Source organism: Coregonus clupeaformis, chromosome 3 (genome assembly GCF_020615455.1).
Source record: "Coregonus clupeaformis isolate EN_2021a chromosome 3, ASM2061545v1, whole genome shotgun sequence".
NCBI classification, from domain to species: domain Eukaryota; kingdom Metazoa; phylum Chordata; class Actinopteri; order Salmoniformes; family Salmonidae; genus Coregonus; species Coregonus clupeaformis.
Window position 1 is genome coordinate 19,308,766 of NC_059194.1, and position 288,358 is coordinate 19,597,123.

The following is a 288,358-nucleotide window of genomic DNA, read 5'->3' on the forward strand; positions in this document are numbered from 1 at the left end:
GGGTAATATTTGGTTGAGACGTTGATCAATGAAATTACAACCTATATTCACCCACTCAAAAAGACAACCAAAAGTTAGTTGAATTTCCAATGTGTTATCACTATGATTTCAACCATCTAAAAGCACAACCAAATTCCAATGGAAAAACAATGTCAGATTTCTGGTTAAATTGTTTGCCCAAATGCACTTTCAACAATTTTAAAAGCACAGCAAAGTTCAAATGGGAATACAATATCAGATATTTTGTTTATTTATACAACATATTGTGATATCACTGTGCTTCATCTAATAGCACAACCACATGACCTAGATTGCAGTTGAGATTACATTAAAAGTACATGGTGCAAGTGATCAATGCTGTTTGAGATTCTGCACAGATTATTACAGCAATTGTGAAGATCTCCACAGACCTATGATGACCTATGCATGCTATCTTGAACATGCACGCTTTATATGATTTCATAAGACATTTATAGTTACATTGGATGTGTTACTCATTTTAAGGTTGAATGTTACATTAGTTTGTAAGATCGCCTTAATGAGGTCTAAGGGCCCAGGGCTGTGGTTAACATATGGAATTGTTATAAGATGGTCATACCAAGGATCATTTAGCTATTTGATTTAGAATTTTAGGACCCTTGTAAGCATAAAAAATAATATTTAAAAAATAGTTGATGAAACATTGAATTTGGCCTTACTGCTATTAGCCCATACAAACACATTGAATAACATATTCATACATGACAAACATAGATACATCAAAAGGACGTTTATTTTGAAGTGTCTGTCCTATATCTGAGCGATATAAGAAAGCTCAGGAAATTATATATTTTTTTGTTTACCCATATTTAACTGCTATTTTAGGCACAAAAGTACTTTACTTCCATATGCACAGTGTATAAAACTGTCTTTCCATGACATAGCCTGACCAGGTGAAAGCTATGATTCCTTATTGATGTCACTTGTTAAATCCACTTCAATCATTGTAGATGAAGTGTAGGAGACAGGTTAAAGAAGAATTTCGAAACCTTGAGACAATTGAGACATGGATTGTGTATGTGTGCCATTCAGAGGGTGAATGGGCAAGACAAAATATTTAAGTGCCTTTGAACGGGGTATGGTAATAGGTGCCAGGTACCGGTTAGAGTGTGTCAATAACTGCAACAATTTCCTGTGTATATCAAGAATGGCCCACCACCCAAAGGACATCTAGCCAACTTGACACAACTGTGGGAAGCATCCCTGTGGAACACTTTTGACACCTTGTAAAGTCGATGCCCCGACAAATTGAGGCTATTCTGAGGGCAAAAGGCAGTGCAACTCAACATTAGGAAGGTGTTTCTAATGTTTTGTCCACCCAGTGTACATTTCTCTATTTATGAGTGGAAATATTTGGGGATAGACGCAGCCCATAGGCGGATGCGGTGGATTGAGACGCAGCCCATACAAAAAAACATATCTGTAGCTTAAACAGACAGATTTGATGGTGATTTTGTATTATGTTAATTAGATTGACACGCGAGCACAGACTTCGATTCTAGGCGGTTTTGGGCTATTTACAGTATTACTAAAGTATTGAATTGTGTTGATTGACAACGCAACCAAATACACTATATATACAAAAGTATGTGGACACCCCTTCAAATTAGTGGATTCGACTATTTCAGCCACACCCCGTTGCTAACAGGTGTATACAATTTAGCACATAGCCATGCAATCTCCATAGACAAACATTGGCAGTATAATTGCCTTACTGAAGAGCTCAGTGACTTTCAATGTTGCACCGTCATAGGATGCCCCCTTTCCAACAAGTCAGTTCGTCAAATTTCTGCCCTGCTAGATCTGCCCGGTCAACTGTATGTGCTGTAATTGTGAAGTGGAAACGTCTAGGAGCAACAATGGTTCAGCCGCAAAGTGGTAGGTCACACAAGCTCACAGAACGGGACTGCCGAGTGCTGAAGCGCGTAGCGCTTAAAAATCGTCTGTCCTCTGTTGCAACACTCACTACTGAGTTCCAAACTGCCTCTGGAAGCAATGTTCGTCGGGAGCTTCATGAAATGGGTTTCCATGGCCGAGCAGCCGCACACAAGCCTAAGATCACCATGCATAATGCCAAGTGTCGGCTGGAGTGGTGTAAAGCTCGCCGCCATTGGAAACGCGTTCTTTGGAAACACGTTTCAGCATCTGGCAGTCCGACGGACAAATCTGGGTTTGGCGGATGCCAGGAGAATGCTACCTGCCTGAATGCATAGTGCCACCTGTAAAGTTTGGTGGAGGAGGAATAATGGTCTGGGGCTCTTTTTCATGGTTCGGTCTAGGCCCCTTAGTTCTAGTGAGGGGAAATCTTAACTCTACAGCATACGACATTCTAGACGATTCTTTGCTTCCAACTTTGTGGCAACAGTTTGGGGAAGGCCATTTCCTGTTTCAGCATGACAATGCCCTCGTGCACAAAGCGAGGTCCATACAGAAATGGTTTGTTGAGATCGGTGTGGAAGACCTTGACTGGCCTGCACAGAGCCCTGACCTCAACCCTATCGAACACCTTTGGGATGAATTGGAACGTCGACTGTGAGCCAGGGCTAATCGCCCAACATCAGTGCTCGACCTCACTAATGCTCTTGTGGCTGAATGGAAGCTAGTTCCCGTAGCAATGTTCCAACATCTAGCGGAAAGCCTTCCCAGAAGAGTGGAGGCTGTTATAGCAGCAAAGGGGGGACCAACTCCATATTAATGCCTATGAATTTGGAATGTGATGTTCGACAAGCAGGTGTCCATATACTTTTGGTCATGTAGTGTATCAACAGGAGAAGTATCTACTGCTTGAATAGTTTCATCTGAGCCACTGGCTTCATCCCATTCTTTAACTTTTATTTTTGGTTGAGTTGGAGTCATGAATCCAACATATAATTTGTTAACTTATCAACAAGTTAATAGGCTATTTATTGTATTTAAAAGGTGATATTGAATTGTGTTTGGTTGTCAATGCAACCAATATCAACATTTGAAAGAGATGTATATTATGCTTGGATAGTTCCATCTGTGCTACTGACTTAGTCTGGCTTTAATTCCAGTTTGTCTACAAATAAATCATTTATATGTTGGATTCACATCTCCATCTCAACCAAAAATCTAAGTTATAGAAAAGGACTAAATCAAATCAAACTTTATTTAAAGTGCATGTTGATATTTGGTTGTGTTGACAACCAACACACAATTCAATATCACTTTTTAAATACAATAAATAGCCTATTAACAAATGAAATGGTAGCTGTAGATAGATCAATCCTCCAGTAGGAGGTGCTGCCCAGCCTATAGTTTTTTTTTTTCTCTTCTGATAGTGTATATAACGTTGAAAATCTGACGTTGTTTTAAAGGTACAAATTCAATGTATTTGATACAAGATTTGTCTATGTTGACATTTGGTTACCATGATGACATGATCCTGTGGTTGAAATTTCACCCTCAAAACAACAGTTTACGTTGATTACTTTTTTTCAAATCCAATGTATTTTCCACTGAAAAATACATTGAACAATTACATTAAGAACAACGTTGATTCAACCAGTTTGTGCCCAGTGAGTTGCAGTGCTCGAATTTAAGATATTAATCTATTTCTATCAGACCGACTCTTTTTTCAAGATATCTTGAATTATTGACTCGTCCCATGAAGGGAAGTGGTTAAAGACCCTCTCTTTTTCCTCTCATAGCCTGCCTTGAAGAAAGAAATTGATCTTTGGGTGAGCGAGGCGTCCTAGTGAGATGAGTCTAATTATCTCTAAGAAAGCAAGTTGGAAAAGGCTTTTTAATTAGTTCTGACACTGAATCGGTGCGCTGAGAATTTGTGCATTGTGATGGATGGTGTGTGCATCTCCTTAGTGTCTGCAGATAGAATAATAATATGAGGGAGGGAGGTAGAGGTGGGGTGGAGGGACTCTGGGGGCGGTGCTGGAGGAAGTGGGCGAACGAAGCCCAATCCCATGATTATCATGGGGCAGGTGAGGGAGGGAGAGAGAGAGAGAGCCCCAGAGCGACTGAGCAGCCATGACGGGTCCCGTTCCAGCACAATGGATTGGTTAGCCCCTCTTCACATTCCCCTCTCATCTCAGCAGGGGGTCCCACAGTCGCCAAGCCCTTAATGCCTCTCCTCTTCCCCAAACTCTCCAGCTGCTTCACGGATAGCATGCAAAATACATAATCAGTAGATAATCATAGTCAACTGCTGTGTTTTGAGTAGGCGGAGGTGGTGCTTTGGGGTGGGTGGAAAGTGTTGCGTTGGAACACAAAGTTGAATCATGCAAAAATTTGATATGTATATGTTATATAGGGCCCTGAGTCTTGGACAATCATGTCACATGACATGGATTTAAACCTTTATTTAAAGCTTTTTCAACAAACTGTCCCCTTTTCTTTTGATGGCAGATGGTCCAGCACCATCCTCCGACAATTGCTAATTCTCATTTATGGTAAAGGCTTAAAATATAGGTCATGTGACATTATATCCAAAACACAGGGTGCAAGTGTATGTATGTCAAAACAACTATGTATGCAAATTAATCCCAGAACAGAGCATATGATAATACGATTATATCTATGCTAACTCGATTACGAGCTTGAAAGGCTACTGGAGGTGTGCTTTGGCATTTGAATGCCATCGTATCACAAACCTTTTTTGGGACAAATTCACACTGTATGAAAAGGCCAGATAGTATTTTCTACAGAAATAAACACATGTTGAGTCACACAGTTCCTGAGTAATACGTGTACCCAAAAGACTGTGAATGGTCTGAATACAATAAGCTGCTGTATTTATTACGTTCATATAATTATTGAAGGAGTCCTGGCTATTCATAGGACCTTGGCTTTAGTCTTCTATTCTGTCTGTAGCCCTATATTATGTATCAGTCAGTACCAGATAAAATGAAATAAAATGTTATTGGTCACATACACGTGTTTAGCAGATGTTATTGCGGGTGTAGCGAAATGCTTGTGTTTCTAGCTCCGACAGTGCAGTAATATCTAACAAGTAATATCTAACGATTTCACAACATATACCCAATACACACAAATCTAAGTAAAGCAATGGAATTAAGAATACAGTATCTCACAAAAGTGAGTACACCCCTCACATTTGTGTAAATATTTGAGTATATCTTTTCATGTGACAACACTGAAGAAATGACACTTTGCTACAATGTAAAGTAATGAGTGTACAGCTTGTATAACAGTGTAAATTTGCTGTCCCCTCAAAATAACACAACACACAGCCATTAATGTCTAAACCACTGGCAACAAAAGTGAGTACACCCCTAAGTGAAAATGTCCAAATTGGGCCCAAAGTGTCAATATTTTGTGTGGCCACCATCATTTTCTAGCACTGCCTTAACCCTCTTGGGCATGGAGTTCACCAGAGCTTCACAGGTTGCCACTGGAGTCCTCTTCCACTCCTCCATGACGACATCACGGAGCTGGTGGATGTTAGAGACCTTGCACTCCTCCACCTTCCGTTTAAGGATGCCCCACAGATGCTCAATAGGGTTTAGGTCTGGAGACATGCTTGGCCAGTCCATCACCTTTACCCTCAGCTTCTTTAGCAAGGCAGTGGGTCGTCTTGGAGGTGTGTTTGGGGTCATTATCATGTTGGAATACTGCCCTGCGGCCCAGTCTCCGAAGGGAGGGGATCATGCTCTGCTTCAGTATGTCACAGTACATGTTGGCATTCATGGTTCCCTCAATGAACTGTAGCTCCCCAGTGCCGGCAGCACTCATGCAGCCCCAGACCATGACACTCCCACCACCATGCTTGACTGTAGGCAAGACACACTTGTCTTTGTACTCCTCACCTGGTTGCCGCCACACACGCTTGACACAATCTGAACCAAATAAGTTTATCTTGGTCTCATCAGACCACAGGACATGGTTCCAGTAATCCATGTCCTTAGTCTGCTTGTCTTCAGCAAACTGTTTGCGGGCTTTCTTGTGCATCATCTTTAGAAGAGGCTTCCTTCTGGGACGACAGCCATGCAGACCAATTTGATGCAGTGTGCGGCGTATGGTCTGAGCACTGACAGGCTGACCCCCCACCCCTTCAACCTCTGCAGCAATGCTGGCAGAACTCATACGTCTATTTCCTAAAGACAACCTCTGGATATGACGCTGAGCACGTGCACTCAACTTCTTTGGTCGACCATGGCGAGGCCTGTTCTGAGTGGAACCTGTCCTGTTAAACCGCTGTATGGTCTTGGCCACCGTGCTGCAGCTCAGTTTCAGGGTCTTGGCAATCTTCTTATAGCCCAGACCATCTTTATGTAGAGCAACAATTCTTTTTTTCAGATCCTCAGAGAGTTCTTTGCCATGAGGTGCCATGTTGAACTTCCAGTGACTAGTATGAGGGAGTGTGAGAGTGATGACACCAAATTTAACACAACTGCTCCCCATTCACACCTGAGACCTTGTAACACTAACGAGTCACATGACACCGGGGAGGGAAAATGGCTAATTGGGCCCAATTTTGACATTTTCACTTAGGGGTGTACTCACTTTTGTTGCCAGCGGTTTAGACATTAATGGCTGTGTGTTGAGTTATTTTGACGGGACAGCAAATTTACACTGTTATACAAGCTGTACACTCACTACTTTACATTGTAGCAAAGTGTCATTTCTTCAGTGTTGTCACATGAAAAGATATACTCAAATATTTTAAAAAATGTGAGGGGTGTACTCACTTTTGTGAAATACTGTATATAAATAATGAACAATGTCAGAGCGGCATAGACTAAGATACAGTAGAATAGTATAGACTACAGTATATACATTTTACATTTTAGTCATTTAGCAGACGCTCTTATCCAGAGCGACTTACAGTTAGTGAGTGCATACATTTTCCATACATTTTTCATATACATATGAGATGAGTAATGCAAGATATGTAAACATTATTAAAGTGACTAGTGTTCCAGTGATTTCTAATGTATATATGCAGCAGCCTCTAATGTGCTAGTGAAGGCTATTTAACAGTCTGATGGCCTTGAGATAGAAGCTGTTTTTCAGTCACTCGGTCCCAGCTTTGATGCACTTGTACTGACCTCGCCTTCTGGATGATAGCGGGGTGAACAGGCAGTGGCTCGGGTGGTTGTTGTCCTTGATGATCTTTTTCGCCTTCCTGTGACATCGGGTGCTGTAGGTGTCCTGGAGGGCTGGTAGTTTGCCCCCGGTGATGCGTTGGGCAGACCGCACCACCCTCTGGAGAGCCCTGCGGTTGCGGGCGGTGCAGTTGCCGTATCAGGCGGTGATACAGCCCGACAGGATGCACTTAGTTGTGCATCTGTAAAAGTGTGTGAGGGTTTTAGGTGCCAAGCCAAATTTCTTCAGCCTCCTGAGGTTGAAGAGGTGCTGTTGCGCCTTCTTCACCACACTGTCTGTGTGGGTGGACCATTTCAGTTTGTCAGTGATGTGTACGCCAAGGAACTTGAAGCTTTCCACCTTCTCCACTGCGATCCCGTCGATGTGGATAGGGTGCTCCCTCTGCTGTTTCCTAAAGTACACGATCATCTTCTTTGTTTTGTTGACGTTGAGTGAGAGGTTATTTTCCTGGCACCACACTCCCAGAGCCCTCACCTCCTCCCTGTAGGCTCTCGTCATTGTTGGTAATCAAGCCTACTACTGTTGTGTCGTCTGCAAACTTGATGATTGAGTTGGAGGCGTGCTTGGCCACGCAGTCATGGGTGAACAGGGAGTACAGGAGGGGGCTGAGCACGCACCCTTGTGGGGCCCCAGTGTTGAGGATCAGCGAAGTGGAGGTGTTGTTTCCTACCTTCACCACCTGGGGCCGGCCTGTCAGGAAGTCCAGGACCCAGTTGCACAGGGTGGGGTTCAGACCGAGGGCCTCGAGCTTAATGATGAGCTTGGAGGGTACTATGGTGTTGAATGCTGAGCTATAGTCAATGAACAGCATTCTTACATAGGTATTCGTCTTGTCCAGATGGGATAGGGCAGTGTGCTGTGTGATGGCGATTGCATCGTCTGTGGATCTATTGGGGCGGTAAGCAAATTGAAGTGGGTCTAGGGTGGCAGGTAAGGTAGAGGTGATATGATCCTTGACTAGTCTCTCAAAGCACTTCATGATGACAGAAGTGAGTGCTATGGGGCGATACCATGTGAAGTATCATGTATTCATTATACTGTTTATTCTGAAGGTCCCCTGAGATCAACAAAGACATAAGAGGGGAGGTGTTGCTGGGAACAACAGTAGATCTTTGTAGATTGAAGGTGTTCTTTGGTAAGGGGGTTAATTGGTCATCAATAAAACAAGGAGGACCTTCATATAATTTATTCAAAAAAGTTATTCTATTCAATTTCATATTCAATTTGAAGTTTTCCACCTGATCACAGCATTTTTTTCCCCCTGTCTAATTTCCTCAAAGGGACACACTGGCCTGCACACTGCTCTGAATCCTCACTGAACTCTTGGAAGATGAATGGCAGGGATTGAGTGAGTCCTGGTCCCTTTGATGTGGACTAATGGAGAGACCCTGTTCCACGGCTCTCCTCTGTATTCTCATTGACTACTGAGCCGACTGTGGCAGTGCATTTAGACACCCCTATCTGACGGCCATCTGGGAAGCTGGTGTTAGAGTTAACGTTAGTCCAACAAGTTGTGTTTGATTCAATGTTGTTATTTATCAATATCCACACTTAAACATACATAAACGCATACGCACACACACCCACACACACACACACACACAAACACAGCGATACTTCAAACGAGACCAAGGCTCATCATCAATCAACTGGTAGTCAAAGGGGAATTCAACTGAGGAATAAATCAATGAAAAAGAGGAGACCATGGTTCCTACTACTCTAAAGGGACATGATGATTTGGTAAGCATATCATATGCTGCACTATGTATAAGGCCGTACAAGAACAGTCAGCCATTTCATGGTCTATTTCTCCCCTACGCAGTGGATGAAATGGATGACATTCTGCTTTGTCACTCTGCCACCCCTCATCGCTTCAGAAGGCCTCTTGACAAATTAACCCACGGCGGGAGAGTCACTCAGCCCTGTCACTCCTATGAATTTATCATGAGTAACGTCATTCACTCCACGGACAGACTGCTTTACCGTTCCCCTCAGCACTTCTCACATCCTCAGAGCTGAGGAAGTAAAACACTGGGTCAAACTTCAAGTCAATGTTATTACATTGGAATTAGAAAAAAAAGTAAGCACATTTATAATGCCTTGAAGACAGACATAGCCTTATTGAATTATCATTATCATTAGTAGTAGCCCAGATTTAATACCGTTAGATTTGGTTATGCCTCATTTAAAATGTTTTTGGCCCTAGTAAATCAAAAAATAAATAGCATTGGCTACCACAGCATAAATGTAAAGGAGGATCATAATGTCGGGAAGAATGAATGGTCACGTATTTTAGGGCTAGCTGATGGAGTAGAAGAAGTGATTGTGGGTTCTCAATTTGGAGGTCTCCCAGAACTGGTTCTCAAAAAGGTATTCTACACTACCGGTCAAAAGTTTTAGAACACCTACTCATTCAAGGGTTTTTCTTTATTTTGACTATTTTCTACATTGTAGAATAATAGTGAAGACATCAAAACTATGAAATAACACATATGGAATCATGTAGAAACCAAAAAGGTGTTAAACAAATCAATATATATTTTATATTTGAGATTCTTCAAATACCCACCCATTGCCTTGATGACAGCTTTGCACACTCTTGGCATTCTCTCAAACAGCTTCATGAAGTAGTCACCTGGAATGCATTTGATTTAACAGGTGTGCTTTCTTCAAAGTTAATTTGTGGAATTTCTTTCCTTCTTAATGCGTTTGAGCCAATCGGTTGTGTTGTGTTGTGACAAGATACAGAAGATAGCCCTATTTGGTAAAAGACCAAGTCCATATTATGGCAAGAACAGCTCAAATAAGCAAAGAGAAATGACAGTCCATCATTACTTTAAGATATGAAGGTCAGTCAATACGGAACATTTCAAGAACTTTGTACGTTTCTTCAAGTGCAGTCGCAGAAACCATCAAGCGCTATGATGAAACTGGCTCTCATGAGGACCGCCACAGAAATGGAAGACCCAGAGTTACCTCTGCTGCAGAGGATAAGTTAATTAGAGTTACCAGCCTAAATAAATGCTTCACAGAGTTCAAGTAACAGATACATCTCAACATCAACTGTTCAGAGGAGACTGTGTGAATCAGGCCTTCATGGTAGAATTGCTGCAAAGAAACCACTACTAAAGGACACCAATAAGAATAAAAGACTTGCTTGGGCCAAGAAACACAAGCAATGGACATTAGCCCGATGGAAATCTGTCCTTTGGTCTGGTGAACGGATGATCTCCCCATGTGTATTTCCCACCGTAATGCATGGAGGAGGAGGTGTTATGGTGTGGGGATGCTTTGCTGGTGACACTGTCTGTGATTTATTTAGAATTCATGGCACACTTAACCAGCATGGCTCCAACAGCATTCTGCAGCGATACGCCGTCCCATCTGGTTTGGGCTTAATGGGACTATCATTTGTTTTTCAACATGACAATGACCCAACACACCTCCAGGCTGTGTAAGGGCTATTTTACCAAGAAGGAGAGTGATGGAGTGCTGCATCAGATGACCTGGCCTCCACAATCCCCTGACCTCAACCAAATTGAGATGGTTTGGGATGAGTCGGACTGCAGAGTGAAGGAAAAGCAGCCAACAAGTGCTCAGCATATGTGGGAATTCCTTCAAGACTGTTGGAAAAGCATTCCAGGTGAAGCTGGTTGAGAGAATGCCAAGAGTGTGTAAAGCTATCATCAAGGCAAACGGTGGTTATTTGAAGAATCTCAAATATAAAATATATTTTGATTTGTTTAACACTTCTTTGGTTACTTCATGATTCCATATGTGTTATTTCATTGTGCTGATGTCTTCACTATTATTCTACAATGTAGAAAATAGTAAAAAATTAAGAAAAACCCTTGAATGAGTAGGTGTTCTAAAACTTTTGACCGTTAGTGTATGTTGGGAGCAATGCATGGACCCCTGGTGTGTTCTAGCAGCTTGGCCTTAACATATTGATGAAAAGGAGTGCATGAGAAATGGATTATACTGTAGCATTTTTTTTTCATCAGATTATGGCATCCATTTCATTTACTTTGTCCATTGTGATAGCTTTAGGCATGCTATGTTACATTAATATTACTGTGTATGATCATAATCCTTCTAGGTGGGCATTTAAACATCTAATGTTACATTTGTGTCACTTAATGGTGATTGTAATCAATATTTTAACCACCGAATAACGTAACTGTACTTTAAGAGTAAAGTTGTAAGTTCCCCATGAATGATCTGTTGTAGAATATAGCCTTAAATCACAGGGCGAGGCGCTCAATTAAAAATAATCAGTACAGACATATTACTGTAGCCTGTATCACAGAGCAAAATCTCAAAGCAAAAAATATCCATGCATTAGAAAACATATCTTGTTATCTTCCTATACCCAGCATTATGCCCTAATATATTGATTTAATGGTAATAAACTTACTAGATAGGTATTTTTCAAAAAGCAAAACATGACTCAGTCCTCCAATCAGTTATCCCTAGGAACAAAGTGTCATTGCCATGGGAGACCAATTTCAAGTCAATTATATCAACTCCCTGCTGCTCCTGCACTCTGTAGTGCTCCACCAAGTAGCCATGTGAGGCTCCTCTCATCTTGAAACGCTATGGAGGTAATTATTTTCTTAATTGCAAACTTAACTTACTAAGGGCTCTATTTGATCAAATCTGAGGCAATGGTAAATCTAAGCGCAGGCGCTAGCGCTGTAGGTTCAGGGGTGTGTCAGAAATATGCTATTTTCGCTATTACAATTATCGGGGCAGTTGCTGGCGTTGGCGCGAAAGGGCTGTGTTATGATGAATAAACAAGTTGTGGGGTGTGTGGAGGCTTGGCCCCTCTCTGGCCAATCATAATGTGCTCCATGGCGAAATTTGTGGTTGATTCAAGTTGTGTATTTACGGTCTTTTATGTATTGCCTTGGAATCAACTCCAATTCCAATGTGTCCTTTATAGTTTGTTAAATGGCTTACAGAAACTAAATAAAATGTAGACCTATCTTTGCTATATACGTTAACTAAACCCATTTGCAGTCCACATGATTCTAAGTAATTACATGGCTTCAATAGCATTCACACTTATAGGGGCTCCTACTGTAAATTGCATTATGGCTGAGCATGGAGATGCCAAACATTGTCAATAAGCAAGATTAAATTAATTATTGATAAGGCCTAAAAAGGGAACAAATAATTATAATCAGATTCTAAACAAAATGAAACAACAACTTGTTTTAAATAGGCTATGTTACACTTACAGGCACCATCATTTCTCCCCGTGGTCATATAATATTAAAACAACGCAGACTATGGAGGGTTTTACGCACATCCAAAACGGGAACTGTATGGCTAAAATAATGTGAGCCTGCCTACAATGCATAGATAAAAAGTAAATGTCAGGTCACTGTTCTCCTGTCAGATTTATATTTTAATAAAGCTTTGGTGATTAAGATGTATTTCCAAGCGGTCTCAGGAGCCTAACCCTTTATTGGCAGTCTTGACTACTTCACGATTGCATTGGGCAGGACAAAAAAAAAGCCTTAATTGAGAGGAGGGGAGGCTATGCTTGGTTTTTAACCAAATAAAACGAAATGGGAAAACATTCGTTTTTAAATGTTTTAAATGCAAAGTATACATGCACCAAAAGCACATAAGGCTACTCTTGTTCCATGCGCATATGGGCCGTGTGCGTCACGACTGGATAGGCTGCGTTTCCGCTGACAAAATTCATGCAATAACCAACTGCGTTACCGCTAAAACCAGCTTTTGGTTGGTCTTAAATATTCCTACAAGCGCTGCCTGAAATTAGCACTTTGTTTTTAAAGACACGCCTAAAATATTTCCAACCCCCTCCGAACCTGGCGTTAGGGCTGGAAAATGCCAGTGCACCAGTTTTTATATGTAAAAATTGCAAACTAACGTGCGTTTGACACTAACGCCCCCTTAACGCCAGCTGAAAAGAGCCATAGATCTTACTTTATGCTTCCACTGGGCGACCATATTGACAGTTGTCAAAAACAAGTGTTGAATATCCTAGTTATTACTGTATAAGATGGTGGCCCATTCTACATTTTGTGATGCCTGTCTGTCATTCTCCATGGCTCAACAGATGGACATACTGTACACTACAGCTGTTACAGTGATTGACAGCTTGATTGACAGCTTGACGTTTGATCTGGAGGCTGGTCAATACCATATGTCAATCAACAGCTGGTATGAACACGCCATTCATTACATTGCTGCTGGTAGGGTTGGGCTTTTGTGCAAGGAAGCATTGCTAATAAAAGTTTCATATTACTTACAAAACATCTGAGATGTTTACTTGTGTGCATTTATTTAATTTTGTCTGGGTGAATTCTTACTGGATGACAAAGCCGCAGAGACTCATATAGTTATCTGTTGACATACGGATCCTCAATACTGTAGCACTGAAGTCCCTTGATGGTTTCAATTGTTGTTCTTCTTCTTCTAGTTGTAGCTCTCGTGGTCACCCTGTTTCATTTAGATGACAGCATATATTGGACATGAGGGCTTGATGACATAGTGGACATGATGGCTTGATGACATAGTGGACATGATGGCTTGATGACATAGTGGACATGATGGCTTGATGACATAGTGGACATGATGGCTTGATGACATAGTGGACATGATGGCTTTATGACATAGTGGACATGATGGCTTGATGACATAGTGGACATGATGGCTTGATGACATAGTGGACATGATGGCTTGATGACATAGTGGACATGATGGCTTGATGAGGATGGCGAAGGAGGTGATGGGACCGTCAGACATTCTGCACCTTGAAAAGGTCAAAGACCTCAAGCTGTAGCAAATGAGCGCAAGTGTAAAGTGTGTGTCCGCGTGTGAGAGAAAATGTGTGTGTGGGTGCGTGCGTGCGTGCGTGCGTCTGCGCATTGTGAATGTGATGCATCATCCACTGCAGTTTGATTGAGTTACAGCATTGATTCTATGTGGTTTCATCTGACACTATAATGACCATTACTTTATTTAATATAAATTATCATGCAGTCATGTTGTAGCAAGACATGGCCTCAACATCCCAGAGGATGTTCTGTCTGGGGGAACCTTGGAATGAAAAAGACAAAGAATGAGAGAGAGAAGATTGCAGAGATCTGATGGGTGCTTAACTGATATAAATCTGATATACAGTAAATTGTGTTTGTGGATGGCAGAAACCCCACGTCCATAGATAGAGTTTGTAAATAGTGAGGCAAACTAGCTGTTCACTGTTGCAATTTGACTACAGTATGTGAAGAATACTGGCCAAACATTATTTCAATAGCTTATCTTCCGCAATGCAGTATTCATACAATAATTCAATAGAATAAACATTTTTCTCTCAAACGTTGACATATCACACTTTGGGGTCAAAACCAAGCTTTTAATTGTGATGGTTTTGCCATACAGTATGTTACAAGTTCCCTTTGATATTGGTAAAAACAAGTCTGGTAAATGACCCCTGTGGGAATAGTTGTACTCAAAATGTACAATATTCATGGAGTTTTGTGCTCTGCCTGTAGCATGTTTTACCAGAGGTTATGAATGAATAGGACTGTTACGGAAGTTCCTAATAACCATCCACAATTGTCCCCAAAACCTCCATATGGGTGTTAATATTCAAGCAGTAACCCCAATAAAGTATTAAATGTGTCTGTATATGGCGTCACAAGGCAAAGGTCAGGGGCTGCTTTCCCACAAGTAAGAAGCAGACACAACACAGTGAATATGGTATGACGGTGTTGATACTCTTACAAACTTGTTTACATTCTTGGTAATGCATGAAGGGTGATATTGGAAACAGCAAGATAATTCAGCTTGAAATATTGTGACTTTAGATACTTATGTGTAGTTATAATATTGCATGCACTATGAGACTAACAAGACTTAAGAGTCCGGTTTCAATTCTGTGTTTATAATAATATTTTGTTTGCAACAAAAAAACTTTCCAAAACAACATTTGATAATAATCCATTCTCTTCCATTTTATTAATTTAAATCAAGATGATAAAACCTTCATGTTAGCTTTACATAGAGCAGACTAAAGCAAAATAGCTATGTTCACTTCAGGCAGAAATAATTTATTCTCCTCCTCTCTTCCTGCTCCAGCACGGTAACTGTGCCCTACTGTAATGGCCTCCTGTCTGCCTGTCTGTCAGCAGAGAGAGAGGAAGTTGTATGAGTGGATTTAGATTGCATTTCCCCTCCCTTATTGTTATTTTTGGGGCGAATAACGGATTGCTCCTCCACTCAAAGGCAGAAGCAGAAATCACTCTGTGTGTAATGAATCCTTTAGTGTGCCCTCTGCTCGGCTCAAAATGGAATAAATGTGTCATTAGGGACGTGGGTATCATTACCGTGATGAATTACAGAAGGTATAACGATTATGGAAATCGTCATCGACTGATCATCCGTCTCAATTTATTTGTGCTCAGTGCCACTGTGGCCCCGGACTAAAATGTTATCATGTCATGAGTGTACAGCATGTTGACGATGCTGGCCATGCCCTTACAGCAGTGGGGCTCTTTAGCTCTGGTGTACGTCATCCATCCACTGCTCAACAATGGAGTGGACTGGGTAAATGCTAATTGGTCAATTGACTGGTCTGCATGGCAATTGGCCAAGGAAAGTGCCAGGCCTCGATCATGCACTTGGGACATGTACCATGAATACAATTGCTTCAATATGATTTTATAAGACAATTTTCATTCCATTTCCAGATGTGACCCTTTTATGTGTATACAAATCTGCACTAAATATATTTAGCGTTCACAATGTTTGTCCGCCTAAAAGGAAGCTTGTTCGCCCTGTGTGTATATATTTGTGTTTTATCATAATACACAGACAACAAAATGATCAAGACATTTAGGCCGTCATTGTATAGAATCGCCATGTTGCGAATACATTCACTATGGCATCTATAATTTGCACCACACTATGGTCAATTTGGTAAGCCTGTGAGACAATAAATCACAGTTATGTCAAGCGTGTTCATTAGACTTCAATTTATGAAAATTGCATGGGATATGAAGATTTGTAAAGGTCCAGACTCAGTGAATGCTGTGTGATAGAGCCTCTCTGGAGAGTTTCTAATCGCTGCTGCAGGAATATAGGATCATAATGGAGAACATATCTCTTCATTAACTGGGAGTAGGAGGAGTACAGTACAGAAAATTGCAGTATGGTTCGTTCAGGCAATGATATACGGGTCTCTCTGTTTTGTTGCTCCTGCACTTTCAGCACACAGTACTATCTCATGCATGTGTAAAAAACAAGTTCAATTTCTTGGTAGAACAAAGGTTTAATACTGAATCACTGTAAGTGGCAGAATAATGGTTTTATGTAAATGCTGCATTCCAACTACTTTGCATTATCTTGAGAAAAAAGAACAACAGCTATATTAGGTTTTGGTGTGGACTCTTATCTGTTTCAATTTACTATTATGCACACTCCATGAATTTGTCATAAATCAATGGTTTCTCTTAAAAAAACATGTAAACATTCAAAATGATATTTAATAATCTTTCTAGCTGAGTTAATGTCAATACTAGTCACCCATGTTTCAAACAGAGCGACTGTATTGTAAGCTACATGAAGTTGTGCCAATTGACACTTCTTTCAAAATCTTATTTTGTGCAACAATGAGCCATTCAAAGTCACATTTATAATAATAATAATAATATGCCATTTAGCAGACGCTTTTATCCAAAGCGACTTACAGTCATGCGTGCATACATTTTTTTTGTGTATGGGTGGTCCCGGGGATCGAACCCACTACCTTGGCGTTACAAGCGCCGTGCTCTACCAGCTGAGCTACAGAGGACCACATTTACTGTACTTTAAATGATACTACCATGATTGATGATGATGTCGCAGTCTAATACATTTCTGCTCCTAAGTAACTTTGATTGTACATCGTTCATGGGAGAATGGTCAGTAATTGGTCCATGCAAATGTCACAGTCAAAGGCAAGCTTACAATCCATTGATTATTCAAGCAGCTGAAAGTAACTTATTTCTGAAGTCAGGTAGTCTTTGTGGTGGTTGTTTTTCAAAGTAATTAGTATTTTGGATTTTACTTTGACTTTTCAATTTAGAATATATATATTTGTTTCATATTCTATTTCCTTTCCACCTCCCCAATTAACTGTGCAATTGCTTATTTATCTGCAAAGTGAACACCTTTTAATTGCATGAAATGAAATCATGAACTATTCCTTGTCATTTCATGTTTTTTTTTTGGCAAGTCTGACTCAAATGGTTAAATCCCCTACATCTTTCAAACGAGGTTCTAACAGTGGTGCAATACATTTAATATCAGTGACGTAACATTGTAGGGCTTTTACCTCAGGCAACATTCAAATCCCTTGCGTATCACCAAAGGTGAAGGCTTTGTTGTCCCTTTTGAAGGGATTCATTTCCACATGAAAGGAAAGGTTCTGTCCAATCCTTTCATACAGTTCCATTTAGTTATGGAGAACAATACTGTATCAACAAAAGGCTACATCCTCTACACTATGTGGCTAACACACTGTACATACAGTAGAGCTTAATAGCCATTGATACTCTTTAATGTTACGTAACTGACAAAACAACCTATATTCTGAACATACTGATAGCCTCACGGTGTCTGATTCCACAGTGGCAGATTCCCACATAGAGGGGGGAAACTGAATTAGTCATTTGTCAATGTTGCTTTATACTGTCCACAATTAGCACCACTGTCCCTTTGGCTTGGCCCATATGTTTCCTCTGGTGAGTCAGTGCATATTGTGTATGCAAACGAATGCTGGGATAGCTGCAGAAGTAACAGCAGCAGAGGAAAGTAAGATGGTATTCTTTCCAAAGGTAATACACAGAGGGCAGAGTTTGCACTTTTGGGACTATTCCATTGGTTCAATGCTGGGTAAGCTACAACAATAAATAATGCATTATGATTAAAATATTATAATTTTAGCTGATGATATGTCAAGTTTGTCTGTTAGTATCACAACACTGTGTAGTCTATATGTACTGTATGTTGATATGAATGTTATTATCTCCAATAGAGGGCATAGTAGACTGTATAGACATGTTAGTGCTTTTGTGTGTGCTAGAGAAACCCAATCCTTCCAGTAGTTCTTAGTTTACAAGGCTCTGAAAATGCGTTAGAACATATAACACTGAAATTAGAGAAGGTGAGAAGTTTTATTTACTGTAGCTGTGTGCTGAATGGAGAATGGAGGTGAAACTGAAACATGCCTTTTGTGCAGAATAACTGTAAAAACAAATTAGATGTTTGAGTGCTATATGCAATGTGGATACCAGGTAAAATAGTGGGTACTATCATGTCATTGAAGTGGTTTGGATTGCCACACCAGGGTCAGACAATAGCAAAAGTATTAGTGAGAGAAAGGGAGATTTTGTCTCTTCAAGGACTGACTTTCAGAGTTGACAGCTCTTTTAGCTCTTCTGCTCAATGACAAAACATTGATCTCCTTCATCTTTTTGTTCAACTGTTGTACTATCCAACACTTTCTATTTAAAACTAAACTAGGAACATATTGCAGAAGATACACATGTGTGTGTTGGAGCCTGTGAAAGGAGAGGTAGGGGACATTTGTTTCTATACAAAAATGTATCTCCTATTTCTTTTTTACTCTGGTATGCCCTTGAGCAAATATTCTTAGGCAGTTTTAGATAGATTGCTGGGCAGTGCCATTCATGCAGATAATGCCATTTGATGAAGGCAACGTTTTGATGTGTTGGGATGATAATGACGAACCCGAGGTTGGCCTCGTTGGGTAGAGAGAAGCTGTTTTCTGTGATAACTTCATTGCTGCATGTGGTCGAACGTGGGGGAAATTCAGGAAGGGGGATTAAAAAAACTGCCCAGTCAGAGTAGCATTGTTAGTCCCCCTATTGTGCACTGGACCTGCCACAGCTATAGCTTACGTTTCTGATGTGCCAAGGTATTGCCGGACCCCCTCTTCTCTTAGAACCTGGCAGAGCTCTTGCCTCGAGTTTTTTAAGTGGGATTAGTCAATGCTTTTGTAATTAATGAAACTCCTTTCCCCCCCTGTTGATCCTTTAAATGCTAACATTTAAATACCATCAGATTGAGTTAAAAAGTTGTTTATTAGTCTTTCTGATTCAAGTAAATTCAAAGCGATAAGCCAAATGTTACATGAGTAAAGAGGAAGGCGATGGGTTGTAATCTCAAAGATCTAGAACGTTTTTACACTTTTCACACACACAGTTATTCTAAGTAGGCTAGCCTAATATATTTAGAGCTGTGACTAGTGTGATGAGTAATAACTCCATCCATAAATAAAGCCTTTGTACTGGACATGTATAGGCTACCATCACTTTATTTTTAAGTGATGGTAGCCTACTGTTTTCACTTGTTACAAAATAAATTGGAATGGAAATTAATACCTACCTCAGGCTTCTCCCATTACTCAAATGCTTTATGCAATTTGTCATGAGCGGTGGCATGTGACACACAAGGGACGGTTTGCAAGGATATCAGAAGCACCCATATAGAAGAGTGGAGCGCACTCAGTCCAGTGGAGGCAGAGGGACTCGATGCGCATTTCTCCTGCTAACAAGTGTATACAGGACAAAACACCAGCGTATACAGGACAAAACACCAGCATTATGTAATTGGAGAGCGTCGTCCTCACTACTAAAAACCCTCACTATTAACAATATGTCTTCATTTACATGACGATCAAGAAGAGGCAGTCTGAATTGCTGCAGGCAAGGGAATTGATAGCCTACCCCTGAGCGGACTAAGATAATTGGAAGAAATCTTGGCAGTACGTGATCTTGACACGAACTGAAATCTTGACATTCAGCATCGCACACCTTCACACTGCATGACAGCATTGTCTCATGGTCTGTTAAGGAATTTGCAACAACGAAGACTGCTTGGCACACATTTTTTTCTAAGGATATTGAGGGTGTGAGTGCGTGAAATTTCACTCACCATCATCACGGACGGACAACGCGGTGCGCAAGTTTGGATGTCTCTTGTGGAAGTTTTTCTGCGGCTCCGGACAACGGGACTGTTCAGTTAGTTCCACCAGGTAAGGAAGGGCAACAACTATTACCTTTGGTGCTGACACATGCATGTTTAATATTCACTTATATTCTACTATTTTCATGATTCAAATCGATGATTTTATCCACAAACATGCACAAATAATAGCCTAAATAACGTCAGATGTGGTGTTCTATGGGCTACAGGTTCATGGCAGTAAATTAGGCCTACTGTTTCTTCAGAACAGATGCGTTTTTTTCTTATACTTGATCACACAAGGAATGGATAAAAAAATAAAAAAATAATAGTCCATTCAAGTACTGGTGCAGGTCAGACGACGTCTGGCCTACTTGCTTTAGCAGTGTGGCATAAAATTGGCATCCAGTAAAGCATTACTATAGTTCAGACAAGCAGCTCCACCACTCAGTAAATCGGTATTGGGTTATTATTAGCCTATCCATCATCATTCCTATAGGTCGAAGTAAACAGACTGTTCTATGTCCCCTGGATATTTTGTTCATTCTTGAGTTTATCTGTTCATGGGCCTTATTGTCTGTCTAGATCAGGGATGGGCAACTTTGATGGGGGTGGGGGCCACAAAAAATCAGAACACATCATGAGGGGCCGCAGTGGCTCGCTGGTCTGCATACCCACATCCATACCCATACATGCAGTCAACTGATTTGTGCAATCAATCTATTTGTGCAGTTAAACTACTTACCTCTTAACTAAAAACATTATACCAGTAGCCAGGGCCGGCCCTAGCCTTTTGGGGTCCCTAAGCGAGATTTGAATGCCCCCCCCACCCCCACCTCGTGGCAAAACATTTTACTGGCCCCCGTCTTTATGGTGGAGAGACATTTTAGTTTTAAAGTATATTTCCTTCAATTGTACACAATTTGCCGTGGGTCGAATACATTATTTTGACATTTTCAAATAACCAACTTCATATAATTGTATTCATTTTGCCATGGGGCAGAGATTAGTTTTTACAGTTTTACAGCTAATTTCCTGCAATTCAACACATTTTGCCATGACTTATCAAAAAATTAAATAAAAGAAAATACAATTTTATTGGCCACATGCGCCGAATACAACAGGTGCAGACATTACAGTGAAATGCTTACTTACAGCCCTTAACCAACAGTGCATTTATTTTTTATAAAAAAGTAAAATAAAACAACAACAAAAGAGTGTTGAGAAAAAAAGAGCAGAAGTAAAATAAAATAACAGTAGGGAGGCTATATATACAGGGGGGTACCGGTGCAGAGTCAATGTGCGGGGGCACCGGCTAGTTGAGGTAGTTGAAGTAATATGTACATGTGGGTAGAGTTAAAGTGACTATGCATAAATATTTAACAGAGTAGCAGCAGCGTAAAAAGATGGGGTGGGGGGGCAGTGCAAATAGTCCGGGTAGCCATGATTAGCTGTTCAGGAGTCTTATGGCTAATATGATATTTGAGTGAGATAGCTAACTAGCTACTAAATTAAAGTTAAATGCACAAGTTAAATGCACAACTGCAGTATTTAGCACATTTTAGACAGTTAACTTAATAGTTATAAGATATCGAGCTGGCAAACATTTAGTTGAGAATTCCATTCTGTAACTAGATCACCTGGCGCGTGCTGCACAACAGTGAGTGACTCACAAGCTGTCATCGTTGTGTGCTTGTAAACAAACACCACCTGACTGGGGACTACCGGTAAGCTTCATAATGAAAAATTATGTGACAGGTGAAATGAAGAACGCAATCTTCTTTATCTCCTAACATATTGCACAAGTTGACTGCAGGTATACAATTAAAAAGTAGCTACACATATTTATATTTATAAAAACACTTTAAATAAATAGTTTCAATGGTTTTACGGTATTGAAAAACCATCCCGTGGATTTTTCCAAATACCCCGGTATACGGTATATACTGTGTACCGCCCAAGCCTAATTTCTAAATTGCACCTTGTGTATTCTACTATTCTAACTCTCAACAGTAAGTCTATCTATCTATATACTGAACAAAAATATAAACGCAACATGCAACAATTTCAAAGATTTTATTGAGTTACTGTCATGTTGTATAATGATTAGAAGACAGGCGCAGGAATACGTATTGAGGGTTTTATTTACTCCACCTAACACAAACACATATATCAAACAAAGAGCGAGGTGTAACCTCTACACAATACATGGGACGAGACCCGTAAACAACCAGAGCACAATACACGGTACTCACGAGACCAACGGACATGGGACAATTATCGACAAGGACAATGGGGAACAGAGGGCACATATATACACATACTAATCGGGGGGAATGGCGTAATGAGACAAGACAGTCGGGGGTTGGTGGTAATGATCTAGTTCAGTGACACCTAGAAGGCCGGTGACGTAGACCTCCGGAGCTGGTGAATGGAATGAGCAGCAGTACCGGGGGATCAGTGAAAGTGATAAATTCATTAGGCCCTAATCTATGGATTTCACATGACTGGGAATACAGATATACATTGGTTGGTCACAGATACCTTACAAAAAAAAGTAGGGGCGTGGATCAGAAAACCAGTCAGTATCTAGTGTGACCACCATTTGCCTCATGCCGTACAACACATCTCCTTTGCATACAGTTGATCAGGATGTTGATTGTGTCCTGTGGAATGTTGTCCCCTTCCTCTTCAATGGCTGTGCAAAGCTGCTGGATATTGGCGGGAACTGGAACACGCTGTTGTACACGTTGATCCAGAGCATCTCAAACATGCTCAATGGGTGACATGTCTGGTGAGTACGCAGGCCTTGGAAGAACTGGGAAATGTTCAGCTTCTAGGACTTGTGCACAGATCCTTGCGACATGGGGCCGTGCATTATCATACTGAAACATAAGGTGATGGCGGCGGATGAATGGCACGACATGGGCCTCGGGATCTCTTCACGGTATCTCTGTGCATTCAAATTGCCATCGATAAAATGCAATTGTGTTCGTTGTCCGTAGCTTATGCCTGCCCATACCATAACCCCACCTCCACCATGGGGCACTCTGTTCACAACGTTGACATCAGCAAACCGTTTGCCCACACAACGCCATACTCCGGTACAGTTGAAACTGGGATTCAGCCATGAAGAGCACACTTCTCCAGCGTGCCAGTGGCCATCGAAGGTGAGCATTTGCCCACTGAAGTCGGTTACGACGCCAAACTGCAGTCAGGTGAAGACCCTGGTGAGCACGACGAGCACGCTGATGCGCTTCCCTGAGACGGTTTCTGACAGTTTGTGCAGAAATTCTTTGGTTGTGCAAACCCACAGTTTCATCAGCTGTCTGGATGGCTGGTCTCAGACGATTCCGCAGGTGAAGAAGCCGGATGTTGAGGTCCTGGGCTGGCGAGGTTACACGTGATATGCAGTTATGAGGCCGGTTAGATGTAAATTCAATAAAACGACGTTGGAGGCAGCTTATGGTAGAGAAATTAATGTTCATTTCTCAGGCAACAGCTCCGGTGGACATTCCTGCAGTCAGCATGCCAATTGCACGCTCCCTTTTATTGTCCCCAGCACAAGGTGCATCTGTGTAATGATCATGCTGTTTAATCAGCTTCCTGATGTGCCACACCTGTCAGGTGGATGCATCATCTTGGCAAAGGGGAAATTCTCGCTAACAGGGATGTAAACACATTTGTGCACAAAATTTGAGAGAAATAAGCTTTTTGTGCGTATGGACATTTTCGGGGAACTTTTATTTCAGCTCATGAAGCATGGGACCAACACTTTACATGTTGCATTTATATTTTTGTTCAGTGTATATATATATATATATATATATATTTACACAGTACCATTCAAAAGTTTGGACACACCTACTCATTCCAGGGCTTTTCTTTATTTGTACAATTTTATACATTGTAGAATAATAGTGAAGACATCAAAACTTTGAAATGACACATATGGAATCATGTAGTAACCAAAAAAGTGTTAAACAAATCAAAATATATTTTATATTTGAGATTCTTCAAATACCCACCCATTGCCTTGATGACAGCTTTGCACACTCTTGGCATTCTCTCAACTAGCTTCATGAGGTAGTCACCTGGAATGGATTTGATTTAACAGGTGTGCTTTCTTGAAAGTTAATTTGTGGAATTTCTTTCCTTCTTAATGCGTTTGAGCCAATCAGTTGTGTTGTGTTGTGACAAGATACAGAAGATAGCCCTATTTGGTAAAAGACCAAGTCCATATTAAGGCAAGAACAGCTCAAATAAGCAAAGAGAAACGACAGTCCATCATTACTTTAAGACATGAAGGTCAGTCAATACGGAACATTTCAAGTGCAGTCGCAGAAACCATCAAGCGCTATGATGAAGTTGGCTCTCATGAGGACCGGCACAGGAACGGAAGACCCAGAATTAGCCACCCTTTGCCTTCATGACAGCTTTGCACACTATTGGCATTCTCTCAACCAGCTTCACCTGGATTGCTTTTCCAACAGTCTTGAAGGAGTTCCCATATATGCTGAGCACTTGTTGGCTGCTTTTCCTTCATCTGCCACTGTTAACACACAGCCTGTTAGTGTTAACATACAGCCTGTTACTGTTAGCACACATTTACATTTACATTTTAGTCATTTAGCAGACGCTCTTATCCAGAGCGACTTACAGTTAGTGAGTGCATACATTTTCACACAGCCTGTTACTACTGTTAGCACACAGCCTGCTACTGTTAACACACAGCCTGTTACTCTTAGCACACAGCCGGTTACTGTTAACACACAGCCTGCTACTGTTAGCACACAGCCTGCTACTGTTAACACACAGCCATTTAATGTTAACACACAGCCTGCTACTGTTAACACACAGCATGTTACTGTTAACACACAGCCTGCTACTGATAACACACAGCCTGTTACTGTTAACACACAGCCTCTTACTATTAACACACAGCCTGCTACTGTTAGCACACAGCCTGCTACTGTTAACACACAGCCTGCTACTGTTAACACACAACCTGCTACTGTTAACACACTGCCAGTTTCTAACTGTTAAGACACAGCCTTCTACTGTTAACACACAGCCTGCTACTGTTAACACACAGCCTGCTACTGTTAACACACAGCCGGCTACTGTTAACACACAGCCTTCTACTGTTAACACACAGCCTTCTACTGTTAACACACAGCCTGCTACTGTTAACACACAGCCTGTTACTGTTAACACACAGCCAATTACTAACTGTTAACACACATCCTGCTACTGTTAGCACACAGCCTTGTACTGTTAACACACAGCATGCTACTGTTAACTCACATCCTGTTACTGTTAACACACAGCCTGTTACTGTTAGCACACTGCCTGTTACTGTTAGCACACAGCCTGCTACTGTTAACACACAGCCTGCTACTGTTAACACACAGCCTGCTACTGTTAACACATAGCCGGTTACTGTTAACACACAGCCTGGTACTGTTAACACACAATCTGCTACTGTTAGCACACAGCCTGCTACTGTTAACATACATCCTGCTACTGTTAACACACATCCTGTTACTGTTAACACACAACCTCTTACTGTTAACACACAGCCTGCTACTGTTAGCACACAGCCTGCTACTGTTAACACACAGCCTGCTACTGTTAACACACAACCTGCTACTGTTAACACACTGCCAGTTTCTAACTGTTAAGACACAGCCTGTTACTGTTAACACACAGCCTTCTACTGTTAACACACAGCCTGCTACTGTTAACACACAGCCGGCTACTGTTAACACACAGCCTTCTACTGTTAACACACAGCCTGCTACTGTTAACACACAGCCGGCTACTGTTAACACACAGCCTTCTACTGTTAACACACAGCCTTCTACTGTTAACACACAGCCTGCTACTGTTAACACACAGCCTGTTACTGTTAACACACAGCCAATTACTAACTGTTAACACACATCCTGCTACTGTTAGCACACATCATTCTACTGTTAACACACAGCATGCTACTGTTAACTCACACCCTGTTACTGTTAACACACAGCCTGTTACTGTTAGCACACTGCCTGTTACTGTTAGCACACAGCCTACTACTGTTAACACACAGCCTGCTACTGTTAACACATAGCCGGTTACTGTTAACACACAGCCTGGTACTGTTAACACACAATCTGCTACTGTTAGCACACAGCCTGCTACTGTTAACATACATCCTGCTACTGTTAACACACATCCTGTTACTGTTAACACACAACCTGCTACTGTTAACACACAGCATGTTACTGTTAACACACAGCCTGTTACTGTTAGCACACAGCCTGTTACTCTTTACACACAGCCTGCTACTGTTAACACACAGCCTGCTACTGTTAACACACAGCCTGTTACTGTTAGCACACAGCCTGCTACTGTTAGCACACAACCTTCTACTGTTAACATACATCCTGCGACTGTTAACACATAATGTTACTGTTAACACACAGCCTGCAATTGTTAACACACAGCCTGCTACTGTTAGCACACAGCCTGTTGCTTTTAACACACAGCCTGTTACTGTTAACACAAAGCCTGCTACTGTTAACACACAGCCTGCTACTGTTAACACGCAGCCTGCTACTGTTAGCACACAGCCTTTTACTGTTAACACAAAGCCTGCTACTATTAACACACAGCCTGCAATTGTTAACACACAGCCTGTTACTGTTAACACACAGCCTGCTACTGTTAGCACACAGTTTGCTACTGTTAACACACAGCCTGCTACTGTTAACACAAAGCCTGCTACTGTTAACACACAGCCTGCTACTGTTAACACACAGCCTGTTACTGTTAAAACACAGCCTTCTACTGTTAACACACAGCCTGCTACTGTTAACACAAAGCCTGCTATACTGCTGTTTGGCTGATCTGTTATCTCACCTGTTTTTTCTGAATTCTCACTGAATCCTCTTGCTGCTGTTTGAGATTTTGTCTGTGAGACAGATTGATATTCTAGCTCTTACATGGTCCAATCGATATTGTTTATGAATCAATATGGATGGAGTATGTTTTATTGATTTTATATGACTGTGGACGAAAGCAAGAAATAGGGTCCTTCTTTCATTTATTCAAACTAGTATAGGTTACATTTAGAAATAAATGAATGAATGAGACACTAGTTATGTTTTGTTGCTGCAGTGCCATAGGTGAAATTATTACATTTTAAGGTGGGTGAACATTTAGGCAAAGCTTGTGGATCTCAAACAGAATGACAATTACAGTTTTTCTTTGAAATTGTCTTCAATGAACAGACTGATATACAGTGCCTTTGGAAAGTATTCAGACCTCTTGACCTTTTCCACATTTTGTTACGTTACAACCTTATTCTAAAATTGATTAAATTGGTACTTGTGTGTATGTTGTTATTTGTGACCTGGCAATGCCCCTGACTGCATGAATATATAATATAGCATAATGTATAGGCTAATTCATAAGGCATTATAAATGCCTTATATTGCATTATGAAGAGGTTATGCATAGGAATTCTTACCAACATGTCATATTCCTGCTATGGACATATTGACTAATAACAGCCATAAACAATAATGCCATAGGAGATGTTGCTTGGGGTTGGGACTGCAGTTCATTAAGTCCCCAGTCCATTACACCTTATTACAGCCATTACTTAGCCTGCCTATAATTCACCTGATTCCCCCAGTCATGATGGGAATAATTGAGTTCATTTGAGTGTTTTTCTCACTTTGGAGTTGGTAGCGCAGGCAGTCACTGAGACCTGATCCACCTAAATTAAATCAGACAACTTCTGATCTATTGCTTTACTACATTCACAATCAGACTTTCAGATAAGCTTTATTGTAATAAAATGAATATCTAGGAGTTTCTGGCTTTATACTGAGCAATTTAACACCAATGGTACATCAACTGAACAATGTTTTGCCTATTTTAACAATTGTCCACACAAAAAGCACATGAAATATATTGTGGGCTGCAAAATATGATGGGCTGGTAGGTTCATTTAATTTATTCCATAGGCCTACAATGTAAATAAGATTTGTATTTCAATCACACATGTCAGTTGCCTCATTTACCGACCGAAGAAACATATTATTGAAGACTGTCCAGAGGGATGGTGCTGGGAGGACATCTCCCTCACTCCTGTTATCTTGCTCATTACATTTCTATTGTTTCGTCCAGTGGACGCTCAATAGTTGATCATATGAAATGTTACATTAGATATGGCAAATAGCATGGCTGAGGCATCTGTTTCAACACATACAGTGGGGAAAAAAAGTATTTAGTCAGCCAACAATTGTGCAAGTTCTCCCACTTAAAAAGATAAGAGAGGCCTGTAATTTTCATCATAGGTACACGTCAACTATGACAGACAAATTGAGAGAAAAAAAATCCAGAAAATCACATTGTAGGATTTTTTATGAATTTATTTGCAAAATATGGTGGAAAATAAGTATTTGGTCACCTACAAACAAGCAAGATGTCTGGCTCTCACAGACCTGTAACTTCTTCTTTAAGAGGCTCCTCTGTCCTCCACTCGTTACCTGTATTAATGGCACCTGTTTGAACTTGTTATCAGTATAAAAGACACCTGTCCACAACCTCAAACAGTCACACTCCAAACTCCACTATGGCCAAGACCAAAGAGCTGTCAAAGGACACCAGAAACAAAATTGTAGACCTGCACCAGGCTGGGAAGACTGAATCTGCAATAGGTAAGCAGCTTGGTTTGAAGAAATCAACTGTGGGAGCAATTATTAGGAAATGGAAGACATACAAGACCACTGATAATCTCCCTCGATCTGGGGCTCCACGCAAGATCTCACCCCGTGGGGTCAAAATGATCACAAGAACGGTGAGCAAAAATCCCAGAACCAGACGGGGGGACCTTGTGAATGACCTGCAGAGAGCTGGGACCAAAGTAACAAAGCCTACCATCAATAACACAATACGCCGCCAGGGACTCAAATCCTGCAGTGCCAGACGTGTCCCCCTGCTTAAGCCAGTACATGTCCAGGCCCGTCTGAAGTTTGCTAGAGTGCATTTGGATGATCCAGAAGAGGATTGGGAGAATGTAATATGGTCAGATGAAACCAAAATATAACTTTTTGGTATAAACTCAACTCGTCGTGTTTGGAGGACAAAGAATGCTGAGTTGCATCCAAAGAACACCATACCTACTGTGAAGCATGGGGGTGGAAACATCATGCTTTGGGGCTGTTTTTCTGCAAAGGGACCAGGACGACTGATCCGTGTAAAGGAAAGATTGAATGGGGCCATGTATCGTGAGATTTTGAGTGAAAACCTCCTTCCATCAGCAAGGGCATTGAAGATGAAACGTGGCTGGGTCTTTCAGCATGACAATGATCCCAAACACACCGCCCGGGCAACGAAGGAGTGGCTTCGTAAGAAGCATTTCAAGGTCCTGGAGTGGCCTAGCCAGTCTCCAGATCTCAACCCCATAGAAAATCTTTGGAGGGAGTTGAAAGTCTGTGTTGCCCAGCGACAGCCCCAAAACATCACTGCTCTAGAGGAGATCTGCATGGAGGAATGGGCCAAAATACCAGCAACAGTGTGTGAAAACCTTGTGAAGACTTACAGAAAACGTTTGACCTGTATCATTGCCAACAAAGGGTATATAACAAAGTATTGAGAAACTTTGTTATTGACCAAATACTTATTTTCCACCATAATTTGCAAATAAATTCATTACAAATCCTACAATGTGATTTTCTGGATTTTTTTTTCTCATTTTGTCTGTCATAGTTGACGTGTACCTATGATGAAAATTACAGGTCTCTCTCATCTTTTTAAGTGGGAGAACTTGCACAATTGGTGGCTGACTAAATACTTTTTTCCCCCACTGTATGAGCAAACATGTGAAGGTTAATGCAGCTTGTCAATCTGTGCACAGATCCCTGGGCCCAGCAGATCGTTTTTATGGCATATTTGCTTTGCATAATTGCTGGCCCTAATCTGCTACTGTTAACACACAGCCTGCTACTGTTAACACACAGCCTGCTACTATTAACACACAGCCTGTTACTGTTAACACACAGCCTGCTACTGTTAACACAAAGGCTGCTATACTGCTGTTTGGCTGATCTGTTATCTCACCTGTTTTTTCTGAATTCTCACTGAATCCTCTTGCTGCTGTTTGAGATTTTGTCTGTGAGACAGATTGATATTCTAGCTCTTACATGGTCCAATCGATATTGTTTATGAATCAATATGGATGGAGTATGTTTTATTGATTTTATATGACTGTGGACGAAAGCAATAAATAGGGTCCTTCTTTCATTTATTCAAACTAGTGTAGGCTGCATTTTAAAATAAATTAATGAATGAGACACTAGTTATGTTTTGTTGCAGCAGTGCCATGGGTGAAAGTAATATGTTACTACATTATTTCATTTTAAGGTAGGTGAACATTTAGGCAAAGCTTGTGGATCTCAATTAGAATGACAATGAACAGACTGATATACAGTGCATACGGAAAGTATTCAGACCCCTTGATTTTTTCCACATTTTGTTACATTACAGCCTTATTCTAAAATTGATACAATTATATTTTTTCACCATTAATCTACACACAATACTCTATAATGACAAAGCGAAAACAGGTTTTTAGAGATTATAGCAAATTTATAAAAAACAACAACAGAAAACCAGATTTACATAAGTATTCATACCCTTTGCTATGAGACTCAAATTCAGCTCAGGTGCATCCTGTTTCCATTGATCATCCTTGATATGTTTCTACAACTTGATTGGAGTCCACATGTGGGAACTTAAATTGATTGGACATGATAAGGTCCCACAGTTGACAGTGCATGTCAGAGCAAAAACCAAGCCATGAGGTCGAAGGAATTGTCCGTAGAGCTCCGAGACAGGATTGTGTCGAGGCACATATCTGGGGAAGGGTACCAAATTTTTTTTTCAGCATTGAAGGTCCCCAAGAACACAGTGGCCTACATCATTCTTAAATGGAGGAAGTTTGGAAACTCCAAGACTCTTCCTAGATCTGGCCGCCCGGCCAAAATGAGCAATCGGGGGAGAAGGGCCTTGGTCAGGGAGGTGACCAAGAACCCGACAGTCACTCTGACAGAGCTCTAGAGAACCTTCCAGAAGGACAACCATATCTGCAGCACTCCACTAATCAGGCCTTTATGGTAGAGTGGCCAGATGGAAGCCACTCCTCAGTAAAAGGAACATGAAATCCCGCTTGGAGTTTGCCAAAAGGCACCTAAAGACTCTCAGACCATGAGAAACCAGATTATCTGGTCTGATGAAACCAAGATTTAACTCTTTGGTCTGAATGCCAAGCGTCACATCTGGAGGAAACCTGGCACCATCCCTACGGTGAAACATGGTGGTGGCAGCATCATGCTGTGGGGATGTTTTTCAGCGGTAGGGACTGGGAGACTAGTCAGGATCGAGGGAAAGTTGAACGAAGCAAAGTACAGAGCGATCCTTGATGAAAACCTGCTCCAGAGCGCTCAGGACTTCAGATTGGGGTAAAGGTTCACCTTCCAACAGGACAACGACCCTAAACACACAGCCAAGACAATGCAGGAGTGGCTTCGGGACAAGTCTATGAATGTCCTTGTGTGGCCCAGCCAGAGCCCGGACTTGAACCCAATCGAACATCTCTGGAGAGACCTGAAAATACCTGTGCAGCGAAGCTCCCCATCCAACCTGACAGAGCTTGAGAGGATCTGCAGAGAAGAATGGGAGAAAATCTCCAAATACAGGTGTGCCAAGCTTGAAGCGTCATACCCAAGAAGACTCAAGACTGTAATCGCTGCCAAAGGCGCTTCAACAAAGTACTGAGTAAAGGGTCTGAATACTTATGTAAATGTGATATTTAGTGTTTTGTATTTGTAATAAATTAGTAAACATTTCTAAAAACCTGTTTTTGCTTTGTCATTATGGGGTATTGTGTGTAGATTGATGAGGGAAAAAAACTATTTAATCAATTTTAGAATACGGCTGTAGCAAAACAAAATGTGGAAAAAGTAAAGGGGTCTGAATACTTTCCAAATGCGCTGTATGTGGCCCTTTATGTGGTCTTTATAGATACACGTGAAAAAGTTCCAGTGGATACATTTATCTCCATGGAATTAATTTGGATAAGCACAATACAAATTATACATAAAATATATGCACGCATGACTGTAAGTCGCTTTGGATAAAGGCGTCGCTAAATGGAATATATTATTTTATTATTATATTACATCGTTTGACAGTGTGGCAGTGGAAACTTGACGGCTGTACTCTGAAAGTCAACCACAATTTTTGGGGAGGATTGCATGCCCTTGAAATGTGCTTATGGTAGGGATATTTGATGACAGCTTTTGATGTATTGCCACAATGGTTCTTAACTACACTGTAAGCTGTTGAAGAGACATATTAAGGGCAGTTGGCTACAAGTTAGGGGCAATTGGCTACCAAAACTGTCCTGCAATTTGTTTTAATGCCTACTACTTTCAGCCTTGTGCTATTTTAAACCATGGCCGCTATTGAAACACACTTAGCATCTGGATATACTTAGTATCCAAGTCACTTATTTCGCTAACTGAAATATGGACACTTCAGATGTTTTGGCTGTATGCATTCCTTTGGAATTGTGCATAATCTATGTGAGCCGTACACAGCTTTGTACATTGGTTTCAAGCAACTCCTGCTCAGTATAGTTGTGGGGGGTACTTGTTTTTCCCTAGCCAAACCCAGCAGGCAAAATGAGGCATGGGGCGTCATAATGATGTTTTTCTGGTTGTAATCTGTTTCTTTGGTTCAAGTGACGTCAGATAGCTTGTGTGATGACTTACCTTTTCTGAGCCCTGAGGACTTGCCTAGGCTTTAGCTCAGCTGAAAAACACAGTCTTGAGGCACGCAGACGACACATGTTCAAACTCAGTCTGTGTATGTTTTAGACAAAGTACCAGCTATTGTTTTAGCATGAAAGATAATAAATTGTTCTCTAATACGCGGTTCCTTAAGTGCTTGAAAAACTAAGCTGCTTGCATTGCAACTTTGGTTTGTATCTGCCTTTTACTTCTGCCTCTCCAGCTTGGGCTGAAAGCCACCTGCGATTAGCCACATGGTGGCATCCTGCTGACCATGCTGGCGCCGGGGGCCATACCCCACTCACTGCAGCGTCTCTGGAACCAACAGATTTACATTCATGGACCGTAGTAGTAACATTGATCAGGAGCGGGGCTGGCATCGTAACAAAGAACCTCAAGTATCTTTTGATCAACACTTAGTAAGGCGACTGGTCTGCGGTAACATTGATCTACCCAAATTCTCATCTTGCCTGTGTAACTTGAACCCTTCTTTGTCACAGACATCCTCCTATCCATAAATGACGGTCTTCAATCACACTGTATCATGCAGTACGCACCGAAAATACAGTTTGAACACAGAGAGAACTTGGAAAGATGCTTTAGTTCTTGTGATATCCATGTGTCGTTTATTGCTATAGGATTTCAATAGAAAATGTATGCAGAAAACAACCCACTCTAGATGTGGAACTACAGTATAAAGCTTGAACATCTCAGAACGATCTCTTCGATCACCCTAAATGCTGCTTTTGAACCCTCTCTTTCTAAGGTCTGGACAGTGTAGGCCATACAATGCAATATTGGCCCTCGCAAGCTTCCTTGGAGAAGGAGCTGCCAAGTGCTTCAGGTCAGGCTCTTTTGTGTCCCTCAGACAGCCCAGTGGGACGTTGGATGTCAGCTATGCTTGTCGATGGAGCCACTTGACGGCCTCAATAATTCAGTTGAGGTGACCTGGGTGATGCCAAAAGCCCCTGGTCTGGCAGGCTGATGAAGAGCCATGATAGACCAGGGCCAGGTGCTAGTTCCTGAGGGACCCTACTCAGCAACCCTTCTCCCCCCATTCTCAATGGGGGCGAAGACAGAAAATATAAAAAATCTAGATATTGAGGAGATTGGAAAGAAATGGTGCTTCGGAGTCGGTGTAATGATATACAGGTCAATGGTCGTTGACATTCAGCTCGCCATCACTTGTATTCAGGAATTTTGGCTTTTTCACCCCCAGAAGTTAAGAAACAGCCAGCGCAACATCAGTGGAATTTCAGATGGATGTTTCTTTAATAAGGGCTGCGGTCTTTCTGTATTCTGATATTATGACCTATATATTCTTCCCCAAAATGCTGACACCTGAAGAATAGAACCCCCCAGTTTATTTTTCTATTGTTTGATTAATGCACATCTTTAAGTGGTAATATCCTCATTATATTATTCTCTGTTAAGTGCATAAACTGCATACGATCATGTTGTCCCTCATTTTGTCGTGCATGTAACGATTCACAGATGGCTCCAGTTTTTTTACTATGCAGAAGTAGGCTTAATTGTTTGCACAAACAGAATCCTATCACAATTAGCTTTCCCTGATTGTTTAGACTGTTTTACTGTGGTTCTTAACATGGAGTCAGACTCTTTCAGTAATCAAAATGCCTTCCTGTAACCAATTCATGAGTTTAATGTATTGCCAGATCACATTGTATGATTAGAATATATCTCAGGAGTAAGGGAGAGGTTTATCCTGGTTTGTATAAATAAAACATTAATTTTTATCTACATCCAGCATTTTATATGTCTTTTTAACCAATAACATGGTTTGAATGCACACAGCATTCGGTTTGAATTTAGCTTTAATCCATACTTATTATGTCTATGTTGATGCTTCAACATTTATGCCACCTTATATGCCATTGCCAACAAACAAGCACTTTAGGGACAATCCAAGTAGAATTTACTACAGAGAATGAACAATATATGCAATTTAACATTTAGAAATGTTAGAGAAATGTTTTGCCAATCAGTAATTGAAGATTGACACTTTATTTTCAGTTATTAGAAAATGTGTTTGACAAATGTTATGTTCATCATGCCATATTTTGATATAGCACTGAATCAGTCATTCCGTTTTCAGTCAACCAGTCATTGTCAGTTTACGTCAGTGCCTGCGATTGCCTTGCAACCTCATTACAAATCCACCACTGCCCAAATGTTGTTTATTTCAATAAGGGCATACAGATCATTGTGCCATTTGACTGTAAATTGCCACAATTCTGTTGATGTTATATTTTCAGACGATGCAGTCAACTCATGCAGGTAATCAGGTCTAATGAATTGAAATGTGGTGAATGTTCACAACCTTGGCCAAGCAGCCATTCCTACACAGTTCCATTAAGTTAATTTAGATTAATAATATTCAGCACCTCCTGTATTATTTAGAAAAGGAATGGAACGTTGAATTAAGGCAGTGGCTAATGGAACATTGAATTAAGGCATTGGCTAATGGAACATTGAATTAAGGCAGTGGCAAATGGAACATTGAATTAAGGCAGTGGCTAATGAAACATTGAATTAAGGCAGTGGCTAATGGAACATTGAATTAAGGCAGTGGCTAATGGAACATTGAATTAAGGCAGTGGCTAATGGAACATTGAATTAAGGCAGTGGCTAATGGAACATTGAATTAAGGCAGTGGATGTGATTGTGTGCACACATATAAGGGGAGGTGTGAGTCTGATAACAGTATAGGGTATGTATATTGGTTGCCTGGAAAGAGATGAACAGACGTTCAATAGAGCACCACTTCAGATAGCCTACAACATGTCAATATCTCTCTTTCTATGTGGTCTTAGGCAACGTTTTTACATTCGTTTTTTATATTCAAAGAGTGATAATGATTGCCTCATAGTCTGAGATTTTGCTCGCGTCAGCAGATTTTTGCTTTGTATTAAGATTAAATTAACATTATTCATTTGAGTGTCATTGTAGTTAATGCTGATTGGTTGGATTTGTAGATATCTCGTTGCTGTTTTTTATTTGGTGTCCTGGCTCACATGAAGAGATGCTTTTCACCTCCGTGTCAAGCCCACCTCAAGTGAATCGCTGTATATTTCAGAGAAATAAGTCTCTGTTAGCTCTGGTTAAAGTTGGAATCCGAACACTGTTTTACTCCCTCTGACATCATTACACATCAGTACACGCGTGATAGAACAGCAGAGAGTATGTACTACATTTTCAAATGTATTTACGTTACGCTCCTTTTCAAAGACAAAACAATAACAAATGTCTTGGTTTGACCAGTAGCGCTGTTTCACCTTTCACAGATCTCAGCTTTAAGGTCAGGTTTATGTTTACTAATGTAAGAAGTTGACTTACTTCAGCATTGGTGTCTACTGATGCCTGAGTGTCTGGATTTGTCATACAATCCTCGATTGTAAAAAACATCAAGGTTTCTGCAAAAACACCTGAAGGTATTTAATTATAAAACTCACAGCCTCTGTGAAAAGACACACACACACACACAACTATCAGAAGCTTTGATCAGCTTACTCAATAAAATACACCACAGTTCTCAAAGTTGTACATCTTGTATTAGCATGGTCCCTGTTGTAAAACTTTAGACAGAATGAACAGAAATCTGGTTCTGATGGCATCCAGACTAGAACACAGGCAGAGCCAGGGAATCTGATGGCATCCAGACTAAAACACAGGCAGAGCCAGGGAACCTGATGGCATCCAGACTAGAACACAGGCAGAACCAGGGAATCTGCTTTCAACAGACAAACACTTCTGTGTCTCCAAAATCACTGATGTCAGGAGGGAACAGGCAGCAGCTGATGGAAGAGTGCCCTTGTTACTCCTCACCCCATTGCAGAGAGTTAGAGAGAGGGAAGAGAAAGGAGAAAAGAGAGGAGAGGGTAGAGACTCGACAAGATGAATTATGCAAAGCTGTCAGAGCCGGCTATTGTTGGAGGTGCTGGCTGTGTTAAAGTGAGCCGGCCTGATCCCCACCACCCTCCATCACCACTTTCACGACTCCCTTGGTGAAGGACCGTCTGGTCCCTGCAAGAACCAATAGGAAAGGGCGAGTCCACGGAGGGGAAAGGATGGGAAGGGCAGCGGGCTTGGTATCGCGGTGGCAGGTGCAACATCTGGGAGAGGGGGAGACGATAACCATGTGTTTTTTTTTACAGAGTACAGAGTCAGGGTTTACGTTAGGCGGTAATTTTTGGACGCTAACATTTTTGTAAAGCGCGAATTGCATTTTGGCCAATGTTTGAAAATGATGTTTTATTGTATGCTTTATTACAGGAGTTGCATGTTCTGTTAAGATGAATTACCATAATTTAAATGTGATTTCTGTCATTCTGAGCACCGTGGGTGGATGCCCTAATGGGTTACGCACCCAATGCATATGGCTCCCATACATTTCTCAAATGGCCGTTAAATTAAAATCTTCCCGGTCACATTGTCCGGCGCCTCATTTTCCTAACGGAAACCCTGGGTCAGGGGGTCTGAGTTAATATTTAGAGCAGGCCTTCGGAAATGTAATTACATGAACAAAGAGGGCTCTGGGAAGATTTGTCGTTTCAGCAGGGAAGTCTCCAGTGGCTACTCTACTCTTTCTTTGCAAAATGCTGTTTGTGCTTACATCAGGAATGTGGGTCACTTCAGTTAAAACCAATTTATTTGGCTGTATTGGCTCTGAGCCACGTCTATGGTGGCTTCTCCTTTGGTCCTCCCATGTGAATCGCGAGTGTGAAGGACAAAAAACCAACACGCAATCCCTGATTTAGTGTCCAAACAAGAGAATCGAGCCTAGATCATAAATTAAATGATGATGCCAAATTGACTTCAAGACATTGCTTGACACTGTATTATACATATGGAGTATGGTTAATGTTTAGAAGAACATCGAGACTGTATATAACAGGGGAAGCAGGTTTAGGAGAAACTGGCTGGGGAGTCATAGGCCTGTGTAGTACTGTGCTACGCTACATAGATCTTGGAGTGTCACTTCCCCCTGCCTCACTGCCTTGTCAAAGTTCCCACTGTGCCACTATAATACTGCAGTGTCGGCTTTTCCTTCTTGAGGTCATGGGTGACTGGCTGTCTCAATCATCCATATTATCAAAGGTGACACATACAGACCAGAGGGGTAGCATCCTGACAGTATGTAGGACATTTCTTAATCCGAATAGGGAGAGGTGGGGCTAATTGTTAGTGTATTGAGGTAAGGCACTACGTGGACATTATGTAGGCCTATTTGTGGTTTTGTTATCCAAGCAACGAAGTGGCCTAATCCTTAGATAGAACTTCCTTGAGATCACAGCACAGCACACTACACCAGAGTTCCATTAAGAGCCTTGGATGGTTTGGCACCATGACAGCTTCTATAAGTATCTCCCTAGTGTCCTCAAAGCGTCCCCATGTACAGGAACTACCTTCAGTACATAGAGGACAATTTGATGAACTCCGAAAAATGTTGGCGTCAGTAACTTTGGATCCTCCTGAGGAAGGCAGTATGTGTTCACATCAGAGACGTGCCCGGTCGTTCACCTTGCTTTGTGAGAATCCGGCCCGCCAAGACATTTCCCCATAACACACCCAGGGGGACTTATAGCTGATTAGGACACTAATCTTTTCCCCCCTGTTGGGTTGTCGGCGGCTCGACAGACAAGGCCCTTAGCATTAATGGCTATCAGCCCTTGTGTATCTTTACAGGTCTATAAATCAGAATGGATCACAATCAGAGAGGTTTCTGGGTGGGTCCGTTCTCGCCCACTGCACAGTAATCTTTGTAAATGTGGGTTTACATCTTCAGTCTTGTCTCTGCGTTTGAAAGTGTATTTTCAGATTTCATCTCAGCATAGAAAGAAAGAACAACATGTCACCTAGTGAAAGGACTTCTCACCTAGTGAAATACCTTTTCATTACCCTTGGATCCAAAGTTTCAATTTCAGTAAAGGGAAATGTGGAGGTGTATAATACACCTCTCTTTGGGCTTCCAGCTGAGCCAAGACAGAAATTAAATCCTCACCAGTGAAAATCCCCCCTTTTCACACTCTACACTTAATAGTAATGGCTAATCAAAGTATCTCAACGACCGTCTGTCGACCTCATACACACACACACGACCAAGTTGTGGACAAAAGGAATTTAGTCAAGACAATGGAGGTCTGATTTTGGGCTGAAAGAATAAAAGAAGGAAGAGAGTGAGTTATTGAGAGGAGATCTGCTTTATGGAGGGGAATCCATACATGGAATGGCTTACGGGTGGGGTTTGAGAGATGGTGGTGGTGCTGTGGTGGGTGTGAGTGGGCTTACGGGTGGAGTTTGAGAGATTGTGGTGTTACTGTGGTGGGTGTGAGTGGGCTTACGGGTGGGGTTTGAGAGATTGTGGTGTTACTGTGGTGGGTGTGAGTGGGTTTACGGTGGAGTTTGAGAGGTGGTGGGTGTGAGTGGGCTTACGGGTGGGGTTTGAGAGGTGGTTGGTGTGAGTGGGGGCTTTTGAAGATTAAGTGAAGGGATTAGTGTTATCTGAGCATCTCGTCTCTCCCTCTCTGTTTTCCAGGTAGAGCCGAACGGGGCTAAGTGGACAGACAGACAGAAATACAGACGGATAGACAGAGGGACAGACTTACCAACGGCGTAAAGAGGAGTGGAATATCCCAAAGCGAGTGTCTCAGGATAGAAGGACACAGTATGCTGGCAGGATGGAACAGGTGAAGGAGCAGCAGCCCTTCTGCTCACTCTCCAAGAGCCAGAGAGACCGGGAGAGAGACCTTGAAAGGGAGAGGGATCGGGAACGGCGTTACACCGCATCATCGACAGACCGAGAAGGGGCCTGCCGCGTGCCTACCCAGAAGTCCTACAGCTCTAGTGAGACGCTGCAGGCCTACGACCATGACCCCGCCCGGCTGCTGTTCTCAGGCCGAGTCAAGGAGGTGGCCCACCAGGATACCAATGACTACAGCAGGCCAGGTCAGTACAGTCACAGCTCTATTCCAATGATATGAAAGGATGCTTAATAATAGGTCTACTGTATGGATATCATTTCTTTCATACGTGTACTTTTTTAAACATTCTTAACTTGGGAACCAATGGAGTTTGGTAAAAAAATTAATATTGCAAGGTGTATTACAGAATTGAAATTAATTGTTTACAGTTGAGCTCATTGACATAGGAAATATAGATTTTTGATACTGTATTAGTAAGTCTGATGTTCTGTCATAGGGCCTCCCATGGGTTTCCTTGAAAACTGATGGTGGTCTTTATCTTGTTAATGCATGATCCATTAACCAGCATTCATAGTTTGTCATTTGAGGTTTGTATTAATCCATGATGAACAGTAGAGCTCTTTTCGATCTGTGCTTGAACTACAGTATGTACACATCCAAACGAAATGATCACGCTCCACTTCACATACCGTTGATATTTACCCATTGAACTGCTGAGCAAATAACCCACCGTTTTAATTGGTTGTTGGCAATTGGTAGGAAATGATCATAATAAGAAAAAAAGTTGGGTGGTTTATTTTAGTGTCATAGCCGATTCTTGATTATTTAAAATTGCATATTTTATGGCATATTTCTCATTGGCGCTAATTGGAAATTAATGGCATTCTAATTAGGCTGTGTGAGGAATGTTCATTTCCCCTTTATTTCTAGATCAAATTACAACCTTTAATGAAAAGATAATGAACGATTAGACTTATTATCACCTCAATGATAGTAATGATCAATAATTGTTATTTACACATTTCAAAGTTTGTATCTGTTTTGAAAAAAGTGAATTCACACCTTGGACCTTAAGTAAAATGTATAGTTTAAGGTTATTAATTATCTTATGAAGTTTATAAGACATGACATACAATATTGTCAATGTCTGTAATTGCTCCGCTGCGGTTTTTACTTCAGAATGTTCATTGTCAATTTCACTTGTTAAAATTTTTTGGCCTTGAAATAACCGGTAAACTAAATCAAATGCAAGAACAGTTTGAAATTACTTTATTGATTGATAATTTACTTATATTAATCTTGATACCTGTCTTGTCTGCACTAATGGTATTTCTATATTAATGTGGGTAAAATACATGTCTATAATCTTATGCAGCATGACATTACATTCTTTTTTATTCAGCTAACAGAAAACAAATAAAAACGTTTTTTATAGAATAACTTTGAATGTATATATGAAAAAATATATATGCTATAAAAATATTTACAATGAACAAGAATTTCCATCCAAAGATTTTTTTAGTTCTGTCCACGCATTTAGAAATATAAATTCAGTGAAAAGTACTTTGAACATTGATTAAAGATTTTTGCTGTTTACTTCAGATTACATTTTTATTTACTCCATCCAGCATTGACGTCCTGTAAATTCCCTTGTATCTCTGTTTTTCACCTTTTTGTTTCTCTATTAAATCCACTCGTTAGATCCAGATTTACAAACAATTAAGACACAGAGTTGTGGAACTGTTTCAATTTACGTAAAACTGTCATTTTGCACGCCCACAGTTTTTAAGGAACTCAGTCTGGCTTTCAACTTACTCTTGAAAGTTGTAATAGTAGAATGCACAAGGTGCAATTTCAAAATTGGGTAGTGCCTCATCAGTTTTCCTCTTGTCATCTCAATCATGGCATACCTTAGAGAGCTATTTATAACTTGGCAGAAATGTCCAGATCAATTAGCCCATGTCAGCCAACGTTTTTTAGCTAGGTTTGTTAGCCCATAGATTTTGTTGAAATGTTTGAGTCACTGAAATATCACATGAATACACATTAGACATGGCAACATGTATAGAATTGCAGTAAATAAGCTTTAAACCTGCAAAATATTCTCTCCGCCAACAAGAGGGGTGTGAACACTTTGTGTCAAACAGTGCTTGTGTCCATAGAAATAGACGTGGCACACGTGCATGGTGGTGGGGGGGGGGGTTGTTTTCAGCAGAAGTCATATCAACTTCCATCTTACTTGAATGTACAGGATGTCCGTTAGTGTGAAGTGTCTTCTGATTTACTGGTTGGCTTTTGTTTTTGTGAGGCCTCTATTTGAGTTAGGCCTACTGCCCTTCTAAGAACAGACATTTTAAGAATCACACAATTTTTTAAGCTGCACATTGTGGCACAATGGCAGTCATTGTAAATAAGAATTTGTTCTTAACTGACGTGCCTAGTTGAATAAAGGTTAAATAAAATAAAAAAAAGTCTGCACCAGATATTCTGGGTTTGGGATTCGATAACATTGTTAAATTGTATGGCTGCTGTTTGGTTTTGTCTGTACAGGACAGACCTTCTCACTGAGGCAACTTGGGATATGTCAGGCCTCCACACGCAGAGGCCTGGCCCTCTGCCCTGAAACGGGCCTCTCGCACCCCCTTGGTAGCTACTCCAGAGGAACGGTCCCCACAGAGAATCAGGAGACCACATCCCCGGAACGTACCATGGCTCTCTGGGGCAGGGGTGCCAAGTCAGGCCAAAGCTCATGCCTGTCTAGTCGCTCCAACTCGGCCCTTACCCTGACAGACACCGAAATGGACAATAAGTCGGACAACGAGATCGGTGAGTCTGCCACACCTTTATTTGTTAATTGTGATCCCCCTTATTCCTTTTTTTGTGGAGGTTTAAGTAGGAAGTTAATCGCACAACAAATGTTCATACTAGTAAGCATTGTACCTGTATTATTTCATTGGTGCTCAGGAAATCTCTTTCATTGGTGGAAGAGATAAGTGGTGGATTCTGATTGGTCATGTGCAGCTGCTGTTTGGGGATCAAAGGCATGTTTCATGGTCTCTTGTGGATAAGAATTTGGTCTTCCAATTGAGCGGTTGGTAGTCACCTGGCCATCTCCACAGGGAAGCAGGGGAGTTTGATCAAGTTTCCCCTTGGGCTAGTGTGTAATCAAAGATAGCTTGGTAAAGCATCGGTCAGAGATTTCGCTTAGAAATTCCACAGTAGTTGAATGAGCACACACAATAGCTGATTTAAGTAGGTTCAATGGTTTGAAGTGCAAATTTGATCATGCTCGAAACCCGAAACTTAAGACTGGGGTATTCTTTTGAAGGAAGATCTTCTGTGCATCAAATGCGGGGTAAAAAAAGAAACGTTTCTGTTTATACTTCTCAATATTGCTTTAAGTGATAAATTACTCTTTCATTTTGATTTAGAAAGTGTTTGTACACAAAAGAAAAGCAGTCTATACAGCTATCTAAAAGCTGAGGCACTTTCAGTGTATAATATTCCTTGCAGTCATAACTTTGCTTTTATCCGGCATTCGTCACTGTTTTTACAAAAATTACAATGTTTTGCCGCCAACTTTGAAGTGATGTTATAGTCTATTGCTTATTTATTCATGTCTTTGTGCTATTATATTTTCTACACATCAGCCATGGTCTCAAATTTGTTCTTGGAGCAGTTTTGACAGCTTTTGCTACTGTTAGGCTAATTTGAGGATTACTTTTATCTTTAATGCTCTCAAAAAGCATTGAAAATATATTTAGCATAGTGGTATGTATTGTCATCTCATATGTTTGTCATCACCATACTTTTCAATAAGCATTACCAAAGATACAGAAGAAAGAGAGATGCTAGTGGTTGATTATCTAAGGATAATCCAAGGAATTTGAACTGCCAGAACATATAGAAAGGTTACATGGTGCAAAATAAATATTTTGTGTTCAGAGCAAACAATTAATATTTCAGTTATGTTCCAGACAGATATTCCATTCCACTCTTGAGACGTAGATCTGAGATGTGGATCTTTCGCCTATCTTAAGTGCCTTTTTGGCTTATATAACATTATAAAAAAATAAAAAAAAGATAATCTCCAACTACTTTGTGATTACTGCTGATGTAAAAAGGGCTTTATAAAATACATTTGAATTTGATTGATTAGATGGAAAAAACGTGTGGAAAATAAATTGATGCAAGGGTAGTGATCGAAACAATTCATGTTCCAACCAAAGTCCACATCTGCATGTTCACACACTTCAACTTCTGTGTCCACATCTAGTTTTTTAAAGCCCCACATTATTCATGAGACGCCATATAACGGCATTCCAAATAACTCAGTGATGACGTGTAATGGGAGTAAGATAAGACATTTGAGACACCTTACAAGGCACCTTCCAAGGTGTTTTCTTATCGACATCACTTTTTCCTCCATGTTTGTTGCAGCTGTTTCATGCGATGCACGAAACCCCCCAATCTCTGTGGCTCAGAAAGCGCATGGAGTTAGCTGGCTTCAAAAGGCTCTGTCCTGGCCTCCTACCCCCCACTACCCCCCGCAGCCTCTCTCCTTTGGAGTCTCTTTTGGAGATGTCTGGAGGGCTGCTGCTGATTGGGTCTTGTTAGTGTGACTCCCCGCTGTGACTTTTATCTCGCCCAATTTCCACCCTATTATTTTAATCATAGGGAAAATAAACAATACGTGCTGTGTCTTGTTCGCAGGTAGCTAAGCTACCACCCGTTAGGAAGGTACGGCAAGATGCCCAGAGTTCTCAAATTGTAATTAAACTCTAACCCGGGTAACTTTTCCTACAGTTGTGCTTCTTTGTTCGTTTGTCGCTCAACCTTATTTTGGTGTTTTGTTGTGAATGATAAGAGGTTCGGATCTTGACGGGTCATGCGTCGATCAACAACTACATTGTTGATTAGTTATCGTGTTATTCTTATCTTGTATCCGATGCCTACTTTTATTTTCAACTGGAGTAAAGGCGAAAAACTCACCCTTTCCTGCTGCTTTAGATCTTTTTGTCATGAAGCATTACACTTTCGACTTTCACTATTTAATGAAGCAGCTAAGAGAAATTACCCATCCAAAGGTTTCCATCAACTGAATATGCATGTGGAAGCCGTTACAAAGGGGCGTTCAGCTCCACTTATTCATAAATTAACTCAATATTTCATTGTAATTTGCACTGTTCTGGGCAGTGAGACACAGAGGACTACCACAGTCTTGGCAGACTGTCGGGCTATAGCATCTGCAACTGTTAATAACCGCATGATCCAAGAGAAAGAAGACTAAGATTAAAGATTGTGTCTTTGCTGGCTGTGTTTCATCCCAAAAGAATCAAGAGAATTTAGGTCCAGATTGACAGATTTACTTTGTTGGTTGTGATGTTGGTTGTTTTGTTGGTTGTTTTGTTGGTTGTGATATTGGTTGTGATATTGGTTGTGATGTTGGTTGTGATGTTGGTTGTTTTGTTGGTTGTGATGTTGTTGTTGTTTTTGGTTTGGATGTTGGTTGTTTTGTTGGTTGGGATGTTGGTTGTTTTGTTGGTTGGGATGTTGGTTGTTTTGTTGGTTGGGATGTTGGTTATTTTGTGTTGGCCCCGATGATGGGTAATTGTCTGTTTAGCGTCTAATTACAGTGAAACAAATTGATTGAGACAATTGTGCCGAAGCATACCCTGTCGACAACAAATCCAATGCCTTCTGAATCAATGTCCTCAAGAGCAATTTAACAGCTGTTTTTACATATTATTAATGTTATGTGTCTGTGATATTTTATCAGTGCAATGATTGCAAAATAAGTCAAATTTATCCAAACAATGAAGACAGCCACCAAAGATACCTGGTAGGTTTACACACCACTGTCAAATGGAGTATAACTCCTGGCTGCTTTGCGTGAACCCTTCCAGTAAAAGGTTAATTGAATTACATGAGAAGACACTGTAACATGCAGTACAGCACAGCACACACCAGAGAGCTGTGGGTATATGAAAGCACCTCACAGATACGCACACCATGCGCTTACGCACGCACACACACACACACACACACACACACACACACACACACACACACACACACACACACACACACTGGGAGTCTAACAAACAAAGGTTACACACCATCTGTCAACTCCTAACTCAGATCCGCGTCACATCATGTTGACAGTGGAATCATTCTATTGATCATGGAAGATAAAAAGACCTGCCTATATAATTAAATATGGCCCAAGTTGTGAATATACAGAATAAATGAAACCTTTAGTTTGGTCAAACGCTCTGAACATCTGTGATGTGTTTGAAGAAAATTCTTAACTGGCTGCAAAGCAAGCATTCACATCTTCCCTGGGAGCTGAGAATGCGCAACAGACCCTCGTGGTCTGAGCACCGGCCACATCAAACTGACTGACGTTGTTATTTTCTCTTCTTCTGGTCCCATTGACTGCTTCCTCTCAGAAGAGTTGCCTCTATCTTTTGTCGGACCGCGTCAATGTATGTAGGACACTGGCTGCGTGATGTGTGCACAGCGCAGAGGTGTCATGGGGGGTAGCATGCACATCCATCAACTGAACTTCGCTGTTTTCTATTTTGGTGGAAGATGGAGAGAGCTTGGTGGGGAATATTTCCTTGCTGTTTCATTGGGTAAAGGGTCAATTCCATTGGAACTGAACTTCTGTCAATTTTTTGAGAACTTAACTTGACTCATTTATTTTTAGCTCCTAGTGGAGAAAAGGGCCTCACTTTGAGAATAATTCATACCCAATTCATACCTCGACGACCTCTTTTCTAAAATAGTTTTACATGTTGCAAATTGAATTTCAATTAATCCTGTGTGGTTACAGAGGAATTGAACCCGGCCTTGCTGTCCAAACCGATTGCGCTTGCCATTGTTGGTTTGCTGTTGGTAAGCAGAACATGCCATTGAGCTTGCCATTGTTGGATTCCCGTTGGTAAGCAGTTGCATACACCGGACCAGACTGCACAACATGCTATTATAATTAAGACCTACTCTAGCATTGTCAATTACCAGACCTGCTATTGACTGTACTAAAGAGAAAGGGCTCATTTCATTTCAATAGGCAGCCTGATGGAGTAGCTGTATTAGCCTCCAACATGGAAACAGTTAGGCGTCTATTTCTCAACACATGGCAAGGAAACTGATTCAGTCTGCGTGTTGAAGGCTGTGATGTATATATTACTGTCTCAGAGCTACTTGTCCTTTTCCTTTGTTTTCAACAGAATTAGCGCCATCAGCATCTACTCAAGTGAAACATCATGTTCCTTGAATAATACAATGCAGAGCTAATTTTGATCGTTGGTGGCTTTTCCCCTGTTGATGCACTGTGTTTTATTGCTGGAGCAATTATAGCTTTTGTAGACATGAGAGCAAATCAAACGCTACAGGTTAAGACGACTTGTCAAATGGCCAAATCACCTCAATGCTTATTGCCGCTCCCATGTCGACTATATGTTTTGAATGACAACTCTTCTCCAATGAGCTGAGATATTGATCTGAAAGAAAAATGGTTGACAAGCCATTCTAATACTGTGTGTATCCCTGTAGATAAGATGGGAATTTATGGAAGCATAAAAGCAACTATAAAGAGAAAAAAATCTTATTACAGACATAAAGTGGCTTGCGAAAGCATTCACCCCTCTTGGCATTTTTCCTATTTTGTTGCCTTACAACCTGGAATTAAAATGGATTTTTTGGGGGTTTGTATCATTTGATTTACACAACATGCCTACCACTTTGAAGATGCAAAATCTTTTTTGGGGTGAAACAGACATGAAATAAGACAAAAAAAACAGAAAACTTGAGCGTGCATAACTATTCACCCCCCCAAAGTCAATACTTTGTAGAGCCACATTTTGCAGCAATTACAGCTGCAAGTCTCTTGGGGTATGTCTCTATAAGCTTGGCACATCTAGCCACTGGGATTATTGCCCATTCCTCAAGGCAAAACTGTTCCAGCTCCTTCAAGTTGGATGGGTTCCGCTGGTGTGCAGCAATCTATAAGTCATACCACACATTCTCAATTGGATTGAGGTCTGGGCTTTGACTAAGCCATTCCAAGACATTTAAATGTTTCCCCTTAAACCACTCGAGTGTTGCTTTAGCAGTATGCTTAGGGTCATTGTCCTGCTGGAAGGTGAACCTCCGTCCCAGTCTCAAATCTCTGGAAGATTGAAACAGGTTTCCCTCAAGAATTTCCCTGTATTTAGCGTCATCCATCATTCCTTCAATTCTGATCAGTTTCCCAGTCCCTGTCGATGAAAAACATCCCCACAGCATGATGCTGCCACCACCATGCTTCACTGTGGGGATGGTGTTCTCGGGGTGATGAGAGGTGTTGGGTTTGCGCCAGACATAGCATTTTCCTTGATGGACAAAAAGCTCAATTTTTGTCTCATCTGACCAGAGTACCTTCTTCCATATGTTTGGGGAGTCTCCCACATGCCTTTTGGCGAACACCAAACGTGTTTTCTTTTTTTTTCTTTAAGCAATGGCTTTTTTTCTGGCCACTTCCGTAAAACCCAGCTCTGTGGAGTGTACAGCTTAAAGTGGTCCTATGGACAGATACTCCAATCTCCGCTGTGGAGCTTTGCAGCTCCTTCAGGATTATCTTTGGTCTCTTTGTTGCCTCTTGATGAATTCCCTCCTTGCCTGGTCCGTGAGTTTTCATGGGCGGCCCTCTCTTGGCAGGATTATTGTGGTGCCATATTCTTTAAATTTTTTAATAATGGATTTAATGGTGCTCCGTGGGATGTTCAAAGTTTCTGATCTTTTTTTATAACCCAACCCTGATCTGTACTTCTCCACAACTTTGTCCCTGACCTGTTTGGAGAGCTCCTTGGTCTTCATGGTGCCGCTTGCTTGATGGTGCCTCTTGCTTTGAGGTGTTGCAGACTCAGGGGCCTTTCAGAACAGGTGTATGTATACTGAGATCATGTGACAGATCATGTGACACTTAGATTGCACACAGGTGGACTTTATTTAACTAATTATGTGAGTTCTGAAGGTAATTGGTTGCACCAGATCTTATTTAGGGGCTTCATAGCAAATGGGGTGAATACAAATGCACGCACCACTTTTCCGTGATTTATTTTGTAGAATTTTTTGAAAAAAGTTTTTCACTTCACTTCACCAATTTGGACTATTTTGTGTATGTCCATTACATGAAATCCAAATAAAAATCTATTTAAATTACAGGTTGTAATGCAACAAAATAGGAAAAACGCCAAGGGGGATGAATACTTTTGCAAGGCACTGTAGCAGGTTTTACATGAGGGAAACGCACATTAAGATCAGTCTGATTGTCAGAGGACATGCATGCTGTGAATATCCATGCTAGGGGTGTGAACGCTTTAACGTTTCAGTGAAATTGGGATCCTTAACGTTAAGACAAAATACATAACTGAAAAACTGTTGTTTTTTCCCCCCACAAAATCTGAATCACTGTGCAGATATAACAAAACTACCACTAACGGGTCCCGATCATCATCATAAAGGGAAACAAACATTAATCAAATACCTAAAGCAACAATGCTGCAGCATTAGTAGGAGGAGAAAAACTACATTTTTAAACTACTTTATTAACCGGAGCTGTAATGCACGAGGGAGAGCGAGAGGCTCGAAGCAGAGCAGCAGCTCAAATGTGAGTGAGGAGGGGAGCAGGGAGGGGGAGAGAGATGGCAACCAAATTGACTTGCGCTGGTAGGCTAACTTATTGCTAGTTATTTATAATCTCATCTGATTACATAGTACCTGTCTTGACTGCACCAGAGAAGCTAGTTAACGTTAGCTAGGCTAATTGAGTATAGCTAGTTAACGTTAGCTAGGCTAATTGAGTATAGCTAGTTAATGTTAGCTAGGCTAATTGAGTCTAGCTAGTTAACGTTAGCTAGGCCAATTGAGTCAACATAACTTTAACTGTGGGCTTTTTCCCCTTCCGAATCCTACAGTAAATAACAACAACTCCATTCATTCTAATGTATAGTGGTATCATGTAGTAACCAAAAAAGTGTTAAACAAATCAAAATATATTTTATATTTGAGATTCTTCAAATAGCCAACCTTTGCCTTGATGACAACTTTGCACACTCTTGGCATTCTCTCAACCAGCTTGATGAGGTAGTCACCTGGAATGCATTTGAATTAACAGGTGTGCTTTCTTAAAAAAGTTAATTTGTGGAATTTATTTCCTTTTTAATGCATTTGAGCCAATCAGTTGTGTTGTGACAAGGTAGTGGGGTGTACAGAAGATAGCCCTATTTGGTAAAATACCAAGTCCATATTATGGCAAGAACAGCTCAAATAAGCAAAGAGAAACGACAGTCCATCATTACTTGAAGACATTAAGGTCAGTCAATCCGGAACATTTCAAGAACTTTGTAATTTACTTCTAGTGCAGTCACAAAAACCATCAAGCACTATGAAGAAACTGGCTCTCATGAGGACCGCCACAGGAATGGAAGACCCAGAGTTACCTCTGCTGCAGAGGATAAGTTCATTAGAGTTACCAGCCTCAGAAATTGCGACACAAATAAATGCTTCACAGTGTTCAAGTCACAGATACATCTCAACATCTGTGTGAATCAGGCCTTCATGGTCGAATTGCTGCAAAGAAACCACTACTAAAGGACACCAATAATAAGAAGAGACCTGTTTGGGCCAAGAAACACGAGCAATGGACATTAGACCGGTGGAAATGTGTCCTTTGGTCTGGAGTCCAAATTGGAGATTTTTGGTTCCAACCGCCATCTTTGTGAGACACGGTGTGGGTGAACGGATGTTCTCTGCATGTGTAGTTCCCACTGTAAAGCATGCAGGAGGAGGTCTAATGGTGTGGGGGTGCTTTGCTGGTGACACTGTCAGTGATTTATTTAGAATTCAAGGCACACTTAACCAGCATGGCTACCACAGCATTCTGCAGCGATACGCCATCCCATCTGGTTTGGGCTTAGTGGGACTATCATTTGTTTTTCAACAGGACAATTACCCAACACATCTCCAGGCTGTATAAGGGCTATTTTACCAAGAAGGAGAGTGATGGAGTGCTGCATCAGATGACCTGGCCTCCACAATCCCCTGACCTCAACCCAATTGAGATGGTTTGGGATGACTCGGACGGCAGAGTGAAGGAAAAGCCGCCAACAAGTGCTCAGCATATGTGGGAACTCCTTCAAGACTGTTGGAAAAGCACTCCAGGTGAAGCTGGTTGAGATATTCCAAAAGTGTGCAAAGCTGACATCAAGGCAAAGGGTGGCTATTTGAATAATATATTTTCATTTGTTTAACACTTTTTTGGTTACTACATGATTCCATATGTGTTATTTCATAGTTTTGATGGCTTCACTAATATTCTACAATGTAGAAAATAGTAAAAAGAAAGAAAGACACTTGAATGAGTAGGTGTGTCCAAGCTTTTGACTTGTACTGTATATATATGTGTGTGTGTGTGTGTGTGTGTGTGTGTGTGTGTGTGTGTGTGTGTGTGTGTGTGTGTGTGTGTGTGTGTGTGTGTGTGTGTGTGTGTGTGTGTGTGTGTGTGTGTGTATTCCGGAAGTTCTGATGTTTCTTAATTTCTTTATTTTTAACTTTTTGGACTATGTGTGTATAGTCTTGTATTGCTAGGTATTGCTGTACTGTTGGAGCTAGAGACAAGCATTTCGCTGCACCTTTGTCCTCGACCAATAAACTTTGAACAGTCGATTGAACTCGTTTCCCTTTGAATGGTTTACTTCTTAAAGGGGTAAATTCACTATATTTGCAGATATATATGGTTTTCCTCATGATATTTTATCTGGTCGATTATGGGCAGGTTTTGGTCATTTAGTAACTTTCAGCAGTCTCTGTTTAGCCTCTGTCTTATATTGTAATTTGGTTTGATTGACCACAGTCCCCCAAAAAATATTCCCCTCTCCCCTCCAACTCTTTCCCAAGCCGTTCCTGAATATATGTTCTCGGTGGAAGTATGTTCTCAGTCAACTTACCTGTAACAGTAAGAGTTTTAAAAAAAACTGTGAGCTTCCGGTACCTGACGCATACCATATCCCATCATGGGACCATGTGTGGTGTATTAATATGGCCTGCAGTGGCAACAGTGGAGGTCACTCAAATTGGTTGGGTTGCCTTTTAGCAGCTTGGTAACAGTCCATTCATCTTGTTACAACACTCTATCCTTTCAGTGGTCTCAATAGTGGGATTAGACAATGGAACAGTATCAGGCACCCAATGACGGAGCGCTTGGCAAAAAGGTTATAGTGTTAGCTTAGCTATTGTTATTTTTTTATTTCTCTTGGTTTTTGAAGGATCTGTCTGTTTTCTGGAATAAGTCTTGATGTGTTTATATTTTCGTTCAGGAAAAGTGAGTTATAGTTATTTTCGTAGACATGGCTTAATCGGTCTCGATTGGGCAAGGCAAATAGGTGGTGTCGAAATGAACCTTGAAATGAAGAGGGAATATAGGAATCCTATATCAGGTTGTTTAGATTTGATGTGTGGAACTGCACACTAACCCTCCCATCAATTGCAAAGCTAAAACTAATTTCAGCCCCCTCAGCACTGCATAGAATTGTCTCTTTCAGTACCATTCAAACACACATATATATATATACCAAAAAAAAATGAATTGAAGTGGCAAGGACACTGTAGAAATAAAGATTCCTTAGATAATTGGACGATTATTTCCCCCTCTACAGATGTTGAGAGAGAATGGTCTCCCTTTAATGCAGTGTGTTGTGTTGACTGAGAAACCTGAGACTTCTACTGCATCCTGAGATGGCTATATACACTGAGAAACAGCAATTAATTCTGTCCTCAGTGTTGCCATGGGGTTACTGCTATTACCTATGGTGGTGATGTTTAAAGGTGTAGTCCTTAACTTCTATTTTCTATTATAAATGTGGAAGTCCTCCAAAACACAAACAAACAAGCCTGAAGGAGTCTTTGCAAGTGCAAATTCAAAGAAGAAAAGGTAATGGTGCCTTGATTCGAGTAAATAGAGCATTTTTGTATTTTGTTTCAGCCATGATTGTGTATGTAGGCTTCAGTAATGCACCCTACAACCATCTGGGAAAATGAGCTGTGGAGTGCATCTTCAAGGATGGTGTAGAAATGGGGTCCGGGGAAATTGGCATACTATCATTATTATACTGTGATGATTGGAATTGGCCTTTTTTCGTGGATGGAGGAAGATTATCATACTTATCCTGCCAACAATAGGACATTCACATTTGATAGTCATTCCCATTCAGAACCAATCAGCACCCTGGTGTTTCATACAACCCTTCCAATCAAAGCAAATACTTTAATGGTGGAATGTACCTGTTTCCTGACCCTCTTTTGGACTTTGAGAGTCTTGGAAATGACAAATTGTGTCTATTCAGGCTCCTTCTCAACCAAGCTGTTTGTTTTCCAATCACCTAAAAGATGCACCAAGGGATAGCATAATATTTCTGGAGTTTGTGCTTGAAATAAGTATGGGCATGACATTTGGGACTTCATTATAATGGCTGCAGAGAGAATTTTTCTTACTCCCCTCTGCTGCATGACAGAAGATATTTACTGTGGCTGAACAACATTACTCACAAATGATACACTAGTCAGCCTCACACAGAAGCTGTTACATTTTAGATAAAGCTTTGGTGGTGGGACTGATAACATGATACATATTACATTACATCATCCTAGCATTCTGTTGCCATGTATCAGCTTCCCTTTTGAAATATAGCCTGCTGCACTGTTCCTGTTTCTGCACCAATGTGAACATCCTCCTACAGCATAGCAACACATAGACAGTGTTTAGTGGGCTAGCTGTTCACACATTTAATATAGTGGTGTACAGGATGTCCAGTATTTGAAATTTGATACAACACAACATCAAATAATGAATTCCTTGGTTTTTCTGTGGTCCAAACAAGCTCCCCTGCCAAAATGGATACACTGGAGGTTAGGGTCGGGCAGGAACCAGATTTTCCTTACTGACAGTGCACACAAGGGGCGCTATTTCTTTCAAACTGTCTTTTTGACTAACAAAACAAATTTAGGAAGTAGGGAACTTTAAAAAGTATTTGATCCCCTGCTGATTTTATATGTTTGCCCACTGACAAAGACATGATCAGTCTATAATTTTAATGGTAGGTTTATTTGAACAGTGAGAGACAGAATAACATCAAAAATGTTATAAATTGATTTGCATTTTAATGAGGGAAATAAGTATTTGACCCCTCTGCAAAACATGACTTAGTACGTGGTGGCAAAACCCTTGTTGGCAATCACAGAGGTCAGACGTTTCTTGTAGTTGGCCAACAGGTTTGCACACATCTCAGGAGGGATTTTGTCCCACTCCTCTTTGCAGATCTTCTCCAAGTCATTAAGGTTTCGAGCCTGACATTTGGCAACTCGAACCTTTAGCTCCCTCCATAGATTTTCTATGGGATTAAGGTCTGGAGACTGGCTAGGCCACTCCAGGACCTTAATGTGCTTCTTCTTGAGCCACTCCTTTGTTGCCTTGGCCGTGTGTTTTGGGTCATTGTCATGCTGGAATACCCACCCACGACCCATTTTCAATGCCCTGGCTGAGGGAAGGAGGTTCTCACCTAAGATGTGATGATACATGGCCCCGTCCATCGTCCCTTTGATGCGGTGAAGTTGTCCTGTCCCCTTTGCAGAAAAACACCCCACAAAGCATAATGTTTCCACCTCCATGTTTGACGGTGGGGATGGTGTTCTTGGGTTCATAGGCAGCATTCCTCCTCCTCCAAACACGGCGAGTTGAGTTGATGCCAAAGAGCTCGATTTTGGTCTCATCTGACCACAACACTTTCACCCAGTTCTCCTATGAATCATTCAGATGTTCATTGGCAAACTTCAGACGGGCCTGTATATGTGCTTTCTTGAGCAGGGGGACCTTGTGGGCGCTGCAGGATTTCAGTCCTTCACGGCGTAGTGTGTTACCAATTGTTTTCTTGGTGACTATGGTCCCAGCTGCCTTGAGATCATTGACAGGATCCTCCCGTGTAGTTCTGGGCTGATTCCTCACCGTTCTCATGATCATTGCAACTCCACGAGGTGAGATCTTGCATGGAGCCCCAGGCCGAGGGAGATTGACAGACTTTTGTGTTTCTTCCATTTGCGAATAATCGCACCATCTGTTGTCACCTTCTCACCAAGCTGCTTGGCGATGGTCTTGTAGCCCATTCCAGCCTTGTGTAGGTCTACAATCTTGTCCCTGACATCCTTGGAGAGCTCTTTGGTCTTGGCCATGGTGGAGAGTTTGGAATCTGATTGATTGATTGCTTCTGTGAACAGGTGTCTTTTAAACAGGTAACAAGCTGAGATTAGGAGCACTCACTTTAAGAGTGTGCTCCTAATCTCAGCTCGTTACCTGTATAAAAGACACCTGGGAGCCAGAAATCTTTCTGATTGAGAGGGGGTCAAATACTTATTTTCCTCATTAAAATGCAAATAAATTTATAACATTTTTTACATGCATTTTTCTGGATTTCTTTGTTGTTATTCTGTCTCTCACTGTTCAAATAAACATACCATTAAAATTATAGACTGATCATTTCTTTGTCAGTGGGCAAACGTACAAAATCAGCAGGGGATCAAATACTTTTTTCCCTCACTGTAGCTGGAGCCCTGAGCAGGATATAATTTATTTGGCACATCTTAGATCAGCATTTCTCAAACTTGCCCTAACACTACACAACTGATGATTAATTTATTAATTGAATCAGCTGTGTAGTGCTAGGGCAAAAACCAAAACATGCACCCTTTGGGAAACCCTGTCTTAGATAGTGTCACGATCGTTATATGAAGTGGACCAAGGCGCAGCGTGATATGAGTACATACTTTAATAGGTACTTTTCAACACGATACAAATAACCAAAACAACAAAACGATACGTGAAGTCCTCGGTCATACACAAACCTACACGGAACAAGATCCCACAAAACACAAGTGCACAACAGGCTGCCTAAGTATGGTCCCAATCAGAGACAACAAGCAACAGCTGATTCTCGTTGCCTCTGATTGAGAACCACCCCGGCCAACCTAGAAAACACATGAACTAGAAACTGAACATAGAACACAAAACATAGACCCTACACACCCTGGCTCAACATATAAGAGTCCCCAGAGCCAGGGCGTGACAGATAGTTAACTTATAGTTATAAGCAGTGGTGTAGCACTCACCCCCCCTTCTTCAAATATACACCATTTGCCTTGATGACAGCTTTGCACACTCTTGGCATTCTATCAACCAGCTTCATGAGGTAGACACCTGGAATGCATTTCAATTAACAGGTGTGCCTTCTTAAAAGTTAATTTGTGGAATTTCTTTCCTTCTTAATGAGTTTGAGCCAATCAGTTGTTTTATGACAAGGTATACAGGAGATAGCCCTATTTGGTAAAAGACCAAGTCCATATTATGGCAAGAACAGCTCATATAAGCAAAGAGAAACGACAGTCCATCATTACATTAAGTCAGTCAATACGGAACATTTCAAGAACTTTGAAAGTTTCTTCAAGTGCAGTCGCAAAACCATCAAGCGCTATGATAAAACTGGCTCTCATGATGACCGCCTGTCATGTTCGTTCATTGACGGGTCAGACCAAGGCGCAGCGTGATAAGCATACATGTTTATTTTAACTAATAAACACACGACAAAACAATAAACAAACGACACGTGAAGTCCAAGGTAGCACACACAACATACCTTACACGGAACAAGATCCCACAACACACTAGTGCCAATAGGCTGCCTAAGTATGATCCCCAATCAGAGACAACGAGCGACAGCTGCCTCTGATTGGGAACCACACCGGGCAACATAGATATATACATACTAGAATCACACCCATTGAAATTGCACAACAAAGAATATACACACCCTGACTCAACATTTAAGCATCCCCTGAGTCAGGGCGTGACAGTACCCCCCCCCAAAGGTGCAGACTCCGACCGCACAACATAAACATAACAGGGTAGGGGCCGGGTGGGCAATTCCGCCTCGGAGGCGGATCTGGCTCGGGGCGTGACGACCTCTCACTCTCCACCTCCCTGTTGCGCCCCTGGTCTGGTCTAGACCTCGGCGCGCTGCTTCCCTTCTCCTTCCTCCCACGATACGCCAGGCCCTGTCTTGACCCTGGTGTGGGAGACCCCGAACCTGGAGAGGGGCTGATGTCATGGTCTGGACTGGAGCCGCTGACCGGAGCTGGACTGGGCACCGGTGGAGCGGACTGCTCTGGCTCCGGATTGGAGCCGCTGACCGGAGCTGGACCAGGCACCGGTGGAACGGGCATGGGCCGTGCCGGACTGGACAAACGCACCACTGGTCTGGTGCAAGGAGCAGGAACAGGCCGGACCGGACTAGGAACACGCACCACTGGCTTGGTGCGAGGGGCTGGAACGGGCCGGGCCGGACTGGCGACGTGCACCACTGGCTTGGTGCGAGGAGCAGGAACAGGCCGGGCCGGGCTGGCGACGCGCACCACTGGCTTGGTGCGAGGAGCAGCAACAGGGCGGGCCGGACTGGCGACACGCACCACTGGCTTGGTGCGAGGAGCAGGAACAGGCCGGGCCGGGTTGGCGACATGCACCACTGGCTTGGTGCGAGGAGCAGGAACAGGCCGGGCCGGTGCTGGTGACGCGCACCACTGGCTTGGTGCGAGGAGCAGGAACAGGCCGGGCTGGACTGTGGAGGCGGACTGGAGGTCTGGAGCGGAGAGCTGGCGCAACCCGTCCTGGCTGGATGCCTACTTCCGCACAGTATGTGTGAGGCATCAGCACACAACGCACTGGGCTGTGCACGCGCACTGGCGATACAGTTTGTAGAACTGGCGCAGGATATACGGGACCGAGGAGGCGTACTGGAGACCAGGAGCGTTGAGCCGGCACACCCCGTCCTGGCTGGATGCCCATCTTCGCACGGCACGTGCGTGGTGCAAGCAAAGGACGTATAGGACTGTGCCGGCGCACTGGCGACACAGTACGTAGCTCCGCACAACACGGAGCCTGCCCAGTCATACGCTTCCTCGCGTGAGTACGGGGAGTTGGCTCTGCTCTGACACTAGGCTCCGCCAACCACCCGTGTGCCCCCCCAAAAAATATTATTGGGGCTGCTTCTCGGGCTTCCTCCTCGACCGGCCTCCTCCGTGTTGCCGTTGCTCCTCTCCTGCCTGGGCATTTACCTTAGCCCATGGTCCTCTCCCCGCAAATATCTCTTCCCATGACCACAAATTGCCCACCTGTGACATGGCTACTCGCTCCGCCTGGGCACACTGCTTGGTCCTCGTTTGGTGGAATCTTCTGTCACGTTTGTTCATTGACGGGTCAGACCAAGGCGCAGCGTGATAAGCATACATGTTTATTTTAACTAATAAACACATGACAAAACAATAAACCAACGACATGTGAAGTCCAAGGTAGCACACACAACATACCTTACACGGAACAAGATCCCACAACACACTAGTGCCAATAGGCAGGCAACATAGATATATACATACTACAATCACACCCATTGAAACGCACAACAAAGAATATACACACCCTGACTCAACATTTAAGCGTCCCCTGAGTCAGGGCGTGACACCGCCACAGGAATGGCAGACCCAGAGTTACCTCTGCTGCAGAGGATAAGTTCATTAGAGTTACCAGCCTCAGAAATTGCAGCCCAAATAAATGCTTCACAGAGTTCAAGTAACAGACACATCTCAACATCAACTGTTCAGAGGAGACTGTGTGAATCAGACCTTCATGGTCGAATTGCTGCAAAGAAAACACTACTAAAGGACACCAATAAGAAAAAAAGACTTGCTTGGGCCAAGAAACACGAGCAATGGACATTTGACCCGTGGAAATTTGTCCTTTGGTCTGGAGTCCAAATTTGATATTTTTGGTTCCTACCGCCGTGTCTTTGTGAGACGCGGTGTGGGTGAATCGTGTATTTCCCACCGTAAAGCATGGAGGAGGAGTTGTTTTGGTGTGGGGGTGCTTTGCTGGTGACACTATCACACTTTCTGCAGCGATACGCCATCCCATCTGGTTTGGGCTTAGTGGGACTATCATTTGTTTTATCAACAGGACAGTGACCCAACACACCTCCAGGTTGTGAAAGGGCTATTTTAACAAGAAGGAGAGTGATGGAGTGCTGCATCAGATGACCTGGCCTCCACAATCCCCCGATCTCAACCCAATTGAGATGGTTTGGGATGAGTTGGACGGCAGAGTGAAGGAAAAGCCGCCAACAAGTGCTCAGCATATGTGGGAACTCCTTCAAGACTGTTGGAAAAGCATTCCAGGTGAAGCTGGTTGAGAGAATGCCATGAGTGTGCAAAACTGTCATCAAGGCAAAGGGTGGCAATTTGAAGAATCTCAAATAAAAAGTATATTTTGATTTGTTTAACACTTTTTTGGTTACTACATGATTCCATGTGTTATTTCATAGTTTTGATGTCTTCAATATTATTAAACAATGTAGAAAATAGTAAAAAATAAAGAAAAACCCTTGAATTAGTAGGTGTTCTAAATCTTTTGGTATGTATATGGTATACCGCCCAATCCTACTGGAGTTATTGCACTTTTTGCGAGTAAGATGAAAGCAGTTGTTAATGCCTTTGAAAGATGAAAGCAGTTGATAACATCCTTGTAAGATGAAAGCAGTTGTTAACGTCATAGTAAGATGAAAGCAGTTGTTAACGTCTTTGTAAGATGAAAGCAGTTTTTAACGACCTTGTAAGGGAAAGCAGTTGTTAACGTCCTTGTAAGATGAAAGCAGTTGTTAACATCCTTGTAAGATGAAAGCAGTTGTTAACATCTGTGTGAGATGAAAGCAGTTGTTAACGTCATTGTAAGATGAAAGCAGTTGTTAACGTCCTTGTAAAATGACGGCAGTTGTTAACATCATCGTAAGATGAAAGGAGTTGTTAACATCCTTTTAAGATTAAAGCAGTTGTTAACATCCTTGTAAAATGAAATAAGTTGTTAACATCCTTGGGAGATTAAAGCAGTTGTTAATATTGTGTAAGATGAAAGCAGCTGTTAACGTCATTGTAATATGAAAGCAGTTGTTAACATCCTTGTAAGATGAAAGCAGTTGTTAACGACCTTGTAAGAGGATAGCAGTTGTTAATATCCTTGTAAGATGAAAGCAGTGGTCAACGTCTTTGTAAGATGAAAGCAGTTGTTAACATCCTTGTAAGATGAAAGCAGTTGTTAACGTCCTTGAAAAATGAAAGGAGTTGTTAACATCCTTTTAAGATGAAAGCAGTTGTTAACATCCTTGTAAAATGAAAGCAGTTGTTAACATCCTTGTGAGATGAAAGCAGTTGTTAACGGTATTGTAAGATGAAAGCAGTTCTTAACGACCTTGTAAGATGAAAGCAGTCGTTAACGACCTTGTAAGGGAAAGCAGTTGTTAACGTCCTTGTAAGATTAAAGCAGTTGTTAATATCCTTGTAAGATGAAAACAGTTGTTAACAACCTTGTAAGATGAAAGCAGTTGATAACATCCTTGTAAGATGAAAGCAGTTGTTTACATCCTTGTAAGATGAAAGCAGTTGTTAACGTCATTATAAGATTAAAGCAGTTGTTTACGTCCTTGTAAGATGAAAGCAGTTGTTAACGTCCAAGTAAGATGAAAGCACTTGTTAATGTCCTTGTAAGATGAAAGCAATTGTTAACATCATTGTAAGATGAAAGCAGTTGTTAACGTCATTGTAAAATGAAAGCAGTTGTTAATATCCTTGTAAGATGAAAGCAGTTGTTAACGTCCTTGAAAGATGAAAAGAGTTGTTATCATCCTTTTAAGATGAAAGCAGTTGTTAACATCCTTGCAAAATGAAAGCAGTTGTTAACTTCCTTGTGAGATGAAAGCAGTTGTTAACGTTATTGTAAGATGAAAGCAGTTGTTAATGTCCTTGTAAGATGAAAGCAATTGTTAACATCATTGTAAGATGAAAGCAGTTGTTAACATCCGTGTTAGATGAAAGCAGTTATTAACTTCCTTGTAAGATGAAAGCAGTTGTTAGCATCCCTGTAAGATGAAAGGAGTTGTTAACATCCTTGTGAGATGAAAGCAGTTGTTAACATCGTTGTAAGATTAAAACAGTTGTTAACGTCATTGTAAAATGAAAGCATTTGTTAACATCCTTGTAAGATGAAAGCAGTTTTTAACATCCTTGTAAATGAAAGCAGTTGTTAACATCCGTGTAAGATGAAAGCAGTTGTTAACTTCCTTGTAAAATGAAAGCAGTTGTTAACGTCCTGGTAAAATGAAAGCAGTTGTTAACGTCCTTGTAAGATGAAATGAGTTGTTAACATCCTTGTAAGATGAAAGCAGTTTTAAACATCCGTGTTAGATGAAAGCAGTAATTAACTTCCTTGTAAGATGAAAGCAGTTGTTAGCATCCCTGTAAAATGAAAGCAGTTTTAAACATCCTTATAAGATTAAAGCAGTTGTTAACGTACAAGTAAGAAAAAAAGAAGTTGTTAATGTCCTTGTAAGATGAAAGCAATTGTTAACATCATTGTAAGATGAAAGTAGTTGTTAACGTCATTGTAAAATGAAAGCAGTTGTTAACATCCTTGTAAGATGAAAGCATTTTTAAACGTCCTTGAAAGATGAAAGCAGTTGTTAACGTCATTATAATATTAAAGCAGTTGTTTTTGTCCTTGTAAGATGAAAGCAGTTGTTAATGTCCTTGTAAGATGAAAGCAATTGTTAACATCATTGTAAGATGAAAGCAGTTGTTAACGTTATTGTAAAATGAAAGCAGTTGTTAACATCCTTGTAAGATGAAAGCAGTTTTTAACATCCTTGTAAATGAAAGCAGTTTTTAACATCCTTGTAAATGAAAGCAGTTGTTAAAATCCTTGTAAGATGAAAGCAGTTGTTAACGTCCATGTAAGATGAAAGCAGTTGTTAATGTCCTTGTAAGATGAAAGCAATTGTTAACATCATTGTAAGATGAAAGCAGTTGTTAACATCCGTGTTAGATGAAAGCAGTTATTAACTTCCTTGTAAGATGAAAGCAGTTGTTAGCATCCCTGTAAGATGAAAGGAGTTGTTAACATCCTTGTGAGATGAAAGCAGTTGTTAACATCGTTGTAAGATTAAAGCAGTTGTTAACGCCATTGTAAGATGAATGCCGTTGTTAACGCCCTTGTAAGATGAAAGCAGTTGATAACATCCTTGTAAGATGAAAGCAGTTTTTTACATCCTTGTAAGATCAAAGCAGTTGTTAACATCCTTGTAAGATTAAAGCAGTTGTTAATGCCTTTGAAATATGAAAGCAGTTGATAACATCCTTATAAAATGAAAGCAGTTGTTAACGACCTTGTAAAATGAAAGCAGTTGTTAACATCCTTGTGAGATGAAAGCAGTTGTTAATATAGTGTAAGATGAAAGCAGTTGTTAATGTCCTTGTAAGATGAAAGCAATTGTTAACATCATTGTAAGATGAAAGCAGTTGTTAACATCCGTGTTAGATGAAAGCAGTTATTAACTTCCTTGTAAGATGAAAGCAGTTGTTAGCATCCCTGTAAGATGAAAGGAGTTGTTAACATCCTTGTAAATGAAAGCAGTTTTTAACATCCTTGTAAGATGAAAGCAGTTGTTAACATCCTTGTGAGATGAAAGCAGTTGTTAATATTGTGTAAGATGAAAGCAGTTGTTAACGTATTTGTAAGATGAAAGCAGTTTTTAACGTCCTTGTAAGATGAAAGCAGTTTTTAATGTCATTATAAGATGAAAGCAGTTGTTAACGTCCTTGTAAGATGAAAGCAGCTGTTAACATCCTTGTAAGATGAAAGCATTTCTTATGGTCCTTTTAAGATTAAAGCAGTTGTTAATATCCTTGTAAAATTAAAGCAGTTGTTAACATCCTTGTGAGATGAAAGCAGTTGTTAACTCATTGTAAGATGAAAGCAGTTCTTAACGACCTTGTAAGGGAAAGCAGTTGTTAACGTCCTTGTAAGATTAAAACAGTTGTTAATATCCTTGTAAGATGAAAGCAGTTGTTAACGCCATTGTAAGATGAACGCAGTTGTTAACGTCAATATAAGATTAAAGCAGTTGATAACATTCTTGTAAGATGAAAGCAGTTTTTTACATCCTTGTAAGATCAAAGCAGTTGATAACATCCTTGTAAAATGAAAGCAGTTTTTTACATCCTTGTAAGATCAAAGCAGTTGTTAAAGATGAAAGCAGCTGTTAACATCCTTGTAAGATGAAAGCAGTTGTTAACATCCTTGTAAAATGAAAGAAGTTGTTAACACCCTTGTAAGATGAAAGCAGTTGTTCACATCCTTGTAAGATGAAAGCAGTTGTCAATATCCTTGTAAGAAGAAAGCTGTTGTTAACGTCATTATAAGATGAAAGCAGTTGTTAACATCCTTTTAAGATGAAAGCAGTTGTTAACATCCGTGTGAGATGAAAGCAGTTGTTAACGTCCTTGTAAGATGAAAGCAGCTGTTAACATCCTTGTAAGATGAAAGCAGTTCTTAATGTCCTTGTTAGAAGAAAGCAGTTGTTAACGTCATTATAAGATGAAAGAAGTTGTTAACATCCTTGTAAGATGAAAGCAGTTGTTAACATCCGTGTGAGATGAAAGCAGTTGTTAATATCCTTGTAAGATGAAAGCAGTTGTTAACATCATCGTAAGATGAAAGGAGTTGTTAACATCCTTTTAAGATTAAAGCAGTTGTTAACATCCTTGTAAGATGAAATAAGTTGTTAATATCCTTGTAAGATGAAAGCAGTTTTAAACATCCGTGTTAGATTAAAGCAGTAATTAACTTCCTTGTAAGATGAAAGCAGTTGTTAGCATCCCTGTAAAATGAAAGCAGTTTTAAACATCCTTATAAGATTAAAGCAGTTGTTAACGTACAAGTAAGAAAAAAAGAAGTTGTTAATGTCCTTGTAAGATGAAAGCAATTGTTAACATCATTGTAAGATGAAAGTAGTTGTTAACGTCATTGTAAAATGAAAGCAGTTGTTAACATCCTTGTAAGATGAAAGCATTTGTAAACGTCCTTGAAAGATGAAAGCAGTTGTTAACGTCATTATAATATTAAAGCAGTTGTTTTTGTCCTTGTAAGATGAAAGCAGTTGTTAATGTCCTTGTAAGATGAAAGCAATTGTTAACATCATTGTAAGATGAAAGCAGTTGTTAACGTTATTGTAAAATGAAAGCAGTTGTTAACATCCTTGTAAGATGAAAGCAGTTTTTAACATCCTTGTAGATGAAAGCAGTTTTTAACATCCTTGTAAATGAAAGCAGTTGTTAAAATCCTTGTAAGATGAAAGCAGTTGTTAACGTCCATGTAAGATGAAAGCAGTTGTTAATGTCCTTGTAAGATGAAAGCAATTGTTAACATCATTGTAAGATGAAAGCAGTTGTTAACATCCGTGTTAGATGAAAGCAGTTATTAACTTCCTTGTAAGATGAAAGCAGTTGTTAGCATCCCTGTAAGATGAAAGGAGTTGTTAACATCCTTGTGAGATGAAAGCAGTTGTTAACATCGTTGTAAGATTAAAGCAGTTGTTAACGCCATTGTAAGATGAATGCCGTTGTTAACGCCCTTGTAAGATGAAAGCAGTTGATAACATCCTTGTAAGATGAAAGCAGTTTTTACATCCTTGTAAGATCAAAGCAGTTGTTAACATCCTTGTAAGATTAAAGCAGTTGTTAATGCCTTTGAAATATGAAAGCAGTTGATAACATCCTTATAAAATGAAAGCAGTTGTTAACGACCTTGTAAAATGAAAGCAGTTGTTAACATCCTTGTGAGATGAAAGCAGTTGTTAATATAGTGTAAGATGAAAGCAGTTGTTAATGTCCTTGTAAGATGAAAGCAATTGTTAACATCATTGTAAGATGAAAGCAGTTGTTAACATCCTTGTTAGATGAAAGCAGTTATTAACTTCCTTGTAAGATGAAAGCAGTTGTTAGCATCCCTGTAAGATGAAAGGAGTTGTTAACATCCTTGTAAATGAAAGCAGTTTTTAACATCCTTGTAAGATGAAAGCAGTTGTTAACATCCTTGTGAGATGAAAGCAGTTGTTAATATTGTGTAAGATGAAAGCAGTTGTTAACGTATTTGTAAGATGAAAGCAGTTTTTAACGTCCTTGTAAGATGAAAGCAGTTTTTAATGTCATTATAAGATGAAAGCAGTTGTTAACGTCCTTGTAAGATGAAAGCAGCTGTTAACATCCTTGTAAGATGAAAGCATTTCTTATGGTCCTTTTAAGATTAAAGCAGTTGTTAATATCCTTGTAAAATTAAAGCAGTTGTTAACATCCTTGTGAGATGAAAGCAGTTGTTAACTCATTGTAAGATGAAAGCAGTTCTTAACGACCTTGTAAGGGAAAGCAGTTGTTAACGTCCTTGTAAGATTAAAACAGTTGTTAATATCCTTGTAAGATGAAAGCAGTTGTTAACGCCATTGTAAGATGAACGCAGTTGTTAACGTCAATATAAGATTAAAGCAGTTGATAACATTCTTGTAAGATGAAAGCAGTTTTTTTACATCCTTGTAAGATCAAAGCAGTTGATAACATCCTTGTAAAATGAAAGCAGTTTTTTACATCCTTGTAAGATCAAAGCAGTTGTTAAAGATGAAAGCAGCTGTTAACATCCTTGTAAGATGAAAGCAGTTGTTAACATCCTTGTAAAATGAAAGAAGTTGTTAACACCCTTGTAAGATGAAAGCAGTTGTTCACATCCTTGTAAGATGAAAGCAGTTGTCAATATCCTTGTAAGAAGAAAGCTGTTGTTAACGTCATTATAAGATGAAAGCAGTTGTTAACATCCTTTTAAGATGAAAGCAGTTGTTAACATCCGTGTGAGATGAAAGCAGTTGTTAACGTCCTTGTAAGATGAAAGCAGCTGTTAACATCCTTGTAAGATGAAAGCAGTTCTTAATGTCCTTGTTAGAAGAAAGCAGTTGTTAACGTCATTATAAGATGAAAGCAGTTGTTAACATCCTTGTAAGATGAAAGCAGTTGTTAACATCCGTGTGAGATGAAAGCAGTTGTTAATATCCTTGTAAGATGAAAGCAGTTGTTAGCATCCCTGTAAGATGAAAGGAGTTGTTAACATCCTTGTGAGATGAAAGCAGTTGTTAACATCGTTGTAAGATTAAAGCAGTTGTTAACGCCATTGTAAGATGAATGCCGTTGTTAACGCCCTTGTAAGATGAAAGCAGTTGATAACATCCTTGTAAGATGAAAGCAGTTTTTTACATCCTTGTAAGATCAAAGCAGTTGTTAACATCCTTGTAAGATTAAAGCAGTTGTTAATGCCTTTGAAATATGAAAGCAGTTGATAACATCCTTATAAAATGAAAGCAGTTGTTAACGACCTTGTAAAATGAAAGCAGTTGTTAACATCCTTGTGAGATGAAAGCAGTTGTTAATATAGTGTAAGATGAAAGCAGTTGTTAATGTCCTTGTAAGATGAAAGCAATTGTTAACATCATTGTAAGATGAAAGCAGTTGTTAACATCCGTGTTAGATGAAAGCAGTTATTAACTTCCTTGTAAGATGAAAGCAGTTGTTAGCATCCCTGTAAGATGAAAGGAGTTGTTAACATCCTTGTAAATGAAAGCAGTTTTTAACATCCTTGTAAGATGAAAGCAGTTGTTAACATCCTTGTGAGATGAAAGCAGTTGTTAATATTGTGTAAGATGAAAGCAGTTGTTAACGTATTTGTAAGATGAAAGCAGTTTTTAACGTCCTTGTAAGATGAAAGCAGTTTTTAATGTCATTATAAGATGAAAGCAGTTGTTAACGTTCTTGTAAGATGAAAGCAGCTGTTAACATCCTTGTAAGATGAAAGCATTTCTTATGGTCCTTTTAAGATTAAAGCAGTTGTTAATATCCTTGTAAAATTAAAGCAGTTGTTAACATCCTTGTGAGATGAAAGCAGTTGTTAACTCATTGTAAGATGAAAGCAGTTCTTAACGACCTTGTAAGGGAAAGCAGTTGTTAACGTCCTTGTAAGATTAAAACAGTTGTTAATATCCTTGTAAGATGAAAGCAGTTGTTAACGCCATTGTAAGATGAACGCAGTTGTTAACGTCAATATAAGATTAAAGCAGTTGATAACATTCTTGTAAGATGAAAGCAGTTTTTTACATCCTTGTAAGATCAAAGCAGTTGATAACATCCTTGTAAAATGAAAGCAGTTTTTTACATCCTTGTAAGATCAAAGCAGTTGTTAAAGATGAAAGCAGCTGTTAACATCCTTGTAAGATGAAAGCAGTTGTTAACATCCTTGTAAAATGAAAGAAGTTGTTAACACCCTTGTAAGATGAAAGCAGTTGTTCACATCCTTGTAAGATGAAAGCAGTTGTCAATATCCTTGTAAGAAGAAAGCTGTTGTTAACGTCATTATAAGATGAAAGCAGTTGTTAACATCCTTTTTAAGATGAAAGCAGTTGTTAACATCCGTGTGAGATGAAAGCAGTTGTTAACGTCCTTGTAAGATGAAAGCAGCTGTTAACATCCTTGTAAGATGAAAGCAGTTCTTAATGTCCTTGTTAGAAGAAAGCAGTTGTTAACGTCATTATAAGATGAAAGCAGTTGTTAACATCCTTGTAAGATGAAAGCAGTTGTTAACATCCGTGTGAGATGAAAGCAGTTGTTAATATCCTTGTAAGATGAAAGCAGTTGTTAACATCATCGTAAGATGAAAGGAGTTGTTAACATCCTTTTAAGATTAAAGCAGTTGTTAACATCCTTGTAAGATGAAATAAGTTGTTAATATCCTTGTAAGATGAAAGCAGTTCTTAACGTCCTTGAAAGATGAAAGCAGTTGTTAACGACCTTGTAAGAGGATAGCAGTTGTTAATATCCTTGTAAGATGAAAGCAGTGGTTAACATCTTTTAAGATGAAAGCAGTTGTTAACATCCTTGTAAGATGAAAGCAGCTGTTAAAATCCTTGTAAAATGAAAGCAGTTGTTAACGCCATTTTAAGATGAAAGACGTTTATAACTTCCTTGTAAGATGAAAGCAGTTGTTAAGTCATTGTAAGATGAAAGGAGTTGTTAACATCCTTTTAAGATGAAAGCAGTTGTTAACATCCTTGTCAGATGAAAGCAGTTGTGAACGTCATTGTAAGATGAAAGGAGTTGTTAACATCCTTTTAAGATGAAAGCAGTTGTTAATATCCTTGTAAGATGAAAGCAGTTGTTAACGTCATTGTAAGATGAAAGGAGTTGTTAACATCCTTTTAAGATTAAAGCAGTTGTTAACATCCTTGTAAGATGAAATACGTTGTTAACATCCTTGTGAGATGAAAGCAGTTGTTAATGTCGTGTAAGATGAAAGCAGTTGTTAACGTCATTGTAAGATGACAGCAGTTGTTAACTGTCATTATTTAACTGGATTTGAACCCAAATGCAGACAATTACACCGAGCCAGAGAAGGTTTATTTACAAAGTTCAATTTGTCCAGGTTTCCAATAATAGTGGAAGAGCAAGTCCAGGTTTACAGGGAGGGTAACAGATCCAGGTTCAGAGCAGGTGTGGTACCGTAATGTCCTAGTGTCCGTGGTGAGTCCAAAAGGGATGTCCGGTAGTGGAAAGCAGGATGGTGGTGGCAGGAGTGAAGCGGAGGCAGGAGTCAGGTTCCAATGATCTGTGGCACAGGAGAAAAGTAACTAGAACAGGCCAAAAACACAAAGGGCGAAAACAAGCAGGTTGAGTCAACAGCGAAACTAACATGGTCGTCTTGACTATGATCTGACGATGAGTGGCAAGTTTGACCGGGTCTTTAAGGCTGAGGTGATTATGGTGAATGAGCTGCAGCTGGAACCCTGACTCCCGCACACCAGACTTCACTCCTGCAATCAAGGACAGACAGAGGGGGAGGGGAGAGCAGAGAGAGAGCTACCTAGCAGCAGTAGGCCTAACAGTACCCCCCCCTCTACGGACGCCACCTGGCGGCCGACAGGGTTTATCGGGATGTAACCTATGAAATTCACGGACCAGAGCAGGATCCACAATGAAGCTCCTGGGCACCCAGGAACGTTCCTCAGGACCATAACCCTCCCAATCCACCAGGTACTGGAAACCACGACCCCGGCGGCGAACATCCAGAAGTCGCCGGACAGTGTAGACAGGACCCCCACCCACGATCCTGGGCGGAGGAGGGGGACGAGAGGGCGGGCACAGAGGGCTAACCGACACAGGCTTAATCTGGGAAAAATGAAAAGTGGAATGAACCCGTAGGGAGGCAGGAAGCTGTAGCTTAACCACGCAGGGGTTAACAATAGACAGTATCTTGAACGGTCCTATAAAATGCGGCGCCATCTTCTTAGACTCCACTTTCAATGGAAGATCACGTGACTTAAGCCATACCTCTTGACCAGGAGAGTAACCGGGAGCCTGGGACCGGTGACGGTTGGCTTGCCTCTGCATGTACGACGAAGCTCGGGACAGAGCTACCCTGGCCTTCCTCTAGACCTTGAAGCAGCAGCGCATGTGGGACTGCACCGAGGGTACCGCCAGTTCCCTCTCTTGAGAAGGGAACAGGGGAGGTTGATAACCCAGAGCACACAGAAAGGGAGACAAACCAGAGGAAGCGTTAGTCAAGGTGTTATGAGCATATTCCACCCAGGGGAGCATGGAGCTCCATGACCCAGGGTTAGACCCTGTGACACAGCGGAGAGCGGTCTCCATCTCCTGGTTCGCTCTCTCGGCTTGCCCGTTGGTCTGGGGGTGATATCCAGAGGACAGGCTGGATGTGATGCCCAAAGCTTTACAGAAAGCTTTCCATACCTGGGAGACAAACTGGGGACCCCTGTCAGAGACAATATCAGTGGGTAGACCATGAGAGCGGAACACATGTTCAACCAAAATATCAGCCGTCTCTCTGGCAGTGGGCAGTTTAGGTAGGGCCAAAAAATGAGCGAACTTAGAAAAACGATCAATCACAGTAAGAATGACAGTCTTTCCAGACGAGGGGGGAAGTCCAGTGACAAAATCCATAGCAATGTGCGACCAGGGCCGGCTGGGTATTGGCAGAGGTCGTAGATGACCAGCGCTGGCCTGGGTGGAGTTCTTACTTCGTGCACATACCGTACAAGCAGCAATGAAGGCTCGGGTGTCCGACTCCATCCTGGGCCACCAGAACTTCCGTCGCACAAAGTCAAGGGTCCGCGTAACTCCAGGGTGACAGGTAAGGGGAGACGAGTGAGCCCACTGAAGTACCTGGGAGCGAACAGACTCAGGGACAAACAACCGGTTAGGAGGACCCCTCCCAGGGTCAGCTTGATGATGTTGAGCCTGTCTAACAATCCCTTCGATGTCACATGTGATGGCCGCAATACTGCAGGTAGGAGGCAAGATGGGTTCAGGGTTACTACCAGTATCAACAGCCGAATGAACACGAGACAGGGCGTCAGGCTTGACGTTGCGTGACCCAGGACGGTAAGACAGAGAAAAATTGAATCTCCCAAAAAATAGTGCCCACCTGGCTTGACGGGGGTTGAGCTGCTTCGCTGACTGGATGTATGCCAGATTTTTATGATCCGTCCAAACGATGAAGGGTTGTTCCGCCCCTCCAACCAATGCCGCCACTCCTCGAGAGCCAGCTTAACGGCGAGCAGTTCACGATTGCCAACATCATAATTCCTCTCTGCCTGAGAAAGTTTCCGTGAAAGAAAAGCACAGGGATGCAGTTTGTTATCTTCCGGAGAACGTTGTGACAACACCGCACCTACCCCAGTGTCGGATGCATCCACCTCCACGACAAACTGGCGGTCGGGGTCCGGCTGCATCAGAATGGGAGCCGAGGCGAAGCGATGTTTCAGTTCTTCGAACGCTGATTCGGCCCCTTCATTCCAAGCGAACGGTAGTGAGATGGAGGTGAGAGCAGTGAGTGGCGCCGCAATGCGGCTGTAGTCCTTGATGAACCTCCTGTAGAAGTTCGCAAACCCCAGGAATCGTTGATGTTGTTTGCGGGTGGAGGGGGCTGGCCAGTCCGTGACAGCAGAGATCTTAGCTGGGTCCATCCGCAACTCCCCCTGAGCTATTATGTAACCCAAAAAAGAGGTCTCAGACACATGAAATTCACATTTCTCCATCTTCACAAACAGTTTGTTCTCCAACAACCTTTGCAACACCTGGCGCACATGCAGTTCATGTTCCTGGGAGGACTCTGAGAAAATCAGGATATCATCCAGATAGACAAAAACAAACCGATTCAACATGTCCCGAAGGACATCATTCACTAGTGCCTGAAAAACAGCAGGGGCATTGGACAACCCAAAAGGCATAACCAGATACTCAAAATGTCCCAATGGTGTGTTGAAGGCAGTCTTCCATTCATCACCTTTACGAATGCGCACCAGGTGATACGCATTTCGTAGATCCAGTTTGGTAAAGATAGTTGCACCATGAAGGAGGGGAAAAGCAGAATTAATTAAAGGCAGAGAATACTTGTTCTTAATGGTGATGTTGTTAAGTCCACGGAAATCAATACAGGGTCTGAGGGTCTTATCCTTCTTTCCAACAAAAAAGAATCCCGCTCCTACAGGTGACGAGGAAGGACGAATAATACCTGCCGCCAAGGAGTCCCGAATGTAGTTCTCCATAGCCTCCGTCTCCGGGCGGGAGAGATTGTACAGGCGACTGTTGGGGAGAGGGGCTCCTGGCTGGAGGTCAATGGCGCAGTCGTAAGGCCGGTGAGGAGGAAGAGAAGTAGCTCTGTGTTTGCAGAAAACGGGTGCCAGGTCATGATACACGTCAGGGACAGCAGAGAGATCCATGGACTCCAGTGGAGGTTGAGGCACAGTGCTGGCAGGGGTCTGAGCAGAACACAAACAATTCACATGACAAAATGTGCTCCATGAAACAATTCTACCTGTCACCCAATCAATGTGTGGATTGTGTCCTATGAGCCAGGGAATACCAAGGACCAGGGGGGTCTGTGGGCAGTCAATGATGTGAAACTGAATGTTCTCCTGATGATTACCCGACACTCTGAGACAAACAGGCGCAGTCTGATGAGTAATACGGGTCAACAATTGTCCATTTAGACCCTTAGCCTGCAGCGGACGGTCCATAGGTACAGTCTCTAAATCCATTTGTTGAGCCAACTCTCGATCCAAAAAGCTTTCATCGGCACCAGTCAACCAGCGCACTAACAGGGAAATCCTGGGACTGCCACTGGAGGGATGCCTGGAGCAGAATGCGGGGAGAAGAGGAAGAATCCGCTGCTCGGCTCACCAAAACTTCTCCCATTAATGATGAGCCGGCCCTTTTCCCGGACGAACTGGGCAGGAAGGAACGAAATGACCAGCTTCTCCACAATACAGGCAGACCCGAGCCTGAATACGACGTGCACGCTCCTCTGAGGACAACTGTGCACGACCCACCTTCATGGCTTCGGGTTCAGTGCTCCTAGTATCGACTCGGGAAGACTCGGCCTTCTCCGTAGGGAAGAGGCGGGGAGGAGTTGGTTGACGACAGACAGGTTGCTTGGAACTACCACTCCTCTCCCGGTGGCGCTCCCGAATCCGATTATCCAACCTGATGGTGAGTGAAATAAGATTATCCAGCGTAGGCGATTCATCATTTGACACCAATTCATCTTTCAAGGTCTCAGCCAAAGCATTAATGAACACTCCTTGTAATGCCTCGTCATTCCAACCACTCACTGCCGCTAAAGTCCGAAACTCCACTGCCATCTCCGCCACACTGCGAGACCCCTGCCGAAGAGAAAACAAACGTTTAGCAGCCTCCTTGCCCCGTACGGGGTGGTCGAAAACCTTCCTCATCTCAGTGGTGAAGGCAACGTAAGCGTTGCAAATGTCCGACTGACTCTCCCAGACCGCGGATCCCCAGGAACGAGCGGAACCGCTAGTATAGTTGATAAGGTAGGCAATACGGGCTCTTTCTGAGGCGTAGGTGAGGGGCTGTTGTTCAAACACCAACGAGCATTGAGTCAAAAAATCACCACAGGTTCCCATGTTCCCGTCATAGCGCTCTGGAGCAGGAACAAAAGGCTCTCTGATCTGAGCTGGAGGAGCCGGAAAAACAGGCGGAGCATGAGAAGGAGCAGTTTCTATGCCATGAACGAGGGGTGCATTATTAACTTGGGTAGTAAGGGCAGACACTTGATTGGTGAGTAATTGAACCTGATTAAGCAGCACCTGACTGTTCTCGGGTATAGTCTTAAACAGGGTATCATGTTGGCCAAGTAAAATGCCCTGATTGGCTATGGCAGTCCGAATTTGAGTGCACTCTGGGGTGGTATCCGTGCTACTGTCTGCTGGGTTCATCATGGTCAGATCATACTGTCATGATTTAACTGGATTTGAACCCAAATGCAGACAGCTACACCGAGCCAGAGAAGGTTTAACAGGTTTATTTACAAAGTTCAATTTGTCCAGGTTTCCAATAATAGGGGAAGAGCAAGTCCAGGTTTACAGGGAGGGTAACAGATCCAGGTTCAGAGCAGGTGTGGTACCGTAATGTCCTAGTGTCAGTGGTGAGTCCAAAAGGGAGGTCCGGTAGTGGAAAGCAGGATGGTGGTGGCAGGAGTGAAGCGGAGGCAGGAGTCAGGTTCCAATAATCTGTGGCACAGGAGAAAAGTAACTAGAACAGGCCAAAAACACAAAGGGCGAAAACAAGCAGGTTGAGTCAACAGCGAAACTAACATGGTCGTCTTGACTATGATCTGACGATGAGTGGCAAGTTTGACCGGGTCTTTAAGGCTGAGGTGATTATGGTGAATGAGCTGCAGCTGGAACCCTGACTCCCGCACACCAGACTTCACTCCTGCAATCAAGGACAGACAGAGGGGAGGGGGAGAGCAGAGAGAGAGCTACCTAGCAGCAGTAGGCCTAACAGTTAACGTCATTATAAGATGAAAGCAGTTGTTAACGTCTTTGTAAGATGAAAGCAGTTGTTAACTTCCTTGTAAGATGAAAGCAGTTGTTAATGACCTTGTAAGAGGAAAGCAGTTGTTTATGTCCTCGTAAGATGAAAGCAGTTGGTAACGCCCTTGTAAACATGAACAAGCAAATAGGGAATGAGTTGGTTATCTAAGTACAAGTAGCTTCACTTGAAGTTTCTCATACTCTTTATTCAGATAACAATAATTCGTCCCACTTATTTGGATATTACAGATAGTCCATCTGTAAATGCTTGTTAGGGTTACTAGATAGTTATTTAAAATGTTACGGATGGAGCATCTACTGATGGACTATCCAAATGAAAAGTGTTACCCAATACTTTCATGCTGCTGAATGTGTGCTTCATTTGGGACTGTGGGGACACAGTAGCAGAGGTAGCTAGGAGGCAAAACAAGAGTGTGATATTATCAAGAAAATGTGGCATTATGCTAATGTACCAGGGAGACATCTTCAGTTGTGCAGCAGCGAACTACACTGCATTTCCCCAGCACTAGTCTGTTGATATTCCATTATCCCAGTTCTGTGTGTGAGTAATGTTGATATTCCATTATCCCAGTCCTGTCTGTGAGTAACATTAATTTAGACACACTGACTGAATATCAGGGAGGGCCATAATCGCTCCATCATTTATTTTGTAGTTGTAGGTGCTACATGCACCAGGTGCTGGCTGACAACTAAATTAATTATATGTCTGGAAGGAGGGGAAACTCAGGGAGGGGAAGCCTATTCCCCGATTCCCTGGACTCTCCATTAATATTGGAGTCCACTCTTTCAGGGGATACTGCTGACATTTGGCTCTCTGTGTAATGGAGACCTAACCTTTAAGCACTGCATGGAACAAGTCATTTCTCATAATCTGGCATCCATTTTTTAAGAATTGTGTCCGATGCTGTGTCTAACTGTCCTCTCCTACCTCTGTATTTTGCCTCCCCTTCTTGTAATGTGCTGTGGTCATAAATTCTCCTCCACCTAGTATATTTGAATCATGCTTCCTCTGCTTGTGCTTAGCTAACTAAAACCTATTTCTTGGGAAATATTTAAATGTAGTAGCTACATAGAGTGGCTACCTATTTGGCTGGACATATTTACACTAAAATATATAATTAGTTGATTGGGCAACCAGAGTACACGTTTGGTCAGATCCAAGTCCCTGCCTTAATTCCTATAAATCCAGACTCAAGCCCTAAGCCACCATTACAAAAACTCCTTGATCCCCGGTGTCCTTCCTCAAGCTCCATGGATGGAAGGAAAGTCATTGTTTCAGCAGCCGGTAATGATGATTAGCCACAATCTGGGGATCGACTGCAGATCAGTCAAAGATGTGGTGATCCTCAAAGGGAACATGGCCGACTGTCCCGGCCATGCATACTGAGCAGATTGATTGTGTTTCCCGGGGAGATTGAAGGGAAATCTTTGAAGTGTGTCTGGTAATAATCTAGGATTGGACGCCATGAAATGTGAAGCAATTGTCTTCAAGTTAAAATCCAAGTAGCGATTTCCTCCAGGGGGTTCGTACATATTTGGTGGTCAACATCTTGGATGTTCATTCCCTAATTTGTCTCATTGTCGAAGGTCGTGATTGCAACAGCATTCGGAATATACAGTTTCTAAACGTAACGTTCATAACATGGTAATTGGTAATGGGACCCATGCCTCAGACTTGGACTATCTTGTGATTGACGAGGTTCGAGTTACGTGCACGTATCCCAAGTTGGGGAGAAAATCTATTTAATTCCAGGTAGCTATTGAAATATCAGTGGAAACAGAACCGTAAAATAATTGACTACACAATATACTTATTTATAACATTACAGTGTGTCCCCTCAGAGCTTTCATGCAAAAGTTTTCAATTTGGAAGAAATACTGCTTCAATATTATAGAGCATTTTCCCCACGGTGAATTACTTTACTGGAAATAGCCTTTATTAAGGGAACAGGGAATCAGGGAAAGGTACAGGGTGTACTGTTGGCATCAATAATGGATCGGAAACAAGTCAATGTTTCCGGAGGCCTTCTCTTTGTCGAGGTCTTCGTGCCGTAGCAGTGCGTGTGAATAATGTATCCTCTCAGATTCCCGGTCCCTCTCCTCCCTCCTCTCCCTTCATCTCGTTCGGGCCGCGGTTCCCTGGCCGTGATTGGCTGTGCCTCGGAGCACCGGAGGAGATAGGAAATCACCTGCTCCATTTAGCAACTCCGCGCTAGCGCCCCCAGTCCCGGCGCCCTACTGTTCAGACCTTTGTGTCTGGCACTTAATGCCAGGACCTCTGGTTAACTTCAGTCGGCGGGGCCGCGCTACAGCGTAGCTGTCACATCTGACCATTGTTATTGTTACACCCGACTGTTTGAAAGGTAAATCGGCAATAGCTGCACCCGCTGGGAGTTTCATTTTGTTCTTTTTTACAGGGCAACAGTTTGTGGATTGGCATGATTGGCGATAGCGGACAGCTTTCGCTGCAAACCCATTTTCTGTTTTGCTTTGATTCTGAGTCTGTGGCCCCCTCCCTCCCTTTATCTTTCGCCCTCTTCTTTTTGCAACCTCTCTTTCACATATTAGTGTATGGGCTAGTGTGAGAAGTGTCTGTCTGGGGGATCGCAATGAGGCCGGCCTTGAGAACCGGGGGGCTCTCTGTTAGTCTCAGCGTCCCTCTCACACAGGGGTCTCCGTGGGGAGTCCGCGGGGAGTCCGCTGGGAGTCCGTGGGAGTCGGGCACCCACCCCAGCCCCCCCATGGACTGGGCCCTGGCCACTGCCCGGCCACATAATCCATATTGTAAAGGGCAGCTGGAGGAGGAAACACCAAAGAACCAGAACAGCACTGAGGCATCCCCCTCTGTCTTTCTCACTGTCTCTCCATAGAAAACATCAGCGTCTGCAGCAGACATACTCTGCATGTCAAATTTCAAACTCCAGAACCCAGAGTGAACACCTGTCATACCAGCCATTTTGAGGAAAAATGTGTCATTTTTATTATTTCTCCCCCTCTTCCTCTCTTCTGATTTTAGAATGAGGGACGATAAGTAGGAAAATGCATGTTGGTTTCTGGTTCTGTTTTCTCAGTCCAAATTCATTGCAGTATCTTTGCCAGTGCAGCAACACTTTTTGTTCTCTCTTTGTACATACAGCTATTGTGAAAACTAGCTACTTGGCTGTATAGGTGTCTGTTTATCCAAGGGCTTTGGAGGTAAGTCTGTTTTGACAGAGGATGGATCAACAGCAGCGGGTGACTGTCAAAGGCAAGACATTCTAGCCAGATTTACATTTATTCTCCAGACGGACCGTCCAGGCACAAGCCCATCACCTCTCCCTCCCAATTATATGATGTCCCCTAAATAAGCGCTCTCCTTGTCATATGTCCCAAATACCTTTTTTGAAGATAGATAATGAACAGAGCAGATTAATTTGGGGCACTCAATATGAATAGCATTCATACTATATAATGTGGATCAGTGGGACACTCTTAGATTACACAAATTGGAGAGGGGCCATACTCGTTGCAGATACTCACCACTGACATGCTTATTGAGCTCATGCTGTCTTCCTGACACAGGTCTAGGATTCGGTAGAAATTGCCTCTACCCGCTGGTCCAGGGTTGTATGTCTTTATTCTCCTAATGGTTAAGGTTAATATTTGGGTTGGGTAATCTGATCCTAGGTTTGTGTATAGAAGCAACTTCTACTTTTAGCGCTGTACTTCAAGCAATATGCTAGAGTAGGCCTACGTTTTTAAAATACATCTTCAAATAAGTCTCATCAGTTCAAACCATTTAAAGTTATTAGTGAAGGATCGCTGAAGGCACAATATTAACCACCTCTTGTACATGATTGATTATCTGTGATGTGGTGATTTGAAGGAGTCAGGAGCAGGAGGGTAAATCATAGAATAACAGGATTTATTCAGGAAAATACAGAGTTACGCAATAAAGCGTCAAAACAGTCCAGTGTGCAAAACAGGCGCACTGAAACCAAGAAGGCACCTGGGGAAAATAACCCGTTGATACAAAATACAAGGAGCTCCACCGAGCTTCACTAATCTCACAATATACAATCACACACAAAGACAAGGGGGCAGAGGGAACACTTATACAGGTACTGATGACGGGATATGAACCAGGTGTGTGTAATAAACAAGACAACACAAATGGAATGATGAGATGAGGAGCGGCAGTAGCTAGCAGGCTGGTGACGACGAACGCCGAAGCCTGCCCGGACAAGGAGAGGAGGCAGCCTCGGAGGAAGTCGTGACAGTACCCCCCCCTTGAAGCTCCAGCAGCACGCCGACACCGGCCTTGGGGACGACCAGGAGGACGCGGAGCAGGGCGAGCCGGATGGTGACGGTGGAAATCCTGCAACAGGGAGGGATCGAGTATATCCGGACCGTACTGAAGGCCCCCCACCCGAAGCCTCGAATCCAGGATGGAACAGACGGAGTACGCCGGGGCCCCCTCGATGTCCAGAGGGGGTGGAGGGACCTCCCGCACCTCAGACTCCTGGAGTGGACCAGCCACTACCGGCCTGAGGAGAGACACATGGAACGAGGGGTTAATACGATAATCTGGAGGGAGTAATAATCTATAAGTAACCTCGTTTATTCTCCTCAGGACTTTGAACGGACCCACAAACCGCGGGCTCAGCTTCCGGCAGGGCAGGCGGAGGGGCAGATTCCGGGTCGAGAGCCAGACCCGATCACCCGGTTGGCCTTGTGGCGACGCACGGCATGATGGAGGTGGACGTGGGCAGCGTTCCACGTCTCTTCCGCGCACCGAAACCAGTTATCCACCACAGGAGCCTCGGTCTGGCTCTGATGACACTGTGCCAGAACCGGCTGATAACCTAAAAACACATTGAAATGGCGTTAGGTTAGTGGAGGAGTGGCGGAGAGAGTTCTGGGCATATTCGGCCAATGGCAAGAACACTCCCCCGGCCGGTCCTGGCAGTAGGACCGCAGGAACCTACCCACATCCTGATTCACCCATTCTACCTGCCCATTAGACTGGGTGAAACCCAGAGGTCAGGCTGACTGAGACCCCCAGACGTTCCATGAATGCCTTCCAGACCCTGGATGTGAACTGGGCACGCCATAGTGCCGGAAGACGTGTTTAAACACGTGTTTAGATGGGTAGGGTACAGTGCGCAGCAGAGGGCTCTGAACGAGTGTGGGTGTTCGATACCTGGGGTGACGCGAGAGTGCCCTGCCTGCCGCCTCCAGACCCAAAAGAACGCTGAAGACATCGTGAAGGAGAATGTCCTCTTGCGCCACGAGAGTGACACTGGCGCTGTCGTCCTCTGCTCTCCCGGATCGCCGCTCCACCCAGCTCCATCATCTCGTGATCCGGGTTGGGGGGGAGCGGGGGGGTGGAATGGGCAGGCCCCTTCCAGGACGTCCTCTAGCAGCCAGCAGGTTGTCCATCCGAATGGCCATGTCCACCAGTTGGTTGAAGGACAACATGGTGTCCCGGCAGTCTAACTCCCTTCGGACGTCCTCTTGCATATGGCACTGGAAGTGGTCGATGAGGGCCCGCTCATTCCACCGGGACCCAGCCGCTAGAGTCCGAAACTCCAGGGCGAAGTCCTGCGCGGTCCTCGTCCCCTGTCTCAGGTGGACCAGCCGCTCGCCCACCTCTGGACCCTCGGGTGGGTGTTCGAAGACTGCCCGGAAGAGGCGAGCGAACTCCCCGTAGTTGTCCAACGCGGCTCCTCATTCACTCCAAACCGTGTTGGCCCACTCCAGGGCTTTCCCCGAAAGACAGGAGATGAGGGCGGGCATCTTCTCCCACTCCGACGGAGCCGGTCTGATGTTTGAATAATATAGCTCCAGTTGTAGGGGGAATCCCTAGCAGAGAGCAGCTGCCCCGTCGAAATCCCGTGGTCGGGAGATATGGATCCCTCTGGGTGCTGGGGTATGGGTGACTGGATCCGGTCGCCCAGCTGGTCCCAACAGATTGGGTCCTCTCCTCTCCAGGCGTTGGACGACCTGGAGAACCCGATCCATCGCTTCTCCCAAGCTGGCTAGAATCATCGAATGCTCCCGGACCCGTGCCACGACTCCAGGCATGTGTTCCTCTCCTGCTGACTCCATGACGGGTGTGTGATTCTGTGATGTGGTGAGTTGAAGGAGTCAGGCGCAGGAGGGTAAATCACAGAATAACAGGATTTATTCCGGAATACAGAGTTACGCAATAAAGCGTCAAAACAGTCCAGTGCACAAAACAGGGCACTGAAACCAAGATGGCATACGGGGAAAATAACCCAGTGATACAAACTACAAGGAACTCCACCGAACTTCACTAATCTCACAATATACAATTACACACAAAGACAAGGGAGCAGAGGGAACACTTATACAGGTACTGATGATGGGATATGAACCAGGTGTGTGTAATAAACAAGACAAAACAAATGGAATGATGAGATGAGGAGCGGCAGTGGCTAGAAGGCCGGTGATGACGAACGCCGAAGCCTGCCCGAACAAGGAGAGGAGGCAGCCTCGGAGGAAGTCGTGACATTATCATGAATAATGACATGCCCAATAGATCTTTTTTATGAGCTATGAATATAATCAGGTATAATTGATGTTTTCAATCTTCTAGCCAAAAATATGCTGAAAAATATGCTTGACCGTAACACACAAACACATAAATTGAAATAAATAGTCCCCTGTAGCTCAGTTGGTTGAGCATGGCGCTTGCAACGCCAGGGTTGTGGGTTCGTTTCCCATGGGGGGCCAGTATGAAAAATGTATGCACTCACTTAACTGTAAGTCGCTCTGGATAAGAGCGTCTGCTAAATGACTTAAATGTAATGTAAAATGTAAATAAATAAATAATTCCTTGTGCAAATAGGGTACAGCATTGGGTGAAAAACAACCTAAAACTAGATTAAACCAGAACAACAGGGGGGAATTCATTCCTTGACTTTTGATTCAGTCCCAATTGCACATGTCAAATGATTACGATGTCAATAGTGCATCATTTAACACTTCAGGCATCCATTTTGGCTTGCTTGTTGTGACATTTTTTTATATTATGCATTCTAGATCAATATAACATTATGCATTTCTGAGTGTTGAATCGAATAGTTTGTCATCAGACCATGAAATATTAGAAGACCACATTTAATGCATTAATTAGTGTTTGCCATTGGGCCAAGGATATGCATAGGTTTACTACTGAAGTGCTCATAGCAACAATGGAATACAGACCATAACCATTATTTTTCAATCAACCACACATATTTGCAAGAGCAAAAGAGAGGGTTTCCTCAATTTATTCCAAATAGATTTTCTTTATTTGTTATCTTTTAGTATTTTTCAAGGAATCGACAATTGAATAGAGGACACAATACCAATCTATTTTATTAATTTCAAATATGACCTTGACAGTGGTGTTAAAGGCAGACTGTAGTTTTCTTTCAGCTGTGGTTGCACATCGCATATTCAAAGACCATTCCCCTCAGCCCTAAAAAAAACACACAAAAAACATTTAGGGTCCCACTAAATAGAAATATAAACGACCAAGTGTGCCTTTAAAGCACAATTTAATTAATTAAACATTTTTATGCAGATAACAAGAGGTCACTTTGACGGTTTCAATTTTTTTTTATGATATTAAAGCGACAATTATAAACATTCCCAAAACTATTTCACAGCCTAATGAGAGACTAATGAGGACACTTTATGTCCCCTTCACGGAATGTAAAAAGTAAAATAAACAATATTCATTTAACCAAGTGATATACAGTACTTATGAAATAGTATCACGAACAAAGTCACATTAATATACTATTTTGTCAAGGCTCTCAAGTAACATCCAAAATCAAAGAGACTACTCAGACTATTATTATGAAATAATCCAACATGATTTAATCAGTCTATGTAGACTGTCCATATTGAAAAATAAAGAGTAAAAAGTATGCATTTAACTATCTTTAATGTATTCATGATGGGAATGAATTGCTCGTTTCCTCAGAAATACACGCTCAAACGTAATCTATGATCAAAATAAGATAACATTTTATTTATTTTATTTATGTAACTTTATTTTGAAAGGGAGTCATGCTGAGACCAAGGTCTCGTAGTCTTTTTCAGAAGCATATGTAGCGGGCAGTAGAGAATTCTTGATTGTGTTCATTATAATCCAAATTAAATAATTGATATTGTTTGTGTGTGTCAATGTGCATTTCAGCATTTTAGTATTTGTATGGACTCTCAATAACTTCTCATGGTATAATTAGCAACACATTAGGACAACGAAACAGCTCATCTAATTGTTTAACCGAGGAGAAAACATTAGGGCTTTTATGATAGTGATGTCACTCTGATGGATAAGTTAATATCAAAACAGTGCTTAAACAGGCATAAGGTGACACTTTTAGGTCAGCACCACTTGAGTGACAGAACTACCACACAGTCCCATGTGTGAATTCATGTCACTGTTTCTCTATTGTGTCAATGTACTGCATGTCACCCATGGAGATGTCTTGGAGGTGCGTTTCTAGGGCAAACACCCCCCGGTTGAGCTTTAGCTGGTGGCAGCCTCCATCCCCTCCATCCCCTCTCCTCCATCTCCTCTCCTCTCTCCTCCATCCCCTCTCCCCTCTCCTCCCTTTCTTTCACACACACAACGCTCAGCCTATTGTCTGAGAGTGCAGCTAGAGCCAGACAGCGTAACACGATCCGTGATAGAGTGGTGTCCAGCACTCTGTCTACCGATTCACGTAGAGGAGGAAAAAGGAGAGATAGATCGAGGTGGAGGAAAAAGGAGAGGGAGAGAGAGTGAAGGCGGCAGGGGAGGTTGGCAACTAGAACGATGCCGGTGTGTGTGTGTGTGTGTGACTTCCCAATCCAGTATGCTTTAACCCTTGTGGCAGCCAGCGACTGAATGCGTCCATGTGGCAAACGATAGCGCTCCAGTCCACTGTGTGACTGTAGTATCTATCAAGACTGGGCGACGAGGATATCCAGGGCATTTGTACATCCGATACAAAAACAGAAACACTAAGAAGTGAAGCTCCTTAGGATCTCTTGAGGGAATAGCCACAGGCATTGCCAAAGGTAACTTTTGTAATGGATATGCTTTCAAATGTTGATGTGAAAAGCATGAAAGATGATTCCTTTATCATAGCCTACATTGTAGCCTTAGTTTTCTTTATTCTCCACAATCTTTATTCATTTGTTGGCCACATGTTATGCAAGAAAATAGCCATTCTTAACTCATGTGGTGCAATATATGGTTTTATTTATAAAAGGCATGCATATCTTGTCAGCATGCATGTGAATGTAACTGTTCTACAATTTGCTTGGGCCTTAGTTGGACTGCAGCACTGTATACCCCTCTCAATTATTTCACTGATCATCCAGTTATGGAGACTCAATGTTTATTATTGCCTGATGCCTAACAATACCAGACACCAGCTTTACACATATACATTGATAATACCACATTCTCAATTGTATACACTTGGCAAGGACTATTTCTATTGGAAATATGTAAGCGTCAGTTGTCAGAGCTGCTTACCGATCACTGCACCTGTACACAGCCATTCTGAAATTAGCCCACCCAACTACCTCATCCCCATATTGTTATTTATTTTGGTAATTTGCACCCCAGTATCTCTATTTGCACATCATCTTTTGCACATCTATCATTCCAGTGTTATTACGAAATTGTAACTATTTTGCACTATGGCCTATTTATTGCCTTACCTCCATAACTTACTACATTCGCACACACTGTATATATATTTTCTGTTTTGTATTTTTGACTTTGTTTTGTTTACCCCATATGTAACTCTGTGTTGTTGTTTTTATCGCACTGCTTTGCTTTATCTTGGCCAGGTCGCAGTTGTAAATGAGAACTTGTTCTCAACTGGCTTACCTGGTTAAATAAAGGTGAAATAAAAAAATAAAAATTGCCAGTAAATTGGAAACAGATTGCAGCATGGAATCCAGTTACTTGCCCAGCAACATTTCTAGCAGATGTTTTGTGGGAAAATGGCGGGCTCTGTTGTAGCCTACTATTCAATGGGCGATGTTCAGAGTGATGCATGTTCTCATGGAATTCATCAGGAGTTTTGATGGCCTGTGCTCTGCCAATGAAAAATAACTGAGTTAAATTGGGAATGGAATGTTGGAATTATGCGGTATTGGGAGGGATGGATAATGGCTATTATTTGGCCAGTCCTCTTTAAAAAAAAGGAAGCTATTCTTATGGTTCTCTGCATTATTTGCACATTGCCAATGCAAAATAACTATGTTTTATTGTTACATACACTGGATAGTTGCAGTGAAATGTGTTGTTTTACAGGGTCAGCCATAGTAGTACGGAGCCCCTGGAGCATATTATGGTTGCTCAAGGCCACATCAACAGATTTTTCACCTTGTCGGGTTTTCGCACCAGCCACCTTTCGGTCACTGGCCTAACGCTTGAACCGATAGGCTACAGTACCTGCCACCCAATCGGTAATGGCTATGACAAATCTGATCTTGACGGTAGGTACTGCTTCCTGGGTCTTGACTCCTTTGATTTAACCATTGTGGGAGCTATGTCATGGCCTTGGAGACAGTAACATATTGAAGTGCTTAGCAGAGCTGTGAAGACAGAGTAATAGGTGTGTAGCAAGTGGCGACCAACAGTAAGCAGTAGAGATGCATCACAGAGAAATAAGCTAGGGTGTCACACCGGGTCACACAGTTGCTATCCACATATATTTACAAGTGACAGGTAAATACAAGTGGGTAAACTCAACAAGCTTTTCTCTGTGGGTATTGCATCATATGAGGTATCGCTATGGAGCTACGGCTATGATTTATTGCCATGGCCAGAAGGCGAGTGGTGCACCAAGATAGCTGTATTTTTAGCTGCTACCTGAATAAGAAGGATATGATTAAATACTCTTGATATATCCATTTCCTCATTTATCAAATATATTCATTTTATTAGTTGCCAACAATTCATATTTTTTGTTATATTGATGTTCATATACAGAATGTATTGTTTTATCCCAGGGTTCTTATAATAACCATGATGCCCATATATATATATATATATATATATATATATATATATATATATATATATATATATATATTTATATATATTTTTATGCACTTTAATTATTCATTATTTCAAATAATTTGTGTTGCTGTTTCTAGTGTTAACTGTGATATCAGTTTGTCTTAAAGGCACAATCTCTAACTTCAATTTCCTGTCAAAAGTGCTGCCCCTGCACCTGATTGTTGACTGTGGGGGTGGGACTTGACAAATGTAACTGTGACTCACAGTTCTATGATATTGGAATTCTGTTGTAAGTGCCCCCCAAACCAAAGGAGGCTGGTTTTGGAGGTGGTTACCACAGCATCCAAATCACCCAATGGGCAGTTGAATGTTCCAAGACCCACCCCCACAGTTTGTAAAAATACAAAAGGGCCGAACTATGGACTGGACATGAAACTTACAGATTGTGCCTTTAATGCTGGATGTGATTTAAGTGAATTAATATGAGCTAAGTAGTGTAATTAAGTATAAAGTGATGAAATCCACAGCAATAGTTTTTTTTTTTTTTATCAAAGAAATGGTCCAAGCACTTATGGAACCATTATACAATGTTTATTCCTACTGTTTGTTGATGTTATGATACTGTATGATATGATTCAGTAAATTAAATTGTGCAGTTTTGTATTTCATCAGCTATGCAGAGCAATTGGTCAATTCAGTTTACAATTTACATAATTTAGTCTACTGCACCATGGGCGCCATAAGCAACATTGGCACCATATTATTGTCCCACAGGATCATTACTAACTGTTATGTTGTATAGTTTCATCATTATCATTGTATGTATCAGTATTGCTCCCCTGGAAATCATTTGAAAATAGACTTTCATCATACGGTCAAGGATTATCGGTGACACCAGCTACCCCCATTGGTTTCAATGCTCTCATTAGCTTCACTTTTTTAGGGGAGAGATCACCACATTACTTATTTTTGTATACTGTTTTAACTGTTATTAATTACTGTGTTATGTATTTATCATAATATTTTATAATAATTTGTATTGTACATTGTAAATACCAACCAAATTTGAACACTTGACACCTATTTGCTTTGACCTTTTTTTCATTTTTTTCTTTGATGTTTACGCCTTGATTTGCTATAATTTTGTAAAAAACATTTTTATTTTATTTTTATTTCACCTTTATTTAACCAGGTAAGCCAGTTGAGAACAAGTTCTCATTTACAACTGCGACCTGGCCAAGATAAAGCAAAGCAGTGCGATAAAAAACAACAACACAGAGTTACATATGGGGTAAAACAAAACATACAGTCAAAAATACAACAGAAAATATATATACAGTGTGTGCAAATGTAGCAAGTTATGGAGGTAAGGCAATAAATAGGCCATAGTGCAAAATAATTACAATTTAGTATTAACACTGGAATGATAGATAAGATGATGTGCAAATAGAGATACTGGGGTGCAAATTAGCAAAATAAATAACAATATGGGGATGAGGTAGTTGGGTGGGCTAATTTCAGATGGGCTGTGTACAGGTGCAGTGATCGGTAAGGTGCTCTGACAACTGATGCTTAAAGTTATTGAGGGAGATAAGAGTCTCCAGCTTCAGAGATTTTTGCAGTTTGTTCCAGTCATTGGCAACATGTTTAAAATAGCTATGAAATGAGCTAGATACGGATTGTTTTACTCATTTTCATTTGTTCAACATTTATAGAAACACTTTGTTACGCAGGTCAGCAAAACTGTTTGCAAATTAATATTGTATTTCGAGACATAATTCTTAACATCAAGTCCAATGTATACATGAAAACAATATTTTCACAGAGCCCTTTATAGCGTATTGCATTGGGATGTTTCATATATATGGTAATTGGTTGAGGGCTTGCCACTGAAAGGCATGTCCAACACTGCGCCCCAAATACCACGCCTGTCAACACATCAACATACAATAGGAGATGTCAGATATCACTGGCACCCCCTCACACCCGCCTGTACTTTGCATTAATCATGGCCACTGGGTTGGTGGGGAGAGAGCAGGAGAAGACTTTGATCCCTCTATAAAAGGCCACTTAAGCAGATATTTCTTCTCAGATTCATCTGCTTCTGTGTTTCTCTGGCTTAACATGAAGGAGTTCCTGGAAGAGGGCAAACATTCTGGCTAATTAACACTACTTTTTATATACTATCTCACTTTCACCCCTCTCTCTCACTCTCTCTGTTTCTCTCTCTCTTTCTGTCTCTCTCTATCTCTCTATCTGTGGTTCTCACCTGACTCTTTCTCATCTCTCTATTTCTCCTCTCTCTATCTCTCTCTCTCTCTCTCTCTCTCTCTCTCTCTCTCTCTCTCTCTCTCTCTCTCTCTCTCTCTCTCTCTCTCTCTCTCTCTCTCTCTCTCTCTCTCTCTCTCTCTCTCTCTCTCTCTCTCTCTCTCTCTCTCTCCCTCTCTCAAATTCAAGCTGCTTTATTGGCATGAAAAACATTGTGTCAATATTGCCAAAGCAACAATGTATACAATAATACAATTATAAACAATAACAAATAATAATATAAGATGGTAGTAAATAATAATCAAAATTAAATACAAAAATAATAACAATAGTAGAATTGTAATAAATATAAACATCTAAATATAGAAAATGAAACTATAACTAACTTATAACTAAATAACGGTCATCTTCACCATTACATCAGTACTACAACTACCATCATCATTACTACCACTACTACAACCACCATCATTAAACTGCCATCATTACCATTACCACCCATACCACTACTATTTGCAATGATAAACAACAATAATAATGGTAATGACAATAATAGCAATAACAATAATAATAAGTAAGTTACTATTTTCTATGCAGATGTTATTATTCAGTGTCCCTCAGTCTATGGCAGGCAAATACATATTTGGCTGCAAGAGGAGCCATTGCTCCTTCGCCCATGAGTATTTTTAGTTTTTCCTCTGGGTTTAATAAGTAAAAATTTGGAATAAATGTAGTCATTTCTGTGAATAATGAATACTCTTTGTGAGGAATATTTATCACAGTAAAGGCGAAAGTGCATCTCTGTTTCTACCTCCCCTGTCGTGCAGTGACCACATATACGCTCCTCTTTGGGTAGCCATGTCTTTTTATGTCTGCCGGTTTCTATTGCCAATTGATGGTCACTCAGCCTGTACTTGGTAAGGATCTGTCTCTGCTTCGTATCTCTGACAGAGTAGAGATAATCAGCCAATTCATATTCTCTGTTTAGGGTCAGATAGCAATTTAGTCGGCTTTGGGTCTTTTGATTGGTTCATGATTTTGTTAATTGGAATTCTTTCTTTTGAAGCAGTGCTGGTGTCAGCTTGGTTGGTTAGGTCCAACACCAGCTGACTGAGAGGGCTCGTTTCTGGGCTCAGCTCTTGGGTTTGAAGTGCTTTAAATTGCAGACTTGAATTTGGACTTGAATTTAGATGTAGCCAACATTTTTATGATATTTTCTGTATTTTCATTACTACTGAAAAGCGGCCCAATTCTGCCCTACATGCATTAGTTGGTGTATTTCTCTGGACTCTTTCTCCTCTCTCTCTCTCTCTCTCTCTCTCTCTCTCTCTCTCTCTCTCTCTCTGTATCTGTGGTCTCTCTCTCTCTCTCTCTCTCTCTCTCTCTGTCTCTGTCTCTCTGTCTCTGTCTCTGTCTCTCTCTCTCTCTCTCTCTCTCTCTCTCTGTATCTGTGGTTCCCACTGACACTCTTTCCTTTCTCTCTCTCTCTCTCTCTCTCTCTCTCTCTCTCTCTCTCTCTCTCTCTCTCTCTCTCTCTCTCGTATCTGTGGTTCTCACTAACTCTCTTTCTCCTCTCACTCTCAATCTCTGTATCTGTGGTTCTCACTGACTCTCTCTCTCTCTCTCTCTCTCTCTCTCTCTCTCTCTCTCTCTCTCTCTCTCTCTCTATCATCCATCATATGAAGCCCAGAGATATCTTTCTCTATTTCTGTACCTTTTCGGTGAGCTCTTGACGCTTTTTGAAATAGTTGGCTTACCCGCCTTTGATGTTGTCTTCAAATGGATGTAGAGCAAACTTTAAACTCCCGACCCAGATATAACGCTTAACACATTGAATTATCAAAATCACTCAACACTTGAAACGAATCATGTTCCATAAACCTGTGTACAGTACATGCCACTGACTTGCAATACCAGTGGGGGCATTTTTTTAAGGAAAATACATTGTGTTTTGAAAGGTAAATAGGTAAGTCTAGTGTTTTCTGTCTGGATACTGTGCTATTAATGGGCTTGCTCTACCAGAGGATTACTGCAAGTGGCAGAGTATTCATTATTTTGATGGTAGTAGGGGAGCAGGCGGTTTCATAAACCACTTGACTGTGATGTGTGCCACTATAGTAGACCGAGAGAGAGAGAAAGTTATGCCTGTAGATCTGTTTTCCTCCCCCAGAGACGGTACTTGTAGCAACTTGCAGCTAGCACCAAGCAACCTTCAATTTCTGCCAGCTTCAACTGATGGACTTGAATGGGTTATATACTGTATATATATATGGGTACATTCATGTCAGGTCCCAAATTATTGGCACCCTTGATAAAGATGAGCAATAATGACTGTATAAAATAAATAATTAAAATACTGAGCTAAATTGTATGCTATGTTATATATATATATATATATATATATATATATATATATATATATATATATATATATATATATATATATATATATATATATATATATCACATACACACACAGTATATATTATTTAATACTAATACAATTGCTCAGAGAAAGAGATTTAGTTTCACAAGTAATACTTTATTTCTCTCAAAAAGATAGGGGTCAAAATTATTGGCATCCCAGTTTTCAATACTCTAGCACCCTCCCCTTGCAAGGATAACAACACTGAGTCTTTTTCTAAAATGTTTTCTGAGAATGGAGAACACTTTGGGAGGGATCTTAGACCATTCCTCCATACAGAATCCATACAGAATCCAAGCATTTACATTTGTTGGATGACATGGAAATAGAGCTCTTTGGCCAGGCACAGTCAGTTGTGGACTTGGTGTCTCAGAAAGAACCCCATACCTACTGTAAAATATGGAGGTGGATCTTTGATGTTATAGGGCTATTTTGCTTCCACTGGTCCTGGAACCCGTTGTTAGTAAGGTCAACAGTCAATTGTGTTCTCCAAACCCATAAATCATTTTGCCATTATCCTCGTAAGGTTACGTTTTGAAAGGTATTGAAAACAGGGGAGTCAATCATTTTAACCCCTACCTTTTTTAGATACAAAAATTACTATTACTTGTTAAACAAAATCTCTTTCTCTGAGCAATTGTATTAGTATAACATAATATAATTTCATTTATCTTTATTTTATATAGTCTTTTTGGCTCATCTTTATCAAGGGTGCCAATAATTTTGTATATTAATAGGTAATGCTAGAATGTACTCTCTGTGGCAAATCGAATATGATATACAGTTTACTGAGTCTAGATACCAAAAAAACGATGTCCAATTCTGTTAGTTATTTCTATTATATCAGAGAACTGTATCAAAGCATGACTTGTTAATAGCAACTAGTCACAGCTGATTGTTCATCTTATTGCAGATGCATCCCCATATGTATACATGCTTTCTTTTCTGTTTGCTTTGAGAGAGATGAAAATAGAGTTGCTGCAAGTGAAATTAACATCTTAGCCTCTGATATCTGTACAGCACTGTCTGAACAAATGTAAAAATTCAAATCAGGGTGCTGCAATGCGATGAGGCAGAGAAAGAGGGACTGTTGGTGGCCAGTTAGCCAGGAGCAGACAGCAGCCAGGATTCCTCTCCAGGCATACTTTAGCATCTCTATGTTGGCTTTACTTCTTACCCTGACACTTTTTAGTTTGGACACCCAGCTCCAAAGTGATTAATGCGTCGCCACGGACGCTTTGGAGGATGTCTTGCGGCGCTCTACCATTCTCCTTGCCAGCTCTCCTCCCTTATAGTTCTTTAACATGACACGAAGCGGAGGAGATTGATAGCAGTCATTACGTTGCTCTAAAAGAGCAACATGCGTTCCCATTACGAGCCAGCGAGCTCCCCATTTAACTATTGCTAGCTCCATATTTGGTTGAAAGGAATGCTGATGGTGGCATGGCACATAGTGTAGCCTTGCTACTGTATGGTAACCTCCACACAGAGGTGAAACCAGTGGCATTCTAGAATAATTGTTGCCTTATTAGTTAAACTCAAAATGGCTACGTTTGTATTTTTTTTCTACGAATACCTCCGTCACCCTTTGAATACCCACAATTTTAATCGGAAGTCTGGTCAGAGAGGGCTATCAAACACTCTTTCCTGACATTGTTAGCAATATCAATATATTTCCCCAGGTCTTCCCCTCCTCTGAGTCCTTATGGCTGATTTGATTTGTTTATCCGTACAGTTTAACCCTCCGAAAGAGAGATTTAGCTTTTAAATTGGTTGATCCAGGCTGCAACGTTGGCTAAACCTGTTTTTAAAGCATTACATTGATGAGAAGTAGACGGTAGTCTCCTCTGGGTGTTGCGACCTTATCAGGCTAAACACCTGACAATGAGACGATATTGTCACTAAAGGGACCACAAAGACACTGTGTAAAAGCGCCCCACCACCATTATTGACCTCCATAAGAGAGCACTACCTACAGGTTGCTCTGCCACAAGTGATACTGTAGACACAAATGAATTGATGTGGAAGCGTGATACAAAGGCTTTCCTAGGTTCTCAAGTCCTTCAGACAGACTCAACCAAGGGCACTTCAAATCAAGTTCCGGTTACTAAGAATTTGGATTGCATAGGCTCTCAAGTGTCTTAGATAAATATGTAACTCTTATATTCTGTCATCAACTAACCCTGCATGTATTGAACACCTTAACCCAGATTGACATTCCAACCAATCCTCATCATCTTGTAGACATGACATATTGTCAATATGTAGAAGTCTTATTGGCCCTAATGTATAGCCAATATAGACCTTGATGCACTGAGTTCTGCCTTGTGGAAAAAAACAGATATGGTGTTATTTGCTTCTAGCTAGCTACTTCCAGACACAAATGAGAGAACAGCTCACTCTGAACATTTTACTCGCCCTAGCAGAGCTGGTTAGGCTGTTTGTATGTTATCCAGAGCGTTGGTGACTGCAACTGTGCTGCTGGCAAAAAGTTAGTTACGCTTTTTTGCCAACGTTTACTGACACCGGCCATATTCAACGGGTGTTGACTGTTTGTAAATACGTCAGTTATTCTGCGCTCTGGCACACTCAGATGAGAGTGCTCTGAAATCGGAGTAGATAGCCAGCCCAGAGCAAATTTACCAGCTACGTCTATCGACAGTTGTCGCAGTGACATCATAAACATTCTACTGAAATAGTTACTTGTATATTGGAGTCTTTTGTTTAGACATGTAGCTAGCTAGCTAAACAATTAACCATAATCCCAACTCATAACGTTACTACCCTGCATGAATCTGCAGGTAGCTAACCAACCAGGTTCAATGTTATCTGAGATAATGGATCTGAGATACGAATAATATTACTACACAGATCATACACGTAACGTTAGCTAGCTAGCCAGCCAGCTAACGTTAGCTAGCTAGCTAACAGTACACATTAACTTGAAATGAAAATGACTTTCTGACAAGATTAGAAACGTGTAATATCTGAAAATGTAGGTAGCTAGACTCCCTTACCCGTATACATGGATGGACGCTTCTCCCTCTCTGTCATGGATGCCATGGTTGCCCTTAGTTTGAAGATGTAATCCGGAGACGTGTTTTATACAACAGCCTTATGTATGTTCTCTTTTTGACTCTGTCTGTATATTTGCAATCAAACGCCAGAATTTTCTCCATGTCCTTAGCTATCATACTATAATTCCACTGATTTCAAAACTCGCTCCTCCAGAAAGTGGAGAGCAACACTTATGCAGTTCTACTACATGATATCTTTCAAAAAAGCCACGTTAGAAACACATACTGACCAGCTCATATTATAGACAGAAGCATGCTACGAGGCAGACCAATCCGAACTCATCTCTCGGCATGTCCAGCCCACTCATTATTTCAGCTAATCATGGCTAGCGGGAAGGTTGCTGTCTTTTTCCGGGGCTAAACCAGCTAGGCTCGTAATTTAACAATTTTATTTGTATTTACAGATGGCATACGAGTTTGTTATTAAGGCACATGAAAGTTCACATGTTCCAGAAGGCATTTCTGTCAAAAAATATTTGTGATAAAAAAAAAAAAAGTTTATGTCCAAATGGCGCTCCTGTGAAGTAGTGACACACGACATACGCCTAGTTTCCTGAAACTAGTCACATATTGTCAGTCACATCAGTATTCACCATCCTCTGCTAGGTGTGTAGTGTCTCTGCTCTGCAAAGCATTCTAAACCTGGCTAGGTGTGGTGCATCTCTGCTCTCCACAGCATTCTAAACCTGGCTAAGTGTGGTGCATCTCTGCTCTCCACAGCATTCTAAACCTGGCTAAGTGTGGTGCATCTCTGCTCTCCACAGCATTCTAAACCTGGCTAAGTGTGGTGCATCTCTGCTCTCCACAGCATTCTAAACCTGGCTAAGTGTGGTGCATCTCTGCTCTCCACAGCATTCTAAACCTGGTTCGTTATCTGTTCTGTTGTTGTTCCATAAGATTTAGTTGATCCTCCTCCCCTGTCACTCATAGCTCGCTCAGTCTTGTGTTAAAAAGATGCATCCTATCATCACCCTGTACTCCCATACAGTAGCAGCTAGGAGTTGTCCAAGAAAAATAAGGGAAAAGAGGCTAAAAAGGCATTAGAAAAAAGCGTATATCAGCATTATTGGTCGAGGTCAAATTAAGCCTATGGACCAAAGAAGTGATTGTAGAGTGTTGGCTATGGAATTCCATTATATCAGTAAAGCTTTTGCTGACAGAGTATAACAAACACTATAGCCCTACAGTATGTATCCTGCCAGGAACCTTCCAGCTGCTCCTCTCAAAGCCGATATCTGATCGTTTCACAGAAGCATGTGGCCATTTTCCTTTTCTAATCACCTTTTCTCTTTTGAGCTTTCTCCTCACTTTCCATTGTGTATTTAATGTCCTAATAAGCCAAATTCAGATGAGTAGTATATTTCAGTCTTAAGAAACACAGCAGGGGGGTCTACGCATCCCAGGCTTCACCTCCCACTGCTAGTGGGTGGAATAGGAAGAGGGCAGATCGTAATAGCTCACTTGAAATAGCACATGTTGATTATGTGATTTCCTTATCTAATTGGTGAAAGCAAACAAGATTAGAGTGAGAGACTAGCAAAGTGTCTTGAATTGCAAATATGGTCTTAAATACATCAGTTACACTGTATAATGATAGAGAAATTAAGTGGAATGAATGGTCAAATAAGTGCTGTTGTACTTTTTGTTCTGGAGTGTATTGTTGTGAGTTGGTTGTGACCTGTTGTCTAGAAAAGACTCCCTCTCTTTCTCGACCCTCATGGCAAATCCAAAAGACTCCATTATATTATGAGCAGTTCAGAACTTGATATGCAGTTTGAGATGCACCAGGATGAGAAATGGCCAATATCTGCCAGTACGATTCATATCGAATGGCTGCCGGTATGAATCATATCTAATGGTTGCCGGTATGATTCATATCTAATGGCTGCCGGTATGATTCATAGCTAATGGCTGTCAATATGATTCATAGCTAATGACTGCCGGTATGATTCATAGCTAATGGTTGCCAGTATGATTCATAGCTAATGGGCGGCAGGTAGCTTAGTGGGTAAGAGCGTTGTGCCAGTAACCGAAAGGTGCTGCTTCTAATCTCCGAGCCGACTAGGTGAAAAATCTGTTGATGTGCCCTTAAGCAAGGCACTTAACCCTAATTGCTCATGTAAGTCGCTCTGGATAAGAGCGTCTGCTAAATGACGTAAAATGTAAAAAAAAAATGAATGACTGCCGGTATGATTCATAGCTAATGGCTGCCGGTATTATTCATAGCTAATGACTGCCGATATGATTCATAGCAATGGCTAATTAATAGAAAAGCTGTTTAAAGGCACAATATGTAATTTCCACAGCCTAACCCTGACCACTTTGTGGTGCATGAGGGATGGGGCTGAGGAAATGTAAGCACTTTCAAATGCAATACTTGAAGCTCATGGATGGAGGATTGTCCAAATCCTATAGAACAGTACTGAACTACTGCTCCTCTAGTGGTACAGTATCATTAGGTGTTCATTGAAAATATCTGCAGTATAATGTTTTTATTTAGTTCGTATATTAGTCCTTATTCTCAACTGATACATAATTTAGTAATCTTGTATTTAGTCCTTATACTCAAGTGATGAGCACAGATGTAATATTACCTAGACTCCACTGATACTAACATGAGGAAAAACATGTATCTACAACCTATGCCATTTCCACAATTCTCCAGAATCTAGTGGAGGGCTTACATGTAAGAGTGGGATGCCTCTTGGAGAAAACATTGAGGTGAAAAATCAATAGCTACCAAACAAAGTGAAATGTTAGGTTTGGTCTGATACATGACAGATACGGCCTAGGCTGATATTGTCTTCAGTGAATCAAGGCTGGAACAGTCGATGCCTGTCTGCTGTTGTCAGTTACCGCTGCATTAGACACGTTTGAAGGACAGTAAGTCTGGCTGGTCCTGTTATTGAGTTACCATCGTAGCCAACGTGGAAGGAAAGGCATCTTCAGAATCAAGGGCTGTTGCACAGCAGCTTAACTTACCAGCCAATTTCACTAATGAATTTTGGTAGTAAAGCCTACTGCCACAGAAGGGATTCATGAAGTGGATGGTGGTTTCATTATATCGTGTGCTGGACTAAATCTCAAAGACAAATGGCTGAATCTAAAGTTGAGATACATGCACTTATCTGACGTTGATGCATAAACCAATTAGGGCTGTGAATTGCCAGGAGCCTCACAATGAGATATTATCAACACACGATATGTATTGCGATTCTCCTGATTCTATATATTGCGATTCAATACTGTAATTTTATTGCGATTTTATGTTCCAAACATATTGCTCACTATATGTCTGCTGCAGAGAAAGAGAGAGCCATGAGAATAATTCAGCAATAAAAGTGCTGAAAACACGTTGGCTCACTATTTAAAAAGTAAAAAGAAGATGGAGAACAAGCTATAGGATGAAAATGACCAGTTTTGGTGCAGGTACAGCCGACTTGGAGTCAAAGTATCAATATAATATCATCCAAAATAATATTGCGATATGTAACTGTATGGATTTTTCCCCCCCATCACTAATAAGAATAGGAATTGTATTTAAAAAATGTTAGTTGTGTGCCCTGGTTTCAAAATAGGATTTGTATGTAAGTGGCTAGGCCCACTTAATGAAGCGGTCAGCTAAGTCTTCCTGTACTCTGAAGCAAACAAACATCCAATTTCTGTATTTTTTACTGATCTATAGAATCCCCAAACAACACATAGCTTTGATCATATGCTTCAACCGAGAAGGTTCTATTCATCATGTTGAACACTTGGGGTTGGCTCAGTTGCCTCAGCAAATCAACACTGCCTTATTTCGTTTCTAGCCCTGAGCATATGCAATGTTCAAGACTCTGCCAGTGTCCTCCGCATGGAGCCTGGGGCCATATCATAGTGCTGATTGTGCAGGCTGGAGCATTAGAGGGTACACTGGTTGCTGTACATGGGATGCTGAGAGGGGGATAGGGATAGTATGAAGGAAGATTGAAAACATCAGGAAGTCTAAACTGGTTGGTGGAATCTTGTGGTGTGTGTGTGTGTTCATGGTGCTTACATGTGTGCATTCATGTGCGTTTGTGTATGAATGTGGGGGAGAGGATCAATGTCGTAGATAAGAACTGCCTCCCCTGGAAGAGCCATATCCTTGGCTTGGAATTATTCTAGTATACCCTGGTCTGTGTCCAACAGCACTGTAACGGTAGGATATCAATTTATAGCTTTGGCCTTATAAACCTTCCCTTAGAAAGCAGGATGTCAGCCACAATGTCACAATACAACTGGGGATAATACTGGACAGTGGGGTAGCATCTTTTTTTGGAAGCACTGGTGTCAGATTATGATTCGACCTCTGAGCTGTCGTTTATCTCTAAAGCAGAGAGGAATGCTTGTCTCAGGATTTGCAGTGAAGCATTGTCTATAGATAGCGATTGCAGCTATGCCATTGTTAGTCAATTTGTTGGGTTCTTTTGAGGAAGTACAGTGCATATAGAAAGTCTACACGCCCTTGAACTTTTTTCACATTTTGTTGCGTTACAAAGTGGGATTGAAATAGATTTAAGTTTTTGTAATTGATCTACACAAAATACTCCAAGTGAAAAGAAAGTTCTCTATTTTTTTTAAATAACTAAAATATAGTTGTTGCATAAATATTCACCCCCTTTGTTTAGACAAGCCTAAATTAGTTCAGAAGTAAAATTTGGCTTAACAAATCACATAATAAGTTATATGGACTCACTGTGTGAAATAATAGGGGTTGACATGATTTTGAATGACTACCTCTTCCCCTGTCCCCCATACATACAGTGGCTTGCGAAAGTATTCACCCCCCTTGGCATTTTCCCCATTTTGTTGCCTTACAACCTGGAATTAAAATAGATTTTTGGGGGGGTTGTATCATTTGATTTACACAACATGCCTACCACCGTAAAGCCCAGTTCCGTGGAGTGTATGGAAGTGGTCCTATGGACAGATACAACAATCTCTGCTGTGGAGCTTTGCAGCTCCTTCAGGGTTATCTTTGGTCTCTTTTTTACCTCTCTTATTAATGCCCTCCTTGCCTGATCCTTGAGTTTTGGTGGGCGGCCCTCTCTTGGCAGGTTTGTTGTGGTGCCATATTTTTTTTCTTAGGGGGTAGATCAGCTTTAATATTATAGATAGATTGTAACTTCCATCAATGTAATTGTCTGCATCACTTCCAATCCCCCATGTTTTTTTTTCCCTCTCATATATATATATATATACACATACATACACATACATAGACATATATATACACATACATACATATATATACATACATATCCTTTAAAAATATGTATATATATATATTTCCCTTTATTACTTTCCAACCCCACCATCCCCTCCCTAATTGGAGTAAACTAGTGAACAACAATGCTTAGGCCTCTACTTCATGCTTATACATACTATATACATCTTATGGACACAGTCAATAATTATATTTTGTTTGTTTTTACTCCTGAACTTCCTCCGATCATTTTCGCATGTCTTACACTAGTTATCTTGTTGTTATTAGTTGCTGTTATTAGTCCCATCCTTCAGCTCCATTCATCACCTCCCATCTATCTCTTAACACCATCCATATTGGATTTCTATTTGCCATATATTTTTTAAGTGTACTGTGATGTTTTACAAAAGTTCTGAACCTTCCTATTCTCATAGTTTCTACAGTTTGTGAATTGAAAATAAACATCTTTGCTAAAAGTATTATTATATTAATGATCGATTGACTATGACTTTTCTGATCACCCAGTAGTGCTATCTGCAGGGTCAGCTCCATGCAAATATTGCAATCCTTCAGCCATTCCTGGACCTGTGTCCAGAAACAAGCTACAAATGGACAGTACCAAAACAAATGATCTAACGATTCTGTCTCTTCACAGCCAAATCTGCAGAGCTGGGAAGATTGTATCCCCCATACAAATAACATTCTATTGGTAGCGATAATTGTATATAATAATTTAAATTGAACAATTCTAAGTTTTGAATCCGGCATCGTTTTGCGTATCAGTTCATAAACACTATGCCATGGAATCGGTACGTCAAAAATCTCTTCCCAACTATTTAGCAATCTATATGGGACGGCTGTCAATCTTTTGGTCCTTAAATGAAACTGGCAAACTTTTTTATTTATCACAATTTTCTTTAACCAATTTTGTTCTTTAATGCAAGGCCGACAGACAAGTTCCTTACTTTTTCCTCCTTCCACTTCCTCTTCCATTTTTGCGGTAATGCTGCAATTATTTGGTTGTAATTTTGGGTAGAGCAGACATTTCCATATGTTTTTGTTAGCTGCATGTGCGACATAACTCCACCATTCCTGTCGATAATATCATTTACGAAGATTATACCTTTTTTTTTAATTTTCTCAAAAAATAATGGTTTTCTATCAATTAGTATATTTGAGTTTAACCACAATATTTGTTGCAATATTTGTTATGTCATTTCTGGAGGATTAAATTGAAATTGCAACCAACTTTCTATGGCTTGTTTTAGAATTAGTGATATTTGGGAGATTATTTCATTTTCAAATACCTGAAAGTGAGGGGTTGTAATCTGAATAAAGGGAAAAAGTCCCTTCTTGAACATTGGGTGAGACAATCTTACTAGTTTGCTAGAGAACCAGTTCGGATTTAAGTATAATTTTATGAATGACTGAGTGATAGGTCATATTCATTATATAAATAGGCCCGTTTAATTTTGTCTGGCTTGCCGTTCCAAATAAAATGGAATATTTTTTTCTCATATAATTTAAAAAACTGTTCGCTAGGCGTAGGCAAGACCATAAGCAAATAGGTAAACTGGGATAATACTAAAGAGTTAGTTTCCATAAATTGACAGGTATTTACCTTTCCATGGTAGCAAGATCTTATCTATTTTTGCTAACTTTCTATTAAATTTATTTGGAGTGAGATCATTTATTTCATTTGGGATATGTATTCCGAGTATATCCACATCACCATCAGACTCTCCAGACTCTGGTGCCATATTCTTTCCATTTTTAAATAATGGATTTAATGGTGCTCCGTGGGATGTTCAAAGTTTCGGATGTCTTTTTATAACCCAACCCTGATCTGTACTTCTTTGTCCCTGACCTGTTTGGAGAGCTATTTGGTCTTCATGGTGCTGCTTGCTTGGTGGTGCCCCTTGCTTAGTGGTGTTGCAGACTCTGGGGCCTTTCAGAACAGGTCTATATACTGAGATCATGTGACAGATCATGTGACATTTAGATTGCACACAGGTGGACTTTATTTAACTAATTATGTGACTTCTGAAGGTAATTGGTTGCACCAGATCTTATTTAGGGGCGTCATAGCAAAGCGGGTGAATACATATGCACGCACCACTTTTCCGTTATTTATTTTTTAGAAAAATAAAATAAAAAAATTTACTTCACCAATTTGGACTATTTTTTGTATGTCCATTACATGAAATTCAAATAAAAATCCATTTAAATTACAGGTTGTAATGCAACAAAAAAAAACGCCAAGGGGGATGAATACTTTTGCAAGGCACTGTACAACATCTGTAAGGTCCCTCAGTCAAGTAATGCATTTCAAGCACAGATTCAAGTACAAAGACCAGGGAGCTTTTCAAAAGCCTCATAAAGAAGGGCAGTGATTGGTAGATGTGTAACAATAACAAATCAGACATTGAATATCTCTTTAAGCAGGGGCACAACTTTGGCTTTAGAAGTGGGGGGGGACATAATTTATGATTACATTTTTAAAAATCCAGTCGGATAAACACTCCAAACAGCCTACCCGTCCACTCGGAGGCGTCCGCATGGTCCTAAAGCACAAAAATGCAATTTCAGAATGTGGGGGGACATGTCCCCCCCGTCCCCGTCCCCCGTCCCCAGTGAAAGTTGCGCCCATGTATTTAAGCATGGTCAAGTTAATAATTATGCTCTGGATTATTTATTAAACCACCCAGACACATCAAAGATACAGTCGTCCATCTGAACTGAGCTGCAGGACAGGAAGGAAACTGCTTAGGGATGTCACCATAAGGCCATTGGTGATTTTAAAACAGCTACAGAGTTTAATGGCTGTGATGGGAGAAAACTGAGGATGGATCTACAACATTGTAGTGACTCCACAATAATGACCAAATGACAGAGTGAAAAGAAGAATACAAATATACAGAAAAAATAATATTCCAAAACATGCATATGTATGCAACAAGCCACTAAAGTAATACTACAAAAATACAGCAAATTAATACACTTTTTGGACTAAATGCAACGCCCTGTTTAGGGCAAATCCAAGATAACACATCACTGAGTAACTGCTTCCTTATTTTCAAGCATGGTGGTGGCTGTATCATGGTATGGGTATGCTTGACATCGGCAAAGACTGGGGAGTTTTTCAGAATAAAAAAAACAACGGATGGAGGTAAGCACAGGCAACATCCTAGATGAAAACCTGCTTCAGTCTGCTTTGCACCAGACATTGGGAGAGGAATTCACCTTTCAGCAGGACAATAACCTACAACACAAAGCCAAATCTACACTGGATATGCTTACCAAGAAAACAGGAATTTTTCTTCCGTTGACATGACAAACCCATTTTAATCCCACTTTGTAACACAACAAAAATAAATCCAAGGTGGGTGTAGACTTTCTATAGGCACTATAGATGTATTTTAATCTACAAATTGCTCATTTAAAGAGTGCCTTTTTTTACATAGTCCATTAGAAAAATGAATCATCCGAATGTGGAAACGCGTCGAGTTGTAAACAAAATACTTGCCATTATTTGTGAAGGGAATGCTTTCCCCTTTTTAACTGTTGACAGGTCTCTTCTCTATCCCTGTGAACAGTGTTTCGCTTGGGAAATGCAATTATAGCAACCATTGTGACAGCTATTAGAACCCAAAGTGGCCTGTTTTTTTTTTTTTCTTGGTTCCATTTGCTCAAGTGATTTGGAAGGTGTGGCCTAAGTGAATGAGAGGCATATCAATAATCCACCTGACATGGTTGAATTGCTTCACTGAAGACAAAGTGGAGAACACCATTAGAGCCTAAAACTATTTTTGAAAAGGGAAATGACTGATTGTTTTAATGGTGTTTACAGTTGAATGATCTTCACCTATTCCAGACAGGCGGCATACATACCTTTTTGAATGAGTAATTTTGAAGCGACCAGAAAATAATGCTTTGGTGGAGGTTTGAAAAATAAGCCTTACAAACGGACAGTATATAATTTGTTCAACAGGGACAATGCCGCAATCAATATAATTTCTGGAGCCGCTCCTTTGCCAGCCTCCACTCGGCCCCAACTCTCAACCAGGATTAATTTCCTGCTGCCATCCGTCCATCACCATGACAACCCAAGGCAGTCATACTGACTAATGGCACTACCTATCCAGGTCATGACAGTCATTTTGGTGAAGAAAAGGTCTTGGCTTCTAGCACCTGGTTGAACCCGTAATGCTGGCAGGACAAATTGGCTGTGTAATGTTTGGGTAATGACACCTAGAGCTGTTTTTCATCTCCTGTCTATCATGTGTCACATCACATGTTATGCTTCTTCTCTGTTGAATGGCAGTGTTATTAGGATCAACTGAATCTTCATATTTTTTTGCATCAGCTAAGATGAAAGACATTGTTATTATTTCTCCTTTAATTAAAATAATTGTAAACATTTTCTGACACTAGCTATCTTTTCATCCAATTGGTGACAGACTTTCATGTGAATATTCTAAAATCTGCAAAAAGACAATATGCACATTTTCCCACCAGTGGTGTGTTTCCACCAAACTGACTTGTTGCAGATAAAATTCAGTGGCTGTGCGGGTACACTAGTCTACATGATGAGATTATTATGGATAAGAGTGAGAATATTTTTATTTGTCAAACGGCAGTCAAGCATCAATCATCATGTCACCAGAATAAGACCCTCGATATTTATTGGAAAGGAGCATCAAGATCACTGTGTACTTTCACCACCCTGTGAAGTTCATCATAACTTATTTAATCTGTAGCCTAATAAACTGCATTGTCACGTACGTTAAGAGACGGGTCGGACCAAGGTGCAGCGTGAAAGGCGTACATGTTTATTTAACTAATAAACACACAACACAGTAACCAAAATAACAAACTTAACCGTGACGGTCCAAAGGGCTAACACACAAGCCTAAACAGGAACACAACAAGATCCCACAACACAGGCAGGAAAACTGGCTGCCTAAGTATGATCCCCAATCAGAGACAACCGCCTCTGATTGGGAACCACACCCGGCCAAACATAGAAATACAAACCTAGAATATTCACACCCTGACCAAACTAGCTAGAGTTCTATAGGCCAGGGTGTGACAGTACCCCCCCCAAAGGTGCGGACTCCGGCCGCACAAACCTGACTGAATAGGGGAGGGTCCGGGTGGGCTTCCAGCCTCGGTGGCGGCTCCGGCCGGACCAGGCACCGGTGGAACGGGCACGGGCCGTGCCGGACTGGCGACGCGCACCACTGGCTTGGTGCGTGGAGCAGGAACAGGCCGGGCCGGACTGGCGACGCGCACCACTGGCTTGGTGCGAGGAGCAGGAACAGGCCGGCCGGACTGGCGACGCGCACCACCGGCTTGGTGCGAGGAGCAGGAATAGGCCGGGCCGGACTGGCGACGCGCACCACTGGCTTGGTGCGAGGAGCAGGAACAGGCCGGGCCGGACTGGGAACACGCACCACTGGCTTGGTGCGAGGAGCAGGAACAGTCCGGGCCGGACTGGGAACACGCACCACTGGCTTGGTGCGAGGAGCAGGAACAGGCCGGGCCGAACTGGGAACACGCACCACTGGCTTGGTGCGAGGAGCAGGAACAGGCCGGGCCGGACTGGGAACACGCACCACTGGCTTGGTGCGGGGAGCAGGTAAGGGGCGTACCGGACTGGGAACCGGTGCTGGAGGTCTATGACTGTCTCCGTCCTTTACACTCTGCGCCCCGTCCTCCTCCAGTGAGGACTCCTCCTTGAGCCCCCACGAGTGCAGTGGTTGGGGCTCCTCTCTGTCGCTCCCCGACCACCCTTTTAGCCCCCCCCAAAAAAATTATTGGGGCTGTCTCTCCTTCTCCACCCTGATCCCTTTCAGGGCCTCCATCTGCCTTGCCAGATCCTCTCTTATCTCCCGCCAAGTCCATACTCTCTGCTCCTCCTGGGCACGCTGCTTGGTCCATTGGTGGTGGGATCTTCTGTCACGTACGTTAAGAGACGGGTCGGACCAAGGTGCAGCGTGAAAGGCGTACATGTTTATTTAACTAATAAACACATGACACAGTAACCAAAATAACAAACTTAACCGTGACGGTCCAAAGGGCTAACACACAAGCCTAAACAGGAACACAACAAGATCCCACAACACAGGCAGGAAAACTGGCTGCCTAAGTATGATCCCCTATCAGAGACAACGAGCGACAGCTGCCTCTGATTGGGAACCACACCCGGCCAAACATAGAAATACAAACCTAGAATATTCACACCCTGACCAAACTAGCTAGAGTTCTATAGGCCAGGGCGTGACATGCATGCTTTTCTGAGTTGTAGTGGGAGGACAACACACCATATCATCGCGTGACTCGAAGTTTACTTCGATATGATGTTTTTTATGTCAATATTTGCTCATGAAGGCATTTCCACTGCCATTTCTCGCATAATTAATTTTACAGACACAAAAAGATCCCACCATGTTGAACAAACAAATGATCTGTCGCCATTTATAAAATTGTACCGAAACTTCCTGTTTCCATCACAGCTGTCTTTATTTTTGTTATTCTGTATGACTTTACTCGCATAAAAACTGTGGATGGAAACATGGTTACTGTGATAATAATAGCTGTCAACATGTGACTAACAGCTTGCTAGTAGGCTTATCCCAGCTACTTATGAATAACTACAACTTGTAATTGCAATACATGTCTGTAGCAACAGCTAGTGGTGATGATTGTTGTGGTGATCTGTACGTTGTCATGTATAGTCAGGGAGTCCGGGAAACCTACTGAAAACAAGTACATTATTGAAAGTTCAACAGCTCATCTTGATGACCATGTTTATAATCTTTATATTATCTTTCTTTACACCTTCATATTAATAATTACTGTTTGTCATATTGAAACGTTACCCTGGCCTCCTGTAGTGAGATGAATTGGGGGGGGAATGTAGGAGTTCTTTGAAGCTGGGTAAGGAGAGGGCTAGTGTGTTTGACATGGTACGGTAGCAGGAAGTTTGAGGGAATTCAAAAGGAGCTCTCCTGAACCTCAGGCCCTTATAGTTCAAAGCTCCAACCCTTCTCTTTGCTGAAGAATTCCCTAAAAGTCACATGGGAAGGTGGTTCTAATGGTTCTGGATCCCAGCAGGGTTGACTGCACTCCCCTAGGCCCTCCAATATGAGCCTGAGCCGCTGCCTCCACTACAGAGCTCTGCTTAAACCAGACTAACTATGATAATCCAACCAGAGACAGGACAGTAATACACGCAGCCTGATCACACACTTAAAAGTGATAATTGACACAACAGTGCCTATAGTGACTAAAACGGAAGACTCTGTCAAAAGATTATGCTAGGCTGGGGATGTTCATAATTATTCACCAGCTATGAAATTGTACATTAAAAGCCCTCAACTGACACAATGGAACTTCCTGCTCTTATCCATTTCAATGGAACGGTGATGATATCCTACAATTTTCATGATGGTGAAGGACTAAATAGTCATAGTGAATGCCATTTCATAGCCATTATCAGTTGCTTCCGTCACTTAATAGACACTTAAGTGTCTGAAGACCTTTGCAGTTCTTGCACAATCATTTTTAAAAGCCTTTTACCATTCTGCCCAAGCTTATAGTCCTCAGATTGTTCTAGTGCAAAACAACGTTTAATTGTCTCCTGGTTCTGTGTCAAATATTGTGCTCTGTATTCAGAACCAATGGACTAATCAAAAAGAGATATTTCAGAAGAGGGAATACCTGAGAAAGCCATTGAAGCAGACTTTCAAGGGATTGCAAGACAGAGAAAGATCAAGACAAATCCAGCTAACAGCCAAGGGACTCTTAGCTGTTGAGAATGGATCAGACATCGAACAACAGCTCTACTGATGGATTTTGTAGAGGTTAATGGTAATCGTCTTTAAGAATGTAATGTTCTTAACAGAACCTTAAAACCCCTTGTTTTTTCACTGACTAATTGTAATCCTAAATTGTACAACGTGACGATGGGAGTCGACAGTTCGTGAAACCGTTATCATGAAAGGAAAGCAACACAGATGTAGACACAAAGAGATGCAAAAACCTGTCGGTCCAATTCCCAAAAGGTTCCTGATGAATAAGCACAAACACATTCTTCTAAAAAACCCACCAAAGGGAATTTTGCTTCGAGAGACATTATTGTGAAAGTATAGATGCTTCATAAACCCGCCGTTTGATAGATATCGCAGGCACCATTAAGATCTGAATGAGGTTGTCGTTTCAGCAGCCAGCATGCAGTATTAATCAAAAAGGGCCTTTAATTAAAGCATCTCGTCTGACGGAGACAATGACAAGTTGACATTGAGGAGTTATGGAAGGGTGGCATCCGTCTTGATCTGATTTCAAAGCATAGCCCCATAAAACACACAGCTGTTTCATCCCAGAGCTCTGCGCTCTTAAAATATCAGAGTAATTCCCTGTGTTTTGGTGTAAGAGAATGCCAAGCTGTCTCCGAGAATCATTGTTTCACACACTTGAACACATGCATTCGTGTGCACATCCTCTCACATGCACATGCGAGAACATTTGAAAGGCACTCTCTCTCACACCACACTCACTGGTGCATGTGTGGCAATTAATGGCGAAGTGCACTGGTGCCCATTGGTTTGATTGCTTAACAGCATCACGGTACAGTTGACATTGGACTTGATTAGGTGTGGAGACGACATGAGATGTGCAGTCACTATCTATTCAATGAATGTAAAGACATTTGTCTCTTCACCAAATACATTTATAAAAAGTGAATGTTTAGGAAGTGCAGAGATTCCCACTGCATTTATGTCTGGCCACCCAAGATATAAATATATATTACCAAAGCAAGAAAGTTGGTGAAAAAATATGTATTCAACTCTACCAAGTTGAAGTGTTCTAATTTGTATGTAAAGGGTTATCTTACATATCAAGAATTCTAATAACCAAGGACCAGAAATTTGATTTTGTTATGTAACGTAATCAAGTTCCCACTTACTCATCATGTACATAACTTGAAGGGATAACAACCACTGTAACCAACTGTATATCTTCATTAAACCTCGAGGCAGTACAATGAGCCAATCAATATCTTTGCTAATCTACGTTTGACCCCACAAGGTGAACTCATGAAGATAGAGGCATTTCCATAGTTTCAAGATTTTATGGAGCTCAAATTAGATGTTTTGATAATTTACATTAATATGCAATTTGGTTGAAAGGGCTGCTACAGCATGTTACATACAATATTGTAAAAACAATGGATTTGTGTAAAGCTTATCTCAAATTAACTCAAAAGTCCAATAGACATATAGACTAGTAGAAATACATAAAACCTTTCTTAACTTTAAACCATTGAACGTGTAGTGTTGTTCCTAACATAGGATATTGCTAGACAATAGACCATTACAGGGTCCCCATAGCAGATCAATGTTTCAGACTTTTCACCCACAGCTCACACTATGTTTCTAGACAATAGACAATAGACCATTACAGGGTCACCAAAGCAGATCAATGTTTCAGACGTTTCACCCACAGCTCACACTATGTTTCTAGACAATAGACCATTACAGGGTCACCAAAGCAGATCAATGTTTCAGACGTTTCACCCATAGCTCACACTATGTTTCTAGACAATAGACCATTACAGGGTCACCATAGCAGATCAATGTTTCAGATGTTTCACCCACAGCTCACACTATGTTTCTAGACAATAGACCATTACAGGGTCACCATAGCAGATCAATGTTTCAGACGTTTCACCCACAGCTCTCACTATGCAATCATTATTACAGTGTCTGAAAAGTAACTTTAAAGGGTTTTGGATTTTGGGTTTTAAGATGGTTAAATGGTTGTCATTGGGTGAGTTTTGGGGAATTTGAAACTGAACAAAAGTGTCTGTGCCAATTTAAAACATGTCGGTAACCCTCCTTCCCCTTGAAGATTAACACACAATCACATGTATTACACCCTGCTGTGAATATTCCCTCCTGGAACTTCTAACATTGATTGTTGTCTTTTAACAATGCTATTACCCATCTAAACAATGGAACAGCTACTGGCATTTAATAGATTATTTTTACATGAAAAGTTTGACTATGTTGATATAACACATAATGTGTCTCAGTACACACAGTATTATAACAATATCTACATAGGTAATAACCCTGGAATAGGACACTGTCACGTCAACTGTTGCCTGCCCTTCCCATAGGCCCCGAGTCCGTAATGAATTCTACAGCTGAGAAATAATTCCTGTACAAAATCATTTCTATATGACACGCATACATTTCCTCAGCCTTGCGGAGGCGACGTAGGGCTTGTTTGTCAGCTGCTGGAGGTTTGCTTCGTGTTGACAGGTGTGCAGCGAGAGGCAAAGGCACACTGACAGGGACAACATTTGCATAACCACTAAAAGAGACAGCCTCACTGAAACAATGCATGATGTCCTTCAAACAAAGTTGTTATTTTTGGTCTTCACTCTTGTCATATTATTTTAGCACAGTCCATGTTGCTGGCCTTAACTTGTCATAATGTTTCTGGGTCTTTCTGCAGGGTAGAAACCATTAGCATACCATTAGGTGACCATTAGGACATCCAGCATGCAACAAGGATTGTGCCAAAATCCAAATTCATATCCCGCTGTTTACCCTATCAAAAGCATGCTGTTAATGCAGACGACGTAGTTCAAAAAAAGTCCTGACTTTTTAAATTATCTCAAAGATTGCCCTAACCCCCATAAAACCCACCTCCATTTGGAATTTACTGGAGCAAATCAGAAATGTCAGCATTGTAGGTTTACCTCTTAGCGTTGAAGATGGATAGATAATCACGACGTGTCATTCCGGGGGCCAATTACACAGCTTTGTGTGAAATTGGAAAACCTGTTCTCTGAGCGCTCTAATGGATGTTCTGGTCATTAGTTATTTGAGAGTCTTTTCGGGCTGTAATCAAACGTGAAACATCCGGTTAAGCACCCATAAAGAAACAGCTGCCTCTATAAATGACCTTCTGGGTTAAAGAACCCAACATTCAGCCAGTTGGTGTTTGCCACAATTATAAATGTGTGTTTCAATAAAAAACTCTGATTTCTTGATGCGACGGCATCTCATGCATTTGATGTGGATTTTAGGTTGCATTTACTTTTCTTGGTTTGTCAGATGGCCATGGCTTTATACAGAACACAATCACCAGGCTATTGCAGGCAGCTCCCCCACAAGATTGTAACAACCCAATGCAATGCCAGGCAGGTGTACTATACATTTTTTTGTTTTACATTCAGGTGTTCTCATATGTGCTTACAGTCTCTTTTTGTTTCCCTTTTAACAGGAGACCAACTGTCCAGTCAACAAGGCCCGCCTCCTCTACCACCAGCTCCTCCCCCTCACCACAAACAACACCCGTCCATTACGTCGTTGAGCCGCGGCTCGCTGGCCAATCAGCGGAGCCCAAGCCCTCCCCCCTCGGCTGGCCTAGCGGCCGATTTGCAGAGCGCAGCAGAATGTGTCCAGCTGCAGGACAGCTGGGTCCTGGGCAGCAATGTGGCCCTGGAGAGCAGGTGAGTGACCCACAATGCATCTGGGGGTTTGTGACAGTTTGTGACATCCAGTACAACTGGGGATATGATGACCCACTGCACCTCTGGGGAATGACTCATCTGCAAGAACAGTATTCCCAATGAAAAGCATCAAACCTATGTTAAAGGGACATTTTAAAAAATGTCAACGCCATATTCCACTCATCTACAGCACTACCCCAACATCAACATATGTGAAAATGGCACGTTTCTAGGTTTTGTGGTAAAAAAGATAGAGGAAGATAAGTGTTTCCAATGACATCATTAACCAATTAGTAGACAATTAGTAGGCAATTAGTAGACAATTAGTAGGCAATGCCTGCTCACAATTGGTCAAAATCACATGATGCACACCGATGATGTAATTGGAAACACTTATCTTCCTTTATCTTTTTTACTACAAAACATAGAAATGTACCATATTTTACATATGTTGAAGTTGGGGTGGTGCTGGAGATGATGAATATGTAGGTGAAAAATTGTGAAGTTTCCCTTTAAGCGAAGAAAGAGGTTGGTTTGTTACAATCTGAGCATACATTTCTCTATGCATCTTCTGGTGCATGTCAGTGGAACTGTTGGTCTCCTTGTAATGGGTAGCCCTTTCCTGCAGTCAAATGACTAGTGGCCTCATGGGTGGAATTTTATTAATATTTTGTCATAATTTCATAATTAATTCACTTTCTTTTTTCTTTTTTTTTACAGTCGGAATCTGGTGATTCTATGTCAAACGGTTTTGTTATATTTCAGTCTTCTGTGATGTACAGTGAGGGAAAAAAGTATTTGATCCCCTGCTGATTTGGTACGTTTGCCCACTGACAAAGACATGATCAGTCTATAATTTTAATGGTAGGTTTATTTGAACAGTGAGAGACAGAATAACAACAACAAAATCCAGAAAAATGCATGTCAAAAATGTTATACATGTATTTGCATTTTAATGAGGGAAATAAGTATTTGACCCCTCTGCAAAACATGACTTAGTACTTGGTGGCAAAACCCTTGTTGGCAATCACAGAGGACAGACGTTTCTTGTAGTTGGCCACCAGGTTTGAGCACATCTCAGGAGGGATTTTGTCCCACTCCTCTTTGCAGATCTTCTCCAAGTCATTAAGGTTTCGAGCCTGACGTTTGGCAACTCGAACCTTCAGCTCCCTCCACAGATTTTCTATGGGATTAAGGTCTGGAGACTGGCTAGGTCACTCCAGGACCTTAATGTGCTTCTTCTTGAGCCACTCCTTTGTTGCCTTGGCCGTGTGTTTTGGGTCATTGTCATACTGGAATACCCATCCACGACCCATTTTCAATGCCCTGGCTGAGGGAAGGAGGTTCTCACCCAAGATTTGACGGTACATGGCCCCGTCCATCGTCCCTTTGATGCAGTGAAGTTGTCCTGTCCCCTTAGCAGAAAAACACCCCCAAAGCATAATGTTTCCACCTCCATGTTTGACGGTGGGGATGGTGTTCTTGGGGTCATAGGCAGCATTCATCCTCCTCCAAACACGGCGAGTTGAGTTGATGGCAAAGAGCTCGATTTTGGTCTCATCTGACCACAACACTTTCACCCAGTTCTCCTCTGAATCATTCAGATGTTGGCAAACTTCAGCTTTCTTGAGCAGGGGGACCTTGCGGGCGCTGCAGGATTTCAGTCCTTCACGGCGTAGTGTGTTACCAATTGTTTTCTTGGTGACTATGGTCCCAGCTGCCTTGAGATCATTGACAAGATCCTCCCGTGTAGTTCTGGGCTGATTCCTCACCATTCTCATGATCATTTCAACTCCACGAGGTGAGATCTTGCATGGAGCCCCAGGCCGAGGGGCTTTTTTGTGTTTCTTCCATTTGTGAATAATCGCACCAATTGTTGTCACCTTCTCACCAAGCTGCTTGGCGATGGTCTTGTAGCCCATTCCAGCCTTGTGTAGGTCTACAATCTTGTCCCTGACATCCTTGGAGAGCTCTTTGGTCTTGGCCATGGTGGAGAGTTTGGATTCTGATTGATTGATTGCTTCTGTGGACAGGTGTCTTTTATACAGGTAACAAGCTGAGATAAGGAGCACTCCCTTTAAGAGTGTGCTCCTAATCTCAGCTCGTTACCTGTATAAAAGTCACATGGGAGCCAGAAATCTTTCTGATTGAGAGAGGGTCAAATACTTATTTCCCTCATTAAAATGCAAATCAATTTATAACATTTTTAACATGCGTTTTTCTGGATTTTTTTGTTGTTATTCTGTCTCTCACTGTTCAAATAAACCTACCATTAAAATTATAGACTGATCATGTCTTTGTCAGTGGGCAAATGTACAAAATCAGCAGGGGATCAAATACTTTTTTCCCTCACTGTATATAAAGTGTAATATTGGGATGCAAACTAAAAATGTAATACATTTCAACTCTATATCTGACATGGTACAGGTGTCTTCTTTTTTTAAAGCCCATAACCGTGTGAGGTGTATACTTTGGTTTCAAAGTAGATTTGTTGAAGACTACCGAGAAACACTGTTTGACCCTGATTTAGCCCACTGCAGTAAAAGTCTGTTGTATAGGGTCAAGCTATTTCTCAAAGAAACCAAAAGGACAATGTACATTGCATGAATAAATAATTGTATATCTGTCACAAATACAATCTGACCTCTGGACATAATCCCTTCAACTAATGCACTATCACCAATTACTAATGATCCATAGTTTATCAATAATAAGAGATGGTTAGAGGGCCTCTGCTAGGACTTTGCCTCATCAGTTCAGTTAATTAATTTAGAGCACCAGCAAACGTTTGAGGTGAAAGGAAATATGACCTGGAGATGGATCATTCGCAACATTTGATATGATCCAAAGCAGTTTGGCATAATGGTAATGGAAGAGCACAGGTTTCCAGAGGCTTGCCAGCCTGAATTCAAATTGATATAACTTACAAGAAGGCACTACAGTCTAAATAGATTATTTTTTCAGTTTAAGATGCCCTGCACAGGAAGCTACTTTGTCATAAGAGCCTTTGTCTAGCATTTCCCCCACGAGAAAAAACATCAGTGTTATTTCTTTCCAAACCATAAAGGGGTTTCAAAATGTCCATACCATTCTAGGAAAGTATATTACGTTCTACTTCAAATTGACACAAGTGGATGAATCCATTCCAGCCTGATGTTTCCCTGGCTCAGAGTACTCTTACACATCCTAGATAAATGTGGGCCTTGTCATTTTTCTTTAGCAGCATGCAGTAAGAAGCTATCATGATAGGACCAAATCAATTGGGTTATGTAGCATTAGTTCTTCCAAGACACATAATTGAATACAAACATCGCTGTAACCTTGACTGCCTTGCTGGTATTGACAAAACAATATGTACACACCTATCATCACCCCGGTGTAGAAATTACTATATGCAGCATACTCTACTCTAAAGTGCCTCACTGTGGGAGGGAACCAGGCGTCATGGTAACCTCAGTGGGCTGATGGGAGGGCCTTAGCTATGCGTATAACTATGCTTCTCCAGTAAACTACTAGGTTGTTCAATGCAAACAAGAGCACCAGATAACATGTATTAGGCATTCAGCATTCTGGTTTTGGTTCAGTCAACTGCCAAAGAGATGCCTACAGAAATCATATCACATATTTTCTCTGTTCAACTCATAGTGATAACTAATGCAATGGGACAAAAAAGGCTCAGGGGTTTTATAATTTGCATGCATTTAGAACCTGCCTCCTACTACCAACTATCCCATAACTTTAGCATGGCTTACGGTATAGAACAACCACAATGATTGACCACATTAGCTAATGTTATGGGATAACATTAGCCCATTAAAGCAGCAATCAGCAGTTGAAACAATAACAAAGCGTTTCCCCGCCCCTGTTTTGATTAAAAGCTGAGGGATGGTTCTGGAGAAATGTAACCGCTCTCAAATTCATAGACAAAGCTATAGATGCAAGGACTGACCATACATGATATCACAATTATAGTTTTAACCATGTTTTGAGGCTAAATAGTGTTTGTGTACATTTACTTTGTTTAGAAACATTGGAGTTAAACAAGCTTATATTTTGGGTTCTGATGGGGTACGACAGTTAAACTAAACTCATGAGGCATTTAATGGGTGAATATCAATAATTTATAAGTCCAAGAATGGATGTAGCAACTGCAGATTGCCCCTTTACGAATGTGGTCTTCAAAGCATTTGCATTCTAATTTGGCCCCATTCCATCTTACTTTCATAACGAACAGTTCTTTTAACTTTTTGAAAAGCTGCATCCAATTACTAATGTGTTTATCCAAGAGGGAACGTATGGGCTCCATTGTTTTGTTTTTTATTAGACTCCCATTTCACATTGTGTTAAGTCTCTCTCTCTTTCTCGATATATATTCTCAATGCATTAGTAATTAGGGTTAATTGAGAGCTGTTTGTCTGTGTTGTCAAATGACTATCATTACCTGAAATGCCTAATTTACTGGTCACTTCTGTGTATTTATTTTAGTCATGTTCCAATATTGAGCGCACAAAGCAGACATGCATAACTATTCGAAACAGCTGATGTTTTATGATATCAGCTGTCACCTGCTTCCTTCCATTTTTACACATCAATGTTATATTTCAGTATCCCTGCTTTGTATTCAATTTGTTGATATTTTTAGGGATTCAACAACCTCAGTCCATAACAGGTAGTGAAATACTCAGACTCTCAAGCAAAAATACTCACCTAAGAAAAATTTGCAAATTAATTGACTTTACACAAAACTAGCAAAATATGGAAGAGTTTTAGGCTTTGAGCTGCCATTTGAATTATATCTAATTACTACTTTCAAAGTCATGAATGCAGTTTTCCTAACCGAAGAGATATTCTTCAGAAATTATTACACTCAAGCTTTTGTTCCAATCCATGCTGAGAACACTCCAGCTCTTCGATTTAAAGTGCTCAATTAGTTGCCAATATAACCCTGTTATTACCTCCTCTGTTCTGGACTGTTCTCTACCACCATGGATAGATTCACATCTTATAAGTGTGTGGAGGGCTTTCAATCAACCACTCAGGTTCCACTTTTTAACACTTGGCTCTATAGAAATACAGATATCTTCAATTAGCGTTATATAAAGGTGCTACTGAATTCCATTACTGTGTGAATTGCTATTGGCCTCGAGAGGAAAGTCGCCCGTGCACTTTGCCAGGTCATTATCCTTTAAATGTGGTGCACTCCCAGATTAGTTTTAAAAGTTAACCAAATGTGTGAAATAATATCTTTATACCAGATATACTATAAGTTCTCAATAAGGTGCAGTTAGGCTGTCTCATACGTCCTGTGGAATCCAGTTAAACTCTCTGTCACACATATTCAATAAAGAGCAGTTGAAACGGCTATTATGACACAGCTTCAACATTTGCGGTTCCACACGCTACTGTTAGAAATGGTCTGTCGACCATCATCAGATTCACCTGTCAGGGGAGTCTGCTCGTAAAAAGAAATTATGTCTGGAGTCTAAAATCATGCAACGATAGAATGTCAGGATGGGTGCCACACTCCTGAAATAATAGAGAATAGGTCTCTGTCTTCCATGGGAAATTAAGATAATTATTCTTCTAGATAATGTTTTAGAAACCTATGAAAATAATTTGCGTACATGGACTGCATTAGTAAATACTTAATAAGATTGTGGTGTTTTTATATGATTATCATTAAAAAACAACAACAGATCATCCGTCTCTCATTTTGTGCCGTGATGCATAAATCCCCCAAGTGCTCAAAAGCTAAACTCTTTCATGTCTCAAAGTGAATCAAACGAAATGACTTGGTTATGTGCAGCAGCCCGGGCGCAGCGGGGAAGCATCTCAAAATGGCGCCACTCTGATCTCTGCATGCACCATGGCCCAGAAACACCAGGGGGCTGCCCCCTGAATTATCGTCACACAGATGGGTGCTGCTGCACTAGGCTAGCACCTGCTACCAGGTCCCCTGCAGAGAGGGCCGGTGGTTCCATGGGATAGTGGGGGGAGAAGAAGAAGGGAGAAAGAGTGCAAAAGAGAGAAGGGGAGAGAGAAAAAAGAGAGAGAGAGGAAGGGAGAGATACTGAAAGGAAGAGAGAAAAATAGTGAGAGGGACAGTGAGAGAGAAAGGGAGAGAGAGAGATGGACTTAGTTGCCCGCCACATCGGGAGACTGTCTTGGTCACGGATTAAAGAGCCGCATTATTCCACCGTTTCACCTTGAAATGCTAATGCTAACAATACGATGGCTAATAGGCAGATTACACAGTCAAAGGGTGTTTGTGCTCATTGTTTCTGATGTACAGAGGGGCTTAGCCCAGGTCCAAATCCACCCACTGTATGTTTTGTCTTTTGTCCTCTTCAAGTGTTTCAAATGTCAAACTGATGACGAGGAAGTGAGTTGAGCAAAGGAACCCGACTCTGGCTATTCATTTTGTGTGACGGTCATTTCAAAGAAATGTACACGCTCATGCACACACACACACACACACACACACACACACACACACACACACACACACACACACACACACACACACACACATCAATAGAGCTGCCAGGATTAGCATAGTGATGTGCTTCATTGCATCACACTCCTTCTAATTGATTACAGATGATCATCCTGTGTGTATAGCCGCAGACGTTTATCCCGCCACTGTGTTTGGTAATCATTTCCAAAAGCATTTAATTTGACCCGCCACTGTTAGCAGGCAGTCTGTTAGCCAGGTTAATATTCAGAACACAATACTGCTCGTTTTTCAACATTTTGCCATTTTATTCAACAGCAAATGTGTGCCAAAAGGCAGCTTTGTGTTACAGTGGATTTTAGTGACCTAACGTATAATTTTCACAGTACAAATGCTTTATATTCTGCAGATGAGTAGTGGGACTTTATATTCAATAATTCAGATTGTGAACTAACCTTTTGATTGGGAACTAACTTTTTGATTGTGAACTAACCTTTTGGCCATTTCATTCAATATCAACTATGTGTGAAATGGCATCATTTGTTGCATTCTCTCTCGTAAATAGGCCCCAGTATTCACCGTATGCTCATTCTCGTAGCCAAGCAGCTCGTAAATAGGCCCTAGTATTCACCGTATGCTCAAATCAATATCACTGCACAAATCCCTACTGAACTACCTCAGAAATAGGTATACCGCCAACCCTTTTCTCTGACCAATCAGTGACATGAATCCATCAATCATCTACCTGGAAGAAAAGAAAAACAGACATATTGCAGATCACTAAGCTCATAATACACTTGACCTCGAACTTTTCACACAAGCTGCTGAATACACCATACAGCCTGTCAGATCTGTGAACAGCCCTGTTCAGATACCACACTCTTCAATCTCAGAGACATGCTGTAATCTTTCACAGAGAGAGACTGATACTATCCATGACTGTGCTTGTCAATTGGGGCTTAGAAATGCCAGACAATCCATATTAGACATTTGTCCTTTTAGAGAACCATTGATCAGATGCTTTAACAAAACACATGGCTGTGGCAAGGGTGTGGCAATTTGAGTGTTGGCATGGAACGTGACACAGTTAACTAGCTTCATAAATCAGTTAGCAGATGCTTTTATCAAAAGGAACTTACAGAACTGTCAATGTGACAGTGGCATGTTGTAACGTGGAGGTAAGGATGGAGAAGTAGAATGATGGCTTTATAAACTCATGGCTTTATTTATGTATCAAACCCCAAATAGCACCAACAGGCTAGTGGAACAGCAGAAAGATTCTTAGCAACAGTTAGTGGAGGGCCAATCCCATAGCCTGGCACACACTTCATGCCCACAGGTGCCGGATCAACCACCTCAGCAAAACATATGAACACAAACCCTGATGCAACAAACCAAGAACCAACCTCATAGGTACAATGGTTAACGAGATAATGCAACATAAAGAACAGAAACTGTAATTACCCACGATTCCCTAGGACACTAGCTACAATATTAAGGGAATTGAACCCTCAACGCTGGTGTTGTCAGCATCTTGCTCTAACCCACTGAGCCAGTTGAACCCTTGTTATTTCTACTGTTAGCAGTATTGACAACCAGGGGCTGTAAAAGTGTAATTACAGAGAGAACACTTCAAATGGTAAGTCTGTCAGATTTTACTAGGTCCAACCTGCACACTTTTAGCCATTAATCCGTAAGTGGTAGCAAAAGAGGCATCAAGGCTTAATTTATCTACTTCAGAGATTTCCACGTGGGTTTAAAAAGTTAAGTGGCAAAGCCAGAGTAGCGCTTGTGATTAAACCTCCTTAATTACCCCAGGTATAATGGCCTATTAGTCGGTCCCTGTAGTTAAAGGGCAAGTGGGAGATGATTGTTTTTATGAGGTACTTTTAGTTTCACCTTTTACAATGTCAGGGTTAGTACTGAGGCCTATCATATTGTATATACAATTCACATTGGAGAATGATGATACAGTGCCTTCGGAAAGTATTCAGACCCCTTGACTTTTTCCACATTTTCTTACATTATAGCCTTATTCTAAAATGGATTTAAAAAAGAATAATCCTCAGCCGTCTACACACAATACACCATAATAACAAAGCAAAAACAGGTTTGTAGAAATTTTTGCAAATGTATTCAGACCCTTTGCTATGAGACTCGGAATTGAGCTCCATTGATTATCCTTGAGATGTTTCTACAACTTGATTGGAGTCCACATGTGGTAAATTCAATTTATTGGACATGATTTGGAAAGGCACACACCTGTCTATATAAGGTCCCACAGTTGACAGTGGTCTAAGGCACTGCATCGCAGTGCTAGCTGTGCCACTAGAGATCCTGGTTCGAATCCAGGCTCTGTCGTAGCCGGCCGCGAACGGGAGACCCATGGGGCGGCGCACAATTGGCCCAGCGTCGTCCAGGGTAGGGGAGGGAATGGCCAGCAGGGATGTAGCTCAATTGGTAGAGCATGGCGTTTGCAACGCCAGGGTTGTGGGTTCGATTCCCACGGGGGGCCAGTATGAAAAAATAATAATGTATGCACTCACTAAAAATGTAAGTCGCTCTGGATAAGAGCGTCTGCTAAATGACTGTAAATGTAAATGTAAATATCAGAGCAGAAACCAAGCCATGAGGTCGAAGGAATTGTCTGTAGAGCTCCAAGACAGGATTGTGTTGAGGCACAGATCTGGGGAAGGGTACCAAAACATTCTGCAGCATTGAAGGTCCCCAAGAACACAGTGGCCTCCATTATTCTTAAATGGAAGAAGTTTGGAACCACCAAGACTCTTCCTAGAGCTGGCCGCCCGGCCAAACTGAGCAGTCAGGGGGAGAAAGGCCCTGGTCAGGGAGGTGACCAAAAACCCGATGGGTCACTCTGCTCTAGAGTTCCTCTGTGGATATGGGAGAACCTTCCAGAAGGACAACCATCTCTGCAGCACTCCACCAAACAGGCTTTTATGGTAGAGTGGCCAGACGGAAGCCACTCCTCAGTAAAAGGCACATGACAGCCCGCTTGGAGTTTGCCAAAAGGCACCTAAAGACTCTCAGACCATGAGAAACAAGATTCTCTGGTCTGATGAAATCAAGATTGAACTCTTTGGCCTGAATGCCAAGCATCACGTATGGAGGAAACCTGGCACCGTTCCTACGGTGAAGCATGGGGGTGGCAGCATCATGCTGTGGGGATGTTTTTCAGTAGCAGGGACTGGGAGACTAGTCAGGATTGAGGCAAAAATGAATGGAACAAAGTACAGGGAGATCCTTGATGAAATCCTGCTCCAGAGCTCTCAGGACCTCAGACTGGGGTGAAGGTTCACCTTCCAACATGACAATGACCCTAAGCACACAGCCAAGACAACGCAGGAGTGGCTTCGGGACAAGTCTCTGAATGTCCTTGAGTGGCCCAGCCAGAGCCCGGACTTGAACCCGATCGAACATCTCTGGAGAGATCAGAAAATAGCTGTGCAGCGACGCTCTCCATCCAACCTGACAGAACATGAGAAGATCTTCAGAGAAGAATGGGAGAAACTCCCCAAATACAGGTGTGCCAAGCTTGTAGCATCATACTCAAGAAGACTCAAGTCTGTAATCGCTGCCAAAGGTGCATCAACAAAGTACTGAGTAAAGGGTCTGAATACTTATGTCAATGTGTTATTTCATTTTTTTAAATGTTCTAAAAACCTGTTTTTGCTTTGTCAGTATGGGTTATTGTGTGTAGATTGATGAGGGGAAAAAACTATTTGATCTACTTTAGAATAAGGCTGTAACCTAACAAAATGTGTAAAAAGTCAAGGGGTCTGAATACTTTCCTAAGGCACTGTATGTCCATGGTTTCTCTTGCAAAAATATGTTGTTTCAATGAGATTATCCTGAATAAATAAAGGTTTAATGAGATTATCCTGAATAAATAAAGGTTTCATAGGAACATACAACCAAATAAATATGTATTTGTTTCTAATATGAATTTGTATTTTTCTGGTTTGTTTCCCCAGACACTTCCTCTTTAAGACGGGCACAGGAATAACCCCTTTCTTCAGCACGGCAACCCCAGGTTACACCATGGCAACTGGGGCGGTGTACTCCACCCCGGCACGTCCCCTACCCAGAAACACCCTCTCCAGAGGGGCTTTCAAGTTCAAGAAGTCGCCCAAGCACTGCTCCTGGAGGTGCACTGCCCTGAGTGCAGTGGGCGTGGCTGTCCTACTGTCAATCATCCTCTGCTACTGTATAGGTAACTATGGCCCATCTTTGTGACTATGGCCCCTCCTTGTAACTATGACCCCTCCTTGTGACTATGGCCCCTCCTTGTGACTGTGGCCCCTCCTTGTGACCGTGGCCCCTCCTTGTGACTATGGCCCCTCCTTGTGACTATGGCCCCTCCTTGTGACTTTGGCCCCTCCTTGTAACTATGGGCCGACCTTGTAACTATGGCCCCTCCTAATGACTATGGGCCCTCCTTGTGAGTATGTGCCGACCTTGTAACTGTGGCCCCTCCTTATGACTATGGGTCCTCCTTGTGACTATGGGCCCTCCTTGTAACTGTGGCCCCTGCTTGTGACTATGGGTCCTCCTTGTGACTATGGGCCCTCCTTGTAACTGTGGCCCCTGCTTGTGACTATGGGGCCTCCTTATTTATATTGTTGTAATAGTTTGTAGTTCACAATGACCCTCCCTCATTGCTCTACTTATACTCTATATACTGTGGTGTAAACAGACGACTAAGCAAGCCTTGAGCATTGCTCAGGTGTTGTAGAGGAGCCTTAGCACTCTTAACAACCACTCTCCAAAGATGAAGCTGTGGATAGAAAAGAGCGTAAGAGCTAGCTGTTGTAGATCCATGGACAACTACGGCACTACAACTAGGCCTTTCAAATATATTATCCTTGCAAATATAAATGGCTTGCCATTCAACTTAAGTGGTGAACCAGCCTTCAGTTCTCAGTAGAGACTTCACGACAGCACCCAACACACTAAAGTTACAACACTGGATATCTGTCAGCCTTCCCAGTCAATTAAACTAAACTATCTAATAGACAAGTTGACTAGACTGAATGGCTTTCAGTCAGCTTGAATCAGTGTTGACTGACCTGACGGCTTTCTAAACTGTGCTAAATGTGGATTGCTCTTTCAGTATCATCTTGCTGAGCAGATAGCAGACCTTAGAATATTATTCCACCTGTCGTTGTCATATGTCAGCCAGATACAGAGACATTTCACCCTACAGATCCCCGATGACACAGTTGTGTTTGAATCCGTGTCAGATCATGGCAGTTCCACTAACAAGGGCTCTGCATCATCCTGCTAACCGGATAGGAGGCCCACAGAACAGCATCATTGACATGACCCAGCCCCACAGAGTGACATCACTGACATGACCCAGCCCCACAGAGCAGCATCACTGACATGACCCAGCGCCACAGGAGCCCTGAAAGACAGACACAGTTGAAATCCCCCTCGACACCCTACAATGACACTGTCAGAAAGAAGAAAACGCCCAGCAACCTAGTCACATTAGGTTATCACAAGGTTGTCACTTGTCATGACTGACCTTCTCACAACCGATTTGCAACATTGTGACAACGTCATGGATTGATGAAGCATAGCCCCCAACAAAGGGAACTATCCTAAGAACTTGAAAGCCTTCTTCACCAAAGCGTTTTGAGAAGTGGCAACGAGAGAGGATGTGAGGAATCGAGAGATATAAAGACTTTCTGGTGCAACAAAATCTCTTCCAGGAAGTGCTTTCATCTCAACCAGGAAGCTACAGTAGGAACACAGGCTTTAGTTTAACGCATCAACCTTACCCATAGGACATAATTCCCCCTCAGAAGGGTTTTTACACTAACCTTTAGCAGCTTGACCACAGCGATAAAATGGATGGAGATTTATCGGTCCTTTCTGTCCTTCTGAGTCATACACACTCTTAATCTTGGGCTGTGTGACTTTCCCCTGAACTGCCATAGGATCCGTATGGTGCTGAAGGGAGGACAGGATAACATGCTCGTATAGAGATAAATATGTATGTGGAGAAATTATGCAATGGAAAAGAAGAGTGGCAGAGGGCCATTACAGTGCCATATTTTTGATTCATGATATCGTGCTCTGTCATTGCTTTTATATGATTTTACTGTGCATGTTTGGTGGGTTGTCTTGTTTCTGGATTTCGCGTGTACTGCTTGTGAGTGCGCCAATGTTTTTAAGGTGTGTGTGTTTGCGTTTGTGTGTGTCTGTGTGGTCTTGTGAGTGCATGAGTGTGTTTTCTGTGTGGAAGTTGTTTTGGTTGTGAGTGTGTGAGTTAAACAGATACAGGCCTTCTTTGCCAGTTGCCTCAGGTTGAGTTTTTCACCTTCCTCTCTTTCATCTGCAGCCAAAACACCTGCCAGGTGCAATGTCTTAAATAGCTTATGTATGCACTAGCACACTCCGCCTCTGCCAGCCCATAGATAAGAACACAGTCCCATACATACGTACAAGCACACATCATTCTGCCTTGGTCTCTCTCTCTGTCTCTCTCTGTCTCTCTCTGTCTCTGTCTCTCTCTGTCTCTCTCTGTCTCTCTCTGTCTCTCTCTCTCTCTCTCTCTCTCTCTCTCTCTCTCTCTCTCTCTCTCTCTCTCTCTCTCTCTCTCTCTCTCTCTCTCTCTCTCTCTCTCTCTCTCTCTCTCTCTCTCTCTCTCTCTCTCTCTGTCTCTCGCTCTCTCTGTCTCTTTCTCTCTGTCTCGCTCTCTCTCTCTGTATGTCTCTCTCCCTCTCCCCTCCCCCTCCCCCTCTCCCATTCTGTATTCTCTATGATTCCGCTGCATCCTTTGTGAGTTAGCAATGTTTTTTTCTGCAGTCAATACCCCATACCCTCCCCTGCCCGTTTGAAAAAAGTTCTGCCTTAGATCAAAACGCTGGGAAATCAGAGTTTTGCCTCCTCAGCACGGCTCCCCGGCTGGCGATCTTTGAAGGAGTATCGTTCTCTCACTGTGTTCATAGAAGACCCAGTTTCCCCAAACAACAAGACATGCAGCTTAATAGCATCCTATTCAGAGACAGAGGTTGGATGAAGAAAATGGCGGTTTGGTTAGTTATACAGGAGAACTAGAGAGTTTGAGGCTTGAAGCCACTTTGACCTTCTTTCTGACGCACACAAATACACACAGATACACTTGGGGTTTCCAGATGTTTCGATTTGGGCTGTCATTATGTTGCTGCCCGTAGTCTACCTCCTCCTGTCTGTTCGGTGACAATGTTTGGGTTTTTAAATAGAACGTCCTGCTGCGCTCTTTGATGCAGTGCTGTTTGTGTTAATGAACAGCGCTCCCCAAGAGACACAACAGCGTTCCTCCTCTCCTCAGTATTGATTGAGCTTGCTGTGTCTGGCCCCTGTTGGGATTTACAGTAGAGCACTTAGCCTACATGTGGCGCACCCATAATAAGGTAACCTAGTACAAAATAATTCCCACTCTTTAGTATTTTTCAGGCATGTTTCTTGAAGATATAGGGAAGGAAAGAGGGAAAGAAGGAGGGAAGTGAGTCATGACCACTTTCATGTGCTGAATGCAGGGGTGCTAACTGCCAGGCCACCACAGGCAAATTATGTATTGTCTGATCTCTTTTTCCTAGAAATGCTATCCAGCAGGTATTATGTTTCTTAATGTTTTGATCGATTGCCCTAACCCTAGCATATTCCACCGTTTTTGTTCACTTTACAGCAATGCACTTTTTCGGCCTCAACTGGCAACTTCAAGAAACAGAAAACAAACCGGCGTTTGAGAACGGAGGGGGGAAGGCTTTTCCCACTCAACCAAGCATAGTGACAGTACTCTCAGCTGACTATGGTAAGGACCTTAACAAACCTATACCATATTTATATAGCCCTTTACAGTGAGGGAAACAAGTATTTGATCCCCTGCTGATTTTGTACGTTTGCCCACTGACAAAGACATGATCAGTCTATAATTTTAATGGTAGGTTTATTTGAACAGTGAGAGACAGAATAACAACAAAAAAATCCAGACAATTGCATGTCAAAAATGTTATAAAAATTGATTTGCATTTTAATGAGGGAAATAAGTATTTCACCCCTCTGCAAAACATGACTTAGTACTTCGTGGCAAAACCCTTATTGGCAATCACAGAGGTCAGACGTTTCTTGTAGTTGGCCACCAGGTTTGCACACATCTCAGGAGGGATTTTGTCCCACTCCTCTTTGCAGATCTTCTCCAAGTCATTAAGGTTTCGAGCCTGATGTTTGGCAATTCGAACCTTCAGCTCCCTCCACAGATTTTCTATGGGATTAAGGTCTGGAGACTGGCTAGGCCACTCCAGGACCTTAATGTGCTTCTTCTTGAGCCACTCCTTTGTTGCCTTGGTCGTGAGTTTTGGGTCATTGTCATGCTGGAATACCCATCCACGACCCATTTTCAATGCCCTGGCTGAGGGAAGGAGGTTCTCACCCAATATTTGACGGTACATGGCCCTGTCCATCGTCCCTTTGATGCGGTGAAGTTGTCCTGTCCCTTTAGCAGAAAAACACCCCCAAAGCATAATGTTTCCACCTCCATGTTTGACGGTGGGGATGGTGTTCTTGGGGTCATAGGCAGCATTCCTCCTCCTCCAAACATTGCGAGTTGAGTTGATGGCAAAGAGGTCGATTTTGGTCTCATCTGACCACAACACTTTCACCCAGTTCTCCTCTGAATCATTCAGATGTTCATTGGCAAACTTCAGACGGGCCTGTATATGTGCTTTCTTGAGCAGGGGGACCTTGCGGGCGCTGCAGGATTTCAGTCCTTCACGGCGTAGTGTGTTATCAATTGTTTACTTGGTGACTATGGTCCCAGCTGCCTTGAGATCATTGACAAGATCCTCCTGTGTAGTTCTGGGCTGATTCCTCACCGTTCTCATGATCATTGCAACTCCACGAGGTGAGATCTTGCATGGAGCCCCAGGCTGAGGGAGATTGACAGTTCTTTTGTGTTTCTTCCATTTGCGAATAATCGCACCAACTGTTGTCACCTTCTCACCAAGCTGCTTGGCGATGGTCTTGTAGCCCATTCCAGCCTTGTGTAGGTCTACAGTCTTGTCCCTGACATCCTTGGAGAGCTCTTTGGTCTTGGCCATGGTGGAGAGTTTGGAATCTGATTGATTGATTGCTTCTGTGGACAGGTGTCTTTTATACAGGTAACAAGCTGAGATTAGGAGCACTCCCTTTAAGAGTGTGCTCCTAATCTCAGCTCGTTACCTGTATAAAAGACACCTGGGAGCCAGAAATCTTTCTGATTGAGAGGGGATCAAATACTTATTTCCCTCATTAAAATGCAAATCAATTTATAACATTTTTGACATGCGTTTTTCTGGATTTTTGTTGTTGTTATTCTGGCTCTCACTGTTCAAATAAACCTACCATTACAATTATAGACTGATCATTTCTTTGTCAGTGGGCAAACGTACAAAATCAGCAAGGGATCAACTACTTTTTTCCCTCACTGTACCTACTTCTTATATCTGTGGAGTACATTTGGGGAAGGAACACAACATATTTCTGATTATGTTTGTAGCCTTTAATTGCAGTGGATGCTTGTTTGTTTGTCCATTTTGCTTTGTGAATGTTATGTTATGCTCAGCACAAAAATGGTCCCATACTGTAGACTAGCCTATACTTTAGGTACCTTCTGAATTCTAATCGACAGAGTCCAAACAGCTTTATCACATTCAGCCTTTACCAAACAAAAACTCTGGAGGTCCCATTGTAAGAAAAACATTTATCCTAAGTGATTTCTGAAATAAATATCAGGCAAAAACGCTTTCAACATGGTATCACTTGGTGTACAGTAACTAGGGCATTTAGCGTTTCATGAGAGAATGACTCATGTTTAAGTGGGTTTCTTTGCTGCTAACCATTTAAAAGCATCACTTCCCTGTCCTGTTGGTTTGTTACTGTAACAGGTAAGGAATCAGCTAGTACATTTAGATCCTAGACATTTAGCAGTGAATCACCAGTACCACACAAAAGATAGAGAAATCAACGGTGAAGATCAAAAAGGCCCGCACACTCTTTAAGCTCCCAATTCACTGCTTTATTGACTACGTTACGATCCAAAATGGATCTTCGCCAGGTCAAAATATATATAATAATCAATGGTGAAACAATCTGTTCCAGTCTCATAATGGATCAATCAGCTAGGGTCTATTTGAGTGGGAATAAAGACATTTATATTATTAACTGTACCAGGAAATAGAAATACCTGGAACTACTGAAGCTGTCTGGTATTTCCATGTTTGACTGACCTAATGAGCAAGACTCATATCTATGAGGGCCCGGGATACATACTGGGCTGGACCTAATGAACAAGACTCATATCTACAGTATGAGGGCCAGGGATATAGACTGGGAGTCATGTGTCTGTATAATTAAGCAATAAGGCCCGAGGGGGTGTGGTATATGGACAATATACCACGGCTAAGGGCTGTTCTTATGTACGACGCAACGAGGAGTACCGCCCTTAGCCGTGGAATATTGGCCATACTGTATATCACAAACTCCCGAGGTGCCTTATTGCTATTATAAACTGTTTACCAACGTAATTAGAGCAGTAAAAATATGTGCTTTTTCATACCCGTGGTATACGGTCTGATATACCACGGCTGTCAGCCAATCAGCATTCAGGCCTCGAACCACCCAGTTTATAATTTTATTTAAATCAAGGTGATATTGAGAAATTGTATTATTTTGTCGAAAATGGGATCAATGCAGATGAGAACTGTACACAACTGTGGTAAGCTTGTATAGACCTCACAAAATGTCAATCTAGCTTCATCTCAGTGTTCTCGTTTTCCCCCCTCCAGGCAGAACTGGTGCGGTCCATCAGGAGAACAACTCCATTGACACCGGGCAAGTGGAAGTGGGCCGGAGGGTAGGTCAGGGAATACCGCCGGGGGTGTTCTGGCGCTCTCGGCTGGCTATGGAGCAGCCACGCTTCCTCAAGTTTAACATCTCTGTTCAGAAGAATGCACTGGTTGGGGCCTATGGGAGGAAGGGTCTGCCACCATCTCACACCCAGGTAAATGATACATCAGCTGGGTAGGATGTAAAAATCTGACTGGATGATTGAAATCCAATGCCATGCTCATAATATTCCTCTTTTCAGTCTTATTTTTCCAAACTAAAGTGTTTGGTGACGTGTCCCAAGCCAAATAATTGTATTTGTAGCACTGTTCATCAGTGGAATGACCGGATTCTAATACTTAAAGGGGTCATGACCAGTCAGTGGCTGGGTCTTCCACCAAAACGGTGCCTTTTGAAAAGTGTAACTTTGAATTTCACTTAATTGTAACATTCTGTCATAAAGAGCACAGGGTTGACCGTAACAGGGTCGACCATAACAGGGTTGAAGATTTCATCTTAAATCAGCCATAAATACTCTTGTGACAGGGGGAATGGAAGCTTGTTGTGTGCAACACGGAGTGGCAATTGAATGCAAGCTTCAGGGTTGACCTTAAAATGAGGACAGACATAAATTAATCACTACACACAAAATAAATAATAATCTTCAGAAATGACTTTGTCAAAGCAACAAAATAACTAGGGCAATGATGGTGAAAACATGGAGAAATTTGGGGGTTAGTGGATTAAAATCTTCCTAGAAGTGACGGGGGGGCACTTTGGCACTTTAGCAAGCCTTAAAAAAGATTGATTGAATTTTCCATGTGGTCTATATTAAAGGGCACTTCATTTAAAATATCAAATGCATAAAATATCAAAGGGACACAAAGGGCACTATTTTTGTAGAATGACCTGGCTATTTTCCACTTCACTCTAGAGCAAAATATTTCAGCTTCACCTTCTTGACATTCTCTGACTTGACTTGATGAAGAAGAGCCTCTTTCGTTTGCCGGAAATTGGGCCACTATCGAAAGAAAAAAAACTTTAATACACATGACAACATGAAATAAGGGATTACACTTTCAAGGTGAAAGAAGGAAGGAACCCAACTAAATCAAAGACAACAAACAGAGAAGCCTCCTTTTATGTCCAAGGCAATTGCTGCGCAGGCCGCTCAAGACTGTCAATGCCTAGACACAAAGTCCACCTCCACTGCCTTAGAAACGGTCCGTTAATTTGCCAGGGAGATAAATTGATGTGTTTACTTAACTTAGCATGAAAGACCCCAATGAGACCACAATGAGAGATATTGACCGTTGGTTACATTCACAGCTTGAGGAGAGGAACAACTTTAAAGTGTGTCACCCATCGTGCAAAATAAAATAAAAAAACTCAATTTGTTAGTAAGTGTCTTACTCTGCATGTTTCATCAATTTTCTACAACTAGGTTTTGTGAAGAAATTATCAACATTAGTTTGAATTCCCAACTATAGCTAATAATTATTTGTGGTTCATCGGCTGGCCTGGCTAGGCTTGGCCTCTTGTCCATTATTATTTGCTCCTATTGTTAGATTGAGATACGCCTTTGCCAAGTAATCAAGATGTACACACTGGCCTGGGAATAAAGGAATGGTTGGGTTCTGGACTTGTATTACTTGGCCCCCTGGCCACCAACACAAAACAGCCTACATCCACAGGTCAATATCTCTTCTCTGCCTCTCAGCTCCTCTCAAAAGGGTTTAAACCACTGAGTGTTGACTTCTCTCACTCTTACTTTAATGCTTTATTTCCTATCCATACTGAGTCCCCTGGAGGTCCCATTTCCGATACTAAATCCTTTTTTAATGTGCCCTTTTCTTCTTTCAACACCCTGTGTCGTGTTCATTTGTGTGAATGAAACACTGTTAGCATACAGAATGAAAAGGAATCCTTGAAAACTCAAATTTACTTTGACTCAATTAAATTGTGGATAGCTCCTTTAATGTCAAATTAGAAGAAAAAAAATTAACAGAGATTTTCCCTCTGTGCACCTGGAACTACAGAATCTTACCGTTATTGTAAATGTTTTATCATATGTCGCACATCATAAATGTATGTCATGAAGTGACCAATTAATTGGTCCCAACTGACCTCTGCTTGACCTTTCTTCAGTATGACTTTGTGGAGCTGCTGGATGGCAGCAGGCTCATCGCCAAAGAGATGTGGGCTCCCACGGCGCCGGAGACCAGGGGGCGGATGGAGCGCCAGGTCAGCCTCCACCAAGCTGGCTTCATCCAGTATCTGGACTCTGGGGTGTGGCATCTGGCCTTCTACAATGATGGGAAGAGCCCGGAGACAGTATCATACAACACCATCATCCTGGGTAAGCATAACATGGAAATAATGTATAAAATGTATATAGAAATGGATGAGGTGAGTATTTTCAATTATATCGAATTTCTGGAAAAGGCACTTGGAGGACTTTTTCCCCAACTAAGAGAATAACTGGGTAGTTGGCAGGCCAGATTAACATATACATACATGAATCAAGAATTTAAACTGCATCTATAGACTATATGATGCAAGAAAAATGTGTTGTTGGGCTGTTGGCTTTGTGAATTGTGTTATGCATATTTTACATCTCTACATTACAGGAATATCACTATCCCTTAGGACTGCCTTCTCATTGTTGTGCTGGCTCAGGAATTGTACTGTGGGAAAACTGAAAACAGGCTGAGTTAATGTTTTGCCTTAGGGAATTCCGTCGATACTTTTCTAAAGATATGAAGTTATCGACATCCGAGGTCAAAATTGCCCGGATCTGTTGAAACTGACAGCCTAGTAGTGTACATCCAATACAAGTCTTCAAAAGCAATAAAAACTAAAAAGTTTGCCCTCTTAACACAATCAAAAGGAGCCCCCAGCCTTGTGGGAGTGCCCTTTATGAGCGCTGGTCTGTTGAACGAACACAAGACGTGTCAGTGGGATATGTCAGATTAACTTCAACTCAGAGAGAGGATTTACAAAGATTGATTCCGTTGCTTGTGTGGGCATGATCAGTCATTCAAGTGAGATTTTCTGATGGAGAAAGAAATGTCAAAGAACTAGAAATGCACTGTGAAATTTAAAATGTTCGAGATGGGTTGCGTTCGAGATGGGCAAGATGGCATGGGAGTTGTCCGGCTACAGCAAACAGGTGATATGGAAGCTTAAACATGGTATATCATTCTTGCAGATGAGAGAAACACACATACCAACATAGAGTAGTAAGTGTTTCCCAACCCTGGTCCTCCAGTTCCCCCAAAGTACACATTTTAATGTAACCCTGGTCCTCCAGTTCCCCCAACAGTACACATTTTAGTGTAACCCTGGACAAGCACACCTGATTCAACCTCTCAACTAATCATCAAGCCTCAACGAGGTGTGTTTGTCCAGGGCTACAACAAAAATCTGTACTGTTGGGGGTACTCGAGGACTAGGGTTGGGAAACACTGCAATAAGCGAATGTGGCTGTGTGGAAATGTAAGATGGCATAGTATGTGACATCATAGCAGTGATATGAAATCCAATCCAATCATATGTGTTGATATGGATAGTGTTGATATTGATATTGTGTTGATATTGATAATGTGTTGATATTGATTTTGATAATGTGTTGATATATATTGATATTGTGTTGATATTGATATTGATAATGTGTTGATATATAGATTGATATTGCTATTGTGTTGATATTGATAATGTGTTGATATTGATCATGTGTTGATATTGATATTGATAATGTGTTGATATTGATAATGTGTTGATATTGATAATGTGTTGATATTGATAGTGTGTTGATGTTGATAATGTGTTGATATATATTGGATGATTTAATGAAATGGTATATGCAGGGATTAAAATAATTATTTTCTTAAATTTGAATATATATAAAGGACTGGAATGTACAAAATGATCCTCTTTCCCTAAAAGCATGATGGTCATGACTTTTCTTACATGAAAGGAGAGGTTAACTTGGCCCCAGACAATCAATCTGAGATTGACTTAAATTTCAGTCATGGGATTATTTTTTCCTTTAACCCCTGTATATGTGGTATGCACATTTTAGAGGTGTGATATCTCAATCTTGTGCAAGAACATCTGACAGAAAAAAAATATGAACTTGTATGCCATGCCAGTAACCAGGTTTCTATCCAACCATTTCATGCGGATGAATTACCTGACACATGAAAAAAGTCACGACCGGGCTGCTAAAAACAGGAAATGTCAGTATAATTTCTTAAATGTCGACAATTTGTTCGTTACGGTGGTGGAAAAAGTACCCAATTGTCATACTTGAGTAAAAGTAAAGATACGTTAATAGAAAATGACTCAAGTAAAAGTGAAAGTTACCCAGTAAAATACTACTTGAGTAAAAGTCTAAAAGTATTTGGTTTTAAATATACTTAAGTATCAAAAGTAAATGTAATTGATACAATGTACTTAAGTATCAAAAGTAAAAGTATAAATCATTTCAAATTCCTTAAATTGCGCAAACCAGACGGCACGATTTTCTTGTTTTTTAAATTTACGGATAGCCAGGGGCACACTCCAACACTCAGACATAATTTACAAATGAAGCATTTGTGTTTAGTGAATCTGCCAGATCAGGTAGTAGGGATGACCAGGGATGTTCTCTTGATAAGTGTCACAACTTCCTCCGAAGCTGCCTCCTCTCCTTGTTCGGGCAGGCTTCGGCTTTCGTTGTCACCGGCCTTCTAGCCACTGCCGCTCCTCATCTCATCATTCCATTTGTTTTGTCTTGTTTATTACATACACCTGGTTCATATCCCCTCATCAGTACCTGTATAAGTGTTCCCTCTGCCCCCTTTTCTTTGTGTGTGATTGTTTATTGTGGAGGTTAGATTAGCTCGGTGGAGCTCTTTGTATGTTCTATCGCTGGGATATTTCACCCGTGTGCCTTGTTGTTTCCAGTGCGCCTGATTTCCGCACTGGAATGTTTGACGCATTGCTGCGTACTTCTGTGTTTTCGGAATAAACCTTTCAATCTGTGATTTACTCTCCTGCGCCTGGCACCTTCAAAATCACTCACCACAATAAGTGCGTGAAATGGACCATTTTCCTGTCCTGCTAAGCATTCAAAATGTAACAAGTACTTTTGGGGTCAGGGGAAATGTATGGAGTAAAAAGTACATACTTTTCTTTAGGAATGTAGTGAAGTAAATGTAAAAGTTGTCAAAAATAAAAATATTATAGTAAAGTACATATACCAAAAAAAAACTACTTAAGTAGTACTTGAAAGTATTTTTACTTAAGTACTTTACACCACTGGTTCGTTAGACATGGTGGGATCTTTTTGTGTCGGTAAAATTAATTATGCGAGAAATGGTGGTGGAAACGCCTTTATGTGCAAATATTTATATAATTGGAAAGGGAAACGAAAGGGGGGATACCTAGTCTGAATGCATTCAACTGAAATGTGTCTACCGCATTTAACCCAACCCCTCTGAATCAGAGAGGTGCGGGGGGCTGCCTTAATCGACACCCACGTCTTCGGTGCCCAGTTAACCATAATATCGAAGTAAATTTGGAGTCACGCGATTATATGTTGTGTGGTCCTCCCACTACGACTCGGGAAACCATACAGTTTATTAGGCTACAGATGAAATAAATTATGATGAACTTCAAATGGTGATGAAAGTACCCAGTGATGAGCTTGATGCTCCTTTCCAATAAATATCGAGGGTCTTATTCTGGTGACATGATGATCGATGCTTGGCTGCCGTTTGACAAATAAACATAATCCATAATAATCTCATCATGTAGGCTATCCTACCCGCACTGTATCTGCAAGCTGTTGGCTAGAGCGCACATGCCAAGACCAGAGTGGGCACAATTGCTATGTAACACAAAAAAATGTGTGACGAAACCATAGGTAGAGTTGAAAATCCGATGGAAACCCATTTAACTTGTATTTTTATTTGGTACATGGGAATTTAACAGCAAAAGTTATTTTTAATTGCACTACGTCATCACGTATAGACATTTATCCGCAACAAGTCAGTTTGATAGAAACACATCTCTGGTGGGAAAATGTGCATATTTTTATGTGGATTTTTGAATATTTGCATGAAAATCTGTCACCAATTGGATGGAATCCTAGCTAGTGTCACCATAGCAGGTGTAATCCTAGGAAACTTTTTTTCTCCCAACAGAGTCGGTTATGGAGTGCTCACACAACTGTTATGGGAATGGAGAGTGTGTGTCAGGCTCCTGCCACTGTTTCCCAGGGTTCATTGGGCCATACTGCTCAAGAGGTATCTATTGCCCAACTCCTCATTTATCTATTGATATCGCAATCAATACATGAGCATGCTTCAAAGGACAAATATTGGCTATATTTTCAGAATTGATTACCATATGCATGTCATATTTGTTCTTAGTTTAGGGTTAGGTTTAGGCATAAGGTAAGGGTTAGGTTTAGGCTAATGGTCAAGGTTAGCGCTAATGGTTCAAATCAAATATTTGGAGAGGAAGTGTTGTACTCCTGTCCTTTGTAATGTAGCATGGAAAGATAGTTACAGTGGGGAAAAAAAGTATTTAGTCAGCCACCAATTGTGCAAGTTCTCCCACTTAAAAAGATGAGAGAGGCCTGTAATTTTCATCATAGGTACACGTCAACTATGACAGACAAAATGAGAAAGAAATATCCAGAAAATCACATTGTAGGATTTTAAATGAATTTATTTGCAAATTATGGTGGAAAATAAGTATTTGGTCACCTACAAACAAGCAAGATTTCTGGCTCTCACAGACCTGTAACTTCTTCTTTAAGAGGCTCCTCTGTCCTCCACTCATTACCTGTGTTAATGGCACCTGTTTGAACTTGTTATCAGTATAAAATACCCCTGTCCACAACCTCAAACAGTCACACTCCAAACTCCACTATGGCCAAGACCAAAGAGCTGTCAAAGGACACCAGAAACAAAATTGTAGACCTGCACCAGGCTGGGAAGACTGAATCTGCAATAGGTAAGCAGCTTGGTTTGAAGAAATCAACTGTGGGAGCAATTATTAGGAAATGGAAGACATACAAGACCACTGATAATCTCCCTCGATCTGGGGCTCCACGCAAGATCTCATCCCGTGGGGTCAAAATGATCACAAGAACAGTGAGCAAAAATCTCAGAACCACACGGGGGGACCTAGTGAATGACCTGCAGAGAGCTGGGACCAAAGTAACAAAGCCTACCATCAGTAACACACTACGCCGCCAGGGACTCAAATCCTGCAGTGCCAGACGTGTCCCCCTGCTTAAGCCAGTACATGTCCAGGCCCGTCTGAAGTTTGCTAGAGTGCATTTGGATGATCCAGAAGAGGATTGGGAGAATGTCATATGGTCAGATGAAACCAAAATATAACTTTTTGGTAAAAACTCAACTCGTCGTGTTTGGAGGACAAAAGAATGCTGAGTTGCATCCAAAGAACACCATACCTACTGTGAAGCATGGGGGTGGAAACATCATGCTTTGGGGCTGTTTTTCTGCAAAGGGACCAGGACGACTGATCCGTGTAAAGGAAAGAATGAATGGGGCCATGTATCGTGAGATTTTTTGTGAAAACCTCCTTCCATCAGCAAGGGCATTGAAGATGAAACATGGCTGGGTCTTTCAGCATGACAATGATCCCAAACACACCGCCCGGGCAACGAAGGAGTGGCTTCGTAAGAAGCATTTCAAGGTCCTGGAGTGGCCTAGCCAGTCTCCAGATCTCAACCCCATAGAAAATCTTTGGAGGGAGTTGAAAGTCCATGTTGCCCAGCGACAGCCCCAAAACATCACTGCTCTAGAGGAGATCTGCATGGAGGAATGGGCCAAAATACCAGCAACAGTGTGTGAAAACCTTGTGAAGACTTACAGAAAACGTTTGACCTGTGTCATTGCCAACAAAGGGTATATAACAAAGTATTGAGAAACTTTTGTTATTGACCAAATACTTATTTTCCACCATAATTTCCAAATAAATTCATAAAAAATCCTACAATATGATTTTCTGGATTTTTTTTCTCAGTTTGTCTGTCATAGTTGACGTGTACCTATGGTGGAAATTACAGGCCTCTCTCATCTTTTTAAGTGGGAGAACTTGCACAATAGGTGGCTGACTAAATACTTTTTTTCCCCACTGTATGTGTTGATTTAAGGTTGTATCAACTCTGCAGCTACGTATACAATGGACTAATATACAGTAGCAGTCAAAAGTTTGGACACACCTACTCATTCAAGGGTTTTTATTTATGTATACTATTTTCTACAGTGTAGAATAATAGTGAAGACATCAAACTATGAAATAACACATATGGAATCATGTGGGAACCAAACAAGTGTTAAACAAATCAAAATATATTTTTGATTTTAGATTCTTCAAAGGTAGCCACCCCTTTGCCTTGATGACAGCTTTGCACACTCTTGGCATTCTCTCAACCAGCTTCATGAGGAATGCTTTTCCAACAGTCTTGAAGGAGTTCCCACATATGCTGAGCACTTGTTGGCTGCTTTTCCTTCACTCTGCAGTCCAACTCATCCCAAACCATCTCAATTGGGTTGCGGTCGGGTGATTGTGGAGGCCAGGTCATCTGATCCAGCACTCCATCAATCTCCTTGGTCAAATAGCCCTTACACAGCCTGGAGGTGTGTTTTGGGTCATTGTCCTGTTGAAAAACAAATAATAGTCCCACTAAGCGCAAACCAGATGGGATGGTATATCTCTGCAGAATGCTGTGGTAGCCATTCTGGTTAAGTGTGCCTTGAATTCTAAATAAATCATTGACAGTGTCACCAGCAAAGCACCCCCACACCATCACACGTCCTCCTCCATGCATCACGGTGGGAACCACACATGCAGAGATCACCCATTCACCTACTCTGCGTCTCACAAAGACACAGCTGTTGGAACCAAAAATCTCAAATTTGGACTCATCAGACCAAAGGACAGATTTCCATCAGTCTCATTGCTCGTGTTTCTTGGCCAAAGTAAGTCTCTTATTATTATTATTGGTGTCCTTTAGTAGTGGTTTCTTTGCAGCAATTCGACCATGAAGGCCTGATTCACGTAGTCTCCTCTGAACAGTTGATGTTGAGATGTGTCTGTTACTTGAACTCTGTGAAGCATTTATTTGGGCTGCAATCTGAGGTGCAATTAACTCTAATGAACTTATCCTCTGCAGCAGAGGTAACTCTGGGTCTTCCTTTCCTGTGGCGGTCCTCATGAGAGCCAGTTTCATCATAGCGCTTGATGGTTTTTGCAACTGCACTTGAAGAAACTTGAAAAGTTCTTGAAATGTTCCGTATTGACTGACCTCCATGTCTTAAAGCAATGATGGACTGTCGTTTCTCTTTGCTTATTTGAGCTGTTCTTGCCGTAATATGGACTTGGTCTGTATACCACCCCTACCTTGTCACAACACAATTGATTGGCTTAAACGCATTAAGAAAGAAAGAAATTCCACAAATTAACTTTTAACAAGGCACACCTGTTAATTAAAATGCATTCCAGGTGACTACCTCATGAAGCTGGTTGAGAGAATGCCAAGAGTGTGCAAAGCTGTCATCAAGGCAAAGGGTGGCTACTTTGAAGAATCTAAAATCTTTGTTTAACACTTTTTTGGTTACTACATGATTCCATATGTTATTTCATAGTTTTGATGTCTTCACTATTATTCTTCAATGTTGAAAATAGTAAAAAAAATTATAAAAACCCTTGAATGAGTAGGTGTGTCCAAACTTTTGACTTGTACTGTACTTTACAAGAAATTGTCATATATACTGTTGAGTAACATTGTTTCTTCCCACCATAGCTGCCTGTCCCATCCTATGCAGTGGCAATGGCCGGTACACTAGGGGGCACTGTCAGTGCTACAGTGGATGGAAGGGCACAGAGTGTGACGTGCCTACTACCCAGTGTGTGGACCCCCAATGTGGCGGCCATGGGATCTGTGTGACGGGCAACTGTGTGTGTAATGCCGGCCACAAGGGAAGCAACTGTCACCAAGGTACACCACAAGGATATGTATTGTCACCATTCGATTTCCCCAGCCTGTTTGCGATGTATACAGTACTTATACAACTGAAACAATAGCTCTGTTCAACTTCACCAAGCAGATAATTCCTTTTGTTCCTCCGTCGATACTCTGCATGCATTAACTCCCTCCAACCATTTAGCCACAACAGCTATGGATTGGAATTGATTCTGAATTGTCCATCCAATGTGATTGCTTTAGTGCGCTCCCGAACAAGAACCCTTTGAGAGTCAATCTCTCTCAGTCTGGGTCTATTTCTAGTTGTTATTGAAAATACTTCTCGTGATCTCCTCCACCTCTTCTCATTTTAGTCATTTAGCAGACGCTCTTATCCAGAGCGAGTTACAGTTAGTGAGTGCATACATTTTTCATACTGGACCCCCATGGGAATCGAACCCACAACCCTTGCGTTGCAAACGCCATGCTCTACCAACTGAGCTACACGAGGCCACAAAGTTGTATTTTTTAGTGATCCTATTGACATTTTAGTCATTTAGCAGACACTCTTATCCAGAGCGACTTACAATTAGTGAGTGCATACATTTTTCATACTGGCCCCCCGTGGTAATCGAACCCACAACCCTTGCGTTGCAAGCGCCATGCTCTACCAACTGAGCTACAGGAGGGCTCAGTTGGTAGAACCCACAACCCCCTGTTCATTGATCACAATTCAGACAGAGGCAATTCACTTGTCAGATTTACATCTGCAGGTTAGTGACCTAACGTGTAAAATCTTATTGAGTCGAGGGAGTGATTAAATCAAATTTTTGGGCTCATTGTAAAGTGAATTAAGAGAGAAAGTACACAAGTGCTATTGTGGATTTATGTAGGGTTGGACAATGTTGTCAGTGGACTCAAACTGGCCATTGGGGTCTTGTTTGATGATAGTACAAGGTCTTTCCTTACAGTGCCTTCAGAAAATAGTTTTTACACATTTTGTTGTGTTGAATTTCAAATTGATCAAATTTAGATTTTTTGTCACTGGCCTACACACAATACCCCATAATGTCAAAGTGGAATTATATTTTTAAAAATGTTTACAAATTAATAAAAAATGAAAAGCTGAAATGTCTTGAGTCAAGAAGTATTCAACCCCTTTGTTATGGCAAGCCTAAATAAGTTCAGGAGTAAACATTTGCTTAACAAGTCACATAATAAATTGCATGGACTCACTCTGTGTGCAATAGTGTTTAACATGATTTTTGAATGACGACCTCACCTCTGTACCCCACATATACAATTATCTGTATGTTCCCTCAGTCGAGCAGTCAATTTCAAACACAGATTCAACCACAAAGACAAGGGATGTTTTCCAATGCCTCACAAAGAAGGGAACCTATTGAAGATGGGTAAAAATATAATAAAAAGTAGACATTGAATATTCCTTTGAGAATGGTGAAGTTATTAATCACACATTGGATGGTATATCAATACACCCAGTCACTACAAGGATACAGGTGTCCCTCCTAACTCAATTGCCGGAGAGGAAGGAAACCGCTCAGGGATGGTGACTTTAAAACAGTTACAGAGTTTAATGGCTGTGATAGGAGAAAACTGAGGATGGATCAACAACATTGTAGTTACTCCACAATACTAACCCAAATGACAGAATAAAAAGAAAGAAGCCTGTACATAATACAAATATTTCAAAACATGCATCCTGTTTGCAATAAGGCATTAAGTAAAACTTCAAAAAAATTGGCAAAGAAATTAACTTTATGTCCTGAAAACAAAGCATTATGTTTGGGGTAAATCTAACACATCACTGAGTACCACTCTTCATATTTTCAAGCATGGTGGTGGCTGTATCATGTTATGAGTATGTTTGTCATCGGCAACGACTAGAGAGTTTTTTTAGGATAAAAATAAACAGAATAGAGCTAAGCACAGGCAAAATCCTAGAAGAAAACCTGGTTAAGTCTGCTTTCAAACAGACACTGAGAGACAAATTCACCTGTCAACAGGACAATAACCTAAAACACAAGGCTAAATCTACACTGGAGTTGCTTACCAAGATGACATTGAATGTTCCTGAGTGGCCTAGTTACAGTTTTGACTTAAAGCGGCTTGAAAATCTATGGCAAGAATTGAAAGTGTCTGTCTAGCAATGATCAACAACCAACTTGACAGAGCTTGAAGAATTTTAACAAATAATAATGTGAACATATTTTACAATCCAGGTGTGCAAAGCTCTTAGAGACTTACCCAGAAAACTCACAGCTGTAATCACTGCCAAAGGTGCTTCTACAAAGTATTGACACAGCGGTGTGAATACTTATGTCAATGAGATATTTCTGTATTTAATTTTCAATAAATGTGCTTACATTTCAAAAAAGTTTTCACTTTGTCATTATGGGGTATTGTGTGTAGATAGGTGAAAAAAACGATTTAATCAATTTTGAATTCAAGCTGTAACACTACTAAATGTGGAATAAGTCAATGGGTGTGAATAGTTTCTGAAGGCACTGTGATGAGCACCAGATTCTTCTCAATCAGTCGCTGAGATCAATATACTGTATCAATATACTGTATGTGTTTGCTAAAAGGCTGTGCTAGTAATAAGGTGGCTATGGAGCATGTTCACGTTTAATTGTTTATTTCATGATTAAGTCATCCCATATACATTACTTTATCCATATCCTTTCCTTTCTCTGGATTTCTCATGTTTTCACCTGGTTTCCCTAGTGGACTGTCTGGATCCGACCTGCTCGGGCCACGGAGCCTGCCACCACAGTGAATGCCACTGTAACCCGGGCTGGGGCGGAATCGGCTGTGAGATCCTGAAGAGCACGTGTCCTGAACAGTGCTCCAGCCACGGAACCTTCCACACCGAGACAGGCACCTGCGTCTGTGAGGCTAACTGGACAGGCTCCGACTGCTCTTTAGGTCAGACAACACTTACTTTTCATTCGGTTTAGCTTTGTGTTGTGTATGAGGAGGCACCTCCAGTAAGGAAAAGGATGATGGCCCTCCTCATTAATATGAGGAACATTTTAAACAATTAGATCATTTTCGTGTAGGTACTTTGCCAGTTTGAGGGCTCTGCTTTGGTTTTAGTAATCGGTTCCTTTGTTTAAAGGACCAGGTGATTCATGCTCAATGTCGTTCCCTAGAATGGGGTTATTTAGTTTAGTCTAATCGCAGTGCAGAATTAGTACCTGCATCTGCAGTTCACAGTTGGTGACCCAAATTGAGTACCGTCACATTGGAACCTACTGGGTTTTTAACTATCCGGAGCTAAGATTGATTAAGCTGCACGTTTACTTGACTGTGCGATTGAAATCAATCTGAGGGGTTTTGCGTAAGAGGGTGTACTGTAAGTCTGAAATGATGGATGAGATGAAAACCTGGACTACTGGCAGGAAAAAATAATGGGAGTTTAGGGGACCAGGGAGTTTGTCTCAATTTATTCACTTTCAGACAACATCCAAAGTAAGGCCATTTGTTATTCTGTAAAACACTTTTGAAATTCAGGACAGAGTCCCTCTTTCCTGCCATGAAACATCCATTGCCGGTCGATGTTAAAAATGTTACATTGAAAGGAGTAAGGTTAGCTTAAGCAGCCGTCCAAACGTGTGTTTGCCCACCTGGGTAGTATTCAAGGTTTCTCTCTTAATTATCTCAGCAGTTAAATACACTTTAATTAACAAGCGGCGTGGCATAGATCGACCACCCACTCTGCCATCGTGCCGGAGTCAGGGGCGTGCTAAAAGCAGATAAACACCTTTGCACTAATGAAAAATTGATTAGATTGATTCTTTGGGAGGGTAGGGGGCCCTTGGAATCGAACGATCCCCCTCCAGAGGCATGGTTAAAATTCTGGACTGTCGTCTAAGCTTAATCAGAGACCCACCAAGGTCTGTCAATCGAAGAAAAACTCCATTCAGAGGGAGATGAAAGCAACCTATTAAAACAATCCAATTGAGGTGGGAGAGGTGGTTTCGCTTGTAAGCGGAAAACAGCAAAATTAGTGAATTTTGAAACCTTGAAGTGTTAACCTCTAGGATATTCACAAGGGTGCTAGGTGGACTAGATTTGTGTTGATATCTTCTTAAACTTGCTCAAGTTCTTTTAATAGGGGTGGGGGGGCTACTTTTTCCTGTAGCCTACTTGAAGTAAGGTTTTTTCAAATCTTAGGAAGTCTGTTCTTGCTGTCTGAACGGCTGCTGTGGTGACATTTCAAAGTGTTCTGGAGCCTCTGAAGGCAATACTGGGTCAGTTCCTGTGAATAAACCATTCCCTTCATGGTTTCATGTGTTTTTCCCTCAATAATAGAATGGAGCTTTTAGTATGGTTTGTAGCATGCCAGTGACTGGAGCACTCTCCTTGGTCTCCTACTACCTGTGGATTCAGTAATGAGAGTTTCTCACCCACACCGCCTGCTGCCTGACTACATAGAGACATCTGCTTAAGTAGTTGGTCTTATGCTCTTTGTGGTCCTTGGTGACTAAAATAAGTGAGTTGACCTGCTTATTCAAAAGCCTGTCGGTCTAAAGATGTCTCAAGCTAGCCTTTTACTTCAGTCTCTTGTAAATGTTGTGGGATTTAGCATTCTGGGATCAAGCTGAAATCGTTGGGGATAACTGACGGCTAACATAAAAGCCTTGTTTAGTCTGCTCTGCCAGTTAAATAAATGAAAATGAAGCAACAAAAGACAAAACAAATTTGACAATGTGTCCTTGTCTCCCATCACATCTGGAGTGAAAAATATCAGGCTTTGTGCCTCTTTATTCAATCAATATGTAAAGATTATGATTCAGCTGTGGCAGTGTAACTAAAGTACTGACAGCAGAAAAAATGGGATTATTCACTATGTCCATACAAGTACTGTAAGAGTGAATTACTGTACACTACTATAGCACGTCTGTCCAGTGTATGACGGACCACTCTGTTTGTGGTTGTGTGTCAGAGGTGTGCACGGTGGACTGCGGCCCCCACGGAGTGTGTGTCAGTGGGACCTGTCACTGCGAGGAGGGATGGGCAGGCTCAGAGTGCGACCAGAGGGATTGTCACCCACGATGTACAGACCATGGTGTCTGCCGAGAGGGCAAATGTGACTGTCACCAGGGCTGGACCGGAGAGCACTGCACCATTGGTGAGTCGGTAGAGAACCAGTACAAAGAAGCAGGAATGTAGCAATTTATTTTCCACCAATGGTCCTTAATATGCCAAAGAGTTGCGTTCAACATTATCTTGAATGCAGTCCAAGTTGAAGAGCTTGGAAGAAATGTGCCTCCTCTCAATCTATGTTTGCATTATATAACCTTATGAAGCATAAATAAATAATTTTCTAAAGCTATAGTGATTGCATAACATACAGGTTTGACCAAGTCCACAAAATACATTCTTATACATTTTTCACTTGAATGGTGTACTACAGAGTTGGGGTTAATTCCAGTTCAATTCCTCTGTTGAATTGAGCATGAACTTTCTGCATAGAATTGCAATTCTATTCATCAAATGACAGGGGACTTACATGCTGTCTAGACCGGTCACGCACGTGCGCATGTTGATTTTGTACATCCACACCCGATGCGATCCAGACACGCATGTTGAAATATCCAACTCTGAACCAACTATATTCATTTGAGGACAGGTCGAAACACATGAAACATTAATGGACATTTAGCTAGCTAGCTTGCTGTTGCTAGCTAATTTGTCCTGGGATATAAACATTGGGTTGTTATTTTACCTGAAATCTTTTTTTTCTGGATCTTTGTAGATTTTGACCCATTTTAAGTCACACAAAATCGTGTGTTCTCTACTCCGACATTTAATCCACAGATAGAAGGGGGAAACTAATCGTTTCTAGTAATCTCTCCTCCTTCAGTAGTAGTAGTAGTAGTACTCTTCTTCTTCTTCTTCTTCTTCTTCTTCTTCTGTGGACTTTAAATGTCAGTTGGCAACCAACTTTAAGGTGCATTACCACCACCAACTGGACTGGATTGTGGACCTCAGTTCATCTTTCAATCACCCACGTGGGTATATACTCCTAAAAACCAATGAGGAGATTAGAGAGGCGGGATTTGCAGCGCGTCACACGTCAAAAATAGAACCAAGTTCTATTTTAGCGCCTGGCTACGCAGACGCTCGTTGACGCGCGCGATCAGTTTAGATGAAATGATTGAATAACATGTATGTGGACATTTATTTTGCAATGCTCGCGCGTTACCAATTCCATTTCACTCTCACTGTCCTTGACACCTGACATCACCATTTTCCCTTTCCCAATCCACCTGACAATGGATTTTTGATGTGATTCCAACTACATACCAAATCAAATTAAATGTGTCACATGCTCCAAATACAACAGGTGTAGACTTTACCGTGAAATGCTTTTCTTATGAGCCCTTTCCCAACAATGCACAGTTAAAGTCAATGTGCAGGGGTACGAGGTAGTTGAGGTAATATGCGGTGGTGCAGCCAGTCAAGACACTCTCAATGGTGCAGCTGTAGAACTTTTTGAGATTCTGAGGACCCATGCCAAATCTTTTCTTTATACAGTAGAATATAAATATGTTCTTTATAGAGTCCTACCGCCTATTTTACAACTCAACTAAGGGAAGGTATTGAGGGAAAAGAGGGCCAGCTAGTACTAAGGTCTTATTCAGCTTTGTCTCAATGGAATAGCCATCTCCAAGATGACAGCTTCACTGTGCCTTAATAGAGATCATGAGTGCTGTGATGTCACTTCCTCTTGACCTGTGACCCCAACTACCTCGACACTCTGCCCCAGCATATGGGCGGCAGCTAAACTGTTGGCGTGACACATCATGTACTGTTCCACCCCATGTCACAAAACCCCCTTGTGAGATCACCCTCTCGTTGAAACAGACCCCGGCTCTCCAAACTCTTGAACCCTAATTACATATTTACAAAATGTTCTCCTGATCAGCAGCTATCCCATCCAGAGAATGAAACTGACTGGTTAGAAACGAGGAGAGAGAGATGAGATTGCGCCGGGGTGATTGGAGGGGTTGCATTCCTGATGTTATTAATCTCTGCCTCAATGAGAACTAAGATCCTATCCCTTTCAGCTTCTTCCTGTTTAACCCCCATCAGGAAACAAATTCCTCGCCGTAGATGCGCCCGGGATGAATAGGCAGCCATTTACCTATTCTTAACAGGAACTAGGAGCTTATTCCTTTCTTACAGGGCACTCTGAATAACTTCCATTCGCATAAAGCACCTTTAATCACATTACACGGTGAGACCTTGACGAAGGGGCTTGAATAGACTGCTTCCCTGGACCAACTATTGTCAGACACATTGCGATTCTGTTTTTGCATGGGAGTCATAGGCAACGCTCTTAATGCTTTGCTCTCCGCTTCTGTTTTTTACTTCAGTTTACTACTAAGGTGTTTCTATTCATTCAAGTGCTCCTGGGAGTTCACTGCCATGCTTTGTTCCAATGATGAAGTGGTTGAATAGCTCCTGTGTACTCTGAGGACAATAATCTACATGACTGATAGTTGAAATGTATAGGACTCTTGGATGTGTACTGGGACGACAATATGCAGAAATGCTCCTGGATGTGTGCTAAAAGGATAATAAGCTACATGACTCATGAAAATAATCACTTCCAATCCCACATGATTTTTTCCTCGCAAATATATATATACACACTTTAGTCATTTAGCAGACGCTCTTATCTAGAGTGACTTACATTTAGTGAGTGCATACATTATTTTTTTCATACTGGCCCCCTGTGGGAAACGAACCCACAACCCTGGCGTTGCAAACACCATGCTCTACCAACTGAGATCCCTGCCGGCCATTCCCTCCCCTACCCTGGGCCAATTGTGCGCCACCCCATGGGTCTCCCGGTCGCGGCCGGCTACGACAGAGCCTGGATTCAAACCTGGATCTCTAGTGGCACAGCTAGCACTGCGATGCAGTGCCTTAGACCACTGCGCCACTCGGGAGACACTATATACACATACATACATACATATAAATATATATACATACATATACATGACTCTTGAATGGAAAAGACGCTGATAGTTGTAGCTTCTGTATAGCTGATGTAAGAGCTAAGTGCAAAAGTTGACACTAGAATGCTATTCAGACAGCACTAAAATCACAGCATATTCATGTCCAGGCATGTGTTTATTAGTAAACAGCTGCCACCTATACAGTTATAAACTGGGTTCTTTAGATGTTCTATGTGAATGTACTGTACATTGTTATTCAATTTATGTGGAGCGTTTAATAGGTGGATGTGTGTTATTAGGAATGAAAGCATGTCATTACTGCTATGGCAACGTAGCTCATCAGGCAAGCCTGATAATTAGCTCAAGCAGATCCTTAACACACACAACTGTGAAACATTCATAGTTCAAATTAATTAGTATTTTCCTCTTCTTGCTGTCTGTGTATGTTTTCTCTGTAGTAACACTTCTATACTACTTGTTTTCTTCTCTCTCTCTCTCTCTCTCTCTCTCTCTCTCTCTCTCTCTCTCTCTCTCTCTCTCTCTCTCTCTCTCTCTGCCCTTCCCCTCATCATTTATTTTATCCGACAAGCTCTGGATTCAAGAGTATCAGGTAATGTACTTTCCTGTCTTTCTCTCTCCTTCCTGTTTCGTATCAATAGCCCCAACAAATGTCATACTGAAAATGTAAACCCCCTTTAAATGGGGTAAGCAGACAACTTTACTTCCCTCAACAGTATCAGAATCACAATGTGACAACCATGCTATTTTTTTGTGCTCCACCATCAAATGTCTGTTTACACGAGAAAAATCATATTTACAAAAGTGATAACAAAATCCAAATCAGCACTGTCAGCGCTAATGACATACAAACAATATGGGCTGTACCTTAAAGGCCCAATGCAGCTGTTTTTATCCAAATATCAAATAGGTTCTGGGTAACAATTAAGTACCTTACTGTAATTCTTTTCAATTAAAGTGGTAAAAAATGAACAAAAATAGCTTCTTGGCAAAGAGCAATTTCTCAAGCAACTATATTTCTAGGACTATCTGGAAGTGGTCTGAGTGGGGAGGGTAAAACTTAAAGCTAGCTATTATTGGCAGAAAGGTTTAGAACTCTCTTTCTTATTGGTCTATCAACTAAGTTACTGCCTGGTGATGTCAAATTTCAGGCGGTCTTTTCAAACAGCTCTTACACTAAAAGGTCATTATCATAATTTTCACAATTTCACAGTATTATTCCACCTCATAGTGTGGAATATACACTTACAGGCCAGTTTATTAGGTACACCACCCCGTTCATGAAAATGGATTGCTCCTACAGACAGTGAGTCACGTGGCCGCGGCTTTCTATATAAAGCAGGCAGACAGGCATCGAGGCATTCAGTTACTGTTCGATTGACCGTTAGAATGGGCAAAACTAGTGAACTAAGTGACTTTGAGCGTGTTATGATCGTCGGTGGCAGGCACACTGGATCCAGTATCTCAGAAACGACTGCTCTCGTGGGCTTTTTACGCACAACAGTGTTTAGGGTTCCCCGAGAATGGTGTGAAAAACAAAAACCATCTCTGGTTAAAAACAGCTCGTTGATGAGAGAGATCGAAGAGGAATGGCAAGAATTGTGCAAGCTAACATGCAGGCCACAACCAGACAAATAACGGCACAGTACAACAGTGGTGTGCAGAACGGTATCTCGGAACGCACAACTCGTCGATCCTTGTCACGACTGGGCTATTGCAGCAGACGACCACACTAGGTTCCACTCCTATCAGCTCAAAACAAGAAAAAGCGGCTCCAGTGGGCACGCGATCACCAACACTGGACAGTTGAGGAGTGGTAAACATTGCCTGGTCCGACGAATCCCGGTTCCTGTTGCGTCATGCCGACGGCTGTTCTGGAGGCAAAGGGGGATCTGATCCGGTATTAGATGTACCTAATAAACTGGCCAGTGAGTGTATTCTATAATGGCGCCAAAGGAGATGGCTGCCGTTTTATGGGCTCCTAACCAATTGTGCTATAATGTGTGTTTTTTCACGTTATTTGTAACTTATGTTGTACATAATGTTTCTGCCACCGTCCCTTATGACCGAAAAGAGCTTAATAAGTGCATCGATGACGTCGTCTCCACAGTGACCGTACGTACATACCCCAACCAGAAGCCATGGATTACAGGCAACAGCAGGACTGAGCTAAAGGGTAGAGCTATCGCTTTTAAGGAGCAGGACTCTAACCCAGACGCTTATAGGAAATCCCGCTATGCCCTCGAACCACCAAACAAGCGTCAATACAGGACTAAGGTTGAATCGTACTACACCGGCTCTGATGCTCGTCGGATGTGGCAGGGCTTGCAAACTATTACAGACTACAAAGGGAAGCACAGCCACGAGCTGCCCAGTGACACGAGCCTACCAGATGAGCTAAATCAATTCTATGCTTGCTTCGATGCAAGCAACACTGAAGCATACATGAGAGCATCAGCTGTTCCGGATGACTGTGTGATCACGCTCTCCGTAGCCAATGTGAGTAAGACCTTTAAACAGGTCAACATTCACAAGGCCGCAGGGGCCAGAGGGATTACCAGGAAGTGTACTCCGAGCATGTGCTGATCAACTGGCAAGTGTCTTCACTGACATTTTCAACCTGTCCCTGACTGAGTCTGTAATACCAACATGTTTCAAGTAGACCACCATAGTCCCTGTGCCCAAGAACATTAAGGTAACCTGCCTAAATGACTACCGACCCATAGCACTCACGTCTGTAGCCATGAAGTGCTTTGAAAGGCTGGTCATGGCTCACATCAACACCATCAACACCATTATCCCAGAAACCCTAGACCGACTCCAATTTGCCTACCGCCCCAACAGATCCACAGATGACGCAATCTCTATTGCACTCCACACTGCCCTTTCCCACCTGGACAAAAGGAACACCTACGTGAGAATATTATTCATTGACTACAGCTCAACGTTCAACACCATAGTGCCCTCAAAGCTCATCACTAAGCTAAGGACCCTGACACTAAACACCTCCCTCAGTCCCCTCCTGTACTCCCTGTTCACCCATGACTGCATGGCCAGGCACGACTCCAACACCATCATTAAGTTTGCCGACGACACAACAGTGGTAGGCCTGATCACTGACAACGATAAGACAGCCTATAGGGAGGAGGTCAGAGACCTGGCCGTGTGGTGCCAGGATAACAACCTCTCCCTCAATGTGATCAAGACAAAGGAGATGATTGTGGACTACAGGAAAAGAAGGACCAAGCACGCCCCCATTCTCATTGAAGGGGCTGTAGTGGAGCAGGTTGAGAGCTTCAAGTTCCTTGGTGTCCACATCACCAACAAACTATCATGGTCCAAACACACCAAGACAGTCGTAAAGAGGGCACGACAAAGCCTATTTCCCCTCAGGAGACTGAAAAGATTTTGCATGGGTCCTCAGATCCTCAAAAAGTTATACAGCTGCACGATCGAGAGCATCCTGACTGGTTGCATCACCGCCTGGTATGGCAACTGCTCAGCCTCCGACCGCAAGGCACTACAGAGGGTAGTGCGTACGGCCCAGTACATCACTGGGGCCAAGCTTCCTGCCATCCAGGACTTCTATACCAGGCGGTGTCAGAGAAAGGTCCTAAAAATTGTCATACTCCAGACACCCTAATCATAGACTGTTCTCTCTGCTACCGCACGGCAAGCGGTACCGGAGTGCCAAGTCTAGGTCCAAAAGGCTTCTTAACAGCTTCTACCCCCAAGACATATGACTCCTGAACAACTAATCAAATGGCTACCCAGACAGTGCTGCTACTCTCTGTTTATTATCTATGCATTGTCACTTTAACTATACCTACATGTACATATTACCTCAATGACCTTGATTAACCGGTGTATATAGCCTCGCTACTGTTATTTTTACTGTTATTTTACTGCTTTTATTTTTTACTTATCTATTGTTTACTTAACACTTATTTTTCTTAAACCTGCATTGTTGGTTAAGGGCTCGTAAGAATTTCACTAAGGTTTACACCTGTTGCATTCGGCGCATGTACAACTAACATTTGATTTGATTTGATATATAAAACAGGAATATCACATTTTTGACTGCACTGGGCCTTTAACCCTACAAAGCTTATCTGAAAAGTATTGCATACCAAGTTGTCAGGTATATCTGAGCTGAGCTCTACCTCTTTATTTCTCCTTGTATCCTATACTCAGATAATTGTTTGTCAGGCTAGATTTTCCTGCAATAGAGATAAGTAATTTTCTTTTCCAAATGTTTCCTCTCCTTAATGGTAATAGGAGCAGTCAAGATAGGATATAAAGGTAATGGAATGACTACCCCAGAGAGATTGTCATCAACAATCACTCGTCTGCTCTCTGTTTTCTTCCCCAAGCACACGTCTTATGTCCCAGTCTATCACTGTTTCTATTGTGATCCCAGTACCTTCATACGTGTCCGTCCTAACTAGTCAAGCACTCTCTCGGTCCCCCTTTTCCTATCTGAATCCTTGTGTGTCAGAAGAAATGCCAATCAGATGTAGCCAGTCAGTTACAGTATACTATGTTCTTTGTTCAAACCTGTGAAAAAAGAAATGCAATATCCTGGCATCAAGTAGAGATGCTGAGACGACATCAACAAACCCTTTTGTCTTGACCTCTATCTACCCTTGTCTTTACTTTGATAGTATCTTCACATGGGTGTTGTGCTTGTTTTAGGCCAAGATAAATGTGTGTTGTTTTTTGTGCTGAATTTGGCAAATACTACATGTAGGAATAGAGGAATTTTGACTAATCAGCATATCATAAAAAGCAGAGCAATATTTGCAGTACTAACCCCTATTATCCAACTGTGTGTTGACCTCTATGCATTGTTAATATCCTACATTTGCCAAGACCATTTCCATTTCTAAAATGGTATTGAACTCAGTTAGAGAAAAAAACCCATGTGAAATTACAGTATCTTTACACCCCCCCCCATCCCCCACGTCAGAATGATATGTCCTGTTTGTCCACTTTATACTTTTGTTTTCATTTTGTCCCTTTGTGCTGCCCCTGAATGATTAGGTATTGTCTCCTCCCCTCAACCTGTCTCCCTCTCTCTGATTGGATAGTGTGTGTGATTGACATGATTGTTTTGGCAGATGGGTGCCCTGGGTTGTGCAACAGCAACGGGAGGTGCGTACTGGACCAAGCCGGGTGGCGTTGCATCTGCCAATCAGGATGGAGAGGGCTAGGATGTGACGTTGCCACGGAGACCCTCTGCTCAGATGGAAAGGACAATGAGGGGGGTAAGAACAACATCCATCATTCTTCACTCTTTGCAAATTATATAACTTTGTGTCAGTATGATGGACTGTTGAACCAATGAGTTTTTATTTGATCAGTCGTATTCACAGGGTTGATATTCTGGATGGAACCCTATTCTCACATAAGGAGCACAGAGTTAGGGTGTAGTCCAATATCAAAACTGTTGTATCTTGGTCTGACAGATGGACTGGTGGACTGCATGGACCCAGACTGCTGTTCACAGAGCTCCTGCCAGGGCCAGCCCTACTGCCGCGGATCCCCAGACCCCACAAGCATTGTGGGCCAAGGTCAAGGGTCATCCTCCACTCAGTCGGCCCCCAGGGGCTTCTACGCACACGTCAGCTTCCTGGTTAGGCCTGGCGGTAGTCATGTGATACCTGGGGACAACCCTTTCAACAGCAGGTGAGCCCCATCGAGTCCAACTGTCCTGTGGGATGTCAAAAACATAGGAATTGTTATGCAAAAATCTGTTGTCAGTAGTGTATCATTGAAATAAGCTCAGTTGATCGATCGACTCTTGTCGTTTTTTCCTAGAGTTGCTCCTGTAGGACTAACTGTGGCATAGCTCTCTTAGGGACCTTGACTTGAAGAGTAAGGGTAAGGGTAAAAAATGTGTTATTGAGTACCAGATTGAGCAAACTGATTTGATGTATCAAACCTTAGTGGGATGTGAAACCTTGTAGTGGAAATAACAACATTTCATCATTCGTCAACATAAAGGTGTAAGAATCAATTTGCAAGCAAGCTTCTCAACAGACAGAAATGTATTTCATCGGGAACCTCAATGCACTCTCCCCGTCTGTTCTGAATCATAAGTAGAGTTTGGTTTGCGACTGATGGAGAGGAAATCATTGCCAACTGCGCGCCGAAAGCTTTGGGAATAAAATCCCCCCAACTCAAAGAATAGTTTGGTAGGAATCCTTATGTAAATGTCATGCTTTACCACAAATATAGAATGAGGCAATCCCCAAGCCGGTCTGGCAGAGGCATATTAGTTCACCCCCTGAAAATGTCAATTTTATTCTCTTCATCTCTGTTAAGAAGTTGTTTTTATATTCACAGACGTTCTAGCAAATTGGAGTATTTAAGCACACAGACATTCCGCAAAGTTTGACTAAATTAATTACATTTCTGAAGCTAGAAAAATCTATATAACTTAATTTGATAATTATTTTGGGCAAAATAGGGTGAACGGGATTCATAATAAGCACATTAGTTAAATTACATATCTTTACTTTATTTGGCTGATTAGACCATGATGGCTACTACCAGTAGAATTGTTTGTTTTGTCTAGACGTGCTGTATCCAATGTCTGGCAGGGCAGGGATGGAAATATCCTAAGAGGTCTTTTCATTGTTACCTAAACCCATGGAAGAACCCATCCAAAACAAGACGGCTAGCCAAGTAAAAGAGAACAGTTTTCATTGTGTGGCAGGGTTTCATGCCAATGCTCTAAAAACTCTCCTCTCTCATATGGCATAAAGACGAATACCTTACATGGTTTGTGTTGAGTCCCACAGCCATTTTGGATGTACCCTTACAATTCTCCCAACTGACTTAAAATGGTGTCTTGGACCAAACCACTGCTAGACAGTGACAAAGAGGGACTGTGTGAATTACACATTTCTTAGGTTATGCGACTTAATGTTTATTTAGGTGTCAGCTCTTGTAGGGTCAGCCAGCCTGTAGAAGATTAATGGCGAGACAAGGAGAGAATAGTGAACCTCCATAGCTCTTAAGGTGGCCTTATTCCCTTAGACTGCAAGGTAAAAAATGAGGCATTGTTATGCTAGGCATGTCGCGTTGAGGAAACAGAGAAGAGAAAGCTGTTGATCATCCCTGACTCATATCCGTAATGACCTGAAGATAAAGCCGGCAAAACGAGACACGTCGCGCCTCGCGGATCTGCCGCCAATGACAAATGCAAACGAAATACCTCAAGAAAATCCACGCTTGACATAGCCACCCTTGATGAATTGTTGATGAAGAAACATCCCCCTATCGTCTTGCCCCCTTCAGACTGTTGCCCAACTTAACAAATTACCTCACAATTAGGAATGCGAGAATGCACGTCGGGTCCAAGAAAGAGCTACGTGGAATATTTGGTATGGAAATGGCTCCCCCTGTAGAATATCAATGCTGAAAACGTGTACCAGGGAAACTGCTGAAAGTAAGAGGCCCTCGATGGCTGTGAAGCCTCTTTGGAATGAGTTATGGGCGGTTAAAAGGTCTAAAGAGAGAGGGCTGTTGCCGGGGCAAGCCATTTCATGAATAACAATCGCTGACACGTGTGTGTTTTTAACGGTCAGTAAATCAGACTGCCGGTACCCTTGCCGAAGGCGGACAGATGTTAGTGGCGATGACTGCTTGTTGACTGCTGGCATTTTGTTTGTTTACTTGACCCTCTTTGTGTTTGTTTACCGGTGCAGCCTGGCGTCAATCATCCGGGGTCTGGTGCTGACGGGAGACGGGACGCCCCTGATCGGAGTCAACGTGTCCTTCCGGGACTACCCAGAGTACGGCTACACCATCACGCGCCAGGACGGCATGTAAGAGAGCCACACACACACAGAATGAACATGTCCACACACCATCTCTGTCCTCCGAACAAGGTTCAGTGAAGGTCTGGTGATATACTATCTCTGCTCCACCAGTGGCGAGATGTCATGGCGGATATCCAAAACAAGCTAGCAAATGGAAATGACAGAGCATTGTGCCTCACAACAATAGCTCATGCAAATGTCACAGTGTTTGGGGCCATTTAGAACAAGGCTATTTAAAATGCATTGAATCAGCCAGGGCAGAATCAATCTGCCAGCAGTGTAGACTACCACAGGATTACTGTCTGACCTTCTTGGGCTATTACCATGGAGTTGTGGTGCATGGTCTCACTCTTAACCAAACAAAGTCGTACGGGGTACATACAGTGGGGAAAAAAGTATTTAGTCAGCCACCAATTGTGCAAGTTCTCCCACTTAAAAAGATGAGAGAGCCCTGTAATTTTCATCATAGGTACACGTCAACTATGACAGACAAATTGAGAATTTTTTTCCCAGAAAATCAAATTGTAGGATTTTTAATGAATTTATTTGCAAATTATGGTGGAAAATAAGTATTTGGTCACCTACAAACAAGCAAGATTTCTGGCTCTCACAGACCTGTAACTTCTTCTTTAAGAGGCTCCTCTGTCCTCCACTCGTTACCTGTATTAATGGCACCTGTTTGAACTTGTTATCAGTATAAAAGACACCTGTCCACAACCTCAAACAGTCACACTCCAAACTCCACTATGGCCAAGACCAAAGAGCTGTCAAAGGACACCAGAAACAAAATTGTAGACCTGCACCAGGCTGGGAAGACTGAATCTGCAATAGGTAAGCAGCTTGGTTTGAAGAAATCAACTGTGGGAGCAATTATTAGGAAATGGAAGACATACAAGACCACTGATAATCTCCCTCGATGTGGGGCTCCACGCAAGATCTCACCCCGTGGGGTCAAAATGATCACAAGAGCGGTGAGCAAAAATCCCAGAACCACACGGGGGGACCTAGTGAATGACCTGCAGAGAGCTGGGACCAAAGTAACAAAGCTTACCATCAGTAACACACTACGCCGCCAGGGACTCAAATCCTGCAGTGCCAGACGTGTCCCCCTGCTTAAGCCAGTACATGTCCAGGCCCGTCTGAAGTTTGCATTTGGATGATCCAGAAGAGGATTGGGAGAATGTCATGTGGTCAGATGAAACCAAAATATAACTTTTTGGTAAAAACTCAACTCGTCGTGTTTGGAGGACAAAGAATGCTGAGTTGCATCCAAAGAACACCATACCTACTCTGAAGCATGGGGGTGGAAACATCATGCTTTGGGGCTGTTTTTCTGCAAAGGGACCAGGACGACTGATCCGTGTAAAGGAAAGAATGAATGGGGCCATGTATCGTGAGATTTTGAGTGAAAACCTCCTTCCATCAGCAAGGCCATTGAAGATGAAACGTGGCTGGGTCTTTCAGCATGACAATGATCCCAAACACACCGCCCGGGCAACGAAGGAGTGGCTTCGTAAGAAGCATTTCAAGGTCCTGGAGTGGCCTAGCCAGTCTCCAGATCTCAACCCCATAGAAAATCTTTGGAGGGAGTTGAAAGTCCGTGTTGCCCAGCGACAGCCCCAAAACATCACTGCTCTAGAGGAGATCTGCATGGAGGAATGGGCCAAAATACCAGCAACAGTGTGTGAAAACCTTGTGAAGACTTACAGAAAACGTTTGACCTGTGTCATTGCCAACAAAGGGTATATAACAAAGTATTGAGAAACTTTTGTTATTGACCAAATACTTATTTTCCACCATAATTTGCTAATCAATTCATAAAAAATCCTACAATGTGATTTTCTGGATTATTTTTCTCATTTTGTCTGTCATAGTTGACGTGTACCTATGATGAAAATTACAGGCCTCTCTCATCTTTTTAAGTGGGAGAACCTGCACAATTGGTGGCTGACTAAATACTTTTTTCCCCCACTGTACATTCCACAGAAAACATTCAGCTCCACAGGAAGTTTATCAAAATATGTGGGTTATGTTTGTCTGGAATTAAAGGCTTATAATATTTAGTGATGTCTGGGACTGGCATAGTCACTCTTATGGAGCAGGAACCGCGGAGGTAGGGGCCCCTGATAGCCAAGGATTAGCCGATGTCTCCAGATATTCCGCCCTGTAACCCCTCGGACATAGCGCATGATAAATGACAGGGGATAATCGCACTTGGTTAGCCACCGTATCCGCTCAGGGTGTTAAGAGGGCAGAAACGACATCAAAGCTTGGCCCCTTGCAGCTGTGAGCTCCCCACTGCCCAAAGTGGATGGATAGAGGGGGAGATTTTTTTTGGGGGGGGGGTCAGTGGAGGAGGGAACGGTTTCAGGTCAGATGCACAGTTGTGTGTAAATGTGTGTCTGTGTTTCTCTCTCTCTCTGTGTGTGTGTTGTGTGTGTGTGTGTGTGTGTGTGTGTGTGCAGTGTCACCATGCAGATGCTTGACCCCCTGGGTAGTAAAGCTGGCTGAATATATAGAGCAGCACTTCAAAGACTCGCCCTTCATTTCCAAACCAGTAACTGTTGCCTGCACTATGTGATAGTAATTAAAACTGGTCCACCAGAGAAACTAACTTCTCAACAAGTTCAGACTTTAAGTGTCTCACTGCATCATGGTTGACTAAACAAACGTAATAAAATAGATTCAGTGAATGATAATAATATGTGAGCCGCAAAGAAATAAGACAACGGAAAAGAAAAGTTATTTGTTCCATTGAAAAAATATAATCTGGTTTGTAGCCCAACATTTATGAATATATATTTGAGTTTCCACTAAAATGCTTTGTCTTCTGGAGAGAAGTAAATGTAATTTGGCCAGCCTTCAAGGAAATCACACTGGGTAAAAATGTAAATCTATTTTTTTAATCACTTCTCCACGTTCATGGGGATGTCTCCAGGTTTGACCTGTTGGCCAATGGCGGTGCCTCGCTGACGCTGAGTTTGAAGCGTGCCCCTTTTCCCACACTGCACCGCACCGTGTGGTTACCCTGGAAGGTGTTCCACGTGATGGACACTGTGGTGATGAAGAGGGAGGACAACGATATCCCCAGCTGTTACCTCAGCGGCCTGCTCAGGCCCAGCCCCATCATCCTGGCCTCGCCCCTGTCCACCTTCTACAGAAGTTCCCCCGAGGACAGCCCCATCATCCCTGAGACCCAGGTAAGATTAGCCCTGGTTCTAGTACCTACTGCCAGGTATCTATTTCCCACAGCACATGGCATACACGGCAGTGTACAGCTGGGTGCATTAAAACGTTTCCCTGCACTGCAGTGCAGGTAGAAAATATATATATAATTCTACAAACTAGCGTTGCACGGTATGCCATACTTTCGGTACTTCTGTCAAATGTGTCTCACATCATTTACGGATTGAGAGGATTGAGTCTGTCTAGTAATTTGTCTGAACCTTCTCAAGGGGGCAATAGCTAGACAGCTGACATGGCACGAGCCACTTTTGAGAAGAAAACAAGAAGAGAGAGAAAATGCCAACAGCATGGCCTCTTCTACTTCCATGCCTGCAGCTTGTTGACAAAACTGTCTGCAGAAGCGAACTATGGGAATGTTCTGCTTACAGAGCAGATGATGAGGTTATATGAGTTGGTTATTTGAATCAACTGTGTAGTGCTAGGGGCAAAAACAAAAACGTGCACCCAAGGGAGAACCCAGGACCGATTTGGGAAACACTGATTTAGACTACTTGCTAGCAGTAGCCAGCCAGCCAGCAGCCCTGGGCAGAGCATTGCACCCTGGGAAGTAAAATGCACTCTGGGAGTCATAGTATGCTGTGTATTTCTATGGTGTGTAGACTATAGGGAGATAGTAATGGTCTCTTTTTGTAGGCACTAACTCTGCCATGGTTCGTTGGACAAAGCCTATGAGGAAAATTAATGGTGTTTTGGAGGGTTTTTGGATAAACTCCGAAAAAAATGTCTGTGGTAACCTTATTTTCTGCGTTTATTCCAAAACCCTTTTCTTTCCCCATTCATTTTTCCCATAGGGATGGCTGAACAAACCAGAGATTTTTAGGACTACAAGCTGGAGAGCTCTATTGCAATATAGAAGCTTCAGAAATTAGCTTCAACATGTTTTTTAGGTAGTTTTGGAACTAAACTATTCATTTAATACATTCAATGATTTAGCTGTAATGAATAATGAATCATAGGTCTAACAAATGTCATTTGACTCAATATTATGGCCGTAGATTAGCAAATTAACCCTAATATATATCAAATCACATTTCAAATGTAATTGTTTAGATGTAATTGTAAAATTATCTTGTCTGCTCTGAGTCTCAGATATGGTTTTACATAAGGAAAATTGAATATATTCTTCTGTTATTTATTATGGTGTTTTATTTTAGTTATTCTACCAGTTATCAACATATTGTTCAATGTTGAAAAAATTAAGCCCAGTGGTTATTCTGTGACATTAGCTAATACGCTTTCTTTTTTTTGCTGTGGTATCTTTCGGTATCGAGTATCGTTTTGGTATTGAGTATCGTTTTGGTATTGAGTATCGTTACGGTATCGTGTATCGTAATACTAAACCTGGTATCGGTATTGAAGTAAAAAATCTGGTATCGTGACAATACTACTACAAACTAGATATAACTGCACCAAAGGTTCCAGACATGCAGTTCATTGCATGGGTTATTGTTAGACGATTGCAAGCAAACTTGGCATTTGGTAAAGTTGGAATCAACCTGTGAGAGAGTTTGTCACATTAACGATGTACCATTGCTGCAGCACAGACATTTTGAAAAGTAACTTTTTAATGCACTCAGTTATATGTTCAGTACCTTTTCATAACGAATTCTGCTCAAACTCATAGGTCCTACACGAGGAAGTGGCCATACCTGGAAGTGACCTCAATCTGGTTTACCTGAGCTCCCGCACGTCCGGCTACAAGCCCATCCTCAAAGTCCTCATGACCCAGGAACGACTCCCGTTTGGACTCATGATGGTCCATCTGATGATTGCTGTCATGGGCAGACTGTTCCAGAAATCGTTCCCTGCTTTTCCCGACCTCTCGTATACCTTCGTCTGGGACAAGACAGACGCCTACAACCAGAAGGTCTACGGCTTGTCAGAGGCTGTAGGTGAGTTCCTGCCGATGATGAAACACAGCTGTCTGGAGATGTTATGTAAACATCGTCTGATAGTGGTGTGTGGTCCTAATGTAGTCTAGGAGGTTGAACTTTGGATGAACTCCTGACATTGATATCCTTTGAACTTCCTGATTGTTTTTGCAGTCAGAGGCATCATTGTTTTGTAATATGGTAAAACAGATGGAGAAATCCCAGACAACTGCATTTCTGAAGGGCACTATTCTGCTGACTTTGTTTTTTTGCATGTGTAATTACTCACCAGTTGAACCATGGGAAAAATGAATTATTTTTAATGTCATGCCCACGCTGTTGTATTTTGGTCCATAAATTAATTCATTTTGATAAAAATCAACAACATATTATTCCAGGTAATATGGTAATTTGACATCCAGATGCACTGTGAGCTAGCAGTATCTCAGACTTTATATGCTTGTAATGCCTATTGGCATACTAGTAAACACTCATCTGAGAGTATATCTCATACCCACAGAGAAGATTCTACAATCATAAAGAGATTTTACAAGTTCAGGCTTTTTCATACAGTAAAAGCCTCATCTTCTTTTTTACAAGCTCCTGGTAGATATTGATAGATTCATTATTTACCATTGTTGTTTCCAGTGTCTGTGGGATATGAGTATGAATCATGCCTAGATATGATCCTCTGGGAGAAGAGGACAGCCATTTTACAAGGTTATGAACTGGACGCCTCCAACATGGGGGGATGGATGTTGGACAAGCACCATATATTGGACATTCAAAATGGTAAGACTTTTTTTACACGGATCAATGGCGATGCTGTGTGTGTGTTTGTTTGTGTGTGCGGTTGTAGGATGGAAGCGTCATGGACAGGAGGTCTCTACCCTCAAATGCAGCATTAAATACTCAGATGAAGATTAAATATGGTTCATCATACCATTTACAGATAATAGAGGAGAGTTTTGACAGGTCGATCATTCATATTAATGATGTAATAAATCAGATACAATGACCCGGGGTGCAGAGCTCCCATCCTACTCAGAGATTCCATCCTACTCAGCCTTTTTGCAACAAGAGGGCATTTGCGGGCCAGGAAGGGAAACATTTCTCTGTATAGAAGTTACTGAAACCTATGCTGTAGTTCTTAGCTTTTGTCATCCAAACTTCTCTTTTGAATGAGTGTAAGAATAAAACACCAGACAGACAAAAAACATACTGCATGATCAGGGCCCTGTTCCATAAAACATCTTAAGTAAATGTTCCCCTTATCTTTTCCCTTAAATTTAAGTCAGTTGCACATAACATTTAAAGTGTATACCCCCCTTAAATTAAGTGAAAAGGTTGCCCATGAAGTCCCTTAAGTGATTCGTTCAGTATGGATATCAATGTAAACAGCATTTGTGATGGTGAATGTTGCTTTCCTCTGCCCTGGTTTCAAAAGGAAAACATCCACCAGCTAGCTAGCTAGCTAAACAATGGAAGGTGCACTATCCATGGCTATAAAACTAGCTGGCTAACTAGCTACCTACTCTGTAAGTTAGCTTGACGTGCTAGAAAGTAGCACGTCAAGTTGAGAAAAAAGTAACTACAATAAATGTTTTATTATCTCTGAATCAATTTGGTTCTCCTGTCTTGAATGTAGAAGTTCTATTTTGGGATCTCCCAAAATAAATGGGATCTCTTTGAGGAGACCTTCAGTCAGTGAATCAGGTTGTCTCCATGGTAACCAGAGACTCTTTCTGCCATAGGCTACATGCCTTCAAACTACCATAAAACCCGTAAATTATGCCCTTACCTAAGGAAATGTTTGAGAGGCTCTATGCAACACCCTTAAACAATTCCCTTAGGTAAGGGAAAATTATTCATTAAGGTAAACCCTTAAGGGAAACACTTTAGATGGTTGCACCATTACTACAGCGAAAACGGATTGCTTCTAGCCCAAACAGGTAAAAAGATATGACCCATATTACCGGCGCAATGTTTTTTTTTATTCCTATCGTGAATTGGCTATACATTCATAAACAATTTTGCGGGCTGTTCCAAAACCACTCGCGGGCATTTGTTTACACCTTGATCAGTCATGTAACCTCATTAGCTAGCTACCACCCTGTACTCAACCCTGCACCTTAGAGACTGCTGCCCTATGTACATAGTCATAGGGTCACTTTAAAAAAAATGTACATACTGTTTTACCCACTTCATATGTATATGCTGTATTCTAGTCAAGGCTCATCCTATATAACTACTGCTGTACACACCTTTTCTATTCATATAATATCCATAATGTCTATACACACCATCATATACAGTTGAAGTCGGAAGTTTACATAAACCTTAGCCAAATACATTTAAACTCAGTATTTCACAATTCCTGACATTTAATCCTAGTAAAAATTCCCTGTCTTAGGTCAGTGTCACGGATTCTGCCGAGGCTGCTCCTCCTCCTTCCTCGGGCAGGCTTCGGCGTTCGCCGTCCCCGGAGTACTAGCTACCACCGTTAGATGTTTCGATGTTAGATTGGTTTTGTCTGTCTATTGCACCTGTGTCCGTTTGTGTCTGATTATGTGTCCTATAAGTTGCCTGCTTTGTGTTGGTTAGTTTGTGTGTTATTGTACGCCTGTCCGTTGGTGCTGCTCTCTGTTTTTTGTTTTGTAGTTTACGCACAGTTTGCGTAATCGCTCGCCTCTGTTTTGTGTTGAGGCCGTTGTTTGTATTTTTGCCTAGTGTTTACTAGTAAAGTCTGTTGGACTAAGCTTCAGTGTCCTGCGCCTGACTCCCACACCACATTTACATCAGCCCTTGACAGAATAACACACCACTATGGAGTCAGCAGGAGCAGCGGCGGCACCCAAGTCGCTGGAGGAACGGATCAGCGATCAAGACACCATGATCCGGCAACTTGGGGCCGCCATGAACGAGGTGTCCAACACTCTGCGCCGTTTGGTCACTGGAGAGGTGCCCACGCCTTCGCACACCTTACCATCACCATCGGCCAGTCCTCCTCTCCCAGCACCGGAACCCAGTGGCATTCGGCTCTCGCTCCCGAGGGCATATGATGGTACCGCAGCCGGGTGTCAGGGGTTCCTCCTGCAGGTGGAACTCTACCTGGCCACCATACACCCGGCGCCCTCGGGATACGAGAGCGTCTCCGCCCTCATCTCCTGTCTATCCGGCAAGGCATTGGAGTGGGCCAACGCCGAATGGAGGGGAATAGACGCCGCCACCATCACCTACGCTGAGTTCTCCCGCCGCTTCAGGGCTGTGTTCGATCATCCACCTGAGGGGAAGGCGGCAGGGGAGCGTCTGTTCCACCTCCGACAGGGGAAGAGGAGTGCACAGGAGTTCGCCCTGGAGTTCCGGACTTTAGCGGCGGATGCGGGGTGGAATGAGAGGGCCCTCATCGACCATTATCGGTGCAGCCTACGAGAGGACGTTCGTCGTGAGCTGGCCTGCAGGGACACCAACCTATCCTTCGACCAGTTGGTGGACATTTCCATCCGTCTCGACACCCTGCTGGCTACCCGCGGACGTCCCGAATGGGGGGTCGTCCATTCCGCCCTCCAGCACCTCCGAGCCGATTCCCATGGAGCTCGGGGTGCTGGCGCTAGGGAGAGGAGGAGAGAGAACCCGAGGGGGGCCGTCCCTGCACCAACTGTGGCCGTGGAGGGCACACTGCGGCTAGGTGCTGGGGAGGGTCTCCTGGGAGAGGGGACAACAGGTCACGCACTGGGGAGTCATTTCAGGTGAGTAGGCGCCCCACTTACCCAGAGCTCTCTGTTGGTCACCTGTGTATACCTGTGAGATTTCCACAGGTGGCACCTCATTCCCAGCACAAGGCGCTAGTAGATTCAGGCGCAGCTGGGAATTTTGTTGATCGTGAATTTTGTTCTAGGTTAGGAATTCCCCTTCGGCCGGTGGAAGCCCCCTTCCCTGTTCATGCCCTAGACAGCCAGCCGCTGGGGTCGGGGTTGATTAGAGAAGTCACAGCACCACTTAAGATGACTACGCAGGGGGGTCATGAGGAGATCATTCAGTTTTATCTGATCGACTCCCCTGCGTATCCCGTGGTCCTGGGGCTTCCCTGGTTAAGCGCCCATGATCCTACCATTGCGTGGCAACAGAGGGCTCTTATGGAGTGGTCTGCCCAGTGTGTAGGGAGATGTCTAGGTGTTTCCTTAGGGGCGACCTCGGTGGAGAGTCCGAACCAAGTGCCCGCAATGCGCATTCCCCCTGAATATGAGGATTTAGCACTTGTGTTTAGCACGACTAGGGCAACACGGCTGCCACCTCATAGACAGGGGGATTGTGCGATAGATCTCCAAACAGGAGCGGCACTTCCGCGGAGCCGTGTGTATCCCCTGTCTCAAGAGGAGACAGCGGCTATGGAGACTTACATAGCCGAGTCCTTGGAACAGGGATACATACGGTCCTCCACTTCCCCGGTTTCCTCGAGTTTCTTCTTTGTGAAGAAGAAGGACGGGGGTTTGCGCCCGTGTATTGATTACCGTAGTCTCAATCAGATCACGGTTAAGTACAGTTATCCTCTTCCTCTGATTACGACTATGACTGAGTCATTACGCGGAGCGCGGTTCTTCACAAAGTTGGATCTCAGGAGCGCGTACAATTTAGTGCGCATTAGGGAGGGGGATGAATGGAAAACAGCATTTAGCACCACCTCGGGTCATTACGAGTATCTCGTCATGCCATACGGGTTAATGAATGCTCCTTCAGTCTTCCAATCCTTTGTGGACGAGATTTTCCGGGACATGCATGGGCAGGGTGTGGTAGTATACATCGACGACATCCTAGTGTACTCTTCTACACGAGCCGAGCATGTAGCCCTGGTGCGCCGAGTGTTGAGGAGGCTGTTGGAGCATGACTTGTATGTCAAGGCAGAGAAATGCTTGTTTTTCCAGGAGTCCATCTCCTTTTTGGGTTATCGATTGTCCGCGTCTGGTGTGAAGATAGAGGTTGACCGTGTGTCGGCCGTGCGTAATTGGCAAACTCCAACCACTGTAAAAGAGGTGCAGCAGTTTTTGGGTTTTGCTAATTACTACCGGAGGTTTATCCGGGGCTTTGGACAGGTGGCAGCTCCCATTACGTCCCTGCTAAAGGGGGGCCCGGTGCGTTTGCAGTGGTCAGCTGAAGCGGACAGGGCATTTGTTAAACTGAAGAACCTGTTCACTTCGGCTCCGGTGCTGGCGCTTCCGGACACCGCTTTACCATTCCAAGTTGAGGTAGACGCGTCCGAGGCCGGTATTGGGGCAGTTCTGTCGCAACGGTCCGGCACGCCACCTAAACTCCGCCCCTGTGCGTTCTATTCTAAGAAGCTCAGCCCGGCGGAGCGTAATTATGACATAGGGGACAGGGAGCTGTTAGCTGTGGTTCAGGCCCTAAAGGTGTGGAGGCATTGGCTTGAGGGGGCTCAACACCCTTTCCTCATTCTGACTGACCACCGTAACCTGGAGTACATCCGGGCAGCTAGGAGATTAAACCCTCGTCAGGCTAGGTGGAACATGTTCCTGACCCGGTTTGTTTTTAAGATCACATACATCCCAGGGTCCCAGAACGGTAAGGCAGACGCCCTGTCCCGGCGGTATGACACAGAGGAGAGGTCCATTGAGCCTACTCCCATACTGCCGGAGTCTTGTCTGGTGGCTCCGGTGGTGTGGGAGGTCGATGCGGAGATCGAGCGGGCATTGCGTACCGACCCTACTCCCCCAGAGTGTCCTGTGGGGCGGACGTACGTTCCGCTCGAGGTTCGTGATCGCCTTATTTATTGGGCTCATACATCACCCTCCTCTGGACATCCAGGTATTGGCCGGACAGTGCACTGCCTTAGCGTGAAATACTGGTGGCCAACGTTAGCTAGGGATGTGAGGGTTTATGTCTCCTCCTGCTCGGTGTGCGCCCAGTGTAAGGCGCCTAGACACCTACCCAGGGGAAAGTTACATCCCCTGCCCATTCCACAACGACCATGGTCCCACCTCTCGGTGGATTTTGTAACCGACCTTCCCCCCTCCCAGGGGAATACCACCATTTTGGTCGTTGTGGATCGGTTTTCCAAGGCCTGTCGTCTCCTCCCAATGCCGGGTCTCCCTACTGCCCTACAGACCGCTGAGGCCCTATTTACCCACCTTTTCCGGCACTATGGGGTTCCCGAGGATATAGTGTCTGACCGAGGTCCCCAGTTCACCTCCAGAGTCTGGGGGGCATTCATGGAACGCTTGGGGGTCTCGGTGAGCCTTACCTCGGGTTACCACCCAGAGAGCAATGGGCAGGTAGAACGAGTCAACCAGGATGTGGGTAGGTTTCTGAGGTCCTATTGCCAGGGCCGGCCGGAGGAGTGGTCAAGGTATATCCCCTGGGCAGAGATGGCACAGAACTCTCTCCGCCACTCCTCCACCAATCTAACCCCTTTCCAGTGTGTGTTAGGGTATCAGCCGGTTCTGGCACCATGGCACGAGAGCCAGATCGAGGCTCCTGCGGTGGATGAGTGGATTCGGCGCTTGGAGGAGACGTGGAACGCTGCTCATGTCCATCTGCAGCGGGCCATCCGTCGACAGAAGGCGAGTGCCGATCGCCACCGCAGTGAGGGTCCGGTGTACGCACCGGGAGATCGAGTCTGGCTCTCGACTCGAAACCTGCCCCTCCGCCTGCCCTGCCGGAAGCTGGAGGAACGGTGCTGGGTGCCTAGGAGGGATATCCTAGATCCATCTCTCCTGACTGAGTTCCACCGTGGTCATCCCAGGCGCCCGGCTCCGCGTCCTCCTGGTCGTCCCCGAGGCCGGGGTCGGCGCACGGCTGGGGCCGCGCGTCAAGGGGCGGGTACTGTCACGGATTCTGCCGAGGCTGCTCCTCCTCCTTGCTCGGGCAGGCTTCGGCGTTCGCCGTTCCCGGAGTACTAGCTACCACCGTTAGATGTTTCGATGTTAGATTGGTTTTGTCTGTCTATTGCACCTGTGTCCGTTTGTGTCTGATTATGTGTCCTATAAGTTGCCTGCTTTGTGTTGGTTAGTTTGTGTGTTATTGTACGCCTGTCCGTTGGTGCTGCTCTCTGTTTTTTGTTTTGTAGTTTACGCACAGTTTGCGTAATCGCTCGCCTCTGTTTTGTGTTGAGGCCGTTGTTTGTATTTTTGCCTAGTGTTTACTAGTAAAGTCTGTTGGACTAAGCTTCAGTGTCCTGCGCCTGACTCCCACACCACATTTACATCAGCCCTTGACAGTCAGTTAGGATCACCACTTTATTTTAAGAATGTGAAATGTCAGAATAATAGTAGAGAGAATTATTTATTTCAGCTTTTATTTCTTTCATCACATTCCCAGTGGGTCAGAAGTTGACATACACTCAATTCGTATTTGGTAGCATTGCCTTTAAATTGTTGGGTCAAACGTTTCGGGTAGCCTTCCACAAGCTTCCCACAATAAATTGGGTGACCCACTGGAATTGTGATACAGTGAATTATAAGTGAAATAATCTGTCTGTAAACAGTTGTTGGAAAAATTACTTGTGTCATGCACAAAGTAGATGTCCTAACCGACTTGCCAAAACTATAGTTTGTTAACAAGAAATTTGTGGAGTGGTTGAAAAACTAGTTTTAATGACTCCAACCTAAGTGTATGTAAACTTCCGACTTCAACGGTACATACAGTGCCTTCAGAAAGCATTCACACCCCATGTCAGTGGAATTACTTTTTACAAATTAATAAAAAAATGAAAAGCTGAGATGTCTTAAGTCAATAAGTATTCAACCCCTTTGTTATTAAAAGCCTAAATAAGTTCATGAGTAAAAATGTGCTTAACAAGTCACATAATAAGTTGCATGGACTCACTCTGTGTGCAATAATAGTGTTTACCATGATTTTTTAATGACTACTTCATATCTGTACCCCACACATACAATTATCTGTAAGGTCCCTCAGTCAAGCAGTGAATTTCAAACACAGATTCAACCACAAAGACCAGGGAGGTTTTCCAATGCCTCGCAACGAAGGGCACCTTTTGGTTGATATGTGAAAATAAAAGAGCAGACATCGAATATATCCCTTTGAGCATGGTGAAGTTATTAATTACACTTCAGATGGTGTATCAATACACCCAGTCACTACAGAGATACAGGCGTCCTTCCTAACTCAGTTGCCGGAGAGGAAGGATTTCACCATGAGGCCAATGGTCACTTTAAAACAGTTACAGAGTTTAATGGCTGTGATAGGAGAAAACTGAGGATGGATCAACAACATTGTAGTTACTCCACAATTCTAATTGACATAGTGAAAAGAAGGAAACCTGTACAGAATACAAATATTCCAAAACATGCATCCTGTTTGCAACAAGGCACTAAAGTAATACTGCAAAACATGTGGCAAAGTAATTCACTTTTTGTCCTGAATACAAAGAGTTGTGTTTGGGGCAAATCCAATACAACACATTAATGAGTACCACTCTCCATATTTTCAAGCATAGTGGGGGCTGCATCATGTTATGGGTATGCTTGTAATCGTTAAGGACTGGGAAGTTTTTCAAGATAAAAAATAAATGGATTGGAGCTATGCACAGGCAAAATCCTAGAGGAAAACATGGTTGTCTGCTTTCCACCAAACACTGGGAGATTAATTCACCTTTCAGCAGGACAATAACCTAAAACCAAGGCCAAATCTACACTGGATTTGCTGACCAAGAAAACAGTGAATGTTCTGGAGTGGCCTAGTTACAGTTTTGACTTAAATCTGCTTGAAAATCTATGGCAAGACCTGAAATGGTTGTCTAGCAATGATTAACAACCAATTTAACTGAGCTTGAAGAATTTTGAATCCAAACCTTTTAGTATTTTTTTGTCACAAATCCAATGCAAGTCACTGTAACCTTCATTAGCATTTTCACGCTTCATGTCCAAATCATCAGTATCAAAAAATGTATTGTGGAACTAAATTATTTTACTTATAGATGATTTGGATATAAAGCCCCAAAATACTAATATAGGTACCATTGAATTGCATTGGATTTGTGCCACAAATGCTAAAAAGTTAGCATTTGAAACAGTGGTCAGGTAAACAAAACCAAAGCATGGGTTGCTGTCATACCTGTTACATAGAATGCTACAAGGTAATAAAACCAATATGAAATTTGGGTGAACTAACCCTTTAACAAAATAATTAATTTAATAGCTGGAACAGCACCATCTAGTGGTCAGAACCTGGTAATATCAGGATGGGACATAAACCCAACAACTTCAATTATAACTTTTTCTGAAGTTGAGGAAAATAACATGACCAAATTCACTGACAATATATTACATAGGATGAAGAAACAATACTCTGAGCCGCAGCTCCATACTACTTGTCAAACATAGAGAAATGATACTATATACTCGTTGTTGGGGTGGGATTGGTGTGGGGTATGGGTGGTCCTTGGATGGCTTTTGACCACTTCTTTGGATTCCTCATGTCTTATTCATTGTTAGAAAAAAGTTTAGTCCAAATAAGATGTTAGGTACTATAATTATTGCATATTGTATGAATCCTATATATTAAAATGCCCATGTTGGGTGCAATCAATTAGCTTAATTTTATTTCCGGAATGCTTATCTTATCCATTTCTAACTACAGAAACGATTTCAGAACAATCTGAGATGGTGGGTCTCTTGGCTTGCTAAAATGACATGGAACAACCCTAGGCCTATTCTAACATTGAGAATGCACTAGGCCTCTCTCTTTCAGCCTGCCTGGTTTGAGCGACAGTAATCCCTCTCCAACTCTCGATCTTTGTCACAGTTGTCCTTGGGAATTTGTGTTACCCTTTCATCCATTTGTGTCCCTCAACTCTAGGTTTGTGAGCAAAGGCTTTCACTACTGACTGCCCCTTCATCTAGAATTTTATGGAGGAGGTCACAGCCTATTGCCTTTTGGCCCACATAGTTTATATACACCTTTCAGGTTCTATTGTAATTGCTATGGCTATAACCGATGTTTACTCATGTTAGTGAATGGTCTGTTTGATTGTCATACCCAGTTATGCCATGGAACCATGTGTGTATTCTAACTATTTGCGCAAACATATACTGTATATATATATATATATTTTTTTTTTTTTTTTTTTCATTTAGCAGACACTCTTATCCAGAGCAACTTACAGTAGTGAGTGCATTCATTTTCATACTTTCTTCATACTGGCCCCCCATTGGATTTGAACCCACAACCCTGGCATTGCAAGTGCCATGCTCTACCACCTGAGCTACACGGGTATCAATGTGCAAACATCTGCACAATATACAGTAACTCTGGCAACAAAAACCCCTCGGATATTATACAAAACTGGGTTCCCTTAACAGGTTATTGCTCACAATATGCTTCAGGAAATATTTCATCGAACTAGCGTACAGAAGTCAATCTGCATCTTTTGTGTTTACACCACTATGCTATGTATTTTCTGGCTGTTCATTAAACATAAAAAATAACTGATATTTAGCTGAACCAAATCTGTCAAAAACATCTAGCACACAAAGTTTTGCAAAGAGCGTTGAAAAATAATATTGAGAACTGTTCCAGCTTGACTGCTGCCAAAGCATTGTGTTTCATCCCACCTGTCTCAGGGTAAAGCTAGCTCGTCTCAAAGCCTTCACACAGCAGCGCCAGCGCACAGTGGGGGGGATCGCTGTCTCTAGATGTGAAGCTTCGTGATCAACAGATGTGTAGATGCGATATCCATTTCATCTTCGGCATATGATATGCTAATACTTATCGTGTCCTGCATTAGATTGGGTATCAATGTGCAATGTCTGGTTGTATTATGTTTATTAGGTGTGAGGTAGAATTGTTTTGTCAGATTTGTGTAGTTTGATATTGATACATGAACGACTGAAATGAAGGACACATGCAGATACAGATGGTGTCTCACTTGTCTTTGCTATCAGGACTCCAAAGAGTGTTCAGTTTTCACCCCTTTTCTTTCTTTCAAACCATTCAAATAGATTCAGAAATTTGTTTAAATCAGAAAAGGTGAGAAATATTTAAGCAGAATGACAATATCCTCTTCTACTTTCCATTTCACAATCCCATTAGTTTCACCCACAGATAGTATGTCAAATGTGTGAAATGATTGACGGTTTCCCAGTCAACAGACACTTAGATGTCAGTGGCACAACATGCCATGTCAGATAATGGGCATTACAGGGAAAGTGTATACCTCATGTAATTGTGTATGCCCTTTACAATGTGTTAATATTTTAATATATTGTATCTTGTCGGCCTTGTTTGTTGGCACGAGATATTTCAGATAGTCATGAGGATTAGTTTTGTATTTGTATTTATTAAGGATCCAGCAACATTAAGGCAGTTATATACAGTTTAAATTATTACATGACATTACATTTCATAACAATTTACCCAATACATTTAGCGTGTTCCCTCAGGCAACTACTCCACTGTCACATATTTACAATACAACATCCATGTGTACGTGTGTGTAGAGTGCTTGTCTTATCATGTGTATGTGTGTCTATGCCTGTGTGTGTCTCTTCACAGTCCCCGCTGTTTCATAAGGTGTATTATTATTTGTTTTTTAAAATCGGATTCTACTTCTTGCATCAGTTACCTGATATGGAATAGAGTTCCATGTAGCCATGGCGCTCTATGTAGTACTATGTACCTCCCATAGTCTGTTCTTGACTTGGGGCTTGTGAAGAGACCTTTGGTGGCATGTCTTGTGGGATATGCATGGGTGTCCGAGCTGTGTGCTAGTAGTTTAAACAGACAGCTCGGTGCATTCAGCTTGTCAACACTTCTTACAAAAACAAGTAGTGATGAAGTCAATCTCTCCTCCACTTTGAGCCATTTACATGCATATTATTAATGTTAGCTCTCTGTGTACATTTAAGGGCCAGCGGGGCTGCCCTGTTCCGAGCCAATTGTAATTTTCAGAGGTCCCTCTTTGTGGCACCTGATCACACGACTGAATAGTAGTCCAGGTGCGACAAACCTAGAGCCTGTAGGACCTGCCTTGTTGATATAGTTGTTAAAAAGGCAGAGCAGCGCTATATTATGGACAGACTTCTCCCCATATCAGCTACTGTTGTATTAACATGTTTTGACCATGACAGTTTACATTTTAGTCATTTAGCAGACGCTCTTATCCAGAGCGACTTACAGTTAGTGAATACATTTATTTATTTTTTATACTGGCCCCCCGTGGGAAACAAACCCACAACCCTGGCGTTGCAAACGCCATGCTCTATCAACTGAGCTACATCCCTGCCGGCCATTCCCTCCCCTACCCTGGACGACGCTGGGCCAATTGTGCGCCGCCCATGAGTCTCCCGGTCCCGACAGAGCCTGGATTCGAACCAGGATCTCTAGTGGCAGAGTTAGCACTGCGATGCAGTGCCTTAGACCACTGCGCCACTCAGGAGTTTACAATCCAGGGTTACTCCAAGCAGTTTAGTCACCTCAACTTGCTCAATTTCCACATTATTTATTACAAGATTTAGTTGAGGTTTAGGGTTTAGTGAATGATTTGTCTAGAAAATTTAGGACTAACTTTTTCCTTGCCACCCATTCTGAAACTAGCTGAAACTCTTTGTTAATTGTTGCAGTGATTTCACTCGCTGTAGTAGCTGACGTGTACCGTGTTGAGTCATCCGCATACATAGACACACTGGCTTTACTCACGGCCAGTGGCATGTCATTAGTAAAGATTGAAAAAAGGTAAGGGGCCTAGACAGCTGCCCTGGGAATTCCTGATTCTACCTGGATTATGTTGGAGAGGCTTCCATTAAAGACCACCCCCTGTGTTCTGTTAGACAGGTAAGTCTTTATCCACAATATAGCAGGGGGTGTAAAGCCATAATACATACGTTTTTCCATCAGCAGACTATGATCGATAATGTCAAAAGCTGCACTGATGTCTAACAAAACAGCTCCCACAGTCTTTGTATCATCAATTTCTCTCAGCCAATAATCAGTCATTTGTGTAAGTGCCATGCTTGTTGAATGGCCTTTCCTATAAGCGTGCTGAAAGTCTGTTGTCAATTTGTTTACAGTAAAATAGGATTGTTTCTGGTCAAACATAATTTTTTTCAAAAGTTGACTAAGGCTGATTGGTCGGCTATTTGAGCCAGTAAAGGGGGCTTTACTGTTCTTGGGTAGCAGAATTACTTTTGCTTCCCTCCAGGCCTGTGGGCACACACTTTCTAGTAGGCTTAGATTGAAGATATGGCAAATAGGAGTGGCAATATCGTCTGCTATTATCGCAGTAATTTTCCATCCAAGTTGTTAGACCCCAGTGGCTTGTCATTGTTGATAGACAACAATCATCTTTTCACTTTACAATTACAAGGATTGTATTTCATAATTTGATCAGTTATACTTGTATGTCAGCGTTTGTTGCTGTCATGCCTAAGTTAGAAAATCTTGCCAATGAAAAAATCATTAAAGTAGTTGGCAAAATCAGTGGATTTTGTGATGAATGTGCCATCTGATTCAATGAATGATGGAGCTGAGTTTGCCTTTTTGCCCAAAATTTAATTGAAGGTGCTCCAAAGCTTTTTACTATCATTCTTTGTAATTTATCTTTGTTTCATAGTGTAGTTTCTTCTTCTTTTTATTCAGTTTAGTCACATGATTTCTCAATTTGCAGTACGTTTGCCAATCTGTTGTGCAGCCAGACTATTTTGCCATTTATTTTGCCTCATCCCTCGCAACCATACAATTTTTCAATTCCTTATCAATCCACAGGGATTGGGTGCATGCTTATTAGTAACTGGAATAAGCAATTTCATAAATGTGTCAAGTGTAGTGTCTGGTTGCAGGTAGAGGCCCTTAACAAATTCAGTCTGATTAATAAATATATCCACTACAGTCACACTCCTGATGAAGCTACATTATACAGTGAGGGAAAAAAGTATTTGATCCCCTGCTGATGTTGTACGTTTGTCCATTGACAAAGAAATTATCAGTCTATAATTTTAATGGTAGGTTTATTTGAACAGTGAGAGACAGAATAACAACAAAAACATCCGGAAAATAAATGTCAAAAATATTATAAATTGATTTTGCATTTTAATGAGGGAAATAAGAATTTGACCCCCTCTCAATCAGAAAGATTTCTGGCTCCCAGGTGTCTTTTATACAGGTAACGAGCTGAGATTAGGAGCACACTATTAAAGGGAGTGCTCCTAATCTCAGTTTGTTACCTGTATAAAAGACACCTGTCCACAGAAGCAATCAATCAATCAGATTCCGAACTCTCCACCATGGCCAAGACCAAAGAGCTCTCCAAGGATGTCAGGGACAAGATTGTAGACCTACACAAGGCTGGAATGGGCTACAAGACCATCGCCAAGCAGCTTGGCGAGAAGGTGACAACAGTTGGTGCGATTATTCGCAAATGGAAGAAACACAAAATAACTGTCAATCTCCCTCGGCCTGGGGCTCCATGCAAGATCTCACCTTGTGGAGTTGCAATGATCATGAGAACAGTGAGGAATCAGCCCAGAAATACACGGGAGGATCTTGTCAAAGATCTCAAGGCAGCTGGGACCATAGTCACCAAGAAAACAATTGGTAACACACTACGCCGTGAAGGACTGAAATTCTGCAGCGCCCGCAAGGTCCCCCTGCTCAAGAAAGCACATATACAAGCCCGTCTGAAGTTTGCCAATGAACATCTGAATGATTCAGAGGAGAACTGGGTGAAAGTGTTGTGGTCAGATGAGACCAAAATCGAGCTCTTTGGCATCAACTCAACTCGCCGTGTTGGAGGAGGAGGAATGCTGCCTATGATCCCAAGAACACCATCCCCACCGTCAAATATGGAGGTGGAAACATTATGCTTTGGGGGTGTTTTTCTGCTAAGGGGACAGGACAACTTCACCGCATCAAAGGGACGATGGACGGGGCCATGTACCGTCAAATCTTGGATGAGAACCTCCTTCCCTCAGCCAGGGCATTGAAAATGGGTCGTGGATGGGTATTCCAGCAGGACAATGACTCAAAACACATGGCCAAGGCAACAAAGGAGTGGCCCAAGAAGAAGCACATTAAGGTCCTGGAGTGGCCTAGCCAGTCTCCAGTCCTTAATCCCATAGAAAATCTGTGGAGGTAGCTGAAGGTTCGAGTTGCCATACATCAGCCTCGAAACCTTAATGACTTGGAGAAGATCTGCAAAGAGGAGTGGGTCAAAATCCCTCCTGAGATGTGTGCAAACCTGGTGGCCAACTACAAGAAACGTCTGACCTCTGTGATTGCCAACAAGGGTTTTGCCACTAAGTCATTTTTGCAGAGGGGTCAAATACTTATTTCCCTCATTAAAATGCAAATCAATTTATAACATTTTTGACATGCATTTTTCTGGATTTTTATGTTGTTATTCTGTCTCTCACTGTTCAAATAAACCTACCATTAACATTATAGACTGATCATGTCTTTGTCAGTGGGCAAACGTACAAAACCAGCAGGGGATCAAATACTTTTTTCCCTCACTGTATATGGTATCAGTCCTTCTCCTGGTGACTCCAAACGTAGCGATATGGTATCATTCCTTCTCCTCTTGGTGACTCCAGATGTAGCTATATGGTATCAGTCCTTCTCCTCCTGGTGACTCCAGACGTAGCGATATGGTATCAGCCCTTCTTCTGGTGACTCCGACGTAGCTATATGGTATCTGTTGTTCTCCTGGTGACTCCAGACGTGGCAATAAGGTATCAGTCCTTCTCCTGGTGACTTCAGATGCAACTATATGGTATCAGTCCTTCTCCTGGTGACTGTCTCCATTGTCCCCTTGCCTTCCCTGTCTGAGGAGTCTACTGTGATGTAGTTAAGAGTTTTCCTCTTCTCCTCTGGCGAGGACTCTTAACAGTCTCTCTCTCGCTCGCTCCCCTCTGGGGCCTGTCTAACTAGATAAGGCCTGTGCTGTAGCTATGCTCCCTCTACACCTCTTCCCCCCTTCTCCCTCCCTCCTTTCCTCCCCCTCTCTCTGCTGCAAAGTGGCTATATGCCCTCTGTTAAAGCAAGGCTGTCGAGCGCTATAAACATGTTCAGATCTTCAGTGGCCTTAGCCTGGGTACAGTGACATATTGTAGCTCTGTCAGACGGACTCTGTCAGAGAGAGTGGGACTGTAAAGTGGGTGGGAGCGTTAATGTGTGTGCTAGAGAGAAGGTGGGGGAAATGTATGTGTGTATTTAATTAATTACATTAGACTTTCTGTATGTAAAAAAGGTACTCTCATTGGGACTTGCGGTAATTAGGGTAAATTCAGAATTATGATAGTGAAGGTAACGTGTGACATCTTGTGCTTGTTATTCCATAATTACTTGGTTATTACTTTGCAATAAGGCCATCGGGAATACTTGCTTTCGAGTCAGCCCTAGTTCAGCGTTAGATCACTCACATAGCATGTCTCCGTAGCTGAGCAGACAGATGGATTGCAGTGCAATTAAATCCCCAAGGTCGTGCGTTTGATGGCGTCACGCACAATGCCGTCCCCCAAACCCATTAATCTTTGTTAGCCGCACATTTGCAATGCTCTCCATTACAAAGAAACGGAGCAGTGGGATTGTCTTGCCAGCAGTCTCCCTAGACAAAGTCTTCATTTGAGTTCCCCACTTTTAATTAATCAATGAAAGGAACTAATCGGAGAGGGACAAACATACATCGAGATGGCGGCTATGCACGCAGGGGTAATGTCGAGGGAACCGGCGGTGCTACACCGGGCGTTCAGTGCTGCCATCGATCCGGTAATGAGGAAGAGAGTGTGTCGAAATTCAAATGCGTTGCCAGGGTGTGATTAATTAAGTGCTCCTAGCATGCAATTCACCACTTTGATGTTTTTTCTTTTTTTTTTCTTTTGAAGTCTAATCCACCATATCCCTCCCCCCGAAAAAAAATACTAGTTATATTTGCCCCTCGATCAAATATTTATCTGTAATGACTGATGAAGTTCAATTGAAGTTCTGTTACTTTTGGGAGGTATATTGTGTGCTGCATTCGTCTATCCCTCCTCACCATGACTTGGAGTACTGGGAGGAAATGGAACAGGGTCTTGGCGAGATTGAAAGAACATCATGTTCTGTTAAGAGGTTACTATTAATTGATGAGTTTCCGAATACCACTAAACAGATTCTTCACAAAAATTATGTCACGATTCAAGAGACATTGAAATAACCACATACAGTGGGGAAAAAAAGTATTTAGTCAGCCACCAATTGTGCAAGTTCTCCCACTTAAAAAGATGAGAGAGGCCTGTAATTTTCATCATAGGTACACGTCAACTATGACAGACAAATTGAGGAAAAAAAATCCAGAAAATCACATTGTAGGATTTTTAATGAATTTATTTGCAAATTATGGTGGAAAATAAGTATTTGGTCACCTACAAACAAGCAAGATTTCTGGCTCTCACAGACCTGTAACTTCTTCTTTAAGAGGCTCCTCTGTCCTCCACTCGTTACCTGTATTAATGGCACCTGTTTGAACTTGTTATCAGTATAAAAGACACCTGTCCACAACCTCAAACAGTCACACTCCAAACTCCATGATGGCCAAGACCAAAGAGCTGTCAAAGGACACCAGAAACAAAATTGTAGACCTGCACCAGGCTGGGAAGACTGAATCTGCAATAGGTAAGCAGCTTGGTTTGAAGAAATCAACTGTGGGAACAATTATTAGGAAATGGAAGACATACAAGACCACTGATAATCTCCCTCGAGCTGGGGCTCCACGCAAGATCTCACCCCAAAATGATCACAAGAACGGTGAGCAAAAATCCCAGAACCACACGGGGGGACCTAGTGAATGACCTGCAGAGAGCTGGGACCAAAGTAACAAAGCCTACCATCAGTAACACACTACGCCGCCAGGGACTCAAATCTGAAGTCTGAAGTTTGCTAGAGTGCATTTGGATGATCCAGAAGAGGATTGGGAGAATGTCAAATGGTCAGATGAAACCAAAATATAACTTTTTGGTAAAAACTCAACTCGTCGTGTTTGGAGGACAAAGAATGCTGAGTTGCATCCAAAGAACACCATACCTACTGTGAAGCATGGGGGTGGAAACATCATGCTTTGGGGCTGTTTTTCTGCAAAGGGACCAGGACGACTGATCCGTGTAAAGGAAAGAATGAATGGGGCCATGTATCGTGAGATTTTGAGTGAAAACCTCCTTCCATCAGCAAGGGCATTGAAGATGAAACGTGGCTGGGTCTTTCAGCATGACAATGATCCCAAACACACCGCTCGGGCAACGAAGGAGTGGCTTCGTAAGATGCATTTCAAGGTCCTGGAGTGGCCTAGCCAGTCTCCAGATCTCAACCCCATAGAAAATCTTTGGAGGGAGTTGAAAGTCCGTGTTGCCCAGCGACAGCCCCAAAACATCACTGCTCTAGAGGAGATCTGCATGGAGGAATGGGCCAAAATACCAGCAACAGTGTGTGAAAACCTTGTGAAGACTTACAGAAAACGTTTGACCTGTGTCATTGCCAACAAAGGGTATATAACAAAGTATTGAGAAACTTTTGTTATTGACCAAATACTTATTTTCCACCATAATTTGCAAATAAATTCATTAAAAATCCTACAATGTGATTTTCTTGATTTCTTTCTCTCCATTTTGTCTGTCATAGTTGACGTGTACCTATGATGAAAATTACAGGCCTCTCTCATCTTTTTAAGTGGGAGAACTTGCACAATTGGTGGCTGACTAAATACTTTTTTTCCCCACTGTAGGTAGTCACTCTGCAATGACTAATGAATAAGGCATTGTTATGCACCAAGGCAGTTCAGCGGGTTTGTCTACAATTCCTCATGATTATACAAGACATTTGGTTTACACAATGTATTATTTAGCCAACTAGTCAAATCTAATTTTAGAGGTGTATCCAAGGAAAATTGTAAAGTTGAACAGCATTGAACAAATCTTAGAGACAATTATTATAAAATTAGCACAGTTCGAACTCATCATTCTCATCAATCATCAATTACAAAGAAACTACTCTCAATATCTTTTTCCTCGGATTTCTCAGGCATCCTCTACAAAGGCAGCGGTGAGAACCAGTTCATCTCGCTGCAGCCTCCCGTCATCTCTACAGTGATGGGGAACGGTCGGCGCCGCAGCATCTCGTGCCCCAGCTGCAACGGGCAGGCCATGGGCAACAAGTTGCTGGCGCCCGTGGCCCTGGCGTGGGGCATCGACGGCAGCCTCTATGTGGGCGATTTCAACTACATCAGACGCATCTACCCGTCGGGCAACGTTACCAGCGTCATGGAGCTCAGGTTAGTTCAGGTTCTGCATGGAACCGTAATGGTGTTGCATGGTTGTTTCGTTCTGGCCCTTTGTCCCTTTAGCTGAGATATTGAGGCTTTGCATGGCTCCGTAATTGTGCACGGCCGTTGACCTATTGACCCTCGAATTAGAGATTGTTTCTTTAGTTCTTCTGAGGTAAAAGTGAAAGGAGTTGGTGTTTAGGACAAAGTGGGTTGCATGGATGTGAAACTCACCCATAGCATATTGGCTGGAGTACATACAAAGCAGCATGTTTCTCACAGAGTGACAGACTAGTCTCTGTTGGCAAAGACGGTTGGCTTTGAGCAGCATGTGTTTTTGTGTAGAAGGTGAGTTCAAGCCCCACTGGAGGCAGATCAAAATGATCAAATCTTACATAATCTTGAAGGGGTGGACATCTGACGTGTAATGGTCTACTGTGAATCAGTGGTTTTCAGAGACTTTCTTCACAATGCACAGGTTGGTCAGACAACATTTAGTCTACTTGCACAGTATCAAATGTGATGGAACGGGAAAACGGACAGACTCACTCATTCGAAGTATTCAGACCCCTTGGCTTTTTCCACATTTTGTTACTTTACAGCCTTATTCTAAAGTGGATTAAATTAGTTTTTTTTCCTTATCAATCTACACACAATACCCCATAATGACAAAGCAAAAACAGGTTTTTAGAATTTTTTGCTAATTTATAAAAATTAAAAAACAGAAATACCTTATTTACATAAGTATTCAGACCTTTTGCTATGAGACTCGAAATTGAGCTCAGGTGCATCCTGTTTCCATAGATCATCCTTGAGATGTTTCTACAACGTTTGGACATAATAATATAATAATATGCCATTTAGCAGACGCTTTTATCCAAAGCGACTTACAGTCATGCGTGCATACATTTTTGTGTATGGGTGGTCCCGGGGATCGAACCCACTACCTTGGCGTTACAAGCGCCGTGCTCTACCAGCTGAGCTACAGAGGACCACGACAAAGGCACACACCTGTCTATATAAGGTCCCACAGTTGACAGTGCATGTCAGAGCAAAAACCAGGCCATGAGGTCGAAGGAATTGTCCGCAGAGCTCCGAGACAGGATTGTGTCGAGGCACAGATCTGGGGAAGGGTACCAAAACATTTCTGCAGCATTGAAGGTCCCCAAGAACACAGTGGCCTCCATCATTCTTAAATGGAAGAAGTTAGGAACCACCAAGACTCCTCCTAGAGCTGGCCGCCCGGCCAAACTGAGCAATCGGGGGAGGAGGGCCTTGGTCAGGGAGGTGACCAAGAACCCGATGGTCACTCTGACAGAGCTCCAGAGTTCCTCTGTGGAGATGGGAGAACCTTCCAGAAGGACAACCATCTCTGCAGCACTCCACTAATCAGGCCTTTATGGTGGTGGCCAGACGGGAGCCACTCCTCAGTAAAAGGCACATGACAGCCCGCTTGGAGTTTGCCAAAAGGTACCTAAAGGACTCTCAGACCATGAGAAACAAGATTCTCTGGTCTGATGAAACCCAGATTGAACTATTTGGCCTGAATGCAAAGCGTCACATCTGGAGGAAACCTTGCACCATCCCTATGGTGAAGCATGGTGGTGGCAGCATCATGCTGTGGGGATGTTTTTCAGCAGCAGGGACTGGGAGACTAGTAAGGGTCGAGGGGAAAGATGAACAGAGCAAAGTACAGAGAGATCCTTGATGAAAACCTGCTCCAGGGCGCTAAGGACCTCAGACTGGGGCGAAGGTTCACCTTCCAACAGGATAACGACCCTAAGCACACAGCCAAGACAACACAGGAGTGGCTTCGGGACAAGTCTCTGAATTACCTTGAGTGGCCTAGCCAGATCCCGGACTTGAACCCAAACAAATATCTCTGGAGAGACCTGAAAATAACTGTGCAGCGACACTCCCCATCCAACCTGACAGAGCCTGAGAGGATCTGCAGAGAAGAATGGGAGAAACTCCCCAAATACAAGTGTGCCAAGCTTGTAGCGTCATACCCAGGAAGACTCAAGGCTGTAATCGCTGTCAAAGGTGCTTCAACAAAGTCCTGAGTAAAGGGTCGGAATACTTATGTAAATGTAATATTTCCGTTTTTTATTTGTAAGAAATGTGCTAAAATTTCTAAAAACATGTTTTTGCTTTGTCATTATGGGGTATTTGGTGTAGATTGATGAGGTAAACGAACAATTTAATCCATTTTAGAATAATGCTGCAACGTAACAAAATGTGGAAATTGTAAAGGGGTCTGAATACTTTCCGAATGCACTTTTATATGGCATCTATTCTATATCCTTTACGATTAGAGAAAGACTCCCTGTCTTTCGCCATGTAATTGAGATGATTTAGGCGTACTTGCCAAGTTGGCCTCAATCACTAATAAGCTTCATTTTGCCAATTGGCAGACTCTGAAACAGCAGATGTTGATTAGAATGAACGCTGTTTTACAGCCAGGGCTACTCACAACAAAGCATATGGAATCTGTCTACCAAGAGGCTACAGTTGAGGTGTCTATTTCTTCAAATCAATTTGATGACCCTGGCCCTCATATTGCAAACACCAGTTATTGCACTTCAGTCTTCAGTTCAGAAGACATCCCCACACATCACACAACATCCTCAACCGCCTTGCCTGTTCATTATGTTTGAATACATTCTCTTATAGGTGCATGGAGAGCGTTAAGCCAACATGGTTGGATTGCTCGATGTAAGACATTTATTATTTATGTATTTACAGGTAACTGCCAAAATAAAATAAAGTAAATAAAGTTATGGGTGTAGGGTTTAACTCCAAGACATATTGTCCCCTCGGTGAGTTATGGGTGCAGGGTTTAACTCCAAGACATATTGTCCCCTCTGGGAGTTATGAGTGTAGGGTTTAACTACAAGACATATTATTATTATTTATTATTATTATTATTATTATATTGTCCCCAGGGTGAGTTATGGGTGTAGGGTTTAACTCCAAGACATATTGTCCCCTCGGTGAGTTATGGGTGCAGGGTTTAACTCCAAGACATATTGTCCCCTCGGTGAGTTATGGGTGCAGAGTTTAACTAATTTTTCTCCTCCTCCTTTCTGCTCAACAAATCTTCATTGTCTGCTCCTTTTTTTATGGTGTTTTTCTTAGACCTTTAAGTCACACACTTTTACAGTCTCTCTCCATCTATCTCTTTTCTGCTTCCTTCCTTTCTGCCCGCCCTAAGAAATAAAGATTTTAGACACAGGTAGGTGTATGATGGTGCTGGTCTGTCACTGTCTTTCTGTGTGGTAAGAATGAATGTATTTTTTTACGAACATATTTTTATGGTAAATTGATAAGCCGTTAAGGCCTTATTTAATCTGGTTTGGCTCATAAAGGTGTCCAGTTTTATAACCCCACTTTGTAATGTTACATGCATTTTTTTCACTGTGTTGAATGCATTCTCACATTTATTTTAACACACCCACAAATTTTCCATTCATAAGTATCAAAGGCTTACAGTATTGACTAATGTACCATTAAACATGAGAACACTTACTGGGTCTATCTTCATTGCCAGACCGTTAAACAAGTTCTATCCACATTCAACAGCTTATGTTTCAGGCTTATTATTGGCCTCCGAGCACACATACAGTACCAGTCATAAGTTTGGACACACCTACTCATTCAATAGTTTTTCTTTATTTCTACTATTTTCTACATTGTAGAATAATAGTGAAGACAACAAAACTATGAAATAACACATATGGAATCATGTAGTAACAAAAAAAGTGTTAAACAAATCAAAATATATTTTATATTTGAGATTCTTCAAATAGCCACCCTTTGCCTTGATGACAGCTTTGCACACTCTTGGCATTCTCCCAACACACCTCCAGGCTATGTAAGGGCTGTTTTACCAAGAAGGAGAGTGATGGAGTGCTGCATCAGATGACCTGGCCTCCACAATCCCCCGACCTCAACCCAATTGAGATGGTTTGGGATGAGTCAGACGGCAGAGTGAAGGAAAAGCAGCCAACAAGTGCTCAGCATATCAAGACTGTTGGAAAAGCATTCCAGGTGAAGCGGGTTGAGAGAATGCCAAGAGTGTGCAAAGCTGTCATCAAGGCAAAGGGTGGCTATTTTAAGAATCTCAATTAGAAAATATATTTTGATTTCTTTAACACTTTTTTGGTTACTACATGATTCCATATGTGTTATTTCATAGTTTTGATGTCTTCACTATTATTCTACAATGTAAAACATTGTAAAAAAATAAAGAAAAACCCTTGAATGAGTAGGTGTGTCCAAACTTTTGACTGGTAGTGTATGTGTTATCTCTTCCTCAGTTGGAAAAAGTTGACCTTTTGATATGTCAATGTGCAATGTGTCATTTAGTCATGTAAGAGGATTATGGGTAACTGCCGTAGAAAAATTTGAATGTAATTGCCTTTGACAAAAGATTACAATTCACAGTCAATACTACTATACTTGCTGTATGTTGGTGACATACAGCGCCCTACATAGAAAAGTGTTAATTCTGTCCTTGAATTGGATAATTTTTTCATAATAGCAGCAAGCCTTGAAGACATCTCTCCTAACTCATTCTGAAGGAGCCCGACACATTTTGAGGCGTTTTAAAATGAATGCAAATAAGCACAACCCGACGAAATGCCATTCAGTTGTTGACTGTCATTAACATAAGTACTTCATTCCATATTTTCCATAGGCTTCCCCTCGCAGGGGAGTGATAACGGTTAAAATGATCTGACACACTTGATGCTGCTGCTTTGTCATACGCAAACCTACTCCAGTCATATCCTGTTAAATTCTCTGACTATGAGTCTTTTCCTCGACTTTCAAAGCTATTCCCCACCCGTTTGTTATGCAAAAATCCTCACACAACACAAGCTTAATTGGGCATTCACAATGACAAAGATACAAACAGATACAGAGGCTCCCTTTTCTGTGGTCATTATCATTCTCAATGTCAAATTCTCTTTCTATGTTATTTAGGAAAAACACCTTCAAAATAGATTATTTTCAGATTGTTCAAATTCAACAAATGAAAAAATGTAAAGCGTAGATTGTTTTCGGATTGTTCATGTTAGTAAAAACACCTTTTTAATACGTTTATTTTGAGATTGTTCATATTGCAGTAATTGCAGTAACCACATTATTTCCTCAATCCTAGTAACAACCCTGCTCACCGCTATTACCTGGCCACCGACCCAGTGACTGGGCAGCTGTATGTGTCCGACACCAACTCACGGAGGATCTACCGGCCCAAGGTCCTGATGGGGATCAAGGAACTGCAGAGTAACGCAGAGGTGGTGGCAGGGACCGGGGAGCACTGTCTGCCCTTTGACGAGACCCACTGTGGGGATGGGGGCAAGGCCACGGAGGCCCTGCTCACTGGGCCAAAAGGTAGGAGCTGAGCCAACATTAGTCTGTTCCCTCCAGGGTTTGCCAATTCCGCTCCTGGAGAGCTACTGGGTGTACAGGGTTACAGGCGTTTGGTCCAGCCCTGCAGTAAAACATTTGATTAGAACATAGTTAACTGAATTGGATGTAACGTTACAAATTACCTCGACTAAACTGTACCCCCGCACATTGACACGGTACCGGTACCCCCTGTATATGGCCTCATTATTGTTATTGGATTGTGTAACTTTTTTTTTTTTTTTGTACTTTATTTTATTCAGTAAATATTTTCTTAACTCTATTTCTTGAACTGCATTGTTGGTTAAGGGCTTGTAAGTAAGCAATTCACTGTAAAGTCTACACCTGTTGTATGTGACAAATACAATATGATTTGATTTGATTACCGCAGGGCTGAAATGAAATCCTGCAAAGCTTTCAAAATATTGGTGGTTCACAGCACAAAATATGTTTTAGAAGTAATGTGTTATCCCTTTTCACCAGGTCAGAAAATGCTTACATAAGGGTAACTGGCATCATTCACCATAAGTGTGTTCTGTAGCACCAACCAGTATGGCAGCCATCAAATAAAATGTAATGTTGTTCATCACATTCTTCGTAAACAACAGGTGTAGACTAACATTGAAATGCTTACGGACCCTTCCCAACAATGCAGAGAGAGAAAATAGAAAAATTCTAGAAAAGTAATAACAAAAGTAAAAATACATACACAATGAGTAATGATAACTTGGCTACACTGTATATACACAGGGCACCATTTACATATAACTAGGAATAAAGTGACTAGGCAAGAGGATAGATAATAAACCTATGTGATGAGTCAAAAAAGTAAGTGCAAAAAGGGTCAATGCATACAGTGGGGAAAAAAAGTATTTAGTCAGCCACCAATTGTGCAAGTTATCCCACTTAAAAAGATGAGAGAGGCCTGTAGTTTTCATCATAGGTACACGTCAACTATTACAGACAAACTGAGAAAAAAAATTCCAGAAGATCACATTGTAGGATTTTTAATGAATTGATTTGCAAATTATGGTGGAAAATAAGTATTTGGTCACCTACAAACAAGCAAGATTTCTGGCTCTCACAGACCTGTAACTTCTTCTTTAAGAGGCTCCTCTGTCCTCCAGTCGTTACCTGTATTAATGACACCTGTTTGAACTTGTTATCAGTATAAAAGACACCTGTCCACAACCTCAAACAGTCACACTCCAAACTCCACTATGGCCAAGACCAAAGAGCTGTCAAAGGACACCAGGAACAAAATTGTAGACCTGCACCAGGCTGGGAAGACAGAATCTGCAATAGGTAAGCAGCTTGGTTTGAAGAAATCAACTGTGGGAGCAAATATTAGGAAATGGAAGACATACAAGACCACTGATAATCTCCCTCGATCTGGGGCTCCACGCAAAATCTCACCCCGTGGGGTCAAAATGATCACAAGAACGGTGAGCAAAAATCCCAGAACCACACGGGGCGACCTAGTGAATGACCTGCAGAGAGCTGGGACCAAAGTAACAAAGCCTACCATCAGTAACACACTACGCCGCCAGGGACTCAAATCCTGCAGTGCCAGACGTGTCCCCCTGCTTAAGCCAGTACATGTCCAGGCCCGTCTGAAGTTTGCTAGAGTACATCCAGAAGAGGATTGGGAGAATGTCATATGGTCAGATGAAACCAAAATATAACTTTTTGGTAAAAACTCAACTCGTCGTGTTTGGAGGACATAGAATGCTGAGTTGCATCCAAAGAACACCATACCTACTGTGAAGCATGGGGGTGGAAACATCATGCTTTGGGGCTGTTTTTCTGCAAAGGGACCAGGACGACTGATCCGTGTAAAGGAAAGAATGAATGGGGCCATGTATCGTGAGATTTTGAGTGAAAACCTCCTTCCATCAGCAAGGGCATTGAAGATGAAACGTGGCTGGGTCTTTCAGCATGACAATGATCCCAAACACACCGCCCGGGCAACGAAGGAGTGGCTTCGTAAGAAGCATTTCAAGGTCCTGGAGTGGCCTAGCCAGTCTCCAGATCTCAACCCCATATAAAATCTTTGGAGGGAGTTGAAAGTCCGTGCTGCCCAGCGACAGCCCCAAAACATCACTGCTCTAGAGGAGATCTGCATGGAGGAATGGGCCAAAATACCAGCAACAGTGTGTGAAAACCTTGTGAAGACTTACAGAAAACGTTTGACCTGTGTCATTGCCAACAAAGGGTATATAACAAAGTATTGAGAAACTTTTGTTATTGACCAAATACTTATTTTCCACCATAATATGCAAATAAATTCATAAAAAATCCTACAATGTGATTTTCTGGATTTTTTTCTCTCCATTTTGTCTGTCATAGTTGACGTGTACCTATGATGAAAATTACAGGCCTCTCTCATCTTTTTAAGTGGGAGAACTTGCACAATTGGTGGCTGACTAAATACTTTTTTTCCCCACTGTATAGTCTGGGTAGCTACAGTATTTGGTTAACTATTTAACTAACTATTTAGCAGTCTTATGGCTTGGGGGTAGAAGCTGTTCAGGGTCCTGTTGGTTCCAGACTTGGTGCATCGGTACTGCTTGTCGTGCAGTAGCAGAGAGAATAGTCTATGACTTGGGTGGCTGGAGTCTTTGAAAAATGTTAGTGCCTTCCTCTGATACCGCCTAGTATAGAGGTCCTGTATGGTAGGGAGCTCGGCCCCAGAGAGGTACTGGGCTGTACACACTACTCTCTATAGCGCCTTGCGGTCGGATGCTGAGCAGTTGCCATACTAAGCGGTGATGAAGCCAGTCAAGATGCTCTCAATAGTACAGCTGTATAACTTTTTGAGAATCTGAGGGCCCATGCCAAATCTTTTCAGCCTCCTGAGGGGGAAGAGGCATTGTCCGTGCCCTCTTCATGACTGTGTTGGTGTGTGTGGACCATGATAGATCCTTAGTGATGTGGACACCGAGGAACTTGAAGCTCTCTACCCTCTCCACTACAGCCCTGTCGTCCACACTGCCAGGTCTCTGACCTCCTCCCTATAGGCTGTCTCATCATCGTCGGTGATCAGGCCTACCACCGTCGTGTCATCAGCAAACTTAATGATGGTGTTGGAGTCTTACATGGTCACGCAGTTGTGGGTGAACAGGGAGTACAGACAGGTACTAAGCATGCACCCTTGAGGGGCCCCCGTGTTGAGGGTCAGCGTGGCAGATGTGTTGTTGCCTACCCTCACCACCTGGGGGCGGCACGTCAGGAAGTCCAGGATCCAGTTGCAGAGGAAGATGTTCAGTCCCAGGGTCCTTAGCTTAGTGATGAGCTTGGAGGGCACTATGGTGTTGAACGCTGAGCTGTGGTCAATGAACAGCATTCTCATGTAGTTAATGAACAGCATTCTCACATACAGTAGGTGTTCCTCTTGTCCAGGTGGGAGAGGGCAGTGTGGAGTGCAATTTATATTTCATCATCTGTGGATTTGTTGGGGTGGTATGCGAATTGGAGTGGGTCCAGGTTGTCTGGGATGATGTTGTTGATGTGAGCCATGACCAGCATTTCATGGCTACATATGTGAGTGCTATGGGGAGATAATCATTTAGACAGGTTACCTTGGCATTCTTGGGCACAGGGACTATGGTGGTCTGCTTGAAACATGTAGGTATTACAGACTGGGTAAGGGAGAAGTTGAAAATGGCAGTGAAGGCACTTGCCAGCTGGTCAGTGTATGCTCTGAGTATGTGTCCTGGTAATCCATCTATTAATGTTAACCTGTTTAAAGGTCTTACTCACATCAGCTACGGAGAGCGGGATCACACAGCTGGTGCTCTCATGCATGGTTCAGTGTTGCTTGCCTCGAAGCGATCATAAAGGGCATTTAGCTCATCTGGTAGGCTCGTGTCACTGGGCAGCTCGCGGCTGGGTTTCACTTTGTAATCCCTGCACGAGCATCAGAGCCAGCGTAGTAGGATTCGATCTTAGTCCTATATTGACGTTTTGACTGTTTGATGGCTCGTCGGAGGTGGTTGCGGGATTTCTTATAAGCGTCCAGATTAGTGTCCCCCTCCTTGAAAGTGGCAGCTCTAGCCTTAAGCTCAGTGCAGATGTTGCCTGTAATCCATAGGTTCTGGTTGGGATATGTACGTACGATCAACGTGGGGATGACGTCGTCAAGGAACTTATTAATGAAGCCAGTGACTGATTTGGTAAAATCCTCAATACCATCGGATGAATCCCGGAACATATTCCAGTCTGTGCTAGCAAAACAGTCCTGTAGCTTAGCATCCGCTTCATCGGACCACTTCCGTATTGAGCGCATCACTGGTACTTCCTGTTTGAGTTTTTTACCAAATGGAGGGCGAAGGGAAAGCTTTGTATGTATTTCTGTGTGTGGAGTAAAGGTAATCTAGAGTTTTGTGTCCTCTAGTTGCACAGGTGACATGCTGGTAGAAATGAGTTAAAACAGATTTCAGTTTCCCTGCATTATAATCACCAGTCACTAGGAGCACTGCCTCTGGATGAGCTTTTTCTTGCTTATTGCCTTATACAGCTTGTTGAGTGCGGTCGTAGAGCCAATGTTGGATTGTGGTGGTAAATAGACAGCTATGAAAACTATAGATGAAAACTCTTGGTAAATAGTATGATCTACAGCTTATCATGAGGAATTCTAACTCAGGCGAGCAGAATCTTGAGACTTCCTTAATATTAGAGACTGCACACCAGCTGTTGTTAACAAAAAGATACACCCCTCCCCTAACCTTACCCGACGCCGCCGTTCAGTCTACGATGCATAAAAAAAACAGCTAGATGTACAGTATATTATCCATGGCCTTGTTCAGCCTCGACTCTGAGAAACACAGGATATTACAGTTCTTCAGGTCCTGTTGATAGGATAGTCTCGAACGGAGCTCGTCCAGTTTGTTCTCCAGTTATTGTACGTTTGCCAATAGAACGGAGTTTAAAGGCGGATTATTTATTTGCCAATATAGTTTTGTCAGGGTGCCCGCACGTCAGCCTCTCTTACGCAGTCTTTTCCTTTTCCGAGTCTCAGGGATTAGGGCCTGGTCTGGGGTGAGCAGTATGTCCTGCACCACCGACTCATTGAAGTAGAAATCTTCATCCAAATCAATGCTAGTGATCGCCACATTGGGCCTAAACACTAACCACCCTCCGAACAATCTGAAGGTAGCCCTTTCCACTCACAGCCCCTATCAACCCGTATACGGGTTGATAAGATCCTTAATTGGAACGCAGTGGCTATACAGTAACATGTTATAAATGATGTCAGAGCTCAGGTTCTCCGCTTCACAGCGCTGTGATGTCATGCAAGTAAGCCAAACACCCATGAGTCCAAATGGGCACTTCACGTTTCCATATTTGAAAACTCAATTTACAGTATCATTGTTTATGATTGCCATGTTTGATGCACAGTTACAAGGATGACATGGCGTTATACCTTGGGTTGTCCCGAACAGAATGAGCCAATGTTTGTCCTATTGTGAAGAACATTAGCTGCGGAACACGCACTTGAATGCACTCATGACTCCATTCTATGCGCACCTTTTGAAAGCCTAACACTATAAGATCATATTTTATAACTTAGCTAGCCATGTTGGCAATAGAATGAGCTTTCAAATGATGCCCACCTGACCCAGATTGCAATTTATAATGGAACATTTTTGGATTGCGTAAACAACAACAACAGTAATTGTTTGATGGTGGGGACGCAGGGCTCTGTTCCAAATAAAAAAAAGTGTGCTTGCTTCAGTTCCTCAATGGCAAAGCTAGGTGAGCTAAATTTTTTTATAAAAAACTATAGTTGAAGGCTCTTTACTTGAGTCATAAAAGTGCATTGAAATTACTTGCACATGTTTTCAGATTTCATTATTGACAAATGCTGTGAAAAGTACAGTAAATGTAAAATGCACATAAAATCAGTAGTGCAATGTTTGGATTCAGGCTTGTGTCAGGTGAATTGTTGTGTCCTCACCTTTGGTCTGATCATTTCCTCATAATCTCCAAAGTGTTCTCTTTCAATTGCTACCATGGTCATGCATAGTTCTTCTGTTTCAATTTGGCCCTATCCATATAGGCCAATTTCCACGAGCGTAAGGGGTTAAGAAGTCATGGATTATTAGTTTGTCTGGTGTGTGCCAGTCTTTAAAATCCCCCCTAATGGCCCAGCTTAAACTGCATTTAAAAGAGTGGGTTTGACTGAAGGGAGTCTGGGAGGGAGGGACTCTAACTTTGAAGTGGGAGGAGGTAGAGGCTGGGGGAAAGAGATGGCAGATGGCTGGGCTTTTCTTTTCCAGACGTTTGCTGAAATATGCTCAAATGTGACACTTTTCATCTGTCTGAATTTTCCCCCGACTGTCAAATAGCCAGCTCTCCCAGAATGGATTGGTGCTCCCTAAGCTCTTTAATGTTTCAGTAGCCAGGCAATCTTTGTGCAAACCTACATGTAGCCACAGGTCAAACCAAAGCACTCACCTATAAAAAATAAAATCATTTTAAAAAACGGATTTAGAAGCTATTAAATCTGTTAAAGGCAGAATATATACCAATTCGTCACCTCTTGTGATCAACTGTTCTCACTTTGTTGAGTTTAAAAACCAACCACAGTGTGTGTTTACACCAGCGTTTATAGCGCTGATTGAAAAAAGAAATGGAAATGTACGTGAGGTTTAATTGAAATCCTATAGCCACCACTCTCTATTAGGAGCCCACAGTAACATGAAGAGATGTGAAGTGTGCCATGGTTGCTAATATATTTTCCCTGTGTGGGACAAATTACTACGGCAAGCACTCTCTCCTCGCACTGAAATTTGGAACCCTCAGCCGACACTCAATCAGTCGGGCAATTTTGCCCACTGCCGTAACCATGGCAACTGCCTGTCGTTCACTCGTTTCGTCTAAAATTGGCCCAAACCGTCATTTCCCCCCGCCCACCCATTTCACGGATAGAGTGAAGAGAGTTGATGATTGTCGGGTGTCAGAGCTACAATTTGAGGGAAAAAAGCAACACTCGTTGACACTGTACCTATGAGTTCTGTTTTTAGAGGTGGGATATGGCGAGACGCGCAGCGCCCGGCACACATACAGTAGAGATACAGCCTTTCCCACTTCACCCTGAGAAATTATTCAATAGCAGGAAAGCAGGCGGTTGAATTATTGAAGGATGTGCTTTTTGCAGTGACCTGAATAATGGGAAGCCAAACTCGACACATGTATCCGTCGTGTTCCGTCCACAGAGTCATGGAAGCAGAAAGAACTTCACATCTCCCACATCTGACACATCTATCTATCTGTTTTCACTTCTGCCTTTCTTTTATTCCCCCCTTCCCCCCTTTTGCCTCGACAGGTATCGCTGTGGACAAGAATGGACTGATATACTTTGTGGACGGCACCACGATCCGGAGAGTTGACCAAAGCGGCATCATATCCACACTCCTGGGCTCCAATGACCTCACGTCGGCACGCCCCCTGACCTGTGACATCAGCATGGACATCAATCAGGTGACTGTCAGATTACCAGTCAGGCCTCCCTCACGCCTGTTCTGTCCTTAAATCAGTTCCCATAGGGCTCACATCACAGCGCCACCTTGTGGTTCTCTCCCTGCCAATCTATGAGTCACTCAGTCTGGAGTGTTAAATAATGCCAGTCTCTCTAGGATTCTGAGATCGCAAATGTTTTTTTGAAGATTCAACAATTCCCTGCATATTATACAAGGGCTTACAAGTTTGACCAATCATCGCACTATTACCGCATAAAACAGTAAAATCTCTGCAATATTAGCGCATTAAACTGTCTGATTACCACACTACAAAAAGAGGGCTACCATAAAATGGTTCAATCAAGCCACACGTCAACAAACCTTTCCAACTGTCAATACATTTTTGTGACAATTTGGACAAAATCATTGCATATTGCCATGCAAAATGTCAAATATGCTGCAGCAAAATCAAGCAATTTTGACCGCAAAAAAACAGCCACGAAATCCTGATAATGGAAGTACTTACATAGTTAAATAATACACCTTTGGGTATGGTTATCTCAGGGGATGGAAAGACATTAGAATGCATTGTATTCTGGTTTTAAGGACCTCTATCTTTCAAGTTGCTGAGGCTTATTGTTGGGTATCTACAGTGTGTCCCAATCTGTTCCTTAGGGACCCACAGGACTGCATATTTTTGTTGCAGCACACTAGCACATCTGATTCATATAAGTCAAATAACCACCAAGCCCTTGATTAGTTAAATCAGGTGTGATCGAAGTTCATGTAGTCAGCAACTGATTTTTGAGGGGTCATTCCTACCAAACAACATGACATTTCAACAGTTGTCTATCTAACAACTTTCCACAGATGCAAAAGATTGTGTCTCCAAAAATCTTCCCTTAACAGTTGATGAAGTTACCTCCTCATGAACATAGTGCCCTGTCAGAAGGCAATAAGTTACCTCCTCATGAACATAGTGCCCTGTCAGTAGGCAATAAGTTACCGCCTCATGAGGGTAAAACACTAACTCAATATAACTTTGTCTCTCCTCTGAATCATCTCCACTCTATCCCCTTCCATTACATACAGTCTCTGACGTGGTGCAAATTAATAATGAAGAAAATACAACTAAGAAAAGCTTTTATCATATTAAAATGGAATGGCGGGCCTCCATAACACGTCCGGAGGGGACGTTTCAGGAGTGGATTGGGGTCGAGAGTCAAATTCAACTTGGATTGGGGTCCCATACCTCTGCCCTTTAATCCAAGGGGACATGCCAGAGAGCATTTCCATGTGTCTTATCAGAACCCTAAGGGAGGCTTGAAACCATCAGGCAGACTGGCATGCATAGTACTAAACATGTAATCTTAAGTTAATTAAGACACTTCAATGTTACAACCCAACACGGATATCTTTTTGGCTAGAATGTAGCATCCCGAGGCATATTGTCCCCATAAGAAGGCAGACTGGCAGGCTTAATGCATGGCACAGAGACAAACAGTCACAGTAGTGAGTCGTGTGCAGCCTTAAGGGCAAAACGCCTTATTATTAATCACTGGAAAGGACGATTAAGGATGTGTTTTCCCACAGTTTTTGACAATGCTGATGTCACACTGAAATATTTAGGAGAATGTAGACATTTATAATGGGACAAGTTTGCCAATGTCACATTGGTGATGTGTAGATGGAGAAGATCACAGTCATTTGGGTTGACAGTCACGTCTTAATGCCACATCTCTGTGAGGTGGTGCCTATAACAATGTCCCGATCTGCAGGTACTCCTGGAGTGGCCTACCGACCTAGCGGTCAGCCCCATGGATAACTCCCTGTACGTCCTGGACAGCAATGTGGTCCTTCGAATCACTGAGAACGGCCAGGTCAGCATTGCAGCGGGCCGGCCCATCCACTGCCCGTTGGCCGGGATGGACCGCGGAGGTCAAAGGGCAGCACAGACGCCCCTGGAGTCTGCCGTGGCCATCGCTGTGTCCTACCACAGCGCCATCTTCGTCGCCGAAACCGACGAGCGGAAGCTGAGCCGAATCCGAACTGTGTCCGTTGACGGTGAAATAACCCATCTGGTGGGGTCGCCGTCCGACTGCGACTGTAAGAACGATGTTAACTGTGACTGTTACCAGACGGGCGATGGCTACGCCAAAGACGCCCGTCTCAACGCACCGTCCTCTCTTGTCGTGGCACCCGATGGCACCCTATATGTGGCAGACCTGGGCAACATCCGCATCCGGGCAGTCGGTAGGAACGGGCCTGCGTTGACCTCCAACGCCAACACCTTCGAAGTGGCATCGCCGGATGCCCAGGAAGTGTACGTCTTTGACACCAACGGGACCCACCTACACACCACCAACCTCATGACAGGTGACTTCAAGTACACCTTCAGCTACAGCACGGAGAACGACGTTACCGCCATGACCGATAGCAACGGAAACACCCTGAGAATCCGCCGTGACCCCAACCGCATGCCCGTGCGCATAGTCGCCCCTGACAACCAGGTCATCTGGCTGACCATGGGGACCAACGGTGGGCTGAAGACCTTGACGGCTCAGGGCCAGGAACTGGTGCTGCTCACCTACCATGGTAACACTGGCTTGCTGGCTACCAAGACCTCTGAAATTGGCTGGACCACATTCTACGAGTGAGTATACAGAAGTAAGAGGGACTGATTTCTGCAGTGGCAGAGTATACCTTCACTTTTTAGGGTGATGAGAGTCTGACTAGATAAATACATTTGAGTAATATGAAGAAATATTAATTTATTATAATGTAAGCTAAATAAGTTGAGGCTTTGCACTTAAAATGTACCTACATTCATATTCCATTTTCCTCTTGATGTGAACTTGGTGACAGTCACAGTGACTTCCTTCACATTGACACGCACTGGAAAATTTGCCCACAGTGTCATATTTCGATCCTTTGAAAGGTTATTCTACCAAGTTACATATAAAGAGACCGTGTGGTGACAGAGTGTGATGTTGCCTAGATACTCTTAACAAAATGACACCATGCATCGATGTAAAAATTCATGAATCATAATGATCACTTTTACATTAACTTCTCCATCCATCTTTCAGCTATGACAGCGAAGGCAAGCTAATGAACGTGACGTTCCCCACCGGAACAGTGAACAACCTGTACACCGACATCTACAGGGCCTTGACCGTGGACATTGAGAGTTCCTTGACTGAAGAGGAAATTAGCATTACCACCAATACCACCACCATCCGTGCCTTCTATACATTGGCTCAGGGTAAGCTGCACATCTCCTCCTCTCAGTCTTGCTGAAACAGGCACAAACAGTTCAGACTGCCATTTTGAAGCTGGTTATTTGTCATTGTTGCTTGGGTCGTCAGGGCAATGTCGAGTAAGCTTAAGTCATGTGTCATTATGGGTGAGCGGGTTTGACAGAAGACAGTGTAAATTATTACTTCCTCAGTGTGTGGGGTGAGCAGAAACCTTGTATCGAAACACTTTGTCCTGTGTTTCGAGCTATTTATTGAATTCTTCCATTTATTGAAGTTCTATAGTTCTTTTTTAAATGTTAATCTGTTTTTCTATCAGAGGGTAGTTTTATCCAACATGGCATAGGTGGGAAGATTTCCCTGAGTATCGACAACAATGATTTATAGTCACAATACTTAGTACAATGTTATCAAAGATGACCCTGTCTTTTTATCTTTTCAGATCAATGTAGAAGCAGTTATCAGGTTGGCTATGATAACTCTCTGAGGATCACCTATGCCAATGGAATGGACACCCACTACCAGACTGAGCCCCACATCTTGGCGGGCACTGCCAACCCCACCGTGGCACGGCGTAACATGAGTTTGCCAGGGGAGAGTGGGCAGAATCTGGTCGAGTGGCGCTTCCGCAAGGAGCAGGCCAGGGGAAAAGTCATCGTTTTTGGGCGCAAGCTAAGGGTGAGTTTCACTTTATTATTCAGAGAGTTTCATTTATCTGTAAGATATGTTGGTGTTCACTCACCGACTGTATATTAACTGACACTTAACTGAAGTGTAGGCCTACAGCAAAATCATTTAAATGCCTCCCTGGATACATCAATGATTCATCCTGGAGTTAAGTGTGAGATATAAGCATACCTGATTTTAATTAAATGCAGTAAAATAGTACCTGCTTCCAAATTCCCAATACCCTATACTGCCAGTATTCTTCTCCAGAACCTGCCAATGAGATTTACAATTGACGTTATGAACTTAACTTGGGTAGTTACTTTCCTTAACAACAATTTTGGCCCCACTAAATTTAGGGGGGGTTTCTGAGCAATTGCCAGTGTCTCTCAGTTTAATGAAGCCCTTGAAGGAGCTATTCATCTCCTCTTACTGACTGCCAAAGAGTGGCAATCACACTAAATGCTGTTTTTAGGTCACCAGACAAAACAATAAGTGCACTCTCCATGACTCTGTGACTTCAAAGACTCATTCTCTGTTGCATAGAATTAGGAATTAGAATGCTAGAATGGACATGAACCTTCTTATGACGGTATACAAGGTCAGCCATTTTGGTAAGGGAGTTGGTAAGCCAGTCATCAGCCAGTGATGTCATAAGATATCGTGTAAAAATGAATTTGAAGATTATCTGCAGAGTATGTTTGTTAGCTACTTAGCCAATAATGTGTCACATTAACTGCCAATAGGCCAACATTTCATTCAAACAATGCAGTCAATGCACAGCCATACACTGGCTGAAATTAGTTGTAAATGATATTGTACTGATATTGTATCATATTATAACACTTACAGCTTTTCAAAAAAACTAACATTAAGACATGTATGGTATGCTTACATATATTTTAGAGGCTATTTATACATATAATTGGTATAAAACCTTTGTAAACTGTATTTATAATTATATGACAATATTTTAAGTTGACAATAATTCTGTTACTCAATTATTGATATATCACATGCCTTACTTTTATTTTCCTGCATAAGTAAGAGAAGTCTCCTGAGTGGCGCAGTGGTCTAAGGCACTGCATCGCAGTGCTAGCTGTGCCACTAGAGATCCTGGTTCGAATCCAGGCTCTGTCGCAGCCGGCCGCGACCGGGAGACTCATGGGCAGCGCACAATTGGCCTAGCGTTGTCCAGGGTAGGGGAGGGAATGGCCGGCAGGGATGTAGCTCAGTTGATAGAGCATGGCGTTTGCAACGCCAGGGTTGTGGGTTCAATTCCCATGGGGGACCAGTATAAAAAAAATATATATATGTATTCACTAACTGTAAGTTGCTCTGAATAAGAGCGTCTGCTAAATGACTAAAATGTAAATGTAGAAGGAAATGGATCACCTATGCCTCTACTGCAATTCAGACTGGTTTGGATTTCTCCCTGACGCCAATGGCTGACATTTTCATACCATTCTGGAACTTTTAGGGTTTATGACATAGCCCCTCTAGTAATCTAATAGGATCTCTATGGTCTGTTGTTGTTTTGTCTGGGCTTTGATTCAATACACATACCAACTAACAGGTGAACGGACGGAACATTCTGTCGGTTGATTATGACCGTACGCTGAGGACGGAGAAGATTTACGACGACCACAGGAAGTTCCTGCTGAAGATTATCTATGACGGCGCGGGCCACCCTGTGCTATGGGTCCCCAGCAGTAAGCTTCTGCCCGTGAACGTCAGCCGGAGCAGCAACGGGCAGATTAGTGCCCTCCAGAGGGGGGCGACCAGCGAGCGGTTGGAGTACGACGCTCAGGGACGCGTCGTTTCCAGAGTGTTTGCTGACGGGAAGACGTGGAGTTACACATACCTGGACAAGGTGAGGGTTGAAGCGACTCGATAAAATGATTTGGTTTCTCCACTTGTCGATCAATGCACAAACACAAATGGAGTACTTTTGATGATTAAAGCAATTGTGAATTGGAATGGAGGCCCCACACACGCCTTGCTTAACTCTTAGACAGACAGAACCTGCGTGGTTCTGGTACCGGTACCGACCGACATTTTCGCTTATAAATTGATATGTGGACATCATCAATTGAAATGTATTGCATTGAGCGGTAGCCCTGATTCTAATGGACACAGGAGTATGCCTCTTCTGCCTGTGTAAAGCAGGATGTGAAATCTGACACCACTTGAAGCGGGGATGTTCCTCCTACCATTTCATTCACTCTTATGACTGTCCATCAACTCATGGCTGAACTCTACGTCACAGCCACTTACATCGTAACGCAGCAGGAGAGAGTGGTTTCATCGCTGTAGCACATTCAGAGATCGATTTATAGCCAGTAATCTAAAATAATTCATAGATTTCCCTAAGAACATAACTCCTCGCTGAACTTCCCTAGGAGCATAACTCCTCGCTGAACTTCCCTAAGAACAGAACTCCTCGCAGAACTTTCCTAAGAACATAACTCCTCGCAGAACTTCCCTAAGAACATAACTCCTCACAGAACTTCCCTAAGAACATAACTCCTCGCAGAAAAATAAGTGAGATCACTTACTGGAAGGCTCAGCTGCAAGGACTTTTCCTCATGCAAAAACCATGCAGAGATTTCCTCGCCCTCACTTGGCATTGGGCACTTGGCCCTCCTTGTGCTCATTACATGACAGGGATAGGCCATGTCAACAAAGAAACATGGGGCACACTGAAGCCTTAGGAGCTTAAGTAACCTCAGTGTGCCGACAGTTGACTGGGCATGGCATTTTCACAGGAAGGGTGGCAGTCCACCTAAAGCACTTCTAGCATCCAAAGTGCATTATGAATTAACTCTGAATGCCATGAATATTAGGAGTCAGAAATAAATATGTGTAGGTTTGATGCAATTGTTTAGGCTATTTTGTGAGCGGGTGGTGTAAATATAGAATTATTTGTAGTCATAAAACAACAAAAGAATGAATACTTCAAATACTCATATTTATTTTCTCCCTTTGCGCATCTTTCCTGTAGTCAATGGTGCTCCTGCTCCACAGCCAGCGTCAGTACATCTTCGACTTTGACTCTCTGGACCGACTATCTGCCGTCACCATGCCCAGTGTGGCCCGCTACACCATGCACACAGTCCGCTCAGTGGGCTACTACCGCAACCTCTTCCACCCGCCTGAGAGCAACGCCTCTGTAGCCGTGGACTACAGTGAGGATGGCCTCCTGCAGCGAGTGGTGCACTTGGGCACGGGCCGCCGGATCTTATACAAGTACCGACGGCAGAACAAGCTAGCCGAAGTCCTGTACGACAGCACGCGGGTCAGCTTCACGTACGATGAGATGGCAGGCGTGCTGAAGACGGTCAACCTGCAGAGCGAGGGCTTCATCTGTTCGATCCGTTACCGCCAAGTGGGCCCCCTGGTGGACCGGCAGATCTTCCGCTTCAGCGAGGACGGAATGGTCAATGCCCGCTTCGATTACACCTATGACAGCAGCCTGCGAGTCACCAGCGTTCAGGGCGTCATCAACGAGACGCCGCTGCCCATCGACCTCTACCAGTTCGACGACATCTCTGGCAAGGTCGAGCAGTTCGGCAAGTTCGGCGTCATCTACTATGACATCAACCAGATCATCTCCACGGCCGTCATGACCTACACCAAGCACTTTGACGCCCACGGCCGGATCAAGGAGATCCAGTACGAGATCTTCCGATCCCTCATGTACTGGATCACCTTCCAGTATGATGACGTGGGACGATGCACTAAGAGGGAAATCAAGATTGGGCCGTTCGCCAACACCACCAAGTACGGCTACGAGTACGACGTAGACGGCCAGCTCCAGACGGTCTACCTCAACGACAAGGTCATGTGGCGCTACACCTACGACCTGAATGGCAACCTCCACCTACTGAACCCAGGCAACAGCGCCCGACTGCTACCTCTGCGCTACGACCTCCGTGACCGCATCACCCGCCTGGGAGATGTGCAGTACCGCATGGACGAGGATGGCTTCCTCCGCCAGCGAGGTTCCGAGATCTTCGACTACAACTCCAAGGGCCTCCTGGCACGCGTATACAGCAAGGGCAACAGCTGGACCATCCAGTACCGCTACGATGGCCTGGGCCGGAGGGTGTCCACCAAGACCAACCTGGGGCAGCACCTGCAGTACTTCTATGCAGACCTGAGCTACCCCAGCAGGATCACCCACGTCTACAACCACTCCAGCTCTGAGATCACCTCCCTGTACTATGACCTGCAGGGACACCTGTTTGCCCAGGAGATCAGCAGCGGAGAGGAGTACTACATCGCCTGTGACAACACCGGAACCCCTCTGGCCGTATTCACCAGCAACGGCCTCCTGATCAAGCAGGTCCAGTACACAGCGTACGGGGAGATCTACTTTGACTCCAACCCGGACTTTCAACTGGTGCTGGGGTTCCATGGGGGGCTCTATGACCCGCTGACCAAATTGTTGCATTTTGGTGAGAGGGACTATGACATTATGCCCGGCAGGTGGACTGTGCCTGACATCAACACCTGGAAACGAGTGGGGAAAGAGCCTGGTCCTTTTAATCTCTACATGTTCAGAAACAACAACCCCATCAGCAAAGTACATGAAGTGAGAGAGTATGTTGCAGGTAAGATATTTATTGTCACTTTTATTCAACTTAGTAACATTTAATGTGCACATAGTGTAAACATGTTATTTAAATGTGCTATTCAAATGTTTAAATCTTTGTACATGCTTTTTTCATGCATGTATTACCAGCTTATTCATGATAACTAAGACATTAATTACTTATGATAAAACATTACCATATTTTCTATTTTGACATAACCATGTCATTAAATATTTAGTATGACCTTGCTCTTATTTGTCCCATGTAGATGTGAATAGCTGGCTGGTGACCTTTGGGTTCCATCTACACAACACCATTCCTGGCTACCCAGTCCCAAAGTTTGATCTGACCCACCCATCTTATGAACTGAAGAAGAGCCAGCTTTGGGATGATCTACCGGTTGGTTTCATATCTGACATTATTTCAATCGCTCCTTGTCCTGCTATTTGTGATCCATATAGTAGAGAAATGTAAAGTAAGCAGGGTGATCTTTATTAAAACATTTTTTTACCTTTATTTTACCAGGGAAGACGTATCGAGACCTAGGTCTCTTTTTCAAATGTGCCCTGCTCAATACAATACAAATGTACACGTTATACACAAAATATACATATATACATATATATATATATATATATATATATACATTTAAAATACAAAAACACAGTCATGGGAAGCACAAGTAAAACATCACAAATCAACCAGAAACAGTTATATTCCTCCACAAATAATTCCCCAATCAGTACTCTAAACTGCCCGAACGGCACCAGAACATTGATGAAATGTATTTAGATTTTTTGTCCAGCAATACAGTGCATTAAAACTACAACTAAAAGCAGATTTAACTAGCTCGGTTGAGACTCTAGAAACCTCAAAAGTTGACCAATCCTGTGAATGGGTTAGGCAACTCAGGTGTCTATACTTCAACAGCAACGTTAGATGGAGTTATGTCACACATGCAGTTAATAAAAATATATGGAAATGTTTGCTTTATCTAAAATTACAACCAACTGATTGCAGCATTACCGCAAAAATGGAGGAGGCAAGTGGAAAGGGGAGAAGGTAACGAACTTGTCTGTCGGCCCTGCATTAAAGACCAAAATTGGCTAAAGGAAATTGTGATAAATAAAAAAGTATACCAGTTTCATTTAAGGACCAAAACACTTACAGCTGCGTCATACAGGTTGCAAAATAGTTGGGAGGAGATTTTTGATGTACCGATTCCATGACACATGGTTTATGAACTGATACTCAAAACAACGCCGGATTCAAAACGTAGAGTTTTTCTGTTTAAATTATTATACAATATTCTTGCAACCAATATAATGTTATATATATATGGGGGATACAACCATCCCAGCTCTGCAGATTTTGCAGCGAAGAGACATAATCATTAGATCACTTGTTTTGGTACTGCCCATATGTAGCTTGTTTTTGGTCGCAGGTTCAGGAATGGCTGAAGAATTTCAACGTTTACTTGAAGCTACCTCTGCAAATAGAACTGCTGGGTGATTTGAAAAGTCATAGTCAATCTATCAATAATATAATAATACTCTTAGCAAAAATGTTTATCTTTCATTTACAATCTGTAGAAACTATGAGAATAGAAAGATTCAGAACTTTTGTGAAACATCACAGCACAGTGGGAAAATATATGGCAGCTTGAAATCAGAACTGGATGGTCTTCAGAGATGGATGGGAGGGGTTGAGAGTAGCTGAAGGATGGGACTAAAAACAAACAAAAGATAACTAATGTAAAATATACTGTGTCTGTAAAATTTATATAGTATGTATAAGCAGGAAGTAGAAACCTAAGTATTTTTGTCCATTAGTTTACACCAATTACGGGATGGGTGGTAGGGTTAGGGGAAAATAATAAAGAAGGAACATATATATTTTTTTATATGTAATATTATATACAGTATATGGGGGGTTGGAAATGATGCAGCTAATTACACTGATAGAAGCCACACTCTATCTGCAATATTAAAGCTGATCTAAAAGAGCATAGTTGTTTGCTGGATGAATATCACTCACTATGACAAACAAGCAGAGGAAAAAGAAGCATGCTCTACAATTGTTTTCTATTCAATGTATATGTTTTTCTGTAGTACCATGTTTTTAATTGGCATCACATTTAATTGGACAGCTTTTTCATAGGAAGATGTACAAATTGCATTTCCATTTATTATTTAATTAATTTGGCACAGTAGAAAATAACTTATCTAGAACTTTTCATTTATTGTATCCAGTTAACTTGTTCTGCTGTCCAAGACAATGTGTTATATTTGCCCTTGCAGTACACATTCATAACACAGATATAATTATACTTGTAATACAAATTCATAAGCAATGCATAGATATTTATAAGCACTACATATGTGACAATACCACTTGTCATTGTTAACACAATCATTATTCAATGCTTACTAAGCTGTCAAGATTTGCCTAATAATCATTATATGAAAAAGATCCACACTGGCATTTTACCTTGTTGTACCTTTATCTCACTTCCTGGTAATACAATTATCTTGCAGGCACATGAAAACTCTTTGAAGCCTGCTTCTGCTCATGAATGGACTGCAGTGTGAGGTTCTGCCATGCTCAGACATTAACGTTTCACTGCATTCTCTTTACAGTCCATCTCTGGGGTCCAGCAGGAAGTTACCAGACAGGCGCATGCCCTCCTGACGTTTGAGCGGCTGCCGGAGGTTCATGCGGGCCGAGGCCGCAGAGGCGAGAAGCCTTGGTTCTGGTTTTCAGCAGCCCAGTCCCCCATCGGGAGAGCCGTCATGTTCGCCATCTACAAGGGCACTGCCCACACTCAAACGCTCAACGTAGCCAACGAGGACTGTATCAAGGTGGCCACCGTCCTCAACAATGCCTTCTACCTGGAAGACCTGCACTTCACCGTGGAAGGCCACGACACTCACTACTTCGTCAAGCCCGGCCTGCCCGACAGCGACCTGGCGGCGCTGCGCCTCACCAGCGGCCACAAGACCCTGGAGAATGGCGTTAATGTCAGCGTGTCCCAGTCCACCACGGTCATGGACAGCCGGACTCGGCGCTTCGCAGACGTGGAGTTGCGGCGCGGGGCGCTTGCGCTGCATGTGCGCTATGGCTCCACGGTGGACGAGGAGAAGGCCCGCGTGCTTGAGTTGGCCCGCCAGAGGGCGTTAATGAGTGTGTGGGCCAGGGAACAGCAGAGGGTGCGCGACGGCGAGGAGGGCGTCCGCCCATGGACAGAGGGAGAGAAGAGGCAGCTCCTGAGCAGTGGGAAAGTGCTGGGGTATGACGGGTACTACGCACTTTCCATCGAGCAATATCCGGAGTTAGCGGACAGCGCTAACAACATTCAGTTCCTACGGCAAAGTGAAATAGGGAAAAGGTAACTAACTGTTGTGCACTTTCTGCCAAAGAGACTTGTTTCAATAGAGGAGCAACAATAGTGGCATGGCCAAAGATTACATATGGCTATGTCCGAGTGGGGTGTGTGTTTTTGTAAATCATATGGGATCGAAAGCAATGCTGTGCAATGCTGTTTAACAGGGGACTACTACAGAGTAAATGTGTAACTACGCAAACCTTAATATGGGCCGTGACAAGATGTACTTCTGTAGCACAAACTGAATGGACTGTGGACTCTCAACCAGGTGCCAGGAGAAATAGCATATTTCGGGTTTTTTTGTTTCTGTTTTTTATGAAATGTTGTCTGCTTAAAATTAAAAGAAAGTATTTAAAGGTGAAATGAAATGTTTACATGCGCGTATATCTGCACTTCTCTGGAAATATGATGTATTCATTTTTACTCTTCAATAGGCAATGTCCATTACCAGATGTTTGACTTGAATCAATGACCTTTCAATTTGAGGTTTCGTCTCACTCAGTGACCATCACACCTAACATGCCGGAATTGAGAAGCACTGCTTTTGATACCCCTTTGTGTTGCTTTTAAAAAGGACATCGTAACAAGTTACATGTTTTAATACCCTAAATATGTATTTTGTGTATCAGACTTTGCCTTGGTTGGAGATCAGGGCAAAATAGGTATGAAGGAAGTATGAGACTGGAAAGCCTGGCACAGATACATGTCTTGTCCAAGCACAGGAACACCATGTTTTATAAATTATGAGTTTTATTGTTTTGTTTTCTATGAAATTGATTAACTGTCCATTGAATATTATAACGAGTAATTTATGTTGTGTTTATACCTTGCAAATAAAATCAAAAACCTTTTTTTGTATTTTCTTTTTTATTATGTTACAGAAGAGAGGATATTGGATATTGCATCATAAAAATATGTCTTTGAATTATGAAATTTAATTTAGGAGTCTCTGCAAGATTTTGTAGAATAAGGTATGAAATATCATGTCAAGAAACAGTAAAAACTGAATATGTTTAAAGGTGGTACAGACCATCACTATATACTACATTCAGTGAAATATTGTCTCCTCTAAATCTGTTGATCACGCATAATGCCTTGTGACTTGGCCCCTGTCCAATAAATATTTAATGAACACAAATAATGAATGAACGCATATCACCCAAACAAGTTTGTCCAAATATAGAATCCATACATGTTAGCAGCTATTATCATAACTTGTGTTTTGTATAATTAATAAGATAATGGATTAAAGCGCTTTTGTTCGAGTCAGCCATTTTCATTTGTCATTTGTTCTAATGAAATGGTAGTACTGTCAAATGCCAGGTCTTTACTAAAGGTGTTTACTAAAGATGTTTAGAAAGTGTTCAATGAGACCTTCATTTCCTAAATGTGTTCCCTAAAATGATTAAGACGGCCAAATCCTGCTGCTCTTTGAAGCCAGCTGTTTGTAACAGTTTTGAACTAAATTGTTTAAATTGTGACAGAACTGATTTGTGAGTGTAACAAACCAGGATTTTAGACAGGACAAGACCCCTTAACACTGATGGCTTCTATCAACTTCATAATCCTAGGGTTTCGGGGTAAGTCATCTTCTCTGTGTAAAATTCTGAACAGAAATTGTAATTAGATTTTGGATTGTAATAATTGCTTGCCCTCCCTAACGTTATCAAAGCCTTAAGAGTTTTATCAAATGACAGGGCACAAACTCTGTAGAACACATTTTAGGCTCAATTATAGCCTACCCACATAATCATAGACATAGGCCTTTGAAGAATTCTTACTGTGATCCTAATTTGTTGAACATTAACATTTCTCCTAAATTTACAGGTGATGCAGTACCCAGCCTAATTGTAAGGAATCACATGTAATTCTGATTCATGCTATTTGAATAATTCGTTTTAAAGGAAATGAAGGACCACATTTCATACAACACATATGAACCCTCAATGTCTTAAAACCCTAGATGTAATGAACTCTCAATGTCTATCCAGTCCTCTGTTGCTCTCTAGTGGTACAGTGTGTGCAGTAGATAAGCATAATTTATAATTTTAGTCATTTAGCAGACGCTCTTATCCAGAGCGACTTACAGTAGCAATTAGGGTTAAGTGCCTTGCTCAAGGGCACATCGACAGATTTTTCACCTAGTCGGCTCGGGGATTAGAACCAGCGACCTTTCGGTTACTGGCACAACGCTCTTAACCACTAAGCTACCTACCGCCCTCATAATGCCTGCATTCATGGATTTTGATTGGGGGTCAGTACTTTACCTACTGCTATATAATATGCAACCAGTCATTGTACTGAGTTTGTATTAAACAAAATATCTTTCTTTGGTTTTTTTATTTGGCAGAATGTTCAAAATAATTTATGTTTCAGCTCCAGAGAAGACTGCAGGATTCCATGACATGCTTTCTTAGCAGAAGCATCAAACATGACTGCAGCATCAGACGACTGCATCCATTGGCAATTAGTACCCAGAGACAGCATCAAACAACCACAGCAAAGGGCATGATCATCAAGTTTTTGTGGAATTTACCTATGCTTCAAACAGAATAGCTAAGGTGTCCAGGTACAAGTGTAAGATGATCAACAGCATAGCTCAACATAACCACTGTCATTGAGTGACCACAATGGGCACCTTCAAAGCAAACCAGCAGATCACAACACACTGCCACGTGGCCTACTTCAAAGAACAGCATAAAAGCCATGGCAGGACTTTGCAAGTACATCAAAGACCAACAGCATTATGCAATAAGCACATCAGAGGCATGTGAAAGACATCCATGTTCTAAAATTCAATTGACGTGACTCGTATTCATTTCACATGATACAAAGGAATCAAAGTCCCAGAGCCGGAAAATACCAGTGCAATCATACATGGCATGTGTCTACACACAAATATCACACATTATTGTCTTGAATGAGGGAAATCGGTTTACTGGTATGTGTTGCCATGGACAATGCATGAACATTCCAGTGGCGTAGCACAGTTTCACGGGGCCCCCGCAGTGTCCGAGCAAGGCCCCCCCACCCCAAAAATATATATACATATACAGTACCAGTCAAAAGTTTGGACACACCTACTCATTCCAGGGTTTTTCTTTATTTTTACTATTTTCTACATTGTAGAATAATAGTGAAGACATCAAAACTATGAAATAACACATATGGAATCATGTAGTAACCAAAAAAGTGTTAAACAAATCAAAATATATTTTATATTTGAGATTCTACAAAGTAGCCACCCTTTGCCTTCATGACAGCTTTGCACACTCGATCAAGATGGTATCTGTACAGGATGGCCTGTCTGACACCTCAAGACACTTTCAAAGATATATTGAGCTGTTGACAAATCCCCCACAGAGATGAGACTATTTTAAACCAGAGTGGATTGATGGAAGGAGAATTTGATCAGTGGCATTTTTGGTGTCCGGTCCTGACACATCCATCTGAAAGGCTTGATCAGAGCCAAACAATTACCGGTCCGTTGTCACAAAGTGCCTCCCCAACCTGCCGATCGTGGGCTCAAAACAGCCATCTGTTCCCTTGAAAGGTTGCCAGATTGACAGCCTTGTTTCAAGAAGTCTTCCAACAAAAGACAGTGATTGGAGCTTTAAAGGTTGCCCACTAGTTTGGTCAGTTACTATATTTTTTCCTTCGTATTAGGGCTCTATCCAATCTGTAAAGCTGAAGCGTTATAGATTCCGCAAATGAAATGTAAAGGTAATTTCAGATTGAGCCGAGAATGCAGTCTCCGCTAAAGTTTCTTTCAATTTCTGTCATGCTGTAAAGCTGAACTTCTGCCATGCGGATTGAATATAGCCCTTAGTCTGGATGGAGGCCATGTCAGAGCCCGTCATCAAGCGTTGTTCTGTCTACTCTGCTGCCTGTACTGATTCAGACCATAGAGACCACATGTAGTTAATGGCCAGCATTGCTATTAACTAATCAATTAAGTATCCGTGAGAAAGCAAACCAACACAACTTGCCTTGATGACTGTCTGGACTTTGAAAAGGCTTGGCGATCAATCGAGAGTCACTGTTTCAAGCATCTAGCATGTCCTCCATATGGCTCACCTCTGTGCTCGCTGTATACCAGCTAAGACAAGAACAAAATATGTGGCTGCTTTAGTGTGTACTCTAGCTCTCTGCAGCATAAAGTGCAGGTTGGTACTGTGTCCCCAACCAGAAATAGTTGCTTGTTATCATGTCTCTGATCTTCTGAGGACAGGCACAAAAGGCTTTTGGGACTCGGCTCAAAGGGTTCTACAAAGAGACTTAGTGAAAAACAGGAGCGATAGTGGTCGATAGCTAATGATCTCTGGGAGATTTAAAGTGACTTGGGTGCATGAAACTGGGTTAACTGTTCTATGAAGAGCTATGATTGTCACCAAGTTCTGTTGGGATGTGTCGGAGATGGATTTGTTAATTAATTAATTACCTTATGTAATACAAATGTTAATTAGGTAGTATGATGATCTAGTATTTTATCATGATCCATATTTGTTAGGAAGAGTGGAAAGAGGCCATGGTTACCTTAAAGACATTTTATACTTTGTTTAACCCTAGAGGCTATAGTGAGTAGAAAGCAGATGTTAGGATAGAATAAGTTGCCTGCCTGGCTGATACCAAACTCAAAGTCCTCCTGACTGCAGTGTCTGGCGAGGAGGCTTTGATGTTGTTGGCACAATGTCCCCTTAAGATGGGACTCAGCTCGTTTTACACCAGGGAGTCTTTACAATAAGAGTCTGTTATACCTATCATTATTTATTTGTATGGAGTCACATAGGCAGGTAGAGTGGAATTATAGTGCAGGTACACATGGCTACACTTGCAACTGGTAAACTGACTTCGATTTGTGAGTTGTATAACATGTGTAACATAATATTTGTAACATAATTACAATAATAACATATTTGTAATATAATATTTGTAAACAAACTCAAATAGATTGTGGCTAAACCTCCTCTCACTAATGAATTGGTTTATTACCTAGTTATCTGAGTTTATTTGCAAATCCTTGAAATCGTGCATTCTGCAGACAGGTAGTTGTAAGTCCACCTGTACCTACACTGTCATTCCACTTTTCCTATGTAACTACTGTGGACATACTAATAGGTAATTACGGACACGTTTTGTAGTGTGACTGATGTGGTTTATCCATTTCTCATCTAGAAAAAAAGCAGCAGTGCTGGATGTTTAGGGAACACCAATAGCATCTGTGCTTCAAAATAGGGTGGCAGGTAGCTTAGTGGGTAAGAGCGTTGTGCCAGTAACCGAAAGGTCGCTGGTTCTAATCCCCGAGCCGACTAGGTGAAAAATCTGTCGATGTGCCCTTAAGCAAGGCACTTAACCCTAATTGCTCCTGTAAGTCGCTCTGGATAAGAGCGTCTGCTAAATGACTAAAATGTAAATGTAAATGTACAATATGGACGGCCCAGAAGAGTAGATCAAAGGTACAGTTATGTCAAGGTTATGTCAACGAGGTTCTCAGAAAATAAATAAAAATTACGAAATTGCAGCAAGTCATAGCATGTCTATGGCAAAGATTACACATTAACTGAACTACAAATATTGAAAGACTGATTCCCTGGTAGCTTATGACCGCAGTTACAGATGTAGGATCTTAATTTGATCACTCTTTTGTTGCTGAGAAATGTAGATGAGCTTTGTGATTTACATAAATTCACAGAAAAACCACACTAACACATGGTTATATTAACAGTTTTGCACTTTTGATGTAACCTAGGCTAATAGCCTAACCAAGCAACATTATGGACTAAGCGATCAAATCCTGTTGCTGCAGGATTATTTCTGCTGTTACAATATAGGTCAAATTAAGATCCTACATATGTATCCTCAAATACGTTTAATTTGTTTTATCAGGTCAATATCGGGGATGGGACAAGAGATAAACAACATTACATAACAACATTGGACGGCATTACAAATGCCTTTTTTTTGTATTTTATCCAACTCATGTTTGCACCAGAGAGAAGATTTGAGAAATGATATAATTCACTTGTTGACAACTTGGCAGTTCAATAGAGTGGATGTACTACTACTCAGATCCAGTTATCATTGACAACTTGGCAGTTCAATACAGTGGGGATAATACAACTCAGGGTCAGTTAAAACTATGCAGAAAGACATTTCACAGGTGAAAAAGATCTCAAATTGATACGATATGGCTTGGGAAGGTTGTTCCTTCTACTGACCTTAGCCAATAGATAATTATATAAGATAACCTTTGGGATAATAACAAGGCCTCTGATGACCTGAAAAAAAAAAACATTTTTCCCCAAAAAATGATGCTAAGATAAAACAATGTGATGGTTGCAAAAAAGCTCTTTGAGTAATGGTAACATGTTATGAACTGTACATTACACGTCTGTTTAATTATATAAGTATTTTTTGGTTGATTGCGAACATAGATTGCTAAGATGTCAAATGACTGTTTTTACCTTTTTACATCCAGTGAGTTTACCTAAGAGAAGGTAAACAAGAACGGTTTGGACAAAAAATAACAAGGTAACTAATGTAAAATATATTTTGTCCGTAAAATGCAGATAGGTTCAGAACTTTTGTGAAACAGCACAGTTGAAAAATATATGGCAAATAGAAGTCTAAAATGGATGGTCTTCAGAAATAAATGGGAGGGGTAGAGGGTAGCTGAAGGATGGGGCTAAAAACAAACAAAAGATAACTATTGTAAAATATACTATGTCCGTAAAATGTATATAGTATGTATAAGCTGGAAGTAGAAGCCTAAGTGTTGTTGTCCATTAGTTTACTCCAATTAGGGGAGGGGTGGTAGGGTTAGGGGAAAATAATAAAGGAAAATATATTTATACAATATCTATCTTTTAAATATTTACAACAACAAAAAATATGGAGGATTGGAAATGATGCAGACAATTACATTGATGGAAGCTGCAATATTAAAGATGATCCCCCCTTGAGTAGGTGTCCCCCCCTCCCCTCCTCCCTGGTTTGGATGGCGCAAAAGGAGGTGGGCTGGATGTTGAAATATGCCAATAACATGACGTGGTGTAGAGTCCTTAAATACCTGGGTTTTCATAGAGATAGTTTTATTACACCAACGGAATAGGATAAAATCTTTGCTTTCATTTTGGATCATTTGGATAACAATGAGTGGTGGATGTCCTTACTTCGAGAAAAAGCACTTGTATGCGATCATTATTGCATTTCAAATTCTGTTTTTATTCAAATGTTTGTGACATTTCAAAGACATCATATAATTGAGCTGGATGCTAAATAAATTATCTTTATCATTATTATGAATTGTATGACATTAGCTAATCAATGCCTATAAATATGTATTGTCATTCCCCAGGTTATTCAAGAGCAAGCTGCATCTGAACGAGGAGGAGGTAGATGACTCTCAAGAAGGAATTAACAAGGCCAGCAAAGGTGGTATCATCTATGGTGACTACCTTCAGGTAAAGAATTCTCTATCTTCATCTAACTAGCTTCACCTAACTTCATCTTCTACAAGGTTTCTGACATAGTATCTTGTCTTCTGCAGATGGAAGCTTATTCCTTAGCCTATATGCTCCATCCCTTATAGGCTAACATAAGGGATACTGGAAGTACAATTTTAATTTGTGTTAGCTGTAGTACTAAATGTTATTAGTTTTGTTCCATTATAGCTTGACAAGGTTGTGACGGCCCAAGTTCTTCAGAGTGAACTGAAAGGGAACAAGATCCACGATGAACATCTTTTCATTGTCACCCATCAAGGTAAAGTATATGTTTGTGGTCAAATATCATCAAGATTTGAGAATCAATAGAGGAATTGTAGTCATAGTATGCATGCATGCCCTTATGTTCTGTTTGAAATCCAGTCAATTCAAGAAATACATCTAACCCTTTCATTGTGGTTGCACCTACTTTTGGATGATTTGAATAGGAATTCACTATCAACTTGCCATCAACAAATTATAAATGTCATTGCATTGCAAAGGTGGGACATTATGATTAATTGCATTTTTATTATTTTATTTCAGCATATGAACTCTGGTTCAAGCAGATTCTATGGGAACTGGATTCAGTGCGAGAGATTTTCATCAGTGGACATGTAAGTACCTCAGAAAGCAAGAGTACCCTGCCAAAAGCTTTATTTGTGTAATAAAAGTTAGAAAATTGGTTGATTTCAATCCCAGCAATGTGTTTATTCTTATTTTTATTAAAGGTACACTACCAGTCAAAAGTTTGGACACACCTACTCATTCAAGGGTTTTTCTTTATTTTTACTATTCTTTACATTGTAGAATAATAGTGAAGACATCAAAACTATGAAATAACACATATGGAATCATGTAGAAACAAATCAAAATATATTTTATATTTGAGATTCTTCAAATAGCCACCCTTTGCCTTGATTACAACTTTGCACACTCTTGGCATTCTCTCAACCAGCTTCATGAGGTAGTCACCTGGAATGTATTTCAATTAACAGGTGTGCCTTCTTAAAAGTTAATTTGTGGAATTGATTTCCTTCTTATTGCGTTTGAGCCAATCAGTTGTGTTGTGACAAGGTAGGAGGGGTATACAGAAGATAGCCCTATTTGGTAAAAGACCAAGTCCATATTATGGCAAGAACAGCTCAAATAAGCAAAGAGAAACGACAGTCCATCATTACTTTAAAACATGGAGTTCAGTCAATACGGAATATCTCAAGAACTTGGAAGTTTCTTCAAGTGCAGTCACAAAAACCATTAAGCGCTATGATGAAACTGGCTCTCATGACGACCGCCACAGGAATGGAAGACCCAGAGTTACCTCTGCTGCAGAGGATAAGTTCATTAGAGTTACCAGCCTAAATAAATGCTTCACAGAGTTCAAGTAACAGACACATCTCAACATCAACTGTTCAGAGGAGACTGTGTGAATCAGGCCTTCATGGTCGAATTTCTGCAAAGAAACCACTACTAAAGGACACTAATAAGAAGAAGAGACCTGCTTGGGCCAAGAAACACGAGCAATGGACATTAGACCGGTGGAAATGTGTCCTTTGGTCTGCAGTCCAAATTGGAAATGTTTGGTTCAAACCGCCGTGGCTTTGTGAGACGTGATGTGGGTGAACGGATGATCTCCGCATGTGTAGTTCCCACCGTAAAGCATGGAGGAGGAGGTGTTATGGTGCTTTGCTGGTGACACTGTCTGTGATTTATTTAGAATTCAAGGCACACTTAACCAGCATGGCTACCACATACATTTACATTTTAGTCATTTAGCAGACACTCTTATCCAGAGTGACTTACAGTTAGTGAGTGCATACATTATATATATATATTTTTTCATACTGGCCCCCCGTGGGAATCCAACCCACAACCCTGGCGTTGCAAACGCCATGCTCTACCAACTGAGCTACATCCCTGCCGGCCATTCCCTCCCCTACCCTGGACGACGCTGGGCCAATTGTGCGCCGCCCCACATCAGTCTGTAGCGATACACCATCCCATCTGGTTTGGGCTTAGTGGGACTATCATTTGTTTTTCAACAGGACAATGACCCAACACACCTCCAGGCTGTGTAAGGGCTATTTTACCAAGAAGGAGAGTGATGGAGTGCTGCATCAGATGACCTGGCCTCCACAATCCCCTGACCTCAACCCAATTGAGATGGTTTGGGATGAGTCGGACAGCAGAGTGAAGGAAAAGCAGCCAACAAGTGCTCAACATATGTGGGAACTCCTTCAAGACTGTTGGAAAAGCACTCCAGGTGAAGCTGGTTGAGAGAATGCCAAGAGTGTGCAAAGCTGTCATCAAGGCAAAGGGTGGCTATTTGAAGAATCTCAAATATAAAATATATTTTGATTTGTTTAACACTTCTTTGGTTACTACATGATTCCATATGTGTTATTTCATAGTTTTGATATCTTCACTATTATTCTACGATGTAAAAAATAGTAAAAATTAAAACCCTTGAATGAGTAGGTGTGTCCAAACTTTTGACCGGTATTGTATATTCTAGAATTTAAAGTTGCTATTGTGTACATTAAATTGTGGCTTGATTCAAATACAATACGAGTCAATGTTTTACCTCATTAAACCATGAAATATAAGCAATGTCAATAACCTAAACCTTTGTTCGTGGGTGTGAAGAGGTGTGCTTCTTTCTGTCCAATATGATCAAATTGCAGCACATCTAGAGGACAAAAAGTTATAGAGCTAATCTTTAAAATGGTAATGTTTCACCAGGTTCGTGATGAACGCAACATGCTGAAGGTCAACACCCGCATACATAGGATCGTTATGATCTTCAAGCTGCTGGTCGACCAGTTCTCCGTGCTCGAGACAATGACGGCCTTGGACTTCTATGAATTCAGGTATGCCCCATAGATAACATTTAGCTTGTATAAACCTTTGTAAACCTCATAAAGTGATACCCTCTTTACAATTGTAACACTCATTACTCTTGTGTGTTGTAGAGAGTACCTGTCCCCTGCCTCCGGGTTCCAAAGTCTCCAGTTCCGTCTGTTGGAGAACAAGATTGGGGTCCTTGACAACCTGAGGGTCCCCTACAACAGGCGTCACTACAGGGACAACTTCAAAGGACATGAGAGTGAGATGCTGCTCAGTTCTGAGAAGGAGCCTTGTCTGCTGAAATTGGTGGAGGTGTGTGAGATGCACTACTGAAAAATTACTGAAACATATGAAAAGAGATACTGTTTGAATACTTGATATCATAGCAGAATTGAGTAATACTGTTTGTTGTTCTATTCAGAAATGGCTGGAAAGGACCCCAGGTCTTGACGGGGATGGGTTCAACTTTTGGAAAAAACTGGAAGCCAACATCTTTGAAGGATTGTGTATTGAAAAAAAGAAAATCGCGGTATGGGCTCTTTTAAAATAATCTAGTACAAAAAACTTGCCACAACATTATTTATAAGGTTACTTAAATATAAAATAATCTGACCAAAAGCTATGATCTTATTTGTCCTTTTGGCAGAAAATGCCAGACTCTGAAGAGAAGGAGGAGATGATGGAAGAGCTGACAAAGCAAAAAGAGCTCTTCACTTCTCTGTTTGACATCAAAAGACATGAGCATCTTTTGAGCAAAGGTGAGTACCTGCATCCAGGCTGAGCATCTAACACCAACTGCCTCAACAATTCACTATCCATAATTAGTTTAAAACTACAGATCCCAGGTCTAAGAAACCATCTCACTTCCTGTTGTTTGACCAGGTGAGAGACGGATCTCCTACAAGGCTCTCCAAGGAGCTCTGATGATTTACTTCTACAGGTAAGGAGGGTTTCTTACAGCTTAGACAGGCTTATGTTTGGTCACCATTTGAGATGTCATTATTACATTGTGGATTGTTCTGTTATTTTTAGGGAGGAGCCCAGGTTCCAGGTCCCCTTCCAACTTCTGTCCAACCTGATGGACATTGATACCCACATGACAAAATGGAGATGTAAGTTACATCCAAAGACATATCGTATGTAAAGAACAGTTCACTTCATCATTGTTTACATCTACAGGTGTCCCTTACACCATTTGTATTTCGTACTAGATAACATGCTTTCAACTGTCTAGAGTATCATTGATCTGAAACAGTTGAAATGACAAGTGCAATATTTCTCCTGTGTCTCAGACAACCACGTGTGCATGGTGCACAGAATGATTGGTAGCAAAGCAGGCACTGGAGGCTCCTCTGGCTACCACTACCTGCGCTCTACTGTCAGGTATGTCATCTATGATTAGCTAGTGAAATTAACCGGATCCAAAGCAATCCAGAGCTACTGTCAAGCACATGCACTTCTACCCCTTCAAGGAGCTAAGTAGGTGTTTGGTCTTCTCTCTCACACAGTGATCGCTACAAAGTCTTTGTGGATCTCTTCAACCTGGCCACGTTTTTGATACCTCGCCACTGGGTGCCCAAGCTGGACCCCAACAAGCACACCTTCCTGTTCACTGCAGAGTACTGTGACAGCTCCTACTGCAGTAGTGAGGATTCAGACTAGAACCTGTTAACTGTCTAGTGGTCCGTTCAGATGGAGGAAAGGTGACAAGGAAAGGAAGCCACTTTAGACTATGTAGACACACACTAGGCCCAGGGTGCATCATATAATATATATATATAAAATATATAGCATTTATTTATAATGGGACAAGTAACATAGTATATCATAACCACATTAGCTGACTGCATGTATATATTGTTTATATAATTATTTCATGTTTATAAAGTATATATTGTTTATATAATATTGTGCTGTATTTAAAGTAGGAAAGAATTTGATCTCTGTACATAGCCTAATGAATGATAATCATGAACTGACCCATCTACTTTGGGTTATTCTGAATGGCTACCCTAAAGAAGCCTATTGTTAATCTTTTTTAGAGTAATATGTTTTTGTACAGTACTTCGATATTGGTGCATTGGGTGTTTTTATGTGATGTCAGAAAAATTACCTGTAGACTTTATTCAACATATAATTGATCACAGGACTGCAAAGAAATATATTTTATTGTATCAGAAGAATATAAAATATATCTGTCTCAATAAAAATACAGTATTGAAAAGGTTGCCAGGAAATGACTTCTGACCTCCATGGGAATCGTCTTGAAAATAATTCCTTCAAGAGTTGAATGAGAATTTGGCAGTGGTGAACACATGAATGAATCCCTTCAGAAAAAACATCAATGTCATCCATGGCTCACACAATCACAGGAAGACAGCAGTCACAGAGTCTGCAATACCTACAGAAAGGATAGATTTGACATAGAAACATAACTTTGAAATGATTGACAAGTCATTTCCACAGCAAATATGCACAAACCATTGATAGTCACTCACTGCAAAAAAAAAACAATGAATTCCTCCAATAAAGACTGATTAAGATGAGCCCATCACACACAGTCTACAGTGTGAAGGAGACTGTGGCTCAATCCCTGCCTGTCATGCAAGAGGTTGTGTGTTAAAACATCACCTTGTGACCGTCTGTGTACGTTGCAGGAACTCTCAATGTCAAACATATGCTGGGTAGTGCTAGCAGTGTGAAGGAGTCTGTGGCTCTGGTGTAAGAATCTCACCCCATATGCACGAGGTTGTAGGTTCAAACCTGATCACGACACAGGCCAGATACTCTCTGCCCATCAAATGTCACAGGGCCAACTTTCCATCTGTGTCAATACCACCACACTCAGGAGCTCTGTATGGATTCGAACCACCAACGTGCTTACTGGGGGAGCGCCATACACCTGAGCTACGAGTCCTTCACACTACAGACGGGTCTCTAAGTAAATTTGTCATGAACAAATGCAGAAGAAAAGCCCAAGAGGTTCAGACCGACAGGGAATCAAGGTGTGTTTACACCAGGTATATTAACATGATTTGCCAACTGTTCATGGCTCGGTGCGTCTATAAATGGTATTTAAACACTTCTCTTTCCATCAACTCACAATTAGATCATACCGTCTGCAGAATGTGGATAGGAACTGCACTTGTTGGTGGATGCAGCTTTGATTGAATCTCTGCTTAGTTGTTGTAGTCAATATCATCCAGGAAATATGTTTTGGGTATTCTTACATATGAAACGCTATTGGTCCTCTGTAGCTCAACTGGTAGAGCACGGCGCTTGTAACGCCAAGGTAGTGGGTTCGATCCCCGGGACCACCCATACACAAAAATGTATGCACGCATGACTGTAAGTCGCTTTGGATAAAAGCGTCTGCTAAATGGCATATTATTATTATTATTATTATTGTTTTAGATTTTAAAGGCCCAGTGCAGTCAAAAACGTGATTTTCCTGTGTTTATCTATATTTATTTATTTATTTTTACACTATGAGGTTGGAATAATACTGTGAAAATTATGATAATGCTCTTTTAGTGTAAGAGCTGTTTGAAAAGACAGACAGAACTTTCAGCCTGTTTTGGTGGGATGGAGTTTTGGCCTGCCTGGTGACATCACCAGGTATTAAATTAGTTAATATACCAATAAGAAAGAGAGTTCCAAACCTCTCTGCCAACAACAGCTCATTTTCAGTGTTCCCGTCCCCACTGAGACCATACCAGACAGTTCTCAAACTAAATTATTGCTTGAGAAATTGGGGAAACACTCTTTTCATGCCACTTCAATACCAAAGTGAATTTTTCTTGGCAGGTTAGGAGAGTTAACGAAGCAAGTTTGGAGAATTAACGTAGCAGGTTAGGATAATTAACGTAGCAGGTTAGGAGCATTAACGTAGCAGGTTAGGAAAATTAACGTAGCAGGTTAGGAGACTGAAGTTAAGGTTAGGAAAAGGGTTAGGGTTAGTGAAAATGCTCCCCTATCCTGCTACAAAATTCACTTTTTATCGAAGTGGCGTGAAAAGTGTGTCCCTGAGAAATTGCTCTTTGCTAAGAAGCTTTTTGTTTCTTTTTGACCATTTTAATTGAAAACAATCACAGTAAGGTAGTTAATTGTTCTCCAGAAATGATTTGATATTGAGATAAAAACAGCTGCATTGGACCTTTAAATGAAAAGAGCTCTTAGACTATAAAACATTGTATTGACATTATGCCTAGGCAAATTCCAGGACAATGTTGCTTCAGGCAGTGTAAACTGTGTACTATAGGTGTAAATAAATTCAAACTCACCACAAACATTGCCTCCCATTTTAATGTAAACATAACCTTCGTTACCCCATGATGTTCCCCATGAGTTTTGTACTATCCAGTATGGCACCTCACCTGAAACAGAGGGTACAATGTTTAGAATGTTCAGTCACACACTATGAACACTGCTGTAAACAAGTATTCCATGCATATGAAATTGGCATGATATCAAAAATGTAATAAAATGTCAAAATAATGACAGAATTCACATCAACTACAAACTGTCTCTGAGTGTGTCTTGTTTGTGTGCGTCTTGTGTGTTTTACTTTGTTTATTTGTGTGTGTGTGTGTGTCTGAGTGTGTGTCTGTGGGTGCCCAGATTAATGCATATTTAGTGAGTGAATGGAATACCTGTGGTGTCGTAACCAGTGACCAGCACAGCGTGGTTGGCATGGTGGCAGGAGCAGTGGTGCTGCATGATGCCACCCAGATAGTCCTGCCAACTGATGGCATCCACAGTCACAGCCAGGGGTCCCCACTCCACCAACCTGCCCATCATAGCCTCCTCACACCCACTAGAGAAAACACCACAGACACCCCACCGGGCAAAGACATAAGATCAACATCCACTTTTGGTTGATGTTTAATTGAATTAATTGTCCAAATGTAATTTAAAAACCTTTTGTTGATTTGTGGTTGACATCTGGGTTAAAAAGAGACCGGCCAGGATTCAATCCGATGGTGGACTTGGACAATGCACCATGTAAAGGTCATTTCCTATTGAGCAGACGTGCAGTGTTTACCGTGAATGTGGTCTTTGCAAACAGGGGAACATTGCCTTTGAAATGTGCATTGTGGACTAAGCGCGAACGGATTGAATCCCAGCCAAAATGAGACAAAAACTGTGAACGTTGACACATTAAACCACTTAGCCTCATTGATGCATCATTACTATACCCACACAGTAGAAGGTTGATACATAATCCATTATTATATAATAAGTCAGGGATCAAAACACTATCTGACCTTGGACCCTTTTTTCTGACAACGTAACCAGACTACGACAAACACCTTTAACCAGAGCTCAGAGTTCTTCCTGGGTCGGGAAGTATGAGGGAGAAGGGAGCAACGCTAAGCTATAAGAAAATTAACATAGCTGTAAAAACAAAAGAGGAGTAACAAAAAAAGCTAGTCCAAACCCAGGTTAAAGAGGTTTACCAGAAGGTTCACCAAGGTTAAAGATGCATGGAACAACAACAGCACAGTGAAAGACCTTCAGCAGTGTACGTGTGTAAATAAGAACGTCCCTATTCAGTGACCATCAACATCACATGTTGTTTTGAGTCAGCAGTGTAACCACAGGAATAAGTTAGTAGATGTCTGAATAAACAACAGGGTATGAGTGTCGGGGACACATGGCAGCGGGAACCTCTGTGTTAATGACCCGTCTCTGTCTACAGCATGTTAGTCTGGTAAACAGTGATATTGAGTCTGAATCTCAACCCTCTGAACCTTTGGTGCATGAAAACATTCTACTCCTGCTCAGAATAGTACCAATGCACTTACATTTTAGCAGATGCTCTTATCCAGAGCGACTTACAGGAGCAATTACGGTTAAGTGCCTTGCTCAAGGGCACAGACAGATCTTTCACCTAGACGGCTTGGGGATTCGAACCAGCGACCTTTCGGTTACTGGCCCAATGCTCTTACAACGCTTGGCTACCTGCCTCCCTCAACTTGGGAATATACTGTAAAAGAGTCCCCGCTGTATCGTTACACATTTCCGAAAGAACATTGGAGTATTTGTACTTACTTGTGCAGACGGTCTTGTTAATATGTAATTATAAACTGGGTGGTTCGAGCCCTGAATGCTGATCGGCTGACAGCTGTGGTATATCAGACCGTATACCATGGGTATGACAAAACATTTATTTGTACTGCTCTAATTATGTTGGTAACCAGTTTATAATAGTAATAAGGCACCTCAGGGGTTTGTGATATATGGCCAATATACCACGGCTAAGGGCTGTGTCCAGGCACTCCGCATTGCGTCGTGCATAACAGCTCTTAGCCGTGGTATATTGGCCATATATCACACCTCCTCGGGCCTTATTGCTTAGCTATACGACTGTGCTATATGCCAAGTCACAGTCATATATGACTTTATAAAAAAATTATAAAAAAGGTGTTGACCCTCTTATACCTGAAATCATGGGCAGCAAAGTCCTTCACCAAAACACCATCATGTGACTGAGAAAATAAATGGCAAATCCCAGTCTCTGCCTTATATGGGTATTCTGACTGTTTCACCAACTTAACCCTAGTCTGAAAGAAAAGGACAGGGAGAAGCCAATTCAATGCATATGTATGCTACATGTATAAATCATTTCATGTTGAATAATCTTGTTGATTAAAATGCATACAGTAGTCATCTAACTGTAGAAATCACCATCACTTCTAAATAATCAATGACAAACATTTGATATTACAGGAAATGCTTAAAAGGCCTCAGAAAAACATATCTGGACCTGTTTCAGCCAGCTCAAGGCCCTTGTAATGGAGCCTCCATTGCAGCCCTGGTTCTTGTAGGAACAGTCAATGACTTGTTGCACACTGAGCTGTTTCAATGGCTGGCCTGCTTTGGAATAGACTGACTCTATGGCGCCCACAACACTGAACGCCCAGCAACCTCCACACTGCAATGAGAGATACTGGGTATCAAGCATCGGCATTTAACATTATAGGAGAGACATTTACATGAAAATCAAAATATCCAAATAAATTGTTAATATACTTTATAACAAATAGAGATATGTCAGCAATATGTGATTTGATGTGGAATGTGTGGAATTTATGCAGTATGTGGATTTCTAATTATGAAAACAATGTCCATGTGTCATGCGATAGATAGTATGACTATAACATGGTTCTCCACTGCCATCTACTGACTGTAGTGGAAATGTTGAACAAAAATGCAAAGTTACTGTGGTAAGTCTCATACCAGACGGGATAAGGTTAAGGTGACACAACATAACACCTACATACATGATTGTCTAGAGTTTTTTCCTCATAGAAGTTCATACAAAGTGAGTTTTTTAACTCCTATGAGGCGATAACCTCTAGACAGAGTTCAAAGTCAACTTCAATAAGGAAGTGTGTCACCTCGAAAAGTTAAGTATGTTGATTTCTTAAGGAAAAAGGAAGCTCTTACTGCTTGTTGATTCTGTACTGGGCCGACTGCAGTCTTGTCCCTCCAGTCAAACTTGGCAGGCAGTCCCTCTGTCTTAAGTCCTGAGTAGGGAGGGACTGTTTCAGCTGTGGCAGTCAAATACAGTTCTGTAGAGAAAAACCAATTACATTTCAGTGTTCAAGTTGGCTATAGCCATCGTCTTACAGTTAATGTGGTGTTTGGTTAGCCTCCATGTTTATTTTGGTTTAAATATCAACTTAATAATAAATACTAACCCAGTCAATGAGTTTTGATCACTGGGAAACAAATACATTAATTGTTTTGCGTATTATTACCTCTGAATTCATTTATTGCTAAATCCGAGAACTGGTTAATGCCATATTTTGCGGAGTCTTTGTCTGTTGAGAATGAGTTCAGGTATGCATGCCTTTTGATGGAATTCTGCAACAGACCACAATGTCACTGTACATGTCACTGTAGGCTAACTCTCATGGCATTTCCAGAAGGTAGAACAATAGTTTTACCCCCCACTTCATTTATTTCTTACTTGACAAACATATATTTCAAAACTTTTATAAACCTATATCCTTCCCTCTTCCTACGCAAATCACCTTAGTCTCTCTCTTCTGACAGAGTGCACGCGCACAGCTGCTAATAGAAATACGAAAAAGCTGAAACATCGACAGGCCTACCTTAAAATAAGATCTGCGCCGATGATAATAATCGCTGTGGAGTTTATAACTCCGATGAAATATTTCCCTAAACGACTCGAAATCAACATCAGTGACTGCAGAGCAGTTGGACTTCCTGACAGTTTGCCAAACGCCACTTCTACGAGCAACATCGGCAAAAGTAAGTAGGCCTAAGTTTAGGAGGAAAATGAGAAACAATGTAACACCCGTCATTTGAAGTGAAGGACAAACGACATTGTAGCCTAAAATATATACTTTTTAGGTCAATTTCCTCTTCACCTTCGCCATTTTTCTTATTCTCTGAGTTCAATTCAGGAGAATATACCTTTATACAGGAAATACCGCCACCTATTGAGTTTATAGATATAATGGATTTAGTGGACAATAGGGCCATGATAAATTATATAACGTTACAATAACGTTATGCATTGAGCATATTATCAAAAAAAAGTATAATGACAAAATGTATGTATTCCACCTGGACTTATATGGACATTATGAGATGAAGGTAGCCTATGGTTTTCTGGCAAGAGTCTTATCCACTTGAGGGCGCCTTAGTACAATTATTGCAAGCACTATTTTCAGAAGTCTATGAACATGTACTGTGTAGCCTATGTACTGTATGTATCCCATAGTGTGGTTGTGTAACGTTAAGAGTAGATCATTGAAAATGAAATCATCTTGCACGCTTTTATAGATTCGTTTTGTTTTTGTCCTAGCTGGTAATCAAGTCTATATTATTTTGAGGCCCAAACCATGTTTTTTTTATGACAAACCAACTAGGGGTAGGCAATGGCACCGTTTTTGACTCATACTTAGGTAGCCAATATCCAGAATCTCGGATGCTCAGTATGTTTTGCACCAGTTCAATTAAATGTTAGGCCGAACTGTTCCATGAATAAAATATGTTATTTCCCACTGTAGCCCAGTCTACATCCTCTCCATCTTATTGTTAATTTAGGGTCGTCCCATCTATTCTAAAAATGGAAAAGGAAATTGCATTATTGTCAAAAGATTTTCTGCCTGGCTTGCCTTCATAATTGCCGCAATTTGTTTGCTCTCCACTTTTACCAACCAGAGGAGTCTGTAGACCTAGATAACAAATATGTACATATTCTCTAGCCAAGTGAAAAACCATGTAGTCCTCCAAAAGTCAGCACTCCGCAATAACTTGTATGAAAATGTTAACCTCCTCTCTGATAGGCTATTGGGAAAGTAGAACACTTGTTACCGAGACTCCCATAGGCAATTTATCCCTAGTTGCAAAAGAGTGAAGTACTGTATTCCCCCACCAGGGGCGCAACTTTGGTTTTAGATGTGGGCGGGGACATATACAGTTGTGGTCAAAAGTTTTGAGAATGACACAAGTATTGGTCTTCACAAAGTTCGCTGCTTCAGTGTTATGAGATATTTTTCAGATGTTACTATGGTATACTGAAGTATAATTACAAGCATTCCATAAGTGTCAAAGGCTTTTATTGACAATTACATTAAGTTTATGCAAAGAGTCAATAATTGCAGTGTTGACCCTTCTTTTTCAAGACTTCTGCAATCCGCCCTGGCATGCTGTCAATTAACTTCTGGGCCACATCCTGACTGATGGCAGCCCATTCTTGCATAATCAATGCTTGGAGATTGTCAGAATTTGTGGGGTTTTGTTTGTCCACCCGCCTCTTGAGGATCGACCACAAGTTCTCAATGGGATTAAGGTCTGGGGAGTTTCCTGGCCATGGACCCAAAATGTTGATGTTTTGTTCCCTGAGCCACTTAGTTATCACTTTTGCCTTATGGCAAGGTGCTCCATCATGCTGGAAAAGGCATTGGTCATCACCAAACTGTTCTTGGATGGTTGGGAGAAGTTGCTCTCGGAGGATATGTTGGTACCATTCTTTATTCATGGCTGTGTTCTTAGGCAAAATTGTGAGTGAGCCCATTCCCTTGGCTGAGAAGCAACCCCACACATGAATGGTCTCAGGATGCTTTACTGTTGGCATGACACAGGACTGATGGTAGCGCTCACCTTGTCTTCTCCGGACAAGGTGTTTTCCCGGATGCCCCAAACAATCGGAAAGGGGATTCAGAGAAAATGACTTTACCCCAGTCCTCAGCAGTCCAATCCCTGTACCTTTTGCCAAATATCAGTCTGTCCCTGATGTTTTTCCTGGAGAGAAGTGGCTTCTTTGTTGCCCTTCTTGACACCAGACCATCCTCCAAATGTCTCGCCTCACTGTGCGTGCAGATGCACTCACAACTGCCTGCTGCCATTCCTGAGCAAACTCTGCACTGGTGGTGCCCCGATCCCGAAGCTGAATCAACTTTAGGAGACGGTCCTGGCGCTTGCTGGACTTTCTTGGGCGCCCTGACGCCTTCTTCACAACAATTAAACCTCTCTCCTTAAATGGTGATTTAGGTGCAATCTTACTAGCAGCAATATCCTTGCCTGTGAAGCCCTTTTTGTGCAAAGCAATGATGACGGCACGTGTTTCCTTGCAGGTAACCATGGTTAATAGAGGAAGAACAATGATTTCAAGCACCTCCCTTCTTTTAAAGCTTCCAGTCTGTTATTCTAACTCAATCAGCATGACAGAGTGATCTCCAGCCTTGTCCTCATCAACACTCTCACCTGTGTTAACGAGAGAATCACTGACATGATGGCAGCTGGTCCTTTTGTGGCAGGGCTGAAATTCAGTGGAAATGTTTTTTTGGGATTAAGTTCATTTTCATGGCAAAGAGGGACTTTGCAATTAATTGCAATTCATCTGATCACTCTTCATGACATTCTGGAGTATATGCAAATTGCCATCATCTAAACTGAGGCAGCAGACTTTGTGAAAATTAGTATTTGTGTCATTCTCAAAACTTTTGACCACGACTGTACACTACTTGTCAAAAATTTGGACACACCTACTCATTCAAAGGTTTTTCTTTATTTTTACATTGTAAAATAATAATAGTGAAGACATCAAAACTATGAAATAACACATATGGAATCATGTAGTAAACAAGTGTTAAACAAATCAAAATATATTTTATATTTGAATTTCTTCAAATAGCCACCCTTTGCCTTGATGACAGCTTTGCACACTTTTCACATTCCCTCAACCAGGTTCACCTGGAATGATTTTCCAACAGTCTTGAAGGAGTTCCCACATATGCTGAGCATTTGTTGGCTGCTTTTCCTTCACTCTGCGGTCCGACTCATCCCAAAATTGGGTTGAGGTCGGGGGATTGTAGAGGCCAGGTCATCTGATGCAGCACTCAATCACTCTCCTTTTTGGTAAAATAGCCCTTACACAGCCTGTAGGTGTGTTGGGTCATTGTCCTGTTGAAAAACATATGATAGTCCCACTAAGCCCAAACCAGATGGGATGGCGTATTGATGTAGAATGCTGTTGGAGCCATGCTGGTTAAGTGTGCCTTGAATTCTAAATAAATCACAGACTGTGTCACCAGCAAAGCACCCCCACACCATAACACCTCCTCCATGCTTTACGGTGGGAAATACACATGCGGAGATCATCCGTTCACCCACACCTCGTCTCACAAAGGCACAGCGGTTGGAACCAAAAATCTCCAATTTGGACTCCAGACCAAAGGACACATTTCCACCGGTCTAATGTCCATTGCTCGTGTTTCTTGGCCCAAGCAGGTCTCTTCTTCTTATTGGTGTCCTTTAGTAGTGGTTTCTTTGCAGCAATTCGACCATGAAGGCCTGATTCAGACAGTCCCCTCTGAACAGTTGATGTTGAGATGGGTCTGTTACTTGAACTCTGTGAAGCATTTATTTGGGCTGCAATTTCTAAGGCTGGTAACTCTAATGAACTTATCCTCTGCAGCAGAGGTAACTCTGGGTCTTTTATTCCTGTGGCGGTCCTCATGAGATGGTTTTTGCGACTGCACAATTGTCCAAATTGACTGACCTACATGTCTTAAAGTAATTATGGATTGTCGTTTCTCTTTGCTTATTTGAGCTGTTCTTGCCATAATATGGCACCCCACCTTGTCACAACAACTGATTGGCTCAAATGCATTAAGAAGGAACGAAATTCCACAAATTAACTTTTAAGAAGGCACCCCTGTTAATTGAAATACATTCCAGGTGACTACCTCATGAAGCTGGTTGAGAGAATGCCAAGTGTGCAAAGCTGTCATCAAGGCAAAGGGTGGCTATTTTTATTTATTTTTTGGTTACTACATGATTCCATATGTGTTATTTCAGAGTATTGATGTCTACACTATTATTCTACAATGTAGAAAATACTAAAAATACATAAAAACCATGGAATGAGTAGGTGTGTCCAAACTTTTGACTGGTACTGTATATATATATATATACAGTACTATATATTATTTATTTATTAATTATTATTATCAGGTCGGATAATCAGGTCGGATAACACTCCAAACAGCCTTCCCGTCCGCATGGTCCTAAAGCACACAGTTGCCTTGTTTGTATCACATTCCAATGATAAAACTGGGGGGGACAAAAATGCAATTTCAGAATTTGGGGGGGAGATGTCCCCTGGCCCCCACCATACCACTCTCCATCATCCATAGCTTCAGATGAAGACTGTGGGTGCATGACACTGTTTTTTCTCAGAAATGACCTCCATGTTCTTGTCTCGTGAGTTGATCTTATTGAGAGGGAGCCATCAGGTCCCAGAACGGTGCAGACAGAGCAAAAAAGCATCACTGTCTTGAACATTCTGATGTCACACTTGCATAGAGGGCTACTTGGGGAAATTATTTTACATGTCAATAGCTAGGTGTTCAATTAAGTGTTGTTGTCAGCTTGTGTTATTATATCAACCTTCTAATGACATTATGTGTAGTTTAGACTAGATTATGTTGTGTAGACTAGATTCTGTTGTGTAGTGTAGACTAGATTCTGTTGTGTAGTCTCCCGAGTGGCGCAGTGGTCTAAGGCACTGCATCACAGTGCTAGCTGTGCCACTAGAGATCCTGGTTTGAATCCAGGCTCTGTCGTAGCCGGCCGTGACTGGGAGACCCATGGGGCGGCGCACAGCCAGCAGGGATGTAGCTCAGTTGGTAGAGCATGGCGTTTGCAACGCCAGGGTTGTGGGTTCGATTCCCACGGGGGGCCAGTATAAAAAATAATGTATGCACTCACTAACTGTAAGTCGCTCTGGATAAGAGCGTCTGCTAAATGACTAAAATGTAAAATGTGTAGTGTAGACTATATTCTGTAGTGGAGACTAGATTCTGTTGTGTAGTGTAGACTAGATTCTGTAGTGGAGACTAGATTCTGTTGTGTAGTGTAGACTAGATTATGTTGACTGCTATAAAATCAGGATTCACTTGTTTTTCAATACAGTCCTTCAGTGCCACATCTTACAAGACCTTTTGAAATCATGAAATACCTGTCGTAATCTTACGAAGATATCTTCTGGGGACATCCTGTTTTAATCTTCTTCCTCTCTGGGGCTACAGATGTGTCTCTAACAACTCAGCACAGCCTTGTAGTTTAGACCATTTGACTGGCAGTAAACCATGTGCTCTGACCCCATTGCGAGGTATTCCATATGACCCAGTGCCCTCAGCAGGCATTTTAGTCGACAAACACCAAGGGAGAAACTGCAACATGGACCCAATGGAGCGCGATGCTATGAGCGTGTATGGCTACATACATCCTGCTAAAGCAACTGCTGTCTTTCAGGCCCAGATGGCCAGCCAGGCGTAAGGCGTGATCAGTTCAGCTTTAGCTGTGAAAAGTGCTGAGATAAGCGCCTGCCCGTCCTCAAACCAGCCATGTGTTGGAGGTGTGTGTCATCACAACGGGGCTCAGGGAGACATTAGAACACCCTGGTGTAAACAAAAAATGAAAACGTCCGCCTCAGTGTGTGTGCGTTTGTGTGTGTGTGCGTGCATACTTGCATGTGTGTCTGCGTGCACACATGTAACTTTAATTGTGTTGGGGCAGGTGAGAGATGAGACAGGTAATGGAAAAACAAGCAGAGGCTCCACGGTGCCCTGTGATCTTTACCCTATCCCCACAACCTCCGCCTGGCCGGCATGCCAGGACCACACATCAGTAGCACCTCATTGCTTACCTCAGAGGTTGCCACTGTGATGTGACAAACAAGTAGAAAGAGGGGGAAGGGTGTGAGAGGGGTGAAAAGGTCAACAGGAGGTGTGGAGTTGGGAGCTGACAGACTGTGTTCACCTTTTCACCTTCACCCCTCAAACACAAACACAGGCATGCGCACGCACGTACATACAAACGTGCAGGCACACTTTTTTTTACTTAAATCCCAATGTTGCGACACATCCATGCAAAAGTGGCAGTTATTTGTGTGGCATGTATTTAACCATGCAAACACCCAAACAGTGCAAGAACAAATCTCTCCCGACCATCCCAACATAAATCAGACACACTCACCATCCAGCTACATGGCTGCATATTAACGCTTCCCGCTTGGCTCGCCCATTAATTCATTGTGTGCGCGCACGCTTTTGTGCATTTGTATGTGTGCGTGTTTGTGTCCTGATGTACCCAGAATACTCAGCCGCAGTTACTTAATAAAAGCCCCTTTCATTTCCGCAGACGGCAGCGTGATCAATTCATTGTGAAGCGAATGGTGAAATAAGGTTATGTCTTGGGCATGTGAAAGAATCAAGAGGCTATGCTGTGTTTGAAAGGAACATTACACAAGAAGTTTGTAATTTACTCAGTATTTTATTAGCATTAAATATCAATCCAGCCAACAGATAATCACTGAAAATGAAAGGTTTAGCTTATACATAGGAATACCATTGATATAGGGCGTCCATACGTGCCTGGGGATGGGATGTACCAGTTCCCTAGCCGATATTTCTGAGGTTATGACTGACAAAGTGAGACACTGCTGAACATGAATATCACACCTCGTCAGACATGGATTATGAGTCAAATCAGCCATCACTTAACAAAATAACACAGTTTCTCATGTGAAAGTGAGTGTAGAAGGCTGTGAAACAAAAGTGAAAGCTACTCTGGTGGTGGTGGAGCTGGGTTGGTGGGTTGAACCATGTTAGAGTTGGAGATGGGTTGCTATGCAACTGTGATTCAAAAAGCACACACTGCAGTCAGGAGCCCGAAGGTACGGAGAGCACGTTTCAACGACTGCATCGGCTGGTGTGACTCGAAGTAACGACAGCTAAAGACAAAGGACAATTTGTTATTTTTCAGTGTTGTTCCTGTTTATATCAAAACCGATTATTCGCTGTGAACATCAAGAGGAGAATGGCAAGTTGATAATGGTTACATTGAATGTCTGAAAATGGCTGATTTAAACACACTGACATATAGAAACATGTTGTGTATGAGGAAACCACCTTGAGTTTCTCACCTGTGAAACTATAGGTCCTTTGTCTTAGTTGTATTGACTTAGGAGGTATATATCCCTTTAAGTTTTCCTTCATAAGGATGTGGCCCCCTTTATTTATTCACTTATTCATCCATCTACTCACACACACACACACACACACACACACACACACGCATGCATGCCGACAGGAACACACACACACTTGCATGCAAGAGCACGCACACACACACCAACACATTTTAAGGTCCCAGGGAATTCTCGGTCTCCATATAAGTAAGGGGTGTCTAAGTGCCCTACATACAGTATAATGTCTATATTGTTTAATACCATTGAGGAAAGCAGGTATACAGGGAGCGATTTGATTATTGTTCAGTGGTTAATTTGGGGGGCCGAGGATCTGGCGAATGAATGGCGGCACACATGGCCAGCTGAGGGAGGAAAACGGGTAGCAGCACCACCACCAGCAGCCTTCCCTTCCCACCTCCTCTCTCGACACCTCCTTAAGAATGTGCCTCTTGTTCACCCTCTCGGCTGGAAACATCCTGAAGAACGACGTTTTGTCTATGTAAACGTTCGAGGTCACGCAACTGCCACTTCCCCAGATAGCCCGGGGGAAATTGACCACATCAAACAACTAGTCGTAGCTACCTCTCACTCCATGCACATGCACACACACACCTACCTTTAATTGGAGACTGGTGACTGAGGCCTTTTGGGAATAGGTCACCCTAATGGGGAGGACATGGGCTCTGGAGATAAGGTTTGAACCTACATTATGAAGTCGAGTGGCGTGCAGCGATGTAATGACTAGTGAAGGCGGGAACGCACCCTGAACCGCCACCGTGTTTGTTTAATGTGATGCCTCTCTGTCACACGCTGGCTGAGGTGGGAGTAGGCTGAAGTTGCCCTTAGACGGTGATCTTGGGTCAGTTTTGCATTCCCCCCACTAATGGCTAAAGGCCCAGTGCAATCAAAAATATGTGATTTTCCTGTGTTATATATATATATATATATATTTTTTTTTTATACACTATGAGGTTGTACTAGTACTGTGAAATTGTGAAAATGGTGATAATGCCCTTTTATTGTACAAGCTGTTTGAAAAGACCGCTGGAAATTTCAGCTTGTTTTGTTGGGATGGAGTTTTGGTAAATCCTAGATCTCTGTACTAAGTGGAAACTTCACCCTGGGGCAGCTGAGGTGGAGAAGGGGCTTTCCTGAACATGTAGAGACAATTAAAGGGGCAGTGTTGACAAAAATAACAAAGTAGTAAGGTACTAGGACTACAGGGAAATTAGTTTGGAATAGCAGACAGGTTATGGAGCTCATCTTTACAGACAGGGTATGGAGCTCATCTTCACGGTGAAGGATGTTGAACATTGTATTGATTAACAAAATGGCTTCAAAAATGTGAATCATGGATAATTTTTTATCTGTCCTCTGGATGGCAGTATTTCCTGCTTCATTGATAACTGTCACAAAGCGCTGTCTGCCATCCCACATAGTTCCCAGCCAGACATGCATGATTCTGGGAGGAGTGCTCATGGAAGATCATGCATCAGAAATCTCAGAAAACATCAAGACATCTACAAGCTGAAAAATCCTGTCAGAGAAAAGCAATTATCAGTCAAGGGACATGCATGTTGACACGTCTTCCATATCCACACACTTCATCTTACATTTACATTTTAGTCATTTAGCAGACGCTCTTATCCAGAGCGACTTACAGTTAGCGCATACATTATTTTATTGAACCCACAACCCTGGCGTTGCAAACGCCATGCTCTACCAACTGAGCTACATCCCCTGCCGGCCATTCCCTTGTCATACTAATTTGATTCTGTCTCTTTTAATTGGATGTAAATGATTACACAATTACCATGCTTTATTCTATAGCTAGAGGCCTCCTAATATCTCCAGGATTGATAAGTATAATGTTGTCTTTATCTGTTGTTTAGTACTGTATTTTTGCTAGCTATGGCCATCTACTTTAAGTGCTGCCTGTCTTCCCAGTAGCCTACTTGGAGTGTGAACTGCTAACTGCTATTAACTTGTAGATTGTTGACATATCAACTAGGATTAAGGGGCAGGGCAATTTGTGACTGTTGTTGTTTTCGTAATCAGTGGCTGTATTCGAGGGGGAGTGGTTTCTCCTCTCCTAGGCAATCAGCAATTAGTACCGGGAGGTGTGCTCTTCACCTCTGCAAGGCAATTAGTGTTAGTACTTCAGTCTCCCCTGTTTTCTCAGTGGCGGCAGTGTCAGTGGTGGTCGTGTCAGCGGCAGTCTCGTCGCCAAAACTAAAACGGTTCTGCCGAGTTGTTCTGCCGAGTTGTGAGAGGAAGACTCCACACCAGTCTCTCACTTTAGGATCTTGCCTAGTTATTTTCAGATTATCTCATTTTGGTATTTTGTAGCTTTGTCAACTATGTGTGTGTTTTCTATACGCGTTTGTTCCTCTCCCTGTAGGCTTCACAGACGCTCCCCACCCCTTGACTTCAACCCTTCTAATTTACTGTACCCTGCGCGCACAACCTAAATCCTTCTCCCTCCGGTCTCCTGATTCTGCCTCTTCGAACCTACTCCTCCCTTTCCTCATCCTATGACTCGCACTGTCCCCTTGCGAGCTTACAGAACAAGGCTGCAGGCAGCTGAGCGAAAATGGAGGAAAACTAAACTTCTGGAGGACCTATCATTCCCTCCTCTCTACCTTCTCTTACTCTGTATCCGCTGCTAAAGCCACTTTCTATCATTCTAAATGTCAAGCTTCTGCCTCTAACCCTAGGTAACTCTTTCCACCTTCTCCTTCCTTATTAATCCTCCACCTCTCCCCCTCTCCCTCTCTGCGGATGACTTTTCAACCACTTTGAAAAGAAGGTTGACGACATCCACTCCTCATTCACTCAGCCTATTGAGTCCACTGGTCCCTATCACATAGAACTAACCTACGCCTTCATCTCTTTCTGCCCTCTCTCTCCAGATGAAATCCTGCGACTAGTGAGGTCCAGCTGCCGACAACCCGCCCACTCGACCCCATTCTTTCCTCCCTTCTCCAGACCATCTCTGGAGACCACCACCCATTACTCACTTCCCTCATCAACTCATCCCTGACCACTGGCTGCATCCCCTCTGACTTCAACATGTCCTGAGTCACTCCCCTCCTCAAGAAACTAACACTTGACCCCTCTAACTTAAAAAACTACAGACTGGTATCCCTTCTTTTCTTTCTTTCCAAAACACAGTCTCTGACCAACTCCCTCGCTATCTCTCTCAGAACGATCTACTTGACCCTAACCAGTCATGCTTCAAGACGAGTCATTCAACCGAGACTCCTCTTCTCTGTCTCACGGCTCTCCGCACTGCCAAAGATGACTCTTTCTCCTTTGTTCTCATACTCCTAGATCTATCAGCTGCCTTCGACACCATGAACCATCAGATCCTCCTCTCCACCCTCTCAGGGCTGCGTGTCTCAGGCTCTGCACACTCCTGAGACCTCTCCATCACGGTTGACAACTCCACGGTATCCCCCACCCAGAGTGCAAAGAACCTTGGTGTGACCCTGGACAACACCCTGTCATTCTCTGCAAACATCAAAGCAGTGATTCGCTCCTGCAGGTTTATACTCTACAACATCCATAGAGTTTGACCCTACCTCACACAGGAAGCGGCGCAGGTCCTAATCCAGGCAATTGTTATCTCCCGTCTGGACTACTGCAACTCGCTGTTGGCTGGGCTCCCAGCTTGTGCCCTCAAACCCCTGCAACTTATCCAGAATGCTGTAATCCGCCTGGTGTTCAACCTTCCCAAGTTCTCCCATGTCACCCCGCTCCTCCTCACACTCCACTGGCTTCCAGTTGAAACTCGCATCCACTACAAGACCATGGTGCTTACCTACGGAGCAGCAAGTGGAACTGCCCCTCCCTACCTTCAGGCTATGCTCAATCACTTCAATGTAAGAGTCTATAGCCGACTAACAGCTTCCATGTCTAGTCTAGACAAGGCAATTTTCTTAGGATGAAGCTGTTGCTAGCTAGTTTGTCCTGGGAGATGAACGTTGGGTTGTTATTTTACCTGACATGCAGATGGACACCTTTTTAGCTGGTTCTTTGTATAATGTTGATCCGGAGTCATACTAAATTGTGTGTTTCTCTACTCCAATGATTAATCCACAGACAAAAAGTGAAACTTAGTTAGTTATTAGATAATCTTTCAAGCCCCCAAGTGGGTTTGTACAGTTGGGAAAAAAAGTATTTAGTCAGCCACCAATTGTGCAAGTTCTCCCACTTAAAAAGATGAGAGAGGCCTGTAATTTTCATCATAGGTACACGTAAACTATGACAGACAAATTGAGAAAAAAATATCCAGAAAATCACATTGTAGGATTTTTAATGAATTTATTTGCAAATTATGGTGGAAAATAAGTATTTGGTCACCTACAAACAAGCAAGATTTCTGGCTCTCACAGACCTGTAACTTCTTCTTTAAGAGGCTCCTCTGTCCTCCACTCGTTACCTGTATTAATGGCACCTGTTTGAACTTGTTATCAGTATAAAAGACACCTGTCCACAACCTCAAACAGTCACACTCCAAACTCCACTATGGCCAAGACCAAAGAGCTGTCAAAGGACACCAGAAACAAAATTGTAGACCTGCACCAGGCTGGGAAGACTGAATCTGCAATAGGTAAGCAGCTTGGTTTGAAGAAATCAACTGTGGGAGCAATTATTAGGAAATGGAAGACATACAAGACCACTGATAATCTCCCTCGATCTGGGGCTCCATGCAAGATCTCACCCCGTGGGGTCAAAATGATCACAAGAACGGTGAGCAAAAATCCCAGAACCACACGGGGGACCTAGTGAATGACCTGCAGAGAGCTGGGACCAAAGTAACAAAGCCTACCATCAGTAACACACTACGCCGCCAGGGACTCAAATCCTGCAGTGCCAGACGTGTCCCCCTGCTTAAGCCAGTACATGTCCAGGCCCGTCTGAAGTTTGCTAGAGTGCATTTGGATGATCCAGAAGAGGATTGGGAGAATGTCATATGGTCAGATGAAACCAAAATAGAACTTTTTGGTAAAAACTCAACTCGGTCGTGTTTGGAGGACAAAGAATGCTGAGTTGCATCCAAAGAACACCATACCTACTGTGAAGCATGGGGGTGGAAACATCATGCTTTGGGGCTGTTTTTCTGCAAAGGGACCAGGACGACTGATCCGTGTAAAGGAAAGAATGAATGGGGCCATGTATCGTGAGATTTTGAGTGAAAACCTCCTTCAATCAGCAATGGCATTGAAGATGAAACGTGGCTGGGTCTTTCAGCATGACAATGATCCCAAACACACCGCCCGGGCAACGAAGGAGTGGCTTCGTAAGAAGCATTTCAAGGTCCTGGAGTGGCCTAGCCAGTCTCCAGATCTCAACCCCATAGAAAATCTTTGGAGGGAGTTGAACGTCTGTGTTGCCCAGCGACAGCCCCAAAACATCACTGCTCTAGAGGAGATCTGCATGGAGGAATGGGCCAAAATACCAGCAACAGTGTGTGAAAACCTTGTGAAGACTTACAGAAAACGTTTGACCTGTGTCATTGCCAACAAAGGGTATATAACAAAGTATTGAGAAACTTTTGTTATTGACCAAATACTTTTTTTCCACCATAATTTGCAAATAAATTCATTAAAAATCCTACAATGTGATTTTCTGGATATTTTTTTCTCAATTTGTCTGTCATAGTTGACGTGTACCTATGATGAAAATTACAGGCCTCTCTCATCTTTTTAAGTGGGAGAACTTGCACAATTGGTGGCTGACTAAATTCCATTTTTTCCCCCACTGTATATATATTTTGTAATCAATGAGATGGGAGAGGTGGGACTTGCAGCGCGTCGAGTGTCTCAAATATAACCCAGTTCTATTTTAGCATTCGGCAACGCAGACACCCATTGACATGCGCAAGCAATGTGGATTAAATAATTGAATAACGTGTGTACTTTTATTTTTGCAATGCTCACTCACGCAACGTGGCCGGTCTAGTCAGGATAAGTCTTGCATTGACTCCTTGAGGGACAATTCACTGATCACTTCAGGGACATTGAGAATGTTCTAGCCCTGAGCACCTCCTCGAACTTGTTGACCAGTCTCACAAATAAGAATACGTTCAAGTTCCCAAAAATGTTTTATGGCCACAGGTCAGTCATACACTGAAATTGTATATTAGATATATGATCAAATACTTTTATATCAACCACTTTTGCATACATTACAAATATATGTGTTAGAGGTTTGGCTGATGTGTGTTGACTCACCACATCCTGCAGCTTGAGGTACTCCGGGGGATTGTGCCAGGCTGCTTTGAAGCTGATACTGCATGGGAAATCAAAATGTTCCAGAAGAATCTAGGCAGGTCTGCACTCCACAGATCCTTTGACTTCATCTCCCCAATGCCCCACTTTCAGCCAATAGCACTGCAGAGTTACTGTGGTTCAATATTCGGAGTCCTAACTTGAGACCATTTCAATATACACCAAATCTGCATAGGCACATCCATAGTTTCTTACAATGTGAGGTAAACAAATGGCTGGTGCCCTAAAACAATTGCTCCGGACTAATATAGTATAAAACATTGCCACTATAAAAACGAAATAATACTTGAGCGTACTTGTGCCACTGCCTCGAATTGGTTACCAAGATACAGTATGCCATCTATTTTGTTTACTCCCAGAATAAAAATAAACATCAGATCAGTGCTTATTAGAGTGGAACTGACACAAAGAAGCAACATCAGATCAGTGCTTATTAGAGTGGAACTGACACAAAGAAGCTACATCAGATCAGTGCTTATTAGAGTGGAACTGACACAAAGAAGCTACATCAGATCAGTGCTTATTAGAGTGGAACTGACACAAAGAAGCTACATCAGATCAGTGCTTATTAGAGTGGAACTGACACAAAGAAGCTACATCAGATCAGTGCTTATTAGAGTGGAACTGACACAAAGAAGCTACATCAGATCAGTGCTTATTAGTGTGGAACTGACACAAAAAAGCTACATCTGATCAGTGCTTATTAGAGTGGAACTGACACAAAGAAGCTACATCAGATCAGTGCTTATTAGAGTGGAACTGACACAAAAAAAGCAACATCTGATCAGTGCTTATTAAAGTGGAACTGACACAAAGAAGCTACATCAGATCAGTGCTTATTAGAGTGGAACTGACACAAATAAGCTACATCAGATCAGTGCTTATTAGAGTGGAACTGACACAAAGAAGCTACATCAGATCAGTGCTTATTAGAGTGGAACTGACACAAAGAAGCTACATCAGATCAGTGCTTATTAGTGTGGAACTGACACAAAAAAGCTACATCTGATCAGTGCTTATTAGAGTGGAACTGACACAAAGAAGCTACATCAGATCAGTGCTTATTAGAGTGGAACTGACACAAAAAAGCTACATCTGATCAGTGCTTATTAGAGTGGAACTGACACAAAGAAGCTACATCAGATCAGTGCTTATTAGAGTGGAACTGACACAAAGAAGCTACATCAGATCAGTGCTTATTAGTGTGGAACTGACACAAAAAAGCTACATCTGATCAGTGCTTATTAGAGTGGAACTGACACAAAGAAGCTACATCAGATCAGTGCTTATTAGAGTGGAACTGACACAAAGAAGCAACATCAGATCAGTAACACACACTAATGGCGTCCATCTTTAAAATGACCTTTATTGCCAATTTCAACTTCTTCTGGACAGTAATGAAAGCTGGAATAGTTTGTAGCTGGGTTGCAGTGTGTCTCTAGATGCTACAGTCCCAATTTGTGACCATAGAAATTGGTAGAGAAAAAGGGTGTGAAAGGCAGGGGAGAGGTAATCACCAAGAATCATGAAGGATCCCACCGGGCACAGACGTCAATTAAACATCTATTCCACATTGGTTGAACGTCATTTCATTGAAATGACGTGGAAACAACGTTGATTCAACCAGTGTGTGCCCAGTGGGATGTCATCAACAGAAACAATTAACAGCGTTGAGCACACATATTACGATCATGCGTCTCATTTCGATGAAATATGATTGTGGGAGATAGGAACAGTTCACTGGAACTAATCATGTGTTGATTAAAGAATGAGAGCACTCACTGTGTCTACGCTCTCAATTTCTCCTTTTCATTTTTACTCTGTCTTTCTCCCTCTCTCATATTTGCTCTTGCATTCCCTCGCTCACGCACGCATAGTACAGTCTTGAGTCATTTACACACCTTCACACACCTTATGTGCGCACACACGTACACACACTTCACCCCTCCTCCCTACACATACGCACACTGAGAATTTTTGTTGTCTCCCATGCATACATTTTCACAGTTAATCCTTTGATCGTGGAGCCTTGATTTCTGGGGAGATGCTGTGTTCCGACTTCCCCGGGCTACATATGAGTTCTATTATTTATCATTGAATGTCGCAAGGCCTAGGCAGGGGAAGGAGAGGAAAACGTCCTCCCAACCTCTTTGATCACAGCCAAGAGAAGAAAGGCCCAGTGTGTTCACAGCCTCTCAGAGAGGAGAATATTCCTACTGATTTTGAGATGATACCGTAACAGCGTTTCCCCATTTATAGGAGTGGAATGTTTAAGGTTAAGATTTGGTTGAGGTAGCAGTTCCAGCACTACTCTAGATCTAGAGCCGTTGCTGTTGAGAATGGTTTATATTCTGTTATCCTACTGTTATTCTGTTATATTCTGTTGTTATTCTGTTGTTATTCTTTTATATTCTGTTGTTCTTCTGTTATTCTGTTGTTATTATGTTATATTATGTTGTTATTATGTTGTATTCTGTTATATAATTATATTCTGTTATTCTGTTATGTTCTGTTATTCTTCTGTTATTCTGTTATATTCTTCTGTTATTTTCTGTTGTTATTCTGTTTTTATTCTGTTATATACTGTTGTTATTCTGTTAATTTTCAAAGGATAAATGGATAAGAGAAGGTGGAAACTTTAGGAACTCAATCACTTTATTGATTACTGAGTTATGACTGCTATGCAGTCGTCATGGACACTAATGGTGTCCCACCATTAAAGGGGCAGTCTGCGATTTTTTTCATAAATGTTTTTACTTTTAAATTATTGATGTACACCCATTGATTCTTGAAGAATATATAACTTATACATGCCTTATTAGGTTAGTTAAATGTCACACACCCAAAATATAAGCTTGTTTTACTCCATTGTTTGTAAACAATGTAATTATAAACAAAGACTGTATAGCCTCAACATGGTTAAAAATATAATTTTGATCTCATGGATGGTCAGTCCTTGCATTCATAGCTCTGTCTATATGAATTTGTGAATGCTTACAGTTCTCCAGCCCCATCCCTCAGCTGTTTACCAAAACAGTGGCTGGGTATCCACTTTGTTGTTGTTTGAACTGCAGATTGCTCCTATAACAGAGTTATACCTACATAATCCTGATAACCAATGTGTAAATGCTTATAATATTAAACACCAAAACCTTTGAATAAACTTTGGAATCATCCTCCAACCAGTAATGAGATAATATCCTCACCAAGTGAGGGTAAATCAGAGATTAGTTAGCCAGTTCTAGTATGCTCCAGACAGTTGTTATCCAGTTTCCATCTACAGTAGAAAACCCCAGAAACAAACAACATCTAATCCACTCTTATTGACTAAGATAAATGTAAAATACAACATTGATATACTTTAGTCCTTGACCTTTTACTCACACGCGCACACACACACACACACACTTCATACTGTACACCTGCGCTTCCACAGTAAGTGGTGCACTTTTTAATACACGAACACACCACCCTTGTAAAGAAAAAATAAAAATGGAAGACTAGAAGGAAAGGATGGGATAATTACCTAATTGACCACTTTTGGTTTTCCCAGTGGAGAGGCTTATAAAGGCTCCATTATCGCCTCTGTCAGGCCAGGTGCTAGCCTCCTACGTGGCTCAAGCCTCCAACGCAGATGGGAAGAGAGGTGCTTTATCATTCTCCTCCTCCCGTCACTTATATGGCTCTTCTCCTCTCCACTTCCACTTTTCATTGGACTACTGGAACCCCCCAAGCTACAGATAATTATATTTTCTTCCCTGTTTGTTGTTGTTGTTGTTGTTGATTTGTTGACTACGCAAATGATGATTTCACATGCCTGTTGCCAGATACATGCCTGTATGCCCATAGATACAATTGTATACATTTTTAGGATATAAGTTATATAATTATAATGCAATACAGAATTACCATGAAGTTAATCCATCATTGCCCTCAAAATGTTTTGCTGATACAATGTTTCTTGATAAACTGTTATATTGCTATCCAGCTTCTTTACTGTATGAAAGTCACATAAATGCAGTGTAGCCTATCTGTCATTATTATTTCTAACATCATTTTGATCAGACTTGATAAATACAGAATAATAGGCTACTGCGTTTGTTAACCGACGCTCGAGTGCCAAGTGTGTCCTCAAGGAAATTAGATTCTCTCATCAAAACTCTATGGAAACAGTCTAATAACACAATTTGTCATCAGGCAAAGTATACACATCTGTTAAATACATAAGAAAGGAGAGCTTTCCTTATAATAAGTCATGATCTGAGAACATTTCTCTATGAGCAAGCTAGCTCAATGGTTAAAAGGCAAAGGTATTTCGTACCAGTTTGAAAACAATTCCAAGTGGAACAAAAGTATCTACAGCTTCTATGTGAGTTTGTGGCATATAGAATTACAAATGTTTGTCTCCAGATTTTACTTGGACCAATGTTTCATCATAACAACATAAGAGGCGTTTCTGGCGTCCAAGACAGTCAAAGCATGTGACAACGTTGAGAATCTATCAATCCAGCCACTATTCATTAGTGCAGAATCAACCACTAATTTGCTAATCTCTCGTGGACATATCTACGTAAACATAACTGGTACCGTAGAATCTGTCAGAAAGGAATGGGATGCGTGGGATAATGAGCAGCAGTAGTTCCGGTTTTGGGGGTTTTCACTGGTTATTTGGACAAATCATGATTTCGCAAGTGTTAGCAAAGGGGAGGGGACATTTGTCCCGTAACTTGCAAAGAGAGAGGGTGGAGCTCCTTTTTCAGATTACGCTCCTTGTTCTGGCAGCTCTTCATCTCTTCTCTTAACACGTATAGAACCCGAACTTAATCGAGCAGCTGACCCATTACGTAAGACTTTAGTTCTGGGTTAACTGAGATTACTAATTTGACAATTATCTCACTAACCCCTTCCCCTGCAAATGGCAACTGCAACGCCCTCCATGGCTTATTCCTCATTATTCATTTAAAATGCACTCGGACCAAAACAAAACTGATTCTGCCATGGCCAAGAATAGCAGATCTGAGATCTGTGGAATGTTCTGCTCCCTGACTAGACAGACATAAGGTATTTTAACAAGGACTGAAAATATGTGGAGGGACTTTAATGGGCATATTTCTCAGTTCTCAGAGTCTGCCAGAAGGCAGTATGGTTAAAGACCTGAGCCAAGCACAAGAGATTCCACATCACATTCTGTATGATCTCATTATCTCACAGAGCTATGGTCTTGTATCAAAGAAAGGTCCTTTGATAGATTTACAGGGAACTGCAGGTCTGATATTGGTGCTGCATGTTAGATTTACAGAGAACTGCAGGTCTGATATTGGTGGTACCTGATCAAATGTAGTTTGGGTTCCTCTGTCACACTTTGAAGAAGACTGTTTGGCATTCATGTCCACTGACAAAGAAAGCGACGTTTAAAACAGTAATTTCTGCACCACAGATGTATTCATTTTGAAAGCCATGGCGGGGCGATGATCAAAAATGATTATTGCATTCATCCATTCTGCAAGGCTAGACAATTTGATTGGAGATTCATTACAAAGAGATATCACGTATAACACAGAAATTATGCAATGCAGAATCAGTATTCAAGGGAAAGATGGAAAACTGCAAATTATGTTGAAAAGTCCATCAGTGATTATTTTTATATGAACATGATTGGTAGTGCTGTGTCGTAAGCCTTTCTCACACACTTTATTCTAGAAAGCAGCAATCACATATCTTAAAAGAAGTTGTGTAACTTGATTGCCACTGAAATAGCCACTGGCTGTTAACCCTAGCTGATGTCCTGCCAGGCTCAGTAAAGCTGCTGAACTCTATTATCCCAACAGTGTGATCAATCTCTGCTCATTGCGGGGGCCAGGATGTCAGAAGTGTTATCAATACATTAGTGTTTGCTAATATTTCCTTTTACAAATGTAATAATTCATTAGAACCATACATCAGGCTAGGGGTCAACTGTTACCTTGTAATGTGGAATAGGCCCCAGCTCTGGGAACAGGTACTTATGGGAGACAAGCATGAGGACTAGCAGGTCCTTTACTATTGTCACCAGCAGGTAACAGTTTATCTACTGGAGCAACTCTACACAGACATGGACAGAGACAAAGACAAATTGTATCTATCATATAAAACCTACAACAACCAACAGGTTGCTATACCAGAAGGCTATACTAGAAAGCAGGATCAAGGAGTTAGCCAGCTAACATGCCTGAATATTCTGAAATAACTTTTTAGTTTTTAGAAAGATAAGCTTGACATGGGCATGGTCTAATTGACTCAACAACCAAAAATACATATCTATGTTTAGCTTTCTTAATGGACCAAAACACCTGTTATTTCTGGTTGTTTATCAAAGTTATCTGGCTAACTTATTGATACTGCTTTGTAGTATACCTATCTGGTGTGAAGACATATGGCCATTGTTATCAAATAATCAAAAAGCCCTTCAGTGATACCCATAACATTGGCATCATCAAGTTGAAAAATACAGTCATAGGAAGTCCTTTAGAAGATTCTTTACAGAAACAATGAAGGTTCTGTGAAAAAGCCTGCCTTATTGTAACTCTGCTCACATCTCATGGTGGAGAGAGTTCATTAGCTAGCATCCACAATAGTACTAATGCTAAGGATCTGACAAGAATGGAACATGGTGTTAATGATCATTTTTAGTTTTACATTTCAATACAGTGTCTTACGAAACTATCGAAAAGCCTACCTTCGCTATGTCATTGTAGGGGTTCTAGCCTGTGATTATAAGGGTTCTCGCCAGTCATTATAGGGGTTCTAGCCTGTCAATATAGGGGTTCTAGCCTGTCATTATAGGGGTTCTAGCCTGTCATTATTGGGGTTCTAGCCTGTCAATATAGGGGTTCTAGCCTGTCATTATAGGGGTTCTAGCCTGTCATTATTGGGGTTCTAGCCTGTCATTATTGGGGTTCTAGCATGTCATTATTGGGGTTCTAGCATGTCATTATTGGGGTTCTAGCATGTCATTATAGGGGTTCTAGCCTGTCATTATTGGGGTTCTAGCATGTCATTATTGGGGTTCTAGCATGTCATTATTGGGGTTCTAGCATGTCATTATTGGGGTTTTAGCATGTCATTATAGGGGTTCTAGCATGTCATTATTGGGGTTCTAGCCTGTCATTATTGGGGTTCTATCCTGTCATTATTGAGGTTCTAGCCTGTCATTGTTGAGGTTCTAGCCTACCTAACTGGTCCATAGCCTGATATAAATGTGTGCATTTAGTGTGCAAGTACGAGTAAAAAGACCAGTGTTGTCTGTGTATGTAGCTAGGAGACAGCGTACTTACCAGGGTCCAAGGTGAGCTCTGTCCAGTCTCTTGAGTCAGCCAGCCCATGGTTGGGGTCTGCCAAATGGTGGCACATAATGAAATATACCAAAAGGAAATACAAACCTCATGCATGCCAAAATTGAAGATTCAAACAAACACAGGCAAAACCCCAGCATGGTCACAAGGCTCCGCAATCTGTCTCTGCTCTTTAATCAAATGCCAATAACTCACACCTGTGAGCAATAAATGTAATAATTCATTAGAACCATACATCAGGCTAGGGGTCAACTGTTACCTTGTGATGTAGAATAGGCCCCAGCTCTGGACTCCAATCAAGTTGTAGAAACATCTCAAGGATGATCAATGGAAACAGGATGCAGCTGAGCTCAATTTCGAATCTCATAGCAAAGGGTCTGAATACTTATATAAATAAGGTATTTCCGTTTTTTATTTTTAATAAATTAGCAAAAATGTATAAAAACCTGTTTTCACTTTGTCATTATGGGTTATTGTGTGTAGATTGCTGAGGAAAAAAAACATAATTAATAAATTTTAGAATAAGGCTGTAACGAAAAAGTCAAGGGGTCTGAATACTTTCCGAACATATATATTTATATATATCTTCACATGGTGATGTTTCTATTAGTTAAAAACACAGACAGATTGTTCCTAACATTTGTAAAAGGGCTTTCTTAAATTCACTGTGTGATTTTAATGCCCTGATTTCTACAGGTAAATTATTCCAGTCAGTTGTGCCTTTGAATGTGAAAGATCTTATTCCAACCTCATGATGTACCCTTGGAATTTGTAATTGCTGCTGTTGTCGCAAGGAGTAGTGTGAGTCTTGTAAAGTGAGGTGTTCCTTAATATATACAGGGAAATGTAAGTTGATACATTTCAAAAGAAATTGGTACCAATGCTGTTGTCTTCTGTTTGGGAGTAACAGCCAATTTAGTGACTCATACATTGTGCAATAATGTGTCTTATAATGGCATCCAATAATGAATCTGCAAAGATTGTTATAACTGACATCTAATTCGCAGAGTTAGTTCTTGGTTATGTTTTGATAGATGATGTCACCATAGTATAGGATAGTAAGCAGCAGTTGGGTTACTAAGGCCTATCTATCGGATACAGTTGAACCATTCTTAGATCTGTATAGTAACCCAAACGTATAGTTAATTGTTTTTCTAATATAATCAATATGCTTTCCAAAATATATTTCAGAATTTATCCTCAAACCCAGATATTTCAAACAGTCAACCTTTCAAGCATTGTTCCATCACTTTCATGAATAAAAAAATGCCAGCTGTGGAGTTTATTATTTGCCGCGTACCAAACATCATGATATAGGACTTTGTTTGTTTTGAAACCAAATTATTTGGTAGAAACCATTTTTGTAAAGTGTTAAAATCCTCTTGGAGAGTTGATTGTATCTGCAAAATATTTGAACCTGACATATAGAGCACTGTATCATCAGCGTATAAGTGAACGTAAATTTGAGGTAATTAATTTATGAATATAGAGAAATACGTTTTCTTAGTAAGATAGAATGATCAACTAAATCAAATGCTTTAATAATAATGGTCTCTAAGGTAATCTTTCAAGGTGTACAGTGCCACTGACTTGGTTGAACATTACTTTCCCCCTGTGGATGGATACACATAGTGCTGCATGGTTTTTCTAAACAGACGGCTGTGCCAAGGACTCAATGGGTAGTTGCTCAGCAACCTATCTTATTGTCTCAAACATGTTCAGAAAGGGCTGCAGCCGAGGATAAAACCAAGACGTGGCTCTATATTATGGTAAATGCACTGGTAGCTGTGTTTCACAATGATGTCATGATAGCAGTTGAGGATGATTGCATTTGACATTGTCTCATATAGCTTTAATGTGATACCTGAAGCCAATGAATAAGACACTGTAATGAGTCCTGCAGAATGGGTGGTTTGACTGTTATTGACTGTGTTGTCTCATACTGAATGGATATTATTCTGTATATATATATTTGTGTGTGTGTGTGTATGTGTGGCGTTGGAAATACCCATGTTTATTCAAGAAACCCCCTCTTGTGGCTGTGACAAACGTATTTTGATTGTGTGCGCGCGTGCGTGCGTATACTGTATGTGTGTGTGTGCGACATGATGACAAACCATTACAGCCTTCTCTAAGGATGTTCTAACCCTTATCACCCTACTGAGTGTAGTCTGTGGCGATGTTACTTTGTTTGAACAACTTTATAAATGAATTGAATGTGAGGAGAGGAAGGGTGTCTTCTGAAGGGTGTCTTCTGCTTTTCGACCAAGACCATCTGCTACAGATGTTGAAATGATGACTCACACGCCTCTGTGTTAAAAACATAAAGTAAAGTGACTTGGAATTACCTTATAACATTACAACAATAAGCGAGTTCCTCAAGTCAAATCATTTTGACATGTAAAGTGTTCCTTAGATTTTCCTGAGAATTTACACTGTATTTGGTAGTGCCTTAACAACCTTTAGAAACAGAACATATAGAACCAGGTCCAAAGCAAGTGAATTTAGATTATAAACCTCATCAAATTCATAAACATTACCAGAAAAGTGAAAACAATCCACCAAGGCTTGATTAAAACCTCTTTCAGAAAAGCAGTTAATGACAAAGGTGCATTTTGAAGTGTTTCTGAAGGATTACGTTGTGCAGACTAATAAGGCCAAACACTGAGTCCCAAATGGCACCCTATTCCCTATATAGTGAACTACGTAGGGAATAGGATGCGATTTGGGTCGGAAACTGGTATTCAAGAGACATCTCTGCAGGCAACTGCTATATGTATCATTTATACAGCACTATCTGATAATACTCTGACCTAGCTTCAATTTGCTTCAGGGAATTCCGTCATTTTTTAACCCCTTTTTTTCTCCCCAATTTCATGGTATCCAATTGGTAGTTAGAGTCTTGTCCCATCGCTGCAACTCCCGTACGGACACGGGAGAGGCGAAGGTCGAAAGTCGTGCGTCCTCCAAAACACAACCCAACCTAGCCGCACTGCTTCTTGACACAGTGCCGGCTTAACCCGGAAGCCAGCCGCACCAATGTGCCGGAGGAAACACTGTACACCTGGCGACCGAGTCAGCGTGCACTGCGCCCGGCCCGCCACAGGAGTCGCTATTGCGCGATGGGACAAGAACAAACCCTTCCCATTTTCGGAGTGTGCCTGTTTTCTGAAACTTTAATCATATGTTTGATTTTGACTTTAAGTATCGGGAGAAAATAAGTAATTAAGAAGAATCTTTGCCTTCCAAAATTGGTAGTTACGTGTAATTACTATTTTTTAACTAGACAGTATAATCAAGAGAAATTATCCAATTAGAAAAATAACTGCAATTACATCAACAAATAGTCATAAAGATAGGCAAACCATGATTCCAGTTAGTTTAGAAATGGTTATTGTCTGAGCATGAGTAATGTTAAAAGAATGCATAATTTTTTTAACAATTAAGTAGTATGCACATTTACTATTCTGTTCAATGGATATTTTCAGGTTCATAATAAATACAGTGGTTATAAGTGGTGTCTGCTGTCAGAAAGGCACTTTGAGTATTATGTCTAAAACAGTATTTGAAAAGAACCCACATCCCTCCAGAGGAAATACAGTGAGGGAAAAAAGTATTTGATCCCCTGCTGATTTTGTACATTTGCCCACTGACATAGACATGATCAGTATATAATTATAATGGTAGGTTTATTTGAACAGTGAGAGACAGAATAACAACAAAAAAATCCAGAAAAACGCATGTCAGAAATGTTATAAATTGATTTGCATTTTAATGAGGGAAATAAGTATTTGACCCCTCTGCAAAACATGACTTAGTACTTGGTGGCAAAACCCTTGTTGGCAATCACAGAGGTCAGACGTTTCTTGTAGTTGGCCACCAGGTTTGCACACATCTCAGGAGGGATTTTGTCCCACTCCTCTTTGCAGATCTTCTCCAAGTCATTAAGGTTTCAAGCCTAACGTTTGGCAACTCGAACCTTCAGCTCCTCCACAGATTTTCTATGGGATTAAGGTCTGGAGACTGGCTAGGCCACTCCAGGACCTTAATGTGCTTCTTCTTGAGCCACTCCTTTGTTGCCTTGGCCGTGTGTTTTGTGTCATTGTCATGCTGGAATACCCATCCACGACCCATTTTCAATGCCCTGGCTGAGGGAAGGAGGTTCTCACCCAAGATTGGACGGTACATGGCCCCGTCCATCGTCCCTTTGATGCAGTGAAGTTGTCCTGTCCCCTTAGCAGAAAAACAACCCCAAAGCATAATGTTTCCACCTCCATGTTTGACGGTGGGGATGGTGTTCTTGGGGTCATAGGCAGCTTTCCTCCTCCTCCAAACACGGCGAGTTGAGTTGATGCCAAAGAGCTCGATTTTGGTCTCATCTGACCACAACACTTTCACCCAGTTCTCCTCTGAATCATTCAGATGTTCATTGGCAAATTTCAGACGGGCCTGTATATGTGCACTGCAGGATTTCAGTCCTTCACGGCGTAGTGTGTTACCAATTGTTTTCTTGGTGACTATGGTCCCAGCTGCCTTGAGATCATTGACAAGATCCCCCCGTGTAGTTCTGGTCTGATTCCTCACCGTTCTCATGATCATTGCAACTCCACGAGGTGAGATCTTGCATGGAGCCCCAGGCCGAGGGAGATTGACAGTTCTTTTGTGTTTCTTCCATTTGTGAATAATCACTGTTGTCACCTTCTCACCAAGCTGCATTGCGATGCTCTTGTAGCCCATTCCAGCCTTGTGTAGGTCTACAATCTTGTCCCTGACATCCTTGGAGAGCTCTTTGGTCTTGGCCATGGTGGAGAGTTTGGAATCTGATTGATTGATTGCTTCTGTGGACAGGTGTCTATTATACAGGTAACAAGCTGAGATTAGGAGCACTCCCTTTAAGAGTGTGCCCCTAATCTCAGCTCGTTACCTGTATAAAAGACACCTGGGAGCCAGAAATCTTTCTGATTGAGAGGTGGTCAAATACTTATTTCCCTCATTAAAATGCAAATCAATTTATAACATTTTTGACATGCGTTTTTCTGGATGTTTTTGTTGTTATTCTGTCTCTCACTGTTCAAATAAACCTACCATTAAAATTATAGACTGATCATTTCTTTGTCAGTGGGCAAACGTACAAAATCAGCAGGGGATCAAATACTTTTTTTCCCTCACTGTAGCTAGAAGCATCCAACATGATTGATACTGTACCACTGTACCAAACAACCACATGGAGAAACAGAGTGAACAGAAAGACGTTGCATGACATACTTTTAGCTAGCATGACCCTTATTCTTTCAAATGTCCTCCAGCGGCCTGTCGATGGCATTCATGCACTGCTTGAAGGAGTTGTTTGCGTAATAACTATCTTCACAGGGACCATATCCCCATTGTGTTACCAAGGATGCTTATTACCATGCCAACCATATCTCGGAGGCAGCTTGAGGAGCAGCAGTTTGAAACTGTGCCTAGCTGACTGTCAAGTATGCCTGTTTGATCGTCATAGAATCCACTCTCTTAACTTCAATTTCACTTGAATAAAAACATAGTGTTACTACATATGTAGGATCTGAATTTGATCACTCTTTTGATGCTGAGAATTGTGGCTGACCATCAAGATTTTGTCAACAAACGTGTAGTGTATTCAAGGTTTATAAAAAGGCTTTTAAAGTTAGTAATTTCCACTTTAAAATGTTAGACTTGCTTTGCCCTAACGAAAAATGTATAAACACCTACAAAAACTGTAAATATAAACCACATAATAATTCACATTTCCTGTTGCTGCAGGATTATTTTCCTGCTGTAGCAAACAGACTCAAATTAAGATCCTACATCTGTACCTGTACACCCAACACCTACTGTATTTCTGAAAATGGACATTCTCAGGGTTGTTAAAATAGTGATCTACTGTAATGCTGAAATGCTGTATTACACTGGTGTGATGTAATGCTGCAGTTCTCATCAATTGATTGAATTCATCCTTGGTAACTCTTTTAGTATCTTGCACTACAGTAAATTCAAAGCCCTCTGATATTATTATGGCCTTGATAGGATCTTCTGTCTAGACAAGGATGAGGTGGGTGGTGAAAGGATGTACAAGGGGGCTGTAGCCTACGTACTGCCTCTATGTACTTAATGGTCACATTCAGCCCCACAGTGAACACCTCACATAAGCCTGCCTCTCTGAGCGTTTTTTATTAAGCATGTTTAGTGTGTATGTAAGTGTTTAAATCATGACCAATCCTGCTCCTCTGATATGGACACCCACTGCAGTGATCTTTCTTTGAAAACACCATGGGGTTGCAGCAGCTGTCTCACATGTCAAACCCTCATGGCCCAAACAGTCAAGGGTGTGGCAGCCAGCATCAAAACAGTTGTTTGGATATCTCCCACTTTGTGATATTCCTTGAGGAAATATTATGGTTTCAGTTGCAGATGTTTTCAGTGGTTTTTTTCACGAATGGAATTGGGTGGTTGGGTTGGGCCTCTTTGATCTGAAAATGGCAAGCACGAAGGAGGATTGCAGCCCTGGGTCAGTCCAAGCTCCAGAGCTCTGGTTTGAGACCGAAATGGGAGCGGTTCCCACTGACAGATTTTTTTAGTTCCCCGCGGAACGTACACTCTGTGATCCGTGTTCCGGGAAAGCCACAGCCCGTCACCTTGATCCATCTCTGCCTTGGCAGTGCCCACAACCAGTTGGCAACGCCCGTGGAATTGCTCTGACCTGTGCCAACAGTGGCTGACCATCAAGATTTTGTCAACAAACATCGATGTATCGATATATTGATATATCTTACTCCTTATTCTAAATCTGTGATTGCAATGACTTTGTTTTGTATTAATACAATATATACATATACAGTGCCAGTCAAAAGTTTGGACACACCTACTCAATCAAGGGTCTTTCTTTATTTTTACTATTTTCTACATTGTAGAATAATAGTGAAGACATCAAAACTATGAAATAACACATACGGAATCATTTAGTAACCAACAAAGTGTTAAAGAAATCAAAATATATTCTATATTTGAGATTCTTCAAAGTATCAACCCTTTACCTTGATGACAGCTTTGCACACTCCTGGCATTCTCTCAACCAACTTCTTGAGGTAGTCACCTGGAATGCATTTCAATTAACAGCTGTGCCTTGGTAAAAGTTAATTTGTGGAATGTATTTTCTTCTTAATGCATTCGATCCATTCAGTTGTGTTGTGACAAGGTAGGAATGGTATACAGAAGATAGCCCTATTTGGTAAAAGTCCATATTATGGCAAGAACAGCTCAAATAAGCAAAGAGAAACAACAGTCCATCATTACTTTAAGACATGAAGGTCAGTCAATCCAGAACATTTCAATACTTTGAAAGTTTCTTCAAGTGCAGTCGCAAAAACCATTAAGCGCTATGATGAAACTGGCTCTCATGAGGACCGCCACAGGAAAGGAAGAACCAGAGTTACCTCTGCTGCAGAGGATAAGTTCATTAGAGTTACCAGCCTCAGAATCGGCAATTAACTGCACCTGAGATTGCAGCCCAAATAAATGCTTCACAGAGTTCAAGTAACAGAACCATCTCAACATCAACTGTTCAGAGGAGACTGCATGAGTCAGGCCTTCATGGTCAAATTGCTGCAAAGAAACCACTACTAAAGGACACCAATAAGAAGAAGAGACTTGCTTGGGCCAAGAAACACGAGCAATGGAAATAAGACCGGTGGAAATCTGTCCTTTGGTCTGATGAGTCCAAATTTGAGATTTTTGGTTCCAACCGCCGTGTCTTTGTGAGACGCAGAGTAGGTGAACAGATTATCTCTGCATGTGTGGTTCCCACCATGAAGCATGGAGGAGGAGGTGTGATGGTGTGGGGGTGCTTTGCTGGTGACACTGTCTGTGATTTATTTAGAATTAAAGGCACACTTAATCAGCATGGCTACCACAGCATTCTGCAGCGATACGCCATCCCATTTGGTTTGCGCTTAGTGGGATGATCACTTGTTTTTTAACAGGACAATGACCCAAAACAAACCTCCAGGCTGTGTAAGGGCTATTTGACCAAGAAGGAGAGTGATGGAGTGCTGCATCAGATGACCTGGCCTCCACAATCACCCAAGATGGTTTGGGATGACTTGGACCGCAGAGTGAAGGAAAAGCATATATGCTCAGCATATATGGGAACTCCTTCAAGAGTTGGAAAAGCATTCCAGGTGAAGAGAGATTTGAGAGATTGAGAGATTGCCAAGAGTGTGCAAAGCTGTCATCAAGGCAAAGGGTGGCTACTTTGAAGTGTCTTTCCATATGTGTTATTTCACAGTTTTGATGTCTTCACTATTATTCTACAATGTAGAAAATAGTAAAAATAAAGAGAAACCCTTGAATGAGTAGGTGTGTCCAAACTTTTGACTTGTACTGTATATATACAATGAGGGAAAAAAGTATTTGATCCCCTGCTGATTTAGGACGTTTGCCCACTGACAAATAAATGATCAGTCTATAATTTTAATGGTAGGTTTATTTGAACAGTGAGAGACAGAATAACAACAACAAAAATCCAGAAATACGCATGTCAAAAATGTTATAAATTGATTTGCATTTTAATGAGGGATATAAGTATTTGACCCCCTCTCAATCAGAAAGATTTCTGGCTCCCAGGTGTCTTTTATACAGGTAACAAGCTGAGATTAGGAGCACACTCTTAAAGGGAGTGCTCCTAATCTCAGCTTGTTACCTGTATAAAAGACACCTGTCCACAGAATCAATCAGATTCCAAACTCTCCACCATGGCCAAGACCAAAGAGCTCTCCAAGGATGTCAGGGACAAGATTGTAGACCTACACAAGGCTGGAATGGGCTACAAGACCATCGCCAAGCAGCTTGGTGAGAAGGTGACAACAGTTGGTGCGATTATTCGCAAATGGAAGAAACACAAAAGAACTGTCAATCTCCCTCGGCCTGGGGCTCCATGCAAGTTCGCACCTCGTGGAGTTGCAATGATCATGAGAACGGTGAGGAATCAGCCCAGGAACTACACGGGAGGATCTTGTCAATGATCTCAAGGCAGCTGGGACCATAGTCACCAAGAAAATAATTGGTAACACACTACGCCGTGAAGGACTGAAATCCTGCAGCGCCCGCAAGGTCCCCCTGCTCAAGAAAGCACATATACTGGCCCGTCTGAAGTTTACCAATGAACATCTGAATGATTCAGAGGAGAACTGGGTGAAAGTGTTGTGGTCAGATGAGACCAAAATGGAGCTCTTTGGCATCAACTCAACTCGCCGTGTTTGGAGGAGGAGGAATGCTGCCTATGACCCAAGAACACCATCCCCACCGTCAAACATGGAGGTGGAAACATTACGCTTTGGGGGTGTTTTTCTGCTAAGGGGACAGGACAACTTCACTGCATCAAAGGGACGATGGACGGGGCCATGTACCGTCAAATCTTGGGTGAGAACCTCCTTCCCTCAGCCAGGGCATTGAAAATGGGTCGTGGATGGGTATTCCAGCATGACAATGACCCAAAACACACGGCCAAGGCAACAAAGGAGTGGCTCAAGAAGAAGCACATTAAGGTCCTGGAGTGGCCTAGCCAGTCTCCAGACCTTAATCCCATAGAAAATCTGTGGAGGGAGCTGAAGGTTCGAGTTGCCAAACATCAGCCTCGAAATCTTAATGACTTGGAGAAGATCTGCAAAGAGGAGTGGGACAAAATCCCTCCTGAGATGTGTGCAAACCTGGTGGCCAAATACAAGAAACGTCTGACCACTGTGATTGCCAACAAGGGTTTTGCCACCAGGTACTAAGTCATGTTTTGCAGAGGGGTCAAATACTTATTTCCCTCATTAAAATGCAAATCAATTTATAACATTTTTGACATGCGTTTTTCTGAATATTTTTGTTGTTATTCTGTCTCTCACTGTTCAAATAAACCTATCATTAAAATTATAGACTGATCATGTCTTTGTCAGTGGGCAAACGTACAAAATCAGCAGGGGATCAAATACTTTTTTCCCTCACACACTATATATATATATATATATATATATATATATATATATATATATATATATATATATATATATATAATAACTCAAATTTGGACTCATCAGACCAAAGGACAGATTTCCACCGGTCTTATTTCCATTGCTCGTGTTTCTTGGCCCAAGCAAGTCTCTTCTTCTTATTGGTGTCCTTTAGTAGTGGTTTCTTTGCAGCAATTTGACCAAGAAGGTCTGATTCACACAATCTCCTCTGAACAGTTAATGTTGAGATGTGTCTGTTACTTGAACTCTGTGAAGCATTTATTTGGGCTGCAATCTCAGGTGCAGTTAATTGCCGATTCTGAGGCTGGTAACTCTAATGAACTTATCCTCTGCAGCAGAGGTAACTCTGGATCTTCCTTTCCTGTGGCGGTCCTCATGAGAGCCAGTTTTATCATAGCGCTTAATGGTTTTTGCGACTGCACTTGAAGAAACGTTCAAAGTACTTGAAATGTTCTGGATTTGACCTTCATGTCTTAAAGTAATGATGGACAGTTGTTTCTCTTTGCTTATTTGAATGTACAGTCGTGGTCAAAAGTTTTGAGAATGACACAAGTATTGGTCTTCACAAAGTTCGCTGCTTCAGTGTTATGAGATATTTTTGTCAGATGTTACTATGGTATACTGAAGTATAATTACAAGCATTCCATAAGTGTCAAAGGCTTTTATTGACAATTACATAAAGTTTATGCAAATAGTCAATATTTGCAGTGTTGACCCTTCTTTTTCAAGACCTCTGCAATCCGCCCTGGCATGCTGTCAATTAACTTCTGGGCCACATCCTGACTGATGGCAACCCATTCTTGCATAATCAATGCTTCGGGTTTGTGGGTTTTTGTTTGTCCGCCCGCCTCTTGAGGATCGACCACAAGTTCTCAATGGGATTAAGGTCTGGGGAGTTTCCTGGCCATGGACCCAACATTTCGATGTTTTGTTCCCCGAGCCACTTAGTTATGTCTTTTGCCTTATGGCAAGGTGCTCCATCATGCTGGAAAAGGCATCGGTCGTCACCAAGCTATTCTTGGATAGTTGGGAAAAGTTGCTCTCGGAGGATGTGTTGGTACCATTCTTTATTCATGGCTGTGTTCTTAGGTAAAATTGTGAGTGAGCCCACTCCCTTGGCTGCGAAGCAACCTCACACATGAATGGTCTCAGGATGCTTTACTGTTGGCATGACACAGGACTGATGGTAGCGCTCACCTTGTCTTCTCCGGACAAGGTGTTTTCCCGGATGCCCCAAACAATCGGAAAGGGGATTCATCAGAGAAAATGACTTTACCCCAGTCCTCAGCAGTCCAATCCCTGTGCCTTTTGCAGAATATCAGTCTGTCCCTAATGTTTTTCCTGGAGAGAAGTGGCTTCTTTGCTGCCCTTCTTGACACCAGGCAATCCTCCAAAAGTCTTTGCCTCACTGTGCGTGCAGATGCACTCACACCTGCCTGCTGCCATTCCTGAGCAAGCTCTGCACTGGTGGTGCCCCGATCCCGCAGCTGAATCAACTTTAGGAGACGATCCTGGCGCTTTCTGGACTTTCATGGGCGCCCTGATGCCTTCTTCACAATAATTGAACCTCTCTTCTTGAAGTTCTTGATGATCCGATAAATGGTTGATTTAGGTGCAATCTTACTAGCAGCAATATCCTTGCCTGTGAAGCCCTTTTTGTGCAAAGCAATGATGATGGCACGTGTTTCCTTGCAGGTAACCATGGTTAACAGAGGAAGAACAATGATTTCAAGCACCACCCTCCTTTTAAAGCTTCCAGTCTGTTATTCTAACTCAATCAGCATGACAGAGTGATCTCCAGCCTTGTCCTCGTCAACACTCTCACCTGTGTTAACGAGAGAATCACTGACATGATGGTAGCTGGTCCTTTTGTGGCAGGGCTGAATTGCAGTGGAAATGTTTTTTGGGGACTAAGTTCATTTTCATGGCAAAGAGGGACTTTGCAATTAATTGCAATTCATCTGATCACTCTTCATGACATTCTGGAGTATATGCAAATTGCCATCATCAAAACTGAGGCAGCAGACTTTGTGAAAATTAGTATTTGTGTCATTTTCAAAACTTTTGACCACGACTGTATATAACATTGAAGTCAAAAGTTTGGACACACCTACTTATTCAAGGGTTTCTCTTTATTTTTCCTATTTTCTACATTGAAACTATGAAATAACATTGAAGAACTGTATTGGTCATAAAGCACCCATACAATCTGAGTGTGTATTGACAACACATTAGAATGCAACAGTTACAGTAAAGAACACACATACTTTGTGGGGACAAAAGGTTATGAGTCTCCACATTCATTGGTCCTTATGCTCATAAAGTTTCATTAAAGCACTATAAAAGTAATACCAAAACACTGCTACTGCAGTAGCTTACCTGCATCTGTTGACTAACAGTTTGTCATTTCCACAGCTTCCCTAACTCTTGTCAAAGCAACTGGCCATGGTGGGGTGGCCATTTTGAATCCTTCCCACTGTCTCCCAGTGGCCTTGTGGGGCCATGTGGAGGAGACTGGGGCCCTGGAGGATGCGGTGGCTGGCGATGCGCTCCGCAGATGGTTCTCAACCCCCCTCACACGCTCATACGGCCCTGCGTTCACTTTGTTCTCCCTGGGGTTTGGCATACACTTGTTATAGTGGCTGTTGCCTCTTTCCGGCAATTTTATTTTACAGCATGTAAGAACAACAACATGTGGCAGCTGGAAGTACCTATTTTTTTGTTTTTGGTCTGCCTCTTTTTCCTAAGCGAAGCACTTAGTCACAAGTTTAACCAAGGCTTCCTCATACAGGCATATTCTTACAGTTGAATAGTTTGTGTCTATACATTTTAAATGCATAGTAATATATCAAAATTGTATTGTATATTTATTTTGATTATATGATAAATATATAATCCCAGTCCCGAGCCGTATACCGTTTTGCAAAACTCCCTGAATAAATAACTACTGTGGTAAGGTAAAATGGGTTTGGCATGCCAATGTGATTTGACAAGAATTGTTACGTTCACTTCAAAAGATTGGCTGTGTCCTTGATTGTGGCACTGCAACGTATATGTTGAAAGACTTGGCAATGGGAAGATAAAACATCTCAGTAGTGCTCTAACATAGCATCACACATCTTCCTTAAACACACTCATATCAAAACTGATTGCAGCTTTGTTTAATTAGACTTAATTTAGAGGATTATCAAATATGTATGACCTCAAGGGAGTATAATACTCCTGGGAAATATTGTGTCCTTCATTAGCTATTTGTAATGCTTTCTGAGATAGTAAGTCGTTATTATAAGATAGTAAGATATTTTTATGAGATAGTAAGTCATTATTGTGCGATAGTAAGTTATTATTATAACATAATACGTTATTGTTCTAAGATAATAAGTTGTTATTGTAAAATAGTAAGTTGTTATTATAGGATAGTAAGTCATTATTATGAACTTGTAAGTTGTTATTGTGAGATAGTAAGTCATTATTATAAGATAGCAACTAATTATTATATGATAGCGAGTCATTATTTTGAGATAGTAAATCATTATTATCAGATAGTAAGTTGTTATTGTAAGATAGTAAGTCATTATTGTAAGATAGTAAGTCATTATTTCGAGGTAGTAAGTCATTCTTTTGATATATTAAGTCATTAATATGAGATAGTAAGTCATTATTTCGAGATATTAAGTCATTATTGTAAGATAGTCGTTATTGTGAGATAGAAAGTCATTATTGTAGCTAGTAAGTCATTATTATGAGATATTAAGTCATTATTGTGGGATAGTAAGTTGTTATTATAAGATAGTAAGTTATTAATATGAGATAGTAAGTCATTAGTGTGAGAGAGCAAGTCATTATTGTGAGATAGTACTCCATTATTATAAGATAACTCGTTATTGTATGATAGTACGTCATTATTGTAAGATAGTAAGTCATTATTTGAGATAGTAAGTCATTATTGTAAGATAGTAAGTCGTTATTTTGAGATAGTAAGTCGTTATTGTAACATCGTTAATCATTTAGTCATTATTATGAGATAATAAGTCGTTATTGTAAGATACTATCTCATTTTATCAATGTACTATCTTATAATAACGACTTGCTATCTCATAATAATGACTAACTGATTAACTATGTTACAATAAAGGCTTAATATCTCAAATAACGACTTACTGTCTTACAATAATGACTTACTACCTCATAATAATGACCAAATTAATAACTATGTTACTTAACTGACTTACTATCTCATAATAATGACTTACTGTTTTACAATACTGACTTACTATATCATAATAAATACGTACTATCTCATAATAACAAAGTATTAAGTCATTTATTGTGAGATATTAAGTCATTATTATAAGATAGTAAGTCATTATTGTGAGAGAGTAAGTCATTATTATGAGATAGCAACTCATTATTATATGATAGTGAGTCATTATTTTGAGATAGTAAGTCATTATTATAAGATAGTCATTATTATGAGATAGTAAGTCGTTCTTATGACATATTCATTCATTTTTTTAGATAGTAAGTTGTTATTGTAACAGTTAATAATTTAGTCATTATTAAGAGATAATAAGTAATTATTGTAAGATACTATCTGATAATAACGACATACTATCATACAATAAGTTACTAACTTACTGTCACGCCCTGGCTCTGGGGACTTTTATATGTTGAGCCAGGGTGTTAGTTTCTATGTGTTAGTTTCTGGGTGTTAGGTTCTATGTTTCGTTTTCTATGTTCTTGTTCTAGTTTATGTGTTTCTATGTTGGCCGGGGTGGTTCCCAATTAGAGACAGCTGTGGCTCATTGTCTCTGATTGGGAACCATACTTAGGCAGCCTGTTGTGCACTTGTCTTTTGTGGGATCTTGTTCCGTGTAGGTTTGTGTTTATGACCGAGGACGTCACGTTTCGTTTTGTTGTTTTGTTATTGTTAATAGTACTCAATAAAAGATGTACGCATTTCACGCTGCGCCTTGGTCCACTCATTACGACGATCGTGACACTTACATCATTTACCATGATAAAATCATATCCATAGAAAAAAAAGATTCCAGTGAATTAGAATACGCCTTGTTAAAAATGACTCCTAAAAATACAGATGACAAGCATACCCAAACACTTACACTGTACAATTGTCGGTCATCTCCCATCTTAGAGTAATGTGCTATGGAGAAACAAATGCAGTATCCATGTGCAAAACCCTCCAAACGTCGACATTTCTAACTCTCATTGTGACCGTTTAGTGCACTGCTCATGCGTCAGTACGGCAAATGGAGACTGACATCTTGAGAGGTAATCCCTTCTTTGCCTTGCCTGTTGTCATAACTCTGGGCTGTGAATCTAAGCAGATACCCTCGCAGGTCTCATCTGAGAGTTGTTCAACAGAGAGTGTGAAGGAATGCTCCACCGGCCATCATCCTGAATAATCGTCAGGCTGACACGTCTCTGGGAAGTTTATAGTCTCAAGCTACTATATGTCCCCATTTGGAACAGCAGGGCTTGTTGTAATCCCCAGTCAGACGTCCCCATTTGGAACAGCGGGGCTTGTTGTGATCCCCAGTGAGAAGTCCCCATTTGGAACAGCAGGGCTTGTTGTGATCCCCAGTGAGAAGTCCCCATTTGGAACAGCAGGGCTCGTTGTAATCCCCAGTCAGAAGTCCCCATTTGGAACAGCAGGGCTTGTTGTAATCCCTAGTCAGAAGTCCCCATTTGGAACAGCAGGGCTTGTTGTGATCCAGTGTTCAGATAACACACACAGTCTATTTGTTTCTGTAAAACAAAAAAGTTTATCCTTATTAATGAAAGACACAGTCGGGCCAAGCACAGTAATATAAAACACTAGCAATAAAAACAAAGAAGTAAACTAAAAATAAGACTCTATAAACATAAATAATCCCACTGACAAGACATTAAATATAACATAAACATTAGAGATCATTTGGAGGAAAATATGATGACCTCAATAAAGCTGTCCAAAGAGACGTTTTTCATTTTGACCTTGTTGACAGCATAATCCACAGTGGAATGTTTCTGCAGACAGCTGGGTAGTTCGATACATAAAGAAAATATGTTGCTAATCCAGAAATAATATCTTACATACAGATGTAGGATATTCATTGTATCACTCTTCTGTGGTACCGCAGGAAATGCAGATGAGCTTTGTGATATACATAAATGCACTGAAAACCCACACTAACACACGGTTTTATTAACAGTATTGCACTTTTCATGTATCCTGCTTTTGGCCAGCTTATAGCCTAACCACCGATCAAGCAACATTATGGACTAAATGTTCAAATCGTGTAGCTGCAGGATTATTTTGCTGGTCAAATTAAAATCCTACATCTGTAGGTAACATAGAAGACAATCCCCAGGGAAGGCAGAAGCTTCATAGGCTTCAGTGCTTGATAAGGCTTCATAGGCTTCATAGGCTTCAGGGCTTCACAGGCTTAATAGGCTTCAGGGCTTCATAGGCCCCAGCACAGGTTGGTAACTTTAGTGATTCCATAATAGTTTTATATTGAAGTGTTTGATCTCACAGATACGAGACAGACTTCAAATACATTTTTATACGGACAACTGAAACGTTTGATTTGCTGTAAAAGCCTTACTATACACATATGTGCAAGGCTATTGTCCGGGGGTCCAAAAAAAGGAGTTCTGATAAGTCTCAGAAAAGTTTAACATCGAGGTGCGTTTCTGCAATTTTACATCAAAGGCGACAATATTAGAGAGGAGATTGGACTTGTCATTTTGAATCTCTCAGTGGATCGTAACACCGTATTTCTTCAGAAAAGACAGGATCATCCACATCAAAGGTAGAATAACTATAATTCGCTTATATTACCATCTCGGAAAATCGTCAAAACACTGGAGGCCTAAATTGGGGATGGATACTTTGATTGAGTTCAACACGAAAGATGAATGCCATTTCAATGAGCCATCAAAATGTTCCAATGTCCCAAGTAGGCTGTTGCGTATTGTCTGCATTGTGAAGACTTAAGAAAAAAATAATGTATGCACTCACTAACTGTAAGTCACTCTGGATAAGAGTGTCTGCTAAATGACTAAAATGTAAAATGTTAGGTCACTGGCTTCTAGGGCGCTCTGCCCTAGAAAGTGTGAGGTGTTTGTCTTGGATTCTGTCCATCCCAGTGAAGTCAGACGTATCCACCCATACAATGCTTCCCCCTGAGGAAAGTCTCAGAGAAACTCTTGAGCCTCCAATTTCACCCCACCTCCTAGACAAACCCTGCTAACCCCAGTTTTTAAAATAAAAATAATCTGGTTACTGTCATGATGTTACCGTGTCTTCCAGTTATCGGTGAAGAAGGTTTTGAATCCCACGTGAACTTGGCTTTGCAGGTCTGATGCAATGTGATGGTTAAGTCTCCATCACTGTAAACAGCTCAGTTTCTATCTGGCTTCTAGCAAGGTATCTTCAATTTAGATACATGTGTGCATGGGGTTGCCTGCATTATATGGAGTAATATAGAGGGTATAGGGTTTTTTCCTGTCCCCACAGGAGAAACCTTTTTGGTTCCAGGTAGAACTCTTTTTGGTTCAAGGTAGAACCCTTTTTGGTTCCATGTCGAACCCTCTGTGGAAAGGGTTCTACATGGAACCCAAAACAGTTCTACCTGGAACAAAAAGGGTTCAACATGGAACCAAAAAGGGTTATTCAAAGGGTTCTCCTATGGGGACAGCCGATTAATCCTTTTAGGTTCTAGATAGAAAAAAAGGTGCTAAGTGTGCACACACACACACACACACACACACACACCCACACGCACCCACACGCACACTCTTTCCCCACCTTGGCTAAACAGTGGGCACAGCAACAAGACAGGCTCTGTAGATAAGCCCATCTCCCTTGACGACTGCCGAGAGGATCACAGCTGGCGATTTATACACTTCAAAGTAAGTGCCCCCCCATGGACTAGACAAGCCTTAATGGAACATGGGGAAGGTAACATAATGCATGGGGAAGGTAACATAATCTGAATGCAGAAAGACATGGTTACATTATTTATTTACCAAACACTGCTACCACTGGCTTTATTGCAGTATAAAACAATTAAAGCAGGAAAGAGGACTAACCTAATCTTTTTAAAAAGACTGGCACCGGAAGACAAATGCTTGGCAGTCATTGTTGAACTTAGCTTGTCCTCAAAGTTCTTCATTGCCCACCATGATGTTTCATAAACGCTGGTATGCTCAAACAAACATTGTTCTTTCTCAAAAGACCATGTCGAACACGTGTTAATCAGGTTAGGACGACAAAGAGTTTATTTAAGGCTCACTTATAGCTGAGTATGAAATACTTGTCTGTGTTAACAGGGACAGGAAGCAGGAGAAGGGAATTCAATATTCAGTAGATGCTCCTTTGGTGTGCGTCGACTAAGCCTAAAAGGGTATTTAAGGGGTGACCTCTAATTCCTAGTTTGTGCAATGCGCTAGATCGATTTCATGCCAAGATAAATAGACATTTGCTTCAGATTAGCTCGCTGCCGATGCTATCGGCGGTGAATAAGATGTGTGTTCAGTAGAACCTCACATAATTAAGAGGGATGTTTTGTTGAGATTTTCCAGGAGCTGATTTTGAAATGGCTGGAAACTTTCCCTTCAGAAAAGAGGCCGCCCCATGTCGTCAGGCAAGGGTGGTTTCCTAAATCTGTAAACCTTCAATATTACAGAGTAAACTGACTCCGGACGTTGTTTCTTTCTGGCCAACCACTTCCCTAAAGTAGTTTATAGGACCAGGCCAGTAGTGATGCGACATGAATGGCACATTTAGTGGACTGCTGACTAGCACTGTGTGGTGCTTTACATGTGGTCTATGACCCTCCTTTCAAACAGGTCTAAAAGAAAACAGGATTCGTAAATCATTTGACCGGGAAGAATTTATGACTAACTAGAGTGTGGCTATTTGTAATGCTCGAACAGTAGGCAAGCCAAGATGAAGACATGGGCCCATAGGAAAGAAAGTAATTTACTGTTGGTCTGTGTTGTTCAAGACAAGGTCATTGACAATATGCTCTTTGCAGAGTAGCTAGGTTTTAGATTGCATAAGACTGGTCATAGATTATGACTCCCTGATTTTAGTGGAACTTCTTGTTTTTCGGGTGTTCTCTCAGAATTGATTTCAAGACTGTTGCGCTACCCTGGAAAGTTGAAATGCTAAATTCACTTTCCAAACTTGCTTGAACGAGCATCATTTGTCCATATTATGATTCGCTCTTTTACTGATGTTCTCTAGAAAAAAACGATCAATCATTGACAAATGTTATGTTTTTCCATATGATGACAAAGGCGAAACTCTACACTTGAAATCATAATTTAGCAGAGAGAAAAAACGTTCCTGATTGGACTGTTATTTTCCACCTGAACTCGCACACACACGACCTCACAATAAGCCCTGGGGCCTTCACATTGAGTAATGCTACGGGACACTGAGGGTTCCTTGTCTCATTACTAAATCATGGTCTATAGAAAACATCCTATTGAGTCTGAGTTTAAACAGTAGCGGTTCAGTAGGTTTCCTTTCGGAAAGAATAACAAATGACATTAAGTCCCATTAATCCCTGTCTGGTGTGTCACAGAGAACCCCACTGTTTTGCTAATGTGGGGGTGCAATGCTAACATAGAGCGAAGGTAGGCCACCCCCTCTCAGTTATGCTGTCAGTGGGTGATTAAAATAAGGAAATGGCCCTCGCTATTTTTGGAGGGCTTTGAAGTGGCAGGAAGGACAAATGTGGCCACTCATGAGGGTCAAGGCCAAGCTGGGAACAGCACATGGAACTGTACAGTAACGTTACACTGAGATCCTGTAACCTCTGTCCATCAGAGTTAACCAACTCTATGATTCCCCATTCATGTGTGTTTGAATCAACTCTTTCATAGGGCATGTATGTCTAGTGATGGTCCAATCTATTTGGGCTTTCAAACAACTGTCTGTTAATTCATTGCCAAGCCAAACATGCAGTATGTATGGCATGACAACAATAGAACAGCGGTTTACTTTACATGCAGTATGTCTGGTATGACAACAATAGAACAGTGAGTTACTTTACATGCAGTATGTTTGGTATGACAACAATAGAACAGTGGTTTACTTTACATGCAGTATGTTTGGCATGACAACAATAGAACAGCAGGTAACTCTACATGCAGTATGGGACCTATGCTTGTTTATGTCTTATGGGGTATTCAAGGTTGGTTGATGCATAAAGGAATTCTTTACAAATAGAATGACAGCAATATGCTACCTTCTTGTGAGATGAGAGTCAGAGCAGCCTTGTTATTGTATCTACAGGAAGGCACAATGGGTCAATGCTTCCTTTCAAGTTGTGTCAGAACTTTATTGTGCTAAGTGCCATGGAGCATGATGTGTTTGGGAGTGAATGGACTTGGATTCCTGGAGGTTGGTTTTCACGGATAGTGGACTACGGCTAATTTACCAGAAAGAGGAAGCGAAACTCACTCAACTACCCACTATAAAACTATAAATCCTTGCCACTCCCACACAACTGTTTCAGACAGACAGAAAATAATAAACTCCCAATACAAAAGTTTGCCAGTAACCTACCTCTTCCAGGATGCGTGTCATGGATAATTTACCCTACTCCCGATCTTTGACCTCATGTCCTCATCCGTTATTTGATCCTTCTTGATTTGAGATTGATGTGAATTAATCATTATAATTATAAAACAATTAGGATTCTAATAAATCAACACACATCCCATCTCATTAACATAATTGTCCTGTATATCAGCCAAAAGATACTGAATATTTGATAGATCTACACAACAAACTGGAGACTTTCCTCCTCTCAGAGATACAGTGGCTTGCGAAAGTATTCACCTCCCTTGGCATTTTTCATAATTTGTTGCCTTACAAACTGGAATTAAAATGGATTTTTGGGGGGTTTGTATCATTTGATTTACACAACATGCCTACGACTTTGAACATGCAACATATTTTTTGGGGTGAAACAATAAAGAAATAAGACAAAAAAACACAAAACTTGAGCGTTCATAACTATTCACCCCCCAAAAGTCAATACTTTGTAGAGCCACCTTTTGCAGCAATTACAGCTGCAAGTCTCTTGGGGTATGTCTCTAAAAGCTTGGCACATCTAGCCACTGGGATTTTTGCCCATTCTTCAAGGCAAAACTGCTCCAGCTCCTTCAAGTTGGATAGGTTCCGCTCGTGTACAGCAATCTTTAAGTCATAGCACAGATTCTCAATTGGAATGAGGTATGGGCTTTGACTAGGCCATTCCAAGACATTTAAATGTTTCCCCTTAAACCACTCGAGTGTTGCTTTAGCAGTATGCTTAGGGTCATTGTCCTGCTGGAAGGTGAACCTCCGTCCCAGTCTCAAATCTCTGGAAGACTGAAACAGGTTTCCCTCAAGAATTTCCCTGTATTTAGCACCATCCATCATTCCTTCAATTCGGACCAGTTTCCCAGTCCCTGCCGATGAAAAACATCCCCAACGCATGATGCTGCCACCACCATGCTTCACTGTGGGGATGGTGTTCTCGGGGTGATGAGAGGTGTTGGGTTTGCACCAGACATAGTGTTTTCCTTGATGGCCAAAAAGCTCAATTTTAGTCTCATCTGACCAGAGTACCTTCTTCCATTTGTTTGGGGAGTCTCCCACATGCCTTTTGCCAAACACCAAACGTGTTTGCTTATTTTTTTCTTTAAGCAATGGCTTTTCTTCTGGCCACTCTTCCGTGAAGCCCAGCTCTGTGGACTGTACGGCTTAATGTGGTCCTATGGACAGATACCAATCTCCGCTGTGGAGCTTTGCAGCTCCTTCAGGGTTATCTTTGGTCTCTTTGTTGCCTCTCTGATTAATGCCCTCCCTGCCTGGTCCGTGTGTTTTGGTGGGCGGCCCTCTCTTGTCAGGTTTGTTGTGGTGCCATATTTTTTCAATTTTTTAACAATGGATTTAATGGTGCTCCATGGGATGTTCAAAGTTTCGGATATTTTTATATAACCCAACCCTGATCTTTACTTCTCCACAACTTTGTCCCTGACCTGTTTGGAGAGCTCCTTGGTCTTCATGGTGCCGCTTGCTTGGTGGTATCTCTTGCTTAGTGGTGTTGCAGACTCTGGGGCCTTTCAGAACAGGTGTATATATACTGAGATCATGTGACAGATCATGTGACACTTAGATTGCACACAGGTGGACTTTATTTAACTAATTCTGTGACTTCTGAAGGTAATTGGTTGCACCAGATCTTATGTAGGGGCTTCATAGCAAAGGGGGGAATACATAATAATAATAATAATAAGCCACTTAGCAGACGCTTTTATCCAAAGCGACTTACAGTCATGCGTGCATACATATTTTTGTGTGTGTATGGGTGGTCCCGGGGATCGAACCCACTACCTTAGCGTTACAAGCGCCGTGCTCTACCAGCTGAGCTACAAAGGTGTGTATGGGAAACCATCCCTATTAGTATCAATGTATCAGAAGGCCTTACGTTGCCTAGGCTAAGGTCATGCACCAGCAGGTTCTGGTGGTTGCCCATGGACACCTCCAGGAGCTCTGTGCTCTTCCCCAGGCCTCCAGGGTACAGCGGCAGACGGTAGTCATGTTCTGTCATCTTCTCCTGCTTGATGTCCATGGCATGAACGTAGTCCCCCCACCCCTCCATACCCCCCCAGGCCGCCCACCCCGGCCATGCTGCAGTCTGGAGAGTCCCGCTCCTTCTTCAGGATCATCTCGTGGGGGCCTGGCAGGTCCTGCATAACGGACTGGGCGGCCAGCCGGGTGAAGCTGGTCACAGGGGGCAGGTGACTGAACATGATCATGCCAGGGGAGAAGTTGGAGTCCATGCTCCCATTGGAGCGCAGGAAGTCATTACCTAGTTTGTCTTGAATGATGCTCATGATGAACTTGGTGGTGGTGGGCGGGTTCAACTACAGGGAGCCAACCGGAACCATCCAGTGCATGACCACCAATAGCTCTTTCGGCTGGTTTATTTCACCTTTGGTCGTCTGTTTCAATCTTTAGAGCCCAAATATGCATGCACCACTTTTCCGTTATTTATTTTTTAGAATTTTTTGAAACAAGTTATTCTTTTAATTTCACTTCACCAATTTGGACTATTTTGTATATGTCCATTACATGATATACAAATAAAAATCCATTTAAATTACAGGTTGTAATGCAACAAAATAGGAAAAATGACAAGGGGGATGAATTATTTTGCAAGGCACTGTAAATGACGTGAGATCACAAATAAACATTACATTCAGCCCCATACCCTTCAAAACAACAGAGCCAGTAGCCTATAGTGGCACAGCGGTCTAAGCCACTGCATCTCAGTGCTTGAGGCGTCACTACAGACCCCCTGGTTCGATTCCAGGCTGTATCACAACTGGCCGTGATTGGGAGTCCCGTAGGGCGGCGAACAATTGGCCCAGCGTCGTCTGGGTTTGGCCAGTGTAGGCCGTCATTGTAAATAAGAATTTGTTCTTAACTGACTTGCCTAGTTAAAGAAAGGTTACAAATATATATTTTCCTTCTGAGTGAGTTTTTACAGGAGAAAAACATGGACAGTGTCTTCTAGGCTAATTCTTCAAGTGTCATATGGTGTCTGGTTGTGTTTGGGTGTGCATCTGTCACTGTCAGTGGGGGTCTTGGTAGCAGTGTCCCCTAGCCTCCATAGGGAGCTCCCAGTGAATGATTAGTGCCGGTGCTCCTGGGGCCCTTGGGAGCCCGTCTGACCTCCATGGCCCAGGGCCATATGGAGCAGGCGTCTGTCACCTGTGAGCCACACGCCTCTCTGTCCCCCACACAGACTGACGTGCTCCACTTCAGACGAGTGGTGACAAACACTTGACTGGAGCCTCCCTGAATCCAAAAGTACAGTAGGATACTATAGTGATAACATCCATCATACTGCTCACATGTGCATATTTTTCTTTAAAGGGGCAATCAGTAGAAACAATAACAAAGCGTACTCCCAGTCCCCGCCCCTGTTTCGGTAAAAAGCTGAAGGGTGGGCTGGAGAAATGTAACCACTCTCACATTCATAGACAGAGTTATGGATGCAAGGACTGACCATCCATGATACAACAATTATAGTTTTAACCATGTTTTGAGGCAATATAGGGTTTGTTTACATTTACTTTGTTTACAAACATTGGAGAAATACGAGTTTATATTTTGGGTACTGATGGGGTATGATAGTTAAATTAAGCTCATGAGGCATTTCTAAGTTATATTCTTCAAGAATCAATGGGTAGCTACATATCATTAATTTATAAGTACAAAAATGCATGTAGCAACTGCTGATTGCCCCTTTAAGCCCTTTGTTATTTATCTGCGCCTATTTGGACATGCCAAACTATTGCCAAACTATTCGTCATAGAATGCCCAAAAAACAAACAACAAAAAAACACTTCCAAATTCTCCTCTTTGACTGTGCATTTTCTGCAGTCTTCTTGGCGTCTGTACTCCCAAAGTTGTTGACTGTTTTTGTGCTTGCCAGTTAGCTAGCAGTTCTCAGCTGTTTGCAGCCAATGGCTAGCAGTGTCACACCCTGTTGAGTCAGGGTGTGTATATTCTTTGTTGTGTTTATTCTATGTTGTCGATCTAGTATGTATATATCTGTGTTGGCCGGTGTGGATCCCAATCAGAGGCAGCTGTCGCTCGTTGTCTCTGATTGGAGATCATACTTAGGCAGCCTATTGGCACTGTCTAGTTGTGGGATCTTGTTCCGTGTAACGTATGTTGTGTGTTCTACCTTGGACTTCACGTTTCGTTTGTTGTTTTGTCGTTGTGTTGATAAGTTAATAAACATGTACGCATATCACGCTGCGCCTTGGTCTGACCCGTCATTCAACGAACGTGACAGAAGATCCCACCAAACGAGGACCAAGCAGCGTGCCCAGAAGGAGAAAACACCTGGGACTCAACGGGAGGTAACCTTAGTAGATGTCCTTCTCGGTTGGGGGAGAATTACAGAGGAGGAGGCCGTCCGTTATCGGGAGGCGATGAAGGTAGATGCCCAGGTAGGAGAGGAGAAACGGCACCAACAGTGCCGACGACGGAGACCCGAGAGGCAACCCCAAGAAAATGTTTGGGGGGGGGGGCACACGGGGTGGACCACGAGGCAGCAGGAGGCAGTGGAAGAGCGGATCTGCAGGTTAGGAGAGGAGGCCACCATGTTACGGGGGCTGTTGGTTCAGAGGGAGCAGGAGTTATTCGGTCAGAAGGAGGCGCTACAGGAGGCTCAAAGGGAGAAGGAAATAGTGGAGGCATGGAGAGAGGAGCTGGTTAGGCAGCAGAAGGAGCGGGGGTTAATAAAGGAACCCAGTCCTGCTCCTCGCACCAAGCCAGTGGTGCGTGTCGCCAGTCTGGTCCGGCCCGTTCCTGCTCCTCGCACCAAGCCAGAGGTGCGCGTCGCCAGTCCGACCCGGCCTGTTCCTGCTCCTCGCACAAAGCCAGGGGTGCGCGTCGCCAGTCCGACCCGGCCTGTTCCTGCTCCTCGCACCAAGCCAGGGGTGCGCGTCGCCAGTCCGGCCAGGCCTGTTCCTGCTCCTCGCACCAAGCCAGGGGTGCGTGTCGCCAGTCCGACCCGGCCTGTTCCTGCTCCTCGCACCAAGCCAGAGGTGCGTGTCGCCAGTCCGACCCGGCCTGTTCCTGCTCCTCGCACCAAGGTAGTGGTGCGCGTCGCCAGTCCGGCCCGGCCTGTTCCTGCTCCTCGCATCAAGCCAGTGGTGCGTGTCGCCAGTCCGTCCCGGCCTGTTCCTGCTCCTCGCACCAAGCCAGTGGTGCGTGTCGCCAGTCCGGCCCGACCCGTTCCTGCTCCTCGCACCAAGCTTGTGGTGCGTGTTCCCAGTCCGGTACGGCCCGTGCCTGCTCCCCGCACCAAGCTAGTGGTGCGCGTCGCCAGTCCGGCCCGGCCCGTTCCTGCTCCTCGCACCAAGCCAGTGGTGCGTGTTCCTAGTCCGGTCCGGCCCGTGCCTGCTCCTCGCACCAGACCAGTGGTGCATGTGTCCAGTCCGGCACGGCCCGTGCCCGGAGCCAGAGTCCGCTCCACCGGTGCCTAATCCAGCTCCGGTCAGCGGCTCCACTCCGGAGCCAGAGCAGTCCGCTCCACCGGTGCCCAGCTCCGGTCAGCGGCTCCAGTCCTGACCATGACTTCAGCCCCTCTCCTGGTTCGGGGTCTCCCACACCAGGGTCCAGACAGGGCCTGGCGTATCGTGGGAGGAAGGAGAGGGGAAGCAGCGTGCCGAGGTCCAGACCAGACCAGGGGCGCAACAGAGAGGCGGAGAGTATGAGGTCGTCACGCCCGGAGCCGGATCCACCTCCGAGGCGGTATGCCCACCCGGCCCCTACCCTGTTAAGTGAAGGTTGTGCGGTCGGAGTCCGCACCTTTGGGGGGTACTGTCACGCCCTGACTCAGGGGACTCGTATATGAAAAAAACAAAAAACAAACAACGAAAAAACTCTTCCAAATTCTCCTCTTTGACTGTGCATTTTCTGCAGTCTTCTTGGCGTCTGTACTCCCAAAGTTGTTGACTGTTTTTGTGCTTGCCAGTTAGCTAGCAGTTCTCAGCTGTTTGCAGCCAATGGCTAGCAGTGTCACGCCCTGTTGAGTCAGGGTGTGTATATTCTTTGTTGTGTGGTGTGGTTCCCAATCAGAGGCAGCTGTCGCTCGTTGTATCTGATTGGGGATCATACTTAGGCAGCCTATTGGAACTGTCTAGTTGTGGGATCTTGTTCCGTGTAAGGTATGTTGTGTGTTCTACCTTGGACTTCACGTTTCGTTTGTTGTTTTGTCGTTGTGTTGATAAGTTAATAAACATGTACGCATATCACGCTGCGCCTTGGTCTGACCCGTCATTCAACGAACGTGACAAGCAGTTTCTTACTGCCGCTAAAAACGCATGATTGCCATAATTTTTTGTAGTCATTACTGAAATATTGAATGTAACAAATCAAACATTAAACCTCGTGAACAATTAATGGTAATTCATGGTAACCACGTAAGCAATTCATTTAGATAATTGCAGGATTTGCTGTGATTCATTGTGAATCATCGCAAATTCAGCATTTGCTCAAATGAAAAAATCATACAAAAAACATTACAAGAATATTGACGTCTTGATTTTGTCCAAGGTAAAGGTTAGCAAAATTTGGTAAGTTGAGAAAGCACATTGCGTTGTTGTTTTTAGCTATATAGATGATGTATATGGGATGTTTTCAGTGTATTTTGAACACTTTCAGACAATGCGATTAATCACAACTTTTTAAAAATTTCACAAAATTACAAAACGTGAACTCCAGTTAACTGATTAACTCCGACAGCCATAGTATGAACACATTCTGAGTGCCTTCTATCACATGCCTACAAATGCATTCATAATGTATTGTGCATTCATAATGTACAGTGGGGAAAAAATGTATTTAGTCAGCCACCAATTGTAAAAAGTTCTCCCACTTAAAAAGATGAGAGAGGCCTGTAATTTTCATCATAGGTCAACTATGACAGACAAAATGAGAAAAAAAAATCCAGAAAATCACATTGTAGGATTTTTAATGAATTTATTTGCAAATTATGGTGGAAAATAAGTATTTGGTCAATAACAAAAGTTTCTCAATACTTTGTTATATACCCTTTGTTGGCAATGACACAGGTCAAACGTTTTCTGTAAGTCTTCACAAGGTTTTCACACACTGTTGCTGGTATTTTGGCCCATTCCTCCATGCAGATCTCCTCTAGAGCAGTGATGTTTTGGGGCTGTCGCTGGGCAACACCGACTTTCAACTCCCCTCCAAAGATTTTCTATGGGGTTGAGATCTGGAGACTGGCTAGGCCACTCCAGGACCTTGAAATGCTTCTTACGAAGCCACTCCTTCGTTGCCCGGGCGGTGTGTTTGGGATCATTGTCATGCTGAAAGACCCAGCCACGTTTCATCTTCAATGCCCTTGCTGATGGAAGAGGTTTTCACTCAAAATCTCACGATACATGGCCCCATTCATTCTTTCCTTTACACGGATCAGTCGTCCTGGTCCCTTTGCAGAAAAACAGCCCCAAAGCATGATGTTTCCACCCCCATGCTTCACAGTAGGTATGGTGTTCTTTGGATGCAACTCAGCATTCTTTGTCCTCCAAACACGACGAGTTGAGTTTTTACCAAAAAGTTCTATTTTGGTTTCATCTGACCATATGACATTCTCCCAATCCTCTTCTGGATCATCCAAATGCACTCTAGCAAACTTCAGACGGGCCTGGACATGTACTGGCTTAAGCAGGGGGACACGTCTGGCACTGCAGGATTTGAGTCCCTGGCGGCGTAGTGTGTTACTGATGGTAGGCTTTGTTACTTTGGTCCCAGCTCTCTGCAGGTCATTCACTAGGTCCCCCCGTGTGGTTCTGGGATTTTTGCTCACCATTCTTGTGATCATTTTGACCCCACGGGGTGAGATCTTGCGTGGAGCCCCAGATCGAGGGAGATTATCAGTGGTCTTGTATGTCTTCCATTTCCTAATAATTGCTCCCACAGTTGATTTCTTCAAACCAAGCTGCTTACCTATTGCAGATTCAGTCTTCCCAGCCTGGTGCAGGTCTACAATTTTGTTTCTGGTGTCCTTTGAAAGCTCTTTGGTCTTGGCCATAGTGGAGTTTGGAGTGTGACTGTTTGAGGTTGTGGACAGGTGTCTTTTATACTGATAACAAGTTCAAACAGGTGCCATTAATACAGGTAACGAGTGGAGGACAGAGGAGCCTCTTAAAGAAGAAGTTACAGGTCTGTGAGAGCCAGAAATCTTGCTTGTTTGTAGGTGACCAAATACTTATTTTCCACCATAATTTGCAAATAAATTCATTAAAAATCCTACAATGTGATTTTCTGGATAATTTTTTCTCATTTTGTCTGTCATAGTTGACGTGTACCTATGATGAAAATTACAGGCCTCTCTCATCTTTTTAAGTGGGAGAACTTGCACAATTGGTGGCTGACTAAATACTTTTTTTCCCCACTGTATGTTTTATAGTAAGGGTTACCGCTTTAACCCAATGGTCAACTTTTCAAGGATAGATCGCTTTATAATGTACTTTTTTTTTTAACATATGGTATAATTATTTTGTTTTTTGAGACAGCCTCTGTTGTGTTTTTTCCCTCTACAGTTGATATTAGACACAGAAGCTTCTACGATGTAAGGTGACGTTGTTGCTAGACGTTGATCTGGGGTCAGTTTTTCCGTTTCCCCATTAATGGATAAGGTTAGGATTGAGGGACGGGGGAGGGGGAGCTGATCCTAGATCTGTACCTAGGGGAAACTTCTACTGTGGCAACTAATGGCCATTGAAAGCTAACGTAATGAATCAGGATTCACTGGCCCTAGTTGTTATTAATAATGCATTTTCCTCATGGCCAGGGGGTTATGGGTTGGTGAGTCACGGCATCAACTGTGAGCCTTGTCAGGATGCATCAGGCGAGTGCCTAGGTAGCCAATACACTACCAATGGATTGTGTTTGTGTTGCACTATGACAAGTTCAGCTGAGTTCTAGGACTGTCCAATGTTCTTGGTATCAAATTGGCATTTCTTTTGTTTCTTGAGGACAACGTGATTAAAAAAGCACTAGCAATCAGGTGATTTATCAGGTGATTAAAATGGCAATAAAACCTGGACAGAGAGATGAAGAAAAAAAGGAGAAAGTCAATAAAGTGTTGTTGTGTTTGGTTATTTGTGTGTTTGATTCTGGACTTGCTCTCGCTAACCTCTGGAAGAGATGCAAAAACATGTCATTTCTGTGATGGCGGAGGGGGAGGCCAGTTGGTTTAACATCTGACATCTGAGGAGATGAGTAAGAGCCGCACTAACCAAAAGGGAGACATCTGTCAAACATTTTAACCTATACTTAACATTAGGCTCTACGTCTACGGTGCTGGCAAACCGTTTCCTGGTACATGATTAATACTAGTCTGATGTCAGAGGGACATTGGATTTCCCAGTGAGGCAGCTGCTTCCTAGAAACCGCAGCGCTAGGCATGCTTATTATTATTAAAATGTAACGTGCACCCGCCATTTGGCCTCTCCATCCATACATGGACCCAATTAGACGTTGGACATGTCGTCTGGAGATAGATACTCCCAACAGTATTGCTGCTGGATGCTCCCATCATTCACCTACAGCTGGATCCAGCGCAGTTATAAACGACTCCCACATCGCAATCGATATTGACCTTCATGTTGAAATGTACAGTCACTCACTACTTAGGAAGAATGAAGTAACTGCAGTAGTATACTACGGTGTGGTATTATGAATCATAGGTGAAGCTACAAATATGGGCTGTATTCATAAAGTGGTTCAGAGGAGTGCTGATCTAGGATCTGTTTTGCATTAATTAATACGTTTATGTGGACAGGTGGGACCTGATCCTAGATCAGCACTTCTACTCTGAGATTGAATATGGACCATGGTAGAACGCTGACATCCCTGAAGGTGTCTGTAAGTGCTGTTTGAAACTGTTCAAGGATCTGTGTCTTGGGGAGCCCTTGGCAACAACAGAATCAAACACAGATTCCACCAGATAACATTCAAACTGCATTCACACTGCCAATGGGAATTCAGCTACTAGGTTAGTCTAACAATATAACCCACACTCTTTGTTTACAAGAATGTGAAGGACTCATGGTGAATGGGTGCATGCTGTACTGAAGATTGAGGTTTGTTACGTTTGAAAGGGAATTCAAACCAAGGACACCTCAGCACTTAAACCTTGAGGGACAACAATCAAGAGAAAAGGTCAAGGAAGCAGTTTGGAAAAAGTTCAAGGTCTCTCAATTGAAGGTTTTGAAAGAGTATTTTCATACTGGGATATATAGGAATCAAGGTGTGTTGAACTAGAACTCTGATGGCAAACGTGAGGATGATTAATGTGCTTGGATAGAGAGGGGAGTCTCTACACATTTGGGTTCGTGCAAGTTAAGATTTATTGAAAGACAGACAGACAGAGATTTTTACATTGTTGGGACACAATTGCTTGGTTACGTCTGAGGAAAATAGCTTTTAAATATGTTTGGACATGAACACAAAGTGCTGTGAGTACTACAGTAAATGTTCCACAATATTATTATGTTTACACATGAATAAAGACACCGTCACATAAATTGTGTCCTAAAAATGGAACTGTAGGAGACTGTGAGAAAAGGGGCATTTGGACAAGGGTTTAAATGGTGGTGGTGAACACTGGACTACAGCCAAACACACACACACTTCAACTGCCCGAGGTGGTTTTCCTCCTCCTACAAAAAAGAAAAGAAATAGAAAGTCTGTCTGGGGCCGAGGGAGGGAGTCTGTTTAATATTATAAAAACCACAGTGGGACTCGGCGGGTTCATGCAGTAGGATCTGGCGTCACGGTGGACGCCTGCCAGGCTGTATATTAGATCAGAATAATTGGCTGGAACAGCTATCTGAGATGGACAAATGAGAACCTCCCCCTGGTTGACCTCATGGCCTGAGGGGTGGATGGAACCACCCTGCACAGTATGTGGTGATACAGGTCCCTCCAGGGTGTGGTGATACAGTTCCCTCCAGGGTGAGAGATACAGGCCCCTCCAGGGTGAGAGATATAGGTCCTCCAGGGTGTGGTGATACAGAGAAACCTAGAGAAACCAGAGATACTGTTCAAAGGCATTTAGGGTGATGTTTGTGAAATTGTTGATCAGAACGGTTTCGATGATCAATGGATTTGCAGGATACAGTGACACACAGAGGGAAATATCAATGCCCCTTTTTTAGTTGTTCTTGGAAAGACATTAATGCAGTATGCCATGCAGGAATCCTGGCCTCCAAGCCTTTGGCACTGTATGATGTGTAGAACAGTTTGGTTCCTTACGTTGCAGAGATAGCCTATGGTTAGTTATCCCGGACTACATGTTACTGTCTCCAATCTTGACAGATTTGAGTCATGGGTTTATTCATCACACATACACATGTGGGATAGCGTGCAGTACATACTAACACACACACACAGTACACCCTCATGCACACATTCATACAGTACATACTTATACAGTATGTGCACGCACGCACGCACGCACGCACACACACACACATTTGTTTTACTATCCTTGTGGGGACCAAACAATTCCCATTCAAAATCCTATTTTCCCTAACCCTAACCCTTAACCTAGCCCTAACCTTAACCCCTAATCCTAACTCCTAACCCTAATTCTAACCCTAACCCCTAAGACTATTTTAGTACTTTTCCTTGTGGGGACCGGTGAAATGTCCCCACTTCTGGTCCCCACAAGGATATTAAAACCAAAGACACATAATGGAACCCATCTCGTCCAAAAAGTTGACTCAAGTTTGCCAAAAAGCACCTGGAGGCACCTGGATGATCATCAATACTTTTGGAAGAATGTTCTATGGACAGATGAGTCAAAAGCATAACTTTTTGGATGACATGGGTCCCATTATGCCTGGCGAAAACCAAACACTGCATTCCACAGTAAGTATCGTATACCAACGGTCAAGCATGGTGGTGGTAGTGTGATGGTTTGAGGATGCTTTGCTGCCTCAGGACCTGGACGACTTGCCTTAATAGAAGGAACCATGAATTATGCTCTGTATCAGAGAATTCTACAGGAGAATGTCAGGCTATCCGACTGTGAGCTGAAGCTGAAGCGCAGCTGGGTCATGCAGCAAGACAATGATCCAAAACACACAATCAAGTCTACATGAAAATGGCTAAAAAGCAACAAATGTGACGTTTTGGAATGGCCTAGTCAAAGTCCAGACCTAATCCCAATTTAGATGTTTTGGCAGGACTTAAAACAAGCAGTTAATGCTTGAAAACCCACAAATGTGGCTGAGTTAAAGCAGTTCTGCATGGAAGAGTGGGCCAAAATTCCTCCATAGCGATGTGAGAGACTGATCAACAACTACAAGAAGCGTTTGGTTGCAGTCATTGCAACTAAAGGTGGCACAACCAGTTATTGAGTGTAATGGGGCAACTACTTTTTCACACAGGGGCATTGGGTGTTGCATAACTTTGTTTATGAAATAAATGAAATAAGTATGTAATTGTTGTGTTATTTGTTCACTCAGGTTCCCTTTATCTAATATTAGGTTTTGGTTGAAGATCTGATAACATTCAGTATCAGAAATATGCAAAAGTAGAGAACATTTGAAAGGGGAAAATACTTTTTCACAGCAATGTATTTTGGGGTGGGGGCTTGACCGTGCCCACCTTGCCCACCGAATACCCACATGGGGCCAATTGGGTCATGCCTGCTGGGTAGTTATATTTCCAATTAAGTCTGATTTACATTAAACTCTTTCATCAAGAAAGTTGTGCAATCACTTTTCACTTATCTAGATTATGATGGTGTCTGTGTAGTGCTTTGCTCAAAGTTATACATTTTAATGAATTTCTTCACTCATGCATGTGATGTTTTCATTTAGTTGAGGGCGGCTCAGTGAAATGTGTCTCTTTGTCAACAAAAAACCAACTGAATGATCTTATTAAGAAATGCAGCAGCCATGACTGAAGCCAAATGAGAGGGGGGTGGGTTTAATGTGGGTGTCTCTTGTTTGTGTGTTCGCACCTGGCAAGTGTTTGCACATTCACTTTGCCAAAACAGTACACAGTTACAGTCACTCACCCTTCTAGATAACGTGAAACAGTCTAACCAGGTCCTGTGTCTTGATGTCGCCCAGACTAGCTAGTGCTAGCCAACTTCTTTCACCAATTAGCTTTAGCCATCTGGTGTGCGACTGTGGCAAAGTTGGTTTGACATTGGATAGCCTATCGCTGGAGCTAGTTAGGGACCGTCAATAAATTACATAATGTAAATGGGACAATATTTTCATTAAATGCTTTCAATATTTGTATATACATTTCTCCAATGTATAGTTGGTTTGAGGTTTTTAAGTCATTGAAATGTGGAGCTATTGACATTTTAAAATATTGTCCCATGTACATTGTGTAATTTACTGATGGTCCCTAACTAGCCCCATAGGGATATCGAATGTCAAACCAAATTGAACATGGGCATTACGATGGGGTTGCGTACAGCTGTGCTCCAAATGTATGATTATTTGGGTGCTGCTAGCTGTGGGCATGTGTGCAGGATTGAAATAAACCCAACCCAAGGAAAACTTACGATATTTTTTTCCCTTATCATCTCACAAATCTCAGTTTTGGATGAAACTGACTTTATGACCAAAAATATTATTATATTTACACTTTAATCAATTTTGACACTAGAATAATGTTTCTGACTGATATCGATGCCACATAGGCTGTTTTCAAAATGAGAAGTTGCTTTTTAGGGGCAGTCACTCTTTAATGGTCTTGACTTTCCTATTTATTTAATGAATGCAGAGAGAGGTTATCTTAATTGTTTTGTTATAGAGCGGCAATAAAATACACACAATGGATCCAATCAGCCATTACCTTAGCCATCCCTTGATTAAACAACAACTGAATGAAATTGTTTTGTTTATTTTCCAACCTCATTAATTGAGGGACATGAGTAGGGTTCCTAGATGACTGGTGCATAAAACAGCTATTTACACAGATATCTGACAGTGGTGTGTTTTTCACATTGACAGAACCGACTGTTGATGAATGCATAGGGCTCTATTCAGTCTGTATCGCTGAAGCGTTACAGATTGCACGATAGAAATGGAAAGGTAATTTCTGATTGAGCCAACAATTTCTGATTTAGCCTACTGTGAATGCAGTCTTGGCTAACGCGGGAATATTGCAGTTACATTTAAATTATGCTGTAACGCTGAACTTCCACAATACGGATCGAATTGAGCCCTTGGTCACGAAAGTCATTTCACTGTTTTACCTCCTATGATACTTTGTCCATGAAGTGTGAAAGGTATATACAGCACATGCCTATGACCATCATCTTATTGTGTTAGACGACTTTGATGTGTAGCCATCTGCCACCAAATGTAATTTCCTCAGTCAATATTCCCTAATGATACCAATCAGACCATTCCAATAACAAAGAAAAACAGAAGCTTTATCTTGTGAGACCAAATGAAAGTCCTTATATTGCAGGGGGCTACGTCAAAATACAAGTACCTATCTCCAGTAATACATTGACTGATTTATTTCTACTGTCAGATACAACAACATACATCCTAAAAGGTCATGTTAAATACTTTGGTAGAGAAGAGAACACACCCATATTTGACCTGGCACAGACATACACTACCAGTCAAAAGTTTGGACACACCTACTCATTCAAGGGTTTTTCTTTTCTTTTTACTATTTTCTACATTGTAGAATAATAGTGAAGACATCAAAACTATGAAATAACACATATGGAATCATGTAGTAACGAAAAAAGTGTTAAACAAATCAAAAGATATTTTATATATTTGAGATTCTTCAAACAGCCACCCTTTGCCTCGATGACAGCTTTGCACACTCTTGGTAAATTCTCTCAACCAGCTTCATGAGGTAGTCACCTGGAATGCATTTCAATTAACAGGTATGCCTTCTTAAAAGTTAATTTGTGGAATTTATTTCCTTCTTAATGCATTTGAGCCAATCAGTTGTGGTGGTGGGGGGGGGGGGTTTACAGAAGATAGCCCTATTTGGTAAATGACCAAGTCCATATTATGGCAAGAACAGCTCAAATAAGCAAACTGACATGAAGGTCAGTCAATACGGAACATTTCAAGAACTTTTTCTTCAAGTGCAGTCGCAAAAACCATCAAGCACTATGATGAAACTGGCTCCCATGAAGACCGCCACAGGAATGGAAGACCCAGCGTTGCCTCTGCTGCAGAGGATAAGTTCATTGGAGTTACCAGCCTCAGAAATTGCAGCCCAAATAAATGCATCACAGAGTTCAAGTAACAGACACATCTCAACATCAACTGTTCAGAGGAGACTGTGTGAATCAGGCCTTCATGGTCGAATTGCTGCAAAGAAACCACTACTAAAGGACACCAATAAGAAGAAGAGACCTGCTTGGCCCAAGAAACACGAGCAATGGACAATAGACCGGTGGAAATGTGTCCTTTGGTCTGGAGTCCAAATTGAAGATTTTTGGTTCCAACCGCCATGGCTTTGTGAGACACGGTGTGGGTGAACGTATGATCTCCGCATGTGTAGTTCCCACCGTAAAGCATGGTGGAGGAGGTGTTATGGTGTGGGGGTGCTTTGCTGGTGACACTGTCTGTGATTAATTTAGAATTCAAGGCACACTTAACCAGCATGGCTACCACAGCATTCTGCAGCGATACGTCATCCCATCTGGTTTGGGCTTAGTGGGACTATTATTTGTTTTTCAACAGGACAATGACCCAACACACTTCCAGGCTGTGTAAGGGCTATTTTACCAAGAAGGAGAGTGATGGCCTGCATCCGATGACCTGGCCTCCACAATCCCCCGACCTCTACCCAATTGAGATGGTTTGGGATGAGTCGGATGGCAGAGTGAAGAAAAAGCAGCCAACAAGTGCTCAGCATATGTGGGAACTCCTTCAAGACTGTTGGAAAAGCATTCCAGGTGAAGCTGGTTGAGAGAATGCCAAGAGTGTGCAAAGCTGTCATCAAGGCAAAGGGTGGCTATTTGAAGAATCTCAAATATAAAATATATTTTTATTTGTTTAACACTTTTTTGGTTACTACATGATTCCATTTGTGTTATTTCATAGTTTTGATGTCTTCACTATTATTTTACAATGTAAAATAATAGCAAAAATAAAGAAAAACCCTTGAATGAGTAGGTGTGTCCAAACTTTTGACTGGTACTGTAGAAATGAATAATATTGAAGAAGAACACTCAACTACTGTACAAATGAATAAGAAACTACAATTTCAGCATACAAAAAAGCATATTGGGCATTAAATTCCCTTTGAACAAATAAATATCTAATATCCACGAATCTACTCTTCCACGCACTAATTGGGGTTATATGAAGTTCTAAAGCAAGCAGATTTTTACACCTTTGCTGAGACGGTATGTACGTTGAAATGCATCAAAACAATACCCACTTGGTCTAAGTGTGCAACTATCTCCTCATTGAATACAGTATCTTTGGTAGAAAAATATGACAGTACAGAAGAACCATGAAAATGAAATATTTACACATAATACAGTTTGCACCAGTATGACAGTTCAACATTATTACCACTATTTCAAGCCAGAGATCTAATCGGTGGGAAAACTGGGAAAAGAAGTCAGGAATCACTGATAAACAGTGATCCTTTATGGGATTATAAAGTAGCAGAGGGATTGGCCTGAAGGCAGCTCACTTATATACAGAAAAGTACTTGAATGAAGAGGAGCCCAATTTCTCAGATACTCTCTGGCCACGTGTTGAATTTTAACAAGACCCCTTAAAGGATTTCGCACAAAAAAAAGGGAGAGAGAGCCTTCAGAGATTAAAGAATGATTAAGATTGGTCCATCATTCCAGTGCAGTCTATCCATCTCCTGTCTGTTCAATGCACTCAGGTCCTCCACAGCGGCCAGATCCATCCACAAATGAAGTAGTTCCAGTCAGCTAACGAGAGGACAACGGGGATTGGCTGGGAGACGCTGGAAGACGCGTGCAGTTTCAAGTGTCTCCTGGGATGCCGGTGGCTCCAGTACACAGGTTTGAGATCAGTCCCAGTCGTCTTTGCACACACAGGCACACTCCTCGTGGTGTTCCAGGGGCACGTCGGTCATGGACTTCTGCAGGCCTCGGCCCCCGCTTCGGTGCTTCAGCAGGAGAACCTACAGAGGGCGGCGAACCAGAGAGCAGATTGAGAGTTGCCCTCCACCAAAAACAACATCAAACACATTTACACATCAAATGCTTCAATTAGCTACATAGCAGAAATGTCTCCGTGATAGGCTACATTAGTTATACATCAATGACATATTTCAAACACCAAATAACAGGATGGAATTTAGCTTGGGTTCATTATGCTGATCTTTCTAAAAAATAATTAACTTTTTGGATAAGTAGCACATAAATGTTACCAGGTAGGTACTTTTAAGGACCCTTGTCTAGAAATGCAAACTTCCCAACAATTCCAGGTTCTCCAGAAATCCTGGTTGGAAGATTCCAGGATTCCCAGTGTATTCCCTCCTGATTCCAGGAATATTCAAACTTCTGAACTTTGTAACGCTACCCATGCCAAACTTTCACCTCATGGTACTTGTTGACGACCCGGGTGGGCACACACTGGCAGTCGAAGCAGCGGTGCGAGCAGCAGGCACAGTTACCCCCGCAGCGCTTCACCAGGAGGCAGCTAGGCCAGAAGATGGCGTCCGTCCTCTTGAGCTCCTCCCTCAGGGAGACGGAGAAGTTGCGCGGCGTGCAGCTGTACAGTCTCACCTCTTCTCTCAACAGGTTGAGATCCACCCCTGTTCAAGAAATAGTTTAAGCTCATCACGTCAGCCTAACATTATTAAATACATTTTACTCAGTTCCAAAGAAGGGGCATCAATTGCTAAGCTGAGGTTAAATTGCCATTTTCAAAAATGGTAGAACTTTAAACTTTTTCAAGACAGTTTTATGCTGAACTGCAGCTGTATATCTGTTTTTCCCTCCATATCAACATGACAGACTTTTCTTCCACTGCAATTCCTGTCACTACAACCCCAGCTGTTAGCCGTACCTCTGGATTTCTTGTTGTGGAGGAATGACTTTCCCAGGATATGCCAAGAGGGCTTGTACAGGTCTTCCATGTCCCGCTGCCATCTATCGGGATCCAGGTACTTCATGACCTCCTCCACGGTGCTGAGGCCAGCCACGGCATCAGACAATGCATCTGCGCTCTGCAGAGATGGAGCTGGAGTTACCTCGGGCTTCAATACACTCTAAAGAAAACCGGCACAAGGGAAGACGGGGGAAAAAGTTGTTAGACTTCAGCCTCATGGTCTTAACTGAATTAAGCATAATTGAATAGATTATTTTAGAGAGCCCGATACAATAACTGCATTGAATCAGAGGTTTAAACTGAATTATACAGGTATTACAGGCAAACCCCCTGAAAAGTAACATAAGCTTTACATAATGAGTGATTGTGCTACAGTGCATTAGAAAACCGAACATCAAAGCTCCATTCATTTTGGTGTCTACATAGATTCCACAGCTCTTCACTTAGATAGATTTCCATCCAGAAATAACTTCAGTCAGTAGCAACAAGGTTTAAGCTGAGACTCCTTTCTGTTACGATGAGGGGCAGTATTGTATTTTATTTAAATCTGCCTAAGACCCGGAATGGTGCAGTAGATCGATACCTGGGGTATTGGTATCACCACATGACCAGGGTCAATAGAGCTCTGTTCAAAAGTAATGCACTATATAGGGAATAGGGTGTCATAGCCATAGTCTCTGCTCACTCTGTCTGAAAAGTCAGCTTGCTAGTAGCTTTATGTGGCGATACCGACCTAATACTGTTTGATTGACAAGTTGAGCACTGATAATATTGACACTTCAGCACTGAAAGTGTAACTTTATTTGGTACATTAACTCCTAATGGGATCAAACTCCCTATATTGTCACAGTGTATCAAAAGCTTTGACAATACACATTTGTAATATGTTACTTATAATCCTATGTGAAATGTCTAATGCCTACATGACAAACAGTCAATAGAAAGAAATATTGAGCTGAGTCATAAAAGGAGAAACAGGGATTTGATTTGATGAGGAAAATACAGTTCAGCTCAGACAGAGTAAAGAGATACGGAATGAATCAGCGAAAATCACCCGCTATTGGATTGGCATTGTCACACTGAATGGCAACGATACAGGAATGTCTGTTCTGATTTACTGACAACATAATACCATGTAATACATTCTGATATTACAGTCAGCACTCCCTTTGGTGCTGCCACTGCATGATACGATTAGAGAGGAAGGCTACAGAGTTTAGCAACATGGCTGAGGCAGAGGTCGGAAAATGTTGTTTATGTAAATGATTTTATGCCGAGTGGGTTAGTGCTCTTTGATATCTTTGGTGCCTTGTATGAACAACTTCACATTGAATTTGAACATCTGGAAATTTACTGTGAATGGCGGCCTCTTAGGCAAATGGACAAAGTCAAATGTGACAGGAATATTGATCCAAATGCACTGGTCATGCAGTTCGATCAATAAGACAATAATTATCCTAACAACCAAGAAGAACATCAAGAGCATGACAGAATGGTATCGGGAGGTCATGCAAGGCAAAACATCATGGCATTGCTTTTCTATGAGAAAGAACAGTGGAGATTTTTGCTCGCTATTTGAATCCTGTTACTGTTGCCTGGTCTTGGCAGTTGGTATGAGTGTGGAATGGAAACCATTAACAGCTTGTGAATGTCGACGGTGCTACACTCCTCCAATTAACGGCACTCCGTAGGCATGGCCTCGTAAGTGGCAGCCAAACACTCCTTCAGAGACAAATGAAATGCAGTGAATAAAGCTTTGGGAAGGAGCTGAGAGGCCTGACTAAAGGCATTGGGGAACAAAGCACTTAAAAGGGCCACAGTTACTTTTGACTGGCATGAATTCTCTGAAATCGTTAAACTGGTATCGAGAATCTGGTCGTCGGGTATCTTTAGTTTTTCCTCAGATGTTTGAAGTGTTCAGGTGTAGCAGAAGCTGTCATCTATTATGGGATGGTAGATAGGGCAGCAAAGAAGGTTCTTTCCAAATATAAATGTGGTGAAACTTATCAGTGATGGAACAATGCCCAGATCGGCTCAAAGGTGAAAGTCTGAAGAAGTTTGAGTGATAGTGTTCGTAATTGAATGACCAGCACTATCCATCTGTTTCCTATATTTGTAACTAACTGCACCACCACAAAACACAATTGTATTTGTATTAAAAAGCAAAACAACCTAAATAAATGTGATGAACTGAGTCAGACTACTTTTGTGCTTTCAGCCAATTATTTGCACGGTTATCAAAATTTGCAAGTCATCAACTTGACTCCCTTTGACATAGCTAAGCTATGACCTCTCCTTAGCAACCCTGCAAATATTTTGCCTCATAACTGCAGTTAACATGTTCACATTCTAACTCTTTTCTTGTGTTGCCTGATACTTAGTATTGTATCTTAGCCACAACTTCGTCGGGTAACAATTAATCTCAAGAGGTATAAAACCCAGACACAGAATAGCATCTATTGTATTCTGCAGCTATCGCTAAAAGGTGTTTCAAATTGGTTGCAGGCTGTGTCCATCTTTTAGAAACTAGCTTAGCAGGCAGACGAGGGACAGCAACTCCTCCCAGAAACGACAGAGGAGTGGATAGTGTGTAGAGTGAGGAGTGAGCTGAACTAGACATCTGAGCTATGTGGTGTGCATGCACATGTATTATGTCAGGAGGCACTGAAGAATGTCTGACAAGGCTTTATGAATACAGGACAATGTATCCATCAAAATCCTTGAAGCGCAATCTCATTGAGCAAATGAGATTGTGTGTATATATATATCATAAATGTGTGTGTGTATATATATATATATATATATATAGTTACAGAATATTACATACATACACTACATGACCAAAAGTATGTGGACACCTGCTCGTCGAACATCTCATTCCAAAATCATGGGCATTAATATGGAGTTGGTCCCCCCTTTGCTGCTATAACAGCCTCCACTCTTGTGGGAAGGCTTTTCATTAGATGTTGGAACATTGCTGCGGGGACTCGCTTCCATTCAGCCACAAGAGCATTAGTGATGTCGGGCATTGATGTTGGGCGATTAGGCCTGGCTCGCAGTCGGCGTTCCAATTCCTCCTAAAGGTGTTCGATGTGATTGAGGTCAGGGCTCTGTGAAGGCCAGTCAAGTTCTTCCACACCGATCTCGACAAACCATTTCTGTACCTTGCTTTGTGCACGGTGGCATTGTCATGCTGAAACAGGAAAGGGCCTTCCCCAAACTATTGCCACACAGTTGGAAGCACAGAATCGTCTAGAATGTCATTGTATGCTGTAGCGTTAAGATTTCCCTTCACTGGAACTAGACCATTATTCCTCCTCCACCAAACTTTACAGTTGGCACTATGCATTCGGGCAGGTTGCGTTCTCCTGGCATCCACCAAACCCAGATTCGTCCGTCGGACTGCCAGATGGTGAAGCGTGATTCATTACTCCAGAGAACGCATTTCCACTGCTCCAGAGTCCAATGGTGGCGAGCTTTACACCACTCCAGCCGACGCTTGGCATTGCACATGGTGATCTTAGGCTTGTGTACGGCTGCTCGGCCATGGAAACCCATTTCATGAAGCTCCCGATGAACAGTTATTGTGCTGACGTTGCTTCCAGAGGCAGTTTGGAACTCGGTAGTGAGTGTTGCAAACATGGACAGATGATTTTTACACGCTATGCTATGAGCTTGTGTGGCCTACCACTTCGCGGCTGAGCTGTTGTTGCTCCTAGACGTTTCCACTTCACAATAACAGCACTTACAGTTGACCGGGGCAGCTCTAGCAGAGCAGACATTTGACGAACTGACTTGTTGGAAAGGTGGCTCTTCAGTAAGGCCATTCTACTGCCAATGTTTGTCTATGGAGATCGATGTTATTCATGAATATGGCTGAAATAGCCGAATCCACTTATTTGAAGGGGTGTCCACATACTTTTTTTATATATAGTGTATTACATACACTCACCGGACAGTTTATTAGGTACACCCATCTATAGTAGTACCGGGTCGTACCCCCCTTTTCCTCCAGCCTGAATTCTTCAGGGCATTCTACAAGGTGTCGGAAACGTTCCAAAAGGGATGTTGCTCCATGCTGAGGCGATGGCATCACGCAGCTGCTGCAGACTGGACAGAGGTACATTCATGCTGTGAACATGTTTTGTACACTCAGTGTATACCTGACATGGTCCCTGTGTGTGAGGTGCATACTTTGGTTTCAAAGTAGATTTGTTTAAGAAACACTCTGGGTGACCCTGATTTAGCCCACTGCAGTAAAAGTTACCTTTCTGTGCCATCGACCACACTGCAATTGAGGTTGGTATAAAAATAGGTTCTTAGTCTCTTGGCATTGCCAGTCATATCCTTTCACTAGTCTCTCTCTCTCAATGGCTTTATTGGCATGGGAAACACATGATTACTTTGCCAAAGCAAGTGAAATAGATAAACAAAAGTGAAATAAACAATAAAAAATTAACAGTAAACACTCACAAAAGTTCCAAAGGAATAGAGACATTTCAAATGTCATATTATGTCTATATACAGTGTTGTAGCGATGTGCAAATAGTTAAAGGACAAAAGGGAAAATAAATAAACATAAACATGGGTTGTATTTACAATGGTGTTTGTTCTTCACTGGTTGCGCTTTTCTTGTGGCAACAGGTCACACATCTTACTGCTGTGATGGCACACTGTGGTATTTCACCCAATAGATATGGGAGTTTATCAAAATGTGATTTGTTTTCAAATTCTTTATGGGTCTGTGTAATCTGAGGGAAATATGTGTCTCTAATATGGTCATACATTTGGCAGAAGGTTAGGAAGTGCACTCAGTTTCCACCTCATTTTGTGGGCAGTGTGCACATAGCCTGTCTTCTCTTGAGAGCCAGGTCTGCCTAGGGCGGCCTCTCTCAATAGCAAGGCTATGCTCACTGAGTCTGTACATAGTCAAAGCTTTCCTTAATTTTGGTTCAGTCAGTTTGGTCAGGTATTCTGCCACTGTGTACTCTCTGTTTAGGGCCAAATAGCATTCTAGTTTGCTCAGTTTTTTTGTTAATTCTTTCCAATCTGTCAAGTAATTATCTTTTTGTTTTCTCATGATTTGGTTGGGTCCAATTGTGTTGCTGTCCTGGGGCTCTGTGGGGTCGCTCTCTCTCTCTCTCAAATGGAATTTCATGAGCACTCGTTGTCTCACAGTAAGTGTGAAGGCACAATGGACCTCAGTCCTGTAAAGAACAGGCCAACTTACTGGAGGTATAGTGTGAAAAATGGATCACCCTGACGCTGACATTTAGGGAGACAATGGTATTTCAGTTTGTTTTCCTTTTTTTTCTCCCCATTCAGAGATCCTCTTTCCTCCAAGCCATGCTATGTTTTAACAGCCTCTTCGCCGGTCCCTTTAGCTTTTCCAAAATCTCTTCCTGTGAATTACAGACCGGGTCTTATTTTTTCCCCTTTCCATGGAAGTGGTAAAGAGAAATTATTGTTTGTTTAAATACAAACTCAACTGCTGCCCACACGGCCTGAGGTTCCAGTAGCGCTGGTTTACCACAGGGAAAAAGTGCTGCTGTACAGTGGGGCCTTCCAGCGCCCGAGGAATGCTCAGAGAGAAGCCAGGCCAAGCTACCCTTTCCTCTCGTGATTTCCGCCAGTAAACACTCGGCTGCCCCGATTCTTAACATGAATGACAGGCTGCCTTGTTCTTGCTCTGTCAATCTATCAATACTCTCAAATATCAAATATGTGTGTACGGATAGATGGATGGACAGATGGATGTTGGCATTATTTAGGTATGTATATACAGTATGTACAGTGCCTTCAGAAAGTATTCATACCCCTTGACTGATTCCACATTTTGTTGTGTTACAACCTGAATTCAAAATGTATTAATGAGAAATATCTAATTTACATACAGTGGGGAAAAAAAGTATTTAGTCAGCCACCAATTGTGCAAGTTCTCCCACTTAAAAAGATGAGAGAGGCCTGTAATTTTCATCATAGGTACACGTCAACTATGACAGACAAATTGAGAAAAGAAAATCCAGAAAATCACATTGTTGGATTTTTAATGAATTTATTTGCAAATTATGGTGGAAAATAAGTATTTGGTCACCTACAAACAAGCAAGATTTCTGGCTCTCACAGACCTGTAACTTCTTCTTTAAGAGGCTCCTCTGTCCTCCACTCGTTACCTGTATTAATGGCACATGTTTGAACTTGTTATCAGTATAAAAGACACCTGTCCACAACCTCAAACAGTCACACTCCAAACTCCACTATGGCCAAGACCAAAGAGCTGTCAAAGGACACCAGAAACAAAATTGTAGACCTGCACCAGGCTGGGAAGACTGAATCTGCAATAGGTAAGCAGCTTGGTTTGAAGAAATCAACTGTGGGAGCAATTATTAGGAAATGGAAGACATACAAGACCACTGATAATCTCCCTCGATCTGGGGCTCCACGCAAGATCTCACCCCGTGGGGTCAAAATGATCACAAGAACGGTGAGCAAAAATCCCAGAACCACACGGGGGGACCTAGTGAATGACCTGCAGAGAGCTGGGACCAAAGTAACAAAGCCTACCATCAGTAACACACTACGCCGCCAGGGACTCAAATCCTGCAGTGCAAGATGTGTCCCCCTGCTTAAGGCAGTACATGTCCAGGCCCGTCTGAAGTTTGCTAGAGTGCATTTGGATGATCCAGAAGAGGATTGGGAGAATGTCATATGGTCAGATGAAACCAAAATATAACTTTTTGGTAAAAACTCAACTTGTTGTGTTTGGAGGACAAAGAATGCTGAGTTGCATCCAAAGAACACCATACCTACTGTGAAGCATGGGGGTGGAAACATCATGCTTTGGGGCTGTTTTTCTGCAAAGGGACCAGGACGACTGATCCGTGTAAAGGAAAGAATGAATGGGGCCATGTATCGTGAGATTTTGAGTGAAAACCTCCTTCCATCAGCAAGGGCATTGAAGATGAAACGTGGCTGGGTCTTTCAGCATGACAATGATCCCAAACACACCGCCTGGGCAACAAAGGAGTGGCTTCGTAAGAAGCATTTCAAGGTCCTGGAGTGGCCTAGCCAGTCTCCAGATTTCAACCCCATAGAAAATCTTTGGAGGGAGTTGAAAGTCTGTGTTGCCCAGCGACAGCCCCAAAACATCACTGCTCTAGAGGAGATCTGCATGGAGGAATGGGCCAAAATACCAGCAACAGTGTGTGAAAACCTTGTGAAGACTTACAGAAAACGTTTGACCTGTGTCATTGCCAACAAAGGGTATATAACAAAGTATTGAGAAACGTTTGTTATTGACCAAATACTTATTTTCCACCATAATTTGCAAATAAATTCATTAAAAAAAAGTTTTTTTTTTCTCATTTTGTCTGTCATAGTTGACGTGTACCTATGATGAAAATTACAGGCCTCTCATCTTTTTAAGTGGGAGAACTTGCACAATTGGTGGCTGACTAAATACTTTTTTTCCCCACTGTAGGTATTCACACCCCTGAGTCAATACATGTTAGAATCACCTTTGGTAGCGATTACAGCTGTACGTTTTTCTGGGTAAGTCTCTAAGAGCTTCTCACACCTGGATTGTACAATATTAGCCAATTATTCTTTAAACAATTCTTCAAGCTCTGTTAAATTGGTTGCTGATCATTGCTAGACAACCATTTTCAAGTCTTGCCATAGATTTTCAAGCAGATGTACACTACCGGTCAAAAGTTTTAGAACACCTACTCATTCGAGGGTTTTTCTTTATTTTTACTATTTTCTACATTGTAGAATAATAGTGAAGACATCAAAACAATGAAATAGCCACCCTTTGCCTTGATGACAGCTTTGCACACTCTTGGCATTCTCTCAACCAGCTTCATGAGGTAGTCACCTGGAATGTACTTCAATTAACAGGTGTTAACTGACATCAAGGTCAGTCAATACGGAAAATGTTCAAGAACTTTGAAAGTTTCTTCAAGTGCAGTCGCAAAAACCATCAAGCGCTATGATGAAACTGGCTCTCATGAGGACCGCCACAGGAATGGAAGACCCAGAGTTACCTCTGCTGCAGAAGATAAGTTCATTAAAGTTACCAGCCTCAGAAAATGCAGCCCAAATAAACTGTTCAGAGGTGACTGTGTGAATCAGGCCTTCATGGTCGAATTGCTGCAAAGAAAACACTACTAAAGGACACCAATAAGAAGAAGAGACTTTCTTGGGCCAAGAAACACGAGCAATGGACATTAGACCGGTAGAAATGTGTCCTTTGGTCTGGAGTCAAAATTGGACATTTTTGGTTCCAACCGCCGTGTCTTTGTGAGACGCGGTGTGGGTAAACGGATGATCTCCACATGTGTATTTCCCACCGTAAAGCATGGAGGAGGAGGTGTTATGGTGTGGGGGTGCTTTGCTGGTGACACTGTCTGTGATTTATTTAGAATTCTATGCACACATAACCAACATGGCTACCACAGCATTCTGCAGCGATACGCCATCCCATCTGGTTTGGGCTTAGTGGGACTATCATTTTGTTTTTCAACAGGACAATGACCCAACACACTTCCAGGCTGTGTAAGGGCTATTTTACCAAGAAGGAGAGGGATGGAGTGCTGCATCAGATGACCTGGCCTCCACAATCCCCCGACCTCAACCAAATTGAGATGGTTTGGGATG

General features: G+C 42.0%; 4 protein-coding genes across 6 annotated transcripts in view; 2 read left to right on the forward strand and 2 right to left on the reverse strand.

Moving 5' to 3' along the window:
- Window positions 1–19,707: 19,707 nt before the first annotated feature.
- On the forward strand, window positions 19,708–202,783 carry si:dkey-237h12.3 (teneurin-3). 3 transcript variants are annotated; one of them, XM_041850551.2, is made up of 31 exons: window positions 19,708–20,221; window positions 39,556–39,965; window positions 42,272–42,547; window positions 108,969–109,197; window positions 119,644–119,882; window positions 123,348–123,473; window positions 126,484–126,698; window positions 128,672–128,882; window positions 132,715–132,816; window positions 136,353–136,547; window positions 139,260–139,460; window positions 141,484–141,669; window positions 145,101–145,121; window positions 148,808–148,831; window positions 149,650–149,796; window positions 149,998–150,217; window positions 152,245–152,364; window positions 155,297–155,558; window positions 157,229–157,496; window positions 158,124–158,267; window positions 176,493–176,742; window positions 179,948–179,968; window positions 181,898–182,130; window positions 189,476–189,630; window positions 191,387–192,261; window positions 192,698–192,873; window positions 193,308–193,543; window positions 195,108–195,404; window positions 196,536–198,147; window positions 198,398–198,528; window positions 200,769–202,783. In XM_041850551.2, exons 2-31 carry the CDS (start codon window positions 39,698–39,700, stop codon window positions 201,519–201,521), a joined length of 8,193 nt encoding a protein of 2,730 aa, XP_041706485.2. In that variant the 5' UTR covers window positions 19,708–20,221; window positions 39,556–39,697; the 3' UTR covers window positions 201,522–202,783. The 3 variants fall into 3 exon arrangements, with proteins under 3 accessions (XP_041706485.2, XP_041706492.2, XP_041706501.2); XM_041850558.2 differs by lacking the exon at window positions 179,948–179,968; XM_041850567.2 differs by lacking the exon at window positions 148,808–148,831.
- Window positions 202,784–208,592: 5,809 nt separating this feature from the next.
- tdo2a (tryptophan 2,3-dioxygenase a) lies at window positions 208,593–214,073 on the forward strand. The gene is made up of 12 exons (XM_041850521.1): window positions 208,593–208,703; window positions 208,872–208,977; window positions 209,188–209,278; window positions 209,545–209,615; window positions 211,741–211,868; window positions 211,971–212,157; window positions 212,267–212,374; window positions 212,492–212,603; window positions 212,728–212,785; window positions 212,878–212,957; window positions 213,138–213,228; window positions 213,354–214,073. The coding sequence occupies exons 1-12, from the start codon at window positions 208,666–208,668 to the stop codon at window positions 213,505–213,507; spliced, it is 1,224 nt and encodes a 407-aa protein (XP_041706455.1). The 5' UTR covers window positions 208,593–208,665; the 3' UTR covers window positions 213,508–214,073.
- Window positions 213,996–220,277, reverse strand: ctso (cathepsin O). The gene is made up of 8 exons (XM_041850536.1): window positions 219,969–220,277; window positions 219,612–219,717; window positions 219,298–219,422; window positions 218,615–218,782; window positions 218,290–218,411; window positions 216,498–216,661; window positions 216,129–216,221; window positions 213,996–214,246 (listed from the first exon to the last, which is right to left on the reverse strand). The coding sequence occupies exons 1-8, from the start codon at window positions 220,179–220,181 to the stop codon at window positions 214,212–214,214; spliced, it is 1,026 nt and encodes a 341-aa protein (XP_041706470.1). The 5' UTR covers window positions 220,182–220,277; the 3' UTR covers window positions 213,996–214,211.
- A 57,455-nt stretch (window positions 220,278–277,732) lies between these two features.
- The window catches only part of LOC121546234 (platelet-derived growth factor C-like), a 79,858-nt gene continuing 69,232 nt past the window's right edge, over window positions 277,733–288,358 (reverse strand). Inside the window, exons 4-6 of the mRNA XM_041857336.2 lie at window positions 279,659–279,860; window positions 279,187–279,404; window positions 277,733–278,768 (exon numbers count right to left, since the gene is read on the reverse strand). Of these exons, the coding sequence (XP_041713270.1) occupies window positions 278,655–278,768; window positions 279,187–279,404; window positions 279,659–279,860 (534 nt within the window). The 3' untranslated portion in view covers window positions 277,733–278,654. The remainder of the gene's footprint in view (window positions 278,769–279,186; window positions 279,405–279,658; window positions 279,861–288,358) is intronic.

What these genes read in the sequence shown, in the direction of transcription:
- tdo2a (XM_041850521.1), top strand. Translation starts at nt 208,666, where the DNA reads ATGAGTGGTGGATGTCCTTACTTCGAGAAAAAGCACTT. An exon ending in TTTCATTGTCACCCATCAAG is followed by an intron (nt 209,279 to 209,544) that starts GTAAAGTATATG and finishes ATTTTATTTCAG; the next exon opens with CATATGAACTCTGGTTCAAG. An exon ending in CCACATGACAAAATGGAGAT is followed by an intron (nt 212,958 to 213,137) that starts GTAAGTTACATC and finishes CCTGTGTCTCAG; the next exon opens with ACAACCACGTGTGCATGGTG.
- si:dkey-237h12.3 (XM_041850551.2), top strand. Translation starts at nt 39,698, where the DNA reads ATGGAACAGGTGAAGGAGCAGCAGCCCTTCTGCTCACTCTCCAAGAGC. An exon ending in ACCAGCGTCATGGAGCTCAG is followed by an intron (nt 176,743 to 179,947) that starts GTTAGTTCAGGT and finishes GCCCGCCCTAAG; the next exon opens with AAATAAAGATTTTAGACACA. An exon ending in GTTACACATACCTGGACAAG is followed by an intron (nt 195,405 to 196,535) that starts GTGAGGGTTGAA and finishes TCTTTCCTGTAG; the next exon opens with TCAATGGTGCTCCTGCTCCA.
- ctso (XM_041850536.1), bottom strand. Translation starts at nt 220,181, where the DNA reads ATGACGGGTGTTACATTGTTTCTCATTTTCCTCCTAAACTTAGGCCTA. An exon ending in CCTTGAGCTGGCTGAAACAG is followed by an intron (nt 218,412 to 218,614) that starts GTCCAGATATGT and finishes CTTTTCTTTCAG; the next exon opens with ACTAGGGTTAAGTTGGTGAA. An exon ending in CACTGGTTACGACACCACAG is followed by an intron (nt 216,222 to 216,497) that starts GTATTCCATTCA and finishes CCTCTGTTTCAG; the next exon opens with GTGAGGTGCCATACTGGATA.